The sequence below is a fragment of the Opisthocomus hoazin genome, chromosome 9 (assembly GCF_030867145.1).
Source record: "Opisthocomus hoazin isolate bOpiHoa1 chromosome 9, bOpiHoa1.hap1, whole genome shotgun sequence".
In the NCBI taxonomy this organism is placed as follows: domain Eukaryota; kingdom Metazoa; phylum Chordata; class Aves; order Opisthocomiformes; family Opisthocomidae; genus Opisthocomus; species Opisthocomus hoazin.
The window spans coordinates 14675023-14923344 of NC_134422.1; the positions used below are offsets into that span (position 1 = coordinate 14675023).

Here is a 248322-nt window from a genome sequence, read left to right on the forward strand (position 1 = left end):
CTTTATGAGCCTTGGTCCTATTCTTAAAACATGAAGGGAAAAAAATTATGCAGTTCTCAAGAATGTATTTGTTAGTCCAAGGCATTGTCAAAGCGCAGAGAGCTGGGAATATAAGAACTAAAACCTACACAACATGCTTATGGTCCTCTCTACTTGAGGCCTTTGAACTCTTCTTCTAGTTCTCCCTCCCAGCTGTCCTCAGTTTGACTCCACTGGAGAGAGCGATTGCTGAAGAGATGGTGTATAAAATGCATCAACCACTTCTGGCTCTACTGTCTAGAGCTGATCAGATGATAGTCAACAATCTTCCAATTCATATTTTGGTGACCAGCTTCCACTAAGCCATCCACCAGTGATACCAGAGAGGGTCAATTCCAAAGCCCAGTGACCATCAGTGTGAGATTTTCATTGTTTTGAGTGGCATTTGTATCAGATTGTTATTTGCATTGATGAAAGATAAACCATTTTGGGACTAATAAATCTCACTGTTCCATATAAATCCCTGGTGTTCTTTCTAATGCTTAATAGCTCTGCTCTCACCAGTTATCTGACTCAGTCTGAAGCTAAATATTTTTTTCATAGGCAAATACGTACATTACACAGAATCTCCTTCCCCCTCCTGCTTACTCTTGTTGTTGGCCATCTTTCGAACAGGAAACTGAGAACTAGGAAATGGAGAGAACAGAATGACCTATTGAACCGATTTCACTCCACGGCATAGCTGACAGGAAAACAGCTGCCTCAGCTCAGGGTTCCAGGAATGGAAAACCAGATGTTTCTTGGCTACGTTTAACAGATGTTACTCCAGTTTGAAACAACATTTTAAAACGCAGATCCCAAGAGTTTATGTATTTCCAAAGTATTCAAAGAATGGGAAAGTGGAAATTTGTTGCAAGTCTTCAAGCAGTGCCAAGCATGCCTTTTTTCTTTCTTTTTTTTCTTTTTTCCCTTTATTTTTCCAAATGAACTTCTCCAGTTTAGCATTCCTGTGGCTGATACATACACCAGAACTAGCACTGGTGCCTACATGCCTTAGATAATAGATTGGGTACCTTAACACTGCCACAAACTTAGCATGTTACCTTGGGCAAATCGCTCGATTTCCCTGGATCTCCGTTCTCCACTTGTGCTACCTAGAGGTTGTCAGCTCTCCACAACAGTGTGTCTCTCAACCACCGGTATCTACACCAGCTAGTGCAAAGAAACTAGCCCTAGGGTATGACCATTAAATAGATTTTAAAAAATTAAGTTAACTACCAGTTATTCAGTAAATGGCAACAGTACATTAAAGAAAGTGGGGGGAGACACCGGTTCTTTATAGGGTAATTGCAGACCATTCTGTCAGCTGTGGATGCTGTAAGTCCCAGCATAAAGTGGGAGGATGGAAGTGCAAAGACAATACTTTCCATCCTATTCTCTGAATAGATTCAAGGTGCTGTGTTATTCAGCCGTAACAGCCAATTCTTAATTTAGACCATCTTCCTAGAGTGACCAAATTATGCTGGGCCATGATGACCCTCAGAATGAGCCAAAACCAGGGAGGGCAGGAAAGGTGTGCTGAAACATTCTTACCCTGAGCCTGCCAGGTTTGCCTCTGAGTACATTTAGCACACGTACAGGAACTCACAGAATTAGTGTGATATTATTCTCATTCTACAAATAGAGAACAGAAGTGACAGCATACAAGTGATAACCAAAAATATACGTTAAAGATCCCAAGTCTATGGAACTGTGCATTTCCCAAGAATAAGCTTTAGCCCATATTTACACAATTTCCTTCTTCCAGTTATGCCAAGTAAATCACAAGAGCTGGCTGTGATAAAACACTCCAAGCACTTCCTTCTCTGGCTGAAACCAGAGATATGCTACCAGCCCCAAAATAGAAAGTGCCTCAGTTTAAATAGATTACTAGCGCTCTCATTGGTTTTGGTGGAAGTGAAGGTGGAGAAGATGACTTTGTTGAAAGAGTTCTTGAACTTGTCGGATATTCCTAATATTCAGAGTACTGTAGAGCTTTGGGGCTGGGGAAACTGAAGCTTTTTACAGGGGAGAGAGGTGTCATCATCAATACCAATGGAAAAGGAGCAGAAGCACAAATTTCATGCAGATATTTCCCTGATGTTCAAATGTATTTGCAGAAATTTCTTGGTATTCTCCCGTACACTACATTGATACATAACACATGTACCGTACGTTAAGCCAAATGTGTTATCTTTATTAAAGATTTATTGTGGATATGATTCTATTTCACTAGAGAGCTGAGATAATCACCACTTTTTAAAATGCAAATATAGTCCAAAGTCTATTTCTTCTCAGAAAAATAAACTTTTTTTTCATAAATAAATGTTGGCTTTCAGAGAATTATTATTCTATGTGAAAATAATTGAGCTATTTTTCAAATATTTCAAAATAAAAGCATAATATTTGGGATCAGAAATGACAGAAACATTCTTCAAACATTTTAAATATTTAGACTGGAAAGTTTAAAACAAAGACTTCAAAAGTTGGCTTTAGAATGAAGACAGCTTCTTGTTTTACAGACAGCCATAGAAGAATTTTTTTGTATCTTTATAAAATAGTCTTCATAATATAGCAGCCTTAAGGGTAAAAACACTGGCATGTAAAAAAAGAATTAAGGTTTATTAGAATTTAGTGTAGCCTGTAACAACACGGAAGAATGGAAGCTGGGTGCTCTTGGTTTTTTGTGGCCACAGCCTCTATGCCTGCTCCTTGTATTGAAGTTCCATAAATTTTTCAAAACTTTATCGATAGAATTAATAGCCAAAATATTGCTTCTCAACATCTGGTTCATATTCTTCTCCCCGTTATGCTGGTGCAACTCTAAATTAAACTGAATGCCTTACGTGAAGCCACTCCAAATTTATGATGGTATAAGGAAGAAGTCAACTTGGTTCTTTGTCTTTAAAAGATGTCTATATTTGCAGCCAACCAAAATCCCCTACAGTTACACACTCTGTGGCACGAGAGTGCCATCCAGCGGAAATTCCCAAATCTGTACTGGCCGGAGCCACCCCCGGAGCGTTGACCAGCAGCCGGTACCGGTTGTACCCACCACCCTGACAGCTGCAGGTCCAGACTCCCAGGTAGCTATTGCCAGGCTGAGAGGAACATTTCTGTTCAAGAGTAATGACTTCTCTTTTTTTAATCCAGTTTTCCATATTGAAATAGTTTAGACAACGACCATAGACTGTTGCTTGCTTGAGAGTAGGACCATGCTGAGGTGGGAGGCTCCTGGGCCAGGCAGTCACAGAAGCAGTACGGACCACCATTGTAACGCACGCTGCATCTCAGCTCATAAACTTGGCTACTTCTCAGCCGCCTCTGAGGGCGCGGCTTTACCCAGTTCTTATAGGAACATATCAACGCTTAGTTGAGCACCCTTGTACCACCCACTCTGGACGGGTCCTGCACAGGGGACAGAGCAGAGAGCAAGAGTGGCCAAGTTTTGAGGCTGGTTTCAGGTGAATACTTCTGCACCCAGACGTCAATGTGACCACTGATATCTCTGGTCTGCAAAGAACAGGCCCTGAACTCAGACCTTCCACTTCCTGAATAAACGCTTTACCTGCTCTATTGTATCATTAAAATGTCTTTTTAGAGGGAACAGGTACAGTCACAGTTGTAAAGATTCAGTCCTGCTGGCATCCATTAGAGGGGTTTGAAGATCACCTCTTGAGCTGAGCCGCTCTGGGGACTTGTATGGAGTAACACATAGTTTTTGGTTCCTGATTACATTGAGGTATGGGTGAGCGCCATGCTGCTCAGCCCTGTTGAACTGGTGCAGATCTGGGCACTTCTGGAGAGGCTCTACACAGCGGAGTAGCCTACGCAAAAACACATGAGGTGGCTTGGGAATTTAGGCATGATGCAAGGTCAGACGCTGCTCACTGGGGTTTTTCACCATCTCTGTTGTAGATTTAGGAGCTCACATTCTGCCCTAAACCCTTATGTTTTGGACTTGGCCTGCAGCCAATAAAATAAATTCTGCTTCCTCTCCCTTGTATTTCATGCAGATTTTCCTGATCTACCTTACTCCTCATCTCACCCTCGCCCCTATCCGTAGTATTTTCCTTTGTAGTTACCTGCATCTTTTGCAATGCAGATGTGCATGAATGATTCATGGATTTGTTTGGCCCCACTGCCCACAGATTAAAACATATTGTACAATGTTGCTCTTAGTGTTCTACGTTCATCTTACTTCTAATCAGAAATTTAATTATCTGGGGTTGTGGGGTCACTGTTGCAGATAACACTTGCAAGGCAGAGAGCTCATCCCAACGAGCAGCCATTTCTGCAATGGTCTCTTCAGGCGATGTAGAAACGAGACTTATTTCCAGGTAGCACTCCATTTGATGCATCTCTTGCACTAACACGTGAGATGAAATACCGAAGATTCCACTTGCTCCTACAAGGAGTATAGCAATGGAGTTTCTCCCTCTGACCTCTGTAACAGACCAATGGGCTGCATATAAAGAAGCTGACAATTTTACATGATTTCTATGGCCTTCTACTTATTCTACTTATTCTACTTCATATGTCACTGTGTTCAGGAATGATCGAGTATGCACTAAAATGTTGCAAATAAATAAACTATTTTACCAAGAATTAGCCTAGCCCAAACAGTCATATCCAAAATTATCTGAAATATTAAGGAGCATGGAAAAGAAATTCTACACAAACATTTTCCATTGAAGAATACGTACTTGGATCCTGAAAATGAGACTCATTCGGCAGGACTAAATTTAATACAATTTGACCTATGAATTAGTGTGGTACAATTGCTTTGAGACTACGAAAGTAAGTGACCAGTAAATTGGCTCTTTGTATATTTCATAGCAATCCTCATATTACAGATATGCAGTACAATGAAACAGTCACTTATATTTCTTGGTTCCATAGCAGATAAGCCACAAAAAATACATCCTCAGACATTTTCAAAGAAGTCCTATTCCTTTTTTACTAATGAAACCCACGCTGCAATCCACAATTCATTCAAAATTTAAGAGGCAACGCTTCAGTTCCCCCACTTCAAAACAAAGCAGAGCCCAAAAAGCTTATTACCAGAAACATAAGTATTATTTGGTTATCATCAGGATTGATACTGTTTCCTCGCATTTATTCTGTAAAACGGGGCAAATCTTTTGCCAGTCTTTTCTCCAGTGAGCTGCCTTCTCTTAGGTGAGATTTTCTTGCTGGCTCCTGCGCACATGCAGTGCTACCTTATCTACTTGGAACGCGAGTGCTCGGTCACTGCAGAAGGCTGCAGTGGGCAGTGACAGGCTTAACACTGACTTCTTGTCCAAGCAGAGCTTTGGAGCAAAGGTGGGATGCAGAGAAAATCACAATTTACATTATCTGAAACCTTTTTTGAGGCTTGCTATTTAGGAAAGAAAAAATATCGATTGGGAGGGTGTCTAAATTTAGTGAAGGCTTGATACTTTTCAGATTGATTGGACTAGAAATGAAAGGACAGTGGGCACAATCGCGTCTGTCCAGGGTGTGGACCTCAAAGGACGAGCCAAAACCAAGCGCTCCCTGCAGATACATAGGGACCACCTCCTGTTTCTAGCGCGGACAATATAATGACGGAAATAATTAGTTTATCTTTTGTTTAAATAAAGCCTTTGGGAAAGGCTAAAAATAAACACTGATTCATTCCTTGTCAGGGAAGTTTCTCCTGTCAATTATCACGTTGTTACTGCTGTTTTTAATCTCGTCAGATGGCGAGATTGGCAATCCCTTCTGCAGGGGCTTCTGGGTGTTATTTTGTAGAGAAGCTTGCTTGAAGGACTGATTACGGCTTTTATGGGAGCCGGTGGGAGTTTGGCCACGGTCCTTCACGCATGTTAATTTGAGGGACTTCCAAATGTTAGCTAATGATCTCAGAGTTCTTTTTATGAAAAACGCGTGGGTTTGGTTTGGGGTTTGGTTTGTGTTTTTTTTAATTCCTAGCAAAAGGCAATTAAGAGGGTCTGGGGAAAGTTCTGCGCCGTAGTTCTGGACCGGCCTCTCAGCAACACCTGAAGTGCTAACATGAACAATTCAGCAGCCTGTATCGCTGCCGCACTCGGGCAGGCTATGCGTAATACGTTACAGTTGAAGGTATTCGGATGATGATGGCTGCAGCCCAGGCCGCAGGCTTTGCATTGCCACGGACTGGGTGTATCGACCGGCCTCCGCTTACAGGGACTTGAAAAAACAATTGCGCTTTTCCTTTTTTCAGGAACAACGCTCAGGACAAAGCAGCGGCCTCCACCCCAGGCAGGAAAACGCGTCCGCCTGGGCAACAGGGGCACGGCTGGGCGGGGGGGTTCACCGCCGGCCGCTCCACCAAACCCTGCCCGGCTGCCCAGGCGCAAACGGCCAGCGCCGGGGGAGCCGCGGGCGAGCGGGGAGCCCGGGGCACGGCCCCCCCGCCAGCACCGGGGAGCCCGGGGCACAGCCCCGAGCCAGTACCGGGGCCGCGGCTCCGAGGGCAGCGACAGGCGAGGGGTCTCCGGGCTGAACGCCGGGCTGGGAGCGGGGCGCGGAGGCAGCCAGCCGCCCTCCGCGCTCCCCCGCCCCGCCAACCGCAGGGGTAAAAGCTTCTTCCTGGCCGCGTTCGGGCCAGGCTGAGGATTCCGCGCGTTCCTCAGGGGTAACGGGGCCGTGCCGCGGCGGCAGGCGGGCCCGCCACACCTCTCTCGCCCCGGGACCCCGCAGGCGGGCGGGGCCGGCCCTGCCCGGAGCCCGTCCGCACCCGCCCGAGGGGCCGGCGGGGCGAACCCAGCCGCTCCCACCCTCCGCGCTGCCTCCGCCGCGCAGGCTCGGGGCAGGAGCCGCGCCTCCCGGCCGCCCGGCCGCCTCGGGAGGTGAGAGGGAGCCCGGGGAGGGGGCGGAGGCGGGCGGGGGCTCCCGGTGCCGCCCGAGGGAGGGGGTTTGGCTCCCGGGTGTTGGCGGCCGAGCGGGACAGGCCTGCCCCCCCCCCACGCGGCAGCGCCCCTCGCCTCACGCCGTGCCCGGCGGCCTTGGCTCCCGCTGCGGCGCGGGCCGCCCGCGGGGATCCCACCCATCCCATCCCTCCCCTCGGGGCCCGGTCGGTGCCCGGGATGGGGGGTGTCCCCCCCTGAGGGGAGGCGGCGATCGGCAGCGCCCGCAGCGCGGAGGCGAGGCCTGCCCGGGGCCTGGGCGCAGGGGCGGGGGGCCCCGGCCCGGTGCCCGCCGAGGCGGGGAGCAGAGGGGCGGTGGCGGGGCCCTGCCCGGCAGCGGCACTGCGTACGACCGCACACGGCCGTACGATAACGGCTGCTTTCGCCCGAAGGTACGAAGCGAAACGAAGGGCGCGGAAGGAAGAAAGCGGCGCCAGCGGGGAAAGGGGACCCGCGGCTGCGGCGACGCTGCGCAGGAGGGCTGCGGTAGGGCCAGCCAGGGCTCTTGTCTCCTCGCTTCCAAGCGAGGAGATTCACCACCCGCCTTTTTGCTCGTTCCCTTTTCCACGATCAAAGAGCGTAAAGCAACAAAATGCCTTCTGCCGAGCAAAAGACAAAGCAATGCAACCATCCAAAACCCAAGCCAGAGTGCCCCTGGCTTGGGATGAATACTGGATCACGTTAGCTGTGAGCGAGCTTTTTTTCAGAGAGTCGGGCTCCAGTCAAAAATGGACCCTGTCATTGGGAGTCTGAATATGAAAACAGCTTGCGAAACATTTTTTCAGGCTTCTGACAAAAGAGCTGGTCCTTCTTTTGCTCTGGTATCTAGGCTACATTGTGCAGGCTCATGCGTATCACTGGTTTTATTCACATGAGTAATTCCATTTGAATTTGGAGCGACAATGTGTATGTGTAAAGTTACTCATATGCTTTCTGTCTCCTTTATATATTGAAATTCTGTGGGTTTGTATTTCTTCCATTTGCTGGTGCAGCCCAGTGACTGTTGGCATCAAGGTCATTGTGAACCGCCACGGTCATTACGACTGTTTGCCCGCCTGACACCTCTGTTTTCCTTGCCAGACTAAAATTCCTCTCTAGGCAGTCTATTCCAGCTATGCAATTGTATCATCTGTTTTTATGCAACCATTTTTTTCACCTGACTGCAAATTCATCTTCCCCATCAAAAATCCTTTTTGTTCTCATTTTTTCCTCCAGTCGTTACTGGCAGTCTTTCCAGTTGTGCCATCTGATTCTTTCTCACGCAGGTCTCTCGTGACTTCTCCCATACTGTGTAATCTAAATTCATACTGATTCTAACATGATATCTGGATGTTTTAATAGTTGCCAGCTGGAACACTTTATTATTCTCATTGCCAAATGCCCTCTCTTTCCTCCCTCATATTTCTTCAAGCTACAGCTTCTGCTATTCTCGTAACCTCCTGTGTCTTCTCTACCCCAGGGCTCTATGTTTGTCTTAAGGGCAAAATGTCTTGGGGACAAGAAAAACACACTGTCTATCTTCCATGAAGTGTGGCATTAAGTTGTAATTGTGCTTGAGTGCTTTATTAGATGCTCCTTTTCCTCAGTCAGGGAATATAAAGAGCAAACAAGTAAAATTCATTGCATACTTTTTTTTTATGGAAGATAATAGCTTTTCACTGATCTACTCTAAGCTGTCAAGTATATACTACAGTACTCTTAATTCGTGCCTGAGGAGAGCAGGCAGACTGGGCAGCCACCGATTCCTTTGCCAGCCAGAGTCTTTCTTCCTAACCTAGAAGATTTTGTGAATTAGCGCAAGTAGGGTCTCCCTTAGGAAGTGAAGTATTTTGAAGTTGCTTCAGCAGCAGGTCACGAGCTGTCAAGAAGATGCATTCAGTCACACCTAGGCACAGCTTTATCACATTGAATCTCCAGGGCACCTACCTACTGTATCTTGAAAGAATCCAACTAGTAAGTTTTTGTGAAATCCCCAAATGGTTCCTTCTTCGAACATTGAAAACTGCTGTTTCCGGGAGGAAGGGGTGATGACCCACGTATTGAAATGGCCTGTTTCCAGTGGTGACAGTACAAATTCCAAGGAAAGGGTAAGAGGCTAAATACATCTTAGACTGCCCTGTGAACATGGCGGGTGTTTCTCATTTCTTTTAAAGTGTGGTTTCTCATTTCTTTTAAAGTGTGAGGACCAGGAACTGTATTTTGTCGCTTGGCCGTATCTAGAACTTGAAAAATTACCTGTTTGTCTCAGCTGACATCTGAAGGGCCATCTTGCTGCAGTGACACTTTACAGTCAGAGCGTCTATCCCAGTTATATTGTGAGACCACAACAGAGGCTGAGCTCTTGACACGCCTATGGATGGAGCCACCAAGACCCTAATTAAGATTTGAAAAGCAGATTAGATTTCTCAAGTAAATATTAAGGACCAAAAATAAAACCCGTACGCACACTGATTATCAGCATAAACATTTGATCAGGCATGGCTGGTGCACTGGATTTATATGTCCATAACACGCTGTACTTGTGCCACCTACAGATGTGTATGTTGGCAAGCCCTTTCTCAGAAACTTCATTCAAAATTGAGTTGCAGTCAAATGGTTAATTGCTGGAAATCATAATGAACAGTTTACCTGGGGAGATCTACTACTCAAAACTATATATTCTATTTTTTATTTATAAAAAAGCCTGTTCTTCTTAAAAAAAAAAAAACACCCCCAAACCCAAAGAAACCCCAAAACCCTAAACAAAATGAAAGGACTGAAATTTTAATTTACTAGTGAAAATAAGCCATGAAAGTAAAGTAGTATAGATGCATTTATTTTTTGTCTGTACCGTAAAACTTATTTCAGTGCAGTGGCACAGGTAATTTCCTGATTCATATATTAGAGGTGTATATAAAGATGTAACAATCCCAGAAATATCTTAAGTACCGAATTTCTTTTTTCCAGATACCACCCCCTCCACCATATTTGGGAAATAGATTAAATATTTACTGTGTTACTCTAAACCAAGTTGTATTTGTGTACTTAAAAATGAGAAATATACCTAGCACACAGAAGATACAACTAGATATATTTATACTTCTTTATTTAATAAATTCTTATATTTAATACTACTTAAGAGGTCACTTTGTAATAGAGATGTGGTAGTGCTACACAGTCATGAACATAAAGGATTTATTTTCTGGTTGAAAGCTTGTAGAAAAAAACCAGAGTACACTAATACTGTCAATTTGCAAAATTTAATTTTGCAATTATGTGCAAGCATATACCTTTATTTTGAAATTTTGAAATTAGAGCTTTAATATTAATGCAATCTGAATTAAAGGAATGCAATACCTTACCTGCAGAGGTCCAGAGACAGGCAGACAGCTGTTCACAAGGAGAGATTCGCGATGCTCTCATCTGTTTTGCAGTAAAGGTGCCAGTGCCCTCGGTGCACGCTCCAGAAGTAGTAGTTGCACATATAGGCCTACAATATATAGAAACTGTAATTATACGTGGCTTTTAGAAGAGTTATCTCCTTTGAAATACTTGTTCACTACAGAAGGCATTCTGAAGCACTGAAATATAATGGTAATGTTTAAGAATACTACCCTAAACTTGTTAAAATTTGAATAAGATTTATTTAATACGAAGTCTTTCAGATTTTCTGTAAATTTTCAGTATGTCTGTGCTAAGCTTTATAGAGACAATAGAGGCGTTATTGTTTCACTTGAAAGTACCTGTCATTTTTCTGAACCCTGAAATCAGGATGGAGCTGTGTCCGCAGGTTTGATTTGTCATTTTACAAATCCTCTCTCTGTCCTTCAGCTTCCCCTGTAAGAACAAACGACATTTTTCATCTCCTTCCTTTTGTCTTGACTACTTCAGTAGTAAGCTCAGTCATGTAGTAACTGCATGTTTCACAACACGTAGCAAAACAAGGCCCTTCAATTCAGATTTCTAATAATGCAGAAATATTACGTATACTCTATATTCCCATAGCCATTGTGGACTTTCAGGTTGAAATTCTGAGGGTGAGCATCTCTGAAAATCAATTCCTGTATTTTGAAAACAAACAAACAAGCAAAAAAACACCCCCAAAAACCCACTCTAGAAACAGTTCATAACAACCTGAATTTAGGAAATAATAAAATAGCAAACCTGAGGCTACTGAAAATCTGTCACACATAGTAAAGCATTGCAAGTAAATGTGATACACTGAAAAAAGCCCTGCCCTCTAAACTGTTATAAACAAAGTGGGTTTGTTGTCAAAACTGCTAATTTGTAACTGCCTTGCAAGTCTTTGGTCAAAGTTTTCTCCATGTTCAGGCAGGCAGTCGCTTTGGAACACACATGACAATAAAACCACCACTAAAGCAAAGTTTGGAAGAGAAGTAGAATTGGGATGTTCTGTTATTATTTTTGAAGAGCAGTAAAACATCCAAGTTGCCTAAGAAAATACAGTGTTCTGCACGTAAAGGTTCAAGGGCTGAGCTCAGAAGACTGAGTCATTAACAGAACAAACCAAAAAAAGAAAAGATTTCCTACTTTTTTCCCCCGATGTGAGTGGTTTCATATCTCATTATATTTCAAAAGGCTCAGTCCTCTTAAATCTGCAACTTCTCTGAGTACATTGAAAACAGATGGAAATGAATCAGGGGACCGAGGTAGGAAAAAAGATTTAATGAAGATCTATTTAAGTAATACTTTAAACAAATAAATCATTTGTCTGAGAAACCACATCTAACAGAAATATAAATAATTATATAATGAACATATAAACTACATTTCCTGAAGTAATTCCCGTCTTTCTACATTTCCTGAATTATTTGTATTACGAAACAGTAGTGTGGCGCCATTAATTGATAAGGACTCTGTGCTATAGTTACCACGCTAATTGCAGCTCTTTAGGTCCTCGTCTCACAGCTCCTCCAGCCGTTTAACAATTGGGATTGATTGCACAGGGGCTATTTTTAGGACCAAATGGCAGCAGAGTTTGGAGAGCCGCAGCCATTTTTTTTGTGTGCTACAGCTGTTTTGGGAAAAAAAAAAAAAAAGTTGGATCAAAATGTTCTGAGTTGTCTTTTTGGGTAATTGTTTTTGGAAATTCTGCTGAAGTTAGAACTTCCTATTGGATAATTGGTCTTGCTTGTCCCGAGTTGAAGATGAGGTCAGTGTGGCATGACACAGAGGATGTTGCTCAGTGACATTGTAGTCAGAAGAGCAGCAATGTTTCTTTGGAAACGGGACTGTTAAGGTATGTAGTAGATGAACTTTGATGAGTCTGGTTCTGTAGAAAGGCAATCCAGGAGTCAAGTTTAAAATGTAAAATACCAGGGATGAAAGGCAAGACTCAAGATCAGCTTTGAACGTGTTTTTTTTCCCAACTCTGAAATGAAGCAGCTTGTTAAGTGATCTGTTTAAATGATTGTAGGTCTGCCTCCAAGAAAGCTTTATGCTGAGAACGTGAAGGGCCGTGATTCACAAGGGTCAGCTGGTGCTCAGAAGGTGTGACTGGGAGGAGACACCCATTCACTTAATCCCACATCGGCCTTTTGTTATCCCATCCTGCTCGCCTGCCTTGCACAGTTCAGCAGGGACAGGTAAACAAATGGACGGGATTTTGTTGCTAATCTACTGTATGCAGTGAGGGCTGTCGTCTTCTGTGGATGTTTGTGTAATAGGAGGCAAGGTTTGTAGGAAGAATAACAAACAGAAATATGTAGGAAGAGGAATAACCAGTTTTATAGCTGGGGAAAAAACAAACAAAACTCAAGGGGACAAGCCTATTTTACCTTTACAAAGTACTAATAGCAGAGACCTATCACCTTTTTCACATTAAATTATATCAGTAGTAGTAATACCTTGGCACTCTCACATGGCACTGCATCAGCAAACTTGAAGTGTTTCACTAAGGAGGTGTCTTTGTCCCTGTTTAGCTGTGGAGGTAAATAGATGAACGGGCCATGGTTACATGAAGCTTTGGCAGAGGTAGGGAGAGAATCCGTGTTTCATGACTTCAGCTGCTTTTTCCTTCTCAATAGCATGCTGCCAAGTATTATGGACTTAGACATATTTCATAGCTGCTAATTCCCCTGGAAAAGAGAAACACACACCTTTGTAAATGCTGCCAATCTCATATTCTTTCAGACAAAATATAAAAAGACTATACTTCAGTCTTTGACAGCAATAGCTTACAATACTGGTTTGCATTAAAAAAGATTAATACAATTGAATAGCTAGTCTTGCCAGAATATGCTGCAAGAGATTCTGTAGCACGTTTTTGTCACTGTCCCTATTCCAGTCTTACAAATGGTTAATTTTAGAGAGAAATTGGATGATAAATTAAATTAGATATATGTGCATTACGTATGAATATGAAGTATATATATGAGGATGAAATATGAATATATCTTCTGTAGCTTGTTTTACTGTAATTTTTGTTTTTTCTTAAATTACATGCAACTCCCCCGGACTTTTCTGTAAGCACCTGCAGAGAGGGATGCAGTAAGGATTCACCTCGTAAACAATTCCTGGGCTCACTTCCTTTGGGAATAAACAGCAATAAGTACAAATTCCAGATACAGTGAAAATACAGACTTACACCTTTTGCAAATAGAATATTTAATACCTGAAGCACCTCACTGTAGCCTGCTGTCTCATTGTAGTTGTTCTGATTTCAGGAATCGAAGTAACAGTTAAGCTGTTCATATTTTATAAGGCTGTGTCCTAGTTTTACAGAGAGAGAGGTCAGTAATACCAGAGGGGTGCTTGGGCTGCAGTTCCCTTGGTGTTTTCAGGGCGGTAGCACTGGCGATACCCCAGAAGACGCAAGGACCTGGGATAATACGCATGCTACAAAAAGCACTTTACACCATGCATGGTACTGGCCCGATGTCAGCGAGGCTTTCTGTCACCAGCTCAGCACAAGCTTGAGGGAGCCAGTCTGATTTTAAGCAGGGAGTGGAGCAAGTACTAGTCATCATTTTCTACCAGTATAGGAGGCTACCGCTATTCTGGGCATGAGCTGGCTTTTAAAGCAGCACTCAGCGAGTGCGTGAAGACACCTACACCTGAGTTAGCTCTGCAGACTCAGCTCCAGAGCTTCAGCATCTCCGCATCACTCCAGTTAGTCTGTCTGCTTAAAAGGTAATTTAAGGTGTAAAGGCTTTCTTTCCTCCCAGGTTTGACATCGGCCCTCTGCTGACAGGTACTTCCTACAGTAGGGACCGGCCGCTACGCGCAGCAGGCTGTGGACTGGGGCGACTGAGTTTGGGATACGCACCTTGCCCCTGCGCCTGGTGGAGCTGCAAACCAGAGCCGTCGCGCTGCAGCTGATCTGCCAGGGCTCATTGCTGGAGCCTCGAGGAAGGAGGTGGCACGCAGGGACAATGAGGGGTCTCGCTGTTCACAGGTGGAGAGCAGGACAGCTCGTGAATTTCCCGTGGACAAATCCAGGCCTGCAAAACCAAGGGAATCCTTGAACACAGGAGAAAGCATCTGAAGGAGGGGGTAGGCGTTTGTGCTGCTTCGTATATAAACTTCGCCAAACAAGGGATGTTGGCACAGAGGCAGAATACTGAAAACTCTGGGAAACTAAAGTGTTGCTTCTAGTGTGGCAGTGAAACAGAAGACATGTAGGATTCCGAGAGAAAAATAAAAAGGAAGACTTATTATAGAAGTACGTAGAAAAATGATTGAATAAAGGGTTACGTAGCTGGGCACTATTGCTCAGCATGTTTATGGACATGTAAGCTGGTTTTACAGAAATCTTTTATAATAATTTTTTTCTTCTGTGGTTAACTGCTCGTTGATCATTGAATCCAAGGGAACCTTGGCCTTTCCTTTTTATAACACGGAAATTTGCGATAGAGATCTAGATGCTTTGCAGTCTCTCTGCACGTACCCCTTATCCTGCAGTCAGCTGTGCACAGGGTGAGCAGTGCTCGTGCTCACCTTTGCTGGCACATATGTGGCTCAATCTAGTTTTATACGGTGAACTTCAGGGCAGAGTTCCTATGTCTTAAGTTACACAGTGGCAATGCAAATAGTAAAAATACCTGCATGTAGATCTGAGGGAGAAGCCTTTGTTTAATCTGAACTGGTCATCGGTGTGTTTCTAAGTAACTGTTCTGGCCTAAAGAAAGCTTTAATAAGTGTTTGCGGGGAAACAATTTACATTTCAAACTTAACCTGGAAGCGGTTTCTGATCTGACAGCAGCATTGCTGCTTTTACGCAGTGTCCCTAGGAATGAACCTGGGAAATCGAAGCTTTTAATCGCAGGCGTCTCTCCAAAGACAACAGCCTTTGAGCACTGCGCAGCGGCTGCTGTGTGAAACCCCCTAGCCAGACGCAGGCTGCGGACCCCGATGCGCTGGAGTTGGTGAACGGCCCGGGTGCCTGCCTGCCCTGTGGCTGGTGATGTGGAGCGGCCGGGCTTCGTAAAAGCTCCGTTACTCTCAGCCCCTTTCTGAAGAGACAGAGGGAAGATTTTCAGCCTTGTCACGGCTTTGCTCAGGAAGGCCACGGCCAACAGCTGTAATGAAATGTCTCCATGGAAAAATTTGGAACTGGGAGCCTTTGTCACCTCAGTTGGTGACATGTGTCACCTCAGGCATGTTGCCAACGCAAATCCCAGAATGTGGCCTAATGCTGATTTTTTTAGTGGGTTGTTTTTTTTTTTTTTTAGTGCTTCATTAAAAAATCTACTTCAAAACACTGGTCATGATACATCTTGAAGAGGATTAACAGGCGAATGTTGGTCCTGGTACTTCTGTCTTTGCAGAACACAGTGACATCTTGTGGCAAAGGGAAGGATAGTGTCATTTTTCCCCAAATGGATCCTAATTTCAGCTGGTTTACAGATGAAAGTCTAAACAAATTCTGGACAACTGCTAATGCATTACTTTCATCTGTAATATTCACTCTTTCTGAACGTTAAGTACAGGTGTGTTTTAAGTACTTTTTTGTAGTGAAAAAAGACCAAGCCTTGGTTTCTACCATATTGCAAACTTGGAGTATTGAGGTTTATCACTTCAGCTCCCCAGCATTCTTTGGAAAACTTTCAGCTCCAGGAATGTTCCTGTCCCAGTCTCGCTGATTCCAGACTCAGAGTCAGCATTGCAAATGCTTTCCTTAGTTAGCGTATCATCACCGATGGCCAAAACTGTCAGGTTGCTTTTGATGGGAACGAGAACAAAACACAGTAATTTTGTATTGTAAGGCAGAGACACTTTTTTTTTCTATCTTCTTTTTTTTCCTTTTTTTTTTTTTTTTTAATGTGAAACTATTTTTTTTCTGTTTTTACAGAAAAAGCCCCTGTCCCTGATGTTTTGGGACCCTGCCCTGACATGGCTGTCCTTTGCAGTTGATATTTGGATACAATTCTAGTTGTCAGCATGAAAGGAAAAACTGCACACTGCAACTGGAAATGTGCACCCCAGAAGAAGCCCTCGCCCTGCGATCGATACAAACACGCTTCCATTATTTGCAGAGGATTTGTTTATCTCTATGGAGGGCGGAACACCACCAGTCTTAGGGATTTTTGGCGATACAATATAGGTAAGTTTGCCCCTTCACTTGTTTGTCAGGATTAAAGAGATTCTGCATCCAGCCATCATGAAATTGGGATTGGGATACTCAGTAGCTAACACATTATCGCCATTTAAATCTCTCCATCAAAATGATGGATAAACTGCATTTTATTCACTGGGTAAATGGTGTGTGGTTTTTTGGGGGTTAGTTTGTTTTTTGACCAGAAATACTGAGTCATTTAAAATATCCTAGTTCAAGGGATATCGAAGACATAGCTTTCTTGACTCTCTAACATGGGACTAGTTTATGCAAGTAAAAGTGCACAACGGGCACACATGGATAAAATACCTTGGAAGATTTTATTAATAATGCATTATCAGGTATGACACTTTGTATTTTTTGACTTAATGTATAGTGTTCCCTCTTCAATTGTTATTACTTGAATAAAACATAGAATTGTGCTGGGGGTCATGCTTGTGGAATAGTTGGGTTTTGATGTTGGTAACAGTATAGCATTAAAATAAAAGCAGTAACAAGATCAATTTCTATTACATTTAAGCTTCCTAAATAGAAAAATGCACATATTTAATTTTGGGGGAAGTGCCTCAGTCTGCTGAACTAACAGAGAGGAAAGATGACAAAATGCTTCATTTTCCCCCATTTGCTCTGGCAGCACAGCCAAATTCAAAGCCGATCTTTTCTCCTTTTCCCTAATGTTTATGAGCTGAGAGCATCGCTGTTTTAACTTCAGCTTTGGTTTGTAGTGAAAAATGAATGGGAAATGCTGGATTGCTCAAGAGATGGTCCAGAAGAACTGGAAGAACATTCAATGGTGGCTTATAAGGTAGTAGACTGAGATTTATATTGTCTATATCCTAACATTTTATTTCCTGTTATGCAATGAAATAAACCGCCACAGATTATTATGTACTGAAATACTATACCCAGAAAATACTTCATGTCAGTGCCATTCTGGATGTAGCTGTACCAATGTTTTGGAATCTTTCTGAATAAAGCAGCAGTATTTTAGCTTTGCAGCAGTGTGCATCTCCCGGATTTCCTCAGTCAATGCTCTGTACATAATAGTAATAGAAAATAAAGACCTTGGCAGCACATTCTTTGACTTAGTTGTATAGTTGTAACAGTTGCTCAGAATTCATTTGCATGATAAGCTACAGCATAAAAACATTCATTTAAGAACTTGCATAGAAGAGGGACGGGGGAGTGAAGGCAAATAAGAATTACAGCTTTGCTTATGAGGGGAAGACAGGGTATCAGGAGCTGCAATACAATGAAATCTTTCTATAAACACACAGAATCTAATATTACCTGAGCGATGCCTCTGAGAGCTCCAGATCCACATCCCTCGAGCTGTCCCCAATGATCGAGGCAGCGAGGGGTTCTGGAATGCCGTCCCCGTTAAAGCAGCCCAAAGTTCATCAGGGTTTCCTACTGGGAGTGGATACAGACGTGATTAAAAATTGGTGGCTTTTTGTGATTGCCTCTTGAATTGTTAATAGATCATCATAGGCATTATTCTTAATTATATTTTGGTCATCGCAGCCTTTTCTTTTAAGAATTGTTTTAAAAATTATTTTTATGCTGTATGCCTACCTGTAAGTGACAAATATTTTTGCATTTCACAGGGCACCCTGTATATTTTTGGTGGGATGGTGGATTCTGCTTTCACACAAGCAAAAACTCCTCTCTGGATATACGACATTGGTATGATACACAATAGCCAGTCTTTCCAGGGGACATTCCAAGTCCGTAGGTACTGATAAATAGTAAGAATCAAACTGTTTTCTGCTGCTTGTAACAGAGCCTTCTCTAGGCTGTACAAGAAATAATGTCTGTAAAACCATGTCCCTACTTCCCCCCTAAAATTAGGCTGTTAGGCCATCAAAGAGTCAGTTGTTACTTTAATTAGAAAGTATTTTGTGGGAAAGTGTTATGTATTTTAAGGTCTCAGAACTTCCATTCCTTCCCTCCTCCCGCCCCCGAAGCTTTCTATTTAGTCATAAAACCAAATAATTATTACATGTAATATTTAAAGTTTTTTCTTTATGTTACATACTTTTTTTTTTTTAAAAAAAAAAACCCTCTTTGTTTTATTATGGAAGAAAGTAGATCAGTAAAGTATATCTCGTTTTGTATTTTTACTGAAGAAATGCCTAAGCTGGCAGCAGCAATGATGGAATAGGAAAAAAGAAGTATAATGAAATAAGAATTCATTAACATCAGCATTTCATAACACAGGGTTGTTTTTTTCCGAAGAACAAACATTTGGGATCTCTTAAGTGTGTATTCTGATAAAAGCAGTGCAACACTTGAAGTTAATAGCAATGCCATACACTATATATGCTCCCTTTGGAAATACTATGTATAGTAATGGCTGCTTATTTTGATGTCAGATGGAAGGGGGAGAGAGAGAGATTGATTTCTTTCTGAGCTGGTAAATCTTGTGGCAAGACTAAGATTTAAGTTTCCTGGCCTCTTTTGCTGCTTCACTATGTAACCCTAAGTCAACGGGGTTTTTTTTAATCTTTTCTTTGTTTTCGCTATTTGAAATACTCGCCTGCTGAAAGCACAGAGATCCTCGGATAGAAAATATTTCGCTGGAGAAAGCATCTTATTACTCACAGTATTTTTCAGTGAAAATTGGGAATGAGTTATTCAAAATTTATTGTGTGTCTATTTTTTTCATGGTCATTATTTCACATCTTTCGTGGCAAGTATAGCTTTCAGTAATGTGAGCTTCCACTGCTTTCTCATTCTACCTCTGATGCTGGCTACCTGATATTTCCGCTCCTTCCTGTTGATCTCAGATCAGTGATTTTTGACTGTTATTTGAGGACTATTTTTAAGGGATCTGTGAAAAGGAAGAAGAAAAATAAGGCTGTTGTCATCAGATTTACATAATACATAGAAGGAGCCATACATCCCTTGGTAAATCTGGGGATTCTGCAAGTTCAGAAAATGCTGAAAATCACAGACTATTTCTGCATTAGGAAATTTAGCCTCAGGAAACAGGGAATGCAGTATGGTATCTCTGTGATGCGATATCAGATAAGGATACAGGAAAACTATTTCAACGATGTCTCCTGGAAGTCCCTTGGTACTGCTGCCTTAGTGGGAAGCAGATTTCTTCATCTTTGTCAGTGGAAAACACCAGGATGAGATTTACTTGAAAATTAGATTTGTAATTTGAAAAATTAATGTTGGAGGAGTGTCCTCTTGTGGTCTGGAATATAAACTGCGCTTTATTAAAACAATCCCCTAGATTCTGCAAGATGGACTGAGTGCCGTAACGTACCAGCAGAGACTGAGGTAAGGAGCCAGGAAGTGGGGAATGTGTGAATCAAATGCCTGTTGCTTTGTTGATTAAACAGATTGCTTTGAAATATGTTCCCCCAAACAGTTCCAATCTTATCTCTTCAGAGACATGTGGCTATACTTTATTTCTTTGCACTTTCAATAACTAAGGCTTTTTCCTTCTTTAAAACAGTGTTAAAAAATACTGCTCTTAAATTTGAAGTCCTATATAAGAAGTTAAGTCCTCTCCTCTACGACTACTTCTGTTTTTCTGAAATCCTTATCAGGCAAACTAATTTTAAATGGAATATTGCAACTGTACGTGAAGCCCGTGCTTTTAAAAGTAGGGTTGTGAGCACAGATTGGCAGTCATACTAATAAATTTTGAAATGTGAAGCGCTACAGCATTTTTCATTTCTTCAGTCTGAAGACGTGGCCTCACCAGGATACTGCCGCTTCTAAATTAAACCTCAGTGGAAGCATTTATGTCTTATGAGATTGGCTTTGTATCACTACATGTAAAGAATGACTCCTTTTTTGGTATTGAACATCTTCACAATGTTACTGCACCATGAAATTGCACAAAAAAAAAAATGTTAAGATGTGACAGTTACTGCTGTGGTTACCTGTGCTTGGTGAAGGAGTCAAGAGAAAGTTTGGGACTGCAGGGTCATTGGGGGGGGGGGGAAGGTGTTATATGGTTGATGAAATTTTGTTTATGTACAACAAATATGATGGGATTATGTATCAACTCCTCATTACATATAGGAGTAAGTGGTTTCGTGTAATTGAGAAGAGACACCAAAGCATGGAAAGGCTGTGCCTGATGTTGGCATCCCCCCGTTACACCCCGGGAGTTACGCGGTACCTTTACAGCGTGTCCTGGAGCTGTGCCTAGCAGCAGCTGTGAGAGCAGTGCCACTGCTGGGCGCGCAGAGACGGGGAGGCTGCAGGCACGTCATGCTGTGGTGGGCTTCAAAAGGGAGGGTTGCTTAGGTTTGAGAATGGTTTGTGTTTGCATCCTTACAAGTCCTCAGTGGTGGGTTTACTCCCTATTTGCAGAGAAGTTTAACAGAGCCCACAGCCACGGTTTTCCTTGCTTGGGCATATTCCCCAGACAGACGTTGCGACGGATATGATTCGGTCTGTTAACAGTTTTTTTGTCTTATTATAAACTGGTCTAGAGCTCGGCACCGACTAACAGAAAAGGTCACAGTGCAGTCGTGTACCACTCCAGCATGCACATCTACGGGGGATACGTTGGCATCAGAGGCATTTCACAGGAGCTTTGGACTTTCCATTTTGGCAAGTTAAAAAGCGTGATAAGGTTTTGATCCCGAGTAAAATGATGACTGCTGCAGGAAAGCATGGCTTGCTCTGTTAAGAAAATTCTTATCAGTAGAAATGTTGTAAGCTAGTTTTGGCTTCTGTTTGGCAGCATTTAGTTATGAATTCTGTCAATTAAATTAATACCTAGCTGAAATGAATCGGACTGTATTATACTGGAAGATGTTTTGCAGTATTTGCCAGTTTCAGAGCTGAAAATCAGGGAGAATGTTTTGTTCACCGTTCACTGAGCTCTTCAGGGATTACCAGAAACTTTCAGATGCCGCAGAGACCCTGAATTCAGCCTATTAACGCCATCTTTTGAATCCCAAATCTAGAACTGACGTGGGGAGCCAAACCTGACAGGAGATGGTTTCATTAGCATATTCATTGCTAATCTGGTGGTTGCAAACCAGATGATTCCCAGAGACTCCCTAAATGGACAGCTTTTGTTATCTGGTGGCCATTCAGTCACTGTTTTGAAATGAATGATGGGTTTATCTCATCCTTCATTCCCCCGCAAGGAGAATAAGCACAGACGTTAATGAAGGAATGTTTTTGTTGACTGATTTTTTCCCTCTTATAGCCAGGAAATTATCTTTCCGTGTCAGAGTTAATGAATTAACAAAGCCTTAGGAGAAACTGCTCTGTAAATAACATTTCCATGGCATCTGTCATGCAGCATCTGACATTTTCATTAAGAGTTATCTCAAAACTTGATTTTTTTAAATGCACTTTTTTCAGTATCAGAATTTAAGCTGTTTACTTGTATTGCAATAAGCTTAGCACAGAAATCTCTATTCTCCAACAGAACAGTTACTTTGTTCTTGAAATAAATCCCTTCTCAGATGCTAGGGCAAATTTGGTACATCTGTAAGTTAATATTTTGCTTTCAGACACAAGAAAATGGTTGTGTGTTTCCACCCCATCTCACAACACTGGCCCAGGACCTCGGCACGGCCACTCAGCAGTGGTTTATCATACAGGCATGTACCTCTTCGGAGGACTGATGGGGCTGAGTGAACAGAAGGACCTGTGGAAGTGGGACTTCCTAAGCAGCAGCTGGTCCAACATCAGAACAAGGTAAACTACACCATTTGTTACACTCAGTTAACACAGAAGGAGAGAATTAGCCTTACCGTTCGATACCGCGTGCAGGCAGAGAGGGAGATGTTGCCCTTCTGGCGACTGTAGGAATTGTTCAGATCAGGACGTAGCGCCGCTGCCACCCCTGGAAGCTGGCTCTGCCTGGAAGAGCTGTTGGCAACGCGTGGATGCAGCTGTCGGCAGCGTCATTTTGATGGCCCAGTGCAGCTGTTCAGCAGCCATTCTTTTGAGTCAAAATTAAAATAGAGGCTAAAATGAGTATGTTTCTTGTTGGTCTCCCCTTAACTGCTGGTTTCTCTTGCATTTAGCCAAGGACCTCCTCCAGTGGTAGGTCATGCTTCAGTAGTCTTCAGAGACTCTATGCTGGTTTTTGGTGGAGGGATTTCAAATTCCAGTCCTAATGATGACCTCTGGAAGTACCATTTCCATACACAGACATGGAAGAAGCTTACTAGTGCTACAAAGGCAAACTTTTCTCCTAAAATGTATCACTGCATCTTAGGAATTGGTGCTGATTTCCAGACTACCTCAGACTTCACCAATACATTCCCCAGCCACTGGAAGAGTGAGCAGAAGGGCTGTCACCAACTGGTGGCCATCCCGAAGCACACTCGCTTTTGCAGCTACTTCCGCCAACAGCCTGCGTACCGAGCGCTCGGCAACGAGGAAAGCAGCGCGATTGAAATGAAAACCTTTAGCTTGCCCCTGAGGCCAGGGGGCTTCTGTGCGTTTCAGACCACTTCAGAGGCAGAACGCGACCCGAGCAGAGCAACAAGCACTTTGTCAAAGGACAAGTCTCGCCGTCTGTTTGTCTCCACAGAAAAAGAGGCTTCTGCTGCTGCTCAGACTGTGGGAGAAGAGGAGGGAACCAACTGTCAGCACGCGACCACAGTGGCTGAAGCCAGCAGCGACACCAACGTGCTGCTGCTCATAGGGGGAAAACCATTGTCCGGCTCCTCTGAGATCTCCTTCTGGCAAATGGAGTTTGATAGATTGTGATCCCTTTGCTTGCAAAGTGAAAGGATAAATTTCCACCCAGGTGGCAGCAGGTGGTGAACCAACTGCTTGCAACTGGCTTCAGTTTCCTGTCAGCACGCTGGGGAGATTAAACCTTCTCATGCTTGCTGGGAACAGATTTTTTACAATATGAACACAACTCGATGTGTATTTAAGTCGCAGCTTGCGTGGAAGTTGCAGTTTCTGAGTGGAGCTTGTTGGAATGCTGCTCTTTTTGTTACTTTTTCCTCTGGTCAGTTAACAGCCTTTCAGACTGCAGTGGCGGACGCTGCCTTGAAAAATCAGAACTACAGGTAACCCCTGCTGGCTCCATAACTGCCATTTCGGGTCCAAAGCTTGCCCATTCTGCACTGGGGTAAGAAATAAATACGCACCCACAAAACTGTGTTTAAATCAAATTTGTGCACGTTACGGTCACGTTTGAGGGATTTGATGAATCTTAATGGCAATATTTTCTAACATTGTTAAGGTTTTGTTTTCTTGAAAAAGCGTTCTTTGGACAAGATATTTGCAACACAAGATGGCCTATAACAAAGAAGAAACCCAAACACAAATTAGCAAGTGGAATTTAGAAGATATTCAAGGATTGCATCTAACGCTGGGGAACAGAAACCACGAGTCCCCCCGAAAATCACATGCAGCATTAGACCACAGGAAGTGCATCATGCCTGGGAGAGCAGAACAGTCGCCCCGCGAACGCTGGGCACAGCAACTGAGCACCGGATCAAAAGGTTTTGACTCTTCTTTGGGAAAAGTAAGAGGAAGCCTTGACAGGAGCAGCACAAAACATAAGCTGTTCTGATGGCTAACTCCGATTTTAGGCACAAAGGGATTTCTGCTTTTCCAATTCCATCTCTCCCTGTTTTGTCAACGTATGCAGTAGTTGTCACACATTTCCCCTCTATACTAGTAAATCCTGAGTTCATGTATGGTTTTTCTTTGTTGAAAAGAAAAAGTGCTTTTTTTTTTAAAGAGAATGTTGTCCAGCGTCTCAAGCATTTATTTCCATAAAAGTTACAAAGATACTGGCCTTCTGACTGAAGGTCAGCCGTTGGTAGGACAAGGTGCTGATGTTTGAAAGTAACGCAAAGTGTGATTTATACTTGTGAATATTTGAAAAGATGCCTTTTCAAAAGTTTCATGAGAATAATGAATTTTATGTGAGAGTATTTACAGATACATCTCATCACAAGCAGCTGTCACATGAATTCAACAGGAAAATTAGAGATGAGTTCGCAAAAAGCTACTTGAGAGTTATTTGGACCTTCCGTGCCCTTTCTTTGGAAACAGAGAGGACTGTATGCTGCCATATCAATAAAGCCTGCTGCATTTCGTATCAGTGCGTGCTCGTTTTCTGAGGTTTCATGAATTCAAAATACTTATTTACATTTTCAGAATGAACAAAGAACTCGCCTTTCTGAAGGAACATGCTGCCGCACACCCCAGTCACCTCGTGGCACTTCAGCCAGCCTCCAGGGCTGCCCAGGCTTTGGTTGCTCCCCCGAGAGCAGGGAATTGCCCACTCGGAGGTGGCATGTTTGAAAAGGACTTCAGGACGGCAATGGGGCTGAGCACGTGCAGAGCAGCGCAGTCTTAAGCCAGCAGCGTGTGTTTCTTTTGCTGCCCGACATGTCTGTTTGGGCGTTATCCAGAGGGAGCCGCTGTGACGTACAGACTTTATGTAGGATTGACGAGGGAAGGAAATTGAACTGGAACGGGCAGCAATAAACCAGTGACTCTCCAAGTCACGCGACGGCCTCCTGGCACGTGCAGGTATCCTGGGGATGCGCGAGAGCCCCAGGAAAATGCCATCCAGGCTCTGCCGTTCCTTCCTTCCTCCCCTCCCAAACTCTCTTCCCTTTGACAGCTCCACGAAGGGTTTAACGTTTACTTGGAGCTGACGCGGGCAGGACACGAGCCAGCCCGAAGGCGACGGCTTGGCACGGGGAGGAAAAAGCAGCTTGCAGAACGCGCCCATCTCCTGCGTTTCCCCCCGCGCCTTGGCTGGCGTGCCAAGGCTGCGCCAGCTTCGGCACCGCTCGCACCGGCCCGATGCCCTTAGGACCCCGCTGCACCCCGGCCCGGGACACGAGGGGCTCGGGGAGGGCTGCGCTGGAGAGATGCAGGCGCAGGGATCGCTGGCGGGAGGCTGAGCGGCAAAACTGAGCCCTGATCATGCTACAGGAAAGGGAACTCCAGCCCTGGAAGTGGGACTCTGGGCTGCAACGAACTTGCTGAAGGCACCAGAGGCGGTTTCTCCCCTTGCTGGCCCGTCATCAGGTCTTTAAAAAACAAAGGTGAGCTCAGGCTGGAAGGGCAGGGTTTGCAACACAAAGTGACTGCATCCCACCCCTGCCTGGCACCTCAGGCACCTCCAGGCACACAGGACCCCTATTTCAGCTTTCCCCCCGAAAAACCTGTATCCAGGACCTAGGCGCACGATCTTCCTCGCTCATAGCACTGTACCACATTTCCTGGGTCTTCTTCCCTTTCAAAACTCAACCAGCGTGATCAGCTACGCTTAACAGGGTTCTCGGAGCACTTCAAGTGGTTTCACTCCTGTTTTCCTGGCCCGTTTTTATCCAGCGCAGTCACCTTTCCCCAGAGGCGGAGCAGAGCCCGTGTGGATGTGCTTCTGATGTTTCCCCGTAACTGCAGCAGTTAATGAGGATTCGTCCCGGGCCCAAGGAGTGGCTACAAGCTGCTGCCATCTGCAAGCGCTGCGGTGGCCTGCGTTTCATTCAGAAATGAAGACGATCAAATGGTTTGGTTGCCCTCTGCTGCCTTCTTGAGCATTTCACCAAAGTCAGGGTTTGGAAATAAACCGTTTCCTTTAAACAATCTGTACATCAAAACATAAAACAATCCCTTACTGCAAATAAAAAGAAGGTTGCTCACTTCTGTCTGCACGTTGTGAAGTTACCCTTGGGAGTTCAAGCATCCTTTCTGGGCACACACCTCGCTGCTTTGATTTTCAGACCCGCTGAGCACCTGACAGTCCTCCTCGACAGTCTCAGCTCCTCTGGAAAGAAGGCATTTCATTCTTTAGCATCCATCTGCAAGTTTAGGTGTCACCTTCAGTGACACTAACTGACAACAAATTGAGTTTGTAACACAGCCTGCAGTTTTGACAGCCCAAGTAAGTTTACAGATCTCTCCCCAACCCAGGCACCCCTCTCTTAAATGAGAAGCTGCCATGCCACCTTGGCATACACGCAGGAAAACAGGGTCCCACAGAGAGGTAACGTCCTCCCAGAGACCCCCGGCAGCGAGGATGGGCAAGCACCCAGCGCCAAGCCCCCGTCAGCCGCCCGCCTTCGGCTCCGCTTCCAGGGGTGCAGCAGCCACCAGCCCCAGCCGCCCAGCTCGTGCCCCAGGTCCCGACCACCCGCCGGTCTCCTGCTGCCACAGCAGCGCGACATGGCCCTGCTCAAGGATGACTCTGTGAGACTTTTGCACTGATGTGGTATATTTAAGAGGAAACTACAGTATAAACATCTCAAGCTTGGGTTGAGTGGACTACAAATCAGAGTTTCTTGTTCCCACGTACAGTTTCAATACAGATCTCGGTGCAGTGCCTGAAACAGTTCATACATCACTACTGCTGTGAAACAGAAGCAAGAGGGCGCACTTTGTTTTATAAAAAAACAACAAATAAATTATACATTGAGAACTATTGCCAAGCTTTACATACAAAAGGTAAAAATACAGTAGTTAGTGTGGCTTTAACAAAAAATAGCTAGCTAAAAAAATATTCTTACATACTTCAAAAATACATTTGTCCAGTTGTAGGTGGGTGGGCGTGTTGTGTTTACGAAGCAGGGTGCTCGAGCCAAACAGTAAAAAGGAGGCGAGCTTTGTAGGAGAACCTCGCAGCACCCTGCTGCGCAGGCCCGAGCCCGGCGCAGGGCGAGCACTTACAGCTGCGGTGCTGACACTCAGACCAAACCCAGACAGATCACACCCGCACCACTGAAAGGCCGTTAGCACAGATTATTTCTCTTTTTTGGTATAAAAGTTCCGATTGCCCAGCTGCGTTTGAAAGCTGTGACGTTACCGTGCCTAACAGCTGTAGAACTTTGCTACAACCTTCTAGACCAACAAACACTGTCCATGTCCAGACAGAGCTTTAAACGCCAGCTGGCTGTGAAACAGAGCTGTTAACACTTCATCCGCAGAAGATCTGGGTTGTACCAGAAGATGTTCACAATGGCAAAGAGACCAGCGGCGCCGTCTGCGAAGGACAGGCTGATCTAAGCGGTGCCCCTTTGCTCCAGGGAACGCGGCTGAGCAAGGCGCGGACAACGGGTAACAGCCAAGGGCTGACCACAGCTCATGAGAGGCCCCGGCGTCGCTGGGCTCTCCACCCGAGCTCCTCGTCTGGGCCTGCGAGTGTTCTTGCCAAAGCCGCGTCCAAAAGTTGTCCAAAACGTAGCTTTTACATTGCTGTCTCTGACAAAGTATACGTGGAATTTAAGTTTAAAATCAAATCCATTCAAGCTAATTCATTAACCACGACTGATTACCAGGTAAGTAGTGATTTTATGTCATACGACTACCTAACATTAAACCCCATTCCCACTGAAGTAACGAAGAGATTCCCGTAATTCAAGTGTAAGAGGGCCTGAACTCCCGCACTCCAGTGCCCATTTCCAAAGCTCGTATGACCCCTGCCACGTGCTCAGCAGACGCAGCCCCGCGGGACTCAGCAGATGGGACAGAAACGCAGTTCCAAGATCCAGCATCTGCCTAAGATTCCTCAGTTTGAGACGTGGGGCAGGGGTTTTTGTTATTATAAATGTTAAGATTTCTATAAAATGTCTTACTCCAGTCACTGACAGAGTGTGACGAGAGTAAAATCACTTTTAGATCCAATCACTTATGCTTTTAGTTTATCTTTTTTTTTAATTACAGAGTTAAAGAAAGCATCCCTCTCTGATCAGCGCTGCATGCGCACACAGCGCAGGGGCACAAGGCCAGACGACGAGGATGGGCCGGGAGGGGCATTAGTAAGGCAAGGGGGGTAACTTTGTTAGGAAACAAACCTGAACTTTAAATTCTTTATTTTTAAACGAGGGAGCTGGCTTCCTCCAGATGACTGCAACAGAACGTGCAGTTACTCATCCCTGTCAGCTCCTGACGCGTTTCAGTGGTTGGCAGACCTGCCAACATCCCAACATCAGATTCACACAAAAATTTTTTATAAATCTCTTTAAATAAATGCCAAAAAATAAGCCTTTAGAGGCTGACTGGACCTCACAGCCTATCAACCAACTGTACAACAATGGTAAGAAAATCCCTTTTTCTCAGTAGCACGCAGGCATTAATTAATACCGTGCGACACTAACTGTAGGAACTATTATACCTATTTGTGTTTGATAAAATGCAGGTGATGAGGAATCCTCGTTACCGGTTAGCCAGTCAGGACACAACACGATATCCGTAGTTTCAAAGCGAAACAGTGATGCTGAACCACAGGACGTTCCTATCCCCAGCTGCGAGTCTGTTCTGACCACCTAACTGTGGCGCCTTGGTCTCCCCAGGCCCCCTACACGAACGACGAGCTGGATTAGCTAAATAAGCTACATTGAGTGAAACGGAGCAAATACGCTCCAAGCAGCAGATATCACTGGAAAGAGTGGGGTTTGCAGCCCCAAATCTACTAGAAATTGGAAGTCCCCAATTTCACAGTTGAAAATTTTGGATTTTTAAATAAAAGTTTTGAGTAGTCATCCTCTGAAAATTGAGGAAAACCTTGCCCCTGCGAAATTTTCATATGTGCGCACATGTGTGCAAACACAACATTCCCTTCCAACCCCCAGCGCCCCGACCACGCTGAAACAACAGCTGGCTCCTTGGAACCACCGAGATTTTAGGGGGATGCCTCACAGATTTTAAGGGGATGCCCTCACCACAGGTGTTCTTTACTGGTTACCTGCTGCATGCGATTGCCTGGGAGAAATCACGGGGTGCCATTCAACATGCGACGCTGCAAAACTGTAAACTTCTGTTCCTCTGCTTTTGGGAGGGATTCAAGCCAACACAGCTCGCAGAGGTCCTGAACCCCAGGGGAAGAGTCAAATATCAAACATGACTTCAAGAAAACGCCGCTGCATTGGGTCTGTTGGCAAACCCAGCACACGCAGCTGGCGAGCGCCAGCTCAGCTGCCGAGCAAAGAGAGCAGCAGCAGGAGCCAAGCTTCCTCACGTCGTCCTGGCTCTGCGCAGGGCGCAGGCTGCTGCAGCCACAGCTTTCCTCTTCCTGCAGGAACTCTGCTGGCAAATGCGTTATTAATCCAAACCAAGACATCTGACAGGTGAATCGGGACCCGTCTACATTTTAATATGCGATAAGGCTCAGACGTACAGGTATAAAAAAAAGCCAATACTCAGCTGGAAGTACCAGCGCCAGAGCTGAGCGGCTGGCGAGCAGAAGCTCCCCACCGGGTCCGGAGCAGCAGCTGCCCGCCAGCTGGCTGGGCACGGGAAGTGGGGAGCTGGAGGGGGCCCAAAGCACCCCACACCAACTGCAGCTGCCAGTTCTCAAGGCAACGGCTGCCAACCATGCTCTGCAGAGCACGACTCCGGTGCGCCAGTCCCGAGAGCTGCCCGTGGTTTCTGTGTTTCTCTATTAAGGCCGTGGGTTCTTGAGGAGCGGCGGTGGGCCATGGAAATGCCACGTGGCTTCTTCCTGAACATGCTCACTCAGCACCTTGCAAACAAGGGCACAAGAGCAGCAGTACGCAAGCCCTAGTCTGAAAGGAGCAGCCCAGCTGGGCACCAGCTTACCTGCACAGCCCACAATGGTTTGGTCCAAATCTTTGTCTACACGAGAGATGTGCGTGCAGCCAGCATGCAGGAACGAAGTTGTGCACACAGCCTTCAGAACCAGCTGTCACATTTAAAACTGTTTCCAAGAACCACACGTATATAAATATTTACAAAGAGCAGCACTACGCAGAAAACATCCTCCAACCCCAGTCATATGTACAAACCCCTTCCTAAGAAAGATCCCAGTTGTTTCATATCAGCGCTTCCTCCTTAGGAGAGGTGGAGTTCATCATTGGGCTTCCGTGCTCCTCCTCCCCCTGATGCTGCACTGACCTGTCTCACAGGCTTGGCTACCCCCAGGGTCCACGTGCTCACCTCTACGTGTCCACACGAGGATCCTGCTGCCCAGGACTCGAAGGATCTCTTCACACTGTACACACCGTCTCCTGCACCTCACCCGGGCACCAAACGGCCTCTGCCAGCTCCGGGGAGCGTGCTCTGGCAAGTGCTCCTACCTTCCTGCTACACAGGAGCCAACTGCTTACAGGAGCTTTTAATCTTTTTTTCCTGTTTTCATCTTATTCTTTCTATTCTTTGTTCCACACGCAACTGTTAAATGACGCTTGGAACAGGACTCGAGGTGGTGTGAAGAACTGCTCTGGTTGTACCCTCCTGCTGCTAACATACCTGGTAAGTATTCCCAAAGCACAGCACCTGGAAACAACACCCAGAAACGGTGAATAGAAACAAGAAAATTCTTTTCCTTCCTAGTCCTATCTGACAACAAAACTAACCAATAAGCAGTTCTCAAGGTAAGATGCACCTATACCTTCATGGCTTCAGCACTTAAAACATACATATCTCCAGCCTAAAATGCATGTATTGGAGTCATACAGGAAATGAAATCATCAGTGTCGAAATGTGGGACCTCTGCTGTAGCCTGCTAATGCTATACGCTGTTTGGCAGGTTGATTTTCCTTCTGGTTGTAACGATCAGCTCCGACCCAGTCAGCGTAGTTGGTCACTGATGGACTAGATTTTCATTCTTTCCCGGTAGCAAGAGGTGCAAGGATTATTAAGAGGATTAAGGCCAGAAAGGAGAATGTGTGTTGGTAAAACAAAGGAAAAGCGGAAGGAATAATCAGACAGAAGAGAAAACATCCTTGGCTGCACGCGTCGGCCATCGCTGCCGTGAGCCACGGCAGGCAGCACGGCCAGGAGGTGGCCCTGCAAGTTCTCCGGACCTTCCCAGCACTGCTCAGAGGGCAGGGACGCCGCGCTCCTGGGCTGCACGGCCAACGCCACCGCTCCCCACCAACGCTCGACGGGCAGCACAGGGTAAGACCAAACCTACACGAGTGGAACACAACCAGATTCTGCTCCTCACGCTCAGAACTAGCTCCAGTGTGGTACTTCACTTCTCCTGAGGGAGATGATGAAATGATAACACGGTTCAGGCTGCAATTCCAGTTAGGTTGCAACAAACGTAGAAGTCTCTTCCTGGATCCTAGCAAACCAGCTGGGCTGTTTCACTCCCATTCAGCGAGAGTTTGATCCCAAGCAAGTCTTTCGGAAGGGTCCCTTGGAGATGCGTTAGAAGACTCGAGTTTTTACAAGGTGGCAAGTGCAGAAACTCCTTCTTCTAGAGCTCAGTGGTGAGTAAACATTTCGTTCTTATTGCAGCATCCTCAGTAACCAGGCTAAAAGGGAAAGAAAAGTGAGGCCCTGTAAATACACTCCTCCAAAAAAATCATTATAATTAAAAAGAATTAATTGATTTTACAGCATTTATAATGACAAGAGGTTTACCTCTAACTCCAGCTAAATTTGTATGCTTTGTTCCTTTACTTCAAATTGCTTGAATTTAAAAAAAATGTTTTCTTACCCTTCAAACAATGTTGTATAAAAATATACACACACCAGCTGCTCTATTTATTTACAAGATTTCAAATGCTACAAAGTGAGACAGAACCATAGTTTGTAAGCACAGCAAAACAAGGCACTGTGTCTAACCAACCGTGTAACAATTTCAGTGGAAGCAGTCAGAGCACACACTTCCCTCCCACCCCATACCAACCTCTGAAGCGAGTGCTGAGGGGCCCTTACCTTGCAAGGTCCTCGGATGTCTGCTGGGACGGTGGCAACCCCGACGACGACAGCAGGGTCTCCGTGCTGCCCTTCACTGCCTTCACAGCTAAGGCAACGTCATTTCCCAAAGGCCCATTGGCAATCAGTCCGGTCTGAATCGGGGAGAACGAAACAGGAAACTGAAACTAAAACCTGCCAGGACAAGGCAAGCTAATCTTTCAATATTATTATTACAAAATTTATTTGTAACAGTAAAAATGAAGATTCATCAAGTTCCAGAGAGGGCTTCACTAAATGCAAGTTCTGAAAGAAACTTTATGGCATTTGCCCACCATGTAACACAGCAAAAATGAAGTTTAACTATTAACAGGATAAGTATGGTATTTGATTTACTCCAGTTGAATTATTTTGCTTTATTTTTGGTCTGGTACATTATTTTATGGGCTTTTGTATTATTAAGAATGATTATATTTTACTATTTCACTCAAGCTCCTGTTTCTTAATCATGCCAAAAGCTTTCTTTTTTTCTTTTTTGTTGTTGTTAAGGTATGGTCAAATAACTCACTGGCACTATCCACCTCGGCATTATCATAGGCTGGGAAGACACCTACAAAAAACAAACAAATGCTCATTAGAAAAGGCTGGAAGTGGCTGAGAATGTTCTGAAAACAATATTGCCTCCCCAAACGATCTCGGAGGTTTGCCCATCGCTAGTCTTTGAACCACACCAGGGATTAGCTACAGACGGTGTGACTGCCTACCAGCAGCCAAAGGGCACCCGCACAGCACACCCCGAACGCCCGCTCACTCCCAGAAACTCACTGGCAGCAGTTTCAGCAGAGCGCTCCCTTCCAAAAGGCAACTGAACCCATCAGTTTTTCTGCTTTGGGGACAAAGTTAACGGAGAGCACACTTCTGTGAACAGTTTAAAGGCCCTACTCCTTCCCCTTTTTCTTGGTCCGTGCAATGTAACTCCTTTTTTGCCAGCACGGATTGTAAGAGATGTTTTTATCTATATAAAAGGGTTAATTTATATTAAAAGTTTATTTTTCAAGTATTTTATATATGCACACATATATGTATTTGTGTGTATATACATATTTACGTATCATTTCTGAAGTATTATATATACCCAAAAGCCGAGAAGCAGGCTGGCACTTGCAGGTGTGCTAAAATAGGACTACAGGCCCTGGTGGCACAGATGTAAATTAACTCTTCAGGTTCCTCCACTCCCATTACAGAGCTGCAGGGTCTACAACCCCACGCCGGGCACCCTGCACAGGAAGGAGGGGGGGCACACATGCACTGAGCCGGGTCAACCACCGCTTCACTCCCCTGCAGCAGACCCCAGCCCGGAGGACAGATGCTAAAGCCAGAGGAGAGTTTACGAGTAAAAACCACTGTGCATGTAAAGGAAGAAGTTTGGTTTTAAAATACATTTACCCGAAGTGTGGCTTCTGTAAAGTCAATTAGATTCTCTGTCACTGATGTTAAGGAAACGTCCTGGTCATCTGGAGTGCTCTATGGAATAAATCAGTTTTGAATTGAATTCCCAGTAGTAACCAGATAGGTCTGCTGAATATTCTAGGGGCTTCCCAAGTAACAGACCAGTGTCCTTAAGGAACACCACTGTTTACCAGATCTGCTGCCTCAAATCTTTCCGTATGATCTGTTTTACTAGCCTGTTCGCTTCTTCTTATCAATGTGCTGGAAACAATGCCATCACCATCTAAGCTGTGAAACTGTCCTGTTCCCTTATGCAAAGATGGGGTACTGCGCCATTTGACAAGGAGGTCAGCGACGTCTCTGAGCTGAGTATTTCAACTTGGAAGATGAAACTGATGATTATTCAGTAGGATCAACTACACAACACTGGTTTAGAGGGACAACAGCTAAAGGGCATGGTGCTTTAGTGATCCAGATTAACCCCTCAGTCTGCTGAAATAACAGCACAGTCCAATGCTGGACTCCTCTCTGCTTTTGGAGAGGGACAAAGGAAAGCAGACCCCTGAATTGCTACGTGCATTTCATGGAGTCCAGTTAAAAATTACCTTATCCTTAAGGTAACCAGAATACAACAATCAAACATTTCAATTTAAACTTTTCCCTTTGTGGTTATTTTGATAGGAATTGTCTATGTCAGAATTTCATCCCTGCAGTCTCTCTCCTGGAGCATCAAATCACTGGGATGCAAGGGGCCCTCCACCAGCACGAGGGAAACAACCAGTTTAGGAAAACAAGTGTCAGGCAAAGAACCTGAAAGGGCACTCAGAAATGGCCTTTGAAAAGATCCCTATGGCGTCCCTGTGTGCTCCAGAAAGTGTTTTTTGGCATTCCCCAGGGACTGGTATTCACCGAGTTACGAGAGGCAGGCAGCAAGCTCTGCTGCGCTTGCCTGGAGGCAGCAGTGGCTCTGAACGCAACAGACACGAAACCTTCCAGGCTGGCAGGCGTTGATACCTTGGAAAGAGCAGCCTCCTCAGCGGGAGCCAGGTTAGCTGGAATCAGCAGGTCCTCACGGCTGGAGGCAGCGTTGTCCTCATGGAACGCATCACTGCAAGGAGAAACCGCTCTCATCAGCACACTGCCCGGACAGCATGAAACAGCGCTGCCTGCCCGACAGCCCAGCCCAAAGCCTCGACACCGGCTTCACGCGAGGCAGACAAGACTGACGTTCATGAGTACGCTGCAGTGAACGCCTTCCAACTACCCCTGCAGATCGCTGCTCTCTTTCACAGTTTCAGCTACAGCTGTGTACAGACCCAACAGTATTAATGTCCTCTATCTCAGAGGGGTTTCTTCAGCCCACGTTTCTAGCTTGCCCGAAGCCTTCCCCGCCATCCCCTTATCTTCCTCTTCAGAGCCAGGGGCAGCAGGATGTCAGATATTTCAGTTGTTTCAGAAGATGAGAGAGATTCACTTACTGCTTGCTAGGATACTCACCCCGAGGCCTGGCCTACGCTGATTAGCTGTTGCAACAGTAATTAAAGATGCATCGGTAAACCTGCTTGCCTAGATGTAGCCTAAACACTCAGCCACTGGTCCTCACCCTTTCGGGCCTGCTCATGATAACGTCCACATGGTTCCCTCACCCCAGAAACACGTTTCTCCTGAATCACTTACGGAACAAAGGTGTCCGAGGCAGGGATTGCATTCAGCAGCTCTCTTGGGTCTTGAAATACTGGACTGGTAGCTGGGGGACTACTCTGTGTTTTACCGGACGGGAGAACGTTCCTGGCGCAAAACAACAAAAAACAAAACAAAAACCAGGTACAACCTTCCCCAGAAAGCTCGTCACGAATCTTTCTGAGATTGCTAGAGGTACATTTTATTCAATATCCCCATGGGCTCTTTGAGGTCAGACACATGCTCATCTTCCCAAATGGTCAAGAAACTACATGTCGTAACTCTGTAACTTTCTCAGTCCTTGAAATCCCACTGGAACTAGCAGTCATGTGAGATTCAGTCACTCTCAGGTGATCAGCTGCCAGTGGCAGGTTTTTGTACACTGTTTTTTTACTCCGCTAGAAAACAGCTATTGCAAACAGACCCATCCCCTCTGCCCACACTGAAGTTGTCTGTGGGTCAGAAATAACTACAGTGATTGAAGCCACTGTTGGAACAATGTCGATCAAATTAAAGTACGGGAGAATAAAGAGTATCTGGATTACCTTGTATATAATAGAAGTTAGCAACTATAGTGCTTGCTGGTTTTCATTTTAAAAACACTTCACAGTCAGCAGGTCAAGCTACACTATGCAAGACAAAATGCAATGATCACTGAGCCACCGAAAGACCACGCTGAACCGCAGGTTCTCAGTGCTGTACTTGGGTAACTAGATTGTGTGTTTCTTCCAAATCTGTTCAGTACCTGGCAGCAGCATCCTGAATATTGAAATTCTTGACACCTGCCAGCACGTCTTCTCTTACAACCTGAAGGACAAAATGAACAAAGATAAGTTTCTGATACCTGTTTCTATCTTGTGTCAGTTCTGAGATCCACAAAAGAGCCGAGCACCTGCCTCGCAGCATGGAAGTGTGCTGTCCATCTACTGCTCAGGGACTTAAAACATCAATTCCATGTGAAAACTTCAGTGCAGAAATAAAAAAAATGCAGCCAAATAAAAAAAAACATTATTTGCTACAGAATTCACTTGAACATGCTAGAAGCATAGTCTTAGTCACAGAATAATTTCTTGGGTTAGAAGGCAACCTTCTGGCTCAATAACCACTCAAACCAGGGCTTGTTCAGGGCCTTGACCAGCTACGTGTTGAGTCTCATCAAGGAGGGAGACTCCTCCTTGGGCAACCGTTCCAGTACTGGACCGCTATTATTGTGAAGGAAGGCTGAAAGGCTCTCTTACTCTGCCTTGCACTTCGGCCCTTGGAGCACCCTTATCTGCAAGGCACCTTCTCCAACATCAGGCAACGGAAGGGAAAACATTCGAGGATGTCACAGTCCTTATCAGACGAGTATTTACCTTGTGCCCTGCCTCTGCCTGGGCCTTCAGGATATTGCTTTTGATATCTTCTGGAAGCCACGCTGCTGCCGTGACCGGGCTCTCAACTGCATTGTTAAGACATTTATCTGTCAACTTTACCACTTCATCCTAGACATGAAAAAATCCTTATTAGAAGCAGTTCCCACATGGAAAAGTCAGGGCTGAAGTTTATTAATATCTCTAAACAACAAAACAGCTCTGAAAGTCAGCAGATTTATACTGAAATAAAAAGGCAATTTTTTCCTTTATTTTGGAACTCAGTTGTAAAGTCACAGGAAAACATAAAGTAAAAAAAACACAACGCTTAAAAGTGGAGATGCACAGTGCTGTGCTAAAAACACAGCGTGCAAGAACTGCAGCGGACCTTGAATTTGCAGCCGAGTTTACTGATAGGAGATCAATACAGCAGCCATCACATCACATCACATCACATCAGTATGGCCTCGCTAGAAGTCGATAATTTAGTCTCAGATGCAAACTGGGAAGATATATACCTTAAAATCCACTCACAGATTAGAACAGTTTAACTTGCTGTTAGCTACCTCTCCCATTGCTGATTCTATTAGAGCAAACTGGAAGTCGGATACATAATGAAGACAATTAAAAATGAGATACCTTTCACTACAGTATATTTCACTACGTGAATTGCATTTTTTAATTACAAAACATTAATTACGCATTCAATCTACTAATTGGTATTTGGTTAGTGACAGAATTTAATTAACTGAGTGGCAACTAAACCCTGTGACCTTCGTGCCGGGGGCATGACTGGGCAGGGGCAGACGGACCCCGCGCTCCTCGCCATCTGCCAGCAGCAGGCTCTTCCAGCGCTGCGTCCCCGCAAGGCGCCCTGGCGCGGGCGCAACCCCGCCACGCTGCGACCTGCACCAACCGCAGCGTGGCCACACGGAATGACCCCAACGCACGGAGGGAGCGCAGGGGGCAGAAGCTGAAAGGAGGCAAATGCCCGCCCCCCACACAGCTCCCCATCCACTTCTAGCTTTTTTCGTTCACTGGAAACACTAGCGAGAACTGCCAAGTTATCTGGTCTTTAGAGAGGGGGAAAAGCATCTCCTCCTCTCATCTCCCTCTAAATCACCTTTTGGGGTATCCAAATAGGAACTGAGGAGACTACCTAAAGGAGAAGCCATTTTAAAATTTTGACCCCAGTCAGCACTGAACACCGGCATTTGCAAAATCTTCAGAGGTCACTCTCAACACTAAACAGTATGAGGACCAACACCCAGCCTTACTAGTGGCTGTTGCTAGCAGATAGTAAGAGATGCGCGTTCACATCATTCATAAAGATTAACAAAACAATTCATTATTAAACATTTAAGTGCTTTTATTTTAGAGAAGCTGTTGGAATTACCCAAAGGCTGGAATAATTAAAACTGATGTTATTTGTACAGTCGCAGTACCCAACTGTGATAATCCTTAAACCCTCACACGGGACTCCACTGAACCAGATGCGGGATGTAACAGTCCCGGCACAGAACTTCTGCTGCATTATTCCAGCACCAGTGACACAGTAAGTTTGATCACTTTAACTGAACACATCAGAGCGCTGCTGCTTTAAGCACCATTCTGTAGTTAAACTTCCCCTCAGCCTCCTCCATCTGAACGACCAATTCAATTTCGTCACTCTAGACTACTAGCGATTAGACTCCCAACGTCTGGAAAGTTTAGTACTATTAAGAAATATTTTAATGTAACCAAGTTCTATACCACCAAGGAAATAGTTCCATCAGTATTAAAGACACACTTTTCTCAATCCTTTCTATTTTGTGCTTGAAAAAAACCATTGGTGTTTTACTGGATTTTTTAATGGAAAGAGCTGAAAGCATTGGCACCTGATAACGCCTCAGGATGTCTAATTTACAAGACATTTCAGTTGTTCACATAAAACAGTAAAGCTGCTGGGTTTTGTCAATATTCTAGCTCTTTACCAATCTTTATTGCTTAAAAGTACTAGACAACACTTGTACTCTATTCTTCAATCAAAACAGCAGCGCTGTGAAAAGGGAAGGAAAGATTAAATGCAACAGAGGGACGTGCAATCCCAACCCTTTGTGCTTTTGGGCAGTGTGCCTGGTGCCACTGAAAAACACTTTGTGCAGGAGATGGAGTCCGATACAGGCACATTTTGGAGCGACTTCCATGTATCTACAGATCACAACAAATCCAGAAAAAGAAAACCCACACATCCTTGCATTTCTGACTCTAGAGCAGACTTCAAACACGGGCAAACAGGGTGAACTTCTCATTGTTCACTTCACTTTAGCAGCCGATGAAAGCGGAGCGGCAGTGTATTTAAGAGCTATTTGCTCTCTTTTGTCCGACCTGGTCACTGCGCCAGTGAAAGCTGGGAAAGGACGAAGTCGCATTCTTCCATCCCAGCAGATTCTGGCAGGGAGCGGCAGTGAAGAATGAAGCTATTCATTCCCCCCTTCCCAGTTCTCGTTCTAGAAGATTTCTCTTTTTCTTTGAAAGAGCCCTGATAGCTAGATAAATATTTACCTATCAAATAAATCAACCAAGATTGATCAATTGCAAGTATAGAATGCCATAAAGATGACTGTCAGGCCATCTCTGACCACTAATGGAAGATAGTTAAAGATTTTTAATTAACAAAGCTGAAGTGAGCAGTTCATTGGCATTTGACAGCGTCACGAAGTTCAGGACGCAGCTCTGCCTTCGTAAGTGGAAAGCTAATGCTCTGCCCTGGTGCATTTTACTCAACCTTTTACGTGCTGTAGCTGTTTCGACATAGGCAGCTATTTTATGCATTGGCAAAACTTAAGGGAGATGACACGTGCTGAAATTGTAATCACCCACTTTCGGAAAGAACGCTGTAACACCGCGTTCATCTGAAGTAACCGCAAGCTCCAGGATCTAAGCTCACCGCCAGGTCTGAGTGGATATATTGCAGTCCCATCCAGTTCAGTCAGAAGAAAACGCCACAAACACCTCTTTTACAAACACGTGAAGAACAGCAGTGCAGGAGGAGAGTCAACAGGCACGTTTTGTAACAAACACGGTAAGTGGAAGTTTGTACTTTCTCTAAAGCAGCCTTCAAAAGCAGGAAACCAAGTGTTTTTAAAAGTTATTCTTAGGTCACTCTTTTCAGGGCTCATTTCCAAACCATTAACCTTCATCTCTACTCACAACTGGGTGTGCTCATTTGGTGCTACTGTAACGTAGATGTCTGCAATCTGAAGCATACAGAATTTCAAATATACAGAGACAGTCTCCAATGTTTGTCCACCTTGTTAAACAACCACTCTCAAGTGACCTCTTGGTAAGCTACATCACGGGTTGAAACACTTTATTCAATCTTTTCTACCTGAGGAAAACCACTGATGATCTATTCTTACATTTTCATAACAAAATCTGCACTTCCTTCTTGAAAGCTGAAGTCTCTTTTACCGAAATAAAGAATCATACTGGCCTACTGTTGATCCATATATCAACTTCTTTCTCCGTTACGCAAACGCTCTTGCTCTCTAATCAGGTTACTATCACCCCAGTATCTGCAACCTCTGATATCCAAAGTTACTTGGCACCTCACATGACAGCAGCTGGATAACGGTGACTGCACTGTATTGGCAGCTGGTTGTTAGATTAGCTCATTACAGGAATCTTACCTTGCTTACCATGTATCAGCCACAATTTAAAAGCCACTAAGACACTTTTGCTCTGTTCTCTCCGTTAAACCAATTAAACGTTTTTCCTTCTCTGAACTGAAACGGAGCTCAGCAGGCAAAAATATTCTGAAATAAACTGCATTTATTTGCTTGAGTTTATGCAGAGGCAGCATTTTGGCATAACAGGACCTATAGGCTACTCACTAATCTTCTTAGAGACTTGGTAATCTCCGTCATGCACTCACCAAGGCATCCTGACAACAGTCCTTAAAGGGGACAGGAGCCAAACAGCCCACAGCACCAAGTACACCAACGCAGCAGCCTTCTCGCACGCGGAGTGGGGGGGAAACGCTCAGGAATGGGCTCAGCCCAAACACGTACTGCTGAGCACCTCTCTTGGCACCTGGCTCATTTTACTATTGAGGGAGCAGGAAAAATCATAGCTGCTCCGCTGAAAGTTAGATAAATCCTCAGGCCTCCTTGCAAGGGAGTGTAGTACAATCAGAGATAACGCTGCCAGGTGTTTTACTCTCTCTGCTTTTTCAAAAATGCAATAAAGCACCTAAAGCTTTAACACTGGGGGAAGCAGAGGAAGGGAAATCCAAATTCCAAATTTCTTAAAACTCATTAAAAAAAAAGAATATCATCCTGCATGGGTGCAGCTGTCTGATAACTCGTGAATCTATGAAAGTTCACTGCTGTTGTAAGGGAGGATCCCGTCCTCTCCATCCTTTCCAGCAACACTACTTATTTTCACTGGAGCAACTCTGGCATTTCTTTGATGCTTTCCATGAAGCTATTTAACTCACTCTTTAACAACTTCAAAACCAAAATAAAGCAAAACCCAAAAAAACCTAACACATTAACAAAAAGTTAAAAACAAAAAAGGCCAAAAAAATTTTTTGTTCGCTACTTTGTAGGCTATATTGGCTCACCAAAACACGCAACGATTCCTGGAAGTGACAGAGGAGAGAAGGAAGCCGGGGAAGGAAGAGCAAAGAGGAGCAAGGGATAAGAGAGCCCTTGCCCCGCTCAGGGCACTGAAGCTCATATTTTGGCTCAGCCGCCCGTGGAAACACGGCCTGACTGGCTCAAAAGGGTTTAGGAGAGCACTAAAGCCAAGCACATCACTCCGCTCTACATAAACACACACAGCACAAGCACCTACTTCAGAAAGCAGGTAAAACAGGGCTACTTAACAGGAGGGACGGATGACCAGCCAGCTCGACTCAAACCAAAACATCAAAACAACGTTCTGGAAGGGTTACCAAAGGCAACTGAAAAACACCAGGAAAGCAGCTCACCCCCTCAAAAAGGAGGGTGAACTACACGACACCGTACAGCTAGCAAGCTACAGATACAGATGAGGAACATTTCAAGCGTTTATGCCTTTTGCTCCCATCGATTTTTAGAAAAATTTCACCAGGCTGCAGCCTGCACGTGCACCTCTGCCCCCCGTCTTTATCTCGCTGCCCTGACACACACAGATCTGTATGTAAGAAAGCATTTGTATTTCCTTTACTATCCCCCAATATTACTCACTCATATTCTTAAAAATCTTGCAAACAGCTCAAGGTAAGTGGCAGACTTATCAGAATGATCTGCACAGACCTCGACAACTCCGCCCGGAGGAAGGAAGCCCAAGTACCTGTACGTTTATCTTTACTTTGGGACGCTCACTTGGCACGGGGCTGCTGCACTCTGCCTCCAGCTGCTTCAGTTTTAGGAATGCGTCTTCAAACGCTGAAAAAGACAGAAAAGATATCATCTTCCTCATGTCACTATGGAGCGGACTTCTAAATTACATTATTCCTGAACATGAATTACACGGTTTTAAAGTTGTGGAAGAAAGCACAGGGACGGGGCAAGCTACTTGTTCAACCTTCAATGCAACTTTCAAGGCTACAGACTGTATGTAACGAACCACAGCACTCATTTACGTGGCCATCTTCACAGTGAACAAGCAAGCGGCAAGAGTTAATTGCTCAGACGGTTGCACTTCACTGTATATGTGGCTAAAGTCTGATCCAACGAAGAACTGTGACTTTTCCCTTGCACCTCTGTACTTGGAAATAAGCTGCTTCCACCTGAAACGGGGAGAGCTGACCGACTTTGTTGTCCCAGGGGTGGGTAGAATTGTCGTTCTGTATATAATCTAAGGGAGCTTTCTAAAACATGCCTGGATTTTTGTAAGAAAACAACCTCATAGCCTCATCAGTTAACTTTGACACCACACATCATGATAACAGGGAAAAATCTGTAAGGTTGCTTACGATCAGAGTCTGCTTTTTCAGCAGCAGTTTCCTTTGTGCCAGGATGAGGGCAGCTAACAGCCTCTTCCGAATCTCCTGTTGCCAAGCCAACAACTGGATGGCCTACGGCGTCATCAACACAAGTTTCTGGCAACTCCGTGCTGTCTAGCAAATCAACAAGAGGTACGCTGCAAAGGCAGAGAGATGGGCAGAGAGACGCAGAGTCACGTTACCACTCTTCCTGTAACAAAAACAAGCTTTAACACACGCAACCTCTTTTTTCAAGCTGTCTTCTGGCAACCAGACACATTCTGTAAAAACTGTTTCAGGTAAGTAACAGACATTGACTTTCAGAGAGTTTGAAGAAAAAAAAAAAAAAAAAAAGGGACACACACACAATTCATGTCTGTAGAAGTGACTTCATACCAGAACAGGTCCACAATACCTGCTGCTTCTTCATATAGCAGTGGGACAAGCGAAGAGAGGAGGAGGGAAGTTTTCATCCATTAAATACACTTTTTGGAACAAACATCTGAAGTTAGTTTCTAACAAACTGTAGGCACACTTCAAGATTTTTACACGACAAAAAGAAAAGTTTGGGGGAGGGAAGTTGATACTGTTCACAAAAAGCTATCTGTACAGCAGTTCACCCAACGCTTGTCAGCAGAACAGTTTTATCAACATGGGCAGAGAGGTGAATGACACCTTAGCAGTCACAATATTTAAAGTGCACCACAGCATGCTTCCTAATGGGAACATCTCCTTTTTATTTTGTCCTACCATCTGTATTTACAATGAAAACAGAAAAATAATCACAAAAACAAAAGTTATATTATGATGCTTCTGTTGTGCAAACAATCAGGAATCTCATCCATCTCTCCAAAGCCCAGGAACAGCTCAAGCTATCCTAACAGGAAACTGGAACGAACACGGCAGCAGCAGCGGCTGCAGAACGCCACGGCTCAAGAGAGAACCTGCACGCACCACCGCAGTGTGACTGTCGCCCATTTCAATCAAGTCACACTTACCCACAGTTTGTTCTCAATACTGATTTCAGAAGAACAATCCATCACTTTTGGCAGTCCTGTCCCAAACACAGGAACAAAGCTACCAAGCGAGCATGCACCCCAACAGAACTCACCCTTCTGCACGGACAGACACCCCAGACCAGCTCCTCCCTCCAGCCCCTGCGATTCGAAAGCAGTCCCGTGTTGTCACCAGGGGCTCCAGGAAAACACTGCTCCCTCCCACTCAAGCACCCAAAATAATCGTTCCAATGGTCAGTACATACCTCTGAAACAGATTACAGGGTATCGCCGTTTTAGTGCCTGTAATGTACAAACCGTCTTAAGACAAAGTAACTGTAATGAAGCAAAACGAGCTCACTTGCCTGATTCTCTTCAGCACTGGAAGAAGAAAGTACTAGCAAAGCAAATAACAGGAAAGTTTTCAATCTCCTGTACAGCCTCTGTGTGCACCACTAATGGGAAATGGCAAGCAGCAGATAGTCTTGCAAAGGGGGAATGCTGGACACAGAGAATTCCAGCTATTGGAAGTAACAGGCACGAACAGACGTTCTTCCCATTAAAGCAACAAAGACAGCGAGACTGAATCCCGTACCTTGCTATCAGAGGACGCCTATGCATGAGAGTGAAAATGTTTCATAATCTTCAGATGAAGCCAACAACTTTCTTCCTATTTTCTGAGAGTTTTCTGTAAATACCCTTCCAAATGTTTAATACGACAACCAGTGTAGGAAGTTCAGATTTTGCCTGCAGCACAGAGAGGTGCTGGTGCCATGACACGTTGAAGGAACAAGGTCTAAGTTCCTGTGAAGACCACATCAGAAAGGTGACGCAGAGGACCAGTAACACTTCTTTACGCTGTAATCTTCCAATGCTTTTCTTAGCATTGCAGCACAGTGGAGAGAAAATGAGTGAAAAATGAAATTTATCTTCACAATAAAATTGCTAGAATAATTACATTAGCCTACTTCCCCCCCCCGTGACAACTGCAGCAACGTTTACTAGACAGACCAGAGTCTCGATTCAAAAACCTGCCCGGTAGAGACAAGGGCCGACTTGAAATCTGGTGGCATATTCAAATGGCACACTCCATGTCTAGCGTTACTCCACCAGCAGCATACTAAGGTGATGAAAGCTTGTAGAAAACCTTCTTGCCATCTGTGCCATGAGATGGAGGGCTGGTTGACGTAGCAAGGACAACCGGGGCACATCCTTGCAGCTTCACCCCTGCACCACAGTGGGGTCTCAGGGAAACTAAATGAATTTTAGGCAGGCTCAAGAGAAGCCTCCTACGCCAACATTCAAGTAGGAATTGACCCCATTTTGTCTTCAGACCCACTGAAACATCTACTTCGCCACCCTCAGACAGGCAGTCTCAAGAGGAAAGCCATACTAGGGAGACGCTCAGCCACTGGAATTTGCAGGCACAAAAGATGAGGTCCCCAAAAAGCATTAAATTGTTTTAGGCCACCCAGATTCTTCACCCTCTTCAGAGCATCAGTGGGAAGTCTACCACGCAGGCTTTGTGAACGGCCAGACTACGGAAGTAAAAAGCATGACATACTATTTTCATCACTGCACAGAATTTCTGACTTCGCTTTCAAAACGCCAATGAACCGCCACGCCAATCATAAGAGAAATAGCAGAAAGCTTCCCAGGAAAAGTAGGACTTCTACAACAGTCAGTGCGCAGTACTCACGAATGAAATGGGCATTAGCTTTCCACGTTCCCGCATTCACCCCCACAAAAAGGGATATTTGAACCTTGCATAGTAGTAAGTGCCAGCCTTTATGTCTTCAGAATCAACTTCCATTAGCATATTTTAAGAAATATTCTAAGGCAAAAGCTGATAAATGATACCAGGAGTTCAACCCAAACAAGTAATTATGAAGACAGGAATAATCAAAGGGTTTTAGCTCAGCATGGAAAGGTTTGTCAACCCACTAGTAAATCACAAAGAAGTCATTACATGACCAGGGAACTCCCACAGCTAAGGCAGTCAGCTGCTGCACTATTTCCTCTTTTTGCCTGACAAATGTATTGAAATCGGTATGTATCATACAGCATACAGTGCATAATGCGATTGAGAAAGCTGTCAGGTTACAAAGGGTATGATTTTTTTAAATTTCCTAGTTGAAAAGCAGAACAAGACTTCATTCTAGCTTGTGAAATACAATCTGCAAAGCACAGTAACTATCCAGGATCGCTGCAAAAGAGAGGATTCTTTTGCAAGTAATCTAATTTGAAACACCATGGAGCACCACGCACACCCACCTATTTTTCCAAACTGTTAGTGACACCAAGTAGTTTCTTACACTGACTCTGCAAGGCAGTACAATAGTATGAAACTATTTGTTCATTTTCTTCATTTTGGGGCATTCAGTGTTGTACCTGACGGTAAGAAGAGTCCTTAATTTAAGCCTGTCTCCTTTTCAGATTTTTTTTTTCCTAAACAAAAAATGCAAAATATTCAGAAAAAGAGAACTTCCTTTGCCTTTCAAAGTGAGGAAAAAAAATGAAAAATCCTGGGGATGCATGATCCTACAAGATGGAGACTGTTCACGCGTGTTCAGTTTCTAATCAAGCAGACCGAGTCCCGCATTCCAAGACTTCTGCCGTCTCCCATTTGTCTGAAGATAATTCCCCATTCTGACAAAGCGTAAGATACGCAAGTCAACAACTCCAGGGAAGGAAACACCCTTAGCAAAAGGTGCTGGCTGCAACACCTTTCTGGATTTTAAGCAAAGACCTGTCACCACCACACCATTTAGAGAGACACCCGTGTGTTTCTGAGTGCTATTCCCAGAGCACGTGGCCTGTCCCTGTAAAATGCAGCCGGGTGTTGTTGGTACAAGTGTTAGCGGTGCAACTTCTCCGTCTGCTATTGAGTGCTGTCACTTACCCCAGTGGAAACCAGGATAATAATTCTCCCTAAGTCAATGAAGTCACATTAAAATAAGCCCAGCACAGACGAAAATCGATCTTTGTGATGCACGCAAGACTCAAAGCCACGTGGCAAAAGCACGCAACATACACCACACTGAACCAAATCAGTTCTAAAGGTAGACGGATTTCAGGCAACCGGGGTTGCTTCCCCTGTCCTGTATCTGGACTAGGTTCTGCTGTCATGCAAAAAATCTATACGAAAACTTTAGCCACAGCTTTAATTACCAAACTTGCATTTAATCCCAGGGCAGCCCGTGAGACCCAGCCCTCTGCTCAGCGCTGGCGAGACGCCCCTGGCATGCTGTGCCTGGCTCTGGGCTCCCGGGTCTAGGAGAGACAGGGACAGACTGGCGGGAGCGCAGCAAAGGGCCGCGAAAAAGACAGAGCCTGGAGCACCTGGCATAGGAGGAGGGTCTGAGATTGGGGACTGTTCAGCCTGGAGAAGAAAAAGCTCAGGAGGATCTTATCAATCTGTGTAAAAACCTGACGGGGGGGGACTAAAGACAACAGCCAGGCTCTTCTCAACGTGAGCCCAGAGACAGGACAAGAGACAATCAACGGGCACAAACTGAAACACAGGAGATTCCACTTAAACACAAGAAAAAAGGCGGCTTTTTTGCTGTGAGGTTGGTCAAACACCAGAACAGGTCTCTCGGAAAGGGTGTGAAGTCTCCGTCCTTGGAGATACTCAAAACCTGGCTGGCATGATCCTGAGCAACCTGCTCTACGCAACACTGCTTTTAGCACCCGGGTGGACAACATGATCTCCACAGGCATCTTCAACCCCAACTGTTCTTTAACCCTGTGACAGCCACACAAAACTCCTCTGATACCTGAGGAGTCAGCCACTACTTGCAGTGGCCTGGCCACTACACAAGCACATCTGAATTTAAAACTCTGCAATAAAAAATTACTTATTGCAATAATATTCTTGTATTTTAAATACAGAACTATCCCAATTTCCTCCGCTCAAATTAGTGGTGGCTTCTCCCTGATTTACACGGAAATTATATGATATTTTAAAGTTAAAACACCTGTTTTCATTTGCATATTCTTATGCAACTTTATAAATAATACACGAATAGGCTTGCTTTGCTTCATAAGTTTACAACATCCACGTTGCAAAATCTAAAACTAAAAATAGCACAACAGATTGCTCTAACCACCTCTGTAGATCCCACAGATCGTTAATATGTAGCTTTCATAGCCCTTTTTTTTATTTTTTTGAAGCAGAGTTGTAAAATAGAGACTCTCATTTCACTAGCAATCTCTTTCCTCCTGTCAGATGCAAGAGTGAGGCGGCCAAAATACCTCAGGCAATATTAAGTTTTGTCCTGGCTGAGACTTACTTTCTTTGTTCTTCGGGACTGGATATCCGAAAACAACTTTTTTGTATTTCTGGGCTCTGTGGCAATTTGAAACTTATTCAAAGAATTTGAAAATCATTCAAACACCTTCTTTATCCTAAAACCCAAATACAAATGAATTTTAAAAGCGTTCTACGACAACTTTTCATATTTTTTTTTTTTTAATAGGAAAAGAATACTGCACGTTAAAAGCAGCTGACTTCAGAAAATGCATGAAAACACAGTGTGTTCAAGGGTAAAGGTAGCTCTTCACTTTGTTAAAGGCCCCCAAGAACACCAACGAGCCATGAAGCTGGAGTCTTCACCTCTGACTTAAGAATTTACCTTGTGAATCATATGGGTAGGACTAGTGTTTGTCAGGAAATATTTCTGTTTCATTTCAACTGGAGCACAGCAGCAAAAAAGAAAGAAAATTTTCTAGGAAAAAAAAAAACCCACCTCTTTACCTTTTCAGGAGTTCTGATCATTTTATTCTTAAAAAATTAAGATAATTCTATTCCATTTCCAAACAATATTTTTCAGCAGAGGACTTGTTTAAAAAAAAACATTAGTTTTCAGATCAACCATCCATCTTAGATATTGTTAAATAATCACGTTTCAAAAGAAGGGGCAGTGACATCCTCTACCTCTCTAAGATTTTTGAAATCACATTATAACCCACTAGTTGCATGCGTAGTACTATTACAAATGTGACTTCCTGCATGGCTCCCAAGGGTAAACCCAGCTAAAAAAAATAAATCTTTCAATCATTAAGAAAAAACCTTAACACAGTTAAAAACATATATACACACACTCTTTTTAATGTAAGAGCGACGGGTGGCTTCTAGTCTATGTGTTGTTTTTTCTTTAAAGACTAAATACCGACAGCATGATACGCAGAGCCTTCACAATACAAGCTGTTTTTCCCCTCTATAGTCAGCTTTGGGTCCGTTGTCCTTATCTCAGAGACAGCTCAGAACGTGATTTTCCAGCTGCTGACAGAAAGCAGTCTCAAGCTGCAGAGAGGCCCACGTCTCAGAGACTGGTCATGGTGGTTTGGACAGCATAGGCACCCGCACCGCCATGGATTCCCGCGTTCTTCACATTGCGCTCATGGACAAAAGCGGTGTACTGTCCGGCCGCAGCGCGGGTCCTCGGCGGGGCCCACGCGTCCCACTGGCTTCCACCACGGTGACAGCGGTCAGCAGCGTCAGGGGGCCTGGATCATTGGGGAGCGGGAGGGGGCACAATTAGTAAACAGGTATGGACGTGAAAGAGGGCGGAACAGCAAAGCTAAAGACAAGAAGACTGATGAGAAAAGGGCATTGCTGGAAGGTAAATACTGAAGGAAAGAGGCATGCAAGTATACGTGGTGTACATGACGACACTGTCAAATAAACCCCTTTTCTGCTCAATATCCTACACATTTTTGCAGGAGTCTGAAATGACAAGCTAAGCTATCCCATGTACACATTGTCTACATTTACCAAATGCAAAGCACTTCAAGTTTCAAAGCACTTCACAAAAGCGAGCAAGAACCATGCTCGTTTTACAGATGGGAGAAAATAATGTGATGGAGGAACAGACCTCCCAAGCATACAGCACATTTTATTTGCAGGTAGCTGAAAAGGTTTAAGTGGCAGCTTTAAATGTACACCTGAAACAAGCATCTATAGCCAACTCCAGTCTCCAAAGTCACTGGAAAATGTAGGTTCTAACGTAAGTTTAAAAAAAAAAGAAGAAAATAGAAACTCGGAGAAGTAAGCATTACCATGCAAGAACAAACAGTAGAGCACCCATAAATTATTCACAACTTAGTTGACTAAGGGACTAAACACCACTGAAGCAGCTGACTGTAGCTATACTTGATTAACATAAAAAACTTAGTTGGAAAAAGAACCATTTTTAAAAAGGTCACAATACAAATTAAGACCCTGCTTTCTAATTTGGCATACGAAGGCACAATAGTTCATAAATTTAAAATTTTGAATTCTTAAAATCAAAACCACAGAAATGCTGTGCACAGTTATGGCTAGCCCAGCCACAGTTGGAACAAAGTTCTCCAAACGCTAGCGAGAGGACCAGGGGAGAACACTCCTCATTTTAAACAGTGTTTTGAAAAATACTTTTATGCAGGGGCTCTTCGCTAGACAACTGTAAGGCTTTAAGCACAAGCATCTCCAAAGCAGCAGGGATACACAAGTTACTGAAACAGCTGAATTCTAAAAGACTTTAAAAAATCGACAATGATCTATTAACTGCTGTCTGTGTTGTACCAGGATCCTTCACTGATATGTTTTAGCAGAGGCTGATGCAAGGTACAGTCAGGTATCAGAAAAGTGCTTGAAAAAAAGCACTCTCTCATAAACTACTCGAGCAAGAAAATTCCTAAAACAAACATATTCCTTCAGTTTAATGTAAAATTCTCCATTTAATGACGCAAATCTAAACAAAGTAGAAACATTGCTGCTGTTCATCTAGAGGGGTCCTGGACAGCCCCCAGCTCAAATTCCAGCTTCTCATGTTCCAGAAAGCCTGGTTTAACACTCCCAGCCCTGCCAGAACAGCCAAGCAGCCAGAGCACGAGTCGGAAGATCACACGTGTTAAGGCAGGGAAGCAGAAAAGCATGCAGGATTCACAACAGTGGTAAATGATTAATGCTTAGGGATAGTCCTCCTTTAGAAAAGAGAGAGGATTTATATAAAGGTCACCCATGGGTAAACTCAGAGTTTTGGGTTTTGTGAAACATTCTTAGGAAGTGACCCGTAAATACTGAAGGTTCCAGTCCTCAACAGTTCGTTACATTATCTTCCCGTTTCTCCAATTTAAGCAGTTAAGTGAAAGCTACATCCACTAGCAAGCAAACAAACAAACAAAAAAAAACCAAAAAAAAAAATCCCCAAAAACCCCTACTTACTCCACAATAAGGAAAAAAAATATTAAACCTTTGTCTCCTGTCCTATCTCAGCACAGAAAACAGCTTCTTGAGAAAAGACTAAAGTTAGAAAGACACTGATTGTGTTTTAGGCTTCCCAGCCTTGCAGCTGGTATTCCAGACCATTTTCAGATCATGCAGACCAGCACAGTTTTCCTGTACTGACAATTTTACAGGAATGGAGCAAACAAACAAAAAAAAAAAATAAAAGCACTAAAACCCTTCCTATCCGGCAAAGTACTTTCTACAATCTGGCACAGCTGCTGTTGGCAGCTGCAGCATTAACATTTTAAATTAAAGGAAACATTGACATTAGAAAGGGATCTAAGCTGCAAGGTAGCCAATGCAGGCATCTGCCAAGCAGAGTAGAGAAACTCATGAGGTCAGGACCTTACTTCTAAACCCCTATCCATCTACAAAATCCCCAGTCCAAAAGATTTTGGTGTTCTCAGCAATCCTTGGCAAACTCTCTCTAAAAGAAGACTATTTTTCTGACAGAAAGCAAAGATAATTCATGCAGAAACAGGCCAATTAAAGACAGTAGCAGCTGAAAAGAGATCTTGTTAGCAACACTGAGACACCAAGACTTGAAGGTGTAACAGCCAAGTCACAGCCCCCATACGTTCTGGCAATTATATTAACCTAACCCCACTTCCCATCTAGGAACCCAGAATGTAGCTCAATTGCTGACTCAGCTCCGAACTGTTGTCTTCTTCCTACAGCTGATTTGCCCTTTGTTACAGGCAGTACTGTTTCCAGTAAACACATTAAAACCTCTTTGCCAGAAGACAACTGTATTCAGTAATAACGATATGACTCTAAGAAATATAACACATACTCAGTACCAGCATTACACTCTCGATTAAAATGCACCAATTGCCAAGAAGCTGGCTCTCTTCATGGCATACTGTTTTGGGCTACTTGCAGGTGTATTTTATATTCACTCCCACTCTTCTATAGAAAGGCTACATACTGTGGCAGCCGGAGTGTAAACTCAGATTCCTTGACAATGTTAAGACAGACAGGCTCAAGTTCTTAATCCTAAAACAGGCCTACCAAGACCAAAACTGAAACAAATTGGCTACAGAGTCCTCTCTGCTTCTGAACAAAAGCAGCGGGATTTTAATAAGCAACAGAAACCTTGCAAATACTAGCACGAACGCTAGCACCAATCAGGTATCGAAGAAGAGCTGTTTGGAGCAAGAGTCAAACATTTCCACCAAAGGAAATACCGGTTTCTAGCACACATCTTGCAATTAAACCAAAAGAATAAAAATAAAACCATATTAAACAATGCGGAAGAATAAAGAAACCACCACCTTTCACCCACCACCATGGAAGGAATCGAGCGATCAACACGATGTCACCATAGACAAGCACAGATTTCAGATACTAGACAAATCAAGGGCAAAAGAAAGAAAAACAGCATTGATCGTATGTTCTGATTGAAACTTCAATAAAATGCAACACATAACGCAGAATTACCATCCCCCTTATAATCCAAAATCCATAACAATAAAAGTCTTTAGAAACAGGTATCATTTACTTTTAAGAGATAATGAAGCAAAGCAGGTTCATAAGCCCAGCAACAGGAGAAGCATCATTTCTCTTGAGGGCTGAAATTGCTTAGGATAAGAGCTTGTGTGTCACTCCATTCCATCACTGCTGCTCCCGGAGAGTCTTGCAGAAACCAGAATTACCTTTCCAGGATAAACCATGCTGCCTCTCAATGCACAAGAAGCTCAAAAAATTACGACAACGTGTGCACAAGTACTGTGTTGTTGCATGTCAGTTTTGATTTTGAAATAGCTTTGCAATATGGAATTACTTTAAGGAAAGATAAATGATATGTACATTTATCTTCAAACAAATCATCCTCAGAGATGCATCCAATCCATAAAACAAATACTCTGATTACATGAAATCAAAGCTCTTATCTTCAGCTTGTGCCATTTTACTCAAGCTCCCATTCTACCCAAGATAATGGAAAAAAAAAAATCAGCTTGCCCATTTCAAAAGGCTCAAAAGACGATTCACAAGGATACTGGCTTACAGGGTTCTGCATTTTGCTAGGGATCAAGGTAAAGTACTTGGGCCCCATGATACCAAGCAAAGGGTTACAAGGCGTACCGCGGAAAAGCAGAAGGACCCAGCTCTCTCCAAGACTTCAAAAAGCTGTTCCCAATTTAATTGTTTCTTCAGCCCCTGAAGAAATTTTCTTTTGGTTGGCAGTGACTAAGCCTGTTGTCCTCATCCCCCCCACGACATTCCCAGCAACAACTCAGCTGGATCATCACTAACTTGACTGTTAACTTACATTAAAGATACAAGGATTGCAGCTCTTTTAAGTGCAGATAAAGAAACAGTCACTTGAATCATGCATAAGCAAGCAAAATTCATTTCCCAGCAAAGCAGAACATACCACTTCTTGTCTTGCTGGCTGGCTCCTGGGCTCCTTGGGAGGTTTTCTATTTCCACTAAGACTGGGGCAGAAGGAACCGCTGTTAGGACAGGCAGGTTTGGCTTTGCATTCCAGCTCTTCGGAAACAGAATATAAACATGTTAAGTTACTACACACACATTAATGAAGCGATGACACATTACACATAGCAAAACATACCACCCCTTCTCCTTATGCACACAGCTTAAGCAAGGCTGTCATCTTCCATTACTTGCACAGCACTGGATACCTATGTCCAGTCTTTTCCAGTACTGTACGAAGTACTGGGATCATAATCCAAGGCTGGTCAAAGATTTCAGTAAAGAGCTGCTGTGTTCTTTTTCAATTCATGCAGTAATGCTTTCCTTCTGTAGGTGACTTTGCAATAACGATTGGCACCTTTGGGTAGCAGGCCTTTGGACTGTCATTTGAAACATAACTGTTCTGAAAAAAAACCAACTCCTACTGCATAGAAGGCAAAAGTCTGGGCAGAGCAGCAACCTATCTACCAGTAGAGATTGAGTATTTTAACGTTAAAACAAACCACAATCCCGTTTCCACCAATAAGTGACTGTTTCTGTTGCACTCTGCATCTGAAATGCTCCAGAAAGCGAGACAGGGTCTTTCCAAACTCCAAGTCCTGTGTTCTGATACTCAGAAGGAGAGTCACTCTACAGTAACGCTCCTTTTCAGCGAAATAAGGTATTCTGTGTACAAGTACTGAGGGGACAGGTGTCTCTGATTCCATTCTCAAATTCAGAAAACACTCAATGTTTGCTAACAATGTATTCTTTGATTTGCAGGTGCATTCCCCTCTTTCAGAGAAAAAAATACTGTAACCAGGAGTCAACACAGGTGCTGATGAACTGTGCGTCCCTTTTTTTTTATGTTACTTAGCATATAGAATTAATGTCCTTTGGGTAATAACAACTCTCACACACAGGTACTTTGTGTACCTATGAAAATCTGTATCTATAAATAGCATAGTTTCTATAGTACTGGGGCATGAGGTACCTTCCTTAGTCCAGCTAAATTAACCAATTATCTTGATTGTAAATTAGTAGTTATTTCCTGGCACGCAATCTAGTAGTTAGTCACTTGTAACCTTCAATAGGTGAATCACTGGATTTTAAGAACAAGTAACGCAATCCTCAGATCTGTTGAAAGACATGAAAATTGCATTTAAAAAGAATGAGAGTCCTTACTTGTGATCCGTTAGTCTGGCTGATAACAGCATTGTTTGCAGTACTGAAAGACAAAAAGAATTTAAATCAGAACCAGATCAATAAACTGTTTCTGCAGGCTGGCAGAACCACAAGGATTTTCAGAAAGAAACACAAAGTCTACCAAAGATTTTTCCAAAGTACTCAACTGTTCTCAGTTAAGAAAGAAAACTTTAAAACTTATGGTTTAGGTCAGCTGTCTCATTCTAGGTAACTAAGGGTATGACATTATTTTTTATTTGTTCAAGCTGTAGTTTATTTGTAATTCATCTGATTTTTCTTCTTCCTTTCCTACATCAGTTTAGTTTAGAAAGTCCTTCTGATTCAGCAGTAAGGCGGGGAACTTTTAAAGCAAAAATGATACAGTTTTAGCTAAACAACCAGCAAATTTGACATTGTCAAAACCTCACCTACACGCTGTAGATACTATGCCTGTTCCATAGCTAGGACTCTCCTGATTTGCAATCAGAAAAATTCATGAGTTTCTTACACATGCAATCCCTAATGGACTGCATTACTGCTTCAGAGTCTTAAAGGCAGCCATTCAAAATTACGTACACAGCAGCTCAGCACAGCTTTAATAATAATTGTATATTAAATATTTAATATATTTAATAAATCAAGTAAAAGCCATATCCCTGTTTCTGAGGATTTCTGAATCTGCGAGAGACATTTCACATTATCACGTTCTTGAGACTTAAAAGCACTAACACACACTAAAAGCACAATAATTATGCATTACAAATCTCATGCACAACAAAATTTTTTTCAGACTTCTAATCTTAAAAAAAAAAAATGGTTCCAGTCTCCTATGACCCATTAATCTTTTTACTTATGGTCTGGACAATAGCTATCCAACCTGGCAAGCTGACAATTCAAATAGATTTTTGAACCTATTTCAGCAATTCTTTAGAATTATTTTATTTAGACACCACAGTGTCAAGACCAAATAAGTTGTTCTTTGCCGGTTTCTCAACCGAGAGAATATGGAGGTTACCACAGAACAGTGCACCTTTAACAGAAATATTACGGAATGCCTTCTGGGTAGCACATTCCCCTGTGCTGAGTGAACACAAAAGAATGGAACAACATACATCTTTCATGATGCATTTCAATTAGCAACACTGGAGCGTAGAGTTTCAGAAATGGCATAGATTGCTCTGGAGACTAACATCACAGAGCCACACCTAGGCGCAGATCAGCAGACCGCCATCTTATCAGAGGGAGAAACTGCATGTGAAGTTTCTCTTCCCACTCTCAGAACGACCTAAGCAGCACGAAACTCAGAGAAGGGCATGACAACACAGCGTGAAGAGAGTAGTAATTAATCAGAGCCACATTTTGCATGCAGAGGACCTTCAAGAACTTTAATGACACGCAGTTTCGCAGAGTGCTTTCCCATTTTATAAAAAGAAAAGGCAACACAGCAGGTCAGAGAGACCTCCACCACCCTAACTGCAGCCTTGTCCCCACACTTCCTCGACTTCTCCCCTTCTCATTCAAGAATCAGCCCTGCTGCTACAAATAGAAAACGTAAGGCCGTATTAAGCCTGTTGTTTTGAAATGTTACTTCGTCATTTCCTACCCAGCTCCTGACTGTCATGATGCCTAACATCTACAAGTATCTACTTTTTAAAAATAATTTGGTTGCAATTGACCATTGCAATGTTCAGAAGTTATTAGGGCAAAGAACAGAAACCAGAACTGAACGACTTAGTTCCTTCACTGCCAGGTAATTCCTTTTAGCCTGGTTTCCTCTCTTCCCTTCAGGAATGGTACGAAAACTGTATGATTCGGATTCACATGAGTACCTTACATTGCAACAGCAAGTATGAACTTACACATGCAGAAAGAATCTAGGTACAGACATAAAGAACTAAAAGACCTCCCTCTCAATTTGATCACGTTGATCATGTTGATCATTCCAACCCTGGAAACATTCAAGACCAGGCTGGACAGGGCTCTAAGCAACCTGATCTAGTTAGCGGTGTCCCTGCTTGCTGCAGGGGGGTTGGACTAGATGACCTCTAGGGGTCCCTTCCGACCCAAAACTTTCTATGATTCTATGAATAATTTACTATAAATACCTAAAAACACTTAAGTATATTAATACAGAATAGAAAAACATCAACTTCATTCAAATATTTATTTTACTCTATTTTCCTTGTCTCTGATCTTCACTTGATTATGTATTTCGGTTACACAGCCAGAGTAGGCAGATTTCAGAAAGAAGACATCCTCACGTGCTTTTACCGGATCCCTTTACATGGCAGCACACAGAACTACAGCTCATATCCAGCAAGAACCACAGCTACTCAGAAACAAACCTCTAGTAAGCAAGTCTGGCAACATCTTCCATGCGACAGCAACACAGGAGCTTTGCTTTGAACAGCAGGTTTTATGTAAAGCAAACACACACAAAACCCACAGCAAAACCACAGTTAAGAGGTTAACACTCTATATTTAACTAATCTTACAGCCTCCTTCTGCAGACACGTGAACAAGTACAGTTGGCAAACATCAAAGAGAAATTTAAATACTGGAATGCATCTTACCTTGTTTCTTCAAGTTTAGCACCATGTGCTGCGAATATACAAAGTGTTAATTAAAATTTAATTTTTAGTTATAAGTTAAATACTGAGTATATTAATAAAAATAACCTAGCACTGCCTAAAAGTAGGCAACTAAAAGAGCAAAAGTTGCATGTATCCCATGTACAATGTGTGAAAAATAAAATTCTAAATTGGAAAAATAAAATTAAAAAAAATCTCAAGAACACACCGAAGAGTTGGATTTGAGCAAGTATCTGAAAGCATGCATGGAGGTCACGCGTGACCTAAACAAGAGTGGCAGCAAGAGACAAGGTATCACATGCTGTCAAGGTTGTGACAACAGAGAGTAACTCCCGAGAACAATGAAAAAAATCTCTGTGACAAAAATTTCAAACTTGATTAATAGATTCCAAATATTATCATTAATATATCATTATATATGATCTAACGATTGATATATACTTTATCATTATTGTATATTATTATAATATCTATTAATAATATTTTACATATATTAATATTATATCGCTGTTTCCTGGACCCAAATTTTCCATCTTCATGCAGAGACCTATTGCGCAATATTCATGGATGGTTCACCTGCTAGGCAATCTAGAATAAACTGCCTTGGACACAAGTTTCTTTCTGATAAATACATACCGTTTCCCAAATAAGTAAAAGAAAAGCTAATTTCGAAAATTCAAGAGAAGGGCAAACAACTACAGAAGAATTCCTACACAGAGCCTTTAAAGGATATGATTACTTGATTCTCAGTGGATTACGCTTCTCGGAATGGAAGGTCTTTTACCTTTCATTTGCAGTGTTCGTCTCGAATATCTCTTACTGGGCCTTCTTTCAAAGGATGCTGATCTCCTGGCTTTGTTGGTCTTGGTGGTTTGATACTCTGTTTTCCCACTAACAATGCCACGTAAAAGTACAAAACAATGAAATAAATCACGTATTTGTAAGGACAGAATACAGACACTGCTCATCAAAATACCACATTTCTATTTTAAATTCATAGCTTAATAACCTGATCTTAGTTCTATCAAAAAATCCCCAACTTAACACCTCAGAAGGCCTTTCACAAAAAAGGGAAGTTTTACAAACATCCTCATATTCACTCCATTTTCCCAAGACAAAAAGCTGAAGCAATGACTCCTTAAACATTAAGCTGCCGAAAAAGCACATTTGCCCTTTGCATATTTCTGAGGTCACAGTGCATGCAGCTTGGGAGAGGCTGAAAATTCTATGAGAGAGTAAAACTTCAGGTATGTTGCCAAAAGTCATACAGAAAGATGATAATAGGACTGAAAACCAGCATCTAGATGCTCTTGTTCCCAGGCATGTCTTTTTTGCCCAAGTTTGGCCAGACTCTGCTCCCAAGGCAGCAGCAGCCTCCTCTTCTCCTGACTCCTTGGTACCCTTGATCCCTCCCAAAGCAGACTCAGTGATGTTGCTGCAGTTGCTGGAAATGGAAGCAAAGTACACGCATACTGCCTGGGGTCACACCTCAACCCCTTCCACATGTTCTCACCAACGCTGGTGGGGCAACTAACAGCATCCTGCAGACTAGTCTGGGACCACAAGCGACTCGGCAGCCTGCTGTACACACCGGTAGTGCCTAACATGGAATGGGCATTATCTTAGGCTTCTGAAGCAGTACCATCACTCCAACAGTCAAGAACTCAGGAGTCAAAAGACTCGCAATGTCCCTAACTTTGCAAGTCAATCATCCATCCTCTCTGGTTCATTTAAAAAAGGGTGGGCTTTTAAGATGAAGTGATCTATAAAACACTATGCACTATATATGCTATGTAACGAACATAAACCTTAACAAACTTTTGATTTCTCACTGCACAGACCAGAATTACCTGAGGAAAAATCAGAAAACGCATGGGGGAAAATCTGTATGATTTAATAAAAGCAATAATGCAACTCACTCAGCTTGCACATTTCCCTGCTCTGTATGTCCTAGGTGAATGAATACCAAGTTCTCTCATTTCCACGTATAATCCAAGAAAAGCAAGAAACGACGGAAAATACGCATTAACTGACAGGTGACACTGACCTGTATCGGAACCGGGATCCCAACCGAATGAAGCCCGATCGACTTGAGCCTTTTTGGACAGGACCTCGGAGCCGGAAGAAGGCATGATGTTCTACTGCACATTTCCACAAGTGTTTGCAGGCTTTGGGATGATCCAGTCTAAAGACAAAAGTGTGCTCCTGCTCCTTTCCCTTAAAGCACACAAAGCACACTGACGATTTACAAGGGACTTTCATAAGCCAAAGCTACAATTCGGTGCAAGCCAAAGAAAATTTGGTTTTTATGAATACTGAAATGTATGTTTAAAAAAAGTATTTCAGGCAGAAAAATCAACCTTCTCAGACGCTTTCATGAACAACTGCTCCATTGTCTGAGGTTGGAGAAGGCTAGAGCTCAAGTCAAACCTCTGAATAACTACAAGTTAAAGACATCATTACAATAGGAAGGTACTTCTCTATGAGGCTAACATGGTCTCACTTCCAAATCTGATCTTCTCAAATTACCAATGATCACATTTTTGTTATCTCAGCTCTGAGCAACTTCTTCCCATGGGAACAGTTCCGGCACCTGCTCAAGGAATTCATTCTACTAAATGTGGTACATGGCATTTTTTTAAACTTTCTTGCACAATGCACACTGTTTCCAAATTATCTCATATACACTAGTTTCACAAACTACTCCCCTTTTAAAAACAGTGTGAGGGAAAAAAGTAATTGAGCTTCTTTATAGTTAAGTCGCTTCATTCCCCTCCTCATCCTAAGTCACAATCAAAACTCCTGCAAGGCATCCACGTTAATTCTCAAAACTTAAAGAGCTCGGTAGTATGTAAACTAGTACCGCATACTCAAGACTGAGATGTAACTAAACAGATAGTTATCTACCTGTTCATCATCTTCAACAACAACTAGAGTGAGTTTGTTCTTCTTGAAGTCAAGCCTTGTTATCTTTGGCCTGCAAGATGAGCAGAAAAAGCAGGTTATGTCTAACTCTCTTCGCAACTCACCGAGAGGTACATCCGACATGCTGATCCAAGCCTCTCTATCAAACTTTTTTTTTCTGGTTTTGTGGGTGTTTTTAAGTTCATGCAGTAGGTCTTGATTATACTGTGGATACCAATGTATCACTTCAAAAATATAACACTTAAGTAGAAACTTTAAAGATAAGAAGTCAGCAACTTCTAAAGAGATAATTTTATTGGAACTTAAAATAATAATTACTTGAACTGAAATCAAACTCCACCCAAACACTCCTGCTTGCCTACTCTCCCACAAGCCCACAAAACAACTCAAAAGACACAAAGGAAGGCCAAAATAATTCTACCAAGAAATGTAAATCACTGTACAAAGTATCACAGATGAATTCCTATGGTGGCTGTTTCAGAACATCCCAGCCAAAGAGAACAGCACGAACACGACAAGACACAAAAATGCAATCACTTTCTCCCCTCCCTGACCACCAAAAAACCACCCAGAATTGATGGTGGAGGGATGAGACACACAGATAACATCTCTGCTACAAAGTGCATGTTTTTCTGAGGAGTTTCTAAAACTGAACTGGGCTTACTCAAACTATTCACATGACAAAATTTCACCTCATCATCTGCCTACTTACTCTTTGTACACAGTTTTGAAAGACTGGATGGGAATTACAGAATAAAGAACTTAAAAATCCATAACTGCCTGTGTACCCACACCCAAATATCCTAAACAGAAGGTTCTCCATCTAGTGTTTTACACAATATAAAGTCCTGCAAAATTTCACCAGAACACTTCTAAGAAACCGCGCGGTGTTATTCAGGTATTCGACAGATGAAGCAGCACACTCTCATAAAAGCCAAAGGAAGCTCTATATGCTCTGACTATATATAGATCTGGGGTGGGGGAGAGTGTTTGCGGTTTTTTGTTTGCTTGTTTGTAATTAGCCCTTACTGATGGGCAGAAAGGGACATTTATGCCCTTCACTGGGCACAGAGACATTTTCTTAACGAAGAGGGTGCCCAGATAACATTGTATGTAAAAACTGCACTAGTACTATTGTTTCTGCCTCTTTTTAAACAGTAACATATAACACTCGGCTAGAACACCTGAAGAATCTTCATTTCACTGACAGGGTGCATACACTGTTTCCACAGCAGAGTAGTGCAAAATACAACAATAAACACACTATAAAAAAACCCCAAACATCCCAAAGTTAGTCCACCTTTTACTTGCCTCTAGCATATTGCATATGATAGAATCACAGAATGGTTTGGATTGGAAGGGACCTTTAAAGGTCATCTAGCCCATCCTCCCTGCAGTGAGCAGGGACACCTTCCACTAGACCAGGTTGCTCAAAGCGCCACCCAACCTGGCCTTGAACACTTCCAGGGATGGGGCATCCACAGCTTCTCTGGGCAACCTGTGCCTTGGGGCAGCCCTAAATGCTGGAGTCTGTTCAGCAACCTGTTCCACTGCCTCACCACCGTCACCCACCTGCTGAGGGGCCCAGAGCTGGATGCAGGACTCCAGGTGGGGTCTCACCAGAGTGAAGCAGAGGGGCAGAATCCCCTCCCTCGACCTGCTGGTCACGCTTCTCTCGATGCAGCCCAGCATACAGTTGGCGTTCTGGGCTGCGTGCACACACTGTCGCCTCACATCCAGCTTTTCATCCACGAGTGCCCCCAAGTCCTCCGCAGGGCTGCTCTCAACCCCTTCATCCCCCAGCCTGTAGTGATACTGGGGACTGCCCCAACCCAGGTGCAGGACCTTGCACTTGGCCTTGTTGAACCTCATGAGGTTCACACAGGCCCACTTCTCAAGCCTGTCCGGGTCCCTCTGGGTGGCAACACATAGACATATACATACATATATACACAGACTATTAACGTATCAACCATGAACGTTAAAAAAAGAAAGAGCATTTTTGGACACGATGAAAACACTCATAGGCTGCAGAATATTCAACCATGAACGTTAAAAAAAGAAAGAGCATTTTTGGACACGATGAAAACACTCATAGGCTGCAGAATATTTCTGCAGGTATCTAGTATTCACGGTGCTCTTACATCCCAAACAAGTATTTTTCTTGGCTAGTGCAAAAGAAACAGAAGAGTAAAAATCTAAAATATATTTTAGTACATAAAGAGAGCTTACCAGAAAAACAAACCAATCTTTGTGTCTCCTTCAAAGACAAGGACTCCTGTAGGTGTCAGTCCCAGGCTGTAATCATTGCCATCTCTTGCCTAATTGCCACAAAATAAAGATTATGTTCATTTTGGTGTTTGACCCTTTATCCAAACTACTCGAGTGATTAATGTAGCTTATTTGTCCAGTGTTACAACTACACACATTTCTGCTTATTCTATACAACAAAACTCTCACGCTTCAATGACCTTATGCAATGGATTTTTCTAGTCTATAACCCTTCAATAAGGCTGACTAAAGTGGAAAATTAAAGTTTCTTGATTTGTCTGTGTAATAACGACCTCCTTGTGCAGTTCTCCGCACCTCCTTCTCCACAGGAGATCTATTTTTACTCATAGTTCTTGAGCTGGTAGCTGACTGGACCCCAGCCAACTTTAATTTAATTACTATGATTTTCACATAGCTCTGAAGTTTAAATACAAACTGCAGTACATATTGCCACACCAATCACATATTTAACACAGAGCAAGTATGCTTGGACTAAAGTTATAGTATACATTTCTAGAAGCTATAAAGTGGAATGTTGATGCAAAGCCAGATCACTTGTTATACAGTTTAGATGAGTACAGTATTCCTTTTTTTAACCCCCTCAAAGCAAAACTGGTGTTGAAATACAGGACAAAGCTAACATTGTAATTTACAAAGGTCACTGTGCCATGATTAAACATACCTTGACTATGTGCATGTCTACACCATACATTTCCAGCCACTTAGCTTTGTTTAAGTAGTTAGTTTCAGCCTGTGCTGGTGTCTGCCCCCTGAAATAAATTTTTTGCTGTTAGGTGGATGCCTGAAAAAGCACAGAAAGGAAAAACTGGTATATGAGGAAAGAGGAGAATAAATTCCTGAAAGTTTCTGAAAAACCTAAACACTGCTGACACATGGTTGCTTTCATGAACATCAAGGTCACTTTTGCAAGTTTTACTCTGAAATCGCTGCTGCAAAAAGTATTGCATTTCAAGATTCTGTACCTCATCATTTTACTCAAACCTTTGAAAAATTTCATTTTTCACATTATATCCTCTTACTAAATACGATAGAGCCATATTAGAATTACATTTCTGAGCAAGACCACAGAAGCAGCATAAGCAGCATCTTTTTAATCCACTTTCTTCACAGAAAAATCAGTGCAAACAGCTGGTTAGTAGTATGCCCTGGAAGATGTAGTACCTGCATTCTTTCCACTTCTCAAAAATGGCTAGTTCCATCTCTTCAGTCTGAGTGGGAACAAACCTGAACTCAGACACTAGTTCAGGGACATGTTCAGCAGGATCATAGTCTCCAAGTTCAGCTACAAAAGAACAGCATTGTCAAGCAGTGTTCCTAATAAACACAGTGAATATTAACAGGAACTGCTACGTACTTTTCTAGTTTATCTAAAATACTAAATTTCTTCTTGTGTTCCTCCTTCTCCTCCAGTCACGTATTTTCTGACAGGGAAATTATGGACACTGAACAAGCGGTTGTGTTGTCTGCACAAAAGCTTTGCATTAATTTTCACAAAGTGCTACTGATATATTCCTTAACAAGCTTCCTATGAATGGAAGTCATCAACACCCATGAAACTCACCTTTTTTCTTTCTTGCAGAAAGTTTTCAACATTTTTATCACTGAAGTCTCTACTGAGACTACAGCTGACTAACGTTACAATAGAATTTTGCCTTAAATTATTAAAACAAAATCTCTTGAGATTTGTAAAAAGCAAAATCAGTTCTGACACTTTTCATAAAACTATTCATCCATTCTAAAAACTAGTTTTTGGTTTTATGACTATAAATCTCCCTGTCCTGCTAAAATTACTCTGTGTCAGAGCACAACCATGCAGTTGTTATTTGTCACTCTGCTTTTCATCTAAGAACATAATAAATGTCCTACTGGGTCAGTCAATTGGCTCAGCTAGTCCACTGCTGCATGCTCAACAGGAGCAATAAGAGATGCTATTTAGAGAGCATACTGGAACACAGTAGTCAATGGGCGTGCCACATCAAAAGCACAACCTCCTTTTTCCACAGATGCTAGCAAGTGCAGCTTTTCAGACTGATGTATGCCTAAAATCCTGAAATTCACAGGTAGAAACCTGTACAAAAATGTCCTGCTTTCAGAGTCACTAAGCATTTGCTCCTCCCACTGATTTCAAGCGGCTTCTTAACGTTCAGCTCATATCCAAAAAACTAGAGATAATTCTGTAACTTGGACCTTGGGTGTCTGATATGGGCCAGTAACTGTTCTGCCTGAAAGAAAGGAACTACAGATATTTGTGTAGGAAAAAAATAGTGATGTCTCTGGGAAAACGTGGAAAAGTCACATAGATACACACAGTATTCAAGAGGTACAAAAACTACATACAACCTAAAAATCTGTTTCTTGAGTTTTGAACACTGCAAGCATAATAATAGTCTTTTCACCCCCTCCTTTTTTTTTTTTTTTAAATGCTGACTGAGGAAGTCTGTAGTTCTATAATAATTTACTCCCACTAAAACGCCTGCCTCTGCTGTTGAAAGGAATGCTGTCAAAGCCAGCTTAGGTTCCAGCTGATTTAAATAAAAGTACACAGCTGTCAGACGGTAAGATTAAAGCCCTGCTACGGGCCTCATTGTGGAGAGAGGAAAGAAAAGACCAGCACAAAAAGCAATGGATATACAGCCTAATTAGATCACTTTGTTTTTCCAAAAACTTATCCACTGAAGCCGTATCTTAAGGCTCTAACAATGCTAATATTTTTAACTGCGTAATGCGTTCTAACTGTTTTCCTTCCATACAAAGAGCAGGTTGAAAAGGCAGGTATCTTTACAGTTCAATCCCGACTTTCCACACCTACAAATGATCACGGCCATTAGTAGCTCCTGCCTGAAGAACAAAATGTGTTTTGGAAAATATCTATAAGAGAAAGGATTTCAGTGACTTAGTTCTCTCACCCAACCCTGCAAAGTAACTACAGCAGTGCATTGGTTTGGGAGATGAATGTTGTGAAGGGAATTTGTGTGACACAAACGCATGGCATATCTCCAAATTCGCTCTTCATCAGAGGGCTGCACAACAGCTTTACAGCAGAGGTTCTGGGATTTTTTGTAGACTCACAACTGCATTGAACAAGGCCATATAGCTATATCCTCCAACAAGGACCCAAAAGCCTACTTCAGCAGACGCTTCTAAAACTTTAAACCTCCCCTCTTCCTTTTGTGAGCTCCACTGCTTGAAACCACAGCAAACTTCACATTTGTTGATATCACACCCTCATCCAAACAACGACAGCCATTGGCCATGAAGACCAGTGATGTACAACCCATAGAAGCAACTGAGGGTCAGACCACAGCTCTCAGAGAAGCCATGGATGCCGGTGTCTCAGTTGGAATCAAAAGTTTAAGACAAATCCTTAACAAGAGTCTCAGGTGTCTCAAACATAGTGCTGTATAGCTGATGAAAAATATAGTATGTCGCCTCTTTTGGCTCAAGAAGGATCTGAAATACTAGCAAGTGCAGTTCAACCATAAGGGCTCAAGTACAAACATGTTTCTACAAATAAGCTGAAGCCAAAAACTGTGGTTTTTATATACAGGACTTTTCAATTGAGTGCAGAATCAAGTAATTTTGTACCTGATTTGTACAACAAACATACGGCAACGGGAACTGTGTTACTACATCAGAGCAATTCAGGAAGCCTGCAGACCCTGTATCTTGTGTGAAAGTGGACAGGTTTGCACACAAGCATCTGAGAAAACAAGTTTGGGGCAAAGCTACTTATGTTCAGAACCTCCTTGATCTCTTTCCTGAGGAATCGAGTAATTTTCTACATAAGCTCTCAGCAAAATTACAATCAAAAAGAGCTGTGTTTCACACTAGATCACTAACGTATGGGCAGAACCTATTTTCTGGATGTAACAAGGACAGACTAAAAGAGGTAATAAGAGTCTACACAAAGCTGTTCATGCAACCTCATCCTTCCCCGCTCATACCTACGCACCTTGCATGTTATAAGCTGCCAACTGGACGGCTGTGTCAAAAGGACATTCCAATCTGCCGAAAGAGAAATGCATTGTTAAAACCTTAGCTGACACTATTTAGCAGACAATTCGTATACCTGACACTAAGAAACTGCAAATGTTTGGGATAGGAAAGTGAAAAAGGATTAGCAGATTTTCAGCAAATTAACAAGAGATAAGTACTACATTATTTAAGCGTTCCGCTCCTGCTATTCATACATGGAAAAGTAGTATTTCAGAGAAAAACATAACATTACACTACTTAGAAAAACTTATTATTTATCCAAATATAAGTTTAATAACCTACGCTAAACACACTGTAATTGTTTAAAAGGATGTTTATTGGGAACACTTACTTTCCACTAAGTATATCCAGTTTCAGCTGCAGAACAAATAAATACCTGTAGGATTAAATAAAAAATAAAAGTCATTGAGTAATAGTTCTAATGTGTCACAGCTAATCAGAGGAAGTTACAGCCTGCCAAATAAAAACATTTTCTGCTCTTTACATGGGTTTTCAAGACTGAAGAAACTGCACTGCCGTCTTCCAAGTTGGGTTTGTATGCTTTGTGCACATTTCAAATGAAGCAAACATAAAACCAGAAGTTGTCACAAGCTGAACTACAGTGTTGCATGGGAAAAGAAATAGGATACCTAAGTAAGTCTCATTTTCTCTCTTCTGATCCTACCTGGGCAAAGAACAACTTCCATTTTCCACATTTTCTTCACTATTCATAGGCATATCGATCTCATGAGAGAATGAATATTTTAAAGTCTCTAAAAAATAAATGTTCCTAATATGGATTGTTTACCTAAAATCCAACCCAGAAAGCTGACTGCAAAGAGACAAAGAAATAAAGTGTAGGCTGCAGCTTTTTCAACTTGTTCACTCTTCAGAAACAGCCTTCCATCACTGCCTTGCTTCTTCAGTACTCTTCTTTCTTAGAAATTGGGCAAATATCCAGTACAAAACTCCTATCCTTTTGGGATGCAACACCAATCTTTCCAATCCAATACCCACAAGGAGTAGCCCTCTTGCTGCTTTCCTTTAACAAGAAAAGTAGTCTCATCAACTGAAATGCTGGCATCCGTGATGGCATCCCGTTTGAATCCTGCTACAGATGAACAGAAGCCCTACGCACAAAGCCAAAGACGATGCCTCTGTTTTCACTTGTGCCCGTGTCTCTTCGTACTCACATACACAGATATGAAACAGATGCAGGCAGTTTTCCTACAGGTCCCTTGGAAATCCACAAATACTTTGCCAAATCATTTATTATTATGAACCCTGGCCCCTACATGGGAAATAAATTTGTTTGCTATTGACCCTAGATATCAAAAGAATGAGCACAGGCCCCCAGTGTATTGCGGGTGTGACCAGTCCCTGCTTATCAGCCACATAACACTTGCAAACAATTCCAGTGCGCTTCCCATGCTTCGGCTGTGTTACACGGCCTCTGGCTGCTGGCGTCCGACGGGAAGCTGGCAGAGGCGGGAGCAAGCTGCACCTGTGGAAGCTGACAAGGAGCTCCCCTGGGGTCCTGCCGCACTAAGCAAAGGTGGAAGCTTCAGCAAGCCCCTCTTAGTGACAGCTGTAACTCGCAGCAGAGCTCCCCTTCCCACTGCTTCTCTAAGGGGTAAAATTGTCTGGAGACAGAAGAGAGTGCTGCCCTCTGTTCTGGGGATTAGCTAAGCAGACAGACAGGGTTTAAAAGCCCTCAGGTCTCAGGTCTGCCATGCTAAAACCTGTATAGCGAGGTCTGACTGGCAGAACTCGGGATGGATGAAAATGTTTCACAGTGGTAGATACAGATGTAGGTCTGAATTTTGCTTATGGTTACTATTTTTAAAGACAGTCAAATGTTTATTCAGGAACGTGAATGGAGAGGTAAAACATTCTTCTTAGATCGGCAGAAAAGCATTAAAGAAGAGCAGTTACAACATTATGCAAGTACGAAGCTGCACAGGGTACATATGGCTGTAAGGAGCAATGCTACTGTAATCTTCCTGGTAGCACTCCTATGGATTTGGCTGAAGTGCAGATTGAAGACACAGACATAAACCTGAACAACAAAAAAACGCACTTCAAGCTGTTACTAATGGCTGAGGGTATGCAGCATTGCAGCTACCAAGAAAACATAAAAAATTCATTTTGTCTCCAAACAGTATCATCAGCAGAGGTGACAATGCAAAGAAACGTTGCCTTTTACAACAGATTTATACTACTGACAGATGGCAGGCTGCGTTTTCTTTCAAAGCACCCCAAGTATGTCTCAGTCCAACATGAAATGCAGCATTATGAACGGATTTGTGAAACGCTTTAATCAAGAACAACTGCTGCTCACTTGATACTACAATCACACTTATCTACTACCACACATATAGTACTGTCAACTCACATCTCAACATAGTAGTAAAATGCTATTTTCCCTTTGCATAAGTTCTGCAAAGACCACAGATGTAATGAAATGTTCACTGAACTTGTTTTTCCCAAAGAGGAGCTCTAACTTGCAATTCAACACTTTTCTGCCTAAAGAGACAGGACGGCTGCATACAGTTGAAACAAAATGCACCTTAAGAAGAATAAAGAAAGGAATGATGTCTGTTCTCTTCAGTAAAAACCTCTGTCCACTGTGCATAAGCTACTCAGATCAGTTGCCAGAACTGCCTAATGAAAAATGGTGCGTCAGGTAATATAGTAAATATATAGATCTCTATATATCAGAGCTCATTTATTTCATGTGAGGTACATTAGCAACATTTACACAAAGTCACATAAACAAGCAGCTCCAAGGAATTCCCCAGAACATCATACAACTGTTTAAATAAATACCACAAAACGTTGTCCTGGCCTATTTGGATACTTCCTTCTCACATAAAATCCCTCTTACCTTGTTAGCTCTTCACGTAGATTGTTGGGCTCTGATGAGTAAAACTTTACACGAAAATGCAGACAATACGGTGGGCCAACTGCAAAGTAGAATTGATTCAAGACAACAGTAACAGTTACTGGATGAGACATTTTACTTTTTCATTACACAGAATCACATCATAGAACTTGACTGAAATTGCCTTAAGACCTTGTGGTAGGACAGAGCCAGGAATTCCTTTGTGACAGGGAAATGCATGAAAAACATCAGGGTGAAAGGACACTTAAATACATGCACAAAATAGTTATGTATATTACAAGTCAATCCAGCAGTCATATCACATTAAGTTGATTTGTCTTGCCAAAAGCACACAAATCTAGGTTAATCCCTGTATGTAAGGACTCTATCCATCACCAAGAAAGCTGAGCATCTTGGCTCTGCAGTTGACCAAACCCCCAAGCACTCTGTTGGTCTCTGTAACGCCTTTCCAGGGCTCTGGGAAATACCCACTGCTGCAACTCAGACCTCTTTATCCCACAGAAATTTAGACATATTTAGGGGGATTTAACAGACCCTTCGGTGGAAGAATCATCTCTTTTGGAAACCAAAGAGTTAATTCAGCAAAAAGATGGATTAACAGTTCTTTAAAAATGTGCAGCGCTCTGCTGATTCTTGCATCTGACAGGAGGAATTTTCTCTCTCTCGGTGCCTCCAAAACCCCTGTTGTACTAACACAGCACCACAAATCCCTGAAGACTTCCCACAGTGGAGAGCAAGGAAGTTGCTAAACGAAACTCAGCTGATGTCGCAGCTTACGCAAGCATGCACCACTGAAACAACGAGGGCGCACTAAACCCTTGTGCAGTAGGTAAGGACTTGGTGGGCCGAACAGACTCCGGCATTTAGGGCTGCCTCAAGGCACGGAGGCTCCAAGAGAGTTTTCGCATAGTCAGGATAATGATCTGTAACACTAAAGCATCTTCAGCTGCCTCGATTCTATTTAAACTATAATTAATGAGCCTCTAACATGTTTAATTAAGGACATTAGACTAAAGTAATATGAGCTACAGAGGGATGAGGTTATTAAACAATCAGCAGCTCCATGCCAAGTTTTTGTCACCGGGTCTTGACACTGCCTCCCACCACCCATTTCAACTCTCTGTGCCTCCTGTAAGTTCAATGTGAGATCGCAAGAGAAAACGGAAAGGACACTTACTTTTAACTTGCTTTTTAATGCTTTTTGTGTTGTCCAACCAATGCTGAAAAATAAATGACTTTCATTGAATTATCAATAAAGAAATCTCACAAAAAGAACAAAAAAGGAAGAAAAGCCCTATTTATTCGTGAAGACCATCTTGGAATAACAAGTAGTTTGTTAAAACAATCTAATCCAAATCTTTCACAATTCACAGCTCTCTCCTAATCCTCATTGAAGATCCTTTCACTCAAAGTCTGTAATGCAAAATGTCAGTTATGAACAACAGAAACATCCTGTAGTACCTTATTTAAAGCCAATCTTCAAGAAAGCATTATCTGCTCTAAAAAAAAAAAAAATGTACTGACAAACCACTTTAATTACTAAAATTTCCATCCTGTCAAAACAAACAAAACAATTCACACGTTAGTAGGTCAGCCAGTGACAATGTGCCAGAGAGGCATAAATCATAGCTGGAGACTCTGGCACTCAGTTGTGTGTGATGTTTACTTGGGGTGGAAGGGGAGACACAGAATAAATATTGCTGGCTTTCAGGCATTTTCTTTAGATGACTCAAGTGTAGCAACAGCAAAGCTGTCTACATCCAAACATAAAGGTCAGCTCTACCTAATTCTCCAAAATCTATTCACAGGTGACATTAACAATTGTCACATGGGAGGACAGAAGTTACTGCCTCACCTACTAATGCTAATTATAACCTATATACAATTCGTGAAGCCAAAATAATGGCTTCACTTACACTGCATACAACAGCATGTGAAAAAAAGCTATAGATGGCAAGTTGAGAGAAGCATCTACACCTATACGCTACGCTTCCTAAAATAACTGCATATACTCCCACCCCTGAATTCTAGTTTATACCAGAAATTAAAGCTGGGAAGTTAACACACAGCTAGCGGCAGAGACCTAATTCCCAGTGCTGTGCACAGTAAACAGCTCCCTCCTCCAAAGGAGGTGACTCAGTCCATCAGTAAACACGGCACCCTATGCAACATCGCTGCACTGACTCAACAGCCAGAGCAAACCACCTAGCACACTGTGTCCTGCATGGTTCACAATGCTCAGGTAACACCACCTCATCTGGTCAATCCCATATGTCACCTTGCAACCAATACAGATCAATTATACACTTAGCAACACTCCTTTCATCAAACCATGGGCCATGAAGTTCACAGCGGGCCCCACGGAGGACAGAAAAGCAAGAAAAGTATGAGAAAGAACTGTTATTTTCAGGTTGCAATGCCAAGCGCAAACACATTCCTGTCTTCAGATCAGCCCTGCCTTCTGCAGAGAGCGTGTAAAGCCAGCCTGTCACACAGCCAGGATATGCAGCGATTGATATATTAGCTGCAGATCAGAACAACTGAACCATCTACTGCTGCTCTGCACACAGCTGAAAGTGCTCTCATTAGCTAATAAAACAAAGTAGCTACAGAAAGGCATTTGAAATGTATCTAATATATGTTTAAAATAAGGCAGGAAGCTTAAGGAAGAATGAAGCAAATATTTATGTCAACTTTGCTTACCCTACCAGTGAGATGGAGTTGAGCAATTTTTGTTTCTTTAAGAAAATTATAATCTCTCTTCCTATTCCACAAACTCACTTGCTGGAAGAGATAATTCACTTACTCCTTCCTCCACCACAAAAATACACAAACTACCTACTTGGAGGCTTACAGGTGATTTAGACACAGGAATGGCAAAGAGAGACATTTCTAGGCTCCAGGGCTGGCTGTGCTCGCCTGTTTCATCTCCCTCCTGTTTTCTCTCATCTCCTCCACATTCCATGGGAAGGCAACTGAGAGGCCCGCGACAGGCACTGATAGCATTTTACTCTGCTCAGCTCTTACCCCCAGTGTCTACCAGGGCTCCATCTGCATGGTGAGGGTGCGTGTGGAAGAAGAGAAACAGAACTGCTTTTAAATAAAGGGTGAGGAAGGAAAAAAATCAACAACAAAAAAACCCCCAAACCAACACATGCATGGACACACACAGACGTCAGGAAACTTAAGATTTATTCCAAGTGATTAAAATGGAATTCAAGTGGACCTGGCAAAAAGTTTACATTTTGATGAGAGTTTGCTCAGCACAGTCTACTGCTGAAATCCAGAGATAAAAGTTTGCTAAACAAAAAGCAATATGAACAACAGACTGGACAGAGTACTGGAAGTCCTAACTAAAACAGTTTGCTGCTTCAAAAATAAGCCCAGCAACATTTCAAGAAGGTAGGGCAAACGAGTTCTTAGCAAAATAGTGAGGCTAAAACTGGTCCCACATTTTACGGAATTAATGGGTGCTACTTAGTGCAATGCTATACAAATCATTTTCAGTATTAAGCACTGCATTAGGCAAAATTCATGTGCTGTACAATTCCATTAGGAACAGCAAGTATTTCATGCTTGCAACCTGTACATTACAACTAGAAATTTGCCACCTGTTAAATGTCCAATGCCTCCTTACTAGAAACGTCCTTCCAGCATTGCTAGAGGGAAAGTCAAATAGCTCAGCAAGTTAACAACAATCTTCACCTTTCGTGTCACCAGACATGCCACGCTGTTCATTGTCAGTCTGAATCAAAGCTACTTAAATTAACAACTGCCTGTTCCCTTGGCTGCCAGATCAAGTCTGATATATGGTGGACAATCTTGCAAATAAAATCCCTTTGCCACCTCCTGCCTCTTACTGGGAGGTAGAGGGAATAACCATCAGACTAGCAATGAACAAAGAAATCACATGAAAATGACAATTCTTTCACTTCGCTAATAACTAGTTCAAGAACTTCTTTAAGAAGACAGTACTTGAATCCTAGAACCCAAGAGGTCAGGAAGAGTCTGCATTAACCTGGGTTTAGTTCGTGTCCCCCCCGTCCCCCCCCCAGTCAAACTCAAACACCTAACCACTACTCACTTAAGCAGCTCAAATGAAGGAAAAAAAGCTATCCTTCAGTTGTTCAAAATGAATCTACTGAAAACACCTTTGCAGTTAAAACAAGCAGGGATTTTTATTTTTTTATTTTTTTTTTAATTTAACTACATGCTGCTAGTTTGCCAGATTTTTTATATCATCAGGTGCAATTAGCCAGTAGGGAAATATACTTAGATTTAATTTGGGTAGCAAAAATATTATCTCCTTCAGAGCCAGTGGACAGTTCTGTCCAGAGTAAAGGACTGCATTCTTAGGCTGTTTATTTAACAGGACTCCTGAATAATCTTCGACAAGTCACTTGATTAGTCTCTGCCTTTGTTTCCAGCTGCAGATTGGGTTTCTGCTAGAATGTGCCAGCTCCTCTTTGCAAGGATGGCTGCCATCGCAACAGTTACTCATTTCTTAAAGCAATTACCTTCATTCAGCTCTTCTGGCAAAATGGAATCTTGTCTGCTTCCTTACACAGAGTGTAACATTAAAGTCCAGTTTAAACAGATTGTTATCTCTACTCTGCCTCTTTTCAGTCTCACATAGTTAAGGAAAGGAAACAAACCAAGTTTGAAATTGCTTGTAGCTGGTAGATTGTGCAGTAACAAATACTCTATCAGGTGCTGTCTTGACTGGAAGCAACCATTTGCTGGACAAAAGCAAGCCATGAGCCATTACTGAGACAGAAAAGATTAACTCTTATTTCCCCATTTCAAGATGACATAATGTTATTTGATAACAGAACAGTAAGAAGAAAAAAGTTTACCACACAGATAGTTTCACTGGTTATAACTAACCCACTGTGAATTCTTACAGAATCTTAGACGAAAACGGACATGCTTCAGAAACCACATGGCAGAAATTGAGTTGGGATACCTAAAATGCATAGTTCATTTTTTTCCTGAAGCAAAAAGATAAATGCAATGGAGCCACTCACTATCAATACACAACATCCTAGACTGTACATGCTTAGCACAGCTAACATGATTTTTATAAATATAAAATGGTATGTGATGGGCTGTCTTCTGATTTCTGTTGGTAGGAGGCATGCATAGTTCTGAATGACATCCTTCTGTCAGTGTAATGGTCTTTTCCTCCCTAGTGTAAATGTCTCTGCAAGAGCTTAAAGATGGCTTTCACTACTAGAAACTGCAGCCCAGCAGCAGCTAATCCAGCTAGTCATGAAGTTTGCTTCAGGTCCTGAACACATGCTATTTTCTCAGAAGAGCATGTTCACTACTATTACAAGCTAAGCATAAAACTCGACTGCAATAATTCTGAAAAGAAGCCATCAGGTTATAAGTGTGGTTTGGAGTGGATAACACAGTGTCCACAGCTGTCAGCTTCTTCCAAAACTTCAAGACTGGGGAGTTTTCTGCCATTGTACAAAGCTGTAGCAATTAACATGTCACCTTCAAATTGCTCTGGACTTAGACCCTCAGAGAAGTAAAGGAATATATGTCATCGCCTCCATTTCGTTATGTTGACCTCAAACAATTCAGGTATTTAGCTCGGCAGCAACTGTCTCTGCTTCCACTCTGCCATCCTAATCATGAAATAATTCTGAAGCACACTTGAAACACAGGAACAACAAGGTCATACATCTAACAAATACAATAGACACACACGGTATGAAAACTCGGATGTCTTTCTACCTGGAGGCGTTGAGATAAGTGAATACAGGTTTAAGTTGCAAGGATACAGGACAGAGACAAGAATCCACTCCTTGCCTAAGGACTGACTTAGCTTGCAGCTGTTCTTGTGGGCAGGACGAAGTACTTGGCCATAAGAAGTAACCATGTAAAACTGCACAGCCAGCAAGTGAAAGAACTGTGGTTGCTTCTGACAAACAATGCCTTGCTTCCGTTTCTTACAAACATACAGCAAACTTCACAAACAAACTCAGGCTTCCAAGAACCCTCTGCTCAAACTGTCCAGTACATACAAACACATCCATACTCTAGCTGCAGGTCTGAGTCACAACCGATTTGAGCAAATCAAAGGTACACCGCTCTTGCTAAGATTATTTCCTAAGCAGACAGTAAAAAGATGACTTTTGCTAACGAGAAAGTTGATGGCATTGGCAAAGGGAAACTTTCTCTCTCTGCAGAACAAAGAGCAAAGCACACGCTCTAGTTTTGCCCCTTCCTCTATGCATCAGCAGCATCAAGAATTTCTACATTCTGCAACACAAGGTGCAACGGGAACAAGTGAAAGACGAGAAAGGAAGAGACTACAGCATTGTAGTATGTTAAGAATGCTCAAGGTGGAATTAAACTTGGAGTCACTTAAACTAACACACCACACAGCTTCTGCACAAAACATAACCAAAAAAATGCAGCTTTCTTCCAGCATTTTTGTCAATATTAAGGTTTAACTGGGGGGTGAGGGGGAGAGGAGCATTGCTACTCACCGCCACTTGTGCGGAATCCATGAACCTTAATCCAAAGTAGTCACTTTCTATAAGGTCCAGATGATACATGATCTGTTCAAACAGGAGCTGGCCTTTGGCTTTTTTCTGGAAATGCAAAAGGATTTAGTACTTAACAGGTATGATTATTGTAGCATCTACCATCTTCTAGGCATACTTTATATTGTAATTCCAAAAGTAAGAGAATCCCAAAAATTAAGCTTCTAAAACTATAACATGGAAATTATTTTTTTCTCTCATATTTTTTTGATGGCTGCTTTTCTGAAAGGCAAATGTACACCCCATTAGAAACACACATAACATCCTTAATGGACTTGCATAATGTCCTTTTTAGGAAAAGGTCAACACTGACTTGCATAAGACAGAGTGTTAAAACGTCATCTTAATCACTGTCCCTTTTAGGCTTTCCTTACTCACCGAAGTTCAATAGAACTGGAAATACAGCTAGTACAATTGCAATGACTAATGCACTGGAAACTTTTCAGAGCAAAGTACAGCAAATTGCTTACAAATTTACTACTGTTAGATATCTAGGCAATTCATCAGTTTTGAAGCAGGTAGCAAAGCATATTGAATTAGGATATAGCATTCTATTAGCAAGTGTTTTTAACAACTGCCAGCAAAGAGTCTGGGGCAAGCCACTTCAACAAATAGTAGTTAGATAATGCAGAGTTTATAAAACTCACTTGTAGGTGCAAAAAGCCACTTCGTATGCTCATACATAATATATGAAAAAACTCAGCTTTAGCCCCAAGTAAGCATCATTTTTACAGTGATGGTCTAAAAAATTAAACAGTTGTTTTTAGACAGAAGACATGTAAATAGCACTGGGCAGTTTCTACACAACATACATTTTTCATGCTATGAACTCCTTTATCGTAATACATTGAAAGAAAAGCTTAACAGTAATACCCGAGATGTCCAAATGTAATATAAATGCATTAATAAATTAGTAGGTCAGAATATAAGTCACGGTGCTGAAAATAAGTATTTTTAAAGGCAAAGAAATGCAGAAAGGATTTATGCTTACTCTGCAAGCAGTTTAAGGATTTCTCTATTTCCATAATGCTATTGTCTTGCACTCTTTTATCTTAATATTTATACATTCACAATATAGGATATGGGCTAACTTTCTAGCATATTTTTTAGCAAGCTACTAATTAGCAGATTCAGTCCACCCCTCAAAATTCTGGGCCTGCCAGAATTTGTGTTCTCAGAAATAATCTGGTTTCATCTCCGAGTCATACCCATGTAAGTAAAGCATAATTTTTGCCACCTTCTTCTACCCTGGTCTGCAAATATTTTATATTCATCTTTGCAATCATAACCATGGGTTCACTCGTTGCATTAGTTAAACCCAACATGGCACTCTGCAGCTCAAAGTAAAATCTCAGAAAAGCCTGTAAACTGAACCTGCCTGAGCAAGCTCTCCCACAGTTCTTTGCTTCCAAGCACTGGGGAGGTGGGGGGAACAGAAGGCACCTGGACCAGCCAGCAACTTCACACACACGCAGCACCTACACAGCGTTGTATAATGAAAACGCTGAGATGCAGACCTCATCAAACTCGTTCAGGGCAAGTTTTTTCTGTTGACTTCACGAAGAAGTACTTCTCAGGCAACAGCAGACTTCTTACATACCAGCAAGGCTCTCCTAACAGCAGCCTTAAAGCAAATCGCCTACGTATAAACCCACACATTTCTTCCACTATTTGAGCCTGTAGCCTCTTTCTTGAAAGATCAAGCATTCAACAGTTGATAATTTATCTCAGCGCAGGATCTCTTCTGCTTCAGCAGAAAGATATACTAAATCAATTCAGCATTTGCAACAGCAAAACTAGAAAAATGTTTCATTTTGCATGAAGCTTTCTGCACCTGGTCTAACACCACTGAAAAATCTGCCCTTATTGGGCAGAACATTTCTGATCCTTCTCAATTCCTCACCAAGTCGTCTCTTAAAACTGTAATTAACCAGTTATCTCAGCCACACTCCCTCCCAGGGATGGGCAGCGGAGCACTTTAACTCGAGCCTGGAATTACTACATGTGCTGCTCTCAGACTATCAACAACCAAAACTTACTACTGTCTAAAATTCTACGGCATCAAATTAGTTTCACAGCGCGTTTGCCGTTTCAGTAATCTCAGCAAAGGACTCAAAGATGAAGTGGACCCAGAATGATTGATGTGGGAGAAAGTGCCTGAAGAACAGTATCGGAGCCGCTCTGGAAAAGTTTGCAGGGCTGCTGGCTGTTTTCTAATTTAATTCACCAAGGCTGTCAACACAGAATTAATTATGCAGTACTTTGCATATGACTTCAACCACCAGTGGCTGTATTTGGTGCAAGTCAGCAAGAAGTTCACACGTGCTTTAACATTTAATCCAAATTCTTTCTTAAAGCCTTGCTGGAGTCCTCCCTCCTTGCATTTAAACAAACTGCAACCAAAAATCTTATTGCTTTGTAACCGGTCAACTTCTACAAATCAAAAATTAATTTATTTATATTCAATAAAACCATGATCTCAAGTGTTTTCGAAAGACACCGCAAAGACACACTTTTATTACATTTTGTGGTGAAAAATTACCCTAACTTTCTAACGGCAACATTCAACTTCAGTGACATTTTTATCCCGCTGCTACACCAGGCTTCCTCCCCACCCCCCCATTTCTCTTCCTTGCAGCAGAGCTCAGGTTACTCTCAAAGGATAAATATTTTCAAGCTGCTTAATGTTTATCAATGAACTATTAACAACTCCACTCACAAGCAGTCCAGCCAGTGGCTGGTCCTCCCTTCAGGGCAGAAATTAAACTCCTCATGGGTTTGTAATTCTGCAAAACCTGACTACTCAATTACACAGCTTGCTATAACTCTGCAGGAGGCAACAGCAAACATCCCACAGCGGCAGAATGAACTACTGAGCTGGGAAACTTATACAAAATATATCATTTATGTAGGGCATGTCATCTAGTGGTTTTGCTACACTTTGGAATGAGATAAAAGTACCTTTTGATCACTTTGGTATGAATCGTGCCCCCTGCCCCCCCCAATAGCAGCGATGCTCCCAAGTATGTCCTACTGACATCTCTCGCTGCTTTGCTGGCTGAGTAGCTGTGACGAAGGCTGGACTTAACCCGGTAGCTCAGCAGCACAGCTGGGTAAAGCCAGCTCTGGTGTCCACCTCCGCAGGCGGGTTTGTCCCTTCATCGCCGGGACAGGGTGATACGGAGACATCCACCTCGGCTCAAGCTTCTCAGTCGCTGCCTAGAACTAGAGGGACAGCATTTATACCCTCTTCTCACGGTCTCGGAGATGAAGGTTATTTCACGGACACGCAGTCAAGAGCGTAAGCCAGCAACTCAGCGTTCCACAGCTCGCCCGTCTGATGTAAAAGCCATTTTCAGCCCTAGCAGCAGCCAGCACAGACCAGCTCTGGTGAAGCAACACGGGCTTCCAGCAGCCAGGGATCAGACCCTGGTGAGGGGCAGGCACCAGCTGAAATGGCTCCCCTTTTAAGTTTTCATCACGTTTTTAATCACACTGAAGTACTTTAAACTTCCAAAACTTGAAAAAAAAATAAAACCAGAACCAAAAAGCCCAGCTAATGAATTTACTAAGTAAATGCTTAACAGAAAACGATTTTTCTCCCGTTTCTTTTCTTTCTGAAGAAAAGGAGGTCCCTACACAAGATGAACTCTGAAAAAAAAGTTGAATAGGCTTCACCTTCATAGCACGACTCATCCCTTGTGTCTTTGCAGCTGCACTTCTCTGTCAGAAGGCTTATTCAAATGATTATGTTAATATTGCTTATCAACAATAACTAACAGTAGCTATTACCTTCAGTAGCTACTGGAGGGTGAAACCCTCCCTTCCTGGTTTCTGTTAACTCAGTAGGAGAGTTACCATTCCTATTCACACCAGTTTCCTCTGAAAGACCCCGTTTATTCCTGGAGAAGCCAGGGACGCCTACTCACAGCTACCCAGCTGCTAGGGTGTCACCAGTGCAGGTCTGCAGACCACGGCAGTGCGGGAACAGCAGATCAGTATGCCCATTTTTTGTGGAGTTAATCCCCCTTCTCCCAAGTGACGCGTTTCAAAAAATAAGCCACGAAAAAGCTCCAACAGTGAGTTTTTAAAGGAAAAAGATTTAATCTCAATGTCATGAAAACAGTATCCATAGGTAACACCAAGATTTGCTGGAGAACTGGAGGGTTAAAACCCCTTATCTTTACACAGGAGTTTTAGAAGTACTCATTATTTGTATCACCCTGATCTTGTTATGGCTTTAAGTACGGACCTACAAACGGACTTGCTCCTCTCCTCAAACTCCAAGCATCAATCTTTCAAATAACTTTTCCAAACTCTCCAGTCACTTTTCTCCTTCATCTAAAGATGCTACCAGCAGCAAAACACCAGCTCTGCTTTTCTCTCTGGTTTATCCCCAACCTTTGACAAACATGCGCCATATAGTCTTATACCAAGTAAAACGCCCTGTATGCTGGAAGGCTGCAGAGAATAATTTCTGCCTCCAGAGGCAGAGCTTGTCAGTTCTTCTATTTACTCAATCTGTCCCAAATATAAGAAGATAAGCATTTCGGATTAAACATTTTGTTCTGTCATTCTCTGGGGAAAGAAAAAAGCACCTCCCAAAAATCTTTCTAAAGAATTGATTTCAATACCTATTAACAACTGTATGCTTATTAGGATAGTGTATAGAAGGATTTTAACATTACGTGCTCAGGCTTCTTGACCCTATACTTAAAAAGGTAAAGATTCGAAACATTCATACTTGTCAGTTTGTTTTGCCAGAAGTCTCTTTATTTTTCCTCTCCCAGAAAGCTTATGTCTTCTGGTCACACATTTGATTTAATCCATTTCTGAGTCTATTTCCTAACACTCTTTCTGATACAGAATACAGCCAAACTGCTTGTCCAGCATCAAGGTTTAGAGATTAAATTCCTCCCCCCAGTAGATTCTCAAACATTTCACTTTTATTTGGTGTTCCACCTGCAGGTTTCTCAGGAGCAGCCTGGTTACGAGCCTATGTGAGCCTCAGCCTTTGACAGAGCTCTTTGCAGCGGCAGTTCAGCAGGAAAGCAAGGCTTCAGACAAAATTCACTGTTCCAAACCTTCGGGCAACTAAACCAGCCCGCAGCACCATGCCCAGAAACACTGCAGGACGCACAAATGACCCTGACAGCAGCCACCGCTCGCTTCCAGGGGCTCCCTTCCTCCCGATCCAACCCTGCCAGGGCATCGTGCGTCGCAGGAAACCGCAAATGCTCTCCTGCCGTTAACCCAGAGCGACGGGACTCCCAGCACGACGCGGTACCGGCACTCTGCGATTCTGCTGCTGCTCAGAAGTGCCGAAATGAGTCGGCACGCACCGGGTGTGTCCTACATTCAGTCTCCATATGCATTTAAATCCGGCACCCCAGGAAGCACTGGATCAGCCTGCACTACGGCTGGATGCCCTTCCACCACGCAGGCAGCACCTCTGCTCTGCAACGCTCAGCTCGGGATTGATTTGTCCAGTTTCAGTCCCCTAAAGGTCTTTCAGTAGTTTCAGCAAATAGTCAAAAGCATTTCAATGATACACAACAAAGACCACACGGGAAAAAAGTTTTAATCAAAAACTTCATAGTCTTAACACACATACACACAAGCAAATTTTTATTTACTCATTCCTTTTGCCAGCTGAGCTTTATTTTGAAAATTTAAAAAGCCAGCCTTGAACACTAAAATTACTCATTTTATTCAAAAACTGATTTTCCAACATTTTTAGCATTATTAGATTTTCTTTTTAATCAGCACCTGTGCCACAGACAGCATTCTGTATTTCATATTTACAGCTACAAATATTCGGCAAGTAGCCACAAATATTCTACAAGCTCGTAAAAAAAAAAATAGAGTGGATTACTGAGTAAAAAAACTATCACAATACATCTCTGATCTTGTAGTTGGATCTACACAGATCATCTCCCTTCACTCAAAAAGCCATCAGCACTCCTTAACAGTTTGCTGGCAACGTTTCTAGCATTCCAAATAAATTTCTCAATTTTATTTAAAATAATCATTATAAATACAGTCCTGTATCTTATTTTGTAAGCACTACTCCAAAACTGTAAACAGCTTAGCTAATTCCTGCTATTCTGCAGAGCTCTTGGAATGGTTTATGTAAGACCTTGTTTTAATGATACTTCATTATAATATGGACAAAACCCTCTCATTTTGCAATCTCCATATTAAATTTCATGCATGCATAAGTAGGGAATATTCCAAGACGAAAAGCTACTCAAGAGAGCATCCATTCTCATAATTTGTGCCTTTCACCTTATACCACCAGGAAGCTTTCGCCTAAAACTTAGGCTGCACGTACAGAAACTAGAATACAACTGACACTGTATTATCCATGGGAAGACTATGTAAATCGTGGGTTAAGCAGGGTCAGTTTTTTCTACCGAAACACCCCTGGCTTCCACAAAGTACAGTGCTGCTTCTGTAAGACCCCATACTTATTATCTGCTGCTATTCTAAGGCTGACCTTCTTCCCCCACAGAAAGCTATCCACCAATTTTAAAATACGTGCGTATTCTCAGTGCATCCCTGTAATTTAATTTGCGTTATTTATCTTACCATTTTTCCCCTTTGTCCAGGTTAGCTTTTCGCTCTCCCAGTTATTACTCCAAGTAGCGCAGAATTGACTATCCACAACAAATACTCAATTTTTAGATCTTTTGATTTAAAAATCCTCTGGAGCTCTCCAGTACTCTAAATAGCACCTTATGGGACGTTCTTGACAAACATTTCTGTTCTCAAGTATTTCACAAGCTGTCAGTGACTCCAGTTACAAACAGCTTTCAAGGAAAAACACTGCTGTGATACCCTCTGACTCCCCAACCTGTCTTTCCCTGTGAACCATGACCACCAGAAGAGCCAATGTTCCAGCTGTTGAGGGGTTCCAGCTGTTGAGCCCAGACCGGTACGACCGAGCTGATGGGAGTCTTCAGGTACTGAACTGGGTCCGTTCATGACTTTTGAGCTTTTGGGAATTTCAGAGAATTTAGTTTTGCATGGGAACAGGATTAAAAGCAAGATAGGGGCTGTCAGTGAAGCAGAGTTCTTGTCCCCTCACTGCTTATACCACTAAGCAAACACTCCACCCACGAATCTTAAACAATTAGAAGAAAAAGCACAACCTGACTTGTGTCCAGAGGTGAACTGGAGGTAAGCAGTAAACCAGCATGTATGAGGAACAACATCAACAGCAGCACAGTTAACAGACACCACATATACTGTAAAAACTTTTCATAGACACACACAAAAATAATAAGCTTCTCGGTGTTTTACTAAGCACATGGTAAGTCTGTCAAAATCACTGAATGCACTTGGACAAACAAAAAGCTTCAGAAAAGTGTTAACAGAGGAAGAAAACTACCAGGTCAAAACACAACTTTAGAATCTGAGAGGAATGTGGAGAAAAAAAACCGTACACCTTTCAATCTGCCCCAAAAGAACCCCGGTAACTCACATGAAGTTCATGCCTCCCATTTTGAACACACCAAAGTGACAGTACATAGAATACGTAACACTGATATTCTTCAGTCATTGACACAGCTACATAATAAGTAGATTCTTAAAAACAATCCAGCCTATGTACTGCGTAGGACTGTAGCTTTGAAGAACAGTTCAAGTCAAGCAATTTTATAATTAAAAACAACAGAAGAAATAGAAAAGCAGGCAGATTAAGTGGCTTGACAGACACCACAGGTAAGATCAGTGGGCAAAAAGCAGTTACCGCTCAAATCCTGGCTCTGTGCTTAATAAATTAATCTCAGCTTCATCATTTACAACATGTCCCTTCCATTTCTTTGTCAATATTCACAAGAACATCAGTCTCTGCTGCTTAAAAAGACTCTGAAACATGTTTGGCTTACACGATACTGTTCCCTTTGGTGTTTTTTTTTTTTTCCTTTTCTTTTTTAAATTTAAACAGAAATTCAGCAATCTCAGAGTCAAGTATATGAACGACCATAACTCCAGAACACTCTTCTTCCAGCAACAAATTCATTGTAAGGGTATAGCTCAACAAGCACCTTAAGCACACGTAAGCCTGATACTGCTTCTAAATGCTTTTTCACTACATTTGGGGAGGCACATGGGGAACCAGACTGGAGAATCGCTCCAGCTGGAAACTAACATAACAAAAGTATACCAATTATTTTCAGCCACAGCATTTTCTTGACTTAGCTTACTGCCTGGCTGCCAAAGCAGTGTTTCTTCTGCCAAGGGGTATGCGAAAACAAGGACAAACGCAATAATGAAAGCATCTTTTCTTCCTGTGGCAGCAACAACTTCTGCCACTGTAAAGTATTTATGTAGCCATGGATTAAATAAAGGTATGGCATTCATTCCTGCCAAGACAACTCTTTCTCTGGCAGTGAACTAACCTGTTTGTTAAGTGATTCAGTCTTAAGAAACACCTTCTGTTATATTTTTTCTTAATAAAACAATTTTACAGAACTTAGGCAATGGGACTATGCACAATTGAACTGGCAGACTCAAGGGCACCTCTTCGAAATAACAAGAGTTCATTTTAAACAAAATCTACTTCCAGCAAAGGAACAGAACCAGTCCTGGAAAAGGTGTTAGCTCAAAAAGGACGGTGATTCTCAAGGAAAGTTTTTGCAAAGGAAAAAAAATCTCTCTATATACGCATACATGTATTTTTAATTTAGCTTTAGATTTTAGAAAGCAACGTTGTTTTGCCAGGATTCTGTACCCTTCACTCCATCCCATCTCTCTCCGGCTTTTTTCTTTCCTATTTAAGAGTCAACTCCACAACATGAACGATGCAAGTAGAGACACAAGAGCAAACACATTAAGGAGGCTGAAATGAAACCTTTAATCTACTTTTAATTTATTGTATTTTAATCACCAAAGGAACTGGTACATGTCAGCCACTGATGATGCACCGCAATTACTGCATCTAGCTATGTTGATATGCCACACTTGTTTACTGCTACTCCTAACTTAGGCGTCCACAGACAAGGCTTTATACTGACTTATAAATAAAAAAAGCAAGAGTGAAAAAAGTTTCCTGTAGAAATAAATAGTTACTATTTTGCAGTGACCTAGGTTTTATAGCCCAGATAGCAGGTCACGACACCTCTTCAGGTTCAATTTATGCTCCTCAAAGCCTTAGAAATGTTGTTAGAGGTGCCAAGAATTTGCCTACAGAGCCAACTCCAGCTCTAAAGATTACTGCTCTAGCTACGTTGAGACACCAATCTAAACTTGAGCACTTTTTAAGTGTAACTCTTGCTATAAAGTGTTTGTGGGCATTCCTGGCCTCAAATCAAACATCCTAGGCACTAAGCAGCACTGGATATGTTCACTACAGTGTTTCAGAGATGTACAAATTAGTTTTACTGCCCTCTATAAAGGCCTACTATATAGTCATTTTGCAAATAAAGATACCAGAGTGTTTCTTGAACTCTAGATTACTTGGGGTTCTGGATAGCGCAGTATGTCAACAACACCGCTCAATAATCTAACAAGTTCAGCCTTCCTCACACTACCTAACATTATAAACACTCTAGAATTGTGCTTAAAATAAGAAAGGTAGGAAAGAAAAACCATTTCAAGAACGTCTGCTCCGCACGCTCTCTCTAACCAGCAGCTCCAACATCAGTGCAATTGTTCCTGACGCCAAAACCCTATAGAACTAGTCAGGAGGTCTCGAGACCCACAGCTTCCTAACTCAGCTGTGTGAGCTCAAAACAAATCACTAACAACCACAACGCACAGTAATGGAAAAACAGAGCACATCACCTCCATAGCTACTGTTCATCCTGCTGGCCAAAAACAGGTATATAATTAAGCAGAGCAGAAGAGACACGTGTATGTTAAGGGAGCTTTAGAAATGTAAAACGGTGGCTAACACCTCACTCCCAATAAAGCACTACACTATGAGACAATCCCTGCTATATCATCTGCCCTGAGGAGGGGAAGGAGAATTCTTCTCTTCCCTTCCCAAGTTAGCATGAAAAACTGCATCCACCCCTAACACAAAATCAAAACAAACGAAACACACAGAGAAATTACTGCTAGTACTTCCTCTTCGACAGAGTTACACCAAGAGATTTACCTTCCTTCTCAGGACGCGTACAGAGCTCACCCAAAAGAAATCCTATTCACCCACAACGGTACCCTCCCTATGTTAAGCCCTAGCACAACAATCATCTTAACACGCTAGAAGGCACTCGATGGATGAGGCACAATAACATCTAACGCTCTCTAGTTTCAGCGAATAACAAATTTAACTATTCTTTCAGTACCTTTTTACGAACAGTAACTTGGCAGATGTCAAGACACAGGGTCGGTTGCTGTGACAAAGAGGTATGCCTTCACCTAACTTGTAAACAGCAAAGAGCACCACCAGACTGACGCAAGCCAGCAGTATTTAAAAAACAAACTCGCATGACTCGTACCGGTAAGTCCACGCTGACATCTGTCCCATCCAACAGCGCTACTCGGCAGGTGATGATGGATTTTGCGTCCCCAGCTGCAGGGATGTGGGTTGCAGCTCTCTGGGCCTCTCTCAGCCGCTCCTTCTCCGCATGCTTACGCATAGACCGCCGTCCAAGCGTTCGACGAAAGAAGCTCAGCATCTTTGCTACGAAATACAAAACAGAAAAAAAACACGTTAATGTTAGTTTTTCACAGAAAAAAAAAAAGAAAATAATAGCCCGTACTTAAAATTCTCAGAAAATGCCAGACTTTGATAAAGAACTGCTAGAGATTCAAACTAACGCTTCACTTCTTTGGATTTACATACCCCCAGTCTTCGGCTACTTTGAAAAAAAACTCAGCTCAAACCTTTGCCGGCAGTTGGGTGATTTTTAGGACAGGCTGCAAGCACCTTAGGGAGAACACAGCGATGGTGTAGCTCTCCCACACCTAACTGCAAGCTTTCATTAACACAAACGCTACCGCTCTCTCCAACGAGACGGCGATGCTCTTCCGCAGCTGGAAAGCAACACCGAGCCGCAGCCCGCTCCCGCGCTCCGCCTCCCTCATCGAACAGAGCCGCGAACGACCCTTCCCGCCCCGGCGCCTCGCCCGCAGCCCAGGGAGGCGGCGCGGAAAGGCTGCGCCGAGGCTCCCGCCGGCCCAGCAGGGCGGCCCCTGCCGCTCACCGGCACCGCGGCCCCCGGCCGCCGCGGCAGGCACCCGGAGCTCGGCCGCCAGTCAGCCCGCAGCCCCCCGCCCCGGCAAGGAACGGCCCCCGCCCCGCTCAAACCCCCCTCCCTCCCCGGGCCACGCCGGCCGGGCGCCCCCGCCCCTACACAACGCCCCGGGACCGGCGCCCGCCCCAGCCGCGGCCCCGCTCCCCGCCGGCCTCGCCTCAGGGGTCGCGGCCGCGGACCCTCCCCGCGCCCCTCACCTGGCGGGCGGCCCCGCGGCCCGGGCGGCAGGAGCGGCGGAGCCGGTGGGAGCGCGTCCCCGCTGCGGCTCCTCAGGGCCCTGGGGGCGGCAGGGGGGGCGGTGAGGGAGCCCCCGGCAGAGGGCGGGCCTCCGAAGATGGCGGAGCGATGCGGGAGGCCCTTAAATGGGCAACGACTCGCCCTCCGTCTGCTCCCGTCCGCGCTTACTCACCTGGCGGCTTCCGCCGCTGCTTTCTCCCTCTGGGCGCAGGAGGAGAGACGGCGCAGGGGGGCGGCGGGGCAGCGAAGCGGCCGGGCGGGTGGCAAGGAGCTCGCTGCTCTTGGCGCCGCGCAGCGAGGGCAGCGCCCCTTTAACGGGGCGGATCCCGGGGGAGAAGGGTCGCCCCCACCCCGAGCCAGGTGGTTTCGCCCAGCAGAGCGCCTCCGCGAGGCGCGGCGCGGCCCACGTGCTGCCCGGGGAGGGGCGGGGAGGCGGGAGGCAGCGCGGCTCAGCCCCGGGCCGGCACACGACCTCACCAGCGGCCGGGGAGGGGGGGGGAAGGGGGCCGCGGCCGCCCGGAGGGAAGGGCTGCCCGGTGAAACACGGGCGCTCCGGAAGCCCTGTGAGGAAGGGGCCCTTCGTCTTGAGCCTTCGGCATGGCTTTCACGTTATTTCGCCAAATTCCTGGAATTTTTGCTAAGAGGTAGCGAAGTTTCCCTGGGCGGTTGAGGCAGAACTGCAGCAAGGCCTCGGGAGGCCGGCGGTGACCAGGAGCCTCAGGCAAACGCGCTCCCCAGCGCTTCAGAAGAAGATCGCCCCTCTCCTCCTTGCCGGAAAGGTGACTGCAGCAGTGCATGAAATATAGCAGAACCACCCACAAAGGAGCACTCACATTTACACGCTGAAAGACGATCACAGGAGAGACGGTGATGACAAAACGTGGTTTGTACTCTCAGGTCCGGTGGAAATAGTCCCAGTGATCCACACTTTCATGTTTTTTCTGACTCCGTACTCCAGTCTGAGGGGAAGAGCCAGGCTCACTGGCATTAGCCACAGCCGCGGCAGACAGCTCTCCTTGACTGTATTGTTGTTTGTTGGTGTTTTTTGAGTACATCAGTACTTCTGTTTGGGCTAGTATTTGAGATCTCCAGCCAGAAAACCTCACAAAGGCAATACAAACTCTGCTTGCAAAGTATAGCGCCAGCTAACAGAGACGCTGCTCCGGGTAAGCGAGCTCCAGACCCCTTCAGCATCCCAGGATAACTGGGAACCCAGTCTGCGCACCAGCCTGAGGAGGTCCAGGCTTTGGCTTGCACTGGGACCGTTTTTGCTAACTGTAATGCAACATTTTCTACCCTTGTCTGCGAAACCCGGGCTGAGATAACTGGTTACTCGCCCGCCACGCAGGGGAATGGGCAGAGTGAAACCCCCATCAGTACATTGCTACGGCAAAATCAGCTCCGCTGCCCAAATATACATCAAGGTGTCTCGATGTCATCTGCTACAATGGCAAAAAAAAAAAAAAGCTTCCAGGTAATTGCCCGGTATTTGCTGGCTATTTTAAGTGTCTGTTATTTTAGCACCCCTGTGCTGAGCACAGAGCAGTCAGCCTGCCGCAAGTAGGAGGTGCAAGGCAAGCTTAGGGGAAAGGCGAGATTCGGGTTCATGCCTGGTTATTTACTCAGGAATATAAATCACAAAACAGGGGGATTTAGATACTTTTTATCAGAGGAGCAGGGACTACGCTTGCTCCTGGTAGTCTTGTCATGAAATACATGTGGGAGCTTGCAATACAGTTCCCAAAGGAAACATACAAAATCTTACTATATTTACAGGGGGAAAAAAAATTATCTTGGAGGTTCTCAGGTATCTGATGAATTCTCAGTGCAGATCAACTAACTGATCATTTGCACAACAAGTATGCTTAGTTTTTAGTGAAGATCTCTGTCACATAAATGGCAGCCTCCTTGCCATTCAGTCTACACCAATTCACGTTTTCCTTAGACAAAGCATTTAGGAGAATAAATTACCCGATTCTTAGAGGTTGTCCCGAAATTTTCTGCCAATCTTCAATTATTTCCTCAGATTGAGCTTCCTTCTACCCTGTCACTCACAAGCTCCCTTGTCACCACCAAGATCTCCGTGATTCCCAGCTTCCTTGTTGTAGCTTCAGTGACACAAACATTTTTGCTCATTTTTGCTCTTCTTACTTCACATCAGCCTCATGGTACTCTTCATGTAATTACAGCCTGCTCCTCCCTCACTATTTGCTACTCGGACACAGTCCAGGTGTAGTAAGTTGCAACTGTGGTATCTGCAACTTGTCTTCTATCCAGTCTTCCTATTCCAGTTTAAACAAATCTCTTCCTATTTAATACCTTCTTCTAACTTCTGTTTCTCTCCTTGAATGCTTTCCCAGTGGTTTATCCTTTTGTACTCCAAATCCAAACACCTTGTCTTCACTTTTAAGTCCTACGTTAATCAGTCAAATTAAGAACATACGGGTCTGTCTCTTTTCTTAGACTCTTAACCCCCCCCTGAGATCTTTGTCTTGCATCTTAAGTCCTTCCATCATCTTTTCCTACTTTTGCTTTGAACATCCCCTCACTTTTTGGCAGCAAATATTTCATCACAGGCTTCCATCTGGAATTTTTGTTCTTCACACCGGTATTCCTCCTGCCCTCAGTTATGTGATCAAACTATAATCTCTGTTGAACACTGTCTCCAGAACACTCACTGTATAAAAGATAAATAAAGAGTTGTTCTTCCATTAGAGCAAAAACTGCAGTATATATTTTCAGGTAAAAAACTTTGGCTGATAACTGTCATGCTGCTTCTGTAGCCAAGATATTTCCTTCCTGATAATTTAGTATCCTCTTCTAGTGCTCCATCCATAGGGCTGTATTTATGACGTACAATGTCAAAAAGTAAAACACAAGATGAACATTCTCTGGCATCAGAAGCGTATAAGAGTGGCATAGCAAAATCACGTGTACAGTAACAAGAAAATTGCAAAAAATAATGAACTTTAAATTACTAAAGCACATCTTTATTTTGCAATTAAACAATTAAGATCCACAAGTAAACTATATATATATATTTTCAAGTCTGTACCTAGACAACTATTTGTCAACTGAAATTAAATATATCCACAAAATATGCATAACAGCATTTTTTCACATAATAGAATGAAATTTTACTTAAAACTAAAACAAGACTTGTTAAATGTTAATTAGCATATTTATCCTGGGAACTGCTGGTTTTCGGTAGAAGTTAGTATATCATTTTAATGGCAAGAAATTTCATTTTATCAAAATGAGGACAAATACATAAGGCCCTTTAAAGCATACAGTAGCTGCAGTGACAAAAGCTGAATTTATTTTCACATTGTCCAGTGTTGACCAATTTCAAGTTTCCATCATTTTCAATCAGCCACCCCAGCTGTTTAGCCAAGATGTTGCATTTAGTCTTGTTGGTTTTTCTCCTCCCTCTCATGTGCTTTTAAACAAATTTATAGGCAAAAGTCTACTTACGGGAAGAACCTTCCCATCGCCCCAACTATTAATCAAGATACTCAAGAGTTAGTCTAAATAACAAAAGAGCAATTTAACTCTGAGATTATTTACTTCACACTTGCAGTCCATCATTCAGCAGTATGAAACTGAGATGAAATTTGACAACCAAAAGCCACAGCTGGAAACGCAAATTAATTACCAGAAGAAACTAGCAAAAAACATTGCCACCATCTGATTGTTAATAATGATCTGAATAATGTTCTTCCCTTTGTATTTACACATAGTATAGCACCTGTTACAGAAAAAACCCCACCCAAATCTCAAACAGCCCTGTCAAATTGACTGGTTAAAATGGAACCACTGGTAAACGAACCAAACCAAATGGAAAACAAATCTGGATACACTGGATAAAATAAAACCTTTGTTTTCTTACCTTAATTCTCCTGTAAGATTATTATGGGTTGTTACTGTGGTGCCCCAATGTACTGAGATAATTGCACTGGATTGTTTATTGTCTAGTCTTTGTGGATATATTCTAGTTAAAGATAACAACAGCTTAATGTAAACTGTTTAACCCTTTCACTCATGTCTTCGGCCCCTGGCCTAGGAGTAAAAGGGTGACAACTTCTTTAAACTTTGTTGTGCATTACCTTTACTTATCAATATTCAAATAAGTTAAGTAAAAAACAAAAATACTGATTTCCAGGTAATTGATCTAATGTTAAAAAATAATGCTTAGCAGAAACATTTACAGTAAACATAGCTAATTTGCAGCTAGCTGAGAGAGATCACAGAGATAAATGTATGAGTACCCTGTAGTTTCTATTTGCACCTTTTTTCCTTTTTTTTTTTTTTTTTTTTAGAAATGCAAGCTTTATATTCTTTTTAAGACAGGGAAATTGAGATGATAGAATTATTAATATCGTATCCATATCTATTTTCTGAAAGTCCCTCAGAAACACATGCGCAATAAACCAGAAGTGGTTGGAACAACAGAAAGCATTCGTACCAGGGTGTAATCCAAATCATCTCTGTACAGAATCCCATTAAGCATCTCTCTCCAAACCCAATTTATTTTGTCCAATAGTTCAGTCAGTAGTAAGCATGAGATAAAGTGCTACTATTCAAACATCAAAACACTTTGAAAAAAAAAAATCACCCTTTAAAAAGTGTAAGCTTGCTAAATACGAAATAACATAACCACCAAACTGTCAGCCAGTCTGTGAAAACAGAGTTTATGCTATAATACGCTAGAATGATACATATTTTAGTGGTGCTTTTTGTCTTTTTTTATTTTTTTTTTTTTTAAATGAGGCTACTGGTTCAAAGCCATCAAAAAGTCCGTATTTTTTTTAATTGAAAATTTCAGCATTTCTTAAGTGATTTATCTCAAATTTTTACCATTGAGCTCTCAATGAGCAAAACACGCCAAAGCCAACAGCCAGAGCTTACATCTTATGTACCAGTTAAAAACTTGTAGCCAGAGAAGCCCTACAAACCGAAAAGATACACACTCCTGGTAGCAACCAGCACAGAGGTAAAATCCAGTGATAACAAACTGGCCTTGTTTGTAGACTGCTAAACAAAACAAAGCAAACAAAATCAGTTTCAATTTATAACTGCAATGGGATGAGACTGGACAGAACAGTTACATTCAAACAAACCACTCTCCCCTTGCAACAGTTTCCCAATCACCGCTAATTATAATCCCTGCAGTTTCAAGCAAGATCCACGTCTAATCAATGAATATGTTTTTACCAGATGTTGACACTGGATCCTAGCACTAAATGTAGCAATGGAAAAGAGCTTTTCTAGTCTCAGGACAAAAGGTGGGTAATTAAATTTGCAAATACACCCAGCCAACCACGGATCTGAGATGCGAGCTACAAAAAGACAGCAAGGGACATTAGAGGGCACTGTTCCTGTACTTTGTGGAAGTCCAAATATGCAAAATTTTAATTTGGACCATAACCCTTTATCCTCAGAGGCTGAAGGTCTTGAAGATTGCCTGCGTAGTGGCTCTACAGTCAAAACCACAGCATACGTATTGGACAATCTGCTTTTGCTTGGAAATGGTGGATCTGTAGAGCTTTTCATGCTCATGCAAATCCCCTGAGCCATCAAACATCACCCACACACCTGCACACACACTGCAGAAGCATAAAAGTATCATGTAATTCAGCTCCATGGCACACAGGGAGCTCCAGCATCTCTATGCCTGACCGTCTCTACTTCCCATCTCCATGGGCAGTGCAACTGCAGCAGGTTTGCTGCGTTTTGGCCCTTACACAGGTACAATGAAGCTTTTTGGAAGGTCTCCCTGGAAAGTTGCTGGCTACACAGGTTCCATAACAAACTCCTCATGTTCCCTTATCTCCCAACTGCTTTCTCACCCTTTTTCTAATAGATGGTGTGCCAGACTGTAATCAGATATTCTAGAAGAAGTGTTATTGCTTTATCTGTGTGGGACATAAGCTTTCAAGATTTAACAGAAAAGTGTGGAAGAAATGTCAGCTAGTATTAAACACAGTGAGAAAAAAACCCTAGGCTTTCTCTTCTTCATAACTGGGAGAGAATATAAAAACAAAATGCATAAAAGCAGTATTGTACTGCTTAAGACTTGCAAGTTATTTAAAACACCATATGCTTCCAAAATTCAGGCTAAATGAATTCTTCGGCTCTCAGTTATCTGGTACACCTAAAGCAATATTTCTCAAAGTGGATTGGCTGACAATCTGTAGGCGATTTATTAAACAATACCTACATCTTATTTCATATTTAGCAAAGAAAAAAAATGCCCCCAAAAGCCCCCACTAGAGCCCCATGTCTTTCTACTAAAAAACCCCTCCAAATTCACTTCTAACAAGAGATGGTAGTGGTAGTTTTCAATCTGAACCTAAAAGGAAAACTAAAGTATTAACATTATACATTGGCACAAAATTGTCATAATATTGCTCTTATTTACAAGAAAAACATTTTTTTTTTTTTTTTTTTCTCTTTTCTAAACTGGATTTGTATTATGGAAGTGTTACAAACATACTCTTTCCCACACCCACCCAACATTTTTCCTAATCAAATGGTATGAAAATAATTATTCATAAAATCCAACAGTCATAACACCAATCACGTATAGATCTATAGGTCATTACGTCTGAAAGATACATTCATGTTTTGTACAGCATGAAACATACAAAAACTTCTTTAAAAAACTCTTAAGGATGATACAGATCTTCATAACCCCAAGGTAAACTATTTAGCAGTTTTGCTTTTTTTTTGGCCATATAAAAATATTTTAAAGGCCATTTATACCACAACAGGTAGAAACATTTGAATGCATGATTTATGGTGCAGAAAGGCTTCGATGCTATTCTCTTTCCCAGTCAGTTTTTGGTTACTGCTGTTCTGGCTTTGAAGAAGCCCAAAAGCCACAGAGTTGCTGATGGACAATAATCTAAGAAAAGTTACTTTGTTCCATTTTTTTTCCCAGTGCAACTAGTTAATGCACTAGAAATCAGCTAAAGTCAGTGCAGAGGAAGATTTTGAAGAGACCTATGATTCTTGCCTGTCTTTGTAATCAAAACGGTAATGACAGATGACCAATAAATATCCCACATGTAATTGTGGTATAAATGGGTCTTTTGAACTCAAACTGCTTTGGCAACTTTACATAGGAATATTTAAATATGTGACATAGCAACACTATATAATGTTATAAACTCCACGTCTGATTCTCCTCAGAAAAAAGGTCAAATTCTATTTTCATTTACACCTTGACTACGAAGAAAATTTATTTCAATGTAACAAATGAATTATTTTAATTTTTTAGACATCAAGTGCTGATTTTAAAATAAGCTTCCAACTGGCTGGCATCTCAGCTAACAATCTTGTCACATGGAAGTTAAAGCTCATACTTTCCTAAAGAATGTTCTTTTGCTGCAAATGGCTTAAAACAAAACTGAGATTAAAGCTACCTTATTACTCTTTTTCAGTTTATCAGATCCAGAAATTCTTGTAAGATTCATTTTTCACTGAAGGATAATATTGATTTAAGCATCAAATCTAGAAATATAAGCAATAGGGCCACAGGCCACATAATATTATTTTGTTTTCTAAAAATATTTAAAACTCTATCTTCCATTTGGCATTGTGGTTGACATTTATTACTATGTCATATGTAATAAGGATTTCACTTTGCCTGAATCCCTGTTCATGTAATAGTTCATAACTGATATCTTTCAAATGTCCATAGAACACAGTATATTATATAATATAATTCTTCAATAGTTAAAAATTATATAGTGTAGAACTTTCCATTTTAATTCTATGCTCTATATAGCTTACAACAAAATTTACTGGATAAACGTTTTCAGGAAACCAATACAATAAATTAAAACTTTTAAATAGAGGGCACAAAGTTACGTTGTCACAGGGCAGTCAAAGAAGTGACTGATTTTTTCTTACAGTATATTACACTGGACACCTTGCTTCTGACTTGGTTTCTCCTATGCTGGAAAAATATTGAAAAAATGGGACATTTATGTATCTTTAGTATGAGCTCAGATACTGTATCAGACAGACATTTCTTACAAATCTTCTACCTACTGAAATAAGAAGCAACCCATACAAACTGGAACAATTTCGCACAAGCATAACAGAAGGTGACTGGGGTCATTACGGAATTAAAATAAAGTTCTGGGACAACTTCATAGTGTTCTCCTCCCTTCCCCCCTACCCAACCAATAATAATAACAAAAAAAAGGCAGACCTGTACGAACATGGCTTGAAATCAACTATGAGGACTTAAAAAGTAATCGGTTAGCAGATAATGGCATTAAATCACATCTGATTTTAAGTTCAACTTAATTATCAGTGCTATTAAAGAGTTATGTTCTAAGACAGCTATTCTCAATAAAAGGATAAAACAAAGTATCAGCTTCTAATGACCTACCAGCATTTCATAGTAAGCTGCTAGTAAGTTACTAGTTGGAAGGAACGAAGGAATGTGTCAGATTTTTCACATAATTACAATGCAGCAGCATACAATGCTCATTCATTAAGTTGGCAAGAGATGCTTTTGCTACTAAGAGTAGCACACAGGTACTTGTATAAGGGAAGGGGGGAATGGTATTTCCATGACCCCTTGTGGTAACACATTCCAAGCACCAAGGGCATTTTTTTAAAATCTGAACCCATTAAGATAAATATGACAGGACAATACCACCCCCACAGAATCATGAGTGCCTTTCACTGGATGTACGCTGTAAGTCTCAAGGCACTTAAGGGGTTAATACATAATGCATGCACTAGTTCCCATCACGTAATCTTAAGTCACATGAATCAGAATACACCAGTGTATGACACACGAGCTGTGTCAAAGAAATGCTGTTTATTTTTTTTTTTAATTTTTTATTGTTATTATTTTGTACAAGATGCTGGTAAGTGGGCATTATGCAGCTACTGCTGGGTTAACACAGACGCCAGCTTTCCTCTAACAACCAGCTGGTCTCTAGTAAGGGTGTAGGACAAAGTGTGCTGCATCAGTAGGCAGTGTGTATCTATCTAGTATTGGCAATATTGCTAATGTTGTAAAAAACAAAACAGTGAGAGTCTGTACATAGTAAATAAACCTAGCACTGGAAAAAGACCATGGCTTAGTGTATTTTTTCATTTGTTTTTCATTTTAAGAGACATAAGAGTAAAACAGAGTGAAATAATTCCAAGCCTTGTTTGTAGCAATTCAACCAGAAGCGCAGTATATGGCACTACAATGAAATATCGTAGATTACCCTGAACACAATTAGTTCTTTCAGTTTATGGTTTGTTCGGAGCAAAGCACGAAAATAAAGTCTTCAAACAGATGAAGGTTAGAAGAGTTTCAGAGACTGATTTTGTTTCAACGTAAAGTGCAACAGTGCTGAAGTTTTCAAAAAGTCCTTTGTCGATTCTTTGCTGTACTTCACTATCATTTCCTGCAAGCAGTATCATGGCACAAAGAATGTTGCCAGTTCATTATAGAGGACAAGATTCCTCAACTGATATCCTAGTTTTTTTTTTTCCTCTTTACTTATGCAGTGATGCTTGTAAAGGTTTAATAAATCCTTCTTCATACACCTTCAGAATAGCTTCACATACAAATCTGTATTGACTCTGAAAAGGAAAGTAGATTCCGTAAATTGAAAAGAAACATAATTGAACAATGTTATCTGGAAGCAGAAAAGGCCTCTAAGATTTCCCCATCCCATTCTCTTGACAGGCCAAGAACTGTGCTTCAAAGTTAGTTTAGGAAACACGAAACAACAGGATCTCTATAATAGAACATCTGGTTTCTCAACAGAAGAATTGGATGAGCGACACTTTGAAATATATACCAAAAGTGACACCCACAAAACCAGTACTATTATTACAACATCACCTATTTAGTAATTTTCTGCTGTTCTTTCATTGCTGAAGTTTCACTGACCTGAGGTTTCCACGCACTTAGAGTTAGAAGCTGTAGTTTCAAAGCACTTTTTCACACCTACATCAATTCTGGCATGTTACTGTCACCTTCCTCTCAGAATTTGATAAAAAAGAAAATTGTTTCATGTTTTAAAAAGCCAGAGCTCACAGTTTCTTAACATTCTATAATGTCTAACTCTGCAATGCATTGAAGTCTAGCACTTGCATACGCAGAGGCCGCTAATGTTTTGTTTTAAACAAAAAATAATTTAAAAAACCAACAGTAATCAAATTAGAATATAATGAAAATAAAATGAAATAAAATCACTAGTTTGTAAAGCACCACAACTTACACCAAATACTGCATAATGGTGTACATGCTGGTTAGAAAGCCAGCATGCGTGCCTTTTCAGTGTTGTGGAATATCCTTCTCCATGTAGTAATTAATAATGTCAGATCTTAAACGGACACAGTAACAGATTTAGTAATAGAATTATCATTTACTGTATTGTTGCATGTCTATTCAAATAGTTAAATTTACACATATTTCTGTAAAATACTTATTTTGCCTCCGGTGCTCCCTGAAGGAGACTGAACTCTCCTCACCCGGGACACACAGCAGAGCCCCATGCACAGGGCCATCTTGTGGACACAGAGAAACTTTCAGGATATACAAAATCGGGAAAAGCGTGCCAAAGGAGAAATTATAATTGCTAATGTTTATGAAATCTTAAAAAACAAACAAACAAACACTTCAAGTCTTTTATTGTCTCTTCTCCCTCTGATGCAGTAAACATCTGCATTTCACTGAAGCTTGAAAATTCTGGTTTCTCTCAGAAAAAGTGAGAAGACCAGAAAATATTTAGTACATGCCATGAAATAAATATAATTAAAACTCTTACCCCTGCACCTCCTCCCTTTACTAACACAACTCTCTTCCTTTCTGTGTATGCAAAAGAAAGGTATGCTATTCGTACTGTATAGTCATCACAAACAGCAAGAGCCACCCATTATTGTTTTTCATGTATCGTCATCATCCTCATTCTTCCTGCGCTTGCTGAACTATACAAGTTTTGGTGGAACATGCATATTGGATTGCGGCACTGAATGACAGATGACCTAGAAATGGAGGCCCATATATACTTTTTGTCCGTCTGAATACTCGCTGAAGAACACAAAATGTTTATTCAAATCTGACTAAAGGAACAGCAGCAGGGATATTAAAATTACTACAATGAGTAACTGCCTTCAGGTAATTGTTTGGAGAGATTTGATACTGGATCTAGTGCCTTTTGTCCTTCAAAATACCTTCTCTTTAAATGCTGCATACTGTGAGTAAAACTACACAACTGATTACTGATACAAAAAAATAAAAAACCTGGAACCGGTCAAAGCTTGGAACAAGCAAGTGTCCAGCCCCCCTTTTCTCTTTTGAAAGACAACACAACTCAACCTTTTGACCCTTTTTAGGTATTTTTTTTTTTAATGTAAACACAAACTGCTCTCAGATACACAACACCTGACTGATACAAAGTTTCTAAATCTGTTCTAGAACTTTCACAATCCTGAAATATAACACACTAAAGCAACATCATAAGTATCTCGAAAATATCCAAACATCATAGATCCAGAAAAAATTCTAGCATCTCAAGATACATCAAATGTGAAGAGAACACTAAAAGAATCCTGGTAGCACATTACTTTTTTTAGACTAATTACACTTAAAATTACTTTTGTATACCTCACATCAGATTTAATTACACTGATTTTAAAGATGTCTCTGATTATTGCCCTTGAGTTGAGTCACTACAGGGCAGAGTTAAGGCTTGTTTTCATTAAGACTAAGGCAACATAAAATCACTGAATTGCATCACTGAAGGTTTTTCTTGCATGTCTTGGATCTTTCCGTTTTTACCTTTTATACTATAACCCCTTTCTTAACACCTGGAATTAGGCTCCTGCTTTCTCCACTGGGTATTTTTCACACAACTGAAAATTGGCCCTTTTTGACATTAATTGCCAGGTATCCCTGAAGCAGTTGCTTCTTCTTTCCAGGGCTTTTTTTTAGATATTTAAAGAATTGCTCCTTTACAAAAGGCTTAGCAGCTTACTGGTTTCAGGCAGGAATAAGGCCTGAGGCCATGGCTACAGCTACACCGGGTAAAGGTGATCTCTTTGCAAGATGATCAACAGCAAGTATATTAAAAATCTGTCTAATGATACAAGTAGATACTAGGAAATTATTCTTCTGCAACTTAGAACAGAAAATATGATACTCACAGGTGTTTGGATCATCATGGCTCTTTGATCTCTCATGGTTCTTACAATATCTAATGGATAAACAGGCTGATTGCACTCAATGAGACACATAGCTGTCTCCATAGTGATAAGAACTCCTGTCCGTCCAATCCCAGCACTGAAAAAAACAACAAAAAACCCAAAATGGAAAATTAAATAAAGTGTCTGGAAAACAGTTTATACTTAAAGATCATATGTTCCTTAAAGATGTTGAAAAAATCCCCCAGACTTCCTTCCCAAGGATTCTCACGGTTGATTGTTATAATTCCTATAACTATTAGGGCAGGGGTTAGACAGATTGCATCTGCGCCACTGGAGTCTCCATTCTGCCAGAACAGAGCAAAAAACAATCAGTGCAAAACTGTCAGGCCTTTGAAGAGGAACGATCTTAACCCAGCCATTCACTTGAGCAGAATTTAAAAACAGATACTTATTCAGAACATATAAACCATACTAATACCTAGATGATAACAAAACATTGCGATACGTAGCATACACTGCGCACTTCGTGCCAATTTGACCATTACTGGAATGACTGTCACTGGAATGTTGGGCTGATTTGATAAAACCACGTGTATGTTCTTGAAGTGGTCTGTATCTTCATATTTTAGAATAAGAAACAGAACAGTTACTAGAAACCTCTGGATGACAATAATGATAATTTTCTTAGTATTAAAAAGCACAAGAGAGATCTAACTTGTATAGATTGAAAAGGAATATGTAATAGCAACCTCTTTCAAGACAAGGAAGAACTATAACATACAACTTTGAGTGGCAAAATTGTTGAAAACTTACATGAATCATCTTTAGCTTAAAAATAAATCAAATCTAAAGATTTATCTGCATTGTCCTACATATACATACACTTTTCCACAAGTAGCAATCCTCAAAGACTGAATATTTAACCTTGAACTTGATAATCAGCTTCAAATTGAAATTATTCCCATTCAAGAAAAATATGTTGCACTTTTGAAATAGAAAACCAGTGTTTGTCCATATTTGAATGAAGGACCAAATCCGTATTTTCAAATACCAGCATTATGTCAACTCACACAACTAGTACTTCAGTCAATAAATGAAAGTGTTTGCTTCTAAATTAAATATAAACATTCCAATACTTGAAACTTAATTGTTCTGATTTTGAAGCATACTTCAAATTAAGTGTGGCCAAACTACTACTTGAAATCTTTGCCCAGAAGGTGGCATCAAAGCCACTATATCTTTCAGTGATGTCACGACAATTTTATGATAAGATGTAAATATGCTGGTTATATAAAATTATTCAATAGCATTTTATACTTCTAGAATTTATATGTATAGAATTTACATGCAGAATGCTTTATCTAATTCAGACAGGAACAGTATCTGTCAAAGAACCTAATGATTCATTTTTTAACTTCTAACTATTCAGAGAAGGGCAACAACAATGATGGAAAGCATGATACAGTTTTCATATGATAAATATCAGGTAGGCTAGGACTCTTAAGCTTGGAAAAAGAAATCACTGACTGATGGAGAGGAACACTGAGACAGGACATGAAAATCACGAAGGGCATGGAGAGGATGGGTGGCACACGATCTCTTCCAGAACAAGAATTAGAAACTGTTCAACTAAACTAGTAGGAGCCTTGTAAAAACAAAAACAAACACGTAAACACAAGCTTGGAAACTAGTGTTTTAAGTAGTTCAACATAACAAAAACCTTTCCAATTGCTTAAGGGTTTTGTTGCTTTACAATTGCTCTGGTTTTCTGGTTTTGTTTTTAAACTACTATCGTACAAAAGAAAAGTTTGCTCCATTAGCTACTTGGATTTCCCACGATAAAATTGGTGGCTCAGTTCTGAAAACAAGTTTCACCATTTTGTCGCGTTACTGAACAGACCCTAAAAATAGTGTGCATGCAACATGTGGAGGAACCCCTGGGCTCCTTCAGCTTGCCTCATGAGTGGAATTTGGTTGCACTTCCCAACAGCCAACAAGTTAGGCCAATCAAGTAAATTATGTTGAACTGTGATATTCCCTCTTTCCTTCTGTGAAATTTAAAACTGTTATAAATGTTGGTACTGAAATTATCAGCATGGAGCTGAACTGATGCCTCATTGGGATGAATGAAACTGTTCATACTCTCTAAAGTTGTTCTTCCGGCGTCTCTGCAGACTTGCGCACTTTATACTGTAAAAGTTGTCTTTGGCTGATATTTTCATGCTTTGTTCACAACCATATCAACCAAAGGTATATCAATAATGGAAGTTGAGGAAAAATATCATTTAAGACAGTGGCATTCTGGTACTGGCTTCCCTAGTTAATAAGATTCACCCTGACCAGCACAAAGCAGAAGAGTGAGCAAAACCAATTAAATACAACTTCTGATACACAAAGTGTTAAAAAGAGAAAACATTTCTCTTCCACCTTCTTCAATAAATTTCTAGTTTACTTGTATATTAGATAGTCTTCAAATTGATTTTATCCCTTAAACTGCTCAGCTTCTCTCTGGAACAGGAACGATGCACACCTGACTCAGGAACACTGTCTGGGGAAGTTCGGGAAGTTAAAGGTCAACTTTTATTCACAGAACTGCTCACCAAGAACTGGTATAGCACTTGTTCATTTGAAGACATTTGGTGTGATGAATTATTATAGTTTACTAACTACGTATTTTAAAGGATTAAGATTTTGAAATTTACTATAGGAATGTAGGATGCTATTGAAAACTATTGCACAAAAAAAAAAAACCCAAAAAAAATTTCATGTGTACCTAAAAATCTGAGTAACAGTTATTTTAATTCACGACAAAAGTACATTGTTGAGAAAAATGTGTCATCTTAATGTATGTATCAAAATATCACGTAGCCTAAGACTGCAGACTTGAGAGAAAATATCTTTTATTTGATCATAGCATATACCAGCCATGTTTTCTGCTATGGATTATTTTCATAGTTATTCTGGAGTTTTGTAGATTAGTCACCACGAGAAAAAAGTTCCTAAGTATCTTTTGGCATTTCCGTGAATTGTTGTATAGACTGTCAGCACAAGCATTTAAACTGTAAACAAAACAAAAACCCCAAACCAGCAAAATCCCAGCACAGATCAATGCATGTGGATACTCAAAATTTTGCTTACTGAAACGTGATTGCGATTTTAAGTAATTGTTTAATTTAAATGCTTATATCTCCTGTCATTCCTAAAGCAGATATGTTTATTTCAACAACAAAGCACAGGAAAACTATTTGACGACAAATAAGTTCAGTTTGATGATTTAATAACATTGGAAAAAAATGGATACCTGCAATGAACAACAACAGGTTCTTCTCTGCCAGCCCTCTTCTTCCGGACAAGACACACAAAATCTAGGAAATCACTGGAATCATCAGGAACCCCATGATCAGGCCATGCTATATACTGGATTTGGGTTAGTTGTCGGCTTTCCTCTTTCTAATCGGAAACACAAATGTTATTCAAGGGTAATTCAGGTCCAATTTAAAATAAAAGCCAAAGATAATAAAATAAAATAAAATAAAAAAATCAATGGTACACTTACAGAAACTTGTACCTGTAACAAAAGTAGCTTCACGCAACTAGCAGCACTTTATTAGTGTTAATCATTGCTCATCCTGGATTTTATAATTACATTTTTTCTTAAAAAACAAAAAAGGCAATCTACATATGTTTACATGTTTTAAAAAAATTACATGCCATGTAATAGCAAAGCAGTTCAAGGATACCAATGGTCTATTTGAACACTATACGTACAAGAAGGTGGTAGAATTTTTAGCAAAACAAACTTAACAGAAAGATGTACTATCTTACTAAATCAATGTCAGAACTGGAGTAGGGAGGGGAGAGGCAGGACTTTCAGACATAAAACCTTTCTTTTGGACCCCATCTGAACAAGAGTATTGTTTTGGCTTTATCTGCACCTCTGATTTTATCTAGCATACTATACAGAAGACTCAGAATGACTTTGTTTTCCACTCCCTCCTGCCCCCTTGCTTTAATACCACAAACATAATCTGCCTCTGGTTACTGGAGGGGACAGGCCATACAATCAGTGTAAAAGCAGCATTTCAAAGAACAGGAGTTACTGTATTTCAAATAAACCTTAGTCATGGAATCATTTACAGAGGTTCCAAGGCTGATAACAAATGAGCAATTGTCTCAACAGCACACACGGAAGGAATTATAACTGCAAATTGACTAAAAGGCAGCTCTATAAAACTGGCATCTCATCTGGTAACCCAAGCAGTGAGAAATGAGTATGTGAACTAAATTCCAGATACTCATTTCCAAACGTTTCTGAGATTAAAGTGCTAGCTGGGGAAGCTCTGGAAACTACACATGCCCTGAAAATCATGTAATGCATGTTCAGGAAGGTCCTTGTTTACATGCAGTCACCAATCCCATGTCATCTTTCTCTCAGCAGGATTTACCTTCCATCTACTTGCACATATTTTCCAAGGTGGAATTATTAAGAACTGTTCACCTCTACAAAGACAGATTTTCAGTTCCAATAATGAAATGCCTCTAGTGTCTCATGTTTTGAAAACATTAAGGGAATAACAAGTTTCTCAACTTCTTTAATTATTCTTTTTCTCTGGCCAGGGCAGGAAATACATCAGTAAAGGCTTTTAAGATGAATAATATACATTTTATGTGATTTAAAATCAATTAATATGATTATGGAAACTGAATCCTTGTGATGTTTTGCTAGTGAAAGGTTATCATTCTAAGAGCAGAATTTATACTAGGTAAGTACATGGCAGTATGACTAGCTTTCTAAAGGTTTCTAGAAATAAACAGTTCTCTTTACTTGGATAGGCCACCAAGTTGAAAAGAAGGTCTGATTAAGTAAGTTTTAGCTAGTCTGTAAGGATTCCACAGATTAATACTTAAAAATATATATTGTGATTTTACCTCCAGGTTAGTTAATGTCATTTCTCGAAAGACATAAGCAGGATTTCCTTCTTCTGAATGGCAGGTAATCTGGAAATTCCCATATGATGAGCTTCCTGACGGCTCTGGCCAGTATTGATGGCATTTAACCTAAGGTCAACACATTTTTAAAGATGTCTGCATTTAAATTCACAGAGTATTATTTTCATTCTCTCTAGTTCCTTATACCTTTGTTCATTAAAGACTATTTTGGTAATTTTTGTAATTACTGTTAATTTACTTACCAAATAGACTGTGTTACCTAACTATTGTTTATAAAATAAGGTATCACAGAGATTTCCTGGTTCTCTTTTCAAGAAAACACATGCACCAGCTCTTGAGGTTAGTTTCACTGAAGATGGATGCCTTTGTAATTCGTTTTTTTTCAAATGGTAATGAAAGTTATTGATAAATACTCCATCTTAAGACTTGAATGACAAAGATGTTGCTTTCTACACATTTCTGATCCTCTAAAATCTCATGTTCTTAAAGCACATTTATATGCAAAAAGAATAAATGAAAAAAGGAAATAAGCAACAAAAAAGTTGCTGAAGTAATGCAGAGATTCGGCGGATGCAGACAGTAGACTTCAAAGACTCTTGATCAAGTCATCAAATGTGAATGAAAACTTTGAACACTAAGCTTTTCAGATACATTGCTTAAATGCCTAATTACAGAGGTCATTTCAGCTCAAGTGTACTTTTGTTTTTCCAACCCACCTGGCGATTCTTTAAGAGCAGCCAGATTTGCAGACTTCCTGCTCCACTGAGACATCCCGGCATGCAGTGGGATAGTGATGTCAGTAGCCTCATGATCAGCTTTAGAGCAGGGAGTCTGCCTATGGGTATAAGATAGATAAGTCCTTTTATTTCATTATTATGCAGCTCTCCAAAGAACTCCACAAATATCATTATTGAAGGGGTGGGGGAACCTCAGAGAACTGCTATTGCAAGTCTGTTCTTAGCAGATCTGCAAAGAAAACTCAAATTAAAAGGGCACTTGTACTGAAATTTCCTCTCATCATGTTTATTTGGGAGCAGGCAGCATCATGCTAACACTGAGTCACTGAAAAATGGTTTAAAAATGCTGCAACTCCCCTTCAATTACTTTAATTATATTTAGAAACCTGACATCCCAGCAAATATATGGTTATTAAAAAGTTAGAATATATACAGACAGCTGAACTACAGTCTGAGTTGATCAGAACACCCAAAACCTATTGTAAATCCAACTTCAACAGAAATCCTGAATGTTGAGAAATTCCACTAAACCATTATTCCAGACTGTCATTTCTGTCCACGCGCTCAGCCAGCCAGTGCTACTGTGAATGCTCTAGACTATAAACCCAATAACTCTGGAATTACACTGTGTGTATGACCAGATCTGATTGTTTTGCCTGTCTCCAAAGGACGATGCTGCATAATAAACAAAACTATTAAGGAGAAACTATACCTTAAAAAAAAAGAAAAAATAAACCTCAAAACCGAACAAACCACAAAAGACACCTGAAGCCTTTTACAGCACCACACACAATTATTTTTAGTAATTTATAACTCTTAATTACTTTATACTAGTACTCTTACATATTTTTGTATCGAAATGACTTAAAGTACAGTGATTCTTTCTTTCATGTGATTGAATAAATATTTATAGCCACAGAAGAACATTTTATGAAAAATTTTACATTTCAAGCTTATCTAGGATGTTCTTAAAGTCAGCCATCCAGTCATGGGAACTTTACACTACGAAGCTGTCTTAGGCTGCCTTAAAAAATTAATCTCTCTACATACTGAAGAGCTAATCTACAAAAACTGATGAAACTTCTTGGAGTTCCTTCATTTGAAGTTTAGAGAAAAAAAATCCTGTTAAGGTAAATTCTAGTTGCTTTTTACTTTACAATAAAAAATCAAACAAAGAAGCCTAAAAATATTTTAAGAAATATGTGAAGACTTCAATGTATTTCAGAACTGAACAAAGTTTAAATATTAGCTACATTAACAATACCAGCAGGTTTAAAATGTAAGAGTCATCATTGCAACAGTACTAGGATTGCACTGTCCTTATGAAAAAAATCATATTATATGTTGTAATAGTATATTCCTCTAATCTTTTAAAGGCAAATCACAAACAGATTTTTAGAAGATTATGCAAGTAGTACTTAAGGAAACCTTTTACTTACTCTGCCCCGTTCAACTTGAGTCGTTAACATTACAACCATAGATGAGCCTTGTTCCCAAGTCATCTGCCAAAAATCAGGACAAGTGTTCGGTAATGGACCTTGACAAGCAATGTACTGGTTTATTATTGTGGAAGAAGGGATTTCCATCTAAGAGAAGACAAAGTCATTATTTTGATTCCAACAGCAAATGTAAATCAGACATCAGACATTTAGCATTTAGTAACTAATACATTTAAAAAGCCTCAGCTATATTAATTCTATTTATCATGAGCTAGTAAATACGGATTGGCACAGATAAAAATTCTTCAATGTGTTTCACATAAAATTATTACAAAGGTCCACATACACTGCACATATTAACTGACAGTTACGTAGTTGCCACAATCAAGATTAATGGTCGAAAAAAGAAATGATAGACCAGGTGGCAAACAATTCAGGTGCAAACATTTCATGCTCTGCGGGTTTTTGACACTAGCTTTCAAACTACTGGTCTTGGAATGTAATTTTCTGGGTTTTGTGCCTGAAAGGAAAAGTAAGCAGCTGTACTTTTTTGTTGCTACAGATAATTAAAAAAAAATAAAAAAGATGTCAAAGCAAGTGCTGCCAGATTAAACTTTACTGATATTGAACTCTACTGCCACATTACCAATCAGAACAGAAGAATGAATTCCTCCTGTAGACTGTTAGTTTCTCTTAGCATTTTTTCTTTTTCTTCATTTCATTTATTTAAAAAAACTTGCTACAAAGCATTAGCAAATAAGTAAATCTACAGTAAATTTCAAACCATCTGAGTACAAGTTGATCAGTCATTCTAGTCTGAACTAGATTTATGAGAATGTTATTTTTTTAATCAACTCCACTGAAAAACTTCAAAATTACTTAATATCAGAAGCTTTTTTGAAAAAAACTACTCACATTTATATAATTTGCATTGATGTAATCTTCATTACTTTTTAAAATAACCCGTGTAGCATCATCTGAAAAAATTTTTAGAAACTTGTTACTTCTTTACCAACCACTGTAAAGTACTTTTAGAACACTTAGACAAACACACATACTTACAAGGCGAAATGTCTCTGTATCTATTTTTGGAAATGTTTTGAGGTAATCTGGCACAAGACATTGTCATTCCAGGCTTTTTCCTATACAGTTGCTAAAAGACAAAACCGATGGTCAGACCAGAACAGATGCAAAAGACCCGTCAGTGTATTATTTCCCTAGAGGTACTTTTTAGAACATAAACTACTGAGCAATGATAGCTTCAACACACGCGAAAAAACTTTTCAAAAGAAAGCACTATGAATTTAGTTATGCTGTAGGGTCACTGAATATAATCAAGACATTGTCACGACTTGTTTAAAGACAAACTGAATGTTAAATTTCAAGCTTCCATCAGAACACCAATCGGAGAAAAGTCAGTATGGTATACTGGTAAAGGAATTGACTGATACTGACATTCCACACGGTGATTTGGGGCAAGCTAATTGCGTTGTGTATGGGCATCCAGCTACACTGCAGTTGTTTCACTTTTGTTTTTTTCTTCAGATATCCTTCCGCATTTCAGTAACTGCAGAGTGAATCCTGGGCTACCTTATGCTTCTCCCGCACAAAAAATCCTTTGAGTGGTTCCTGCCCTCTCATGCCTTAGCCATGCACTGCCACAACCCCTGTGCTGCAAACAGTATCAGTGAAATGATCGAGGTTCAATAAACAGCACTTAAACTTTTAAACATTGAATCATTTAAATAATTTGTTTTAGAGCAAACTCCTAGAAGAGGTGAATGGACAGCAAGGAAGGGGCCCTTAAACCTGTTTGGGAGACTGAAAATGTTAAGGAGTGACTTTCATAGAATCATAGAATCATTAAGATTGGAAAAGACCTCTAAGATCATCAAGTCCAACAGTCAACACAACACCACAATGCCTGCTAAACCATGTCTTGCAGTGCCACATCTACATGACTTCTAAACACCTTCAGGGATGGTGACTCAACCACTGCCCTGAGCAGCCTGTACCAGTGTTTCACAACTCTTCCAGTAAAGAAATTTTTCCTAATATCCAGTCTAAACCTCCCCTGACACAACTTAAGGCCATTTCCTCTCGTTCTATTGCTGGTTACTTGGGCTAAGAAACCAACACCCACCTCAATACAACTTCCTTTCAGGTAGTTGTAGAGAGCAATAAGGTCCCCCCTCAGCCTGCTCCTCTCTACACTAAACAGCCCCAGCTCCCTCAGCCGCTCCTCATAAGACTTGTTCTCTAGAACCTTCACCAGCTTTGTTGCCCTTCTCTGGACACACTCCAGCATCTCAATGTCTTTCTTGTAGTGAGGGGCCCAGAACTGAACACAGTACTCAAGGTGTGGCCTCACCAGTACCGAGTAGAGGGACACGATCACCCCCCTACTCCTGCTGGCCACACTATTCCTGATACCAGCCAGGATGCTGTTGGCCTTCTTGGCCACCCAGGCACACTGCTGGCTCATGTTCAGCTGGCTGTTGACCAACACCCCAAGGTCCTGAGCAGCTTTCCAGCCACTCTTCCCCAAGTCTGTAGCGTTGCATCGGATTGTTGTGACTGAAGTGCAGGACCCGGCATTTGGCCTTCTTGAACCTCATTCAATTGACCTCGGCCCATCAATCCAGCCTGCCCAGATTCCTCTGTTGAGTCTTCCTGCCCTTGAGCAGATCGACATTCCCACCCAATTTGGTGTCCTCTGCAAATTTACTGCAGGATCACTCAAGTCCTTCATCCAGATCATGGATAAAGTTATTAAACAAGACAGGTCCCAGTACTGAGCCCTGGGGAACATGACTCATGATAGGCCGCCAACTGGATTGAACACCATTCACTACAACTCTCTGGGCTTGGCCATCCAGCCAATTTTTAGCCAGCAAAGTTTTAAACCACTTTGAGAAAATCTTTTCTTTCTATATACAAAAGTAAATTTCTTAAAGAATAGCATATAAATATATGTTGGAATACATAATGCTAAGGCTCCATTTGGTGAGGAATTGACAGAATTCACACTGCTGTGTTGTACAAACCTACTACTTCCTGCTTTAAGTCACTTCATCTCATGCATTAAAGATGGAATATCATCAAGGCACAAGTTAGTGCTAAAGAAAGGCTACAGATATCAGCAGCTTAGGACTCCACAGGAAGTGTACTGTTCTTTTCAAATATGTCATTAAAAAAAAAATCAACTATTTATAAAAGACACTGTTAATCCTTAAGATTAGAGTTGTATTTTCTATTGGTGATTTTACCTTCTCTCATTGAGATTGTCCATAAAATGCCAACAGCTCAGCTGTCATTCAGTTTCTAGATATTCAGATTCCAGATATGGAATGAAGGTCTGAGCACAGGACATATATTTTGGTATACATTTTTCAGTCTTCATCTCTATGAAAGTATTTTATTAGCATAGGTCTCTGGTAACCACAAAAAGCTGTAAGTAATCAATAAAGCTACTTGTAAAAAACAACACTAAAAATGTACTATTAGGATTATTCTATGCCATAAGTTTGCACATGTAGTGTTTCAATGGATTTTTTTTTTTTGTTGTTTTTCTTTTGAGAGTAAGTCAGTTGTTTGCTAAAAGATCCTGGCTCTACTGAAATGTAGCTGAAATCTGCTCTGCTTAAAATAATTACTATCCCAAAGGACTTGGACCTTGCACACAGCTACAGGCAACACGGTACTCACATCAAACTGAGCCAAAACAGTTCCAGTGATAAGCCCCTCTGCTAGCTGAATCATGGATTCCCTCAGAGCGTTATCATCTTGATGGACACCATCAAGTGGAGATTTCTCAGGGATGTACTGGAAGTCAGGTTCGCTCTCCAGTTTCTCTTCCACAACATCATAGACAGCTATAACAAACAAAGGTATGAATGCTTTGACTGAACATGCCATTTGGCAAGTCAAGTTAACTCTAAGTCATTTATTTATAACAGAAAAAAAGACAAGTGTTTCTCCTGTAGAAAAATCTACATTAATACACTGATTTTAGTCCCCATCAGCAAGAGAAAGGAGAAAGTAGCCTTAATCAATCATTATAATTCATGACAAAACTATTTTTTTGAATTCATAGTAATTTTAAGTGAAAGCACATCACTGCTAAAATTTTGATTAAAACTCATGTTATACCTTACCTTGTCTGATGTAACTCCCTAACCTCAGATTCTCACACCATGCCTCTGAAGTCATTATAGTTGCATTTACATTTTTACTTTTAAACAACTTTGAACTGATTTTAGGCTTCAGTTCTTAAGGCAAGATGTGCAGACCACCTGACAACGGCATGAATATATGCCGTTATAATGCTATCAATGCTGTATGTGTGTTCTGTTTATAAATAAACTGAAAAATAATATGCATCTCCTACTATACATAAGAGACAGATATGCCATTCGAAAGCCTGTTTTTAAATTATATCCCATGACCATGAAGGAGGGAACTGGCAGTTCCTCACTCCTACAGCTCAAATGTTTTTATCCACAATACAAAGATAATCAACACATAAGGGGAAATTGTTTCAGTCAATTTGTAAACAAGGCTAACAATTTTATCTGAAAAAGAAAGTAAGCACACAACAGCTGCAAGAGAACTTATACACAGACCAAGAGCACAAGTAAGTGGGGAATACAAATAAGTGACCAAAGGAAAAATCGTTTATGAGGTGCCTGAGGTACTCTCCTAATTTCAGTTATTCCGATTAAACATCATTATTTTTCATTTTGCTTTTTCCTGCGCAACTGTATTATAATTGGGATGTGCAGCAGAATTAAATCCAGTGACCATCTGCTGGCAATGCTCCAACAGTGTATTCCATTAATATATTGCACAAGCTGTTATTTAGATTGCATTTTTAGCACTTTCTTCTATTAAGCCTCCTCAAGTAGAAATGTTACCAGTCATTCTGGATTGTTTTAAAAACATAAGGAAGAATTTTGCATATATCAGATTCCAAAGTTATCCAAACACTGGGTGTTTGGTGAGGGTTTTTTTTGTTTCATTTTTATTTCCCTTAAGGGAATAACAGCAATCTCAGAAACTGCATTCAATATCCATATAGTTTTCTGGACATTTTTATCAATGAGAGTGAGAACAAAATTTAAATTAGCTCTCTGCTGAAAATATTCAATCACTGACTTTCCTATTAATTTTCAACACTTAGTTACACACAGCTCCTTAGAGTACAGGACTGATCAAGATTTGTACATTACATTGTGTTGTTGCAACTCCTTTTCAAGGAAGAGAGTTCTTTCTCACAAAGATGCTGAGCATTCCGTCTCAGGACACAAAACGGAGGTCAGAAAATGAAAGCAAGGTGCGGATTTGGGTTGGTTTTTTTTGTTTTGTTTTGTTTTTTGTTTTTTTTTTTTTTTTTTTTAATTATATACAAATCACTCACCATTGGGTCGAACGAGGAGCACAAGTTCCCCTGAGTGTCTCTCACAGCTAGCTTTAATAAACATAACAACTTGATCATGGGTATGTTCTGCTATATCCCTGCCGTTAATCAGTACAACCTGGTCCCCTTCATTCAAACGCGGGACACAGAGATCAGCCTGCAAGGTTAGGGGAGAAGGAAAAAAAAAAAGTCTGTAAAACTAGCCATTTCCAACTTTTCACCTTAAAATAGCAACTTTAAATAACTATACTTGCGGACTTGAATCCGAACCGCCTGGTTGCTATGGTTGCTGCATTGTATTCAAATGATAAGTTTAAGTGTTAAACAATACATAAGACAGTGCCATTCACATGAACAAATCAATTTGCAACTGGGAAGTGACTGTCATTGTAACGTTTTTCGGCAGTTGTTACTCTGCTCCTCTGGTTGAAGTAGGAAGCTCCGCAGTTCAAACTGCATTTTGTATAGGCAGTTAAAATGCAAGATGTTCTTATCTTTGAAGGGAAGAGAGTAACATAGCAAAGCCTTATCCAAATCAATTTCACAGGCTTAAATACTTCAGGTGTGAAATATCACAACTGTAATGACAAGAATAAGACAGGGACCGAAGACAATGAACAAATCCCAGTAATCCCAGAGAGAGGAATCAGGTAACAAAATGATTATCATAATCACAGTCTAAACATCACTGCAGAGAAGAATGAGCACGTGCCATCGCCAAATACCTTCTCCTTAGAGAGCGGATGTTTAAAGCATTCAGCCAAAATTATTTATGTTAATAGATATTTCAGAGATAATAATTAATGGGGACAAGAGCAATGCTCTTGGCAAACATTTCAATAGTTTCAAATAGTGAAAAAAGAAAAGAAAGATGTATTTCTTAAACGTTAGCAAATAAATGGCTCACTTTTAGGGTATAAACAGAGTTGACTCCAGTCCGCTGAATTCCAGGTCAGTATTTTTGGCAATCAACTGACAAAATATTGTGCCTAGTTTGAAGACACTATTGATAGTCACTAAACACCAGTAACAACAGACAATCAGACCTGATGAATGATTCATAATGTCTGATTTTAATCTAAATCTTGGCTTTATTCAGCTACATCTGTCACTAAAATAAGAGGGATTTGCCATTTTAGTTATTTTTAAACACACTAAAACTCTTTCAGTATATAATTTATGTGAAATTATATGAATGTCTATATTTAAAAAAAGAAATTAAGTAAATGTATTTTTAGGATGACACAGGTCAAGAAACAGTGCATACTGAACATCTGTAACTCCCTGTAATTTTCAGGAATTAAATTTTGTTTCAGTAAGAAAAAAATATTTTTGAGGATTGAAGAACTTTTAAAAATGTTACCAATTCCTTCTGCACATAATTTGCTTTGTTAGGATAATGTTACAACACAAACTGATTTTTACAGGCAGCTATGAAATAATTTACAGTTTTGAATGCATACTTCAAGATACACAGATATTGCTACCAAGTTTGTTTTTTTCACAACTTACAGGTGTTCCTGGAGCTACCCGGGACACTATTACCGGCATCTTCTGGTCATATCCACCCTTTAAAAACAAATTAAATTAGTAATAAATCACAAACGTAGGAAATCATCTTCATAGACAGGAAGGAATTAGATGTACTGTTACCTTTACATTGAAGCCAAACCTTCCATTTTCATCTGGTTTCATTCTGATCATAACAAGATTGTCATGGGGGACACCACCGTTGGGCTAGTGAACAAAAAAATGTGCTATATTAACATATATTTTGTTCACAGTTAGACTTTGAGGATATTATATGCAATAATTTTGCAGTTTCCTCATCATGTAATTGCTCCCGGACACTTGAAAAAACATCAAGTAAAAGTGCAACTGTCTTGAGTTTTGCATAAAAGGGAAAAGTTACACACTTAAAGTCTTGGACATAACTAAGCTAAATGTGTGTTCTATCAAAGCAAGCTCAAAGTAAGAAACAGTATTAGAAAAGACTAATTGGCTTCAAGGAGTCTTAAGAAAAACAGTTTACTAAATGGAAACTCCTTAAATTTGTTTTAATTAAGACCACAGCGAAAAGCCTGCAGCAAGAACGTAGTGTGATGAAAACTAAAAGTAAATGAAAGTATACTTTTGTTTCTATTAACAGCAATGAGACTATTGTAAGCAAGGACAAGTTTGGCAACAAATTCTTGGTTCAATATCCCCTATTCCATTTGCAGTGTAGTGGAGTATGAGGTGTGACACATACTCTGCACTGATCAAGCTCTGGCAATTTTAGCTGTTTTCTTTCTTGTTTAGTTCCGATCACAACAACGTTAAAGGAAGTACCAATAAACTGAGGAATAGTAGATCCTTTTTTAATCTGGAAAAATCAGCTTAGTGCCATTTAAGTGATTTTTAGTTTTTTCCCATCGACATTTATTTCACAGACTGAATGTTAGCTAGTACTTCTATGGTTTCTATGGTGAGGATGCGAAGTATTATTAAAGAAATCTGTTTCAAGGAAGTTTTCAGTGTTATCAACTACAGCCAAAGCATAAGACTCATATTCAGAAAGGAACAAAACAAAAAACTTCTTAAAGCAAACATTTATATATGGTAAGAAAGTTCAAAATCTGCAGGTTCAATAGGTAAAAAAAATCTGCTCAACTTGGGTCATAAAAACTGGAAAAACACAGTTTCAAAAAATGTTAGCTCAATTCCAGGTGTTTTAAGATCTTGATTAAAACAAAACAACCCCCCCAAACACATTCATAGTAATGGAAAGGTGAAAAATTTGGGGAAGGAGAGGAAAGGAACAGCATAAGGTATGTTAATGGGAAGGAAAAGTACTTAGAAAGCCTGATCATAAGCAAATCATTTTAGCCTATGTTCACTGGCATGAGACACCAGACTCAGGTTCCTGGGCAGAACAAACAACTACCAAGTGCTCATTTGGCAACTTTTGTGCCATTGCATTCTCCAGACAAAAAGGTAATAATAATTTCCTGCTTTAACAGGCTATTTTGAGAAGCAGTTTACAATGAAAAACCTGAAGAGAGCCCTATATATATATATCATCATTAACCTGTCTGACTGAAAGGACTCCTGGCCGCACCTGTTTTCAAATACTTCTGGACATTCTCAGAGTGGAGACTTAGGGACTGCAGACAGAGTAAAAAGTTGTCATTCCCATACCTGTCCTAGTACTTTTCTAAATAGACTCTTCATACATACAAAGGAAATTCAATAGCTAAATGAAGTCAAAATCGTGAGGGGTTTTCCTTAAAATATTTGAGATGGAGCAGCAGAAGAGACTTCAGTGGTGCAGGAACCTGAAGTGCATTCTGGTCAGAAAAGCAGCTTTGGTGAAAAAAAACCCAAAAAACCCACCACATTCCAAATCCTAAATTTACAATGTCACAAAATTTCAGAGTCATGCTGTGTTGCTTCTTCTCTAATACCAAAAATAAAATCCAGCAGCAGACCAAATTAGATCTTCAATTACAACAGTGTACTGCCTTCAGCGAGGCTGCATAAATGTGGCCCATTGGACCGCAGCAAACAATCACACTGACAATGCACAGAGAAAAAAGAAACCCATTCTCACGCAGCTGTGCTGGTTTTGCAGAACTAAAAGGAATTAAAGAACAACTGAAAGTTATTTTTGTCAATTTGGTAAAGATAACTGAAGACAGAGCAGAAAAACTTGATGAGTAAAGTAGCGTTATCTTTCAAAACAAAACAGTACTTTAATATGACTCAGGTAAGCACTGACAGAAAAAAAAGCTGTTAAAAATTCTGGTTCATTATTTCATTAAAGAAAAATTTTTTACAACAATCCCCAAATGCTCAAATTTACAAGTTTCACTTTTGCATGTTTTATTAAAACTCCAGCTATAAAATTAAATATGGGTTTTATGGGAATCGTGTCTTTGTAACAAGGCCTGAGAGAACAGCCGAGGCTTAGAGTTCAGAATAAAAATAAACCAAAGGCATTTCTGAAATAGCAATTTTGGGAGCTGACTCACAATTTTGAATGTCTGAGGTTGGCAAAACTGTTTATACAGTATTTGCTATATCTGGATGTTAAACAGTTTTCCCATCCTGCAAAATGTTTCTTGTCCCATATCAGCATAAAACCTAGAATCCTTTGAAAAATTCTAGAAGGACAAAAAAAAAAAAAAAAAAAAAAAAAAAAAAAATCACAAAAATGGTCAGTGAGATCTCTCCTCAGTCTGACAATAACCAACTGACAAGCTTACTCATCTAGCATGTGCTTAAGTGTGGAAAAAGAACTTTTGCTTTGATTTTTACATTCCTTGTCACAGGTCTCTTGTTAGAGTCTCTGTCGTGGAAATTCTGATGAGCAACGCAACCACGGATTCATGAAGTCTCTCCTGACAAAACTGCTCTAGAAGCTGACAGGCAGTTTTAGTTTCAGCTTTTTGATAAAAGCCAAGTGGTAGCATCTGCAGTGTCTTCTTTAATATTGACGGTAAACGACTTCTCAAAGATGACGTTATTTAGAAATCTCTGCATTTTCTGAAAAGCTAATGTTAAAAATTAAGTTTGCTTAGTGCAGTCATTTGACAACAACAAGCAAAGGACTACTCCAGCAGGTGGAAAAAATAGTGGGAGCTAAGAAAGAGACAGTATTTATAATGGAAATGCTGCAACATAGTGAACAAACACAACAACTTTCTGGTATGCATCAGAACCAAACTCAGGAAAAGTAGAACTATCATTCTGATAAAACGCAGAATGGTTAAACTGGATCCAAAAACTTACTGTGGATTTTTCAGGTGATGAAGGAACATCAAATGTTTCATTAATATGGTTATCCAGTTCTTGCTGTGAGTGTGAATGATGAATTTGGTTCCAACTGTTCTTTTTAAATTGTTTGGGTGGTAACGCAGGAGGCTGCCCATCTATAGGAGTCTCTTGAGATCTAAATACCAAAATAGAAGTATGAAGTGGAATGATCATGAGATACTGACAGTTCTTTCATGGTTCCAAGTAAACTGAAAAAGCTAGAAGAAACTCAAGAATTTGATAGCTGAATATCTGTATGCATTTTTAGAATCTCAAAAACATACTGTGGTGGAATATATTAGAAGTGTATGTTTGGACATGTTACTGCTTTTTTCTTGACAAGCAACTGTACACAGAACCAGTTAGTTCATCTTTTATGTGATTTTTTTTTTTAAATCGTTTTAGCAGTCAACACACTTTATATTGGAATACTATAAAATTCCCTGTATTTACACTCCACCCTCCTAAAAAAATTATTTCTAAAATAGATATATCACTTAATATGGTTTCCCCAGTCAGAAAATCAATTAGTTTACATCCTAAATTCATGTCTGCAATTTAAATCTTAAAAAAAGACATAAGGAGAATAATAAAGTGCTCCCACACTAGTTTTTGGCTTTAAAATTTAAAAATAGGAGGAATGCAAATTGAAGGTAACTCATATGTTCCCCTGCATTTATTTGAAAAGCCCACTGGAGATGATAGTGGTAAATTTTTATTTTACAATTTAAAAGTATATGTGTATATTTCAAGAGAACTTTGGTTTTTTTCGCCATGTTGAACATATTCGCCTTTGAAACATGTGCAGCTTTGAAATATTTGTAAAAATGGCATTCACTGCACGTATTTTTAGTTTAGTTTTAACGCTATTACTGAAGATGAAATAGCAGAAAGTTCTATTTCTGTTTTAGATCTGCAAGCGCTCTACTGCAGATTAATAAAAATGCTGTGTTTATGTATAATATGGATAATTTCCTTTATTAAGTTCTTTTGGAATAAAAGGTTAACTGGGTAATTTGCATTACATAAATATATGATTCATCTTTCATTATATGGCTTTATACTTAAGAACTAAAAAGAACACTTTGAGAGGCCCAAAAGGGCAGTTAGCACATAGTTCCCATTAACTTAGTTTGAATGCCAGTTTCTAAATACCAGCGAGGATACATGCCTTCCTCCCCGTGAACCACATGAAAAGGTATTATTAAGTAATCTAACAACTTATGACAACAGCCCACTGATACTAGTGGCAAATCCAAAAACCACCAAGAATGAAGTTACAGGTTACAGCTAAACCTAAAGAGAACACTACCACCAAAAACGGGTGCCTCCGTTCTTACTTTCACCCACACCTACGGCCCCTTCCTTGAAGCACTCTGGTGCTCCTCCCTTGGCTAAGGCAGCTTACCAAGCAAGTAAAAATACACCGACTTTTTGGACTAGCCTGAGTAGCTCTCCTGGTTAAACAAGGTGAACTGGTTGTTCATAGGGTCGACCACCGCCCGGGAAGGGAAGTACACTCCCAGAAGCCAGAAATAGGCACTGCCCCTTTCGTTATCAGCAAGCTGTAGCAGTAACTCACAGCATAACATCCCTCTAAAAAGCACAGGTAACCACATGAGCGGTCCTACTGTATTTAACTGGTCTAGCCACAATAAACTGTTAGCAGGGTACGACTCTCATTATGAGACAGCATAACATTTCAAGCTGCTGCAAGTTACATATTTTCAAATAAAAACAAAAAAATCAGATCACAGTTGTCTACAGTGATTTCAAATAAAGGATGAACCTCTTTCAAAAAGCATGAAAATTGAGTGGGAAATGGAACACTTCACTTTGAAAAAATCACACATTTCCCATCTCAGTTTTAAAAAATTTAGTTAATTTTCTTAGAAAACAAAATATTGATAAAATTTTTTGTCAGTGTACAAAAACAGTACATTTGAAAAGATCATAACAATATTTTTTCTGCATGTTTTTGCATAATTTCAACTTTGAGAAAATAATTTAACACTGTATGAAGAAAAGAAAAAAGTACTAATTATTCAGTATCTGATGTCTGAAGAATTTAATGGGAATAAAAATAATATTTCTTCACACTTTTCAATGCAAGCGACAGTAAAAAAGAGCATATCCTCCTTTTATTTTTCCAGATAAGCAGCTTTTCTAAATTCATTTTTGTGGAGAAAGAAAAAAATACGATGACTGCCAACATTTGCAAAATGAATTTTCAAGGCAGCTCTAAATTATTTAGCCACTGACTTACAAAGGTCACCCAGAGCTTTTTAACTGCCTATGTATGCATTCATTCAAGTCTGGCCAGCAGATTATTCAGCCTTTTAAGTGAAAGGCAACATAGTTATGCATTTTCCTGCAAACAATTACTCCCGAAAGTTTTGAACTGAAAAAGGAACAGAACACATGAGTAGAGACACAAAAGAAGTCATTCCGATAAAAGCAAAAGATGGAATTTCATGTTTGACTAGATGTCTGTACATACATGTCAACAAACACAAATAAATTCCTATCAAACATACAAACTAATAGAAAAGATCTGAAAGTTACTTAAATGAGCATTTTAGAAGCAGCAATGCAAGTACTGTAATATATTAGCATAATGAATTGTGAGAACTAACAATCACGCCTTGGGCAAAAACTTCATTGCTTTATACTTGCCCAGTCAGCTTTGAATTTCCTTATGAATGCTCAGACAATGGCAGTGAAAGCAGCCTATTTTGCAGGCAAAGCAGCTCTCTGTTACTGCATTCAGCAATTTACATAACAATAAAATAACACACAAGCCCTGGCACTGACAAGCTTTGGGTATTTTTGTTACAGATATCCGGTCTGACCTTTTCACATATCAAGCAAAAGTTTCATACGCATCCCCACAAATTTATTAAACTAAACATCAGGTGCTTTGGAATTGAAGGTTATAATTACCTCAGGGAACTACAAGCAGAAATCTCTCAGTTTAGTTTTGAATAGCACATGCAGATGAAGGAAAAAATGTGGACCTAAAAGTTGAATCAGCTAAAATACAATAACCTTCTAAACTGCACTGAAACACTAATTTCTTTTGCTACGTGGACTCCAAACTCAGCGAGATCACTAAACCTACTGCCTCTCAGTTTAGCCCCTCTGACTTCCTTACATGTGTAAATTTGATCAATAAATAAAAATTCCCAAGAAATTAGCAGATGGACTACTCTAATCTTTTCACTCAGAAAAGTCAAACTGTCCCAGAAATAGCTTTTCGGACTGTAAAACAATACAATTTTAAATCATGCAGCTAATATGAATTTTATGACCACTACTTCCTTTCGTAAGTCTCAAATCTTGAATCAATAACATCACCTGAAACTTTCATAAGACCATAACAGGGTTCATGTATTTCTGACAGTCAACATCCTCATTCTTAAAAATATTTCATGCTAGATACCTATACCGGGAGATTAAATTCCACTTTTAAACTTCCAACAAGGTAAAAAAACAAAAACAAAAAACAAAAACTTAGTGATGGAAGAGCAACAGTTTTTCTGCTTGGGCATAAAAAGTGCAAAATCATGAAAAAGAACAGCCATAGCTGCATAACTAATTTACAAAACCACTTCCTCTTTTTTTAAGACTTCTTTCGACAGTGACTTACACAAGAAATCAGGTCTTAAAAAAACAAATCTTAAGGACACTCAGGAACATCTTTTACAACTTAACTTAGATTAAAGGAATACGAATAAAAGAGACGAATTAAGAATTACACTTACTTTGATGTATCACTCTACCATGCAGTAACTGTTTCTCGTAACTGAATTCACTTGGAAGCCTCAGAGCAGAAGGAACCTGACCCTCTGTAGCCTTTGTACAGCAAAACTCAAATATGAGAGAAGATTCACAAGTGTTCCAGTTTTGAGACTCCCTTGCCATGTGAACAGGTTAAAAAAGCTCACCAAAAAAAGAGTATTTTATATTATTAGGCCAAGCTCCTGTTTTATAACTCCGAAGGATAAATAACTAGCTGATGGTGAAATTGTAACCTTTTGTACCACATCATAAAAAGCATCTTGTGTTATTCTACAAAACTTAAAAAAAAATTGTGTTCTATTCCCCTCCCCATAGTTATGCATCATTGTCCAAGCAAGGTTTTAAAACTGTGTTCAGATACCTTCCCAGAGTAATTTTTCCTGAAACACAATTTGTTTATAAACATGTAATTATGTATGTGCTATTTTATAGTTCTCAAATGATTGTGAAACCATTTCCACAGTTTCCTTGTTAACAGAGATCGTACAATATTATGAGGGCAAGTGGCAGTGTTAGCAAGGTGTATATAGAACACCTTTTTTCCCCCCAATTAATCTGTCCTATGGCCACAAGTTATTGAGTATTTCAAATCTTTGAATAACTCAACTTCTTTTGTTTATCATCCTTCTGGACTTAATACACAACAACAGTTTTTATTTTGCCCACCATAATGTAGTAAACTTACAGTATCAAGAATATTCAGCAGAACAGAAAAAAGCCTGGTAGTGCCATCTTAAAAAAATAAAGATACACTCTACTACAATACACAAGACATACTAGGAATCTCAGAACGCTGGGGTGCTAAAAAGGTATTTCATTTAAGTAATTTGTAAAGCTCATTCATACTTCTGTGCCTTGACAAAAAGCAAAATTTTAAAACTCACAGGAATCAAAACCTTTTACCGCAAAACAACGTGCTTCAGTTCTGTCACAAAAATAACCTTTGCTTTTACATCCAGACACTGATGGCCACATTACAGCAAACCCACATTTGAGTGGGTGGGGAAGGTATCGTAACCCTGCACCAGGAACATGTCAGAGGTAGGTCTTTAGTTCCGTTTCATTTAATTTTCAATAAGACCTACACTAGTTCTCGCTAAACAACAGCTACAATTTTATTAGATTTTCTGGCTCTCCCTAACCCAAACAATTAACTCTAAATTCTTAATGTACAAGATTTCTGACTTCTCTCCAGAAGCCCTGCATGCTACAATACAGTAACAACCAACAGAACTTACGGTGATGATTCCAGTATGATGCTATTAGCCTGGGTAGAAGATGGAGATCTGTGGTTTACAAATACTTCACTTGGGGAAGTGTGAACTACATGGTCCACTAAATGTCCAACTGATGAGGGTCGTAACCGGGCTCCTTCTTGAGTGAAAGCAGAGTTGCGACTAAGAGGGAAAGCATAGCAGTGCAAGGTGAAAAGGAACATTATTATTATCTACATTTCTTACGACACTACAAAGGAATGCTAAAATAATTATTTCCTCTCAGTACAAGCATGTGTTCATATACATATTTTTATTAAATAATTTAAAGTTTCAAAAATCACTGAAACATGTTGTCAGAACAACGTGCTATATATCATAATGTCCTTTTTGAAGGTGTTCAAAATTATTTTCATATACACTAAATGGCTAATATTTTTCTTTCTTTCATTTTCTTTCTTTTTTTTTTAATTAAAGAAGCCTGAAGGTGTTATGGTCCAATGAACATGCTACTGGACTGATAGTCCAGTCAATGAGAAGAAAAATGAATCCCCAAGAAGAAAAAATCCTGGCTCTGTTCATGACAGAACTTAACCTGAATTCATTAAGATGAACATTTTATCCCCTGCATCTTCTCCTAGAAGAATCATAAGCTCTGCACTGAGAGTCTTAACATTTCCGTGACCCAAAATTTTCCAATTTGAAAACTAGCACAACGACATATGCATTTCTTAGAATGCTTTGAAACATGCATGATAAGTTATTTTTCTATTAATTATTAAAACGCTACAGATACTTACAACAACAGTCTTTTCAATAACATGCTGCAATGCCAAAGAATCTTAAAAGCTTCTGGTTTGTGCGATACAAAATTGGATAATACCAGTTCTTAAGCCGGTTTCAGCACACTGAGAAAGTTGGTTATTTTCCAGAAGAAATCAGGAATGATTTTTCACTAACTATAAACATAAACCAGAAAGCTCTGTCATGTGAAAAGAGTGAGCTTTGAAAGAAATGCAGAAAAATTGAGAGGAATAAACCTGCAAGGATCACAGAATCACAGAATGGCAGGAGTTGGAAGGCATCTCTGGGGATCACCTAGTCCAATCCCCTTGCCAAAGCAGGGTCACCTAGAGCAGGCTGCACAGGACCATGTCCAGGAGGGTTTTGAATATCCCCAGAGAAGAAGACTCCACAGCCCCCCTGGGCAGCCTGCTCCAGTGCTCCGTCACCCTCAGAGGGAAGAAGTTCTTCCTCGGGTTCAGATGGAACTTCCTGTGCTTCAGTTTGTGCCTGCTGCCCCTTGTCCTGATATCTGATGAAGGAATTTTCCCCAACGTTTTATAGATGTGGTTAGCCAGAATCACTTATTTCTAAAATATCACACAGATTTTATTATCAGTTTTTTTCTTAGCTAAATGAATAATGTAGTTTTAACCGAGTTTGACAAAACTCAAGCTCTCAAATTCAGGATTGGATGCTACAGCTTACACTTTTTACAGGCTGAGTGAGAAGCACCTTAAATTCACCCCAAAATAGTTTCTTTTATCTGGAGCTAAATGTTCTAGAGAACCACTCAACAGAGAATTTGTGAAGTTATTTGTCTCTGTAATGCAATAATCCTTTTATTACACAAGTAGGCCACTCAGAGGTAGACAGTCCCTTCTAGGGAGAGAAGATTTGATGCTACTTACTGATTTGGGGTTCCAGGTGGAGAGCGTGATGGTAGGCTCTGTGTTTCCAGCCTATCATCAGACAGTGAGTTCCTACTCACTACTTCCCAGTCCATCCCACTCATTAATTTCCGTGCCAAGGGTTTACTGGGGGATCTAGGAGAAGAAAGCAAAATGACTCACCAAAAATTTCATGAGGTAAGAACAAAATTACATAAAATTCACCACAATGAAAATGATGTTCTATCATAGGAAACTAAATTATATCGAAGAAATGAAATGCAATAATGTAAAACTATATTCTCATGGGCAGTTCTGTATCTTCTCAATATTTGCACTTCATTTTCTGTACTTTGTATGAGAACATCAATGAAATACAGCCATACAATACTTTTGGCTGGGAGACAGACAGGGAAGATGGAAGAGGAACCCACTAAACTTCACTAGGCATTTCTAATGCTTCAAAGAGAATCTGACTCAAACAGAATAGTCACTGAGAGGTCTGAAACACAAAATAAAAAACAAAACAAAAACCCAAAACAAAAACACAAAAAAGAAAAACAAACAAACCAAAAAACCAACAAAAAAAATCCTCCCAAAAAACCACCCACATACCATAAAACTTCTAAGTACCACAACTATTCACCCATCTTATGAAAAGTAAAGCAGTGGAAATGTCAGCCCAGAAAAACTCCCGAAGATTTTGAAGAAGTGAAAGTGGGGTAATCATCAACATGGCAACGGAGCTATTGATTTTTGTTTACGCATCAGGGATTTCCGTGAAGGTGACATGCTTTCTTCCAGAACATAAGTTTTGTCACCTGTAAGGCAGATGCAATCACCCTATTTGAACGTCTTTGTCGGTAGCCAAAATTCATTTGATTTTGTGCCAGAAATGTCCTTTGGGTTAAAGCTTGTTACCACCAGTGTTTTTATACAAAACGTATTTTACACTTATTGCGCTTTCTTGATATTGAGGAAATTTTTCCTTCTCATTCTCCAGTCATCCCAGGATACCTACTATTCCCTTCTGCTGTTTCTCTTACATATTTCTTAAGCACAAATGAGACCATAGTTGCAGTCTCTCATGAAATACTGTATTTCCCTTTTATACTGGAAATCATCAAATGAATCATCCAAGAATTGTGGTTGCTTTTTTCTTAGCATCACATTGTACGGTTCAGTCATCCTGCGACTAAACATACCCAGACTTTTGCTGTTTGCTGTTTTCAACTGAAAATTTCTTAGCCAACAACAAAAATTATTTTAAATAATCCTTAAATATCCTGTTCATTTTGTGTTACTGGGTTTTCACTTTATTTCTACTACTTTGATGGTGTTATATAGTTCAAATTTCTCCTCTATCATTACCCAGCCCTCTCTTATTCCAGTGATACCTCAATTTCATCAGTCTTCTGTACCATGATAATTTCATTCCCATTTGCCTTTATATTCTATCACTATACTCTACTCTCTAGTTTTGCACAATGAGGTGACAACATATTACTGTATCAGGATAACTCCTTCATTTTTTTCCCCAGCTCCATACACCCATATCACAAAATCACTTCTGCCTTTGCTGTCCTTGGGACACATGGTAACTGTTCTTTATCTTTGTTGTTATCACCTTACTGATTTACTGAAAGTGCAAGTCCAGAAAGAAGGAACTTTGAGAAATTAAGGAACTACCCGCACACAAATTACACCCTTCTGAAAATGAGAACCTTAGTTACAGATACATTTTTGCTTCTCTCAGAACCTGAAACTCAATGCAAGCCACCACCTTAAGCAGACTGTCCTCAATATTATCAAAAAAGTCTGCAACAATAATCAGCTAAACATCGTAACGAATAATTTATCTTCACACGCAGAAAAACATAAGCCCTATTGATGTCAACAGCGTTTGTTTGATACTAAAGGAGTGGTGATCTGTATGTGGAGGGTTTATTTTTGTTTTTACACCCCCGAGTAGTTCTGAACATGTATTGCATGCGCCTTTGCTGCTCTAAAGACTTGCTGAATAGCAGCTGACAAATTTCAGACAGTTAAGCGAGATGGGCTATTCTAAATACTACTGTTTCAGGTCTTCTTTCGCCTGGGGAAAAAACAAACAAACTAATAGTATATCATTATTTGAAAACAGGGAAAATATAAATTACTTAATTCCTGAGGAAAACTACATCCAATTTCTTAGCGTGCTTCACTGTATTTAAGCAGTATTAATTTGATTCAAAAAGTAATTAGCTCGATATCATGTCAATTAAACCAACATTTCAATTCCTGTAATTTGCTTCAAATACGAGCAACTTGAACCACTTAGCTATTTTTCTTCACAAACATAGCAAATTTGAGCAATTCTAAACAGATAAAATAACAAGAAACCAGCAGAAGTGAAATGCATATCTAACGTTATCCATTCATTATTCTTTTACTAATCAAAGCTATGATTACCTAAGACTTTGCTGACAGCACGCTTGCAGCCAGCAGCAGATTAGCACCAAGAGCCAGCTCTGCCAAAGATGGATTCTGCTAAGCAAAGAACGGGCTGAGGGAAAAATGCAAAGGAACATAATATATCCAGTACTAAACTAGGTAAATACAGGACTGTAGATACAGTATTTTCTGACAGACATGTAAAGGCAGCTATTGAACATTATTTCCCTTCAGTGAAAAAGCAACAAGTGAAATACAGGAAAGTTAGTATATTTTGGGGGGGGCTTTTTTAAATGCACTACAGTGAAAGCGCACTATCCTTGCCTGTATAAAACAAATTAAACTACAGAGAGACACAAAAGTATATAGGGAAGGGAAAAAACAAATTTTTCCCAAAATTACATTTTTGACTGCTTTAGAAAAAACCCACTGCATTGTATCTTAAGTCATAGTATATAAGTACATTTTTTAAAACTTCCTCAATCCATGCAACAAATGTACACAAGTACAATGAGAAAAGCGCCACCTTCTTCCCTATCAAAAAAAACCAATGCTAAGAAAACTCACCTTTTACTGTGGATAGGGTCTGATCTTTCAGAATTAATACCTTACTACCATGATAAACAGCTGCAGCGTTTATCAGCAGAGGTTTGTTTCAATTATTTTATTAACAGCTCTAACCTCAGAGTCCCACCCACTCATGTTTGTTGCCTCCATTTCCTGTCTTTGCAGAAATTTCAAAGAAAAAATTACCACACTGCAGCACCGAACTTCTCAGTGCTGTGGCTTTTTTGATACAAGTTCTCCTGGCAACACTTCTAAATCTAACAATCTAGTTATTTTTTTGTTAGCATTTAAGATATGTTGTGAAATATGCCTGCAAATTTCTTCTGTGTCACTAAATCCTTACAATATTCAAATAACTTTTTGATGCCAGAGTGCAGCTGAGGAGATGGGATGGGGGTAGTAAACTGTAAAAAACTTTTGAAATGCTTTGATAAACTTAAATATTCTGAATTCCACGTTTGTCTGCTCAGTCTGGATGCTTCTATTGCATCCTAGCACAGGGCACTGCCAGTTAACAAACTATTGTCAGATTTAATTTTTGGTGTACCTGCAGAGACAGAAGTCCTATCTCCGCAGAAACAGAGACGAAAACTTTACCTGCCCCCAAAATCATGAACGACGAGCTGAGATATTATGTCAAATACAAAAAATCGAGTAGCAGGGATGAAATTACATAATGCAACTAAAAAAAAGAAGCATGACAAATTATATTAGCTCAGCTACAGTACACAAGAGCTTTTGAAGACAGAATTTGTTTTGTGTTCCACAGCTGAAGTGCAAATTCTTGCAGAAGCCGGGAAAGAAAGAGGGTATTGTTTGGGAATGCAGGTGGGAATCTTTTAAATCATTTCTGTCCCAAAAAGAAATATAACCTGGAGCCACAGGTTTGCTTTGTGTTTCGACAGGTAGTACCAGGAAAGTGTTTCTCACCAACACTGGCAACTTCTGCTTTAGACCAAGAGACTGAAACTATATACAAATCTGCAGATACACCACAAACGACACATGCATTTTAAAGCAACTGAGAAATTATTTAATTAACCTGAATAAATGCATGGGTGAAGCAAGACTGAATTTTCTGAAAGAGAGATTGCAGCTTAATGATAGAGTTTACAAATGACTAAGATACCCACTCATTATCATACAACGCGCATAAACTACCTTCTCTCAGCTCCAGTACACACCACTAGAATTGAATTGGACTCTAAGAAAGAACAGCGCTCTTTAAGAAATCTCTCAATTCATGACTTCAAACTTTTTTCACTTTTATTATCTACTTTCACTTTTATTATGCTCCTGAGAATTCTTACAGGTTTTCTTGGATTGTGAATATCGTGCAACAAATGAGGCCAAGACGATAGCTGTAATGAAGATTTGAAGAGGAAAAAAAAATATTCGAAACAATTGCAGCAACAGTCTTCTAAATGCTGAAGTTAGTGCTGCATGAAGATTAAGAAAATGGCATCTACAAAATGTATCAAATTTATCCTATACTACCTCCTTCACAGTAATAGATTAAATTTTTTAAAACTAATTTTACATGTTTTTATGATTTGGGAAAAAAAAAATCCAGGAATACTACTGCAGCTAATTTTAAAGTAAAATCCTGAGCACAAACAACTAAGCCTGCTCCGTGAAGGTTATAACTATTTGATTTATTCAAAGGACTGTTAAGAAATTCTATTTCCATGTTTTGTGCACTGTATCTATGTTCTGCTCAGTGTGCAAAGGCTAGATGATCATCACTTGCGGCATTTCCTAGCTTAGCACGAACTGATCACTGAACTTCTCAGTGTAACTATCCTTGTTATTTTCTTACAATGAAAAGATTCAAAAGGTTTCTTAGAGTATTAGCTCAAATAAGGCAGTTTCTAGTTAGATATTGATAAGAAAACAGAGGGCAAATCTAGATAGCTCTAGGAAAAAAACCTGAAAACTTTTACTTTTTAAATGATCTTAAATAAATCTTCTGTTATGGTAACAACAAAAGCAACAGTAATTATTTAAATTTTTTTATGTGTTCACTTAATTCTCAAGAAGGACCTGACAAATGCTAGCACGCTCCTGGTTTCATAGCATAAGGCAACCAATACCTAGCAGAACTTTCGAAAGCAACTAAAACAAGCCTGCTGCTTGAGAGCTTAAAAAGCTGTTCAAGAATACGATGACTGTGTCTGAGAAAAAAACACTGAGAAAGGCAGGTTCCAGGAACAAAAACCACATTCTACTTGGAAAACCTTAAATAGCAAACTTTACCTTCTGTATGAATACAAAAGGGCTACATCTACTCTGTATTTCAACTTGAAATGTAAATGTTTAGTAGACAAAGAATTACAGGCAACTTTCTTAGATGAAGCTTCCTGAACCACACAGTGTTCTAGAAATGTCTTGTATCTGAAGTTTCTTCACCCTTCAAAATACTTAAAGTCTTTAAAACTGAAAATGCATTAACTGCATACTGTGATGGGCAGGACAGAGGAAGAGACAGATGATCTATTAAAAGCCTTTTGAGGTGTATTTGTTACAATGCGCCATCAATTTCAGTTCACTGACGTATGCATATATGCCTCAGACATTTATCAGTCATCGCCATTACTAAACAATGCAAAAGGTAAGGATGAATGCTGTATTCCTTAATCTAAAAGCAACAGTGGAAGATAAAATTACTGAGGACAGAAGAGCCAAGTATTTTACCAACTAAAAAAGGCCAAAAAGACTTAAGAAAACATGAAAGCAGTTCTAGCCATGGCTTTCAATTTCATCCAGAGTATATATTACAAAATACAAGTGACTTCAGCACCACTTGTTCAGTTCTGACACAAAGGGAAGAGTGCCATCTACTGCATAAGACTTTCTAAAATGATAAATATACTCATCAAAACCAAGTATCAGCTCTCCTCCACCCTACTTACTGTGGAGAATTTTCAAGTTCAGATTGCACCAGGAAAAACAGTTTTTAACTGATTTGTAACTGTCATTTAAATAAATAAAAGGCAGCGGTCACAGTGTTGAGTCTTCTGACTACTAAATAAGTTGCCCCAAGTAAAAATCTAACTAGACTCCCAAAGCAAACTTGAGTAAAAAATAATTCTACAGCACGCAGAACAAACTGGTCTTATAAAATCTACCTGCTGAACAAGCATGTCACAGCACTTCTGCCCCAAAATGCTTCTAATATGGATCTGGGTATCTACGGTGTGGCCAGCTAAAAACTCAAATTATATTATATTGCACAGGAGGAAAAAAGGGGGGTGGGGGGCAGTGGGGGTAATGGCGAGGAAATCAAGGCAGAATTCACCAATGCTCTGATAAGCAGTGTTTGCAGGTACTTGAGAAACATTGCTGGGCTTGTTACTAAAAGTCTGCAAGCATAAATTTGAACTCAAGAGTTCCTTAAGCGGTAACTATGATAAAAGACATTCTCCATCTCAGTAAAAATATAAGCATAAAAAAAGCACAGAGTATGACCCCTCCTTATAAGGATTCTTTCTGCTAATGATCAGAGTAGACTGCCAAACAGATGCAGCAGCAGTTTTACTTTTGAATACTGCATCATAATTTCTGAATGAAGAACTACATCTATGTCTTGACCATTTTCTTCTAATCACTAATCCCCTCAGGAGTCTGAAACACAATTAAGTAATAGAGTCTATGATTAGCCAGCTACTCTGTGACAGAATACCTTCAACAGCAGCTCATTCCCAGTCAAATTTTTCATAGTGCAATAACTCATTCGGACTATAGTGATAAAGCTGTTGTCACCAAGTAAGACATTCACAGTCTCTTATTCTAAAGAAAATATGTGTGTACAGTTGTAGGTTGTCATCAGGGATAAAACATACCCATTACACTCAATATTTTAATAGAATAGTTAAAGTGACCACACTTTGCAATAAAGACAGCAAAGAGGGCTAGTACATGTAACAACAAACTACACAGATTGAAGGCTACTCTGAATTTTGAAAATATATGAAGGCAGAAATATTAAATAATACCCCTATTAACTTTTCCGTCATAACATTGTCCCCCATTTCTGCTGCTCTGAGGAGACACCCTCCCATATCAAAATTAAACTCCTTAATATGGTTAAGTCAAGCCACCAGCAACAGTCAACAACAGTTGCTCTTTATTTGATATTTTTGCAAACAGAAAACAGTTATCCTATAACATCTAAAAAGCTACAAACAGCAGACTTACTGATCTTGTACAAAATTGCTTACCTTGCAAACACCCTGTCTTTGTTTGCTCTTTCTTTACCATACTGCACAGACTGGACTTCTGTTCTCCCACTGGAAAACAAAACAAAACAAACCCAAACCACTAAATGCAACGAACTTAGGATAACAATTTCTTGCTTAAAATTGAATCATCTCAACAAAAAACTCTCTAAATTCTATTTTCAGTCATGCCCAAGCAATTGCGTTAGCTTCAGTACAGTGTAACATTAGAAAGCATTTAGTAGAAGTGCAGGTCGTCTTTCCCATTACAGTCTAACTGTAATAAAGACCAATTTATTTTAGGCATAACACAAAGCCTTCTCTTATCTTCCTCCTTCTTCTTATCCTAAAGCAAGAAGAAAGTTCTGCTTGGATCTTTGGATAACGTTGCTATAATTTTTTCTGTTATAGCCCCAATCAAAAGTCACAGCATCTACTCTGTACTCCTCTTAAACTATTCCCTGAATTGCTAATAACTTCGTCATTACTTAGTTCAGCAAAATATGATGAAGAAATTAGATAAGCACATCAGGATTGTATTATTCTACACAACTTGTCAAAACCAAGATTAGATCTTGGAACTTTCTGACTTTTCACATAAGACCAGATGTCTTGCATAGAATCAAAGATCTTTTATAATATTTCATAATTTTTTTTAGGAAAAAAAAGACAATTTTTTTTGAGTGTCTATGAGCAGTTCAGAATTGGTGGCAAGATGCCAGCAAAACTCCCTCTTTCAGCCATTTCCTCATTTATAGCTTCAGACCAAGGCATAGAGTCAGAGGATACACGTCCTAAAAGGATACTGATATTTCAAACTGTGCTTTTTTCTGTCCTTTACAGTGACATTTACACTATGAAATCAAAGAATAATGAGCTATTTTCACATTCATATTACAGAACTATTGGATGTGTGAAGGCAACAACCCCACAAACAAAAAAACCAAAACAAACCAACTTTTTTTACTGTGAAGGTGGTCAAACACTGGATCAGGTTGCTCAGAGATGGTGCACAATCTCTATCCTAGGAGACATTCAAAACCTGGCTGGACACAATCCTAGGCAACCTGCTATAGTGGATCCTGTTTGAACAGGACATGGGACTAGACCTTGTTCTGAGCTGCCTTCCAACCTCTGCCATGCTGCGATTCTAAGAAATTTCTCTTTTCAAACTTGCTACCTCGTAACTACCTGGGGTTATACAATTCTAAATCTGACAAGCAGTAAGCCATCTATACTTTCCTCTACTCCTTTCCAATAACTCTAATATTGTATTTGCCTTTCTCTAACTGCTACTAATAATTGATTTAACATTTTCAGAGAACTACAAAGCTCCAAGACAGTAACAGCTTAATTATTATTGATGCTTCTCCTCTTTTCTCTCCATGTGTAGATGATTTTGCATTTTTGGACACTGAACTTGATCTATCATTTTATTGCCTACCTTGCGACACATCACTGAAACTTTCTGGAGTCAACTGCAGCTTTCACTACAAAAACCTGTATCGTTTCAGTGGCAACTTCCCTTTGTTGTGAAGAAGTGACCTACTTGGTTCCCATCTGGTTAAAACAGTTGCTAATACACAATAAAACTCTGTGTTTCAGCAGTTTAACTTCTTTAACGAGTATTTAGTGAAAAATACTATTAGAACCACTTTGAAAATCCAAGGACAGTGTACAGAAGTCAGATTTTTTTCATCGGTAGTCTTCTTGATCCCTCCTGGAAGCTTTTTTTTAAAAACAAAACAAAACAACACAACTTGCTTCAAAATTTGCTGCATTAGAATCTTTTAGTCCAATGGAAATAATAGATTACATAACTCACTTAATAGTTGAACAATTTCACATCTCTGATTTCTTTCAGAACTGGAGGTAATTCTGTCTAGCCCTGGCAGTTCAGTATTTCATTAGTTCATTTTAATCATAGAAATGCTGGCTAGAAGTCTCTAGTCTCCTAACACTAGGTCATGTCCAGCCATCGCTTTGTCTATCCAAGTTCTGAAAGCCTCCAAAAATAGAGATCCCATAACCACTCTGGGTAAGTTGTTACAGTAACACACTGTCCTCCTAGAAAAACAAAAAAACCCCAAACTTTCTCCCAATGTCCAGCTAGAATCTTTCAGGTGAAATTTGTGGCTATTGCCCCTTGTTCTATCACCTGCCATTACCAGCAAAAGTTTGGCTCCATCCTTTCTGACACTGCCCTTGAAGTAGTTTTAGGCTTGTTACTAAATTCCCCCTTAGCTTCCTCTTCACCAGATTAAACAAGCCCAGTGACCTTAACCTCTCCTTGTGTGCCATGTTACTACTACTATTATGCTGCCTCTAAACATTCTCTCAAACTGCTTGCAGAAATTCTAGCCTTTTGGCTGCTTCATTAACTTTAATGACCTTCTTCATTTTTAGGCAGTTTCCCTTTTCATCTTACATTAACATAAGCTGAATGCCATCATCAAAGAGCTATTCTGTAATCGTAACCACAATGATTCAAATTCAAAATCTTTACAGAAATGAAAAAGCTCCCTCAAATTCACTACAAGAACATTGAACCAAGTCTCAAACACTGTTCAGGATTGCAGAATGCTGTTTCTAAAATGGGTGCTGCGAATGCTGGTCAAAAACACAGATGGTATAAAAATATAGCCACTGAATTTCTTTCCTCTTTATACATTTATGCAATTCACAAGTGTAACAGAAATAGTCTGTTATTGTGTTTTCTAGCTCTTCATCATCTCCCTTTGTATTTCACAGACACTGTTGCCATTCTAGACAGATGATCAGTAGTAGCTCCATTACTACAGGCACAATTTACACCATCGGCATTCTGCATTACTTGCAGAGACAGTTAACTTAGTTACTTAACTGAGAATTCTTTTTTCTTTTTAGTAAAAAGCATAAAACACTTTAAAAACCAACACCACCCACTCTATCGTTAGAACAGAAATTATACTTGGGGATTATAGTTATTCCACAGGCATTCTTTGCACCTAACAAGCTTTTTGCCTATTATGCCAAGTTTATCCTTAAAAGTTATGGACTTTAGTTCATCCTTATTTTCTAAACTTTTGGATTTGGGGCAGAACACATATATCTTTTGTTTTCACCTAGTTGCCTATTTGTAGGCATCTAGCTTAAGTGAGCTTTACTTGTACAAGCTTCTTTCTGTTGATTTCTATTTGCTCTTTATTTAGGTCTGTTTTGTTGCTGCTGCTGCACACAAGATGTGAGATCCATCAGTTTTCAAAAACACCAGGCCAAAGACTTTGAAGTTCTGAGACAACATTTTTAAGGTAAACATAACCCAGCAGGTAAGCAGGAGAAGAAATGCAGGCTGTGAGACAATCTCAGAGCACTAGCTCAATAATGACCGCTAATAATACAGTAATTGTATTTCCAAGATATCCTAGAAAATTACTGACAACATTTGAAACTTAGGTCAACAGGGGAGGGGAACAGTTGCAGGATTCAAAAGCTATTTGAATTATGGCACTTTTTAATATACATTCTAAATAATTCCCTATGTTTATTGATCATCTGCCTGTTCTCTTATGTTCTTTCCCATTTATTTCAAATCTGCACTTACCAGTACCGGAACTTGGAACCCAAAGTGAAATAATGTGCAAAAAAGTTCTTCTGAGGGGGGAGTGGTGTGTCCAAACGGAAGAACGTGTGATGTTCAACACAAGCTTTCCACAAATTCTTACATGCTCGGTAATTCACCATATTGAATCCCAGTAACGTTTCTCTAGATTCATGCTAAGAATGAGAAAAATTTATTTCAGATTAAAATTATTCCCAGTTACTTTTGAAATTAAGATACTGTTTTTCAAAATTTATTCTTTTTGAAGTGGTTCTCTAATTTTATATTAACTTTACGTATTTTAAAATACCTCTAAGTTTTCTTGAAAGGAATTTCAAAGTTAATAGCCACTTTTTTTTCAAATGAGCCTGCCACAGGTTAACACTCTGTTTAGTGATACTAAAATAAGTCTAGATGAGAAGAAATGGTCCCAAAAGGTAGGACCCAAAGTATATTAAATAATTCTGTGATTCAAGAACTCAAAGGTAACATGCCTCTCTGTTTCAAGATTTCTACAGTTAAGACGAGGAATTGTCATGCACACATGCCAGTTAGAGATTGGGAACAGTTATTGACTGATATGTCTACTTCTGAATCATTAATTAGGTTCCTTATAAAGGAAAGAAGCAAAATTGCAAAGCAAGCGAAGCTATTCCGCATGTTGAGGGAGCTTGATTATAATCTTTGTAGGCCAGAAAACATCATCGTCTCTCTGCTTTCTCTTCACAGTACTAAATCCTCCACAACATTTAGTGCACCGTCACTGTTTTCACTTAGCAGTAAACTCCTTTTCCAAGTTAAGTTTTTCCTGGCCTGCTCATCTTTATCTCTGCTCAGATGCTGGGGCATAGGCCTGCAACTCTGCTCCCAGTCTTGTATCTGGGAAGTGGCCATGACTAACAGCTAAGAACAATACTGTATTTTCAGCCACGTGATGAATTTAGGGTAAAGAATAAAATGAATTTAAAAAATAAACAGCCAATTCTGAGTATTGGTGAAATTCAAGAAACTATATGCAAGAAACTAAAACTTGATTTTTTTGCTTCAATTTACAAAAATTACTTACATCTCTTTTCTTAATTGTCAGGTATTACCAAGTGTTCCCTGTATTTTCTAGGCATGTTAACAGAAGTACTTAATAATTAAACGTGACAAACAAGGGAACAGAAATTATTTAAGTCCATTACCTATTCAGTTAAAAAAAGGCTTTATCAACAATGTAAATATATAATAATATAAACAAGATACGCTAATCTTCTTCAAGAGAGCAGCTATGTAAAATTATGGACTGTGCCATCTGGATCCAGTAAAGGATGAACCAGTTAAGATTTTAGATTCCAACAGAAAGTTCTTATGATGTAGCAAATTTTCATGCTCTGTCAGCCTTTTACACTGTTAGAAAACAGAATTTGACAAATTATGTGAGCCAATGATCACGCATTTTCATGTTACTCTTAAAGCATTACAATTATGGGTTGGGGGAAAAAAAATCTTGCTGTTTGCCCTAGTTTGTATTCCAGAGAACGAGCTGATCCTCATGCCACCATTTGATCACTAGATCAGGCATGAAGCATGAAGGAGGAGCTGGTATTACAAGAAGAGAAAGAGCTGCAGCTAGATCAGCTTAATTGTAATGCGAAACAGCACTTTCACAGGAACTTGGTGTGTTCAAGCTTTAAAGGTACCTTAACAATAGTTCTATTCATAGCTTTTAAGGCTTTCATCGCAGTGCAGAGAGAACGATTCTTAAACCCTATCCTTCATCTCAATTATAGCTAGGAATCAATCTTGAAGGTAACGAAGAGTGTAACATACTGGATCCTAAGTGCACCCATCCTTTTCGCGTCCACCCTCGTGGGTTCTGTAAAATCCAAACGTAAGTTGGGCACTTGAAATTCATCTTTGCTAATGATTCTGGGGTGCAAGCTCTGGTTCTACTGCTGTCTGGTAGCTGGATTTAGAGTAAAATTGCCCCTGCATTGCCTGAAAATAGTAGGCTTGAATCAATGTGGGGTCAGCATAAGACCCCAAGGCAACATTTGTTAATGTCCTTGGTACTTCAGCCAAAAGCACATAAAATAACAGGACAGTTATACTGCAGCCTAGGAGAATGTTTTTATAGCACAAGGCTCCCAGAAGATGCCGAATGCTCTATGGTATGACAATGACATACAGGTATTTCAGTTTATAGGTCTGTTCAGACAGTGTTAGAAACTACCTCAGGGAGTCACAGATGGATTCTGCTATGAAATGACTATCTTACTAACTGTGTCCATGGTTCCTATTAGAGAGAAGAACACAGTGAGCTTGCTACGGAAGGGGGAAAGCGTAAAGCAGCTGGAATGCCATACTGGTGATGAGAGGCTCAGGGCCCAAGAGGGAAACTACAAGTAAGCTAAATACCACCATGTAAGTTAATTTAAACCATAACCTTACAAATGTACACTATGTTGCAGGATACCTATAGAATCCAAGAAAAAACATTGGAGGGATAGGGAAAAGTAAAGTCTATGTAATGTTTATGATTCCTTTTAGGAAAAAGGACAAAAAAAAAACGAACAAAAAAGCAGAACAGATATTGGTGTCCTGCTTGCATACAACAGCTCAGTCCTTGAACATTCGCCTTGGCTGGGGACATTCATTCAAACCCACCTCTGCCTGATTTGAAACAGGGACGTCAGAGCAGGTCTCTTGCTGCTCAGGAGAGAAACTGGGTTGAAAAACATATTCTCTAGTGGGTGTATTTCACTTCACCTGAACAAAGAAAAATCCCAGAACAAAGCAAAAATTCCCTACCCCATCTCTCAGAGAGACAAAAAGACTTGCCCTTTATAAGCAGCAGATGCTCCAGAGACTCAAGATATTCCACCAATAGCGTACAAAAGTCCTGTGGAAGCTTAAATGCAACATAGATCATGCCAACAGTATCTGCTCTTCAGGCAAAAAAAACAATGGCAGAAATTTCGACAGCATTAGGCAACAATCATCTAGGCATTTAATGAATGCCAGGCCTACTTTAGATCAAGTATGTACTTGGGCAGATAAGCCCATAGATCACCTTGTAATTCTAGCCCAAGTTCTTTCTAAAATTCAATAAGAAGAAAAAATTCAAAACACAAATTTCAGTTGCATGTTCTATAATAAAAAAAACCCCAATTCATTTTGGCCACTTGGTCATGGACAAAACCTATATTGTTGTGTTACAGACAAACAATTTTTCAGTGGATGTCTGAGCTCTAAGAGAGCAGAAGAACACGCTGAACAGCTTATTTGGCTGTCAAAGAATCAAGACCACTACAGTATGCTGGACAGCATGAAGAGTTTGATGCTGACTATTGACATTACAACAGCCAAGGGTGCAACTAACTAAAACCAGAGAAGCTTAGGGAAACATCTAGAGAAATGAAACTACTGAATTCTTCTCAAACAGCTTCAAAGCCATTGAAGTTATGGCTCAGGGGGCTTCTAATGTAGAATGAACAATTCATACATATAACAATTCTTCCCTCCTGCAAAATCATAAAGAAACAATGGAAAGAAAATCTACTCCAGTGGATGCATGCTCCAGCTATGTAACTGTCAAAATACACAACCAGCTCCCATTCAATATTATATTATGCTACCAGCAGAAAATGACTTTGACATTAAACTGCTTCATCTGACTTAGTTTAAGTGATTTATTTAAACACAGATATAATCTATTAAAAGTAGGCAAATAATTCTTTACTTATGTTGATGCCTCTAAGCAATGCCAAGTCAGGGAATAAATTTAATAGGTGATTAAAAGATAAGGCACTTGCACTTTTGAGGACAGCTGCAATTAAAAGATCTCAACACTCATTAGCAGTATTTGAAAAATATCTGTTTAGGACTACTTAAAAGCATATGTAGCCCAGTTTGGGGGGGAAGGTGGGGGTAGGGGGTGGGGGGGGTGGAACCCAACTGGAAAATTCCTTTCCCAAGTCCACTAATGTAATATCCTGTAGCATCTCAGCTTTGCATCAGAACAAATACAGTTACTCAGCTGTACAATTTGTTATGTACTTACACAGAACTTTGAAACACATCAGAAGCACACCATGAACGTATTTTCACTGTCGTATCAGAAATCGGTGCTTTTAAATATACACTCAAAGCACTAGACCAGAGATACTTTACATACCAAATGTGCAATCCCTGAGTCACTTTATCTAGTTTCTGCTGCCTAAAAAGAGCTATTTAGGCTCCCTTTATTGTTAATGGGAGCAAGAGCAAAAGTAAGCATATACCACCAGAGAACAAATCAATCCATCCTAAAGCGTACTTCCAGTTCATGCAAAATGTTTCACTCTTTGCACATGTTTGGTTAAGACAGAGGAAGTCTAATGATTAGATCTGGTTAGCTAATGATGAAACAGAAAATATGTTCTTTTAGCCTAACTGAAGCTGAATATAGGTGAGACGAATCTTATTTTATGAATCTACTCAGTGAAAGTAACTCTGGAAACAACAATTTTAATATTAGGTTTGATTAAAAAAAATTAAAGTATGCCTTTTTTGGAAGACAAATTTGAGCTTTGATCTTAAGATATTCATTACTTGGATTGAATGAAAATTATGTTCTTGCCATCAGTTTTCATCTGATACATAGAGTTTAAAGAAAAACAGTGTAAGGCTTTTTAATTTGTTGGCTTGGATAAGATGTTTCAGAAGAGAAATTACATTAGTTACATACACTACATTCTGGTACAAGTAACAATATGCAGAGTATTAAAAAGCAAGAGAAAAAACAAGATGAGAAAGCTATCTTTATATTACCTTTAATTGTATGCAGATTTTTTTCTGCAGAAAATAGAGAAAACACTCAAGTACAGTACCCAGCCCTATTTTATTATATAAGTATCTCAATCTTCGATGTCCTGAACTCTGCTACTATAGCTTTTTCCTCAAGTTCAGATTTAGAAAACAATCGCAGTTCATAATTACCGAATTCGAAATTCTCACCTCAGATCTAAATACAGCATTCCTGCAGCTGTAATGGAAGTTACACAGACTGGTATCAAGACAAAATTTGACTTCTGGGCTGTCAGAGATCAGTTTGCCTTCCAGAACTAGTCTATAGCTCCTGCAGTGTATTAAGAAATATCTGTGTCACCAAGATTAAGTATTCCTCTCCCCCCCTTTTTTGTATCATTACCATTTTTCTGCTCACGTTGCATGATGTCTGCTCACGTTGACAGCTACTCCTGTTTATTTCATGTAATAGTCAAAGTTCACTTCTTTCTACACATACCTACTCCAAAATCCTCTAACTCCTGTTATTCTACTTCAGATCTGATAGCTACTCACGCTACTCCAAGCACACGGGTTAAACTTCTCCTGTCAATTAATACACAACGGAGCATCTGCATGTGGTCAGGTTGTTCCATTTGTGAAAACCGCGAACTCCTGGGCCTCATTTTAAAGGATCATCTAAGACACACAGTTTGACTTCTATTTTCAGTACTGGTACTAGTCACCAGCCATTGGCCTGATTTGATGTAACAGATGTTTCCTCCTTATATTTTTCTTGTTTAACTGTATTGTCCCTAAATCTGCAAGAGTCCTATAGTACCCAAGATGCATTTCTGCCTAGAATCCATATTTTTTATCTAGGCAGTAATTCTGCATTTCAAGTCTTCAAATTCTTTCAGCTACAAAACCTTTCAACTAATCTGATGAGTTAATCACATAGTTATATTTTTAATTAATTCCTCCATCTTTCCCCAGTGATATGTCTGTGATGCGTTTAGACTCTAATCTCTTGAAGGCATGGAACAATCCATTTCGTGATGAATCAACTGCACAGTGGTCCTGTGGTGCTGCACTGGGTAGCACACGCTATAAGTAGCGAAATGTACACCTTCTTTATAGAAAGCTTCAACTTTTTCCCCCAACAAATTTAAAAGTAGGCATAAAAAAATACCATATGTAATTTAAAACTGCAAATATATTTAAACAGAAGAGGTAAAAATGTAAGTAAAATAGCCAACTTGTATTAATAAATCTGAATAATACAAATCAGCATGTTTTAATCTAATATTTACTTACAAGCACATAAACAACCGAGGCACCATTAAGCATTACCTTTAATTTTAATTTGGTTTGTTCTGAAATTTAATTTAAATATTGATTTACTTTCAAGCTTTTCAATATTTGTCTTATGTAAGCAAGTTACATTTCCTACATACAAATATAAAACTAAACATATCTAAAATGTAAGGCAAATAAAATAAAAAAAAGTCTTATAAAGCATTGCAATGGCCCATTTGAGAACTGAAATAGCCAGAACATTGGTGAAACTGGACTTTTAATTGCAGATAAAGGCAAGAATCAACATGCTATCAGTCAGTATAACGCAGACACGCAGTATGGAGAAATTTCATTGCTCTGAATTTTTTGACATTAAATTTAAGACAGTACTCACCAATTCTTTCCTAAGTTGAATAAAAAACTGTTTGCACTTAAAAGAAATTTTTACAATCTTCAACCTAAATGAAAAATAAAATCACAGTATTTAAACACTTAGTATACTGAATCATGGTTAAAGGCTTAAATATACCTACTGAAAATATACTTTATAGAGAGAACAGATTACATTTTCATAGACAAAAGATAGCAAAGATCATATAAAATAGCTTGTATAATTTGAAATATATGAGCCATATATTTATCTATGAAATTCACTTGTTTCCATCGTAAACCCAAGACAATTGCTAATTTAAGTATCTTTTCTCAGTTCCAGAGTCCAAAGAGCAATTCTATCCCCAGGTCATTCTAAACAGATGTTCTCTTTTCTGGGACCGCTTTCATTACCCCTTATACTATGAAAAATTATTTTGAACTTCACCTGCTTCCTGAAAGACATTCTTTCTCTATGTTCTTACATGTCTTTAAATATAACCAGAATGTGTTTTCGTAAAATAGCTAAGACAAGATAGAAGCATGGAGAGAAGGACCTGCTATCGTCATATTCATAAAGTTAAAAAAAAAAAAAAAAGCCATCACACTATGAGGAGGACAAAACATTGAAAATATCACATGACAGGAAAAGAAAAAACAATCTACAGATCTTTTAGTTTTGCAGGTTATCTATAAACATACCAGATGCTGACAGTAATTCCAGACAATTTTGGATGATCAGCACAATGCTATGTATGCCACATGGGACAGGCCATATTTCCATCACAATCTAATTACATACTTTTTCAAACAAATGCAGTATTAGGACAGTGCACATCCTTTACCAAATACACAGGAGTATTACACTGGTCAAGAACAAAAGCAAGGTTACAACTGTAACAAGAAAAAACATAGTAACTTCTGTGACTCTGAAAAGGAACAACTGATATGATACTGCAAACCACAGAACACTAAATTCAAATGCTATCTCACTCCAAGAAGATTTCACTGACAATTATCATGAAATTCAAAGCAAAAGAGAAACTAAATCACACAGTTAACTTGTGGGAAATTACACAGCAAACTCTTCAGGGGTTACAATCAACCTTTTACACAACAGGTTTCTACAGAGCATCCTTACTCCTCTGAACTGTCATCTCTGACAGTCCTTGTACTTCAAGTTATTATATTGGCCTGGTAAAGCTACAAAAAAAAGAAAAAAACCCCACCCAAACAAAAAAAACCAACAAAACACCAAAACAAAAAAAGACACATTACTGAAGATAGTGCTACAATCTTTGAGATAAACATGTTCATGAAGAATATACATGGATCTCAATAGCGACCAGAATTACTACTTGCACGTTAATCACCTTGTTGAATAAAAAGGCCTCTAGACGCGGAAGCTTGAGAAGCAAAACATTAACAGACACCTAGGTTGGATATCTATATATAGAGATTCTCTTCTTAACTAAATCAAATGGAGACATTTTTCTCCAGGGGATTATTCAGAGCAGAAACCTAACTTGGATGTCCCAATTGGTCGAGAGTTTCCTTCTCCAGTAACATAAAGGGTATCTGTGAATATTAGCCTTTAGATTATGCTTATTTAAATCTTTTCCCATTTCTTTTTTCTTTCCTACCCTTGCCATTTATTCAAAAAAAAAAAAAAAAAAAAAGGCAGCAGCTATAACTTTGTCCTGTGGGTGGGGGTTTTTTTTCCTAATTCTTAACAAATTAACTATAAAGAGAGCTACAACTTTTCTACTGAAATCATATTATTCCATTGGCAATGTAGCAATTTTCTTAGCACCTCCTGTGACAAACAATTTCTTAAGAATAATTAGGGATGGGATCTAAATTTGTTGGATGGGAGAGACACTAGCGATTATAGCAGTCTGACTGTGGAAAAAACAGAAGAAGTTTTATTGGACTATTTAGGCTGCAGTCAACTAGAAGTATGTTAAGATTAATTTTCTGAAATTCTGGAGTACAGGGCAATTAAAAGAACATTTTAATATATACCTTTTCTAATAACTGAACTGCATACATTCTACAACCAGTTAGAATTGCTCAGCATGCCAATGGTAAACCTGAAAATCTATTCAATTTTTTAAAACATTCTGTCACCTTTTATTTTTTATTTTCCCTGTTCTGCTAAAGAAATTACTGCCTTTGGTGATTTACAGGCTCAAGGAGAATGAAAAGGATGAAAGCTATACACACAGTTTTTTAATCTCACCCCATAATACAGACAGAGTGAGCTCAGCTACCTTTTAAAGCCTGAAACCATTCGGAATAGACTCAAAACTATAACATTAGCTGAGAAGGTCTAACTCAACCCCTAAGAGTCACCATTCAAGCACAAATAAATTACTCAGCACAGCTGAATCTCAGGTATTTTCAAAAAATACAGCAGATAAGAGAGAGTTCACATGCACAGCTAATACCCTGTTAGTCATTAAAAAAGAATATCTATACTTGGCCAAAGCAAGTCTGCCTACGTTTGCCTTCTCTGGCTTTTGGCAATGGTGCATATACAAGGAAAAGGGTAAGAATAGGCAGAGATCGATAATATTTTCCTGGTATGATTTTCCAGTCTTCAGTCATCGCAGACATCCTAAATCATAAGAGATATCTTTTTACACAGAGAGATATTTAAAAGCCCTAAAGTGAGGACTGTACTCAAACCTGTGGAAGGAGTCTCATGATACCAAGCCCTGGTTGTCACTAGGTACTTTACCATGCCAACCTTTGTCAGGATGGTGGCAGGACACAAGCAACCCAGCAAATTTCTCGACCAAGATTTCGTTGACACAGGTTCTGGTCCGGTCAGTTAGGGAAGATGCTCTTGGCAGTGCAACTCACAAACAAGGAAGGACTGTCCATATTTAGCAGTCAAAGACAAACTTGGTAACTGTGAGACAGTGCAGCTACAGACTGAGGGAAGTGAGGAGGGATGCAGCAGATTAAACAGCCCCGGTGTTCAGGAGAAGAAACTGCAGCTTGCTCAGAGCTCTAGTAGGCAAAATCCCTTGGAAGCTGTCTTTTGGAGCACAGGAACTGAGGAGAGGTGGGCAGTCTTAAAGGACAATCTTCTCAATCCAGAACAATCCAGATGTGCTAGAAAACATGCAAGCATGGAAGGAGGCCAATTTGGATGTACTTGGAACTGCTGACTGAGCTCAAACACAAAAGGAAGCATACAGTATGTGGAAGCAGGATCAGAAGACCAAAGAAGAACACAGAGTACTACCTAGGCATTCAGGGATAACACTAGGGAAGCCAAACCGCAACTGGAGTGACAACTGGCAACGGATACAAAAGCAACAAAGCTTTCCAGGGGTACATCAATCGCAAAAGAGAGGCAAAGGAAAATGTGTCTCCACTGTTGAACAGGTGATCTATTAACAAACGAAAGGCTGAGGTACTCCATACTCCTCTCCTTTGGTCTTCAAGGGCAAGATCTATGTCCTGGTTTCCCAGGTCTCTGTGCCCGGTAGCACAATTTGGGGAAAACAGGAATTACCCACAATACAGGAAGGTCACGTTAGGACACACTGGATAAAAGGCGGTCTCCTTTGTTTTCCTTTATTCCTGTCTTGTCTCCCTCCTGTTTCATTTCTCCCCATGATCATAAGGTTTGTAATAAGCAATTTAGATATATTATCAAATTAGGAGGGAGAGGGCAAAGACATTTTACTTGAATCTTCTTGAGCAATACAGTTAAGCCTTTATTTCTTCCTACATACATGCATGTCTATCCTCTCACATCTCAGAACTCAGCTCAGGAGTACTGAGAAAGAGACATATAAACATTCACTGTAGCCATAAAGCACTGGGAAGACATTACACAGCTCCAGTTGCACAGGAGCAAGAATAAGTGGAAGCAAAAAGAAAAAGTATGAACACTGATGTCACTGGAGCACTTGCATGACTATTGACAAAGAGGAAAGGTAACAGGTCTACTACTGAGCTATGTTGTGAGAACTGACATTTCAGACCCCTACTCACAGTAAAAGAAAGCCTATAATAGGACAAAATGGTTTGGGGGTTTTTTTGGTTGGTTGGGTTTTTTTTTTATAAAGACTTCTTATGTTAGTACTGTAGTCTTCACAGGAAGAAAATAATATCCCTGATGTGAGCTGATATGGTTGAATACAAAGAAGTACTGTTTAGGTAATTACACACACACAAAAACCACATTAAGAATTTAAATCAGCATCCCTGGTATGCAAACAACATGAAGCAGAGCTCACAGAAACCTCTAGCTACCAGTGGGGACATGTAGCTTAATTATGAGCTACATTGTACGTACTCAGTAATCTACCAGTGTGTTTTACAGAACCTATTTCTACTATTACTGTTTTCCCAAAAATAACAGCAGTAAAAGCAGCCTGAATTAAAACCCTCCTGACTATTACAGTATTGCATTCATAAAGCAGCCTTAACCCAGAAACAGTTCTAACACTTCAAAACTCTTACCAGATGAAGGGAATCTTCCTTAGAACGTGTCACTATTATAAAGGCAGGTCTGACTGACTAGTAGAGTAGTTCAAGACTTACCATTGCAAGATCCAGTTTTAATCTACCCAACTAACCACAGAGACTGAAAATTTACATAATTGCCTCAGGCTTACTTCTCTTTGAATGCTTAGAGGCAAAATGTTTACCATGTGCAGTTGCATCTGGCTGTGGACAACATGTCCTGGCTTTGTCTTTTTCTTTCTCTCCAAAAATCTACTGAAATTTGACCACTCACCCTGTTTCTCAACATGGCAAACCATGGAATATGTAACATCCTACAACAAAAGTTGAGACTGAGCTTGGCACAGAAGGACAGAATGTCTCAGAAATTCATTGGCTTGCAGGAAAGATCAAGACCGTGATTAACATCTTGCATCTCTGCAAAAGAACTTACTCAGTGAAAACAAGTCACTGATTATAGGTAACGGATCTTACCCTGTGCTAACAGAAAACAACAAAAACCCAAGGATTTCAACTGCCCCTATCAGTTCGAATTCAGAGAAAAGTTCTTCCAGTTTCAACTGTGGTAATCAAGTTAATCTGCTTATATATGCAGGCGCGCTTATATGCAGGCCAGCCAAGAACTTTAGAAAAGTCCAGTGCTGCATTGCCGAAGCATACACACCAGTAGTAAGTGAAAATGCAAAATCAGTAGCAAATGAAAATGCAAAACTTTTCATCGTCTTTCTAGAGCAAACGGCTTCTGTGCCTGATCAACTATTATGATCATTTTATATGGCTGACTTCACCCACTCAGAAAGCTGTTATCGCATTCTCAACGACATACATAATGAGTAAGGCTGTTAAAGTGGATTCCAAGCAGGTAAAGAAAACCAAGGGAAAGTCACTTAAAACACGCATTGAGGAAGGTGATGCAACTTCCGTGGAACACTACAGAAGTTGTAGAGCACTACAGAAGTTATAGTGCAGAACAGGATTTCTCTTAGATCTCTCCCCTTTATATATGAATAAGTAAAAACAAGATCCCAACTTTAGAATTCTGATAACTAGGGTAACATATTTAATGAGGATAACTATGTTTACAGAACAGCTTTCAACGCTATTTTAGTTAAGAGGAGAAATAGATGACAGTATTTTCTGGGACAAATGTACTTTTTTGATCCTTATCATGAAAATGGTTATCTATGGATTAAGAGATGACAATATCCTGAATGCTCGACATCACTTATCCTCAAGTGCCAAACCTACGTTAAATTTAAAACACAGAGCACAATTAAGTTATATGTGACAAAACAGGTAAGAGCAATCACTCTCCAGGTTAATATTCTTAAATTCAGCTGTCTCTTTAAAGACTGGGAGCTAGACCATAACACTGGCCCTGGCTATATAGTTAATTAAGCACATAGTATGCTTAAATTCCAGAAGAAAATAAATGTATTGAAATCCATTATAGTTTACACCACAATCATTTAACAGCACAGCACACAACAGGACAAAACCCCATCATAAAATTACTCACAGTACAGCATGAGGTAAATCATTCAAACTTGATACACTACAAGTAAGTTTCAATCTTCTTTAAAGCATGAAACAGTAGTAGTGGTAAAATGTTTAGAAATACCAAACAAAAACATTAGCTTAAACAGCTTTCCTTACCACTGAAAGGTGTTAATTCGAACTCTGTTCTTAAAAATTAGTATGCCACCTGACATCACTCCAATCATTATTTCATTGTTACTCTGATCCTTTAAAAGAAAAGAGAAAAATACTTGAAGAACGATACAAATATCTTTGAAACATCATAGCTATTCATTCTCATCTCTCTCTCTCTCTAAATACACAAATACCACAGTAAAACAGATCTCAATTAACATGGAAGGAAATGTGTTTTAGTAAGACAAGTAAGAATTATTCATTCCCATTATTATTCATTCCCATTTAGGAAAAGCCCAAATGTTTGCTCCGAGTTCATTATAAGCTACCACAGAATTTTAATTTCTTAAGCTAGATTTTCTGTCTTCCACCAACTTCAAAGAAATACAAAATATAGAGTATTCTAGCAGTTTATTACAAATAACAGCACTAATAGACTGCCTTGCCGTTTGCTACACTAAAAGCAACCAGCAACTTAAATTCCTACCTGAAAGGAAATTGCAATCTCAGAACACAGAGAGGAGAGATTCTAAAACAAACAATATCATAAACATATTTAAATAGCATATTTTTCCTGAAATATCTTTATACTCTAAACACCTGCTGCTATAGGTGTCTCAACATGTACACAACAACAGGACACAGAGCAGTGAAGTGGGGTACATTTCAAATTCTATCGCATGTTTCTTTAACCATAGGGAGTAGGACAAGAATATTTTAAAAAACAGAGGTGTTTTAAGTTACTAAAAATAATTCCATCCAGAGGCTTTGCAGAAATGGCAGCACTTAACTGACAGGTTAAGAGCATTTGAGTCAAGACCTCGAGCTACTTTCTTTACCAGATACAACTGACACTATCACAAATTATAGTACACTCACCTTACATTAACAGTTCAAGTTATATAACAATACTAATTGATAATTTGGTTCTAATCAGAACCAGATTAAATATTTTTCAAGGCTGATAGATCCTTAAATATCACAAGCACATTCAACAAGTACATTTTTCCTATTCACCAGCAGCCAAGTGAACTGGCATTCAGGCCAGCAAGGCTCAACCTGAACAACACACGTATGACTAAGCCCAAATTTAAGCAAAGTAATACCCTCACTAGATTGAAATAATGGATATTGAAATATCACATTTAGACACCTAATAAGATAATATTATTTTCATTTTTTTTCTGTTGTAAGCAGTAGCCAGGAAGGCTCACTAAAAATAAGTATTTTTTTTTTTCCCATAAGTCTCAGAGGAATCCATTTTTACTTTACAATATTGGTTCATCCAAACTTACCCTTGCATAGTGCAATTCAACTCCATAAAGTTCTAAGGTACGTGCTGTATTGAGATAATTGAACTCGGCTTCTGCAGGAGACAACCCTCTGAAACAAAGCAGCTAAATCAGAAACATTCTAACCTAACCCCGGCATCAGGCTCCCTAGTGAGCTCAAATAGAAATTCTGCATTTGTTTTACTACTTCTACCCCCACCCTGAAATCTGAATTTCCTTTCTCACCATAAACAGACTGTTTAAAAAAATTTAAACAACAGAGAACTTTGTGCTTCCACATAGAAAAGTCTTGACAAAAGTCTGCCACACAGCTTGCAAACGCTCGTTTTATTTCCAATGCACTGTATCATTTAAATGTCTGTGGAGCTCTAGAATCTTGAAATTACTTTTGCAGTCCTGTATTTCGCATTGATAACAGCAATTTCTCTCCAAGGTTCACCCTTATAGTTTAAATTACCATTGACTCACCAATTTCTTTAAGTTACCTAACAGAATTTGCTAAGCCATTGACTGAAATGTAACATAACATTCAGTAGTTTCTAAAGCCAACAACATGCCCTAATTAAGGAAATGTTTTCATAAACACAGCTTACATTTTTAATTATAATAAAAAGCACTGACATTCTAAAACACCAGGAAACCATCACTTGAAAAAGTACAATGCTGCACACTGAAAAAAAAATATTTTCCATTGCTTCATCGCCTTTTCTTCTTTAGTAAAAGGTCAGAATTGCACACAGGAAAGAGCAGATATTGAAGAAAAGGACTTTGTTACTTCTAAAGTAACTCTTGTTTACTGGTGAGAGCACCATGAAAACAAAGCCTTCATGCACAGAGCATTCTCAAAGACTGAAAAAAAATCTTAGAAGAAATTACATCCTGCTAAGTTAATATCCTATGCAATACACACAAATACTGTTTTCAGTGTACCTTAACACGTTCATTTTTTCACTTATTTTCACTGTCGTGCTGTCATAGATATTCTATCTGTGCAGAATATCAATAGTAATTATTATACAGACAATCTACAAAAAAATCACATTAAATGTACTCTTAAAAAAAACAACCAACAAAAAACCCCCAGAAACCTTTAAGACAAAATACTCATTTTTTTATATAATAGCACAGCACCAGCAGTCAGGATTTGACAAAGTCAGTCACTATCTTCTGCTGTAAATCCTTACATGTGCTGCTGATGTAATTTTGCTATTTCTTTTTCAAAGTCTTGAGGCTGGCTAGGGATGAAAGAATAGTCTGAGAGGTAGCCTGGCAAGTTTTCTGAATGGTTGTAGTCTCCCAGCTCGGCTAAAATATTAAAAAGAGAGGTTATTGTTTATTGCTGATGTACTTGGCATTGTGCAGTGCCCCCAAATTCACAAGAGTCTGCTCCCACATACTTTATCACCTACACCAAACAAAAATCAAGAAGACATTTGAACTCCCCTTTTCCCTTTTGAATAAACAGTCACATTCTCAGTGAATACCACAGAGCTCATTTAAAGAGAGCTTTGAGTAGGTACTTATGAAGGAAGTTTATTAAGTGTTTAATTTTTAATACACAAATTAATTCATAAATGCTGTCATAATGGCTGGCACTAAACTTCAAGGTATTTGATTTTTTTTTTATTTTACCTTTGCTTGTGATTACACAATACGTTTTAACACTATAATTGATATTTCTTCACTAAGATCTGCAAAAACCACCAACCATTCTGTACCAAGATATATTCAGAAGCATTAGAAAAATATTTTTTTGCACATTCAATTGTATGTATGCAAAAAAGTATGCATACATACGCCTACATTGAAACTACTTTACTTGAAAATACTAAAGTGCATAATTTCTAACACTTTCTTATATTTTAAGAAATAAATTAGAATCATATTTATTGTCAGTGTAAAAACACATACAAACAACAACTTTTGCTAAGAATATAGGCTTTAAGGCTTTCTAACTATAATAAAAATCAGCTTTAAACATCTGCAATCCATATAACAGATCTACAACATGGGGCCTTGGGCGGGCCTACTGACACTTTTACAGGACGTGGAAGAACTGACAAGAGGGATGAAGGCACTCATGGAGCAGGAAGATAAGCAAGGGAAGGGAAGGCAGTAAAGAAGTCTGGAATACTTGCATCGCCAGAAACAGATCCTATTTTAAATCATTTAAAAATTGGAAAATGGGACCAGGTTTCATAATAGAGTGCATGCCTTGCTAAAATCCACTACAGAGAATACAGGACTGTGAGATCTACATCTGCTATTTGCCTGTATTTATAAAGAATCCCAAGAGCTAAACCCAGAGAGAGTTCAGTAATAGCATGCACAGAAAATCATTAGACAGAGGTCTGCACACTGAAGAAACTTAAGGGTAATGGGATCTCATACATAAATGTAACTACAATGCACTGCGCATACCCACTGCTTCCACAATATTTGAAAAATAAACATACTGCGTTCTTAAAAGCTTAAAATGTTCTAAACTTTCCATAGTGCCTGCTTCATTATCAATACTTCATCTCTTCTAAGGTGAAGCCCTAAGTCGTGACAGGACTTGCAGCACATATCTATTTCCAAGTAGCTGGAGTTTGAGAGGTTTTTTTAAGAGGAATTTCTCTAATGGTTGATCTGGAGAAAGGTGACCGGTTATAAAAACTATTCATAAAACATTACACTAACTTTACTAAACGTTTTTTCCCTGAAAAGATTAACATGGACACTATTTCTCTGTTATGTACAGAGTATACATAGTACCAAATGGAGATATAAGTATCTTTAATAGCAGAAAAACAGATGAGTACACATGGATATCAAGATTGCTTATAAAACTGAATTTCTGACAATCACAAATTTCAAGAACTAAGTGCTGCACAGTCTCTTAGTTCGTTGGTTGTTGAACAATTTAAATTTATGCAGGAAAATGGGGAGAAAGGATTAGGACTAAACTGCACTCTTTCAGTTTTAATCTTCTCATTGGATGGCTTAAAATTGACAACAAGCATATTGAACTTTCGGGCCAGATAGGATCAGAATTCCCTTTTCCACACCTATTTGGAGGTTCACGGTATGGGTATGTTAAAAATGTTTACATGTCTAAAAAGTGCTTTAGTATCATTCTAAAGAAAAAAAAAAAACAAAACAAAACAGCCACACACTTCAGAATATAGAGAAATACAGAGAAATACAAGAGGGTTGCTTTAGGTTTTTTTAACTGCATGGGTTTAAAGAAGACATAGAGCGTTACCAGTACTTTTTCCGTATCTAATTCAGCAAACACGTTGGGGAAGAAAAAGCGACCAACCAACCATATTTCCTTGATCATGAGAAAAGTAGCATCATGTCCACAAAAATCACAACATAATGCTACACAAACTACATTCTTTAGAAACTAACCAATAATACTTTTTATATATTTCAGTACTAATGTATACATAAATTCTAATCACACTTACATTGAACAGCATAGGAAGCCAGAAGAGCAGCAGTATTATAAGGACAGGGCAATCTGTTTTGTTTTTAAAATGAGAAACAAATAAAATTACATATTTCATACGGAATTTGGTTAATTTGAAAAGCCTAATCTTTCACAGTCTATAAACAAATTGGGCAGATATTATAAACACTTCTACTTACATGAACAGTAATATATTTTAAATATATCTTTATTTTTGCATGTAAAATCCCTCACCATTAACTTTTTTCTCAAAGTTGAATTTAATGTTTAACACAACAAAAACGTCTTACCTTCCAGTAAGAATGTCCTGTTTAATTTGCAAAAAATACTGGTACCTTATTTAAAAAACAAAAAAACACTATAATTAAAAACAAATTATTTAATAATTTTTCATCAATTTAGTGCATTTTGCTTTTAGTTAGTGCAAAACTAAAACTTTACATTTTGCATGGTATTTCTTAAAACTCCAATGGGAAAGAAATTAAACTGTGATTAGTAAAACAATAATACAACTTTGTAAATTAAACTAGTTACAGGCTATGAAGTTATACATTATACTTCACAAAGAAGCTGTAAATTTCACATTCTATCTCCTTTAAGTTCAACATACAAACTGGAAAAGTTTAAAAAAAGGAAGAAGTGCCTTCATAATGAATGAGTGAGAACAACAGAACTATTCAACATGGCAGCCAAAAGTCAAAGTTTGCATCTGTATGGAGGTACCCAAGAATGATTTGTACTCCGGGTAGATAAAATTAATTTATTCTCATGGAATATTTGATATTATTCTGTTTTAATTTAAAATAAAAAAAATACTCTTAGTATTTTGGAGTTACATTCTTAAATAAAAGTTGTGAATTCTATCACATCAATCGCCTTCCAGCTGACTTCCCTTGAACTTCTGAAGTTTTCTTTTATTATGATGTGAGAAAAGCTTGTTTTATAAATTCATCTAGTCTTCCCATGCCCACTCTTTCAAGTCAGGAAGGAGATGGAAACAGCAAAAGTCACAGATGAACACCTTAAAATAAGAACTATTTCCCACGAAACAGTGGCAGAGAAACACTAGGACTTAAATACCCCAAGAAACTTGAAACTGCAAACAGATTTCCCTCTAAATTACTTCCTTTGTTTCTACAACAAAACCCAAATATTTTGTTAACGTCTCTGAATGAATGTTTTGTTCATTCAATTTAGTTCCTTCACATTCCACTCAAAGGTTTTAGAGAATTTCAAAGAAGTATAAAAGTTTATATCAAGTGGCAAATCACAGCTGCTATAAACCTCCACTGACCCAGAGACTGAAGTGGGGTAACAAACAAAACTTACTGAGATGGCAGGATGTTGGCACAAGCTTAAACTTTCAGTAAAATCCCCTTATAACAGGGCATAAAAGCAGTCATAGAATTTAGGCTTTAATGCCTTGTTATTAAAAAAAAAGTTTCACCAAGTGGAAAATTTAAACATCATTCCTGCTTTCTTATAAATTTATTCTGTTTTGGGACCTGTTACATTATTACTATCAAAAATCATCTTGTAGTTCTGATACGAAAGTAGAGAGTCAGCCATACCCATTCCTTCTAAACACTCATCAAAATTACTTATCAGAAACACCTAGTTCAAGTTTGACTGAAACCAAACACTAAATTTTTCCCAAAATTAACTTGCACTAAGGAATTAAAAACCAAACACATCACTTTAATGCACATAATATGACTTCTCATAATTGTGTAGTCTCCACCAAGTAGAACACCGAGTTCCTTTTCTGTCCACTCTTTTCATCAAACAGTGAAGCTAATTGTTTGTTCGCTAACCACCCCAGTTTGAACACAGAAGCCTCGCACATTACTGAGCAAACTGGGAAATCAATAGAAGCTTTAGCAACGTAGATCTGAAAAAGCCTGCACAACCAATTCAGCTAAAACAATGAAGGTGGCATCGCATTACCATGTTTTCATGTTGCTTACATATATACATCTAGCAAAGGGTAAGACAGAATTATTGCTAACTGGAGTCAACGTTAATATGGAATTCTTTCTGCCATGAGCAGAACTAATGAAGCTCCACTTCCAACCCAGACAAGTTCCTAAAGCTAAACTCTCCAACACAAGCTGAGCTCCCACTGACCTTTCCTGAGCTGGGACATTCATAACCTGTCTCCCCAACATGAATTTGCAGAGGTCTAATAAGACACGAGCTTGCACTGAACCTTTCCCCGACATCTATTCACACTGCCTTATGTCAACTCCTTCCTCTGTTTCCATGAGATTTATAAAAACTGAAAAAAAAAACTTTGAAAAGTCTCAGTTTGAGCTGGAACTGTCAGAAGGTTGCGCTTGGTTTTTTTTTGTTTTTTTTTTTTTTTTTTTTTAAGGAGCAAATACTGATTACATGAAAGGATCCCAATATTGGTGACGTGGCATCCTAACTTCACTCCAAAAAATCCCACAGATAACAACTCTCTCTTTCTAATAATTCCAATACAAATGAGTTTTCTCAGAGGCAATTAGGTCTGTTAGCAAAAAAGGCAGGGCTGACCTAGACACAGTAATCATATATTATTTCTCATCTAAAAGGATGTTGTATTTATAGCATCATATTCACAGCATGATATTTAAAGTAAACAGTTCTCTCTTTTCTTTACTGTTTACTTCATGTTGATCAACATTTACGGTTTGTTCCACGTCCTTAGGAATATTACATATTTTCCTTAAAGTAACACGTTATTTATTATTCAGATATAGTCTATTGCCAAATTTTCTCAGAGTAAATATTTCAATAAAACAAAGCCTGATCTAGGATCTCTGGGACTCATTTAGTAAATACTGTCTGCATAGATGTGTGTAAAATTTTGTCCAAAATATGACAAATCAGAAGAAATTATAAACAAATGTGGACTCAAATTTTCACAGTTTTGGTACTTACATTTCTAAAGCTAGCCTTAATAATTTAGATATTGCTTTTGAATAGGGATGACCTGTTTTCAGAATGGCCGACATCCAAAATTTCCAATCTGTCAAATTGTGCCAGTTATGTAGAGGACCAGAACCAGTTAAGAATACTGAAAATTTGAGGCATTTCTTCAGGGACTAATTACAACTCACAAGCCTTCTATCTTGATTCACACCGAGCTTTTTCTTCAACAGACTTCAATGCACTGCTATCAAAAAAACCTTACACGCTTCAAGCTAGACTACAACCATACAAACAGACATTAATTTTATTAGTGCCAAGCAGAAAACTGGGGTGAAAGGGGGTGTGGAGTGTGTGCCAAAAAAAAAAAAGAAAGCAGAAAGCTCAGGAATTTTTTGATCAAAAGAGAACACAAGTAAGGATAAAATTAAATTTTATACTCATTAGTGAATAGTGGGATTAAGTTTTTCCTCTCTTCTCTATTTTCCCGTTTCTGTTTCTACTTGGCAGTATTTTCTTCATATAGTTACTTCACTGTGCATATGAATTTGTAAATTTATTCACAGAGGCTTTTTGCTATATTGATTTGGTACAACTGCATAGTTCATGTCTGTAATTACTAGGCAAAAATTAGAAGCTTGCATATATGACACAAAAAAGATTTAGAAGAAAATTCCCATGTTATACCTTAAAAAAATTAATGATTTTTCCCCTTAAATATAAGGCTTCTAGAAAAATGTTTTATTAATAAATACCTACCTAGTATATTCTTCCTGGAGCTTGTTTGGGTCACTTACAAAAAACTTAACTCTGAAGTTCAAACTGTGAGGCGATCCTCCTACAGTCAAGAAAAGTTATTTCTAATTAATCAGGGTACCCTGGAAAAACAGAATAATAACGATATATAAATTGACCAAATACATACATGTACTCACTTTTTAATTGTTTCCTGATAGGTTTATTTGGATCCAACCACCGCTGGAAAGAGACAAATTGCAACATCAACTTTAGAGAAACAAAAAAAGTACAAATTATAGCCTTATACATCAAGTGACTGTTGCCTTTCTATTACTTTTTACTTGGTCTTTTACCAAAGTGTCTTACTGGCATACAAAGTCTTACTGATTCTGGAAAGGCACCAACATTATCATCAACAGTTGGTATTCTTCTTTCCCCAAAATTAATGTCTGTTGTCCAGATATCTGCCTTTTATAGTGCTAATTCAGCTATGACTTGGCTCTGTGATCATCACCATGCCTGAGAGAGGTTAGAACTCAGTTATGGTGTGTTTAACAATCCTCAGCTACTCTTTAAACTGATTATCTAAAGTGAACTAACTGTGGCAGTGAAGAGCTATAAGCAGGTTAATTTACCCAACTCAGAAGTTAATCTGTTTGAACTAGTTCCAGTACTTCTGACTCTGTATTTTGCAGGTCTGACACATCCAGGGAGTGATCCCACTGGCTCACAGATTCTCCTCAAATTGTCAGCCTGAGTGTCATTTCTGGCAAGTTGCTAACTGGGATCTTGGAAACCAGAGGCTCCGCACTCAGCCTACTGGATTAAGGACCACACAACAATTTTACCAAACAGTGCCCAGTCTTCGTCTCTATGAGAGTACAATGCTGTGGGGAAACACAGACAGATCTTTATGAAAATCAATGCTGCAAAGTTCAGCGAGAAGTATGGTTCTCTGGAAAGCCCTACAAGTTGTTTGAACCACTCCCCACCAGCAACCCAGCAGACTCTGCACATACCAGTGTAGTTCAGTTAACTCGTAAGTCTATCATTGTTACAGATACTATTTGATTCCTCATCCTGCCTTGCAATGCAAGCCCACAAGTGCCAGGAAATAGTTATATGGTCACAGTTCCTATGAAGTGACTGAGACCTATCCCTGTATGGCACATAACTACCTGACATTTATCACAGGGCTTTTTTTTTGATGTGAGGGATGAGGAAGCAAACACACAGAGGTACCTGAGCTATCTGATACACACTACGGATCTGAAGTTAGTTCTGAGTCATTTTATTCATTGGAAATAACAAATAACGATGACTACATAAAAAAGCTGTATCCTTCTAGTAGATGACTTAAGAGGAACTAAAGAGATAGTTTGATACAGCTTAAAGAGTGTGATTATTTCAAAAAACCTCACACAGTATCAATTGACTTTTAAGAATAAATGTAAAGGCTTAAGAAAGGCCTCTCCAGCCAGGGATACACATGAATTTTATATAATAATCTTTCAAAACATCGTGAAAGATACTTGAGTATCTTTAAACAAGGGGTTACGAACCACTATATCTGATAAATACACAGATCTGACTGAAAATCCTTGGATTTTTTTCTTTTTTGTGGGAAGTACTGTTTGAGATTACTGTTAATCCAGAAAACCTAGAATTGAAATGCCTAGCAGAAAAACTTGAGTTTACATTTCCTTCTGGCTGTAGAGTGCAATTTGGTATGTACTAGCGCAGCTCAAATCACAGAAGCATAACTTTTTCTGAAACATATTTAACAGGCAATATCTGTGCTTTCAAGTGACATCCTTAGATCCAAATGCGAAAGGTGATTTTCCCTCTGGGAAGCTGCAGAGGGTTAAACCACTTAATATTGTAAAGAAGCTGAAGTTGACAGGATTTAGGTGAAAGTACCAGAACTTTATGAATCAACGTGCTGCTAGCAAGACATCCCATTTACATCCCACTAAGTCTGAGAGGCAGGTAGATTTTGGGATCCACGAAGTTTGTACCCCAGTCCCTTGGAGGGGGGACTCACTCCCACTATGCAGCAATATCCCCTTCCCAGCATTGCTCCAGGCACCCACAGCCCAAGACTCAACTACACCACTCCAGCTGTACACAGCATCAATGCTTTCTTGCATTGACTTTCACTGTGACTTTAATATTAGACAAAAATAAAGCTTCTGCAGTTTATGAAATCCATGTTTAGGCACAATGATAGAGGTTTCACGCCCAATTAGCAGAATCCCCTTTTCCCCATCACCTTTATCTCCTGCCATATTGACTATATCTTTGTAATACTCCACTGTGTTATTTTGCAAGTAACTAGAATATTTGTCAATCCAATCTGGTTTCTTTGTCCAAATGAACCAAGTGTAAAAGTAAACTGATATCAAAAGTGGAAATTAGTCTAACCCATAAATTCTGCAAGCTTACATGGCATTGGTAACGCTTCTATTTAGCTCTGACACATTGTTTTCATGGCTACTAGATATGCGCTGAAAAGCCAAAATATTTGCAAGTCAAAGAATACTAAACCTTTAAAGTATGTGCTTATATCAAATAACTGTGAAGTCATTCTTCTTTTGGACTAACCCTTAACCAGATTCTTCTGTTACAGTGTGGTATTCAGCTGCTTATAGATGGGAATTAGGTAAAGAACTGTATTATAAGGAACAATACTTAGTTAAATTGCACTTTAAAACAAGTATTGAGCATTTGATACCTATAAAAGAAATTATACAAGACATTCTTGAGTATTCCAGAGGGACCTTGAGAGGTGAGACCGCATGAACCTCATGAAGTTCAACAAGTCCAAGTGCAAGGTCCTGTACTTGATTCAAGGCAATCCCAAGCCCAAATACAGGCAGGATGGAGAATGGATTGAGGGCCGCTCTGAGGAGCAGGACTTGGGGGTGCTGGATAACAAGAAGCTAAACATGACCCAGCAATGCGCGCTCGCAACCCAGAAGGCAAACTGTATCCTGGGCTGCATGAAGAGAAGCGTGGCCAGCAGGTGGAGGGAGGGGATTCTGCCCTTCTACTCTGCTCTGGTGAGACCCCACCTGGAATCCTGCGTCCAGCTCTGGAGCCCTCAGCACAGGAAAGACAGGGACCTGTTGGAGTGGGTCCAGAGGAGGCCACAAAAATGATCAGAGGGATGGAGCACCTCTCCCGTGAGGAAAGGCTGAGAGAGTTGGGGCTGTTCAGCCTGGAGGAGAGAAGGATACAGGGAGACCTTATTGTGGCCTTCCAGTACCTGAAGGAGGGGGCCTTACTAGACAGCTGGAGAAGGACTTTTTACAAGGGCCTGTAGGGATAGGAGAAGGGGTAATGGCTCTAAACTGAAGGAGGGTAGGTTTAGATTAGACACAAGAAATAAATTTTTCACCCTGAGGGAGGTGAGGCAGTGGAACAGGCTGACCAGAGAAGCTGTGGATGCCCCATCCCTGGAAGTGTTCAAGGTTAGGTTAGGTGGGGTTTTGAGCAACCTGCTCTAGTGGAAGGTGTCCCTGTCAATGGCAGGGATTTGGAACTAGATGCTCTATAAGGTCCCTTCCAACCCAAACCATTCTGTGATTCTATTCTTCAAGCAATCATGATCTCAGCAGTACAGCTATAACTATTACAGCCACTGAACATTACAGTTGGATCTATTAATTTCTACTGGTGAATTAAGTGATTTACAAATTTTCAGGTCCTATGGAATTTCCTTTCAATTAAAGCGTATGAACTATTATAAATGCTCACTTTCAAAGGAGTCCCCTCCTTCTTCTGTTAAGGTGATGTGCTGACAGCCCTTGTGAGATAGTGGACTATATGAAGCACTATTAAAAGATCCCGGTATCTGGGCTAGAAACAAAACCACTGTACACGATAATCTAAAAAAACCCTCATTTTTTTCTTACCCTAACTGACAATGATCATGAAGTCTAGTAAATAGATACAATAAAACAAGCAATATCATTCTAAGGTATTGTTTCATAAGCACGTATCTTCAAATTTTACTCCAAACTTGTAACTATTAACATTTAGTTTTATTATAACTACAAGGTGATACTGACCCATTCAAATAGGAGTTGGGGAAGTTGGCACAATATTGCAATGGCTTCTATTTACGTCTTTTTATAATGACACAGAGCACAGTGATAAACATGATTCTGATTTTTAAAATCATACTTATAAACAGAGTCAACTTACAGGGTTATCAGTAGATTCATCAGCCAACTGTAAACCAAAGTAATCTCTCTCTGTCAAATCGAGATGCTTGAAGACTACATCCAGTAGAACTTGTCCCTGATCGTGTTTCTGCAGAGAACAAATACATACATTGTTTAATGAACAAATATATAATCGGACACACAGGTTTCAGCCAGGCAGAAAACACACATATTCTTTCAGATGTGCGCTAGCAGCCTGAATTTTAAATATCACCAAGTGTATCCCAGGAGCACTATGTCTAAACAAGTTTCATCTCTCTTTTTGAAACATACATACAGAATTATTTTTTTTCCTCTTGATCATTTTCAGACAGTAAGAATTTCTCACTTCTCAGCTAGCTATATGAGTATTCCTGAAAGCCATTCATTGGCCAAATTTGGTATTTAAAAGTACTGAAAAAGGAGGGGAGAGGGAAGAGGGCTAGGATTTGACAAAAAACATTGTAGCCTTATTTGGGTCATTGAATTTAGAAGTATAGGTCTGTACAAGTTATTCTTATTTATTTTATCTGAAAATCTATTCCTGAATCTAAATGAACCAGCATATTGAAAATGCTTCCAAAGTTAAATGGCATAGACAGCTGAAGCAGCCAAATATCTAACCAAGAAGTGTCATTTAAATGCGTTCTCTCGAAGATGTTCCTTCACTCTAAATGAACTAATTCAAATGAACTGAATAACAGTAACGTTGCTTTTCAGAGGCAAGTGAACAAACTTGATTTCCACTACAGAGACAAATCTTACCTACAAAATGATATAAAAAAAAATTTTTAGTTATTGGTACCTAGCAATTTTTTGCTTAACCTGAAAATACTGCCAACACAGTAATTGCAATGCTGAGTGTGCCATTATGACAGGACTCAATAAATACTTCTGGTGAAATGTGAAGGGAGTTTCTCAAAGAAGTTAAGTGTCATAGCTTCTTGAAGTACAAAAAGATGAGGAAAAATTCTGCAAGAACAACTGTCAAACAAACAAACAAAAAATGATGAAAGAGATGATTGATACATTTTCCACCCAGATTTTCTACTTCTCTGGCACCAAGTAAGCTTCTAACAAATTTCCAGGTGCCAAGTATTATTGATATTACAGTGGATTTGATACATCTTGCCCTGTTTACTGTGGGCAATAAGGTATTTTTAAAGTTTTAAGGCAAAAAAAATCCCTGCTGTTCTGCTCCCAAATGACCTCACTTCTCAGAGATACAACAGTTTACTTTTACAACTGTTAAAACAGAAGTGTATAACTAAAATGTCAAAAGAAGGTTGCAAGAATTTCATTAAAATCCATATATGAGAAAAACCTACAAATCACATTCCAACATTTGCTAACATCTAAGAGTATCCTATAAAGTAAACTATTTGTTCAATTGAAATTACACCAAAGTTGAGTAAACTATCAAACCAATTTATTGGGGGTTAAAAACTCCAAGAAGCTTGATAATTTATTTCATAAGAATAAAAAAACAGAAAACAGTTATCAACAAATTATGCTTGAAATTATCCCAGCAGGACAATCATAACCATAGCTCTGCATATTTAAACTGAAATTACATAAGGCATATACTTCAGGTCCCATACAATCTTGGCTGAGTTAAAGCGATCTAAGAATTACTATTTTACTTTGAAAGAAGATCTTATTTTTTAAAAGTATCATAGAGAGAAAATATCTTGATGTTTAACATAATGAACAGCCAGTAGGAGCACCACTGTTAAAAAGTTCACTACTGAAAAATTGACTTTTCAATAACTAAAAACAACGAAAAAAAAGATGTCAACATAATAAATACAAAACAGTATAAACACAGAAGGTAATTTTTATGTACAATTCAAAAAGTCACTTTACTTTTTACTAATTTAGGAGTTTCTGATATATTTTGTAATAAATCAGTAATCAGTACAAAATTTTCAGTAAATAAAACTAATTTTAAAATTACATAGCAATATTAATTACTTCTTGGCATTTTTCCAGATGTAGATCCAAATCAGAACTCAGACTAAGAACTTATGACAGTAACTATCAGATAACAGGAGACAGTTGGAACCCAAGTTCAGGCTTACTTTTACCACAGCTGACACGTTACTTCTTCAAATACCATGCAGATATGGATTCTCTACCTTTTTTCCAATCTAAACCTGAGAGTTTATACTATTTCTTAAATATCTGAATAGATGTTTCTTAACGAAAAAAGTTTAGAACTTGCTGAGCAGTTTGAAATTAGTAATACAGAAAGTGATTTCATGACTGCAAGGAAGGTATTTCACCTGCAATAGAGCAGTAAATTTGGTAAGAGAAGACTAGTCTCAACATGAAGCATTTGTTTTGATCACAATGTTTTACTCTCAGTGCAAAATAAAGATAAGCATCTAGTAAAACCAGACCTCAGTTTAACACATCTCTGATATTTATGTAATGATGTTGCAGCTTGCCAGAGCAGGTGAAGGTCACAATCCTGCTTGTTGTGAAAGGTCCAAAATATTTTTAATAGTATCATAACTGTTGAATAGCTACCATAAATTGTAAAAAGTGTGACAACAAGTTTCTACTTTTACCTTTTTTTAAACAAAAAAGCAAAACCAATACATGTGGATCAGCATAAAAAGAACCTTGCTTTTTTCCTACAGATAAACATTATTATTTCCTTTTAAAACAGGGAATAATGGAAAAATATGGGAAAAATGGGAACTATCTAACATAAAACTGCAGTAGTTAGATACAAAACATATCAACATTTTTCCCGTATTGGAAAATTAGAATATTTTGTGTACTTCTCAGCCATTGCTGGAGGCAAAATGTCTAACAAATTTTGGCCTTTCAGAACAAATATGACACCAACACTAGACATCAATATATTAACTGCACTTTATGAAGTATCTATCATCTAGAGACTACCATCTAGTACCACTAGATTGACACACATTAATTTCTAATTGCAAAATGATTGTTAGCTGTTTATAAACACTCACGATTGAAAATTTAGGGAAACACCCACAACTACATAGGTTTAATGCCTGCATACCAACTACCACCACAATCTTCCCAATTTATACTACGGCCATTGTGGTTTTGTCGCTGGCCTACAGAACTGGCCTTGTCTACAGCAAGCACCAGCAGATATCGCCGCTGTGTCAGCCCAAACACATCTGGACTTCTGATGGCAGAGAAATGGGATGACAGGTCCTGGGCTTTCCTGGAGGGGGTCAGATGGCTCTGCTGCTCACAGGTCTGTGGGAGGCTGCGCTGCTCCTGCACTAACGACCACACAGTTTACAGTAATGCAAATCATCCTGACCATGTTATTAACTCTAGCCAGCCTCACTTCTTCCAGCTACATGTTCCATGAAGTGTTTTCAGAGTCAAAGTAGGAGTTCATTTGGCAAGCAGAGCATTTTATACACAGGATTTCTACTCTTCAAATATATGCATAGGTTAGCTCCAACTAATTCTTCTGCCTGCAACCAAAATAACCTTTGTCTAGCTACACTCCACAGGGATTATTTGATTTGATTTATTATGCTTTATACAAGGTAAGGCTTAGTTAGCACAAAGAATGCCTATTTTGCAGATCAATGGAAAAGGCTGGTTGAAATGTGAACTTAGAACGTGTCACAAATTATCAAGAGACGTTGTCTGTGATCAATACTTTGCTGTTGGAGAAGAAACAGCATTTGAGTACATTTTTATTAATACAGCACTGCATACTCCAGATGATTAAGCTTTACAATCATTAGCATACAGAATACCTATAGCAATCACCAGGAGAAAAAACCTTGTTAATTTATTTGATGTTACCTTTGTTCTTCCTATCTTGAAAACAAGTCCACAGATATTTATTGCCAAGTATTGTGTCAACCATAATAAAGTAAAACACAGCTATAAGCCTTGAAAGCCTGTATACTGTGTAGGTTAGCATGCATTTGGTATGATTTATTACTCCATATTTTTGAAAAAATAAAAATGGATTGAGGCTAAGACCCAAGATGAAAACGTTGAGCACCAAGGGACTTATTATTCCCTAAACTCAGTTTTAACAGACAAACTTGTGGGCTGATCTGTATAAGCAGTAAAGCATGTTCCATGCAACTAAAATACATAGTACACTAGGGAGGTGGCAAGAACATATTACATAAACTTTTCTTGGGAGAGACAGAATAGATGTCCGAGGATTTATAACTGGTGATTCTACTCTAGACAGGCACTAGCATTCTCTAACAACATACAGCTTTTGAACACCTAGATCAAAAAGAAGCACAATATCCCATACCTATTGGACAACAATTATTCCTTATGTTAGTCAACTCTTACAAACAAAAAAAAACCTGCAAGACATATTTTAACGGAAAACACATGCACCTGAAAGCAAAGAACACAACATTTACAATTTCTCACACGCTTCTAATGCTTTGACTCCAACTACATTCTGCACATACAGCTTTTTGGCAGGAGTACAGACCGGGAAAATGTTAGCAAGGATGAGAAGGTAAGGGATACAGAAAACCAGAGGAATACTGTAGAGAAAAAGGTAAAAGGGATATAGGAGAAATCATCCCAGAAGGAAATGAGGCTTGATGTTGACAAATTAAAGTCTTTGGTCATCCCTGCCCCAGCTCCACCATCCAGAATTCCCACCCTTATCTATTCAGAAGTCCTGAAAAGTTAAATAGTGCCTGAATGAACTACAAAAATTCCCTAAGAGAACACCCTAAAACCTTCTATCTTGATTGAAGTACCTAAAACAAATAACCACCAAGTCTCCCTCTAAATCTCAAGCCACTCGACACTGGATCCTTGCAAGTCTTTGCTATAACAGAGATTTTGCTCATCTGACAGGTAGCTGCAGGCTGCACAGGCTCTAACCACCTGATTACAGAAGAGAGAAATGCCATCAGTCACAAATCTTCGCTAAAACATTCGAATGTATCAATACCATCACTGAACACTGGATATCGGAATTCAATATAACTACCAAGCGTTAGAACTTTTTCATAGTCCAAATAAAACCTGTTCACACAGTTTTGAGAACCGCTTCAGTTTCTCCCTCACTTCCGATCTGAAGTCCCATAGCCTTACTTGATACCAAGCTACCCTTTCACTCCATTTGCTGAAGTTCAGTTCTCTCCTGGAGAACTTCGATAATCATGCTGCCTGGTACTTTCACCATCACATGATTACATATAACCATACACACAATTGAACATGCTCAAAATGCAAAAAACAGAATGAAGCAAAACAAAAGCTTGCTTCTCATTCAGCTCAGTGGCAAAACTGCCATCCATTTCCACTGCACAACTTTAGTCCACGAAAAGAATTACTAGAAATAAATTATGCTTTGTTTATTCAATTTTGAAATGATGATGTGTTAGTACTACAGAGGATGCCAGAATGACAAAGTTCACAGTGACTTAGTATGTACGTGTACAAGCATGCCTGCCTGAACATAACTTCCCCTTCTATTCTGCACTTAACACTTTCAAAAGTCAAACCCTATTTATACAAACCCAGCAAAGTAAAGCAAGCTTGGTGATATTGATTTGCAATAAGCAAATTACTTACATTAACTCTGAAAGCTTGTACAGTGTTATCCAGGAGAAGAATGTTGCAGACCACCTCCGTATGCTGCCTGTCTCGTGCCAGCTCAGACGCTCGTACATTGTAGGTTCTGCCAGCAGGCAATCGGAAACGTGCGGTCATTACTGTCCACACAGGGTCTTTAGGCAAAATAGAAATAAAATTAAACAACATCAAAAAATGCAAACACAAGAATGTCATACTTCAAATAAAGGTCAACACACAGGAAGTCCATTGTTACAAAATTCCATCACAGACAAAAGAAAAATGAGTACTAAATTAATGGTATCCAGTAACGAAACAATGTCTTATAAATTACAACACAACCTTCTTCCAAAATACTCAGTCCTTTGTTTTCTGCCCGTTGTCCACTCTCTCCCTATTTTAAGGCTGTTTTGTGGGTTTCATGGTTTTTTTTAAAGATTCCAAACAGTATTTTCACTTCAAAAAGCATTGCAATTGTAATTGCTGTATATCAGGCTACTAGGCTCCCAGTATTTGAGCCAATTAAGCAATTAATTACAGTGCAAAACAGAAAAAAAAAAAAATGCTTACACCAAAAACCTTTACAGAGAAAAAGCAGGAAGAAAAGAAAATAGCAAACACATGAAGATTTTGATGCATTATTCTGCAAAGCCAGTGCATTCACTGTATAATCATTAGACACGAGAATACACAGTGATAACAAAAGCATTAGCATTGTGCTTTTTTCTTTTTTTTTTCTTTTTTTTTTTTTTTTTTTGGTATTACAACGCATTTAGACAAAGGTTTGTCAAACTACTAAATCTTTTGTCTAGGTCAATTTGTTTGGATTTGCATATCTAGTTTGGAAGCACAAGCAATTCTTCTGCTCCAAATAAGGAACCGTGACAAACACAAGTATACACGCTCTGCTAAGTGCAGATAAATAAAATGCAAGAATTGAAATGTGACTTTCACTTTTCAAAACTACAATTGTCATGATTATGCCGCAACCCCAGTCCAGCAAAGTACTTCTGCAAGCACCTGACGCTATTGGCCCTATCCAACGATATTAGTTACTTTAAGTACCTCACAGGATCAGGGCCCATGATTCACTTAATTACACACTCAGCAAACTATTTCTACATCCTTCGACAAAGGCGTAAGCAAACAGAACGTTTCATAACTTAAGTAGAGAATATATTGGGATGGAAAATTAAAATACCTTAAAGAGTAGTACAAGAAAACAGGTATTCTCAAAACTGAATATAAAATTATTGTTTTTCCTTATTCTGTGAAAAATTATAAAGACTTCAAAAATGGTTACGTGTTTGCTTCCTATTTTGGGAGGGACTGAGGGAGGAGGGAGTGTTTAGCAGAGGACAGCAAATATCTCAGCATAGATTAGAGCTTGCACAGATCATAAGAGATATCTGAGCTCCAACATATACAAATGCATAGGGGTAATAAGTAAAGGATCAACCCCCTCCTAAACAGCTGACAGCTTAGGTACATAGGCCCTCGTGGGAAAGTGGAAGGCCAAGACCCATCCGCCTGCATCAGGAAGGGCCGCCCGCAGCCAACCTGCTGGGTAACTGTCCTAAAAACCCCAAGGGATTTTGCTTTTCTAGGGTATGTCTTCAGCTCTTTCAGCATGACCACACATCTCAGACATAAAAAAATCTTTTTGATGATAACCCATCCTTGCAAACTGTTTCAATTTTGACTTAACCAGCATTTTCAGACTAAAAAGTACTTGTTTCCTTACCAGACAGCTTTTTTTTTTTGGCTACCCAGTCACTCTGGCTTCAGAACCGCAATGCTGCATTCATGTAGAATTACAGCAAGTTTATTTTTGTTTTGCTAAGCCAACATGACAAACTGAGAAAGGATAAAGATACTAGATAAACCCACCAGCTGCAAGCTGAACTCATGACTTTCTCTTAATGATAAAATAAAGAAAAATTGTGTCACAAACATTGAACTCCAAAGTAAAGCACATATCTGACGACAACTTACGAAGAGGCTGCTTCCGCTATCCTTTCTTCAACCCTCAGAAATAAAAGGCTGAAGAAAACCTTTAACAGAGAAGAATAGGAACTGAACCTCCATACTAGTGATCAGAGCCAACAACGTAACATTTCATAGACAATATTTTGTCACGTAGACACAATCTAAAAGTCAATCGCCTTACTAGCCATAAGGGCATAAAGATGAGCATCTTTAACAGTGTAGCTACACAACCAATAACTACAGTCAAGACTTTAGGGTAGTATGTGCCTGTGAGCTAAATGAAAGTTTTCAGAAAAACATGCAATTTAATTAAAAAGTTTATCCATACCACAAAAACTACACATATTTTACAAGGATTTAAATGTGACAAATCCACCAAGACACAGTGAGGGTTATCTTAGAGTCCTTTCCCATGAATACAAACACCAATGCACAAAGTAGGACTGTTTAGCTTCCAAATAAGTACTCTAGTCCTCACAAAACCATTTGGTAGTGACCTAGGAGGGTCTAACTCAACAATCTACTATTTTGACACAGAAAGAAGACTTCTTAAAAGCCAGAAACCATCATGCTTTAAGGGAAGAAAAAGGCAAATCTCACCTTCACCTTCAGTTCTCTCCCCTATTTTTGTCTTATTTGTTGATCAAGACTGACAGTATTTCTTCCTTCCTCATCACTGCCTCAAACTAGACAGAAAACGTCTGGGTTTAAAACAGAGCAACAACAGTGAGCAAGGAGAAATTCTGCCCTCAGTGATCCTCAAAATCCTTTAATACCAAGCAATGATTCACTGTGTCCTTCGATAGACCCAATCTGCAGACCCAGCAAGGTTCTTGCTGTAACACAGATGATCTTCACTCCATCCAAACAAGAACATTGAAGAGTTGCAGACAGGGATTCAGGTCTTTCTCAATGTACATAAATGAAATGGCCAAATTCAAGAAAGCAGGTTCCGTGTTACAAATTCGCTAAGGAATCCGGACCAGCTATACTGAGTCAGAACAACAGCTCATCCAGCTTGCAAACCTGAAGGGCAACACCTTCTCACTCTCTTTAAGGAAGGAAGAATAGGGCACAGACATAAAGATATTTCTCACATAGTGTTCCACAGTCTAGAGTTCACCATTTTCCTGGTGTGGAGGCTCATTCACACCATGCTGGACATCAGTCATTCATGAACGCTTTCTTGATCGACTTCAGAAACCATGTTTTGAACTTCCAGGCTAGGCAATGAAGCATTACATTCCGTTTTCCACGTACAACACATTGTAGCCTGAACAGCTGTCTTGTATTAGACAAATTTCTTCCTTGAAACTCAGCGGCTTTTGCAACAACCGAATACAGTTTTACAACCAAGTATAATAGCTGAAATCCTGAAATACTTCCACAAAATGGAAATATAACAGCCATGAAAGTAACATGGAGGAAAGTGACAACAGACAGACTACTTTCTGCAGCTCACATTCTAAGTTACTCTTTCCCCATACGTCAGCAAAGAAACTATGGAAGTATGTAGGGATTATGTTAAAACACCTGCACCATCACATGCTCTCTCAAAAATACTCCTCCTTCTAATATCTGCCAGAGCTATTACATGCGACTGCTTTGTGGCAAATCATGTGTACACAACCCATATTTAAACCTCTACCAGCATACATACATACAAAAAAGACACAGTTGTTAAGCACCGACAGACCCTGCAATTACCAGTCATACTGACACACATATGTTTTATAATATAATTGGCCCCAAACTGTATCCATATCATCTTTACTACTCCTGTCTTCCAGAAATACATGCACCAAGAACACAGACAATATTATTTCCCCTGACCAGGTACTGCCAGTCTCGCTCTACATTTTGAAAACACACTAGCAAAATAGTGAGATGTCTAGCTATTGCTTATGCAGTTATAAATCATAACTATCTGATTTCCTGGCAAATACTAATATATAAAATGACAAAACTGATAAAAATTCAGCTATGCTGGTTGCAAACTTCTGCAATGAAAATATATTATAGTTAAAGGTAGTATGGGACAAATAAAAGACTGATTTCAATCTCCAAAGTAAAATCTGCAGCCGCAAAAGAAATAGGAGTAAAGACAAAAGGTAAGATTCAATCAAAAAAGTTTGAGAACAACTGGTTTAAACAGCAGGTTAACTTAAGCAAGGTACTACTGTGTGTGCAAATCCATGTCATGGACAGCACCATGGCCACTTAGGCTAAAATCTTTCTATATATGCAAGCGGATTATCTAAATTTATTTAAATAGGATTAAACTTTTCATATGAAAAATTATAACCAGAAACCTTCTTCAGCGTCTTCTGCTAAGAATATAGTATTTGGAAACTTGAATTAATAAGCCAAAGCACATGCTGCTACAGCAACCGGAGAAGGACAGAACTTGTGCAATGAAACTCCAGTTACTCCCTCCACAGACCTCAGAGGTAAGTTGTACATTTCCTGCCTGAGCTCAGGTTTCAAGTGATGAAGCAATTCTAGGGAGTGTTCCCTATCAAAGGGCAGAACGCTCCTGTGATACTGGCTTGGTTAAGGCATTACAGAACATACAGAAGCTTCCTAAGTGAATTTTCAGCATCCTCTGTTTTTCTATGTAAACGTATACAATAAAACAACAATTTGCTTGAGCTTACAATAAACTAACCAATTTTACACAGCTTAATAAATAAGCAGTTGGTTAAGCAGGTAATTACTTGAAATTTAATTTATCCAAGAGTGCAACTTTTTAGCTAAGTGTTCTTTTAAAGACAGTTTGCATCATGTACTGTACAGAAAGACAACCACCTTAGCACAGTACAGTATGCACATGTGCATGCGAGGTCATGAGAAATTTCATTTTTCATGGCTAATCTAAAGCAGCTAAGAAGCTAATGCATTGCCAGATTTCCATTTGTTTAGAAGCTGGTATTTACGCAACCCAGAAAACATGCATTTCCACTGTAGCCCACCTGCTGATCTGGGTCCAACAAAGTACATGAAGGTGGAAGAAGTGCAAAAGTAGGCCAGGCTCATAGAAAACCCACATCCTTACAACATGATGTAGCTTGAATACATTAAATATAAACTGTGGACCCCATATTTACTAAAATTATCCAGACAATCTAACTGGGAGAAAAAAAAAAAATCTAACAATTTTGAAGGTTTAAACAGAGCAATACAACATACTACATTTCAAACAAACACCGAGTTATATCTCGAACCCATCTTCACACGTTTATTGAAAACATGTTAGTGAAACTACATCAAATGTTTGAACGAAAACCAGTTTGAAAATGCTAAACATTAGCTGATTGTGCACTATTTTGAGAGAAGTCCACATTAGTCCAACAAATGAAAGTTCAAATTTTTTTATCTTTCAAAAATTTGTTTTGAAAGCTTTCAGCAATTCTGATGTAGCACACAGCTTCAGGACATTCGTTATAAATGAAATCAGAGTAGAAATGCATTTTCATTTAAGTGAATCAACCTGTGCACTACAATCCTGAACTCGTTCCAATGATTCATGCTTCATTCATTTCTTCCTGCTTTCTGCTGACCAAACAATGGAAAGCATCCATAGTTCTTGAAAGCTGACATGTAAACTTTGGGTCATTTCACTTTGTTGTCACCAGGTGCAAAGGTTCAAGCTAGACTTCTGGCCAAGGCAACAGCATCATTAGTGATTCTGGGCTCTATCAAAATCATCTGCTTATTTTGTAAGTTTATTAATTATCTGTAATATATAAATTAACCAAATTCATTTTGCTTAAGGAAAATAATATACTCCTGTAAAGCTATCATATGACCATTTATTAAACTATTCCTAAAACTTCCTTTGGAAAAGAGGGATCTTGCAATTTTCCTATTGACGAACCAGCACAGTTGGAGCGACCGCACAATGTAACCGCAAGCACAACTCCTTCAGTGCTACTACATTCCCGCAGAGCTCAAAAGAGAGCACTGGATACAAGGAGACACTGGCATTGGAAGTTAGGAAGGTAAAGTTTCCAAAACCTCAGCAACTTCTTTTCACTGGTAGATAACCAGATCATGCTCTCGTTAGCCCGGGTACCTGCACAGGGCTGGCAGCTCGGGGACTCCAAGCTCCCCAGTCAGGGCTTCCCGCAGCCTTCTTTGCAGGCTGGCCCTGAGCAGCCTCTGTGCTTCATATGCAAAAATGGTACGCAGAACTTATCTAATCTCCAGCCGCTTTTATACACTCCCTCAAGACTTCTATTATCTGTGGGCACTCTGAGCTGCTTCATTAAATCCCTCACAGATGCAAGAAGTACAGAATAGCAAAAGAAATTCCTATCTGTAAGTACTTCACTTTTGAGAGCAATGAAGAGCAACACACTCACATGCCCCTAAAAATGTCCATAATCTCACCTGCATTTCAATGAATGAGCTACTCTTGCATCCTCCTTTTCCACGTCCTCCATCCTCAACCACATGAACAGCCAAATCTAACACAAAAAGCATGAATTCTCTTCAAGTACATCCGACAGTTTCTGAAAATTTTGGGCCCAAAGTACAATAGCTAAGAGAAAAGTTGAATTTAGCCTCACTCCTCCACCATCAGTTTCTCCTATACACAAGCCAGTAACAGAGAATTAATATTCTATCCACTTATTCAGATAAGTTTCCGAGGATTTTGTGGTGTTGGCTGCGGATTTCAGTACAGGCTTTATACCTAAATAAGTACTTTCAGTTTAAAAATTACTTGAGGACTTCTTTTTAAATTAAGACTTCCTTGGATAATGCTTTTTATTCACTTCTTTGTAGACAGGTTTCAAATTTGATCAACAGCTGTATTCGTTGTTCAAAACACTGTTCAAAAATGTTGTTCAAAATCAAGCAAGATTTTCACTGCTGTAATCACATCATTACTAACAGAGACAAAGGTTAAAGGCGAAACATCTTGCCCTGGCAAACCCAGAATTTCATTCTTTCCAACACAAAAATAATAATTAGTGTTAAGTCACTCTACCCAGAATAGTGACCCATCTGTCAGAGAAAGCTGGAGGATGTATACCAGAACATAGCAAATTGCTTTGGTAGTACTGTAGCAACCTACTATTTCATCTGAAAAATAAACCATTTCAACAATTTGAGAATTCCCTCCCTTGCTCCTCCCTTTGCCCAAGAACAAGAGCATAGCTAACAGAAAAGCCTATTATAAATGACATTTCGCTCTAATTAAGTGTCAATACTCATTACGCTTGAACTACATGCACAACGCTCCAAAAAATAAGCCTCTCAAATTCAGCTGCTCCCTTTCTCTGCTTTGGATCTGAAGCAGGACAGTGCAGGAAGTCTGGCATCTGCTTTTCTTCACTTCTATATGTAACGTATCAGGAAACACAAAAATAGAAAGATAAAATTTGAGGTTACAATGCTTACTGGCACAGTTCAGAAGTAATACTAATAAAAATTTGTCTTAGAAACGATGCTATCAACACTGCCAGTTATTTTGAACCTAAAACCTTTATGTCTTCCTTTTCTACACCCAGTCATTTTTCACATGATGAAAGTAACTCTTCCATCTTCACTATCCAGGACCCGAGATTAGATACATCCTGAAAAGATCTTAAAATTTTTTTGGAGAGGGGAAAAAAAAAGAGAGTCATACAAAATATACAAATGGATTTGCAGGTTCCAAACAGCTCAGTATGGTTCACTTTAAATGCATTTTTAAGTTTCAAATTTATTCTTAGTGAATACCTGTCCACACCACATTACAACTGGCAGCCTGATAAATGCACAGGATTTCCATAGCACACACTTTCACAGTAAATCTGATTTCTCTTGTCAGTTTTTTACCAGTTTTCTAGATGGGGAACTGAGCTTCAGAGAGGCTGAAGAAATACGTCTAATATACTAGAAGTCTGCAGCTATGAAAGATCTAGAATTAAAACAGACTTTTTTTTTTTTTTTTTTTTTACCCTATCCTACTTCAGCTGGTTCAACCCATTTCCCTTTTCACTGCAACAGTCTTACAGGTCAGAGTGCGAACAAATGCAAAGACAACAGAAAACCTCCTTCCAGCTAGCTCCTGCCAGCTCAAGGCTGAGTACTCACTGACCTGATGATAACAGTACTTCAGAAGAGACAGGACTTTTGCATCACTCCAAATGACGCAAGACAAACGTCCAGAGTCCATATGCCTTTAGGAAAAGGCTTCATATCGAGTACCTATGGTTATTCATAACAAATACAATCCCATCTGTCCTACAGGTGACACACTGAAGCCACAATCAGACTTGAAACATCGTATGAATTTGTACAGCCATATTGTTTCTGAGACAGAGACCTTTGACTCGCAGGTAATACTCAGCGGTAAGGGAATTTTTATGAAGCAACAGTCATACACATATTTGAACAAGATGCGTGAAGAAATTGACACGAGCTTTCAGAAATTATTCTGAGCGTAAGTCTAGAAAGTTTCTGTATGATAGCAATATACTCACATGCACTTTAATGAACCAGAAAAAATGACCTATCCCTCTATTAAGCAATAAATTATAATTGATCTTCAGAAGGCACCTGGATCTCAGTGCAACCCCTTTACAGATTGGTTTAGGAAAGGCATACCATGGTGTGGAGAAACAGAGCAGGCAGCTGAAGCTAGAAATGTCTGAGTAAAGATATTGGTATAATTTAAAGGCCTATAATGTGAAACCAGAAGCTGATGGCAACCACCAGCTACAGCAGCAGCCAGCTTGTGAGCAAGCAGACAGATGGAAGGAAGAGCCCCGAGTGCTCAGCCATGGTCACTGCAGCACTGTACAACCACTTCAGCCAGTGTGATGGACAGCAAAGAAACACGTGCACCAAGTTAGCAGCAGACCGCGCTCCAGGAATAAGCAACTCAGGATGGAAAATGGCAAAGCTAGCATGGAAAAAGATTAAACCTAACTATTTAAAAAAAAAAAAAAGAACGAAAAAAAATCAATGCAGAGCAAATCCTGTGGAGGGGTAGACAGCTGAAGCAGTCAGAAGAGGATAAAGCTGTCAGGAAAAAGAACTAGGAAGAGGAGTACTGTTTAAACATCACATAATGGTGACGTTAACTATTCTTCTATATTTAAAAAATAATATGTAAATTAAATATGCAGACACACTGGTAAGACATAGAAACACTTTGTTTCCTACTACGCAGCGGTCAGCTCATGATATTTGGAGGAGTTTATCATGTGTAAAGATTACTAGGAATAAATAGAAAAGTTTTCCAAGTGAGTTCCACCTCCAATATTTTAAACTCAGTTATAGCCATAACCTGCCCTTGTTTAAAAATGGCAATCCGTGACCCTTACACAGATGATCACTACATTTAAATCTTCCCATTCCTGGAGCTGGATGTCTTATTCTTGGTTTCATGACTCAATGCTATAATAAGACCTAAGAAATGGAGACAATAATAAAACATTACTAAAATATCTTCTCAAGAAACTTATCAAAATAAATTTGGAGTAATTGTTTAAATGTGATCTTAAACTAGGTTAAATAGATTTAAATAGATATTCCATTAAAAGAAAATTCTGGCTGCCATACAACTCTAAGATTAGGAAGCCTAAATATTTACTCACCAAAAGAAACAGGGTTGAAATCAGTGCAAGTTCAGACAAACTAAAACCAGAAGCACCAGGTGATAATAAGTTAGTATTTTATATCTTGCTTAATAAAGGAAAAAAAAAATCCAACAAACCTCCCAAAAAACTAACTTCTTCCTACAGTTTCCCTCAAAAGTATCAAGGGGTAGCTAAATTTGATTCCCCTTTGCTATACGACTCCAGAAAAGATTTCTTTACCTATTAAAAACAGGAGTGTACAGTCCTCTAAAGGTCTAATAGAAACAAAAAGCTCTTTAGTATCTAAAAGAGGCCTGGTAATCTTCAAGATTTTAATGACAATGTACAACTGCCTTTAGCTAGAATAACCTTTCAGGATGCTAATTATGAACAGCTCTAAACTTGAGTAACAGCCTGACTACACGCGCTGAATCAAGAAAGTGTATAGCAAGTGAGAATTAGGTTTTGATTTCAGCTTTTCCATCTACAAATAGGAGGGGTTATTAACACAACTTAAGAAGTCAAAAAGAGAAAGAAATGACATGTAAGTAGCAACGGCTAGTCTGCAACAGTTGTTGAAGAACAACTAAGCAGATAAACCAGGGGTAAAACACCAAATGCTGAAAAGTTACATGTTCTAACTTGGTGTGACAGTAAATGAACACCAGTCCCACATCCTGCCCACCGAACAAGCCTCAACCATGATTATCTGAAGACAACATCGACAAAAAACATACCAATGGCAAAAATCTGTGGGCTAGCTATTAGCCACTCAAGCACCCACAGATCAGTACTGCTGCATGCAGCAAGATCTTCAAGTCCAGAGCAGCTAGTTGAATTGTCAGCTTTAGTTCCAGCCGTGGCATCTGTGTTGTGAAGCCTTTGAAGCTGAGGCAGTCTGAATTGAAAACAAACTGGCAAAATTCAGAAAAAGCTTTTATTCTACTCATAGCCAACTTCAAGTTGAATTTTGGCTGGCACTAAAACTGAGGTATTAGACAGAGGGAGGAAACTTGTCTGTGTATATTCTGTTCAGAGTTGCTAAACCCAAGCCAAATTATCTTCAATAGACTTAAACATAGCAGATGCTAATTCTAAAGCTCAGTATAACCAATTGGACACTTTCCACCAAAAACTATTTTTTTCATCAGAAGTGCAATTTCCACAAAATAGAAATTTCACATGCGAAATTTCAGTTTTGCCAAAAAACCACCGATTTTCCACTGGAAACAATAAAATAATGCCTGTCTGGCTACTTGCCTGGAAAACGCTTGTCAACTCTGCTTTCTCCTCCAATAGAAAACAAACCAAGGGAAGTCTTCTCGCAGTGCTGGCCAGAGAAGTGACCTCACTCCATCCGTGCCCCTGGCTCTCAGCTGCCCTGCCTTGCAGTCCTTCCTCAAGCACCCGGAGCAGCACTGAGGCTCTCCTCAGCTTTTTGGCCCCGGGGCTATGAGATGGGAGCAGGTTGCCTCTTGAGTTGCGATTGGGCTACACATAGAGAGACCTGAAAGCACGTCTGGGCACTAGAGTGAAAAGTTCTCTGCATCATGGCAAGAGCAACTTTGCTGATGGACCTGCCCAGCAGCAAAAGAATCATTCCATTCATATCATCCCAGATTTTCAGTCCTCCTTTTCTGTTCTTCATTTATTAGGAGCATTCACATTTTTACAACTTCAGTGCAGCTTAGGTAAGTATTTTTCTGACTTGCCTCTGCCTTCTCTCAAAGATTTGCTTTATAGGAAATAATTTCCATTTTCTAGGCATCTCAGGAGGATTAGAAATTCAAAGTTACTTGAGTATATCAGGAAATTAAAATATCACTCATGTTCAAGTGAGTTAAATCTGATAATCATGCACCTGCAGTGAAATAAAAAAAAAAAATAATCACAGTTTTGGAGGTTTCATTTCTTTACCAAAGTATCTTAAAGAGGTATAAGGTCCCCAGATTTGTAAATTATATAAACCTACTTTGTAAAAGCATCATTTTCAAAGATCTTGACCAGAAAGCGACAGGACAGTTCTATCTGTACTTCTTAAAATGAAACTCCAAGTCAAACCAAAAGTTTTCCAAAACTGTGGCATACTGACCTCAACACTCACACCCTGTCAGGGGTTATGACATGATGAAACATTAAGGCCACTCGGTAGGTTCCATGCATTTATCTTCACACATTCTGAGTTTTGCAAATTGCTAAACTACAACCAATTTTGTACATAAACGAGTAAGAGGAAAAATTACCTTCATGTGTATTTCTAACAGTTAGCTAAAAATATTTTTCCTTTTGGGACACATTTCCTTCTTTTGAAGCTAATTTGACAAACTTATAGAAGCATAAAAATCTTCTGTAAAAAAATAGTCTTGAAAGAAAACATAATGCAAGAGGGAAGACAAGATCCAAACTTACACGAAAAGTTTATAATTCTTACCAGAATTCAAAGTTCACTTTTGAAAAAACTTTAAAGTTTTCTTTTTTGTTTCTGAATATGACTGTTTTCTTCCTTATAGCTTTGTTCTTTATAGAATTACACAGCAATACTTGGAAGTTTCCACAAAATTAACTTAACAAAAATAGCAGATGTTTTTAATGGTGTGAAAAGTAACACCACAGTGTCAAGCTTAACTATGAATATACTGCAACAATAAAAAAATAATACATCCCCACAAAAAAAAAAGTAAATGCACATAGTCGCAGATACATGACTGGAACAGGCACAAAACCTAAAAAGAAGGAATTTTTTTATGCACTACAACACCAAAATGAAGTCACACCATGTTATCCAAGTGAAACTAATATTTGGTAACAAACTCTGTATTTATACACTATTCATCTCAGCCCACCCAAATAAATCTCAGATCTTTAATTATAAATTAGATCCCTTTTAATAATCTAATAGTAAATTATTTTCCAGGTACAGGGTATCCATTTTCTATATAAAAACATCTAGTGTTATTGCATTTAATAAAACACCCATCTGAGAAACAGTATCTGGCCATTTTGCTTGCGGTTGAAAACTTCTAAAATCAGTTGCAACTCAGAATCAGCAAGAAACTTTCAATACCATTGGCTTCAGATTAATTAATTCAATTATTCTATAATTTACTGAATCCATTTTTGGTAAGAAAACAACTTCTATAATCCCCTCTAAAGCATTCATGTTCTGGAAGACAAAAGATGCTTTAATGCTTCTTTATCATATTGGCTTAGTTCAGTAATAAGTTTCATGTACACTGAAAAGCAGGCACATAACTATGCTACAAGCCAGTTAATCAACTAAAAATTAAGCAATAAAAGAAACACCCCAGCTCCAGCTGGAACAAAACATTGCTGAGAATGGCGAATGAACACACACATGCAGAGTTAGTGTGTGTTGAAGCTAAAGAGCAACAAGAGACTATTAAAAGGAGAAAGTGCTACAAAATTACAAAGGGCTATTTATAACCTTAATGTCATGCTACTACTTTTCACACAGCTATTAAGGGTTTTCTCACATATTTACTGCTTTTAAGCAAGAACAAAATCCTGAATGCAGTTTAATCCCCTGCATATCACAGGGTCTTCAATTAATTTACTTACTTCTTTGCTGCTCCTGAGAACATTCATCTAGCCAAGCCCGTTTCCTGATAGGAAACTAGCACATACCTTCTGCCACAAACCAACACGGGGAAGAGCCCATCATCCCTGACGACACCTTGACAGTAATCAAATTACCTTTGGAAAACAACCGGAGGTCTGGAAATATCCTGCTAAAATATTTTCTCTGCCACTAAAACTAAGATGGCTCAAATTCCCACCCTGAGCTTCTTCAATGTGTTGCAGGATGCAAGCACACAGTTACCATGCCTCAGCTGAGAGGCTGGAGGTGAGCTCAGTTTTTGGTTTTTTCCCCCTACCAGAACCATAAATGCCAACCTGATTGTAACCACAGTCCGATACAGAAGTCCACACATCATCACAGCAAACCTTCTCAAACTTGCGGTATGAAAGATCAGACCAAATTTTGTGGGTTTTTTTGTTTGTTTGTTTGTTTTTTAAAACAAAGTCTAATTCTAAGAAAACCTTGCTGACAGAGGTGGTTATATATCTAGTCACTAAATTTTAAACGAAACACAAACCAACTTTTGCAATACACTGCCTATAACTGACATCTACTTATTCATAATAAAATCATCTAACCATAAAAGTTGCCCTCAAAAGAAGTCTTAATCAAGAGATTAATTTAGCTTTATATGCCATAGTGAAGTTCACACGACTTGTGCAAAAAAGAATTACTGTTAAAAATGAACATATGGTATTATACTGTTCAGCTGTATATTGGAGAGACTGCGATGTCCTAGCCTTTAAAAAACTTTTACCAACGTTTAAAAAATAAGGATACAGACTTATTTTTCTGTTTGAAGTCAAATGACTGAAGCAGCAGATTGATTTATTTATCCAAACTAATTCACCTTCCAACATACAGCAGCTTTACAAAATACTTAGCAAAAAAATCATCTGGATAATCTCGTCTACTATATTGCAGTTAACAGATATTACTGTAACTGAACAAACCCAGCTATAACCCACACACTGTCAGAAACCAGAAGTTTGCAAGGTTGTTCCGTCTTTACTGCAGTCAGTTCTCTTTGCTGCTCCGTGCAAGTGCAAGCCCCACCCCTGCTGGGGCAAGCAGGTCTGGATGATGACAGATTACATTCAATTCCCTCAGTACTCTCAGTTGTCCTTTCATTCTACTGAAAAAGTGCTTTAAGTAATAACGAATGATTATGCTAAATGTCTATCTGTTTCAAGTTCATATTAAGCATTTGAAACTTGGTAGTCTACAAAAACCTGATGGCGGAGACCTAACACAAGGCTTAGTGAGCATGTTTTCAGCAAAGTTGGTATGCTATATATGCTAGAAAGGGATTTCATAGTCAAGAGAAAAAGTTAATGTAAATCTCCAAGAAAAACGAACGTAGCTGCAATACAAATGATTTCCAAAAGCACTTAAGGAAGTCACATTTTAAGTAGCCAATCTGCGATTACAGCTTAAGCAACAGTCACAGTATAAAATTCACCCTGCTACCATATTCGTTAATCCTGTACGATAGGTGAAATTCTGTCTCCAAAGCTATTTGACAAGTGTCTCAGTAAGACAACAAGTCAATGTACTTTTAATATTTAGAAATTCTGTACAAGTGATTATGTAGACAATTGTCATGTAGCCAAAACCCCTATCAAAGACAGGGCAATTTTCCCAGTTTCTTATCCTTTTGGTAAAGGTGAGAAACAAAATTTTTGCTGTTTTCTATAAAACTAGTGGAAGGGAAGCTGCCAGCAAGCAAAACCATTGCTTCCTTAAATACCTTTCCTTTGAGGCCATCATTGAGCACTTTTTTCTGCTCAACTGCCAAGCAGTCAACATTCTGGGACAGATTCATTTCCTTTTCCTAAAAGGGAAGAGAAGCTACTGTGCAAAAAAAACCCCACCCTCTCAAAATACAGAGTACAAATGAATATCTGTGCAGGTTCTCCCTCTGAACAACGCCACGTGCAGAGACTGTTGATGGTAGGAACATCTAGAATTCAACCTGGTGTCAGCCATGCCAAATTTACAGGCAGTCGTTAGAAAAAAGTTCACCATTAGATCAGATGTGATTAGTCTCCATTAGTGTTAATTTGCACAACTAAGAAATCATACCTGTAAGGTCAACTCAGTGCACAAATCTCAAAAATAATGAATGAGGCAAGTTTTATGAAGTATCTAGCTTAGTTTCCCAGAAGCTCTAGAAGAGCTTAGTCTAGGCATTTATGTTTTATTCAAAGGAAAATGCAGTTCTAAAATTTCCCACTACAATTCCTGTTTGCATTCAGAGCTCATGAAGTCACATTAAAAGGCTACAGATCTTATAGTCAAAGGTAATACCACAGAATTACAGAGAAATGAAAACCAGTTACAATAACAAATATTTAAGTTACTTTTATGAATATCATTATAGACAACAAAAATTCTTACCAAGTTGGTAATACAAACATGAAAATTTTCATTAAATATTTTCCTCATTTTATAAAGACAGATATGGTCTCTCTTGGGAAAACAATTCTTCTATGAATATTTGACATCAAATGTAAGATTTTTTGTCTTAGCAAGTACATGCTACCATCCCTGAAAAAAACAATAGATAACAGTGGACAGTGGAGATAGCACATTGTTAAGTTTGTGTTTTCAGACATTTAAATGTGTCTACTAACAGTCCTTTAAAAGTCATTAGGCATCATTATTCAATTTCACTAATATACTAATTAGGTAATCTTAAAATAGCCTAGCTTGTGTTCCTGTTGTTTTCCCTGGAAAGATGGGTACAAACATGGGTCAGATTCACAAGATGATGGTTATGGATTCATAGTTTGATGCAGTAGCCATGCTGAAACTACAAAGATAATTATGTATTACTGAAACCATCAGTTCCATACCATTCCCCTCCTTCAAGTATTCCAGATCTCCTCCACGTCCCTTCTTCACTTCTCAAAGTTCTAACAGTCTTTCTTCTGACTGTCCAATTCCCTTCACTACTCAAATCCTTCCTTATATCATACCCATTTCTCTAATCAACTTTCAACTTCTCTCTGGCCTACTTCATCCTCATCTTTGATACTTCACGCCCTACACCTTTGGGTTGGGTACAGAAGATGGAGCAGCAACAGTAATTACCAAAATGTCCCCGAAAATCACAGAAAACCGAACATGTACCACCAGGAGGCAAGAAGAAAGAGCAAGAAGAACCGTAACGAAGTGACAAGAACCATTTCCAAGTCTGCTCCCAAACTTAATAGATAGATGCGAGGTACATCTATAGTCAAAGCAACATCACAGGTATAAGGCGCCTGATGCACTCTGCTGAGATACTTTCCAGATGGTTATGAATGGAAGGGATGGGCAGCAATAAAATCACCTATATAGTATTACCAAAAATCATTAAAAAGCTTTTAAATTTCACAGACCTTAACATGAAGTACAGAAAGATTCCCACACCATCAGAAAAATCCACAAAGGACCTGCACAGTCAAGTGACTTCCCCCTAACAGTCTCCCAGATGCACAAAGTTTGAGTTAATGCTGGGTTTCAAAAATTTGCCCTGCCTCATTTTACTGTCAACTTCACCAACAGAATTAATTCAACGCCTGTAATGCTTAGGGACAACCTCCTTCAAAACAAGACTTTCAGGAGAAGAGAAAACCCTGCAGGAAAACTGATTAAGTACAAGTTTATTCTTAACATGCACAAACACGTTGACAGTGACACGATACAGCTTCCCAGTAGCTAAGTTTTCCAATACATAAAAAGAGAAGAAAACTTACAGCCTCTATCAAGTGTGAAGTGACACTCAGGAGAAAATATTGCATGCATTTTTTCTTTAAAATGAAAATATTGTAGAAAGTGCATTGAGAAGGAACAGTCTAACATACAAATGAATCTATGAAGATGGCTTTAACAGGTGACAAGGTCTCCCAGTCAGCACACCCGCACTGCTCCTCTTGAGCACTATGTTTAAACACTCTCCTAATTCCCATGCCTCTGCAGTCAGGCCTAATTGCTTTCTTACACCCTCTTCTTTATGCACTCTTTTATAATTAAACTCAGCTTCTCCAAACTATTTGCTGCCTTCTGCATTACATGACAGAAAGTGAAACTTCTACCTCATACAGAGAATCACTATTTTTTTTCCCTTAGAGGCAAAGCCATGATATCATAAAAATTACACTACTATGCAACTTCTTTTATTATAAGGCAGCATCAGTTATACTGCCTTGCACTGTTTATTCCAACCCTTTTTCATTATCTAGAATTCATATCCTTAAGAAAAGAATAGGCTAAGCTAAAAAGCTATTTAGCCAATAGCTAAACTATATTATCGCAGAAGCACAATTTATTTATATTGCCTATGAAAAATATTATTCCACCCAACTGCTGTAAAGATACGTTCTCTGGGTTTAGATAAGAAAATTTCAGGAGTCTTATTAAATAACACTATAAAGTATAAACCCAAATGGTCTGTTGTTGTTGATTTTAGGGGGGTTTTTTCCATGCTGTATTAACACTACTCAAAAAAATTTTTTTGTTAATTTGTTCTGATAGTGCTCTACAACAGGCACACAGTCTAACATTACTGAAGCACTTCTGAAGGCCTCATCTGTATTATCCCAGAATTAAAAGTATAAAGAAAATGGACATATGGCAGGATACGGAATGTGCGCATTAACAAAGAAACCAAGTGACTGGATTCTTCCATTTTCCCATGTCTATTCATACGTACTTTCACCTGCTGGCAGCTCTGCAGCTCAGCCCAGCTTCCCTGGAAGCAGCTGAAGGAGCCACAGGTGAAAGCAACGGGAGTGTTGTTCGGCAGAGCAGCATCTCTCTGCTTGGTGGTACCAGGCTCAGCTGAGGGCACGAAGCTCTTCCTCGTGCTCCCACAGATGTTCAAAAGAAATATTTTCCCAAAATGAAGACACTACTATCACACAATCACTAGCCATATTCGCTGACGGGATGCAATTACTTTCTTTCTAAATAGCAAGACGTTGTCATCAGAATAACACTGGTCAGATTTGGTTCTTCTGGGGGACCCACTCTTTCACTACAACAAGTACTTTAAATAAGGACTTTAGGAAATTCAGTGTTTGCAAAAACGCAGTGGTAAACTGAGTTAGCAACAAGCTTCATCTTAACAATGATGTAGGAAACAGCCCAGAATAGTAAGGCTTGTGAAGATTCAGCATGCCAAGCCAAAACTAAACCACTAGCCACTTAGTTCAGTTTTCCCAGTCAAGTCCTTCCTGATATGATTAGTGGATCTGTGACAGAGATGAACAAGCTTGCCATATTAGGAAGAGGCAAAAATCTTCAACCCATGAAATGGAGAGAATCCTTTTCCCATTACAGAGTAGTAAACCTGGGAGAAGATTTACAAACTGCATTCTTTAATAGCATGCAAAGGAGATCTGAATACATCACACCATGCCACTCCTGCAGCACTAGTTGACAGTGGAGTGGCTCAGAAGGCAAGCTGAGGAACATCTGAGTGTTCTTCAGTTCTGACTACTCAGAGGAAAGAAATGAAACAAAGCTTGGCCTTTCCAGATTCAGGGGCTGGTGTCAGGAAGCTCTGGCAATTTCTTAAGAATGAGCATGATGTTATGTGCATCAGATAGAGGAGCAATGGTAATGAGTTTACTACCATCACCACCTTACCCTTTTGAGAAGTAGCTCCCGCTCTCCAAGAAAGCCACACGAAAATCTCTCAAAGAAAGAGAACTTCTCAGCAGCCAAGAGTATGAGGAATCTACAATGCCCATCCGAGAATGTGCTGTTCTCAAACTCAGAAAGCTGGAGCCTGGAGAGCAGAAATCCCTGTTATTTAACACAAAATCAGCAAGAAGCTTGTGTCTGCTACTGACAGGCAGGCAGACTGCTAGGAGCTATTCTGATTCTTTATGAAAGATGTAACATGAGCGTTATTAAATAACAGACATGTCCATCTGTCCTCTGGAAGTATATAAAGAGAAACACAAATTAGAATTTCTTCACAGTGTTAGATCATCTGCCTTTCTCTAAGAAAATCTGCTGAAAAAAACAGAGAGAAATGAAGGGGTGCCAACTAGACTGAACAAGTGCTGACAGAGCTCATGAAAGTGCAGAAAAATCTCATCTAGCTCTCGAGAAATCCAAAATAAGTAACTGAAGAGCACAGAGACCCAAACCCACAGCTTACACATGCTTTGTGGTAGGCTTTGTTTTTTAACAGATATATAGGCTACACTACATGTACATCTGTCTGCACATGGTGGTCACTACAGCAAAATAACTTACATTGACGAATGACCACTAATATTTTTGTCACTACATATTCTGTTAAGCCACTTTGTAAACTTGCTGTTACACTCCTCTGAAACATGATATGGGAAGATACTGGTAGGTGAAGTCAGAGTAGCCATGCCACCATTACACGGCAAGTTTCAACATTACCGCAAATCCGGTTCTTACACCTCCTCTTTCAGTTCCACAGACTGTTGAATTTTTAGTCTGAATCACAAGGGATGGGAAAGGTCATAAAATTATAGTAGTTTGAACATTTATCTGAAATTCACTTTTGTAGTTAGCTTGTTTTCCTGTTTTGTTGAACTCACTAAGAAGTTCTTCCAGTTTTCTATTCAGTATGATTGATAGATAATCTAAAAGAATACAAAATCGCTTTCCCGAATAACAATATCAGAGTTAAGGGAGATCAGAGAGCCTTTACTTAAATGTCTGTTTTCAGAACACTTACAGATTAAAATATGACATCTATGGAAAGTACATAAAATCCAGGCAAGGCAACGGGGGAGAAATAGCAAATTATTTGACAGTAACATTTAGGTAAAGAGAACACAGCCACTATCTCCACTGGCAGCAATTCAAGAAAAATATTACCTCAGGAATCAGAGAGCAACTCCTGAATGCAGATCATGACGCCTTTTCAGTAGGGAAAAGAGAACAGCATGCAAGGGCTCATGGAAAGGAGCAGGCGGTAGGATCCATGTTATCGGCAGGTACCAGCAGTACAGAATGGATACAAGCTAGAAAGACATTATGTGACTACTGAGAATAGGAGGAAGGTGACAGAGCTCTCAGGCAGGGAGGGGACCGCTGCCAGCCTTATGACATAGGCATCAGATCCCCTAGTGCACATATAATAAGGCCTTCAGATATTTTTGGAAAGTTGTAGAAATCATGGGACATAAACCCTCAAAAACTCATATTTATTTACATTTTACGTGCCATACAACAGTCTGTTCTTCATTTCTGATTTGGGGTTATACTTCAAGAGACTGGAATTCAACAGTTCACCTTCATCAGGGCAGTACATCAAATCCTGGTATTAAAGTTTGGAAAATGACCTATTTACTGAAAAAAACCTAATACTGAATGATCATCTGTAGCCTGAGCAAGCTCGTGTTTGTTTCAGTGTGCTAAGCTCAGATTTTTTATTTACTTCGTGGTTTGATCTTTGAAAGAATCAAAATTGATCCTTTTGTCCTAGAAACAAATGGAAATTTTGAAGGTCAATAATCAGGATTACGATAGCCAGAAAGAAGGCAAGGACAACATGATGAACTATAGCTCATATGATTGACCACAGGGTAATTAATATCATTCCTTTCTCAAAAGGATGTACACAGCTGAATATCAAAGCTGAGCTGAAGAAACTCTCTCAATAAGTCAACTGTTAAACAATGCTGCTTTTTCTGTTCCTTTTTTCCAAGCAAATAAAGGAATAAAGGGAACATAATTTACCTGACTTTTTTTAAGAACAAGAAGATGATATTCTTAGGTTATCTGAAACATTTTGAGACTTAAACACATGCAGATGCACCATTACATACAGGCTTGGATTCAGCCAGAATATTTATTTAGCCGGCACCATGGGAGTACGAAGAATTGGATTTAAGTGTGAATTCATATTCATTGTGGGCCTTAACCTAGGCTCAGACCTGAAAATGCCCAGCTTTGCAAGTAACAAATGCAGATGTATATTTCACCATTTCAGAATCAGTTTAACATCTGTAGCATAAAGCAAACCACCACCACCACCCCAAAAACACACAAATGCTTTTATGCTGCTGTTAATAACGTGATTGCAGACTAACGAAAGTGCATCTCTGTAGACTAAGAAAAAGGGTGGAATTATTTAGTGCATTTGTTTACAGACAAAGAGTGCTGTGCGATTTCAGTGACATGAAAACCAAAATAATTTGTTGTGAAGGAATTTGGTCCCTGCTAGAAAGACATTATTAAAGCAGATAAGGTTACATTACCTCGTTTTTGTTGCCAATGATTCTGCCAAAATGGTTTAAGTCTTTAAAATTTCCTACTAAACAGGTATCATCATAAAATCATAGAATGATTTGTGTTGGAAGGGACCTTTAAGTGGTCATCTAGCCCAACACCCCTGCAGTGCACAGGGACATCTTCAACCAGACCAGGTTGCTCAGAGCCCCATCCAACCTGGTGTTGAATATTTCCAGGGACAAGGCCTCCAGTACCTCTCTGGGCAACGTGTGCCAGTGTTTCACCACCCTCACAGTAAAATATTTCTTCCTTATATCCAGTCTAAATCTACCCTCGCTCAGTTTAAAACCATTACTCCTTGTCCTGTCACAACAGGGCCTTGCTAAAAAGATTTTCCCCATCTTTCCTATAGGGCCCTTTCAGGTACTAAAAGGCTGCTATACACTGCTATCATACTGTGCTGCCTTGGAAAACTAGTGAGTTAAATAACACTTTTGCAACTTACACATATCCAACTCCAAGAGCTTATCAGTCTAAACCCTGTTGTAATTATTTAACAGGTATTTCCAAACGACGGTACAAGTTTGACTAACGATACCCACCCAAAAGGTTTAAATAGGAGGTTTTCAGCATGTCCTGATGATGACAGGCTCCACCTCCTGTGCACACTGAGAAATGGAGGCTTCTACTGATGTTGTTATTGATCACTTATTATAAGACAGACATGAACAAGCAGCTTTGGAAAGGATGTTAAACAGTAATGGGGAGGGGGAGAAGGAGAGACGCTAAGGGAAAAAAAGCAGCAGAGATCAGGATTTCCAGAAGTAGGATGTGATCATGTCAGAGGCAATTAGACTTTACTTTGATGAACTCTTTATTTTGACATAACATGGCAATGCTAGCTAAAGTAGCATTCCTGACCTACTCCTGAGTCTGGCCACTCATGTCCAGCCTTGCATCATCCTCTCCCTACTGCTGACACAGCCATTTGTACAGCCATATGGTAAACCAGAGAGGGGAATTAAGAAACAACACAATTTTGGCAAAATTATTTTTTCAGTCAGACCAATTCCCCAATACAGTTCACTGTGCAGTGGCATAAGCACTACGGCAGCACAAGGAGGAGAGCAGGTGGCCACGAAGCAGGAAAGTTGCTTCTTTCATGCTCAAAACAAGGAAAACAGAGTAAAGGTATCAGTATCCAGCCAAGTGAAAATCAATCATTTTGGTAAAAGCAATTTCCAGAGAATAATACACGACTGGAAATGGTGGAAAGGTGGGGGAAAATGTAAAGAGAAATTAAAAACTGAAGTTTTACATTGTGTATTTACTGAATCTGGGGCAGAACATGACCGGATAAAATGTGGCAATAGCCAGAGCAATTGGCAGGATGAAATCCCATCTTCTGTATATACCTGAAACTGTTGCATCGTTTCTCTGCTTATCTACTATTGACTCCCTTTAAAATCTCCTGCATTATTTAGGTCCCTCTCACCACAGAATACACAAAGACTTGCATACAATACAGCAAACAATGACAATGAAGAATAGTTGGGAAGGAACAAGTGGCATGTGATTTGTTTTGTGGTGTCTGAATCATTCATTTGCACTTTGTTTCAGGAGCTGCCAGGGGAAACATTAAGACCATAGTGTTAATGCAAACAATTCTAGAAAGGTCAAGTTTGCCAAAACTTTGTGAAAATTCAGTGGCAAAACATAGCCAAATACATAATGTGAGAGAGGTGACGGAGATTGACAGAAAACTGCTCCAAAAGGTTCCCTGTACTATGTCATCTGAAGGTGGCACATTGGTGTATCAAAGAAAACTGAATGGTAGTTATCAATGAACACATCAGAAGTTTCACTGAAGCTGTAATTAACTATAAAACGGCTTGAACAGAACACAGACACAAGTGCCAAGTCTGACCTAAACACCTCTTGTTGCTTGTGCTTTCCAGAGGTCTTCAGAAGTACGAGGTGGTTTAATACAATCCATCATGAGCATCAAGACTCATCGTAATGTGTCTGTGCTGGTAAAAGACTTGCATAGAACCTGGTATTTGCTGCACTTTCTCACTTCAAATTTATATACTCAGTAGGCGTACAAAAAAAAAAAAATCTCCTTTTATCCAAGGACCTCAAAGCGTTTTAGTGGAAAACAATATTTCTCATTTATAAAGGAGCAGAACGAGACACAGAAAACTGAGTAATTTGCCTGTCATTACACAGTGAGTCAGTGGCAGCAGCCCACACTGGTCATACATCTCTTGCTGTTCTTATCAGGTATTGGCATTAGAATAAGGTCTTTTATAATAGTTACATGCCATATGTATTAACTTCATGATCCTCACAATTTCAAATTTATGCTTGTTCTTTCTTTTGCTATGAAAATGAACACTAAAGCTTATACAATGCACTCTATTTAAAAGCTAACACCCTAGTGGCTTCCTTTTTCAGTCCAGTAGTTCATTGCCTGAAAGACAGTAGAAATGCTTTTTGGGTGTACATGAACATTTAAGAATAGTTACATCTTCTACAGAACAAAAGTTATAGCCATCAGTACCTACATGTTAAAACCAAACAAAACCAGGAAACTGATTTATATCATAAATATATTTATATATGTATGTGGCTACACCAAGGAAGGCTCACTGTACACAGGACCTGTGCCTTATACTTCTCCATGTTATTCATCGCTGTCAGGATTACTGAGTTGTGGTTCTGGATCTTTAATCTGATCAAACACAGCACTTGGGTTCTTATCTGCAGCACGTGCTCGCATGCTATGCTATTCCTTTTGATGCAGATTGTTTCTCCCCATGGTACGAAAAGTGACTAGTGCAAGGGGTGGGGGGGGTGGTGTGGAGAATGATGATGACAGTACAAACGAACAAGGAACAGTAATACATAAACAAAAGATAAATTGTTAGAAGAAAGGTTAATTTATGCAACTCAAAGAAAAAATTTCCTCTCATTAACAAGCAATCCTTAAATCCCACAGAACTTGGCATAAAGTCTATGATCCCTGTAGCACATCATCTTTGGCACACAATCACACAAAGCAGCTCAGGAAAGACTGGATTTTAACTTCATCAATGACTTTGCCAGACCTTTCCAGAAAGACAGACTTTCCTGTTGTAATTGGTGCTGATACACTTTTCTACAATTAGTCTCTCCAGTAGAAACTTTCACTTAAGTTTCTTACTTTGTCTGCAGTTTTACTATTCACCAGAATATTGCTGGAGTCTAGACTTCTAATTCACAATCATTTTTACTTATACTGCTGATGTCCAAGTCCAAACAGATAAAACACATATTGAAAATAATCATTGCCACTTTTGCCAATAAAAGACAAAGCATAATATTCTGATGTATGAAAATACAAGAGAGTTTAAAGATGTTGTGCTATGAAGAGCTTCATGCCAGTGCATCTAATATAATTGCTATAAAACTTTCAGCTCAGGCAGTAGGGGTGGGGTAGGCACAGCCAAGTTGATTATGTAGCTGCTTGTTGATACATCATCTCCTACCTGAAAATACCATGTAGCTATACACGGATGGACTCTGAAGACCTGTACCGATGCCTAGCTGTGGGTAAGGCATAGAAGAAGAAACAGCAGAAAGAAGACATAATGCAGGATCTGCTCTTTTCCTTCCAAACTTCTGTCATTATCAGCTATTTCTAACAGTTATTTGAATGCAGCATCCTAGATCTTGATGTCTCCATGCAATCACTTCTGCTGCGCCATGCTAGTGAAAAACCTATGACCCCACATCAGCAATGACCACTCACCTCTATCGCACCCTGGCTACAGCAGGAGATCACAAGTAGTACTGAGATGGTGGCATTGGAATTAGATGGGCAAAGGCAATTAAAATGGATGAAACAATCTGCCTCTAGGAACTGCTGCAGGCTCCCTACAGGTTTGCGGAGCTGCATCACCTATACGCATGCTCTTACGTTTCTCAACAGTAAGGGACAAAACCTTTGTACATGAAAGATTTAACATTAATATTACTGTATGAACACAACACTTAAGATGTGAGTGTATACATTTCTCTGAAAAGGTGAAGTGTTAATAATACTTAGAATAATTCCATCAAAAAAACGCTTAGGAATCTGCATAGCCATAGAGCACCTTGCTTCAGAGGGTTTACGGTGCTCAAGAGATGTATCACTGCTATACTCAAACGAAAAGAGTTGAGGGGACATAGGCTTAACTACTTGTGGCTGAGTTAACTTCTTCTGGAAAATGATTACCCCAGGCATCGGTGTAGGTCTTGGAACAGTAATTGCTACAGCAGAAAAATATTTATACACAGTAGCCAATGGTTAACTGTACATAGGGAAAGGAGAAGCATTAAGATCACAGAATCACAGAATAGTAGGGGTTGGAAGGGACCTCTGTGGGTCATCTAGTCCAACCGCCCTGCCGAAGCAGGGATCCCTATATACATTCAGCTGCACCTACCTACTAGACAGCTTTAGGCTGCAAGTTGTAAAGTGCCTTTCAGATGGTAAATGAACTCTTTCAAACCACTTAACTGATTTAGAAACCTAAGTTTTCTTTCTAAAACAAAAGCAGAGATTGACATTGAAATAGTACTTTAAATTTACTTTTCAGAACTGCTGTAATTGCTTAGGAGCCCAAGTCATGTATTTTTTTTAACTATCATATGAAATACATTCACTTCGTACCTGTTCTAATTTTATGTTCTATACATATTGGTGTTTTGTGCCTCCATGTATTGTGATAGTTAAGACATTTAAGATGCGTAAAAGACTCCACAAAACCTTTTTCCTCATGAAATGAGAAATAAAGGATGCTTCCCCGAAAAGCTCAAGACAAATCACTTCAGATGTTCAGGTTTTGACCTAGTTTACTAAAAATCTAACACATCTTTTTCTTTCTCTCCCTTTTCTTCTTTACTTCTCCAATATAATCCAAAACAACATCCATTTATTCAACAGTAAGGCTGCCTTTATTTCGGTCTAGAAGAGAATTCAACCAAAAGTCAATCAGACACTCAATACAGAATAAGAATGTTGACAAGAACATGTTTGAAATTATGTTTTGCTTATTAGCAGAATTTTATTTTACAAGAAATTCCTATGTAGACAACTGCTCTGCATTTTTTTGTCTTCTAATAGATTTGATCCAAGTAAGCTCAGATGAGACCAAACACAAGCAAGAACAGAAATCCTGTAGGAAAGGCAATTCAGCATTTAACTAGAATGCACAACATTTTATGAGAAATCCTTTTGGTATACACAACCTATATAGACATACAAACCATAAAATGCATTCCAAACATCCTTAAGGTTTAAAACACATATGATCAGCTCACCCTGGCACACTGTCAGCACTGAAAAACGTATTTAATATAGCCACACCAGTCCATAGAGTAGATGTATTAAAGCCTTTAAGGGACATTAGCTACTCCTCACAATTATTAAAATTACATCAATTGCTCAGAAACAAATAAAATTTTTTTCTCTTCCTTTTTTTTTTCCAAATAAAAAACTGCATAACAGAGTGATAATCCTATTACAAGTGCTGTAAATCTGAACTAGGACACAAATGTTAAGAGCGAGCTGCCATTAGTTATATTGCCACACTAGGCCATTTGACAGACGGATCCAGATGTTCCTGTTGATCAGCCTTTTGTCTGTCCTAATAGGGCACTGAGTAGCAGCATTCTTTTTCAGAGAAATGGGGACAGAACTAGAATATGTCTTACGACCTCAGCTGGTTTCAGCACATATCTCCAGAAGAGGCCATTATTTCAATTTGTTGCCATAAGCCCAGTAAATTAGGATCTGTACCTATAATATAGATTACTGTTAAAACTAAGTTTCTAATATTTCTGTTAGAATTCTAAATATGTCCTATGAATTGGAATCCTTTTAAAAACTAAGACATTTCAAAATTCAAAGAATGCTATTTGTTTCCAGGTGTATTCTCATACAAAAAGTAAAGAAAGTCTGGAAAACAACTGCACAATAGAAACTGCCTAAACTTCTAAAAGAAGGCTGATAAATTTCTTAGAAAACAACTTTCTAAATACGTTTTAAAAAACACACTCTGCAATCTACAGACAGCAATGAATTCAACCATACATTACCTTGACAAGTTTACAGAAAAACACATAAAAATTCAGCATTGAAACTTCTTCTCCAGCATATTCACGGTCGGTGCTGCGGGTGAAACTTCAGACATGCTATCCCCAATTCTCTTGTTATCCACACCAGTAATAAACATCATTAGCCAACGCAGACCAGGTGCAGGAACTAGTAGGTACATTCTGCTCTGACGGTAAACCACTGATAACTATTCAGTGGATTAGCCTTGCTCATGCATCATACTGGGAGCTGTTACTTACATTACTAGCAGCATTCTCAAATTCCTCTCCTACTTACCAATTAAAACCAAAGAAACGTTTTTATGCCTTAAATATTTGATTTTGCGTTATTAAATTGTTTTGATTCTTTTAGTACTCAAAATCTTTGAGTTCATCTTATTTTCCTTACAGGGCAATCCAGTCCTCTGAAATACTAAAAATCTTCTGAACTCTGTGTTATCTACAGCTTTTAATAAGAAGAGACATAATTCTTGCACCAAGGTTATTAATGAATGTAATGAGACAGGATTAATTTCAAGACTAATTTTTGACAAGCATGACTAACAATCTCTCTCCATCCTGTTTGTTATACCTCTTACTGTATAGCAGTTCGCAGTCTTCTCTTCGGTCAGCTCCTGATCCAGTTTACGCTTTCTCTACTAACCCCAGTAGTTTTCATAGCCCCTCAGGGACACTGTAGCCAGTCATTTACTGAAATTTAGATAAGATCTACTTCATTCCAAGTAACACAAGTGTAAATTTAAGGAAAAAAACCCCATTCTTACAGTGTCATTAGTGTCGTCAGAACATAAGGACTTTTATTCTTAAAAATTTAGTTAGAAAACTGTTTTTGTAAAAACATACATTTCTTATATAAGTTTGGACAATTCCTATACTCGATCAAGCAGGCATAATCCACTGCAAAAATACAGAAATTGTATAGAAAGTGGTAACACACCAACTCTGTAGAAGAGGATCTTAGAAGGTAAGTGGGAAGCAAAGAGATTATTTTTAGTAGGTCATAAGATACAACCATAAACTAACTATGTGATGCTGTTGTAGAGAAGGAACTCCTCATATGAGGATGCTTAGTCAGGCACACAGCCCACGTGATAGGTGAAGGTCCTCTCATGCTGCTCAGGATTGCAAAAGCTCAACCTGGATTCATTTAAGCTTCCAAACAAAGATGTAGATCAATTAAGAATAGTCAAGAAACTGCTCCAGTACCAAGCAGTACCAAAATGAAATACCTGAAAAAGCACAATAATGATAAACCTGAAAGAATTCAGATTGCTTCACTGGAGACTGCCAAAATTTTATGAATTATAATTTTCAAGCACTTTCAAATATAATTTTTTCTCCATCTATAGTTGATGGAATGTTTATTAAGCAGCTTAGAATGTAACACCAATTAGATTTTTTTTTTTTTTTTAATCATATGGAGGAGAGCAACACCCTCACAAACATACTGCCCAAGCAGAAGAAGAAAGTACTTCTGGAAAAGGAATGATGAGCACAAAATACAGTAAATAAAGCGGTTAGGGAAGAATTTTGTCCAAATTTAGGACTACATTTTTGTTTGAGAAATTTCTAACCACCTATTCTACAAACAGAATATAAGGAACCTCCACGTTCAAAACAATAAAAAGTGATTACATATAGGGTGGAGCTATGAAACACACTGTGCACTATCAAGCATTAAAGTCTTTGTTGCTCCATAGCAATAATATATTTTAATATTTCCAGGCTTCAGGTTTTCTGGCAACTACTTGCAAGAGCTGGACGACTGTTTCTTTCCCAGTCTTCCACATCTCTCTTACCTGCTTCTTTTCTCTTGTTTCTCCGTCTTGCATTCAAAAAAATTACAAATGTTTTTCACCTTTCCACTGACAAATTTGGGACCGGCTACACAAGAGCAGCAGTGCAAAAGGGGGATGAATAATACCCACAACAGTTTCAAGAAAAACATGAGGTGTGTGGTTCATCTTTCTTACTGTCAAAAACTGGGTTTTACAAAGAAGCAGAAGACTCACAAACCTAAAAATACATAGGAATGCTTGCTTTCTGACAAATCTCAAAAGCCTTTTTTGCCCCTTTACAGAACCAAGTTTCTCTTACAAAACCATAGTTTTTTAGATGCCAATTATTATTTCTCTCACTCTAGCTTATATACCAGTTAAATACCAAGCGTCTACGAGAACACAGGAAGGGCCAGAGTGTGCTTCAGGAAGAAAACCATATTTCATAAACTTCAGACATTATGCTTACAAATTATGCCAGCAATGTTCTATTATCTTGTTTCTGTAAATGGTGAACAGGCAGGGAAATTAAAAGAAGCTTCATGTTGCAGTGACAAAAGTAAGATAGGTTTTGGTGTACCTATCAGTCAGTTGAAATGCAGACATTAGCACACTAACTTTGTGGATGTTTGAATGATATAAGTGTCAAGATGAAAGCAACTGACTCAAATGCAACTTGAATTAGACAGAAGTGGTAAAAGGAAATGGGGAAGAATTTTGAGGAACCAACAGAGGGTCTGACCTCACTTCCTTTATCACTTATTTTTTAAGATAATACCATGACAGCACTCAAATCCTAAATGCATATAATTCCAAGTGACAACATCAAACACTAATGCAACTGCAGTTACATCTTCTGTGTTACTAGTCTTGCTCCTCACCATGCTCTACCATGCCTCTCTTCCCCCTCATCAGCATTAGAATCTTTCTCAAGGTGCAGTGTTTCATCTGCACAGTCTTTCCGCTCCAAATGTTACTAGAGGGAAGGTCTAGAGACAGGCCATGCTTTCCCACCTCTCCACTGAGTTGAAATGTTTCTCATGGGCCAAAACACGCACACACCACCAGCACCTACTCACACAACAAGGCAGATGAACACGGGACTGCTGGTCTGTATCTCAAGGTAATTGGAGAGGTGGGTGGCAAGCCTCAGCACCAGCTGGTCCACAAGATGAAATTCCACAAAGCAGTTTCTAACACCACCTCATCCTCCTCACGCAGAGCCAGACTGGAATTAGGAGACTGGAAGGGTAGTGGAAGGCTACTGCCACCTAAAAGCCCCTGCTGGTAACTCGACTTTGTTTTTCAAACTATCAGCAACAGTGAAAAACAAAACATTCATGCACAAAAATCCATTAATCTATGAACATACTTTTGACAATCAAAACAAAACTCTGTTTCCTCCCAGATATGCTTTCCACCCAAGGTGATGACACTGTACTATTACCTGATGGAAACTGCGTGCAAGAGCTGCCCAAAAGCCACAGCACTCAAAAGGTCCATTTACAAGGTAGTAAGCACTACTGAACACAGAGTGCTGTAATTCATTTCACATCACCTTGTTATCAATTTCAGGCTGTTTCAAAAGAAAAGCAGCATCAGTTTTCTAAAGCTCCTAGTGTGCTGAAACAACTTCATTCAAGACCATCTCGCTTTCTATTACACACCTGAAAACTTCAGGATCAAAAGGACTGTTACAGCTGACAGCCTGAGGTGTAACGCGAATACTAAAGGATGGAAGTACTTCCGAGACAACCCTGTGCTATCGCAGGTTGGTTGCTTCTGTGGTCCTTATACTCAGGAAATCGAGCATTTCAGAGGAGAGGATGAGCTTTACAGTGTAATTGTATTTACAATTAGACAAAAATTAATCAAACAACTCCATTCTTTCAAGACTTCTTTTATATTTTCATATAATACAGGAGTAGGAGACCATGCTTAACATTTGGTTGACCTTTGAGGAGAAATCCACCAGTGAATATTTCACTGACAATCTTTGCACAGAGCTGAACATGCAAATTAACATGAATAGAGCTTCACAAAAGAGATAAAAATTACACTGTTTTGGAATGCCGAATGTAAATACATAATTTTCAAATGAAACTGTCAAACATCTTGTTGTGGTGGTAAAACCCAAATCACTATGCAAAATGGTAATACAAGAAAAGTCAATTGTATGTTTCTAATAATAAATGCTCTTGTGGCTTTTGAAGTCACAAAAAACTCTTGGCTGAATTGAAGCATTGATTTCTGTAGTTATTTATGTGCAGTTCTTATTGGAATTCTATTGAATTCCTTGAATGGTGAATGGAAGTGCTTTTGAAAACACACACAAAAACTCTTAAACAAGGGACAAAATAAATGGAAAGCCTAGCAATGCCAAAAAAAGTTTAAAAAGTCAACAGAACATTTCAACATTTTTTTGAAGTGCAAGCATGTACAATGCCATTCGGCAGAAATCATTAAGTCTAATACAAAAACAATATATATTTCCCTATCACTCCTGAAGACGAAGCATGAACATTGGTATTTGCTTCTCAAGTATTACTTTCAAAAAAATCTTGGGACAGTTTTCAAATATGTTCTATTGTAAAACATGGATTTACTGTTACAGAATTTTAAAATGTTATCACTCCACCCTTTTGTCCACTCCACACCAATATAAAGGTATTTTATTTAGCATGTGTACAGATATATCTTAAGTGTACAATATACATTGATTACATTATGGACACTAAATAGATACATTTATGAAAAGGTAATTCCCTACTGATTTTAGGCCACACTAGTTAATACAGAACACATATATTACAAAACTTTCTCCACAAGTGCTGGAAGTGCACTGAAGGCTTGAAATTGGGTCCCTTTTGTCCATAAGCATTCATTATTTTTGTGCCACTTAATACACTTTGAAACATTTGCAGGGCAGCTGGATATCCCACCAACACTGGAAGGAGATGAGTCTGTTATCTGACAAGGAACCCTATCTCATCTTCAGAAATGTTAGGCCTTCAAAGTACCGTTTGTTTTCTGTTACTTGTACAGGCTTCAAGCCCACTTCCATCCTTTGGAAGCTACAACAAAAATAATGCTAATACGTTTTAACAATAATCAAATCAACTTTGTTTTTATTATTTTAACTTGGACACAAATTATTATAAATACAGTAAACAGCCATTAGGAAAGGCATATTTTCCTTTTTAGAGTTTTGCTTTAAAATACGACAATGGATTATGCTAAATGTTATGAAAATGAGGATATTTGTACATTGTCAAAACGGGTTTCACTGGCTTTTTCTGAGTACTAATTCTAGTCATTTAAGTCTGGAAAGCAGATTTTGAGCATGTGGCTTTCTGTTTACAGCAGAAAAATAATAGCATTAAGAAGTTTACCTCCAGAACTTCGGTATCAGACTATCTTTATTTTCACTGAAGACCATGTGTGTTTTCTCATAAACTTAGAGTGGAAAGTAATGAACACTTCTGAAAAAATCTCATCACAGAGTACTCTTTAATGACTGAAGTAGTCTGTAACTTATTTCAAAGCAACTTAAAATTATTATAATAGCACTACTTCTTACACATACGGATTCATTTTTTCTATTTTTCCCATTTACTCGTAGTACAGTAGTTCTGCTGAACTATGGCGACTACTTCAATTTTGGGAAATCCAGTGCCAATTTGCAGTTATACATTTTTCTCCCTAAGGTGATGACATGATTTGCTATCACACACTGCAAAGGGTGGTGAGGGGACTGGAACATCTCTCCTGTGAGGAGGGGCTGAGGGAGCTGGGCTTGTTCAGCCTGAAGAAGAGAAGCCTGCGAGGGGACCTTATAAATGCTTACAAATATCTGCAGGGTGGGTGTCAGGAGGATGGGGCCAAACTCTTTTCAGTGGTGCCCAGCGACAGGAGAAGGGGCAATGGGCACAAACTGAAGCACAGGAAGTTCCATCTGAACATGAGGAAGAACTTCTTCCCTCTGAGGGTGACGGAGCCCTGGAACAGGCTGCCCAGGGAGGTTGTGGATTCTCCTTCTCTGGAGATATTCAAGACCCGCCTGGACGCCGTCCTGTGCAGCCTGCTGTAGGTGACCCTGCTTCGGTGGGAGGGTTGGACTAAATGACCCACAGAGGTCCCTTCCAACCCCTAACATTCTGTGATTCTGTGCTGCCCTCAGACAAGGGATGGATCTCTGGTGATACAACACACCCCAGATCTACAGTTTATTGTATATAACTGCTACAGCGCACACAACTGTCACGGCACACCAGGTACAGCAGAATGCAAAATATATTCAGAATTAATACGAAAGACTAAAGTGGAAAATGCTTTTGCAGATACCAGAGTAACTACAAGAATTTCCCAGAACAGTTAGCATTAATCTGTTTGTCTGGAAGATACAGAAAAAAAAATACTGTGTAGAGGTGGACTGAAAAATGCTTACATCAATGTAACTTAGAGAAACAAGAGATTTGACAAAGTAGCTTTACTGGCAACTTCAGTGTTATTCAAAGGTGGCTAAATGTTAGCTGAAGTTTCAGATGTTAATCGGGTTTCTCTTTCAAGCTACTCACACACATTTCATTAGTATAATTCCTACAAAGCACTTTTATTTCTGTTTTCTCAGGACTGTGTATGCATTTTCAGTGCCAAAGAAGTTATTATCTACATTACCCTTCTTCAGAGAGGGATGCTTTTTATGAAAATCCTTCTGCAGAAAACATCTAGAACGAGCTGCACATATAACTTTCCTGTAAAAGGAGGAAGAACGTATGTAATGGGAAGGGGGTCAGCACTAGGATCATAAAAAGGAGGCAATGCCTCTGCTGGTAACTCCAACTGAGTCTTAATTGCTTACTTCAGTTTCATTAAATAGCTTACAGCTATCTAGAGAATTTCTAATCTTTCATTTAATTAATCTCAAGAATGAAGATCTCCTGCAGGAATTTCCTCTTAGAGGACTCTGTCAGATGTTAATTTTCAGTCTATTTTCTAGTCTTCTACAGAGAAACTCTGTTCTAATCGTAACTGTGTATATCCTTAGTGGTTACCCGAGCCTCATTTTCTTATTGTATCTCTTTAAGTGGTATGTTTTTGCAAGCAGAGATACTTTAATTAATATATTTATTATGTCTATTATTCAATTCAGTAGAATTTACTTACTATTGCAAAATTTGAAAATAATCCAGTTTCTGCAAGCGCAAGGACTGTGAAAAGTTAAAAAAGGCTTTACAACAAGAACCCGGACAGCCTCCACCGCATTCTGCCCCTCCCCAGTCACACACTCACTCCAAGTCACTCCCCCCAGCAGATCTAAGAGCTGTAGAACAAAGGACTCAAATCGGTACTGGGAGCTAAGTGAAAAGACAGTATCACCAATGCCTTAAGTCTCTAGAAGAACAACAACAAATCTGCTAAGTGAAGATGCCCCCAAAATTGTCAGCAGATTACACCACACAGGAAAGCAAAGCAAAAAATAGCAAGTTATCCAACAAAGATCTCCAAAATGAAATTATTTCCTTAGTCCCATATATGAAGATCTGAAGGTTCAAAAAGTTAAAAAGCCACTTCCAAATCGAGTGGTTTATGAATTTGATTTATACAGTATATTTGAAATGAAAATAGAAGCAAAATATTAATTAGTGAAGGGTCAAAGAAGTAAATAAACAAAGTAAAAAACTCTTACCACTACTAATGTTCTGTCCCTCCTTATCTAGTTGCACATATAGTGAACTTGAGAGGAGATGCTAGTAGCACAACTAGAAGCAACTTTATTAGCCCTGTACTGAAACATCTAAACCAGTAGTCTAATTCAAGATCACAGAAAACAAGTGAGTCAAAAAATATTCAAATAATTTGGGTCTGACCCCATAATACAGCCAACTGATCTATTTGTTCCATTGTAATGTCACTTCTGCATTTCAGTTTCCCCCTTCTGTTGTTGTGTGCATCACTTCTTTCAGCAGAAGCTTCTCATGAGGTCATGAGATTCGCTGATATTAAACAAACAAACAAAACCCCATTCACCTTTCCTTTTTAATTATGTTTTCCAAAACCTTGTACGTTTTACAATCACTGCAGGGCAGCTGTCCTTTTCCTTTCCTCTCTTCTCCATCCAGGCTCAGACAAAGGTGATACATCCCTTTGGTTTTAAAGAGGCAGCCACATTTTAAGTCTTTCAAACAACACCTTTTTCATAGACATTACATCTGGAAACGTCCTTCCGAACATGAGATTTAAAGAGATCAGCTCCACAGAAAGCAGGTGCATTCAGATGAGCTAACAGGATGCAGTATCTTCTTACAGAGTCAACACACAAACCTAAACCACAGTAAATGGGGAATTACTTGCAGATTAGGATTCCCAAGACTCACCCATAGCCTCATTTGCACTCAAGTACTAAAAACAGACTGTGGCATCAATTGTAACATCAGCCTGTCTCCCAGAAAAACCAAGAACCTCTTCCAAGGAAAGCCTTAATAGCCATTCACTTTCTGGAGGTTACAGGCCACAGTGATTTAAAACTCAAATGCCAAGTTCTATAAAATTTTATTTGTAAGAAGCCAAGCTAATTGATACATGTCCCTTCTCCTGAAGTATTTATTTTCTAAACAGGGGGACTATATAAAATCAGTAAAACATTTTAGGAACAGTACTGAGGCTATATGCAGTTTAGAGACACAATACAAAGCCGGCATATGCAGTGCACATACAAAATCCATATGGGGAAAAAACAACCTACAATGCAACACATCGCTGGTCATCAGCACTGGTCATCTTTAACCCCATTCACACAACAGAAGACAAAAATATGTCTCACTGCTTGCTCAGACGACACTAAAATCCTGTTGCAAGTATGAAGACAGACAAATGCAAAGTGACATATGTTAATTTAAACTCTCTCCAAAGTCAGTTTTTCATGGAAAGGCTGCAGATTTTCTCCCCAAGACATTTCTGAATTCACTGACAAGGCTAGTGGGGAAAAAAAAAAAAAAACAAACCAACCAAAAAACCAACAACCCACAACAACAACCAAACCCACAGTTCTACTATACGATTTTCCTCCTAAATTAGTCTGTCTTTTTTTTTTTTTTTTTTTTTTTTTTTAAGCCAAAGCATTGAATCACAGTTGTAAGATCTGGGAAGCATCTTTTTCTGTCCTGAAAGAAATACATCCCATTTTTTGATTTATTTTTTTTTCCAAATCAGTAGTGATAAGAGCTTTAAGCTACAATGAACATGTTTCTCAACTCAGAACTATTTGACATGGCTTAGGAAAATACAAGGCAAAGCATCGTCAAGAAATTATCTGTTTATCCAGGCAAAACTGCGCTAACCTGGGAATCCAGAGAGCATTATTAACAACAACTGCTCTTCCACTGACTGGTACATTTCTATGTGCTCTTATTGAAAAGGTGGTCATTTCCCTACCTATCAGAGGAGTTAACATTTCTATTTCTCTTCAAGGCTGAACTAACTATGAAGTTAGTTCAGCATTGTATCTCTACTGGCACAGACAAGAAGGAGCACAAGTTTCTGCTACGTCACACATGAATCTCTTCTTTAAATAACACAGCTTTTCACTGTATCAAATCCACTTGCTTGACTCTTTTGAGAATACCACCTTCCACTGCAAAAAGAAAATGCAGCAATCTTGCTTGTTAACCTTCTTCCAAGACAAAGTATGTTAGCACATCTCTCTGAGACAAAGGAGCCACAGCAGGCTCTTATCTTTCACCAGCTGCTGCTTTGGTTTACATGGAGACCTATCTGCTGCAGATACCATTTTAATTTCTGGTTTTAAACCTGACTAATGCCATTAAAAAAAAAAAACAAACTGAAAAAATATAAGACTTACCTAAGAATAATTTTCTCATCTCGGAACATTTTTATGTAATTTTCCTTGCACTCAGTAGACACTTAGTTTCAGTGCAGTACTGATATAATTTGTTTCTAATTTGTCTTCTGCAACAGACACAGAACATTGTTTGGGAGTTTGGTTGGCGGGTTTTCTTCCTAGGGCACAGAGATATTGCTACACAAATGCAACAAACTGGCCAAAGGTTTCAAGAGAAGCTACAGTACACTCAACTGTCTTAAAAGTTAGTATCTTTTTAGAGACAAAATAAGTGAGGATCATTTATTTAACCCAAACACAGCTAATGGGCATAAAACAAAATCAATTTATATTGTTACTCCTAACAAACACCCAAAAAGACCTTACATTTAAATTATTTTTTAAAATTAGTTTATGAAAACTATCAAATAAAATAGCAAATTTACAGGCAACTGAGGCCCCCAGACTGGAACATCAACCCCCCAAAAAGCACCAGTTAGAACAAGATTTTCAGCATTTAATATCAGATATTTAGTGGGTTTTAATTTAAAGCATAAAATCCCAGGTTGATAAGAGAACTGAAAACATCCTCCTCTAATCTAATCTAGAGTATTCTAATTGAAAACATCCAAGTATGAAAATGTTACTCTCCAGCAGCACTACACTTTATTTTCATTTGAAGATTTTGGCTTTTGGTCATGCAGAATAACTCAGTCATTATACTCTCAGGTATTTACCCTGCAGAAGATAAGGAACGGCCAGAAAGGCAATGTAGGAACACACATGCCATAGGAAGTAGAGTATCAGTTTGTTCCTGTTAAATCTTACAGATGGCCTGAAAACTCTTCAGTGGCAACGGCACTTCATTCTCCAATCAGTGAAAATATTTCCCAGAGCACTCTTCATTACAGATCATAAGTACTTATAACTAAAAATTGTTTATTTTTAAATAGATATTAGCCATTTCCCCCTTCCTCATTTAACTGTAGAGATGGCAGCATCTCATAAACCATGTAAATGGAATTGCATTTATCATACAACAGTTGCCTTATAACCTGTCCAAGAAGTAATTGCAGCGTGAGACAAAGAAATGTGCCAAGAGAGGTCTAATTGCATCACCCTACTAAGTCTTTTTTGAAGGTGCATAAGCTGACAAAGGAAAAGCTCGTTCAGTTCTCACATTTCAAACAAGAATTCATCTAGTTATGCTCGTCAGATCTACCTGAGTAACTATGTGACTATCAGATGTCATATTCTGTAGCATGTACTGGGACACCACGCATACAATCAGCACAGACTTTAGTATGCTGTAACACAGCTCACCATAAAAAGACCATATTCTTGTAACCTACATCTGGACATCTAATTCTGGTACGTTCACACTTCAGTGAAACTTCTGTGAACACATTAACTACTGTAAACTTGAAGTAATTTGTTTTGCAAGTGATGAATAGCAATAGTTTTCCAATCATTCTGAAATTCTCCAAAATAAGAAAGGAGATTTTGAATATGTACCTGCAGATATGTAATTTAGGATATATCAGAGAAAGTGCCCAGAAAATTGCAAACTTTTAGAAATTAAAGGCTTTCAAAAGCCCATATAGAACTATTTTTGTGCTAATTCAATGGATTACAAGTCCTCAAGGGAAAACAGCTTCTGTTCCCAAACAAGCATATATGAACAGCTGGCCCTGATGGCAAAGACCTGCTGTTGTATTACTAGGCCACTGTTCAGCTCTGTTGGTTTTGTCTCCTGCTCAGGCCATCCTCCCCTCCCCTTTTTTGTTCCATCTTTGCAGTTCCTTCTTTCCACTACAAACAATCCCATATTATATGCACATACAAACCATTTTTACAGTTGTTTAGGCTGGTGCACAATAAAGCCCATGAGAATTTTGTCTGGCCATTTTATGAAAAGTGACAGCACCAAAGTGAAAGTGTGGTATTTAGAAAAAAAAAAAAAAAAAACAAACAAAAAAGCACAGTCAACCATCTGCTGAAAGATTCTCTTGTTTGACCATTTTTGTAATTGGTGAGAATGGAAAAGAGGTGACAAAAAAACACAATATGCAATGGAATTCATGTGATCTTGTACCAACTCTAAACCCAAAGGGGGGGGGGGGGGGAGAAGGAAGGACAAGACAGAATGATGATACATCAGAGGATATAACTAATGGTAGTATAAAGATTAAGCAGACAGCCCACAGAAACGTGCTATATATCAATTTAAGAAAAATAATGTAATGTTGACTTCAACAACAAAAAGCATGCACATGCCCACTATTTGTTGTAATTAAGTTTTGATCAGCTGAAAAGTTAAAATAGAATTTTTAATCCGCCATAATTTTCAGAAGACACTTAACCCAACCCATTTACCTCATCCAAAGGTCTGAACTGCCACAAGCAAGCCACGCTGTCTTTGTTTCCCACATACAGGTTAGCTTACGTGACTAAGCAAACCATCCTCAACACCTTCCCCTCCAGTATATTCAAACTTGTAACTTCCACTCAGTTCTCCAGAACATGCTTGTAGAGTACACATTCCACTTTTCTCACAAAAATTCCATGTACATTCCACAAAACATTTATAAAATAACCCACCAAGGATAACAAGACCCTAGTATGATGGAAACTCCCAAATGCTGATCAAGACCTTTCAGCAGTACTAAATTACAACATGAAAGCAATTTAAAAAACCAAAAACCCAAACTCATCTTCACAAAATAATCATGTCACACACTACTGTATTAGGCTGTTACCCTGGGCACCAATCCCACAGCTCTTTGCATACACAGAAGCCTATATGACATGCCACACAGCTGCAAAGGTTAACAACAAAACAGAGAAAACATTCACGCACAGCAAATGCTCGTGATAAACACCAGCCTAGTGCCCACAGAATGAGTCTGTGAGCTCCAGTTTCTGCAGCGAGTTTTGTGTAGGTGGATCCCTCTGCCCAAACAGGGGTCACTGCAGGAGCAGAGCCAAAATGATGTACCCTAGGTACTAACTTACCATATATTCCAAATATGCTAATGGCAATGACATGTAAATAGTACTACATGAACTCTGTTCATTAATAGAGATCTCATCCACTCCACTGAGCCAATTAGCATTACTTCTCCAATTACAAGATTTTTCTTTTATCCACATTTTATAAATGTAGCTGCTAATAATAAATTGATTCTAGTCACAGAAGAACAGTATAGGCTTAACTTTCCTGCTGCTACAGTGCAAGTATACCCAACACTGAAAGTATTTTTAGCAAGAGTGTTCAATCAATACCGCTATGTACAACCTAAATTAGACAGGAGCCAGACAAGAGAATTGTAAAGCATGGTAACAAGCAATACATTTCATGGAAAATTTTACTGAACAAGAAATAAACATTGAACTAAACCCTAAGTAGGTGAACCTAATTCCAAACAAACTTAACTACAAATATAAGGAAAATGTACCGAAAGGTAATATATTAATAACTTCTGCTTCTGAGGAAAATGCATTTGTATTTCAATGTTTAATCTAACTATTAAACCTATGAATAAAAACCTGAACATAATCTAAAAATACACAGAAACTATAATGACAACAAAATTATCTCAAAAAAATCAGACCAACAGCTACACTTCTGAGTTTATAAAGCACAAATGTGCCTGGGAAACATATAGACACAGATGTATGTATTTGTAAGCTTATCACCAAGAATCATATTTTATTAACATGGTGCAAGCCACAGTCATGCCAATACATAAAAACATCTTTTTAGGTCAGTGAAGCAAGAAATCCATTGTCAAGAAAATGGCATCCGTAACATTACAATACTGAATACTTTATGTTTAGGCAACGAACTGGAAAACTTTCCTACAATATACGTATCTAATAAGAAAATGGTTTTACCAATTCTAACCTAACCTATTCTTGTATTCCTGTAATGCACACCTACGATGAGATGAGCTCATAAATGTCTGCACGTGTGTGAACACACCAGTGGCTCCCAACACTACCGGGCAGTTGCTTGCCAATAACAAGCAGGCAAACGCGCACTCGCAAGACCCCCTTACCATTCCACACAGAGTTTAGCTCAGGGCAAGACAAATGCCCTGTGGGTGAGAAAAAGGTATATGCATGCAGCAGTCTAACAATTATTCTTCAGCTGAGATCCATGAGCACTTCTGTAATAGACAAATCACATAACTATTTTCTATCTCACAGTTAAAAGAATTGTAACAGCTTGGCCACATCGAAGTCCTGGCAGGGTGTAAGTAGCAGCACAAAGTTCATTCACGTATATTTTGCATCTGAATGACACACGTTCTCTGAACAGGCAAGTGAAGAGAACGTTTCACCTACACTGGCAGCTACCTAGTTTTAGCAACTGGCTCTCAGAGATTTTTGAAAGTAAAAAGAGGTTATTCCTCCTCCAGCTGGTGCTGCACCCGCACACGCGAGCTCACCCATCACCAGGTACACCCAAAGCCTCTGTCGCATATAGACACACGCGATTACACAAGCCTTCTGCTCGAGGGAGATACTAAAAATGTACCGGAGGAATGCAACGACAGCACTCGAACCCATTTTCCCTGCTCATAACCAGGGCAACGCGCACACGTGCCTGGAAAGGGCAGGAACGCAAACTTTCATGTTAAACATATTAAAAAAAAGAAAAAAAAAAAATCCATTTCGGGCGTTCAGCTGAGTTCACCGCGTTTCGGAGAGCTCAAACCGCCCCCGAGCTGCCCCCGCCGCCCGCTCCCCCGGGGCTGTTTACAAGCCCCCTCCGCGGGCCGGCGGCCGCCCTCACCCCCACCCCCCCCCGCCAGCCCCTTCGCCGGAGCGGGGAACAGAAGGGGCACCCACACGCACGCCCCCTCCTCCACCAAAAGGGCTCTCGGCAGAGCCGCTCACCGCCAGCGGGAACCCGGGCGCGAAGTTGCGGGGAGGGGGAGCGGGACTGAGGGGGGGAGCGGGGCTGGGGGGAGGGGGGGGGGGGCGCGACTGAGGCGCCTCGGCCCCCGCGGCCGGCGGGGCGGGTCACAGCCCCGGAGCGCGGCGCGCAGCCCCCGCCGCCCGTCTCGCCGTGGCGGGCAGACCCGAGAGCCCGGCGGCCACCTTACCTTCATATAACAGCCACGTCCTTCCCGGTGGAGCGGGGAGCGGCGGAGGGAAGAGGCGCGGGGGCTGCGTTCGCCGCTGCCACCCCGCGACCCCCCTCGCGCGCGCGCGCGGGCACGCGCCGCAGGCGCTCGGGCGCGCGCAGCAGCGGCAGCGCACCGCAGCGCGCGGCACCGCACCGCACCCCCGCGCGCGGGAGCGGGCGCGCCGCTCGCTGCCTTCAGTTCCCCCGCAGCGAACGCCCGAGCCGCAGCCTCGGGAGCAGCGACGGCAGCCACCCCGCGCCCAGCCGCCGCGGCGAGCACCACATCGTACTGCGGCGGCTGGGCCGAGGGACCGGGAGGGGGAGGAGGAAGCGACGGTGAAGCCCGGGAGGGGAGGGGGGGAAGGCGGCGGACGCCCCCCGGCCTCTCCTCGCCGCCACCGGTCGGAGGGGGCGGCGAGACGGGAGCCGGGGCGCAGGCGGGCAGGGCAGCGGCGGGCGGGGGCCGGGGCTCCCCCTCACGGGGCACGGCGCCGCCTCACGCACACCGGCGGTCGCCTCGCGTGGAGCCCCGGCCGGGAGGCGGAGGGGGCCGGGGAGGGGAGAGGCGGCGGAGCTCTGCAGAAGCGCCCTCCCCGCCGGTGAGCGAGCGAGTGAGCGAGCGCCTGTGGGGGAGAAGGGGGGAGGAAGGGCAGCCTCCTCCCCTCATCGCCGCCCTCCCGCCTCACGCGGGCAGCGCTGGCAGCATAGCAACCAACATGGCGTCTGCGCAGTCACCCAGCGGCGGGCAGAGGTGACGGGAGCCAGCCCAGGAAACCTCGCGAGAGTGGAAGGGGAAGGGGGCGGTGTTCTTTCCTTTCGATTGGCCCAACTGCTTGTCCGTAAAGGAGAGAAGGCAGGACTGAGAGTCTGTTCCCCAGCGTGATTGGGTAGATCCACTATCAACTAAGGAGGCGGCGCTCCACGGCCGCCCGTGAGCGTGGATTGGTGACCGGAGTTGTCAGTCACGGCCGCGCGCTGAGCTGCTCGGCCCTCGGGGCAGAGGTCGGTGATGAGGGGGAGCCGCGGGCTGGGCCCTTGGGCCCCGCTGCTGCCGCGGGACGTGACTCCGGAACATCGTCGGCAGCGCAGGCAGCTCCGCGGGCCTGGGCGGACAGCGACGCCCGGGGAGAGCGGGGACGCCCCCTCCTCAGAAGCGGGGCTGTGGAAAGGCCCCGCGCCCTCGGGTGCAGCGTGGGGACCCTGGCGGGGTCGGAGCCTTCCCTGAGGGCAGGCCCGGGGCGCAGCGGGGCTGGCAGGGACGCGGGAGCGTACGGAAGGAGCAGAGCCGAGGGAAGCGCTTCCCCGGGGCGGTGAGCTGCTGCTGGCCTGCATGGCGGCAATAACGAGCCTCGGCAGCGCGCCCGGTTTCAGGGGGCTCCTAAGTAGTTCGAGTGGCACTGCCAGGCCAGGGCAGTGTCACTTCAGTGACAGCAAGCCCGCGCCGACATGGGGGCTGCCAGGTAGTCAGAGTCCCTACGGTGGGAGGAAATGAGCCGGAGAGGGGGAATGGGGCTGTAGTAATGGCGTAGCCCTCGGCCTTGGCTGCGTGTCCACCCAGCCTCACCCTGCAACCGTCCTGTAGAGTCGTTTCTGCCCGTGAGTCCTTGCCAGAGTTCTCCAAGGTATGAGGCGTATTACGCCTCTTGGCCGCAAAAAGTTTGTCATATGTGGCCCATGGGAAGGCTGGCTTTGCAAGACTTTGTTTAACACATCTTGGTGCTTTCATGCATTTATACTACGTGTGAGGGTTTAGTTAAAAACGCCTTTTAATGTCCATTTATTAAAATACAACCTCACACAAAGAACCCTTTACCAAATAACAGATGCATAGAATATATGGTTGGGAATGAATTCTTTGATTTCACCGTTAAATTCCTAACCATAGAAAGATGCAGAATAATACTAAGGGAGTTTGCAGGTACTGTTCTAATCACGAAGCTTTCTAAAATCACATTCTTTTGATGTTTGGAAACCTAACCTTACATTTTGAACCTAAATTGTTCTTCTGCCAATTTTGTTCTTTTGCTTAAATAGCCCTTCTCTCTTAGAGGTGTTTACCTCAATTATTTTTAAGAAAGCAGTCATGCGCCCATCATTTTACTAGGCTAAATAATCCAAGCTCCTTTAGCCTCCTCTCTCTTTTCCTGAGTGAGTATTGGGACCCACAGGATTCTCCAGTCGTCTCATTTTCTTTCAGGACTAAGTTGAATTGGGTTGAAAGACTGAATTTGGGGAAGGCACTCATGCAGGAATTTTAGATAATACACAATCTCTAGAGCACTTCTAAATAATAGACTTTTTAATGATTATGACTAGAAAACACTCATAAATTCCTGTTATTTAAATTTTATTAATGAAAGTTTATAAATAAGATGACAAAGTTTGAAATGGGAACGTTTCCCCTGGATTGAACAATTCCTAGGCTGATTTCATAAAGCCCCAAAACAGCACACACAGCACTGGTAATGCCTTTCCTTATTGCGTCCACGTTGCTCCAGCTCTGCTCGAACATCTCTATAGTTATACTGACAAACTGACTGCGGTGCATCTCGTGACCTCCAGTAACTGCATTCTGCATTTCTGAACTCCTGCCAGCCTGTCCAGCAGTGGACAAGATCCGTTCTGTGCATTAAAGGGGTTCTGAGCTGCAAAGTTGTCTTGGTTTCGTGATAATTCTCTTTCAGATCAAATTTGTTCACAAATTGCATACATACGTTTCAATCCATTTGCACATAAGCTTCAAAGTCTGCCTCACATTTTCGTGTGATTTTCTTTACTTGTGCCTGTTTTATGTCGTACAGTTCTGTTCAATTTGAGAATAACAATAATTAATACATTACTTTACACAGAGCGTGTAATAGAGAAGCAATCCAAACCACTCAATGTGACTGTAGAACTACACAACATTTGTTTGGCAACTGTATCCTTAAGCTGTTATGAAAGGATATGTTTTGCTAATCTAACAGAAAATTGGTGACACATACAGATATTAAAGGCTGGGCGTTCCAAAGTTATTTCCTCGCAATACATTATTCTATAATTCCTTGTTTACAGAAGGCTTGATTCAAAGCCCTAAATAAAGGCAGTGGAAGATTCCCACCGTGCACAAAGTACTTCAGGTCAGGCCTACATTGCAAGAGCGCTAAATGTTTTAAAAATAGATGCTGAGACAAAGTTCTCCAGCTCGTGCTCTTACAACATCACTGGAGCAAAACCGCACCACAGGACATCTGCGTACAGACTTTGCTCAGACCTTATAACGTGGAGTTCGGCAGAGAAGTTACTTTGCAGAATTCTGATTTCCAACTTACGTATTAGATATCCTGAGCAATCACTTCCCAAAATTATGAATGAAACAGAGAGAGCAAACTGAAACATGACTCTGTCATCATATACTCGAAAGGGAACACTTTCATATGTAAAAAGTGCATTCAGCTCACTTCTCTTTCAGTAGCGTGGCTCTTTCATATACGAGCAAGTTTTTGGCTACAGTCAGCCTGCGCCTTTCAGCAATGAAAGCTGCCCTTTGCACAGACACTTCACACACCAAGAGCTTAATTTTCAAACCAGTGCCCGGGGATGTGTCTGTACTGCCGCTGCTGCGTTTTGGGGAGGATATGTTATCTCATAACCAGTAATGCCCTGCTAGTAAAACGCCATGATCTTAAACCATTTTGTACAAGCTAAACCTCACAGCTCTTGTATAAATGTAGGAACAAATAAGAGCGTCTCCTTTACTCAATAGATCTGTGGTATGTGTTTGTGCCAACAACCTTATTACTCATGCAAGACCTGCCAACCAAGCTGTGATAATTTATGTGAGAGAAGTGTATATTAAAAATGTGAATGGGATTTTAAACCTCTCACTGAAACACCATGCAAACGGCTTTGTTGCCAAGATGACATACTTAAACACTGCATTAAAGCAATTCAAGATGAATGACTGTCACCACAGGTGGAGTTTAACTGGGAAAGGGGCAGGAGACAAGGCGCTTAACACTAAGATCAAGCATAATGCATGTTTAATAGCAGATACATTTTCTATAAAGTGGGCTCCTGATTCAGCAAAACACTTAGACATACACGTCTTGCTCGCAGAAACTTCAGGGGCAGAGGCACAACCTTAAAGTGAGATTGGCCAGATCCCACGTGGAGCATGCCACCGGTCAGTGTGAACGGCAGGCAAGTTCGTGCTTGAACACGGCTTTGGGATCACGGTTAAAATGTAGTATTGACATAAATACCGAGTGCGCTTGTTCAGCAGTGTCCTAGGTAATCTACGGGGACAGAGTTGCTGTTTGGGGCGGGGACTAATGTTCTCTTTACGTTTTTGCAATACCTGGTGCAACAGGGCTCCACAATGCCCGTTGTTAGAATACCATGAAATAATAATTTGTGTTAATAAGCTTGCTGCAGCTATTACCCAGTTTGGAGGCTGTCTGTATTTCTCTGAAAAACAGATTTGAAAGATAACTCTCGAGAAATACACTGAGAACGAAAGCTGATGGAAACACAAGTAGCCACAGTCGCTGGACCATGTTTTGCCAAGTCCTTTTTTCTCCAGCCAGTCTTCAACAAACTCCTCTGCCTTTAACACGCATCAAAGTAGCACAAGGCTGCATTTTTAGATACCCACTGCAAACACCTGAGCCTTTTGTGCATGCCATCTGCGCATTCACTTGTGGAATACTGTTACTTTCTGCTTCTGTCCAAAAGAGGAATAGCATAAACTCTGGCAAGTTAAATATAAAACCATAATAAAGCAGGCCAAAAAAATATTTTTAAGAATAAAAACTTTTCCAAATACATCAAGAACAGGAGATCTGCCAGAGAACATGAGGAACTAGCAGGCAACAGAGGTATAACGGAAGCATTCAAGGAAACCACAGGAGAGAAGCTAAGTATGTATTTTCTACCACTGTTCCTTATGGCAGATTTTGAGGTGATTGCCACAACAAAACCTTTTTTAGGGGCACAGTCAGAAAAAAAAAAAAACCATTCAAAAACTTAGTATGTATGGGTTTGGAGCCAATCAGTAAATTGTACAGTACCTGCCTGCCAGGACGACGTGTTTCTCACCCCTGGGTTCTAAAGGAACTTGGATCTGAAATCACCAAACTATTAACTATGCTTTGTAATTTATGGCTTGGCATGAATTCTGTTCTGCAGGAATGGAAAGTGGCATATGACATTCTAATTTTTAGGAAAGACTTCAGGGAAAACATGGAAACAACAGACCAGTCAGTCCAACACATGGCTCATCACCATATAGAGGGAAGAGATGGAAACTGCAAATCTGGAAGTGCTTTAAAAATGCCAGCAACGTCAGCAAACATTGATAAAGAGGAACTGGCTTACAGAGACTCTGTATAAACACTGGGACACTGGAGTCCTTCTCAGCCATCATCCAGCTCCTGGCTGGAAGAAGACCAAGTGCGTACAATCTTCTGCTATCTCCTGCCTCCTCTCCTTCTCTTCCCAGCTTGCCTTTACTCTCAGTCCGATTTCCACAGAAAAGAAATCCAACAGAGCATGTTCCGGGTATCTTCTCAGTCTGAACAACAAGGGGACTCCAGACATGACATGAAGAACATTTAACATGCAGCCTAGATTAAGCAATCGTGTACACGCTTCCCCAAACATTTTTACAAAGCACAAGAGGGGAGCTCCTTTTGTGATCAGTAACTGCTTCAGAAGGAAGATGGATGGGTAAGTGATCAGAAAGAAGCGAGTAACCAGTGAGATTCCAAAGGGGCCTGTGCTTTAAAACACGTTCACAAGTGGTGAGTGAACCAGGATTGAACAGTGAGCTGACAGTGTGTTCCAGTGATTTACAATTATTCAGGAAAACCAAAACCAAGACTGCTGGCACAAAGTAGCAAAAAAATTCACGTTAAATACTGAGTAGGTGATAAAATAGCAGCTACAATGCATAGATCACAGATGTCCATGAAAGGAAAACCAGAAAACCTCTCTACCCATGCAACAGAGCAGACTCTAAATTAGTTCACATCGGTCAGCAAAGGTATTTTCAAGTCACTATGGATAGTTTTCTGAAATTGTTATCTCAGTGCTCAGAGAGGCAGTTAGGACTTATAAAGAAAAAAGAGAATGAAAAAGCAAATATAAACCACAATGCTACTGTATAAATCATCAGGAAGTATGTTCTTTCATTTAATACAACTCAAAATTCTGCTTATAGCACCCCGACATGCGGTAGCACCTTAAGCATCAGAATAACATAAGAAAAGACAGAAAAAAGAGTGACTGAATTGATCAGAAAGATGAAATGTCTTCTAAGAAAGACGAAGTGTCTTCTAAGAAAGACAGATCAAGTACTCTGGGACTACCTGGAAGATAGATGACAAACAGAAGACAGGTATCAAAAACCATGTCTGACCTGAGAAGGGTGAGCAGGGAACAATTACTCATTTATTATGAGAACTAGGATGACATAACATTTTTTTAGATGGAGGTGTGAAACAAACAGAAGGAAGTACTATTTAAACATCTGCTTAATTTGGGTAATACATTGTCCTGCCAAAAATACTAAGGGCTGCAAGAAGTAACTAGACAAATTAAGGGAAGAACAGGCTGCTTTGCAGAGAGATGGACAGAGCCTCCAGTCCTGTCCTTAGCTTGCCAGAAATTGAGATGCTGTATAGGAGGAGAAATGAAGCTGTAACTGCTCTGTCCACATATTTCTACTATAGGCAACTGCGGGGTGCCAGGTTATCTGGGCCTGGCTGGTGTGACTTCATTCAGTCTTTCTTACATTACAGCTGGAGCAGAAAGACATCTGTCTCAGCCTTTTGGTTCCTATCATATCCTGTGGGTACTGAACATGAGAAACCCTGATAAAACATTTTAATGAGTGAAACGTCTAATGAACATTTTTAGAACCTTCAAAGGGATTTGATCAATGCTTTGAGATGAGATCCATAGTGATTTTATTTTAGGCAAACCAGTTGCATAGATATAAAGCCAAAAATGACCATTTAGTTAGACCTCCACTTTGGCTTAGCCCAAAGAACCTCACCCAGTAATTTTTGCAGCAAGCCTATAACTTTGGTTTGAGCTATGCTGCATGTTTTAAAATAGTTTTTGCCTTTTCTGGGTCCATCATTAAGCAATCCAGCACTAAGAACTGCCACCAAAGCATCCTGGATTTGCAACTTGTCAGAAAATTTCTGTATTTGAGTATTTGAGAAAAGAGAAAGAAACACAGAAAACGAGAGTACCGGTGGGCTCAATTTGTAAGGAATTAGTTTAATTCTGCTATTGATTTCTTTCTACAGCGAAAAAAATATTTCCAATTAATATTTTGAAATAAGCAGCTCAGGCATGCAGATTCCAACTCTACATGCTTTATTTAATATTTTTTTCCTAACTTTACATTGACTTACGTCTGGCTGAATTATAGGTAACTTTCAGGCAGGTAGATAGTTGTCTTTCAAAGCTAAAAGTCAGATAGCCGTGATTGTAATAAGGACACCTATGTGCACATGTTGCTGCGGTCTGTACTGGATGCTACTTACATTTCTGTTGCTAAGATCTCCACTTCTGAGCAACGGCCACAGCATTTTATTTTCTAAGGTGACACAGCTTGTGTAGATAAGCAATACACATTCCACATCTTTAAAGAAGTTGCTTTTGTTGGTTTTTTTTTTCCCTTGATCTGCAAGGCAAGCACTGGAATGAGCTCAAGCTTTCAGATGGGCAGTTTTCATCTTTCAGGTGTTTCCAGTAAAACATTGGGAAACCTTTTGACAAACACAAATAGATAGAAAAGAAGGGAGAAGAAAGATGACTGCTCTGTCATCCCTTCCCATTTTGTTGCTGGGGATTTAAAAAAATACTGTCGTGTTTGGTTACTTTGGCCTTTCACAGGCTTCTTTACAAAAGTTTGCACAGAACTACTCACTCATCTGAAACACAGAGGAGGCTGTATGCCACCTCTCACCGCTCCACAGTTTCACAGTTGAGGTTTTGAGCTCAACATTGTCTGCCAACAGCAAGCAGCAGTGAAAGGCTTTTGCCCCGCTGGTAAGCCATAGCCAGAAATGTAACTCCAGTCCTAAAAACATCTTTCTCTGTTGCAGTATAACATGATGCGTTTCAAAAGTAAATGTGCTTTACAAATATCTCTAAAAAGAAAAATAAAAGAGTGTTTATTGCCTGTTGTGGTTTGCCTGTACCTTGCATTAACCGTCTGCTTGAGTGTGCAGTACAGAAAGCTGCCAAATCTGACCTTTCCTACGAAAAAGACAAAAGACGGCACAGCAGCAACTCAGCTAAACAAAACATATGTGCAAACTACTTCCTGGTACACCCACATTCTGGCCTCCCTGCAAAGTAATTAAAATTGTCAAGAGAGATTTTTGACCGGTTAAGTTCTTCCAGGAACTGTACAACTCGTTCTGAATTCTTGATTCATGGAATGTTCACTTTCTGGCTTCCTGAAGTAGTTCCACAGTTCATGTTATAAATAGCAAAAATTATTAGAAGGCTTGGGCTGATCACATAGAAATTAGCCAGATTAATTATAATAAAAAAGCATCAACACTTACACAACATTCAGCTCTCTGTGGTTTCTAATAGGGTGAAAAAAAATATTTTCAGATCAGGACTGCAAAAAGGTTTTATGTGTTCTTTTTTATTTTAAAATAGTCCTAAAAACAGTATGGAGGAGTGTACCAGATGACATCTTCCAAAACAACCAGCAAAGACAAGAGGACCAGAGCCCACGGAAGTTTTCGAGCTATTTGACAGCTGTTACGTGGACAGAGCCCTGAAAAGACGCTTTCACAGACACAATATTGGCCTCTGGGTTAGCTGGGACACACAAGAGCAGAGCAGCCAATAAAGGGTGAGTTGTCAGCTCGATGGACTGTAGCCTGCATTGAAAATAATAAAGCATTGCATTGCACTCACGCTGCTGTTCTGCCTGCACCTATCTTACTCGACTGCAAAGGGACCACACGTTGAGGACAGGATGGCTCAGTGCTTCGTCTCTCTGGTGATACCACCACTAAGGCTCCCAATTAGTTGCAGATTTAATGTGGCTTCTATCTGATCTATAGCAGGTCTGTAATGTTGCCCACAGCTCATGAAATTTGCTTATTGTCTAAGAATCTTGGCTTTCAGGTACTACTGTTATAGGTAGCCATAGTACCGATGATAAGAATGATAATGACAGTGTTTCTAGTCACAATAGTTGTGGGGACTTGGAAATACGAAAGTCAAAAAAGCCAGAAAAAGAACAGAATGCAAATTAAAATGCAACTATGATTTGTATTTCACAGTCTTGGAAACAAACTCTTTTTTGAATGCTTGGCTTTACCAATAGCATTGCTACTGACACTCCCTGGTCACCTTTAGGACAGCAGAAAGTGTGCATAAAGTAATTCCTCTCCACTTAAAAAGGTGAAAATCTGGAGCTCGGTCTCTCCAGCTCCAGACTCTGTCACTTACTGGACCGCTGCAAGATAGCTTTTCAGTGACATCTGCGGCCCTTTCATAAATTCTCAGAAAACAGGGCATTCACCCCGATTCCAGCAGGCTTTTGTTCTGAAATGAGCGGGTGCGACCCCCAGCAGTTCCGAGGAACAGGGAAATGCGCCGGAGATGCGGGCAGGGCTGAAAGGCGCTTGGGGAGAGCAGCTCGGCAGCCTCCGGGCCCGCAGGCAGCTCTGGCAGCCGGACTCCGCACCGAGACGGGAACACGAGCATCCCCCCACTCGGCTGATAGGGATGGAGGAGTAAACAGATCGGAAGGCGCCTCTGCCTTGCTCTGAAGACCGGGCAAGGACAGATACAGACTGGGTAACCCTTGGGTCTCCTGCTACGTGTTGGTTAATGCAGATGCTTCTCTAATTGCTTGCTACTACAGATCAGTGGCAACATACAGTGTCCTCATGAATTGCAAAGAAATTGTATCTCAGATAATTTTGAATTAATCACAGTGTTCTCTAGAGGTACTCTTAATGAGGGACATACTTACCCTCTACTTTGTATTCCTGCCCAAGGCAGCACATTTCCATGCTGTATCATGAGGAACTGGCTCTGCAACCCCATGATTAATGTCATAGCTGTCGCCCTCCCCTAACAGCCATGCTTCTGGAGGACTCTCCACTATGAACTGTGCCTCGAGGCAGATTCTGGTGTATGGATTTGTGCTTCTTTGTTCACCTCCCCATAAAATACTAAAGACATTATGCACGTGAAAACATCCCAATAAAGTTTGAAGAAAATAATTGTAAAACAAGCCTTCTAGTCTTCACTCTGTTAAGTTCATGGCTATTGAAAATTAAGCTTTCTTCTCTTTTGCCACGGATATTCTACTCTAATTTGTTTATAAAAAGGATATAGTAATGACATTCAGAACAAAAATCATATTAAAAATGTTAAGTCTAAGCTTTCTTTGCTGTTGTTAAATAAGTACACAGAGGACTCTGATTTTCAGGACCTGCTGAGAGTTGATATGTCGTGAAAGCTAAGCCCTTGAACCCCAAATCAAATCTGCAGCAAGGCAGCAGGAACAATTCCTGCTTTGCTTGTGGCATTCACAGCTTCCCCAAGCCCCGCGAGGTCTGGCTGCGCCGCGGGCCCAGGATTAGTCCTGAGTCAAGTCCACTGTGAGCCAGACCCGGCTGCGGTGCCTCCAGTGCAGCCAGCGGCCGCAGCACCCTCACAGCACTGGGGTCAGGACAGAACCAGGGGAATAGGAGCTCTGTCTCCGCAGTCAGACTGGAGACAGCGTTAGCAGGAACGGAAGAAACGCAAACCTGACTGTAAGCCAGGACAGAAACACTACTGCCGGAGCGAGAGCAAATTTAAACTAAGTAGGGAAGTTTCTAAAGGCCAATTTGCCTTCACAGCGATTGCGTACCTCAGACACAGAGACCTTCCCCAGCTGAATGCGAGCCAGCGATACGGTCTTGCTCTGCCAGCAGTACAAGCCTCGCGTTGTACCCAGTGAACTGCGGCCACTCCGGAGTAACCCTTGAAGTGTTTTGCTGAATGGTGTGGGGAACGGAGTATTCCCGCTCCCCAGCAGCTCACATCTTCATCCCTGCAGTCTGCAAGGGTTAACGGCACGTTTCTGCTTTGCGTTTTTTCTGTTATTTACCCTTTCTCCACTAGATGCTACACCGAGACCACCAAACATTTATTGAGTCAAATAACATAAATTTGAAGACTCAGCGCGGAATAAAGCATTTAAAACAAAACAGTGACAGCATTGCTCTGTTTATGCACCTGTGCGGTGTGAGGATGGGACTAATGCACCTCACACTGGAGTAACAACTGCCCTGACTTCATCAGAGCTCCTGCTCCTGGCTTGGCGCTGCACGGAAGAGCGATAAAGCAAGACGGAGCGCCCTGGCGTTATCAGTCACATGCAATTGCATGACATAATTACCTGAATGTGTGAAACGATTTACCAAAAGAGTGCCACAAAATCTAAAATTAACTCAACAATGTATGTCAATACAATGAGGTAGTCCTTTTTTTCCCTTTATATCTTAGAAATCCAAAATCATATATTTAACTGGAAAAAACTTACAGTAGATGATATTTTTAATGAAGTTTGCACTTCAAATAATATTGCAGATAAACATTATTTTTCCTGATGTTACACAAGCCTTTGACCCAGGCAGCTGGGGAAGCGCTATCCTGTATGGCTCCCACAGAGCCTGCCAGCCTGGTTTTTAACTTGAAATGCGAATGGTGCAATACCTTCCAGTAAACAATCCGAGGTCCTCTTACCTTTCAGCGAAGGCGGGCCCCACCAAGCACTTCTGCACAGCCTTTCTTGTGCAACAAGTTTATTGGATAAATGCATTGCAGCCTGTCTTGGAGTGTCCACTTGGACAAAGCAAAGTGAAGGTCGGAGACAGTTTTAGTGAAGTGAAGTCTTCAGGGCTGTGCCTGCATCAAGTCTTCGGTTGCCCCACGTTCCTAGAGGTCTGCTTATTATAGACAGCTTGCCATTTGTCACGCTATTCAGAAATGCAGTGTGTGCTACAGCCCAACTGCTAGCGCTTTCATTGGTTTAGGAAGGGGGCAAATACAATTTGGGGAAACTTCACAATGACCTGGTTAAGGTACAGTGTCAGTGACATGCTTCCTTCTCAGCAATAATCAAAACATGGCTTCAAAACACTGCTGTGTTTCCCTGTCTTGCTGTAACATGCTTTAATTTGCTTATCTGGACTTAATCTGGGGCAAGAGCTGGAACAGAAAATTACGTTTTGTTAAAGTTGAACAGGGCCTTACAGAAGTAAATATTTACTGTTCAGGTACTCAATCTGCTGCTGGTGTGATAAGCTTCAAAATATAAGTGATCTACATCAGCTGAGGACCTAGGCCAGATGCTCAGCAAACGGTCACTGAGCCCCAGCCTCCTTATTGACCACTCAGAAGCTCATCTTCAGATCAGTATAGAGAAAGGCAGATTAAGAGAGCAAGGGGAAAAAAAAATCTTTTTTATTCTTTATTCTATAGATATGGTAATGTTTAGATCAGTCTAGCCAGCATTATTCTCAGCTATGGACGCTCCACTGTGTTTCAGGCCAGAGATCTCATGTTGGCAGAATTTCACGTAATACTTCGCAGCGAGGTACAGGAGACTTCATCAAGGTCAGGAGAAAAAGCAGCAGATTCAGAACAAGTAGCTGTTAGATTTACAAGGAAGAACCCTAAATATTTTATGGTTGGTTACACTGAGAAGCTAGTATTAAAAATACATGCTTGTCCTCTGGTACTTAACTCACTTTTCAGTTTCTCCATCTGAAGAGCTAAAACCAAGCACAAAGCCCTGCCACCAAGGAGGTTGTAATTCTCTGAAAAATGAAACAAAAGGTCATGACCTGAATGAAATGGAGTTTGCTTTGTAACGATCCTGGGAAAGCCGGGATCTGCCGTTGGTAGGGATTCACCAAAGGGAACTGTAAATGGGAGCTCTGCAGAGCTTCTTGTCTCTGGCGGATGGGTTCGTCTTCAGCTCGGGTCAGTACTGATCGAAAACTTATTCCGCGCAGCCTGTTCAGTGCCCAGCGACTGTACCTGGGGAGCGAATCGTGTTCCCAGACAAGCAGCTGCATCACCTAACACCACCACTAGACCTGAAATTAATTTCTAATTTTGCTGTCAGCCTTGCAACAGAGAGGTCAGGCTGGGAAGTCGCTGTAAAGAGAACACCTCCCGGCCAAGCCAGGGGCGTACCGGAGGCACAGGCCATGGGGACAGGCGAATGCAGCAGGGCAGCGGGTGGTTTGCATGTCCGCCTTCCAAAGCACACGTCTTTGGTGGTCTGGCAGAGGACCTCAGTATTCCGGAGGCCGGTGGAGCAGCACCATTTGCAGGTACAGGACCGGCTCCAAGGTCTGCCCGGTGAGACGCGATTCGTGCTGACAGCCCAGAGAGAGACGGCACCAAGCGTGGGGCCGGGAGCCTCGGCAGAGCTGCGGGTGCCTCCGAGAGAGAAGGGCAGGCAGGCGACTGCCGTGGAGCCAGACTGACAGAGGGACATGCTGCTCCCTCACCAGAGCACGAGTGGGGTTCAGTTGACAGGGCGACTGTTACAGAATTAATTTTGTGGCATTTCATTGCCAAGGAGGCAGGTGGGAGGAGTACGAGTTTGATGGAGCATTGTAAAAGTTCAAAGAAGCTTGAGGGTGCAGAGAAATATTACTCTTTATCTGCAAGTACTAGGAAACAAAGCAAAATACTCCCATATTCCCTTTACTGACAGCTTCTTTGTTTGGACAGTGTCAGAGCATTTATGGGTGGAGAAATTTTGCTTGCTAAGGAAAACCAGGGAGGAGATATTTAGTTTTCCCAGGTCTCTGGGTTGGAGCTCGTTCTCACTATTTCGAAGGAGAAACCCCAAATGTTAGGTAGAACTCTTTGCACCAGTTAACCACCCAAGATAACAGCGACAAAACCAACCGGAGAGCCTGACCCTACGATTTAAAACCTCAGCAGGCTTTCACTGTCTTTTCTATATCACACCTTAGAGAAACACTGCACTGCTTTTGTGACAACTCACCTCATTATTCCCTCTCGCTCCCCCGATCCTCCCCCTTTCTCTCCCAGTTCCACTCTAACTTTTCCTTACTATCTCCTTGCCTGTAACCTCTTGAACTCGGATCAGTTTTTTCAGACTGAGCAGATGTAGGGCTGGTACAAGACCATAACTTCTTGATTCATCCAAACACTTCATCCATCCCGATGCACCCCCCCCACCTCCTCTTACCACCCCTCCAACCACAGCCTCTGACACCACCTCCCCGGCTCTTGTTACATTTAGTTCCCTCTCAAAATTTCCATCTTTTGAAAGGTGGCGGTTTCTGTGTGCCATTTCTGACTCCATTTGCTGTCCTTTCTTCTGGCCACAAGGATCCTTCTAAGGCACCTCACCCACATTTTAGGGACAGCAAAGAGTGTCTGAAGGTGGGGCAGCGAGGGAAGCAAAGGCTTTGCGCAGGATGGCTACACCACATGGAGCAACCATTTTACCAGTTGCGTTTGAAAACCAAATTTGCTGGCAGGTGGACCAGGTGGGTGAGAGAGCAGTGTTATCCTGGCGATTTGGAGTATGTCCTTGTATGGAATTGGGAACTGTGGGAAGTTTCAAATCGGAAGGGCTTTTTCACTTCTGCCTTGGATCTGTGACTTAATGAGGACAAGTCGGAGTGCTTCACACAAGCCCGAGCGACAGAGGTCGTTCCCCGGCTGCTGGCTCTCACCGCAGTGCCGGGGCGTGTTGGCATGCACGCACCGGCAGCTCCTCTTCTCGGGGTATAAATTACTCCTTTTAATTTCTGCTCGCGTTGCAAAAGCCCAACACCCCTCCCCACATCATTCAGGGCGCTGTGGCAGGTGCAATCTCGCAGATGGGATGCGCTGCCGTCCCCCCCCCCTCTATCCAGTTCTCGGGTGTCAAGAGCGATCCTCTCTCACACCCGTGAGGTACCGGGCGGGGGCACGGGGCAGGCTTGGGGCTGTCGAAGGGCAGGCACTGAGGCAGCTGTAGCAAGTGACAGATTTTGGTATACACTCGCTGAAGCGCTGTTAATGCTTCACACGTGGACTTTGATACAGCAATGGAAAAATCAATGCCAGGATCACACTTTCACCACACATGCGATAGCTTGTTGCGCACACCAGTAATTACACTTCTTGCCTTCTAACACAAGGCTCACAATGTTTTTCCTGCAGCTTTTTGCCACTTAGTGATTTGCAGAAGCTGAGCCTCAAATAAAAAGAGAAATCTTCCCCCCCCCCCAATACAATTAAATGCAATAATATGCAGTAATCTGAGCTCTACAAGACGAATTTACCAGCTACAGCGGGTGAAATACTGTAGATGGACGGCCAGATTGACTGGTTCCTGTGGCCTCCTCTGGCCCAAAATCCACTAATCCTGGAACAAGCTCCATGCAGAGTGATGCCCAGAGCCCACCCCTTGCAATTTCTAACTTCACACCCTTCCTCAGGAGCGGGAGGCACCAGCCCAGCTCCGGGGTACCAGCTCCAACACGCCGGCAGCACTGCCACGGGGCTGCGCCTCTCGGAGAAGCCCAGGGCTCTGCCTGGCCAAACTCACTGCAGAGCTTTGGCCAAACGGGCCTCCCATCTATTAACTTGACAATGGAAGGTCAATTTTGATAGTACCTACAATGCACCATGCTTTATCTGGTAAAGGTAATGAAGTCTTGGCTAATGCATCATTTAATGATGCTAATTTTTGCGGAAACTGCCAGGCTGGGGGTTATTTTGTTGTTTGTTTTTTTAAGAGCCTGAACAGCTTGGGTTTGCTCCAGTGAAATAAAGAATTAGATCCTGCTAGAATAAGGCTCAAACATATTTTCTGAAGCTGAAAAATGGCATTAAGTTAGGTCTTTTCAGTACAAACCAATCCGGGTAATTATTGCATTAATACGCTCTCAAGAGAAAATATATATCGAAAATACATATTTAAAATACAACCACTCAGATATTCAGCAAAATGGATGCGTTATGCTTTTATATCACGCAGCCTACAGCTGTTGCATCTGAAATGACTAACTTCAACCATCACTTACTGGAGTGTTAGTAGTAAAATGGCACACAGAACCGTGACTTGGCCACTGTGGTCTCCCATCAGAGCGTTAGACCTGCTCAGATCCACGGCGTGAGCTACCCCAGAGCTTGGTCTGAAGGCACTCTGGCCTTCCACTTCAGCATGGAGGCTGCAGCTATTTATTCCTGAGAGTTGCCAATAGCACCTCATTTTCTCCTAGAGTGAGGGGAAAAGCAAAGCACTCCTGCTCCTCAGAGGAAGCCAGGTACTCACAAGCAAAGCTTTCCAGAATGAAGTGTGCTGAGGGAAGGGTGGCAGCATGGGGAGCTAGAATACAGGAGCTGGAAGCCACATATTGAGGATATCAAGCAAACAGGAAAGCAGAGAGGATTCTGTCTGTTTGAAACTCTTGGTCCTTAAGGGAGATGCTAAGATTTGATACAGCAGAGATCAACGACTTCCTAAAAACGCAGAGCACTTGTGTAGACAACATCAGGTATAACGCAGGAAAAGACCCACCTGGGAAGGCATCTCTCAGAGAGTGTTTAAGGGTAGTTCTCCCACCTCCAGAACAGCACTGTAACACCAGCTCTTGAAAAAGCAGGTCACATCTGGAAAAGCGATAAGAAGGTTTCAAAACGAAAGAGTAATGCCTCTAGCAATGAGGTGTGAATATGAGCTGAAGAATGAGGTTTCGCTGTTTCTGCAGGTTGAAACTTCTGTCCCAGAGGAGGAGAAGGAGGAGGAGGAGAAGGAGGAAAGTGGATTTGCCTTAACCAGAGTCCTGTGTGATCCCAAGGGAGGCTGGCTGCCCATGACCCCCAGCTGATGTGCACTGTCAACGTACGGTGGGTGAGAATCCCACTCATTTTCCCAGTGAAGTCCTTCATTGTCCTTGTCAGGAAAAGGTGGTCTTGGAGCTGTTACACCAGCCCTCTACCAAGTGTCTGCACTAAGGAATCATTTCACAAATGCTGTTTTTAAGAACTGCCTGCAGACAAAAAATGTGGGCTCAAAATCTGTTTTTACAGGATATCCACTAAGTGTATTCATGGCTGATTGTTCACATTTACCGCGGTCTTCTGGAGGGATGCTGTTCAACAAGCTCACTGGATGGTACGGCTAGTTTGTCAGTCAGTATTTCAGCTTTTTCACTTACCGCATGCAGCATATTTTTATGCACCAGGAACATCTTTAATTTATGTACTCAACATCATCAAGCTGTTCAGGTGTGACCATATTATAAAACCCACATGATTCTAATACAGCTTTGTGTAAACATTATTTATTCATTTGCTCTACCAGCCTACATCAGCACGTAATAACAGTGGGCAGACAAGGCAGATCAGCTTTCTTTAGCATAAAGATCAGTCACAAGACCACAACCTTGTTCCTGCAAAGACAGTTATAGGCTCTAAGTCCGTATTTTCTGTCTAAACATATCTGCTTCTTGAGGTCTCTTCCAGAGATTTACAGTGCCAGATTATGCTAGAATTGGACATATGGAATGGCATCATCTGGGATGATGAAGGCCTGCAAGCTTTGCTTAAAACAAAGGTGTTTTAAGAAACACAGCAGTTAATGTCAACATTTCTTTTCCAGGAAAACCAAAATGTATAGCTTTCCGTGTGTTCCACCCAAATGACAACCAAAGCCTCAAACCAAGCACAAGCAACACAACACTAGAGCAAATATGATGATAATTTTACATATGTATCAATACAGGATATCAGAGTGATCAACTTGCATACCCGATTCTGAAACTAGATTCCTGTGCAACTAGTTGGTTTTGTTACAATCTTGTGTACCATCTAAAGGTGTCTCCACCTGTGCTGCCAGCCAGCTGCAGGAGGCTGTTACACAACCTACCACATGTCCCACTTTGGCCCTAAAACTGGTTCTACCCAGCTCTCAAGATTGCATTTCTCTTGCTGTCAGTAATTAATTACTCGCAATTTGTGCTTAAGGCTCCTGATAACGTCCTGTGCCTGTACCGGCACAAGGCCTCTGCTATGGTGGTGTTCCTCTGCTCTCAGTGGCCTGCACTGTAATCCCCTGCTTTTCTTCAGCAGACCTCAAGGCACGGCTTCATAATAAAATAACTGATGTTTTATTAGCACAATCTTGTCACACGTACATCCCTGTTCTAGGATCACTGGCTAGCTCGATGTACAGAAATACTGGCCCATTAGGACGTGTATAAAGATACAAAGAGAGTGTGATGTAAACAGACACAATGCTTTCTTAGCGACCTGTTATTAATATCTGTTGGCAATGGCAATATTACAGCTGTGTTACCAAAACTGCTTTACAACATAGGCGAACTTTTAACCAGACATATGGGTTGATACAGTCCAGAGAGCTCTTTGAAGTCAAAGGGTGAATAATTGAACCAGCTTAACTTTAAATCCTCTCAGAAACCACACATTTTATGGTATCAAACAACTCCAGTTTGCTTTACAATGATGAGCTTTTTGGATCAGTGCAAAAAGCTAAATCTAAAGAAAATGTTATTACTGTTTCACATTCTATTTTTCACTCTTCTCTTACACATGCCTCATGCACATCTCTGGCTTGGAGCATGGGGTTTTCTCAGCACCTGTCCAGAACCTAACAACGGGATGCCAGATTCACAGTTATTTACATTGCTTGACTCCCACTGCCTTCCTAAATGTCAATTATAATGAAGCAGAAGTAGAAACATGGTAGGGAGATCTTCTTGCAGTGAGCTTTTTAGATTACTGTGTCTTGTTTTTCACAAGGGTTTGTCATCTTTCATCGCAAGGTTCAGTAAGCAGTCCTGTCCATCTTTTAGGCTTTTCCATCAGCAATCTCTTCAGTTCCTTATCAGCTTTTAAAAACTTAATTTTATCCATTCTAAATATATCTTTTGTATTGAGGAGAAAAGAATATTTAGGGTGCAATTAATACACGGGTAATTCCACAGAGCCCTACAGAACATGCCCCCAGTTCAGGCTGCTGTGTTCTCCTTCTGTGCCAGTCCCAAACAGCCTCCCTGTGACTAACGTTGCCATGGCCTGATTTACAGACACACTTACTATCTGCAACTCATTATCATATTTAAACTTCTAGTTGGCTCAGCTCCTCTGAAAAATTGTACCTAATAGCATTCTACACAGAAAAGGGTATAAGTATCTATTAACCTGTAGCAATTTACCATACCGTTTATAAAGAGATGAATAACGTGCACAGTCACGCGCATGTTACTAATGCAGACTGAATTATTCATTGCAAATCTGGGCAATATTTTTATCAAATACTTATTACAGATAAATGTTTTCCTTATTCAGTACCTCAATATATGTTTGAAAAATACTCTGCAAATAATATTCTGTGCAAATGTTGCACTGAAATATTGGCACTTTCCTCCACTGAATAATTATTTCCAAATCAATTTCCTTAGGAGAAACTATTGTTATTTATTAATTGAGCTTGGTTCTGTCTAGGCTAATAAACAGACACAGCATTAGCCCTGAAGCATTTATAATCTTAGCTTTAGACATGCAAGCTCTTGCGCACAAGTGGATTTCTACACTACCACAATGTTTCTGGGATCAAAACGGAGATAAAAGAACCATAGAAAACCGAGGAAGAAAAAATAAGTCAAAAGTTAGAAATATGAAATCGCTGGTTATACACTGGTTGGTATGTCTTTCCTCCGCTGTCATTCTTTAGGTTGTTTTTGATCCTACTTTGCCCTTTTCTTCTTTTAATTCCAGAATGCATTCAGTCTGTCATTACTTTCTTGCCTATCTGTTTAAGATTGACTAATTTATATTTGCTTGTGATTAGTCCCTAATCTTTGATCAAATGCTGTGCTTGCAAAACTGCAAACGCACAAACTCCACAAATCATTCTCCAGCCCTGCAAATATTCTCCAAGACCCAACCCCAAAACACACAGATTCTACTTCTGTCATCTTTGCTTTAATTTTCAAATATCAACACACAGTCACCCTGAACAAAATTCACCTTTATCACCAATGGCCAAACCAGGACCACCGTGGCATTTTGTGCTGCAAAACCTTCTGGATAGCCTGTCCTTCCTAAGTTTCAGGGAAAGTATTTCCTCTTCTGAATTATAGGCTAGATGTGCATACTGTGAAATCAAATGTGGCCAGACAGCGATTCCCAGCTCCTGGAGACACAGGCTGGCTTGTGTCCATACTGATCAGGGCTCTCTCCCTCTTGGACAGGTCATGCCCACACTGCATGATGACCCTTCTTGTTGTGAGACATCATCATCAGCGTTATTACTATTATTACTATTATTATTACTTACTACAATCATGACAGCAACGAGGAGCTGGCTTTTTTCCCACTCGCTGTGTGAAATCACAGGACGGCTGTGCCGCGGCCTGCCGCGCGAGGCGTTGACAGGACAGTCGTGCTGCTGGCCTGGGGCGTGGTGGGCAGGAACGTGGGGGGTCCGGGGTGGCACCGGACAACAGCTAAGGTGACGGAGCCACAGCTGCCTCTCGGAGCGCATCCTTTGGGAAACGAGCTGGCGTGTTGCGAGACTGCCCTGTGACACCTCCCAAAGCATGGGACAGCGGCAGAGTTGGGACAGACATTCCAAAAGCACGCTCCCGAGCCAAACTAAAATGCTGGTGCAGCCCACAGTGCTATGCACAGATGAGACGTTACCCTCCTGCAGCCGATCGAGCTCCCTTCTGCTAGAATGGAATGCTATTTAAAAAATTGCTTCTAGCTAAAAACTGGCATTACCGCTTCCTCGCAGTGACGTGGCTTTGGCAAACCATTTAGTAACGTCACAATATACCTGCCGCTACACAACTGTACTTTGCTTTGCATTTGTGTTTGCTGATCACTGAAGCCGAAGCAAAAGAAAATAAACACATTGAACACATGCACACATTGCTTTAAAAACCATGCAGAGTATTACCTGTTAAATACATCTCCCATGTCCTCAAAAGAAAAAAAAAAAAACAGAAAGCAAAGTCATAAAACAGAGGCTGTGTCTACTCTGCCAGCTACTTCAAGTCTCTCTGTCTTGGTCTCTGATCAGATACAAAGTCAGATATTTATGATTTGTCATTTCTGTACATAGAAAAATCTCATATGGAACTACTTTTAAAAGAAAATTTTGGTGCGTTGAGAAGATAACAGCAGCACAGGTCCTGGCCTGATCCAACTCTCAGATGATGCTGTTGCAGAGATAGCGGATTAGGATACGATCCTGTGGCCCAGTGACAGCCAAGGTAAATGGTGGTTATCCACTTCTAGTCTGGGCCATTTTGCATTCATCTACTTCCTGTCTTTTAGAATAATAACCATAGGAATTTTTTCACATTTTTATTTACTGTCACTCTTCTGCTATTACCTTACTCATGAAGGCTGCAGCAGTTACCATCATGCAGTAGGACCACATGGCTTCAAGATCAGAAACCAATTTGCTAAACTCTGGCTTTATTATTTTAATTCCTATCTTGATAACGAAACACCAAATAAGAACAGATTTCAGCCTAAGACATGAGATGTCAGGATAATTTTATATCTTGTCACTAGGTAATGATTCTAATCTCTTACTTAGCTGCCTTCGTTAATGACTTTATGGTGAGAGCACATTTCAGCAATTGTGACCGTGTGGAATACTCTGTGTTCTGGGGCAAAAGATTAGCTTAATGAGGAGAAAGCCAATTTCCTGAAGAAGTGCCTTACATAATTTCTGCTTTTAAAAGGAGGACTGTAACATGGACAATTTGTCATTACAGGGTATAAAAAACACTTAACTTCATGGTTTGGTGCATTTATAGCACTCCCACAGAGGGAAGAGAGAGATTAATAGATTTTTCTCACCTAGTAAAATAGGTGGAAATCTGTCCCTCCAAGTCCTTTTGCTCAATAGGGAGACGTTCATTACCAAGAGGTTGTGTTCAAGGAGCACACTATCACGTTGCTTCTCAGGCACTTCACACGTTTCACTAGATATTTATTACACCTTGACGTACCTTTGGAAATGTGGCCCACAGACACTGAAACCCCATGACAGAGCTTTGATAAATGCTCATGTCTTTCAAATAGAACATACTTTCTTTCCTTATGGGCAAATATCTTTAACTTCAGTCCTCGAGAAGTAATAGCAGCAACAGGATTTCAGTGAGTCGAAACTCCGGTGCCGCAATCTTCAGCAGAAGTAGAGAAGCTGTAAAAAGGAACGACTCTGCGCATTAGGTCATCTGGTCCATCTTGCCAACAGAGGATGTTTCTCTACAGCCCTGGCAAGCAAACCTGGTAGTCAGGCTTGCCAAAACAAAAACTGGCAAGAGCCTTGATATCTGATGTGCAAAGAGGAGAAATGAGCACAAACCTAATATTTACTTTGTCTGCATCTTTTTCAGAATTCCAGCAGAAAGGCTACAACGTCCTTGAATGTTCATCCCCGTGAAAAAGCTGCACTGTATTAGCTGTGTCTCAGCACTTGACAGTTTATGCCATCTTGGATTTTGCCAGTAAGCTTAAGTACTGTAGCGGAAAAAATTCTACAGGGAAGGTTTAATGGTTTTTTTCCTATTTACTAAATATAAGATGCACCATTTACCACCCTACATCTGTAAGTTATGACAAGCTTACCATAATATGAAAAGACTTTGAGTTTAGGTAACAGAGATTTAGCACATTAAAAGATTATAGGTTTAGACAGGCTCAAGCTCTCTCACTGTTCTGCAGCAAAAACCTTCTGTGACCGAGCTCTCAACCTAACAACCCTTTTCCAGTGCAACCATTCTACTTCTTGTTAAGGTGACTCAGAATACGTCCTGACACAGAGAAAGTAGATTCTGTCTGTCTACGAAACTACACCATGTTAATAGTCCTCTGTGATACGCGAAAGATGAAAGAAGCTGGACAGCCATCAGAGAAGCATCCTCAAATAGAAGATAGTCCTCGTCCTCACACAGGAATGAAATTTGAATGGCAGCAACCAGCTTGGCAATGAATACTTAACTGGGCAAACTGCTTATCCTATAAAAAAAAATGATCTTTGTAAATGGCAGCAACCAAACGAACCAGACCAAATACGATACGTTCAGGCTGACGGTGAACAAAAGCCGCTACGGTTTGAGGTCAGGGGGCCAGGCTGGTGCTTGCCACTCTCCCCAGCCCATGCCAGGCCAGCATGTACGGTGCCCTGAAAATCCGGGTAGCAGCCAAGGCCAGGATGTGGTAACGGCTCCCCTGCTATGCTGGTGTGACAGCCACTGCTCTGCTGCTTGGAAAAGAAAAAAGGACATCTGCTGGAAGTCTTGTTGCAGTGACTGTAAACCTGCCAGTCACCGTACGTAATAACGAATAGATCAAATTGGAGAAACAGCAAGAGATATATAAAATACTCATTATTTGTTCCTTGTCAGCTAGTAGACCTTTCTGGTTAGATTAGCTCAGCTTTCAGGACAGTCAAGCTGACTACCACTTTGGGATCTACTTAAAATATACCCGTCCAAAACTTCTGGTGGGATAAATTCATATAACTCCACTGATTTCAGAGGACCTGTTGCAATCTGTATCAACTGAGTTTTTAGTCCATGATTAAAATTTGTCATTTGCTTCTAACATATACACTCACAAGTGGGAATGTTGTAATTTCTGTAATTTAATGGAAAATGAATCTTACAGGTGATTTATGTCCTATAGACTCACAGTAAATGTGCAAAACACAAATAAAAGGATGGATACTGCATTTTCTTTTCAAATAAATAATTCTTCTCATGCCTGAGTTTACAGGAGTTGTCTCATCACATGCTGTGACTTCTCTTTACTCCTGCCCCTATCACTTCTGCTTAGGAAATCTCAAAGTTCTCAAATACTGAATAATTAATTGGTTGTGGGAAGCTGTGAGCAGACAATTTTATTTTCCCAATGCAAAGATGCTCTTCTCAGAGCATCAGTAAGAAACAGAACATATTAAATCTATGTCCACAGAAGAAAACTTTAGAAAAAGTGCATATATCCTTTCTTGTTAAGCACCACATCTACTTGTCCTTTCCAGTGCCCCTGTCTCAGCTCTTAGGTAACTCCTACCCATTTATGGTCATTGCCCATAAAAATTGGGATTCTCAGTGGACACAAGTCAGCATTATTCCATCACAAATAGTGCAGCCACGCTAGTTTTCACCACCTAAAGATCTGAAAAAGATGGAGCTTATGCCTGAGATTACACAACACGGCTTTTTTAGCACAAGTGATGTTTTGCTAGTCTTCTGTGATTCCTTGAGTCAGTACAAATACCAGTGATCAGAAAATTAGTATCACCATTCTCATGGAAATTTATATTCTCATGGCAAAAAGCTACTTTTGAAGAGAAATGGTGAGGGGACACCAGTCAATGAGAAGCTGGCTCAGAGACAGAAAACAAAGAATAGAAATATTTAGTAATTTTTCTATGTCACATAAGGTTGATTGCAAAATACCCCTATGTACCATCCCAAAACCAATGTGATCTGCTAACTTTATTAATGAATGAGTAATGAGAGAGTAGTGCAAGCCAGCATTTTGTGGGCAGGAAAAGTCAATGGACCAGGAAAAAATCTCAGTAGAGTTTGATAAAAATAGAGAGTGAGTCTGCCAATGAAAATCACCATAAAGAAGTGTATGAAAACACACTGCAGAGCTGAGAGGAGTTATTCATCCACTACAGGTTTACAAGATATTACACGATTGCTTTTATATGTGATCCATTTTTTGTTAGAAACATATTAGCAGTGTTATGTGGAAGCCTGATCTAACTGTCCTAAGCAGGATCCAACCTCAGATCTTGAAGTTTTCATTTGGCCACCAGTCACAACTTACCCCTAAGCCTCTTCTTCTCCAGACTACGTAAGCCCAGCTCCCTCTGCCTCTCCTCATAGGTCTTATGCTCTGTGCCTCTGATAACCTTGGTAGCTCCTGCTGGACCCTTCCAGTTTGTCACCATCTTTTTTGGACAGAGCGGTCCCACAATGGGTAATCTCTGTTGATGGACAACCCCCAAAATACACAGGCAGCTGTCACGTAACTACCCCCATCACTATGTTTCCCTTCACATCCCACCTCCATCCAGAAGCAGAAAGAAAATTAAATGTTACAAAACTTTATGTCAGTAAATACCATCAGAAGTAAAAATTCCGCCTCTGAGGGAGAAAACATCCAAGGCCAGTGCAGGCAGAAGCAAATTTCATTCTAAATAAATATATTCCTGTGGGTCTTCCGACGAAGGATCTCCACTAAAGACGTGATTCAAAAGGAGTTCTGGCAAAATATACAGCATCTCTTGTGTAATTTCAGTGAAAATTACAGCTAACAAAACCAGTCAGCCTGGTCCTCTTCATTTGATAACCTCCCCCATTATTCTATCAGTGACAATGACAGGGATATACGTCCTATAAAGGACAGAAATCACTTTGTTATTATTAAAACATAGACACCCCTATGGCAACACCAGGCGATTCTTCACGGCCACTTCACAACATTTGAGCCCAGGAAGACAAATAACATCTCCAGCGGAGAATGCCAGGAGATGCTGTGTCTATTTAGGTTACAAATAGCAGAGTCCAGTGGAGAATCACCCAAAGTGATGCCAAAAGGGCAGATAAGCTACAAACACCCTTGACTTCCACAGCCGATACCTTCAGCAGTGACATAAGAAATCCGTTTCAATGGCAGTTCTCAAACTTTTCAGACTACGCCCTATTTGTTTTCTCTAATGGTTAAAGCCTCTTCCTGGCACCTCTACACACATTCAACAGGAATGAAAAAAGCTAGCATGCAGCTCTCATTAAACACTTAAAACTGTGAGGTGTGCTGTGCCCACCCGATCCCCTGGGCTGCATCCATGCAAGTTATGACATTTCTTCTGTCCCTATACATAGAGGGTAGGAGGGGAATAATTACTGCTTGAGGTAGCCTCAGCTAAGAAAAAAAGAAGGGTAATTGTCATAGGTGATTCCATTCTGAGGGGAACAGAGGGCCCGATCTGCTGACCGGACCCATCCCACAGGGAAGTCTGCTGCCTCCCTAGGGCCTGGGTTAGGGATGTTGTGAAGAAACTCCCTGGTCTGGTGCAGCCTTCTGATTATTACCCCCTCTTGGTAATGCAGGTTGGCGGGGACGACATAGCAGAGGGAAGTCCCAAGGCCATCAAAAGGGACTTCAGGGCACTGGGAATACTGGTTGAGGGATCAGGGGCGCAGGTGGTGTTTTCCTCCATCCCATCAGTGGCAGGGAAGAGCACTGAAAGGGGCAGGAAAACTCACCTGGTTAACAGGTGGCTCAGGGACTGGTGCCATCGGTCAAATTTTGGCTTCTTTGATCATGGGGAGGTGTACACAGCACCGGGCCTGCTGGCAGCAGACGGAGTGCGGCTATCTCAAAGGGGAAAAAGAATTCTTGGCCACGAGCTGGCAGGGCTCATTGAGAGGGCTTTAAACTAGGTTCGAAGGGGGAAGGGGATATTGCCCAGCTCACTAGGGATGAGCCCAGGCTTGGCGTGCCAGCGTCAGAGGGGAGACTGACGGCCCAGCACAAGTGTGTCTATACCAACGCACGTAGCATGGGCAATAAACAGGAGGAACTGGAAGCCATTATACAGCAGGACGGCTACGACTTGGTCGCCATCACAGAAACGTGGTGGGACAACTCGCATGACTGGCATGCTGTCATGGATGGCTACAGACTCTTTGGGAAAGACAGGCCAACAAGGAGAGGTGGTGGAGTTGCTTTATATGTGAGGGAGCAACTGGAATGCATTGAGCTTGGCCTGGGGGCAAATAAGGAACGAGTTGAGAGCTTGTGGGTTAGAATTAAGGGACAGGCTCATAAGGGTGACATTATGGTGGGTGTGTACTACAGGCCACCTGAGCAGGAGGAGGAAGTTGATGAGGCCTTCTACAGGCAGCTGCAAGCAGCCTCACAATCACAGGCCCTGGTTCTCATGGGGGACTTCAACCACCCTGACATCTGCTGGGAAGACCATACAGCTAGGCAGGCGCAATCCAGGAGGTTCCTACAGAGCATCGATGATAACTTTCTGATGCAAGTGGTGGAGGAACCAACAAGGAAAGGCGTGCTGCTGGACCTTCTATTAACAAACAAGGAGGGACTGGTGGAGGATGTGAAGGTTGGAGGCAGACTCGGCTGCAGTGACCATGAAATGGTTGAGTTCAGGATCGTGCGTGGAGGAAGCAGGGCGATAAGCAGGATCAAAACCTTGGACCTCAGGAGGGCAAACTTTGGCCTCTTCAGGGAGCTACTGGGAGGAATCCCGTGGGCCAGGGGTCTTGAAGGCATGGGGGTCCAAGGGTGCTGGTCGCTCTTTAAACATCACTTCCTCGATGCTCAGGAGCGGTGCATCCCCCTGAGAAAGAAATCGAGCAAAGGAGGCAGGAGACCTGCATGGTTGAACAAGGAGCTTCTAGTGGAGATCACGCAGAAGAGAAAGGTCCACGGAATGTGGAAAGAGGGACAGGCCACTTGGGAAGAGTACAGGAACGTGGTCAGAGCATGCAGGGATGCGACGAGGAAGGCCAAAGCCCACCTGGAATTGAAGCTGGCAAAGGATGTCAAAAACAACAAGAAGGGCTTCTTCAACTACATCAGCAGCAAAAGGAAGGCTAGGGACAATGTGGGGCCGCTGCTGAATGAGGCGGGTGTCCTGGTGACGGAGGATGCAGAGAAGGCAGAGCTACCGAATGCCTTCTTTGCTTCAGTCTTCAGTGCCAAGGCAGGCCCTCAGGAATCCCAGGCCCCGGAGGTAAGACAGGAAGCCTACAGAGAGGATGACTTTCCCTTGGTCGAGGAGGACTGTGTGAAGGATCACTTAAGCGATCTGGACGCCTACAAATCCATGGGCCCTGATGGAATGCACCCACGAGTGCTGAGGGAGCTGGCGGATGTCATTGCTGAGCCACTCTCCATCATCTTTGACAGGTCCTGGAGGACAGGAGAGGTGCCCGAAGACTGGAGAAAGGCCAATGTCACTCCAATCTTCAAAAAGGGCAAGAAGGAGGACCCAGGAAACTACAGGCCGGTCAGCCTCACCTCCATCCCAGGAAAGGTGATGGAGCAGCTTATCCTGGAGGTAGTCAACAAGCAAGTGGAGCAAAAGAAGGTTATCAGGAGTAGTCAGCATGGATTCACCAAGGGGAAATCATGCCTGACCAATCTGATAGCTTTCTACGATGGCATGACTGGCTGGGTAGACGAAGGGAGAGCCGTGGATGTTGTCTACCTAGACTTCAGTAAGGCTTTCGACATGGTATCCCATAACATCCTCCTAGGGAAGCTCAGGAAGTGTGGGCTGGATGAATGGTCGGTGAGATGGATTGAGAACTGGCTGAATGGCAGAACTCAGAGGGTTGTCATCAGCAGCGCTGAGTCTAGTTGGAGGCCTGAAACTAGTGGTGTCCCCCAGGGGTCAGTACTGGGCCCAGCCTTGTTTAACTTCTTCATCAACGACCTGGATGAAGAGTTAGAATGTACCCTCAGCAAGTTTGCTGATGACACCAAGCTGGGAGGTGTGGTAGATACACCAGAAGGCTGTGCTGCCATTCAGCGTGACCTGGACAGGCTGGAAAGCTGGGCAGAGAGGAACCTGATGAGGTTCAACAAAGGCAAATGCAGGGTCCTGCACCTGGGGAGGAACAACCCCATGCATCAGTACAGGCTTGGGCTAGACCTGCTGGAGAGCAGCTCTGTGGAGAGGGACGTGGATGTCCTGGTGGACAACAGGTTAACGATGAGCCAGCAGTGTGCCCTGGCTGCCAAGAAAGCCAATGGGATCCTGGGGTGCATCAAGAAGAGTGTGGCCAGCAGGACGAGGGAGGTTCTCCTTCCCCTCTACACTGCCCTGGTGAGGCCTCATCTGGAGTACTGTGTCCAGTTCTGGGCTCCCCAGTTCAAGAAAGATGAAGAGCTACTGGAGAGAGTCCAGCAGAGGGCTACAAGGATGGTGAGGGGACTGGAGCATCTCTCCTACGAGGAGAAGCTGAGGGAGCTAGGCTTGTTCAGCCTGAAGAAGAGAAGGCTGCGGGGGGACCTAATATATACTTACAAATATCTGAAGGGTGGGTGTCAGGAAGATGAGGCCAAGCTCTTTTCAGTGGTGTCCAGTGACAGGACAAGGGGCAATGGGCACAAACTGAAGCACAGGAAGTTCCGTCTGAACATGAGGAAGAATTTCTCTCTGAGGGCGACAGAGCACTGAAACAGGCTGCCCAGGGAGGTTGTGGATTCTCCTTCTCTGGAGATATTCAAGACCCGCCTGGACAAGGTCCTCTGCAGCCTGCTGTAGGTGACCCTGCTTTGGCAGAAGGGTTGGACTAGATGAGCCACAGAGGTCCCTTCCAACCCCGACCATTCTGTGATTCTGTGAAGGAGATTCGTTAGCCCGACAGATTGAATTTTATATTGTAAAACTGAGTCGGGGGTGGCTCTCGCTGGTCCAGGAGTGCCATAACATTGATGCCAATAGACTTCAACTGATTGTTGTAGAGATGATCATTACAAATGTGTAGTTATTCTTCTGAACCCCACCAAAAACCCAAACCAAACCAACCACACCGCATGATCAAATCAGCAGGGGATTCAAAGTTCAAACTGTAGTGCTTTTAGCTGGGGCCAAAAAGTCAAGACAGTGGCTTTCAGTCTCATTTTCAAACTCCCATCTTGCAGCTGCATATTCTCCTCTGATCCCACCTTTTGCACATCTTCTGCCTGTACCTATTCTCAGTGCAGGGATGGGGGTTTTCTGCCAGCCCACACAGAGCTCAGCCAGGCCCTGCTCTGGGGAAATTCGCAGGCTCTGCTCTCCACAGGCTGCAGATCCATCCACCCACAGTCTGGACAAAGGTATTGGATCACCCTAAGAATCACCATATTGGTCAAGATGTCAGGTTGCTCAAAGGTTCTCTCCTCTTCCTTACGTCATTCTCACCAAAAACATGAAACACTGAGATCTCCTGTGTTACATGGGTCATTTCTATGGCACGTGGTTAAAACTGTATTTTCCCAAAATTATGCAGAGTAAGAGCAAACCAAGAGCTGCCTGAAAATAATATACTTATTAAGCCTACAGTATTATCGTTTGGCCAATGGACACCACAGAGCAACAGCAATGCTGGGCTGATCATTTTTTTTTCCTTATTGATCAAATACAAATTTTAGTCTTTATCCAAACCGCACTTTTCATCCTAGCCTACCCTTTATACACTCCCCCTCCTATACCAGCAGGATCTTAGTGCTCGTCCTCCAATGGTATGGAGCTGTTGTAGCTGGCTCCTCGTCCACTGGTCTCCATTAGCTCCTGGCTGAAGCTGTGTAGGAGGATGGAGGGGATGCTGTGAAGGAGCTATACTTAGCTCAAGGAGGATTCTCTAGGAATGGATGCCACTTGGCACAAATTAAAAGCACCTTTCAGGGGCTTTTCCCCTCAACCAGGGACACAATAAGGTAGAAACCTTGGATCTACAGTCAGCTATCTGTTTGACACTACTTCCCTGAGTGGCAAACAGCACAAACAAAAACCCCACTTCCTAGCAGAGAGAGGTTCAGTTCTGAGTAACTAGCATGCTGCTAAAGGGCCAAAGCTCACTGGGCAAAAGAAAATGTCTCAGTTGGCAAGACACCTGCTGCATATGCCTTACACCGGGCTTCAAGCAAAGCCAGATCTCTGATGGGAGGTTCTGGCCAAATCCCGTTGACTCAAATGGCATGCCGTCCATCTGCGGTGACTAAATAATTCATAGTTGCCACAGTGTGGAGACTTCATTCTGGTCTTATTAATGGATGACAGCAACCGTGGGCCAGTCTCCCTTCCCCTTGGTTAGGCTCCCAATAATCAAGCCCTCCAGCTAGTTGCTAGTTTTCCTACCAGCACGGCCTTAGCACTTAAAAATCCAGTAATTGTTACGAACAGCAGATGTAACGTTAGCTGAACCAAATAGCCTGTAACTCAATACAGCCTGTTAATTCTAGGAAAAGCAGTGATGTCCTCAAAGTCTATGTGCTTTGCTGAATTCCTGAAAAAAGTTGTCTTTCAGAGAGAATGTCAAGCGCCATCCCCACTGGGCAGGAGTTACTCAAGCACATATGCTCACGGACTCGCTGCCAGTGCTCGTGTGAGGGACTGCCTGCCAAGAGGTACACGGCGTTCACATCTGACACGCAGGAGCTCACCTAGGATGTTCTCTGCCTGACAGATCAGGGTTCTTTGGCCCACATTATTTATTATCACCAGAAACAGGGCAGGGAAAAATCTCCGAATGTGTCATTTTCCTTCAATTACTCACAGGGACATTGAACAGAACAGACTGATTTTCAAACTAGGGAATCATTGTTTTATAGCTGACAGCCTGCGAACCCATCCACCAGCTGCAGGCTGGAAGAACTTTTAATAGACAAGTTACAAAACACTTGATGATTTTATGATGGCATGATGGATGCACGCATTAAATGACAGCAAATAAAACAGCTACAGCATGATCTGTATTTTACACTTTGCTTTTCAAGGAATGTATTTTTGTGATAGGAAATTTATATTGCATGCTCTTTGGTAGCCTGGATAGAAAGTAACTTCAGGGAAGTTACGAAGTGCTAACAAACACCACTGCAAAGATGGAAAACTGTAAAAGACACCAGGTGATAATACTTCTGTGCCATAGTCTATGGAAAGATTTTTTTGGACCATAGTGAAAAAATTTAGCAGTCTTTTCACTCTGCTTAACCTCTTTCAGTAGCAATAAAAGTACTTCTTTTATTTCTTTTCTAGGAATCCGACACTAAGACAAAGCCAAAGGCAAAATAAAACTTGAGAAGTAGGCAGAGGGGACACTGTTCCACACTGCTGAAAATAATCTGTCCGAGGAGAGCCCGATTAGTGCTTTGTGGTTAGGTCATCCACCTTGGGGGATTACTTGGTTTCAGCCTCTTGCTTCCCAAGGAGTTAAACACTTTCCACATTAGCTATAATGAGTGTATGATGTAAATGTTCCTTGGATTGCACGACACAAGCAGCCCAGGCTCCCTCCTGTTCAGTGACCTACCAGAATAGTCCTTTTGTCTTCCCTTTCCAGACCCACGATCCCCGCATCTCCTCCCGCACCCTGACACAATTTAACAAGCGCAGGGATCCCCCTCATCCACTGTTGTCTGCAACACCCTCCTTCAAATAATCTCCAGGAGATTATGCTTTAAACCTACAAATCGTAAGCCTGAAGAGGCGACTTAACACAGGCCTACCTCCTCAACAGGCACGCTAGCCCGTTACACAACGCAGCACAATGTCACCTCCTCCGGCTGGGTGCTAAAGGATGCCCCGGCAGCACTTCGCGATGGGTTGGATCCCAGCAGCGCAGCGTCGGGCAGCTCAGACCACCCGGGCAGACCGTTCCCCTCTGCAGATCCCGCAGCCACGAACACGTGGCTGAGCAGGGCTCATCACCGGTCAGCCCCGAGCAGCACAGCGGGGCCAGGTCAGACCCTGCCTGGATTCCGTTGGCCGAGGAACCGGAGGTGCTCAGGCTTGGGTGATGCGCGTCTTGTGATTACAAATTCGTGTCACTACATCAGTTACGCCTTCTGTTGGTTTTAAGCAAGCACTTCTCTTGTATTTGGCCATCAATATTGGCTCTGTTTGCACTGTTCAAGGCAAAAGTCTGTAGAAACTCTATAAAATTAAAACCAGGGTAACACCATGAAACAAAACCAGAGTACTGTAGGTCTGGGTTTTTTCCTGAGTCTTTCATACCCCCAGTTCCAGCTGAAGCCAACATGCATCCAGTAGCCATAAAACACCAGGTAAGGAACAATTCTTTCATAGCTGACATCAGCTTTGAAAGTCCAAGATGAAAACGTTCAGTGACAGGGGAAGGAATGTTGACACAGCTGATCCCGCACCACGCACACACAGTGTTTTGCAGGGTTCAAAGCTGCCCAAATCTGTTTCCAGTCTCAGAGTAAAAGAAACTTCAGAAACAGCCATGACATAATTGGGGAAATTTGTGCTTGAGGAAAACTTACCTTTGTGTCCTCCACGTAACATTTTTCCAGCGCGTGCAGTTTCGTACCTGGATCTAGAAAACAGTAAGCACGTGTGCCAGCCAAACTGCTTGCTCAGAACATGGCACCACATTTGGTTCGGGTTTTTTTTCTGCTCACCGCATAAACAGAAAAAAAGAGCTGGTCACCACATGACCCTAGAAGAAAATGTACCTTTTTTGATCCATCTATTGTGAGATTTCAGCCCAGATTTTTTCTTTAATACTCACTGAAAGAAATCCCAAATATGCAGAAAATCCCCATTATTCTCATTCTTATTCTGTTCTTAGACTGAAACTTTTGCATTTTCATGGCTTTCATTTCCAGTTCAGCTGTTGGAAAGCCAGAACAAAAAAATTGAAAGAAATGTTTTTACAGTTCTATTTGCAATTGCTAATTCATGCCTTTAATTTGCAACACAAATGATGTTCCAGACAGGAAAGTAAGAAAAAACTTTTGCCTTTTCACCTGCTTCACAGGTGTAAAGCCAACATTATGCTTTCATCTAGAGACCTGCAACTACGCCACAGCCATCTTCACATACGATACAAGTGAACACTACTAAGAACTGTAAATTGTGACTGCAAAAAATTACCTGGAATTATAACCTCCATAAAATGATGCGTTCAGCATTTCTTTTTATAAGGTGCTGCTATGCTTAATGAAAACTTCATCAATAAAAAGTTTGGCTTGTTCCTGATTTGACTTTTTCAATACTCACTATAGATTAAGTGGAAGAACATGGAAGCAGAAAGTGTTAGGGGATGAACACAATTTTCCAAATTGCTTAAAAGAATATACAAAAAAAATAATCTTTGGAATCACTGGCTTTTATTTTCCTGTGGCAACTTCTAATCATCACAGGCATATAATGAATGTCTGAACATTACGAATTTATGTGTGCTGCCTTAGATGAGCATAATTCTCAACTATTATTAATGAGGAACTGTAAAACACACTTCAAGTTTTATGCTTAAATTACATGAAGTTTCCAAAAACCATAAATACATCTGTCGGTGAGTATCTGTAGAGAATTATATAACAGGCTTTTATAGCACAGTCACCGAGGCAGTGGAACTCATCCCATTTGAGAAAAGATCTTACAAAGAAAACTTTCTACAGAGTAATTCTTCCCCTGCTCTCTTTTCTGAAATATTCATAGGTGCCTCCAGACTAGTCAGGAAATAAAAACACAAACAAAGAAAAGAAGTTTTTTCCAAAGCAGTATCATTATTTACAACATGTCTTGATCTTAATTTTCATTCTCCCCTGAGAAAATGCTCTGGTGTTTCTTTTTATAGCAATTCATTTGTTATTTAAGAATGAATATAGATTTACAATAGTAAAGCAGATTATAGTTTTATCTTTACTTTACATCTATTAAATCTCCTTATAATTACAGTGGAGTAATTTAATAGTTTTCACTGCTGGAAATTCCACTTCTGGTTCCTCTATCACAAATTATGGCTTCGGTCTCAGTTGATATACGCTGATATTGACAGCTATATTTGTGGTAACAGAACTCTGCAAAATTCCATTTTCCTTGGGCTGGAAATAAGTAGTAGCATGGGCATTTTGGACCAGCATACCTGATAGAGCCAGCATGGTACTGAACATTGCTTAGTGGAGGTTGGAGAGGGAACCACCACACTCCGTTCTCAACTCCTCTAAATCAGAGGCTACTCCATCAAAATCTCCGGCAGCTATGGAGTAACTGCTTCCAGTCTGGAGGAAGAGGAACTGGTGTGGGTAAAGGAACTGAAGCAGAGGCTTTTGTCTGGGGTGCATCTGTGTCACCTGGAGTACCTGGAACGTGGCTGCACACAAAGACGGAAAAGGTGGCTACTTGAGGATGTACTGAGCAGATGGAGATTTACTGTAGCTGACATGGTCACAAAGATGCTACCCAGAAGCAGCTACATATCTGTGCATGCTGACAGGACCACAAAGCTTTTATCTATTAAGGGGATAACCTAGAAATCAGATGCAATTGGTTACAAATTTTATGCCAATTCTTGTGCAGTGTAGAGCTTCGTAACAACACAACTTCAAGATTTAGAAAATTTAAGGAACACGGGATTATTTTCCTTGGTTTTCCCTAGGTTTTCCTTCTGCACTCCAAACCCCTCATCCTTGCCACAGTCATTCAAAATATTTTTTTTTGTCAAAAGTGACTGTTATTTTTCATCAGACAAAAACCAATAGGCCCCTCTGCTTCTGCTCAGTGGAGGGTGATGAGAACAATTCAATAAATTCCTCGATGGAACTGGCAATACGAGCAACCTGAGAAGCCACCGTTCTCAAAGCCAGCGTGCGCTACGTCTGCGTGGCAGTGCTCCAGTGTAACACGGACCAGCCTGAGCTAGGTGAACGTTGGTACAAGCAGCTAATGGTACATTAGTAATTATTTCTCAAGTCACAATAAGTCGCCCAACCACAAAGTACAAAATTCCCCATAATTTTCAGGATCAGGAAACCAAATTTCTAGAGGACTCAAAGGAAATAACAGAATCTTAGAATTGTCAGAGGCAAATGATATTAAGGTCAGAAGTGAACCTGCCACCAGAAAAGGCAAGTAAGAACTATATTTTTCAAAAAGTAATGCTAAATGGAAAATTCAAAAGCAATATGAAATTATTTTTTGTGGCAAAACAAGAAGATTTTTAACCACAATGCCTATCTTTCATTTAGTAAAAGGCATTTTTCATTGCAAAACCACGTAGATTAAACCTAATAAAACAAAAGAGAAGTTCAAGCTGCTGTGGTCTTTGGCTAGTAAGTTCTGTAGGAGCAAGTAAGTGGTGTAAGTGAAAGTGCAAGTAGCAAGTGAGGGCTTCAAAAGCTCAGAAATCTTGTTTGAATGAGCTGAAGCAGCTTGCAAGACAAGTCAGCTGGCAGCAGAGGCAATTAGAGTAGCAGAGCAAGGCGAAATGAAAAGGAACAGAATGAAGGAACAACAACATTCCCACTGGAAAACTATTTCAGCAAATGATAGAAACAAAGCTACCAGAAGCCAGCAGGTCTGCACTGAACCACTGGACAGTCACTAAAGAAAACTTGTATAATACTGCATATCCTTCTTAATGTTTCCTCTGCAACAACAGGAGTGCATCCCCTTCGTGTCCAGTTCTGGGCTCCCCCGTTCAAGAAAGATGAGGAACTGCTGGAGAGAGTCCAGTGGAGGGCTACAAGGATGATGAGGGGACTGGAACATCTCCCCTACGAGGAGAGGCTGAGGGAGCTGGGCTTGTTTAGCCTGAAGAAGAGCAGGCTGCGAGGGGACCTTATAAATCCTTACAAATATCTGAAGGGTGGGTGTCAAGAGGGTGGGGCCAGACTCTTTTTAGTTGTGCCCAGTGACAGGACAAGGGGCAATGGGCACAAACTGAAGCACAGGAAGTTCCATCTGAACATGAGGAAGAACTTCTTCACTCTGAAGGTGACGGAGCACTGGAACAGGTTGCCCAGAGGGGCTGTGGAGTCTCCTTCTCTGGGGATATTCAAAGCCCGCCTGGACAAGGTCCTGTGCAGCCTGCTGTAGGCGACCCTGCTTTGGCAGGGGGGTTGGACTAGATGACCCACAGAGGTCCCCTCCAACCCCTAACTGTCATTCTGTGAACTGCTGGAACTGGGAACGTGGGATCGGGCTCACAGTGTCTTATGTTTTCTAAACACTATTAGTCATCTTAATGAGATCCACTGTTTTGCAAGACATCTACAGCAGAAGTAGCCTGGCCACACACGAAGAAGGACACTTCACCTGTTAACTGATTTATACTGAAAGAAGTTGTTAACACCTTGACTACATTAAGACAATGATACTCCTACAGAGCAAAGTAGCTAGTGACTCTGAGTAACCAGGTCCAGACTGAAAAACGGGCAAACTTCCAGATGATGGAAGTTCAGCCATTAAAAAAAATGTTCTCTAGGAACATGATTTGGGGGACAATTCTTTTTCCCAAACTTAGGCTAATTACACTTATTTACTGCAGTATATAGGAAGCTCATTGTTCCACTGTTAGGCAGAGGTCACACTATGGTAAGTACTGCGCAAGCACGTAGTACCACAAACGGTTCCAGCATTAAGGAGTACAGAAAGACTAAGGTGGGGGGAAATACACATACACCTGAGCTGGCTGTGTTTTTTGGACACAAATGGAGTTTTTAACAGCACTCTTTCTCTCAGGATTGTAGACCAGGACACATCACGGCAAACTTGGTCTGACTGAGGAGAGCGAGAGCTCCCAACTGCAGAGGCAGACATTTCAGTGTTCCTTTCTGGCGATGAAGCTTAAGAGTTTGGCTTGTCCAAAAAAATCCATTTTTCCAGATGGGATACACTGATTTCTAGCCAAATTTTAGTCATTTTCTCCACTTTACAGGTTTGGCAGATTGAACAGCTTGGATATACTCACTTCAGCTAAACAAAAATATATTCTCAGTGAAAAAGAAGCCCAGCAAAACACCCATAAGCCATTTTTCAGCTCCTTCAGGTTTAGTTTCTCTAACATACCAATTCCTAGAGAATAATTACATTGTTTTCCTGTTCTTAAGTCTAGTTTTGATAACAAACAAATTCAGCTTCTCTCTCTTCCTGACAGTGTTCTCCTTATTCTAAGATCTTAATTATGTCTTCCAACATCAGGATTTGTCTACTTAGCAGTGCGTTCTGCCTTTCAGTTCTATACACTTCCAGCTGAGATGAACGAAATCAAGGAGGAACTGGTGCATGCATGGATGGCAGGTTGTCTGCAACTTAATCATTTTTATATTAATGTCATCACACCTGCTACACGAAGCTTTTAATAAACAGGAGTGGATAACAGTTGCAGGATATGACCCACATACTTCTCTCCGTGTCTGCTGCTTGCTAGGAATTGCATTTCCACATAGTGGAGATGCCTGCAGTTGTTTTAATGGATGACCACAACGGCTGCATACAGCAGTACTCACTCTGGGTGGATTCTCTGCATTTGTTCCTTTAATGAAAGCTGCCTGTGATTCAGCCACGATGACTTGATTCATACATTTTAATTCACTCCCACCCAAGCCACGCTGTGTACGCAATGGCTGTTTCACAACTGCTATGGCCAAGGGCAAAACGACAGCAGTAGGCTTGGTTTCCAGCAACACCTCTCCCAACACCACCAGCCTACCCTGCAGGGCAACAGGCTCCACAGCTTCGCAGCCAGCTCTCTCACCATCTTATCTGTCAGGTTCTGGAAACCACTTTAATGTGAAAAGGGGTGATAACAGTGCTCCACTGTAATAAAAAGTGCTGTTTTCTAAAGGACCGCTACACTTCAACTGAAGCCCGTGTGGCAATACCATGGGGGACATTCTTTACTCACTTGTCTCCTGGGTGGAGACCACTCCCTTGGAAGCCACCTCTGAAGCTCCTTCTTCCTGTAAACTTCAAGAGGAGTCAGATACCCATAACAGCTGATTCACAAATTACATTAATCTGCAGTTTGTTTGTCTTCAAGAAAACTGTCTAGCTCTCAGTCTTCCTCTATTTCTGACAGTTTTATGGTTTCAACCATTAAACAAGCTGTCATCTCCATGATAAGAATCACAAGTTTTGGGACAGGGAAAGAAACGTGAGCCAGACCCTGCATTTCTTGCACACCAGTAGGAATTCTGAGCAAAGCACCTAGGTGGCTCTCATCTCTTGCAGCATTATCCACTAAAGCTTTAAGTAAGAGCAAGCACTGCATTTATATAAAAACTAAGTTACAAGAATAAATTTCTTTTCAGTTATCTAGAAAATTCAGGATAATAACCTAAATAACCCAGTCAAAGTAATCTTTCTTTAAACCAGATCATGTATAAATTTAAACTAGCAACTCATTTTTGTCATTTGCTACTCATACTTCATCCTTTAATCACTTTACCAGACAGAAAGAGAGCTTCATTTTTGTAGACAATATTCATTTTTATGAGAGTTCATTATTTCATTCACACCTTCGCTTTCACAGTTTCTTGGCTTAGGCTTCTTATATCCACGTCTCCTAGCAATTCCCTTTGCTTAACACTTTCTGTTGCTTTTCTACACAAAAAATTGTACGAAGTCTGCCTCATTTGAGCAGTGCAAGAGAAGCCAGTTCCTTCTAAAACAAGTTTTCTGAACTCCTCAAAGTTTCAGCTTCAGAGCTGGGGGACACTATAAGGCTGTTCCCTGATGCTGTTTACAAACTGATTCACTTGGGCTCTTATGGACCACCGAATGAACTTGCTTTTCCACATCTGACTGTTCGTAGCATGGAAGAGCACAATTGACCAACATTTTCACCTTGAATTCTGGGGTGCTTGCTTCTGTCATACTCTAAAAACTAGAGCATTTCTATCACCAGTATGTGGAAATCCTATTTGATTTCATTGGAAATTCCACCTACAGAAAAACGTTTGCAATATTATAAGATCTTGCATGAGTATTTTCATGGCCATATCTTTGAGTGGTGCTATTCTTACTTGCCAAATAGCACGGGTGGTCTTGCAAGCAACACTTACCTGGCAATGCGCACACGATACAAACCTTTTCCAGGACAAGCCACACCTTCCCAAAGTTCAAGGAAATCTTAATTAGCAGTTGTGATTTCAACTCCCATTTCCCTTATGTTGACAGCACTATGCTTCCAGATTACACAGATGGGGACGGACTAAGAGCTTGACCATAGAGAGATGGAGGTGTGCAAGCCCTTGGCAAGAACATCTCTCTGGAAGGCAAAGGCATATGTCTTAATACTAGCCAGCCCTCTCTTACTGACACCAATGTGCCACAGCAGGTTCAAAGAAGGGTACATCAGACACAGCACTTACAGATACATGGAGCTTCTCAGAGAATCCAGCTGAAAGAGTAAAGGAAAGTGCACAACTGCAAAACCTATTAGGATCACTGGGGCTTTACAACCTTAGAATGTTAAATAACAACACTAGCTGCAGGCACCTTGATGAAAAGCAGCAGTAAGGAGTGGTAAGAGGCAAGCAGATTAATTTAATTTTATTTAAGCTGCTACTTGTCATAAATCTCAAAGAAGGCCTCTGTTTCCTCTCTGCACTTTTTACGTAGTAGCAGCTCCTTAAACCACATAAAACAAGTGGGCCAAGGTCTCTCTGAGAACATTTCATGGAGTTCAGACTTGTCTGAAGGAGTAAGACCAGGATGAATTGAACTCACAGGCTATATAAAACAGGAATTATATTCCAATCTTGAGCCACTACATCACTCAACCAAAAAAACGCTGTCTTGACCTGTTCTATTGGATTTACCTGAAAAAGAAGTCAAATAAAATTTAGCCTGAAGTTTTGAAAGCCCCCGCCTAAAGGTAAAGTCTCCTTTTATTCCACAGACTAGGAGATTTTGTCAAGCTCTTTCACAATGGTCACACGAATATTAACCTTACGCCTGACAGCCACAAAGCACTGAAGAGGCATCTCATGACTTGATACTTCAAGGACAACTGCAAGTGATAGGTGGTGGTCCAGAAAAACACGGCACAGATTACTTCAGCAGAAACCCGAACATCTTATATATATGGCTTCAGCAATGTAAAGCCACACCAGTGCCTCAGCAGCCACTATATCAACTTTATGTCACCACGTGATTCAAAGGGAAAACAGAACTCATTAATGCTTTGAGTAAACACAGGCATGACAGTTATTACTGTAGCAGAGGAAGAAAGGAAAAACAGGGCAGAGAGGACACTCAGAACATCTGTGACCGAGAAGATACAAAATAATAGAAGTTTCCTGTAAGAATGACAACAGAAACAAGAAGAGAACTGCTGTGCTGTTACCAGGGAGGACCACCAGAACAGCTACAATAGAAACACAGAAAAGAGGGAACTACAAAGTTTGAGAACTATCATCTTGGAGATCACACAACAGCTTCAAGGCGAGGCTACAGTGGAAAGTTTACTGCCCATGCACCAAAGGCCTTTCCAGCAGATTGGTAATACTGGGCAAAGCTCAGTTCTGCCAGACAAAACCTGCTTAAGCTAGTCTGAAACAGGAGAATGACTTCCTTTGGCAACTCTTCATCACAGACCTCACCAGTTTCTGCACCAAACACCAGACTTATTTCTTCTTACCTTGTCTTCTTTGAGCTAAAAGGTGACATGTAT

At 40.5% G+C, this 248322-nt stretch overlaps 3 protein-coding genes across 14 annotated transcripts; 1 reads left to right on the forward strand and 2 right to left on the reverse strand.

Annotated features, from left to right (window-relative positions):
• The first annotated feature begins 6785 nt into the window (after window positions 1–6785).
• Window positions 6786–24531, forward strand: LOC142362402 (host cell factor 2-like). Of its 7 annotated transcripts, XM_075430652.1 has the most exons (10): window positions 7322–9016; window positions 12346–12514; window positions 14326–14423; window positions 16222–16473; window positions 17211–17290; window positions 18093–18171; window positions 19730–19776; window positions 20946–21066; window positions 21984–22170; window positions 22503–24531. In XM_075430652.1, exons 4-10 carry the CDS (start codon window positions 16311–16313, stop codon window positions 23191–23193), a joined length of 1368 nt encoding a protein of 455 aa, XP_075286767.1. In that variant the 5' UTR covers window positions 7322–9016; window positions 12346–12514; window positions 14326–14423; window positions 16222–16310; the 3' UTR covers window positions 23194–24531. The 7 variants fall into 7 exon arrangements, with proteins under 7 accessions (XP_075286772.1, XP_075286770.1, XP_075286766.1 ...); XM_075430655.1 differs by lacking the exons at window positions 7322–9016; window positions 12346–12514 and adding an exon at window positions 6824–6872; XM_075430651.1 differs by lacking the exons at window positions 7322–9016; window positions 12346–12514 and adding an exon at window positions 6851–6872 and having other exon boundaries at window positions 14096–14423.
• Window positions 24532–26709: 2178 nt separating this feature from the next.
• Window positions 26710–87116, reverse strand: EPB41L5 (erythrocyte membrane protein band 4.1 like 5). 3 transcript variants are annotated; one of them, XM_075430586.1, is made up of 26 exons: window positions 87022–87116; window positions 86066–86250; window positions 75561–75665; window positions 70235–70277; window positions 69040–69118; window positions 66505–66549; window positions 66130–66182; window positions 63339–63459; window positions 62839–62926; window positions 62118–62206; window positions 59868–59937; window positions 59008–59177; window positions 57745–57851; window positions 56943–56970; window positions 54370–54412; window positions 53147–53262; window positions 42493–42659; window positions 41868–41962; window positions 36552–36680; window positions 35942–36003; window positions 35194–35304; window positions 34531–34624; window positions 33514–33591; window positions 32636–32677; window positions 32089–32222; window positions 26710–31682 (listed from the first exon to the last, which is right to left on the reverse strand). In XM_075430586.1, exons 2-26 carry the CDS (start codon window positions 86243–86245, stop codon window positions 31625–31627), a joined length of 2307 nt encoding a protein of 768 aa, XP_075286701.1. In that variant the 5' UTR covers window positions 86246–86250; window positions 87022–87116; the 3' UTR covers window positions 26710–31624. The 3 variants fall into 3 exon arrangements, with proteins under 3 accessions (XP_075286701.1, XP_075286702.1, XP_075286703.1); XM_075430587.1 differs by lacking the exon at window positions 87022–87116 and adding an exon at window positions 86568–86651; XM_075430588.1 differs by lacking the exon at window positions 33514–33591.
• A 3491-nt stretch (window positions 87117–90607) lies between these two features.
• Window positions 90608–207147, reverse strand: PTPN4 (protein tyrosine phosphatase non-receptor type 4). Of its 4 annotated transcripts, XM_075430582.1 has the most exons (29): window positions 207060–207147; window positions 166801–166859; window positions 164806–164960; window positions 159233–159340; window positions 155221–155263; window positions 155045–155123; window positions 151663–151707; window positions 151371–151423; window positions 149100–149220; window positions 147919–148006; window positions 147111–147152; window positions 146627–146715; window positions 140508–140571; window positions 134066–134238; window positions 130486–130554; window positions 123287–123421; window positions 121617–121775; window positions 116554–116713; window positions 113434–113517; window positions 113293–113349; window positions 111781–111937; window positions 110070–110236; window positions 107424–107514; window positions 107277–107338; window positions 106362–106508; window positions 104165–104293; window positions 102537–102685; window positions 99236–99371; window positions 90608–96664 (listed from the first exon to the last, which is right to left on the reverse strand). In XM_075430582.1, the coding sequence occupies exons 3-29, from the start codon at window positions 164941–164943 to the stop codon at window positions 96578–96580; spliced, it is 2832 nt and encodes a 943-aa protein (XP_075286697.1). In that variant the 5' UTR covers window positions 164944–164960; window positions 166801–166859; window positions 207060–207147; the 3' UTR covers window positions 90608–96577. The 4 variants fall into 4 exon arrangements, with proteins under 4 accessions (XP_075286697.1, XP_075286696.1, XP_075286699.1 ...); XM_075430581.1 differs by lacking the exon at window positions 166801–166859 and having other exon boundaries at window positions 207060–207143; XM_075430584.1 differs by lacking the exons at window positions 147111–147152; window positions 166801–166859 and having other exon boundaries at window positions 207060–207143.
• Window positions 207148–248322: the final 41175 nt, after the last annotated feature.

Bases quoted from the DNA above. Each gene is read 5' to 3' on its own strand.
- LOC142362402 (XM_075430657.1), top strand. From the start codon at position 16,311: ATGAAAGGAAAAACTGCACACTGCAACTGGAAATGTGCACCCCAGAAG. The intron at 16,474-17,210 runs GTAAGTTTGCCC...TTTGGTTTGTAG, and splicing joins TTTTTGGCGATACAATATAG to TGAAAAATGAATGGGAAATG. The intron at 19,777-20,945 runs GTAAGGAGCCAG...AAACTGGTCTAG, and splicing joins ACGTACCAGCAGAGACTGAG to AGCTCGGCACCGACTAACAG.
- EPB41L5 (XM_075430586.1), bottom strand. From the start codon at position 86,245: ATGCTGAGCTTCTTTCGTCGAACGCTTGGACGGCGGTCTATGCGTAAG. The intron at 63,460-66,129 runs GTGCGTAGGTAT...GTTCTTTTGTAG, and splicing joins GGCAGCTTATAACATGCAAG to CTGAACTTGGAGACTATGAT. The intron at 54,413-56,942 runs GTAAGATGCATT...TTTGTCTTTCAG, and splicing joins GCTAAACTTGAAGAAACAAG to TACTGCAAACAATGCTGTTA.
- PTPN4 (XM_075430582.1), bottom strand. From the start codon at position 164,943: ATGACCGCACGTTTCCGATTGCCTGCTGGCAGAACCTACAATGTACGA. The intron at 155,124-155,220 runs GTGAGTACATGT...TCTTGACTGTAG, and splicing joins TATCAGGAAACAATTAAAAA to GAGGATCGCCTCACAGTTTG. The intron at 130,555-134,065 runs GTAAGTGCAGAT...TTTGTTTTCCAG, and splicing joins GGTTCCAAGTTCCGGTACTG to TGGGAGAACAGAAGTCCAGT.